We start from the raw sequence: 288,358 nt of genomic DNA, 5'->3' as shown, positions 1-288,358 counted from the left end.
TGGTGCACAGCATGTCTTCACTATCTAGTCAGAATCATAATTGATGTAATACATTGCACCATGTCTTTCAGTCTAATTAACATGAATCTGCATGTAAACATATCTTAAAATCAAAGCACTAAAAGTGCTGAATGCGGCGGGCTTCAATAGAAGACAAGCTAGTGGAGAACTGAAATATAGCGGAAGATTATATTTTAAAATTTGGCTTTCTCAAAACAGTGAGATTTTGAATTTTATTTATAATTTGCATCTAGAATATAGACATATCATTCAATACATATTTTTCTCAGCGAATCACATGTGTACCTCGTGCCTGTTCAATATATCCATTATATATTCCGTATTTGACTAGACAAATATTTTATTCTAATCTGCATGTTAGCAAAACGATAAAAGTCATTGACCGATGAAAGTATCCGCATGAATATCAACTTGATGCAATGTTACATACATCTAAAAGATGAGTTCATGTCCGTTTGATTGTCTTTCTTTCCTTTTGTACCGAGAATAAAAGGCATAGAATAACAAGAAAATAATGGCCAATGAATGCTCACCAAGATTATTGCATATTAAAGAAACAAGAGGACCATGATGGCCCTATATCACGCACCAGAGTTGATCTGACCTACTGACCTAGTTTTTGACCTCACATGACCACACATGACCCAGTTTCAAACTTGACCTAGAGAGTATCAAGACAAACATTTTAACTAAGTTTCAAGAGGATCGGGTTACAACTGTGGCCTCTAGAGTTGTAACAAGCTTTTCTTTTGATTTTACCTGGTGACCTAGTTTTTGACCCCACATGACCCGGATTTAAACTTGACCTAGAAGTCATTAAGATAAACATGCTGACCAATTCTTATGAGTTTCAAACTGAACCTGTGGGGGTTCACATGATGTTCCTTTGATTTGGTCTAATGACCTGGTTTTTTTATTTTAACTGATCCAGTTTCAAACTTGACCTAGAGATCATCTATACAAACATTCTGACCAAGATTCATAAAGATTGGGTTACAACTGTGGCCTCTAAAGTGTTAACAAGCTTTTCCTTTGATCTGACCGTGTGACCTAGTTTTTAATCCCACATGACCCAGATTCAAAACTGACCTAGAGGACATCAAGACAGACAAACACTGTAACCAATTCTCATGAATTTCCGACTTAAACTGTGGACTCTAGAGTGTTTAAAAGATTTTCCTTTGATCTAGCCTACTGACCTAGTCTTTGACCATACATGATCCAGTTTCGAACCTGACCAAGAAATCTTCAAGAGAAACATTCTGACAAAGTTTCATAAAGATTGGGTAACAAATGTGGCCTCTAGAGTGTTAAAAAGGCAAATGTTGACGGATGACGCATGTCGCACGACGGACGCCGCCAGACAATGACTGGTCACAATAGTTTACCTTGAGCACTTCGTGCTCTGGTGAGTAAAAAAGTGGAATTCACTGACTGGGCACATATAGTTTTAAAAATACTCATGTTGAATAATAGAATATTAAAACCTCATTGGAAGATCATCCCACCATAACATGAAGATAAAATGCGCACCACCTCTTGTTGTCAAGAAATATCCTGACTAGAATGGCGCTATAGTTCATTAAAGTTGAACTATCAAAGGGCAGTAACTCAGTGATAATCATCAGACCGGAACAAGAAGATAATATGCAACTTCTGATGAAGTTTCTATGGTATCCAGCAACTCAGGACAAAAAAATGGTACTATAGTGTACTAAAGTTGAATAATCAAAGGGCAATAACTCAGTGAACTATCTGACTAGAACGCACGTTTCCTCTTGGCAGTGAAGCTTCCTATATGAAGTTACTATAAATTCCAGCCAGTGGTTGCTGAGGTATACCCTGGACAAGAAATGGTATTATAGTAAACTAAGTTGAATAACCAAAGGGCAATAAGTCAGTGCAAAATCGCCTGACTGGAACATGAAGAAATATGTACATTTCCTCTTGGTAGAAAATCTTCTGATAAAATATTGATGAATTCCAAATAATGGAATTTTTGTATACTATGTTATGTATTCAAAGGACAATAACTTTGAAAAATCATCCGACCAGAATATGAAGATAATATCATTTAACAATAGATTTAAAGAAACAAAACTTTTTAGTTGATGAAAAATGGCTGTATTTTACTGGCACATATACTTTACCAATGCGCATGACCATCGGGAGGCGATGGTACGATGGTGATAACGCGATGGCATCATCTTAGCACCCACTTATCAATAAGCATCAGTAGCTTTGCGGAATAACGCTATATATTAGCTTATCGTGTTTTCTAATATTTGTAGCGATTCCTAGTGAATGCTTTAAAAACTTAATTTCTGCCAAACTTTATGTTATGGACACACATTAGAATTTGGTGTTTTTACTGCTTTTTGGTACGGAAACTAGCCTGGGAATCCAGCTTGACAATTTCTAACATTTTTCTACCTGCAAATAGACAGCCTGGGGAAACCTGTTTTCCGACTGCAGCGCCACCTGTATTACACCCGAAATATGCGGATGTTTGATAAAGAACGATAACTTCTGAAAGTAATAATCCATGGCTAAAAATAGAAACGGAATTCTCACGCACAGATCGGAATCGTGTACTTCCGAAGGTTTCCGGACATTTCCTGGCCATAGACAAATTTCAGTTTGTACCTCCCATAGCTTTTCCAGGAATCCCATAGCTTTTCCAGGAATTCTCACGGAAAAGACAGATCGGAATCGTGTACTTCCGAAGGTTTCCAGACATTTCCGGGCCATAGACAAATTTCAGTTTGTACCTCCCATAGCTTTTCCAGCAAGTTGTTCTTTAAAATATGTCAGTTTAAACTTAAATTTGAGTCGTAGCTGTCATGATGTTATATTAATTCAGACCTAGTAATCTACGAAATTTGGAAACTCCTTCAGATTTCCCGTTGAGTAGATAATATCAGAAACTCAGTGGATGCCAATTAACACTAATTAGCGCAGAGTAAGTGGCATCTTTAGGTATGATTTCCTCTGATAAAGCACAAATATTATCAATGGCTTCCCTGGCTTATTGGATCGTTCAGTCACCTAACATAACAAGTTAAACCTACGACTATGAAGGTTTAGACAATATACAACTGATAAGCGCTTCCAGTCAACTATATTGTCCATGTTGTAGAATAGATATAGAAATATAGATCTACTGGTAACTTACTATAAACCATTCTCTTTCTAAAAGGTATCTAGTATTGATAATAGAATTGAAATTAGGTATAACTAATTGAAATCTTCTGCAAAGCATCATAAATTAATGACTTTCCATATCCAGTGGGTCAAGTTACTAATGTATTTCCATCATTTATTTTTTCTAACACATTCAACTCTTTGGGTTTAAGGATACTGAATTGTGTATACTTTGATTTTTTTACAGAAATATCTAATGTTTTTGTAAATTCCATCTAGCAGCCGACAAAAAAGGATCCAAAACAAAAGGTAGCTCTGTGTGACGTTTACATCGATATATACACCCAGCCAGCGATTGCTATCTTTTACTAATTTCATACCTGGCGCGTCATAGTTCTTGGGTTGTAACAGTCGTAGCCCTGACCAGCCTATAAACCCGGCAAGTCTATTTTATAAGTAAGTACATCAACACGGCTGACCCATTTAAACGAGCTGTAATATGTAGTATTTAACGCGTGGAAGAGTCTATCACTACCTATTAAAACAAAAAATATCATTCGCCTAGATTTTGCTCTTTATTCTTAGTAAAATGCAAGAAGGTAGGATAATATACAAACTTCATCAAATGCATTTTACGGTGTAATAACAATGAAAATATGGACTATTTTGTCACAGTGTGTTGTTTGGTTTTGTCCAATGTCATTCCGCGAAGTTAAATAGTTCTGTTCTTGAACTGGTTTGACGGGTTTATTACTGAATAAAACAGGTTTACCATACAAGATATAAATACTTTAAAAATCATCACGCAGTTAAACACTAACCCTTATTCTCATTAAACTATTTGTTTTACACGTATTATTACGCTTCAATTTGATGTGTTATTCGGATTGTCTCCAATTTTCGATCTTCCGCGCGAGTACACACCTTGAAACTGTGAGTGTTAACTAAGCGGCAGAGGCCGCAAGCGGCCCGCCGCAAAAATGTTGTTGTTTTTTTTTTCAATTTCCACTCTTCCTTCTTTTTTTTTCTTATCAAGGATTCAAACAATTCATAAATAGAATTAAATTAACAGTATTTTGATATATACATTTTCAAATTAAAATTGTAATTTATTTATATTTACTTGGATCTTTCACAATTAGTGAAAATTGATTTCACTCTCTATCTTACTCACCAAGTCATAAAAGTAAAGCACTGCTTATTGAACTCCCGGTGGCAGTTGGTCAAAGGTTACATTACATCAGGAACACATTTGCAATGGTGGGAATGGGATGGTGATTACTAGCGAATATGAAATCTGTCCGGTTCATAACCGCATTTGTCCAGTCGTTAGAGACAGAGGCAAGAGATATTGTAAATTTTTTGGAAAGTGGTATCAGAGAGGATTGATTTTATGGCTAGGTGTTTTACATTTAATGACTCTAACGACTGATGCCAGTCTAGATATACACTTTCAAAGGCGCTTTACATATAGCAAACGCAGCCATACAGGGCGCCAAATTCATCCTCACAGAGCGATCTGACCAGAGGGACAGAGTGAGATAAAGCCCCCAAAACAGAAAAATCCTTTCTAGATAATGCCTGTTCAGCTCTTTGCGAATAGACAATCTGGTTCTTTAACGTGTCCGGTGTATAGCACAGATACACGCGATACAATTATAACTTTCTTCTATACTGAACCAAAATGCGCAAAAATGACACACTTTTCATTGAGATCTTTCTTTTGTTCGCTTTCCTTCATTGTGTTTAAACATCATTATTCATAGAACGTGTCAAGATTTAATTTAGTGAAGAAGCAGAAACAAAATAAAATGTAATCTTTTTGATAATTGAAATGCACCTTTAGACTAAAACCTAATAAGGACTGGCTCGCACAAATGGTCTCGCTTTTTGTGTATTTAAGCAGAAACCAGTACTGTCATTATGTGATGATTCTTCTGTTAAATCCTGAGGCGACATAGTTTAGTTGACAGTTTAATTATAGAACGTAGTGACATTTGACAATGACATTTTGTTGATTCTTGCATATATTTCGAGTATAATTGTAGCTTTATACTTCAGTTTCTGTGAAGGAATTTCATTATTTGTGTCATATATACTTCCGTACTTAGTGAATTCTCAGGAAAAACTGGGGTGTCATATGTGGGAGGCGGACTGTTGCATTCTATATGGACAGCTGAGAGGCAACTACTATTAGCACCAGAATGACAATAACACCACTTGCATGTGATAACATTTACTAAATATTGAGAAGTGCCTGTACTGACTATATCGACCATCTTAAATAAAATCAAACACGAGGCAAGTTATTACCTTCTTTCTGTATTCATGCCCAGATTTTATTTACGGAACTTAATACAATACAAAGTTTTCAGATATTTGAAAAATCCTATATGCACAGTCAACATATTTTTCTAACTGCATGCTTACATAATGCTTTATGTAATATTATAAGTCAAACATCCCTTGAAGGATGGCAAAGTTACAGACACAATACAGACCTTATATATCCTGGAACTAAAAATGTGTGACCTTGACCTAACAACAACAAACAATTTGTTACAAGATATATCAAAGTCCCTTGACTGACGTGGTGGGGGGAGTGGAGATAAAAAAGCAGCTTTTTTGTCTTCTCCTAAAACCACTTATATAAACGTCCGAAAATGATTCAGTATCTTCTTGTTTATATACAAATGTGGGAAATAATTTTGCAAAGTTTCCTATAAATTACTCTATCTAGTATGATGTGATGGCCAATATTATAGCCAATGTCCCGTTCTATAACGTGAGGCTTGTGATCATCTTGAAACATGATTTTTGACTGTTGCACACATTTTTTGCTTATTTTTTAAACATTTTTGTTTTAAATTTTAAATGTTGTTATCATTTTACATAAAAAAATACTTTTGATTTAAAGATATAAAATGTGATGCAAAAGAATATGTTGACAATGTGTAATTTGATTACATGCTTAGTTTATAACAATAAACCCAAATGTGCCGAAGTCACTCATCTGAGGCAAACCTTCCCCATCTGTCTTTGCTGCTGATAAGATTTGGTGAAAATCCTTTAAGCTGTTCATAAAAACAAAGGTTATTTTAGAAATCTCTATATTTTGCTGTCAAGCACCCAAAACGTACAACTATCAGAACAAATCATTTACAGGTATTTCTTTGTTAACTCTAGTGGTTCCTTAAAGGACCAAGTGTCCCCATTTTAACACATTAATTTTGATTTAAGACCTTATAATGATATTACAGACCAAATTTGATGAAGATCCATCAATCGTTTCATGAGGAGTACTTTAAAAACACTCCCATTTGAAGCTGTAATGGCCCCTAAAAGAGGCCAAATGCCCAGCTCCCCACTCCCAATAGAACAAACAATAATAATCCATTGATGAAGACCAATCCAGGAGTTAATGAGAAGAAGTTAGTTAAAAGTATTTCTTTTTAACTCCAAAAGAGGCAAAGTGTCACTGAACAAATTTGTTAAAGGATCTTATAATAATGTTACAAATCAAGATAAAGATCCATCAAGTGGTTCATGAGAAGAAGACATTTAAAAGCATTTCTAGTTTTAACTCTAGTGGCCCTTAAAAGGAGAAAAGCGCCCCCACCCCTCCTCCACATCGAACATATTTTTGAGAAGACCTTATAATGATGCTACATGATGAAAGTCCATTGAGCGATTCAAGAGAAGTAGTCGTTAAAAGGTATTTTTGTTTTTAGCCCTAGCAGCCCCTAAAAAGGGCCAACTGTCCCCATTTGAATAAAATTAGTAGAGGAAATTCTAATAATGTTACAGGCCAAGTTTTTTTTAGTCCATCAAGCGGTTCATGAGAAGTCTTTTAAAGGTATACCTAGTTTTAGCTTAAGTGGCTCCTGAAAGGGGCCAATCGTACAAATTTGAGAAACGACCTTATAATGATCCTCTAGACCAGGTCTGATGAAGATCCATCAAGCGGTTCATGAGAAGAAGTCGTTTAGATGTATTTTGATTTTTAATTTAATCAGCCCCTTTAAGGGGCCAAGTGCACCCAACTGAACAATTGTGGTGAAGGACCTTAAAATGATGCTTCAAACCAAATTTGATTACAATTCATCAAGTGGTTCATGAGAAGGAGTCCTTTGAAGTCATTTCTTATCTTAGCTCTGGTACATGTAGCCCTTAAAAGGGGTCAATCGTCCCCATTTGAACAAAATTGGGAGAGAACCATATAATGATGCTATAAATCCATCCAGCATTTCATGAGACGAAGTCGTTTAAACGTATTTCTGACTTTAGTTCTAGCTGCCCCTAAAAGAGACCAAGTGCCCCACTATGTATAAAATTGAGAGTTGACCTTATAGCGATGCTACAGACCAAGTTTGATGAAGATCCATCAAACGGTTTATGAGAAGAAGTCGTTTAAAGGTTTTCTATCCTTAGCTCTAGCAGCCCTAAAAAGGGGCTAAGTACTACCATTAAAGAGGGAGGGTATTATAAGGATGCTACGTACCAAGTTTGATGAAGATCCATCAAGTGATTCATGAGAAGAAGTCGTTACAGTTATTCCTAATTTTAGCTCTAGCGGCCATTAAAAGGGGCGAATTGCTCACACTTGAATATAAACTTAGGAGAATACCTTATAATAATGCTACTGACCAAGTTGGATGAAGATCCATTTAGTGGTTCATGAGAAGAAGTCGTTTAAAGGTTTTACTATCCTTAGCTCTAGCAGCTCTAAAAAGGGGCTAAGTACTCCCATTGAACAAACTTGAGAGAGGGCATTATAAGGATGCTACGTACCAAGTTTGATGAAGATCTATCAAGCGATTCATGAGAAGAAGTCGTTACAGTTATTTCTAATTTTAGCTCTAGCGGCCATTAAAAGTGGCGAATTGCTCACATTTGAATATAAACTTGGGAGAATACCTTATAATAATGCTACTGACCAAGTTTGATGAAGATCCATTTAGTGGTTCATGAGAAGAAGGCGTTAAAGGTATTTCTAATTTTAGCTTAGCGGCCCTTAAAGAGGCCAAGTGCCCCCATTTGAACATACATGAGATGTGACCTTATAATGATGCTACATACTAAGTTTGATGAAGATCCATCAAGCAATTCATGAGGAGAAGTCGTTTAAAGTTATTTCTAATTTTACCTCTAGCGGCCTTTAAAACAGGCCAAGTGCCCCTATTTGAACAAACATGGGAGAGGACCTTATAATGATGCTACAGTATTGTATTTCTGGGAAATTTTGATATGTCTGAACAAGTCCCTATTTGCTCATCTATTAATGTCCCTAGTGGAGAATTTGAACTTACTTTATTATCATGATTCCTTCGTATGGCATTTTTAGACAAGTGGTTTTTAATCACTCCAAAGCGGTAGTCATTGTCAGGTTTACATGTATATGTGGCTATTTATACATAGCGGAACGCAACGGAACAAACTAAATAAAGATATCACATTCATCCGCGACCTCATTACAATGAATTGCTGTAACTTTCCAACTTTATCGACAAACTTTTGCCCCTAGAAACGCCCGGTAGATCGATACATATTTCTGTACTGCAGATTTGGTAGCAATATCGCCACTATAGAGAATGAGGGCGTGCAAGTGAAGCGCGAACAAAATGTATTATGCTATTGAATTTCGCCTTATTCCTTATTAGGAGCAAATGCTAGGTAAACGAGCAGAAAATGTACAATATAATAGGGTTATTATAACAGTAGTTTGATCTGGGATGCAGTATTCGGCTCGAGTGTATTTTGCCAGATCGGATCTCACGAGGCGCGCAAGCGCCGAGTGTGATCAGACCTTGCAAAATCCACGAAAGCCGAATACAAAGTCCCAGCTCTAGCTACTGTTATAACGACTCTTTTATTATATACCTTTTCCATTTTGATTCTTGTTTTGTTCGTGAACGAAATCTTCAATGTTTATCGATATTAGATGGAACTTAGTGAACTTTTATGTGCGCTATTTATAGAAATGTGCCGGGTCATGCATATTAATGAAAATAGTCCGGCAGCATACAATACGCAAGGTACAATATGGAATTTAAAAGGTACAATACGGAATTTATGTCTTTCTGTTCATATTTAATTGTGAAATACAAGCCAGTTTTTTACAGAATCTTTATAGGTATATAATAAATAGGAATACCGCACTTCTTGTTTTCAACTATACATTATTAATGATTTGTGAGAAAAGAGAGTAGAGAATGTTTCATGCCTTTAGGTTTTATAAGCACGGAAAAAATGTAAAAAAAAGTATGCTTGACATATTTTAAAGGGGTCGGGGTGGGGGAACCCCTGTTGAACCTCCAGGCGCGTAGCTGGGACATTTTACATAGTACGCAGAGGTAATGAGGGAGTCGTGGTATCCTCCCCTTGATTATTTTTTTAATTTGAGAACGGCAAATGGGGCAAATTTTAGCGTATATTTGAAGCACAAATACTGCAAGAATAAATTATTCTTTCTCATTTCTTTTATATAAAATGTATTGTTTTACTAGGTATTTGTGTAATATTACACATGTAAACTGTGGTTCATGTAGGCCTACATGTGTGCAAATATTTATTCAAAAGAGATGATTCGTGGTAACACACTTTCAAAATGTTATTATGACTGGATATATAATTCAAGGGTAGCTGTTAAAAGGAATTTTGCCATAACTCAAGCTTTGCCATCGTGATTCCGCCTTCACGTGCCGCCTGTCCATGATGGAGAAATGTGACACGCGAAATGACGACGGCGAAGCGCGTGATCATGATTGCAAAGTGCGAAATTAAACAGTGTTCGTGATTTCACGCTCTGCTTTCTCTATGAACATGAGAAGCGCGAGGTAACGACGGCAAAATGGGAGATCGCAAAATTTGAGCAGTGTCGTGCTTCGCCATTTGCGTATCATCTGCGCATGTTAGTGAAGCGTGAAGAGCGAAACAACGGTGGCGAAGCGTGAGATCAAGACGGCGAAGTGCGAAATTAAGAAAATTTCGAGATTTTGCGCTTGTGATCTCGTGCTTTGCCGTCATGATTTCTTGTTTCGCCGTCGTGATCCAACGTTTCGCTTATCACCTGTGCGTGATGGAGAAGCACAAAACGCAAAATTATGTTTGTGATCTCGTACCTCGCCATTGTGATTTCACGCTAGCAAAATTAATGTATACAGTTAACTTCAAATATAACGAGCACAGTTATAATGAATTTTCGGTAAATGTTTGGTTATAAGGAACAATTTAAAATGTCCCTTCAATGTGAAACAAAGTGGTTAAAGCAAACATGATTATAGAAACTATCGGGTGTAAGGAACATATTTCCACGTCCCAGTGTTGAAATATACATTGAAATAACATATGTTAGGCTATAGCATAATAGTTCTTTTAAGAAGTTTTATACAAGGGTTGAACATTAGCTCTGGGCAGACATTGTACTAACATAGTGATTCATAAAACAAATATGAAAAACATAGCGTGATGGCTGATATATCTCAACGACATCTATAACCAAATACATTGTATTACATTGAAATCTTGATCTGATAAGTTTTAAGAATCTTGTTTAAGGTCTTCTGAAATATAATACATATAATTTAGTTACCTATTATGCCAATGAAAATTATGTAATCACCAATTATAAAGAAAGAAGATATTTATCTCACTGTGAACTGGATGTCACGAACTATCTGAATTAGTCTCTAACCTCGGATGACTTGTACCGGTGTCATACCCGGGCAATAATTGGGTATAATTATTTGATTTCTATTTGATTTGATTTTCTTCAATAATGTGACCATGGAATAATTGATAATTGTATACACTTAAATACAATTATAAGATATATCAGATATTCTATGGCGTCTGAAAATAACTTAATAACCATTATGCGTGAAAATTACGTCTGCAGGATTATATAATATATCCTATTCAAAATTTCTTTTAGGCTTGAAAGCCACCAATTTCTTTTCAATTTTTGATATTGTGTTATAGTTCTATTATAGAAGTTTGCCTTTTTAACCGTTAGCATAGACGGCGTCCGATTGTAATATTTCACATGTTCAGGATTATTACAAAATAAGTAATCAAATAGTAGGACAGAGCGCTCTAGATAACGAAATAAATTGCAAAACTGTACCTAAATTTTTGAACAGAATATGAAGTAAGCAATGACTGCGTATGAAGCAACTTCCGTTGCATGATATGGACTTCTTATTGCAACGAAAGAGATTAGCCAACTTAATTGTGTATGCTTGCCAGATTTTCACTACGCAGCTGCGTATCTGCGTAAAGGCAGCTATGCGCCTGACCTCTAACTCAATCCGCTAGTGCAGCCGGTTGCAGATAAATGAGTTATCTTTTCTATGTGATTCCGTTCAGTTAACCCATATAGGTGATGACTTTAACGGAACGTAACGGAACAAGATGAATGACTATTGAAATAATTTAATTAAGTAAATTAAAAATGCTATCATGTAACTTAATTTTAAAAGTTTTATTCATATTTGATGATTTCGTAATTTTCAAATGGTATTTTGTAACATTGTAGTTATAGCCCCTTAGGGTGCCTCAAACCATGTTCCGTTTCGTTCCGTTTCGTTCCGTTCCGTTCTGCAAAATACCAATAGCCGAAGTCAGCTGTGGCTGTTGTGCGTGTGACAGAGGACAACATATTCCACTGACATACTGTTTTAAGATAAAATGAATATCTGCAAGAATCTTTTAATACGCCAATGTGTCAAAAGCTCTATATGTGTCCAAGTCAATGTCTTTTCTTGAATCAACGGATATCAAATTGTTTATAAATTGTATATTTAGCTACTACATGATGGACAACCTTAAAGAACATTATTAAGGGAATTCTGGTTCTTCTTTTCCGTATGATGGCCAATTTGAGTTCATGCCCGATGTTGTTGGTCGTTAAAAGGAGTGTCTATGGATGATTTTAAGCTTCGTTGTATGATTTTAAGTTTGTGTCGAAGCTGTTGGGTCAAATAACAGTGGAAGTAGGTATTTCCTGAAGTCTACCTACGCAATATTAACGTTTTCATCATGTGTATCAGTCATGTGACCATGATTTCATTGCATTATGTTCAACGCCATACTTCCTTAGTAGTTTTGATTGTCTAAAGACATACCTTCAAGACAAGGGAAGTCTCGCAAGAATTGAAAGGCTGAAAATGCAGATAAAACATGCTATACATTGTCTAGCGGACGAAGCCAATATTTAATACAACGTTTAGATGAATATATATACATAGGTAATCTTCGTAAATCTCAAGTACTGCGTCGTTACATACTCTTATGAATACTTTCAACAGGCGTTTACATGCATATGTTTGTACCATTTCTATAAAGTGTGGATTCTTAAGCCCCCATAACTCTGATACACACAAAAGCACAGATGAAACTTTGGAATCAATTATTTTAAAAAATGACTTCACTTGTTAACAACGTTTGTTTATTTTGCTATGATACAAACTCGTGACACAGTCTTTAATCCCAGATAATCCATTTTTAAACTGATCTAGATTTTATGAGGTCAAACATTATAACCAGGTTTCATGCAGATCGAATATAAATCATGGCTTCTAGTGTGTTTCTCTATAACTTCACCTAGTGACATTATTTTTGACCCTTGATAATCCAGTTTGATGTTTATTCTATAAAGACACACATTCTGGCCAAGTCTAATATAGATCCAGTAAGAAAAAAAAAGGAATGTAGAACGTATTTGACCTAGTCGCCAAAATGACCCAGTTTCAAAATCTACCGAGAGTTTCTGAACACAACATTCTGATTGGCCTAAAATTGTAACCTCTAGAGTGTTAACAGTGAAACTGTGAATAACGGAAGACGATGGACGACGGGCACAGTGCTACCACAACAGCTCGCGTGGAGCATTTTGTGCACAGATCTGCTTCCGCACTTGATATGATTAAATTATCTCGAGATGGCCCACTTTAAAAATCGATCGTCCTAGGTGTTCACACTCCACTTCGTCTTAATTCGCTATTGTCTAATAATAGCGACACAATCCATATTGATCCATGATGGTTTGAAATCGCCTGCTAATATTCTCACTGATACAGTTTGATTATATTGTACAACTCAGCTGAAAGGGGTGATAACAGGATATGTTGTTTTACATGTTATCTTATACGAAGGCTGTGATAACGTAGACTTTGTATATACTGTAATGAAGCAAAACAGATTATTGTTCTTATATGTAACATAACATCTCAATATTTTTTTATATTTGGTAGAAGACATGTTACACTAATAGGTGGGGGCCTAAAGCGTCTATCATGCATTCCTCCGTAGACTTTTTTACGAAACTGTTCGGCAGGACCAACTCTTTCAAAATAAAAAAAAATGTTCCTATATAAAAACACTTTAACTTAAACTATATATGATTTCACTGTTTCCATGGCAACCGTTCTTTTTCGGAAAAGATAACCATATACATGATAATCAGTCATATAGGTAGATGGTTTATTTTTCTTATTCGCACGATTTGTATCCTTATCCGCACGACGCGTGTTTCAGTAGCGTTTCTATTTTTGGCGTAAAGTATATAGTGGTCAAAATCTGTTAGCTTCATGTTCTTTGTGTAAGATATTTCATATCAATATACATTTATTAGGTATTAAAACAACACCGCAACGAATGATAATATTACACACCGTTTTAGCAATTAAATTAATTAATTCATTCATTCTTTCATTCATTCTTCAACTGCAGAACTAATAAATCAAAAGAATGCACAGAAAACTAATACCTGCATACCTTAACTAGTTCATTATTAAACCTTCTTGTTGTTTTCTTAATTTTTATTTTATGTTTTTAATTCAATGAATCATCCATAAGCTAACTTATTCAACATGATGATTACTGGCATCGTTATCGCACATTGTCGCAGGTTGTTAACTTACCAACTAAGTAAACATTGACAAATAATCGGTACAATGAAGATCTGATAAGCTGGGAAAATCTTCAGAAAACCTTAACTAAATTTTACATATGTATAGAGCATGTTTATTCTTATGAATAACAAATATAGTCAGAATGTTTCTCCAGGTGTGATCATCATGCGAATAGTGAAAATAATCAACATGACCGTTGAAAATTATCGGTATGACGGTCGTGCGGATAGCCTCGGCCTAAATTATTATGTAGACCTGCACAAGTCTTGAGGTGCTTTTTTTTCACAACAAATATCTCTTTGACCAGGCTGCTATCAGGTTGACAATTTGTCTTGAAACCTGTCGGTTGTGTAACGTTATTTGAAACAGACTGTTTCGGTCGTATGGAAGCCACATGACTTGAGACAGATTGGTCCGTTACTTTCGATGGTTGTAATACGATTGGTCCGTTTTTTCGATGGTATTAATAACTTGCGGAGAGTCAATGGTACCCCCTGTTAAACTTCTGCATCAGTCTTTCTGTAGCTATGGAAGTGAATTCGATAGATAAATAAATTATTAACATATCTTATAAACAAGTATAATTAGGAGGGTGTTGGTGCTAAATATAAGAGGTTGTGAGTTAGATCTACACTGCTGACGTCATGGCCTTTCATCTGAACTCCACTCCACTTTTGTCTAGAACAGTGTGTCCAATCACGTGATCGCGCTACGTCATTCTGAGCTCGAAAGTGAAAGTGGAAAGGCAAACAAAAATTATAAAATAGGGCGTAAGTTTTTTATTCAATATAGTGTGTTAATATCGTGCACATGATTCGAAACCTATTTGAAAGTGCTACCCCCGGTACTACGATTTTCCCACCAAAACCTTCTCGTTTTAACGCTATTCCTGTTCAATTGACTTGCAGTGAGAACACATCAGAGCGCACTATGTCTAAAGTGGTTAAACGGGAACAGCTTTAAAACGAGGTTTTTAAAAATAGGTTTCGAAACATGTGCATGATATTAACACAATATATTGAATAAAAAAATCTTACGCCCTGATTTATAATTTTTGTTTATCTTTCTACTTTCACTTTCGAGCTCAAAATGACTTAGGCGATCGCGTAATTGGCCACACTGTAGAAAGTCATCAAAAAAAACCCCATAAAACTTTTTTTCACATTCAAGTTTGAAACATAAGTGACTTCTTAAATTGCAGTTACTCAAGACAAAGATAACGTAATTTCAGCGATTGGTACTGCGACCACGTAAAACTTATAAAATGGCTGCCATAACTATGTAAGTTTATTTAAGATACTATTATTGTGGACAGGCCCGACCATCTCATTTGAAAGGTTAGTGTCATACACGCTAAGTGTATCACTGGTTACAAACACATGCCGAGTTTGTCCATTACTTCTTCTTGTCGTTCTGCTGCCTGTGTGATTCTAGATTGCGAGGGTCCTTAAAATTTATTGTCACAGTGTGTCATAGATAGGTACAATGTTTGGGGGAAAAAACGAAGCCAGTATGTATAGCACTATATCTGGATTACATTACTTTTACTTCAAATATTCTTTCAAAAATGAGAAGCGTAAGTAAGTTAACACACTTCTTTACTGTGATAATATGACGTGCAAAACCCATATTAAATAACTTTATTTTTGTTGTGCAAAATATTTAGAATCAAACTTTATCTTCCAATATAACCAGTTTATTATATACACTAGATGTCATAATTGAAACCAATAGCTAAAGCAGTAACCAGGGCATCTACAAAGCCGAAGCTGACAACAACATAGCGTCTAAAGGAAGACAATACTGAATTAGTTAGTTGTCAGATCTGTCCTTTTTATTTCGTGTCCGGAACATTTCAGAGAACAAATCCTTACCTCATTTTAAAAAGTTATGACAAAACTGATATAACATGAAAAGAAAAATAGGGGTATAAATATATCTTCTTAGAGAGATTTCTCTTGTCACATTTGTTTACTGTAATATCACATCAAAATCACACTGCTACTACTCATACTAAATATACTTTCAGGTCTCCAAATACAGCACTCTCTCCCAGTTGTTCTACCAACATATCAAAAATACACCCACAATAAAATTTAAACAAAAACAGCTTTAATTTAGACTTCTACGACCATGCGAAGTGAAAAATTAGTGTTTAATAACCTGTCCGCCATTATGCGACCAGAATAATTTGATGACTCCCACGCTGGTTTCTGTAGTATAGTCAGGCCTATAGACAATGAGTGCATCAATCTACATTACTCACCAGTAAAAAGGAACTTTAATACCATGATGGCGGCCGTTGTGGGCTCGTTTTTTTAATTCTTAGAGAAATATAAATACTCTGATAAGTTCAGCAGAAAGCTATTTTGTCTTTTGGTATAAATTAACTGCTGATTGGTCGAAATGACTGCATGGATATAATAATTTTCTATTAACATTTGTGAACAACTGTTGACTAATGATTTTGTGGAAACATGGACGTCTAAAAATAAATTATTTGACATTCAGTATTTGGCAAATAGCATTTGCATTAAGTATTTGTCATTCAGCATTTTTCAATAAGCATGGCGCACCGGCCTTCCATACATAGGTAATGATATAATACATGTTTTCTTGATTAACACGTATATGGAAGACAGGTGCGCGATGCTAATTGCCAAAGACCAGAAGACAATTTGCCGACAAATGGTGACAAATAATAAATTCTAACTGTTAATTGCAAAATGCGAAACAATAATCGCAAATGCTAACTGCCAAGTGTTTATTCAAATAAAGATCTGAATATATCAGCGAACGAATACATGCTTTAGATAGTCATTGGCATTCGTTACATACCGTATAGCGGGTTAATTCTGCGGGCAATAAATTCTGCGCATTTGTCCTAAAACGGGCCTAGTTTATTTCTCTGTTTTTTATTTCTGCGACCTTCGAAGAAAGCAGGAATTAATTTTTGCGGTTTGAATAAACCAAAAGTAAATTCTATGCGTGGGAAGTAGCTACCGCATTTACTATGTCATAATTAACGACTCAAATGCATATCGTTCTCGTCAGTTATGTTTTTGTGGCATTATCCAGGTCGGAATCTAGGACAGTGAAGTTGGCGCAGCTGATTTATGTTTAAATCTGATTTCTTTTCATTACAGTGCTTGAGCAAATATCAGAGTAAAAAGTAATGCTGTAGCTCTGGTACCGGTAATTCAGTTTGAAAGACATTTTCATAAAATGTAACACTGCTGGTAGAAAAAGTTTACGATTTATTTACAAATATATACAAATGTTAAATCTAGTACATAGTCCGTTCACAGTCCATTCAGTTACAGCAGTTACAACACATTAATTCGTTTGTTTAAATTTTCATAAACCTAGAGTGTTTTGTGGTATATGCCTGTAAAGATTACACGCCCAAAACGGTAACCATTCATTCGTGGGCAATAGTTTAATGTAATAACAAAAGCAATCAACCACCATCGATACGGTGTGAATAACTTGACAGCAGATGAAAAACTCGTGAGATAAGGGTAACGGGTCATTATGTTATATAAGCGAAATATCAAAGTTTATTTCTGCGTCAGAAAATTCTGCTGGTAGTTTAAATGTGCGGAATTTATTTCTGCGTGACAGCCTCGACCCGCAGATTTAGCTGAAATAAAAACCCGCAGAATTAACCCGCTATACGGTAACTCTGTTAACAACATTTTTCAAAACATTTTAGAACAGTCGCGATCCCATTTTCTAGTAGAACATACTAATTATTGTTAAAACAGCATGTTTTCAAATAGCTAAAAGTTACATCCATTGCTTTAAGAGGTACATATCACTAAGCTCATACAGTTAAAGAATTTGATAATTAGCATTTATCATTTAGCAATTAGCACTAGCTATTTGACACTGTAACGTTTCAGTGCCACACAAATCGTCGGTGAAAAGCTAGTCATCACCAAGTGATTTAATGTGCATATATACTGTCATCTTACTCCAATGACATTTGACAGTTTACAATTTGCATATTAATGGAATTACTTCCCTTTATGCATTCAGTAATTACATTACTTTCCTCGAGAATCTCGTCCGAGATTGGCCTAGGAATACATGGTAAGGCAACTCCAGTCGGCAGTGACTTCATCCCACCGCTGCCACCATTTGTAACGTTTCAGTGCCACACAAATCCCGTCGGTGAAAAGCTAGCTCATCACCAAAGGTGATTTAATGTGCATATATACTGTCATCTTACTCCAATGACAATTGACAGGTTTACAAATTTGCATATTAATGGAATTACTTCCCTTTATGCATTCAGTAATCGTTACAACACTTAGCATTTGGCACTTAGCATTAAGTATATGGCGTATTAGGAGGCCGAGTGGTTATGGTCACGGACTTCAAATCACTTGCCCCTCATCGATGTTGGTTCGAGCCACACCCGAGGCGTGAATTCTTCTTGTGAGGAAGCCATCCAGCTGGCTTACGGAAGGTCGGTGGTTCTACCTAGGCGCCCGCTCGTGATGAAATAATGTACGGAGGGGCACCTGGGAATTTCATCATCAAAGCTGGAAAGTCGCCATATGACCCATAATTGTGTCAATGCGACGTTAAACCCAACAAGATAAATAAATAAAACATATTAGCTAGAACACCAGCGGTGGGCTTCGGGTTTGATTATTCGTCAATATCCACCATACATGACCAGAACGTTTATAGGCATAATATCTCGGCTAAGTTTGATAATCTGCTAGATCTGCCAAGATACTCTGCAGTTATGCTCTTTTAATTGCCAAATTTAACCAGATTGCCTACATCAATTTGAAGTTATGGTCCTTTATTTACCCCATAAGGTGTTTTCAGTACCATTGTTTTGACGAGCGTATTGTGCGACAGTTTGACACTCTTGTTTATCATTATAATTCCATTTTTTCCGTATTTGCAAACTGAAGCTTTACGCGAACTGAGTATGCACCTCCATATAAAAAGCTCCACGCGGAACGAGAAGCGTTATTCGGATTTTTAAGAACGCAGCTGTATACCCAGGGTGTGTTTTACGAAGGACGGTATTATGTTGTCTACTCTACTAGAATAGCCACTTGACTAATTACATATATATTTCGACATTCCCCCTCCGCTCCCCCGCCCCCCCCCCCTCCTCCACACACACACATACACCTTTTTTGTCTAATTCCATTTCATAGAGACAAAAGCCAGACTATTTTAGAGATTTTCACAGATGATATTGGACATAGGATATAGACTGGCTTAGTTCGCTACATTCTATCATAAAAAATGTAAAAAGATATATCATAGTCTAGGAGACAGTCTACTACTCTGCCGGTAATGTACTACTAGTATATGACAGACTCACAAAAGAAACGTCCAAAACAGTTCCTGTCAGGCTTATGAGAACCAAATCCTATTTATATCATCCTTCATTATCTTGTTTTAAACAGCCGGTTTACTGTTTCTTGGTTAAAAACCTACTGTTTAAAAGTAATAACTTTTACAAGATTAACTGTAATATATGATGACATTTTTCCATAAACCCAATGTTGTATCTTCAAATACCTGTATGAATAGAGTCATGTTGTTGTTGCTGTTGTTGTTGTCTACATAAATTAACAGTGACATGTGTTCTCCTTGCTGGTCTTTATTCACAGGGTGTTTTTTATTCAGGGGTGGACTTTAACACATGTTTGACTGTAGTACCTGCAAGTCGACATTTTGGCGAATTAGTTCAATCATATGTCCTTTCCATATAACTGAAGCAGAACCGGGTCTATTACTATAATCGGTTTTCCCGATTCTGTAGCATATTCATAATACCAGGTGGCCGGCCCACCCCGCACCCCTCCACCCTTTCCACGCACCCAATCATACCAATTCATAGCAGCTCGTGATAAATGTCAAAATATTGTTGTTAAGCTTTTGTTACACGCAACACAGTGTGTTTTGTGACAGGACTAAAGGGAAAGAAACTTAATGATTTATTGGCTGGGGGTTAATGGGGTGTGTAATGTAGATTGTTGCAGTTTGTACATCGTCTCATCACAACCTGCCTATATTCCAAGTTTCAAGTAAATACCCTGTTTTAAAATTATGCCCTGGACCCGACATTTGATGGGCAGATTTGACCTTGCGGGGACATTGACATTTGACCTACCACCCTGGTTTATGCACTCTACACATCGCCTCATCACCACCTAAGCACATCCAAAGTTTGAAGCCAGTTATGCTCCGGACAATAAATATGACAAACTTGTCGTTTGAGCTCAGTTTATCACCTTGTTTCAACCTACAGACCAGGTTCATGTTCTCTGCACTCATCACTACTATCCACAAGCCAAATTTGCAATCAATACCGTGCATTGCCGAGTTTAAAGTCAATAACTTTAGTGGTTATAACGTTTTACTCCGGACTCAAATGATGACGGACGGACGGACGGGAAGACATACGCGTCAATCGGCGTTTAAAAATCGTATGGCATACTGCAGCAGACATTTTCCAAAACTAGGCAGTAAGCCTATCGCAAATGGCTCGGCACATTGTTGTTTGTACAAGGACCTATATGAGCAGTATATTGTATCAACAAATCAAGGTTTTTATTTAAGTGAAGACCCCCAAATTGTAAATCACAGTCTTAATACAAGGATATAATTTTAATGATAGAGAGGGACAAACACATAAGTCATAGTAGCACGATATAATTATCGTGTGCGGCTACTACTTGCGTTGAGTCATATACGGATGGGTTTTGTGAAAGCTGAAAAAAGCCAGTGCCATATATCTGTCATATGCAACGTAGAGTAACATTTGTTCTTTAAACATTGTTTTTTACTCCAAATTGATACATCATCCTCCCCTAAACACTTTACCGATTTGGCAGTGAAGCCCCTCAAATTATAGATCATATTAAGAATTAATTTGTAAAACTTGCAAATTTACTGTCTTTCCAAAGATTAAACATGATGTCAAAAATTAAATTAAATTAAATCGAAGAATATCAAATGCTATCATAAAACCATCTTCAAATCTAGTGGCCAAATATCTAAAAAAAAATGACTCGGACTACGAAAACTTGCTTGAAGTCCTCTTTTTAAACTCAGTCCAGCAAAAAGATCAAGGTCATGATCTTTTTGTTTGTAATAGTTGAATATTTTTAATCGTATCTCTTTGAAAATCATGGTTTAATCATATATTACACTATATTAAAATCAGTCCTGCAGGCGGCAAGTGATTTTGTCTTTGCGACCAGTGCAGACCAAGATCAGCCTGCACATCCATGCAGTCTGATCATGGTCTGCACTGTTCGCCATTCAGTCAATATCCTTTTGGTAAGCACCCCTTTTAACAGTTTATGGTACTGTCCAAATTAAAAGATGGACAAGTTCCTTATAGAAATTTAGCAGGGTAAGGGTTAAAATTAATTCTAATCTGCAGAACTACCTTCGGAGTAGTTTAGGCATTTGTTTTTGGAAATACGTACACTTGTATTGAAAAATTATATACTAGATTCTAGCAAATATTTACGCACCTACGATCCATTCTCTTTTATTCAATCGAGAGCATTTTATTCGTCACATGCATCGAAAGAGTCATGATTACTAACAGGTTACTTTAGGTAGACCTTTTGTTTAAATTCAAAAATTATAGCAGGAAATATCAGCTGGTGTTCTTGGATCTCATTCTTGACTCTATTGTCAATTCATGTACATACAATTTACAAAATTTGTAAAAATGTTTTACAGTATGGAATCTTCATTTTCGTCTATATCGTTTGAGAAGACTTGCTTTTCTCGCTTATTATCAGTGGGCTTTCACCATGCGGTCGAGAGACAGTAAGATGTGTGACCTCGTATGGGCGCTTGTCTTGACTGACAAAGAACAAGTTTGTTCGTAAACAATAAATATTTCCTCTTGAGCATTTGTACTTTGACAAAAGATCTATACCTTACATACATATATTTTCGTTTAAAACTCTGCGAATCTGCCCATGGGTCTTCCGATAGACAGTTAAAGAACTGAAAGTGTAGGTTACCAGTAATAACCCCTGTTCGTTTTTATCTGAAAATATTATTACTAACGTGACAATGTATTAAAGAAAAGTTCCAGTTAATTTCATACTCATCAGAAAGGAAATGTATAATGTTCATATCTTGCATCTAAATTGAATAGTTAATATTTCTGTAGGTCTTATGTGGTATCAGTAATGATTTGTTTCATAAGGATTAAAATTTATGAGTTATTCTTCTAACCCAAAAATTATTTTGCTCGCCCGAGTTACTCAAAGCACTAATAGGGTATTCCACTACAATAAAAGGTTTGTATTAGCAGTGCGGCGAAGAGTCTGATATTTGCTTGGAATCTAGAACTATGTAAAAGCCCGAGAATGGACCATTATGGAACACTAGCAGAGAAGAACGACTCCTTGTTTTTTGTCCGGAAATACCGATAGAGAACTCAGTTTGTAAATAAAAGCAAGGTCGAAGACTTTACCATTGTCTTTTAAAACTGTCACGATAGTCTTTTTATTTTACGGAAACCCTGTACTGACGCAAATGACTGCACCGTTACAATTTTCTTCAAACTGAAAGTAGGTTATACTAAAGCACCTTACCATCTCATGCTGGATGGATTTTGTGTCTGAGCGAGACAAATGTCTTACTGAAGAAATGATTACATTTATTCATCGTTCTATTAATCTTAGTTGTCAGATTTATTCAACAATAATAAGGAAGTTCCCTGTATCTCGTCACATTTAAAAGTTCTTTAACGACGTAATTGTCTGTGTTATTCAGAACAAAATTCATACCATTTATATGATAATTATAAGTGTAGTATGTGTATGTAATAAAAGATGATCGTCTAATGCTGGCCGTTTTTAGGCTTTGGGAGGCAATTTGAGTGGCCGCCGCTGGCGGCGGACAGCAGGTGACCGCTGAATCAAAGTATAAAATAGAGGGAATTTCGTCGGGGGTGTATCAAACTGACCGTTAACGTCAGGTGACCGTTAAGACAGATTGGACTGTATTATCACATCGTTTGCAAAGCACAAATACCTAATTCAAAATAGTATGATATTTTTCTATAAATCTAGATAATGAAAAGGACTCCTTCTTTTTACAATATTTTCACTCGATGCGGAAAATAGATGGGTCTTACCCGTCCATATATCTGAATAACCGTATCATCTTATGTCAAAAAATGAAGTTTTTTGTATATATATTCCTCTTACGTCCAATAACTCAAGCAAAATCATTAAACATAAGATCGCTTCTCGTTTTTGACAACAATATGAATGTAAATTGTTATCAGCTGTATTTATCTTAAGCAAAAATGGCTTTAATTCGAAAATATACAATTGAAGTTATTTAATTTTATTTCTTTGATGGTATCTTGGTTTATGCAGTACTTTATTAACTTTCAGCCAGCCATCAACAATGTACATTTGAAAGATTGATAATTACAAACCATTAAAGATCGATCAGAGGGGGATAATAAGACACCATTTTGTCTCATAATACACGAGCTGCCTATTCGTTAGAAGCAAAAACCTTGCATGACTGCAATATTTACATTTATATTTAGTTTATAAGTCAGTTTATGTTAAATGTACTTAAAGAATAAGTTTATGTAACTATTAAAATCCATTTATATACACAAATGTAGGGAATTTCTGTATGGCAAGTTTAAGAAATTAAGAAATTCATTACAGATGTATTTATCAAGACAGTATCATTATTACAAGAAATAATATGAATTGGAACTTTTTATTACCGAATTTATTTGTCATTGAATGCGTTCCTTTGCCTTATTATGTTTTGATATAAACATGTTTCATTAAAAATACTTGTAATAAACCGCGATTTATAAAAGCTATTGTGTGTTTAATTGTTGGTTGGATATATAATTTATGGAGAATAGGAAAGAAATAAAACGTTTTTTGAGGCTTCTGACATACAACTAAATTTAAGGACATTGGGACGCTAAGTGCGACTTAATTGTGCAGTTTTTGTCTTATCCTACATGCGTAACTAAATTGTATGCATGCATGTCATGCAGATATCGGGTTTCTAAATGCATGCTTTGTATTTGAAAGGTTATATTGCAAATATATTTGTTCAATACACATGAGAAGAAACCGCAATACATTCAATGGAACGTTGTCCTTTACGCGCAACTGCCTTCAAATTGCACCGAAGTCACATTGCGACTCAAGGTATGTGGAAATGGTGGACTCTGTAAAGTTCCGCCTTCAGGATCAATAAATTTGGCAAAGTTAGAATGCAATAATTGCAATAGACTTTTCGTCTAAGGAGACACACCTGTACTGCAAACATTTATTATTAAAAGTATTTGAAAAAAAGTTTACTAACAATATTGTGAATGGTCTTGACTAATGTCAAATGTTTGACAGAAATTGTTTTGTGGCTTGGATAGAAAAATTAACAGTAAGTAAACATTCACTTTTTTGTTTCAAACTGTAACCTAAACTCTCTGAGTGTGACTTTCGGAATATCAAAATTAAATTAGAAATTACACACAAAAACAATGCCATCTTTCTAGAGTAACTGCTGTAATGATAAGTCAGTTGTCTGTTGCACGGCAGAAAAGTTAATGTGTAATGAATTAGAAATAAGAAAGAAATGGTTGTGTTGGCTGTCATTTAAAGAGACTCTACTGTATTTTGTTCATATCTCCTATCAGATTATATTAGCCCGTCACATGTTGTGATCAGTCATGTTATATTATTTTAGTATAACTTTTGTTCATATGCGTAAGTGTTGCACAGTTAAGGTGATACAATGTACATTGTTGTATACGACATCATAATTCATTACACTTGCTAGCATTTTCGCTGTTATGCTAGGCAATGTCATAATTTCCTTATCTGAAATAAATTATGGCTTTTAAATGTTGAAAAACTGAATAAAACTAAGTCCATATAACACGGGGGAGGAAGTGTCACACGAAGGATATGGGTTCTTCTGATAACCTGTCATGTTTTCTTCTGATAACTGTTACGGAGTTCCTGGAAAACGTTACGGAGTTCGTCTGATTTCTGAATGACGTGCCAAGGAATCGTAGAAAAAAATGGTAATTATTTATCTTTAAATAGAGAGAATGGGGTGTAAAACTAAAGTTTGATGATCAAGATTGCCTGATGTCTTGTGCTTTGCGTCAGAAAAAACTGTTTAGTCTAATAATCAGCCCCACTACTTTGAAAAGAAGACATTTTGAGTAAAATATCGAAATCGTTTGCTCATTCATACATATTATTCTTCTTATTCACGTTCTTCATCCGCAGCACATGCAATAGAATAATTTTAGTGCAAAGTTGCAAACATATACCACTTTCTAACAATTTTAGGCCCGATTTTTCAAATGTTACGGAATTCCGGTGATAACTCTGAAGATGTCGCAGAGATCTTATGATAACTTTTATTACTGCCAGGGTGTTTCTTGAGCTATGTTAAGATACTTTTTAGCTTATTTTATTATTTAAAAAGGGTGTTAATGATGTTCTAACGTAATATATTTATCCAAGGCACAGTATTGTGGTTATATAATGTACGGTATGTGTGTTTTTGAGTTCCAATGATAAGTTTTTAGTGTTATATTTGTTATTCTGACTAGATGTTACTTTTAAAGGGACTGTGTACGCTAATAATGATGATCTGGCTAACTATGGTTAATTTCTTAAATACAAATTGCACATAAATGATGTACATTGTTAAACAGTTACAGAAATATACTCTTATTTTCATTTCTAACACGATCCGCAGCAGTTGCTATATAAACATATAGCGAAATCGCCTGACATGAATCTACGATAAAATATAGCTGTTCCATTCCACCCTACGATTGTAACATGATTATGAGATTCTATTCTGCTTCCGTTATATGCCGACTAAATACTCGCCTTTTTCAGTGCTAAGCAGTAGTAATAAAATGTACATCAAATTTTCTGAAACAAACAATTTCTAACTGATGAATTTATTTGTTTATATTTTTACCGTAAGAAAATGTTTCAGCCCGGTAAGTTTCAACCTCAACATCAGTGCATCTATCTGGTCGTGTACGTAGTTTACAATTTCTGCGCTGTAAGCACCACGAATGTAAACTAGATTCTACTTTGACATTACTAAAATAAAATTATAATTCATGTTCCAATCTTCCAGACTCAAGTGTTTACGTGTTTATATGCCGCAATGTTCTAGCGTGTATGTTTCAGTGCCATCATGTAGTGACGTGTACTATTTTAAGAAACTGCATATATATAAGGTTTGAATAAAGTATTTACATCTGATTTCTATATCTGACCTTAGATATTATTGAAAATGGCATTTACACAACTTAATACTTTAATTAAAATTTAATGAATATCGGAAAATTCCGTTTTATGCAACGCTTTCCATTCGTGTGAGGTTTTTGTAATAGCATATGGCCAGCCGAATGACATATTGAGCTAAAATGTAGTGCTGTAAAATGCGCAGAATTTGCGTGGTTAGAATCGAAATAATAAATATGTTCCAATAATTTTATCAGTTAATAAAATATGGGCAGTCGTTTGGATGCGAATATTAAATCACTCGTGCTACGCACTCGTGATTTAATTATTACGCATCCGAACTCCTGCCCATATTTTATTAACTGATAAAATATAGGGACATATTTATTATTTCTTAATAAATTGGCTTGGAAATTACATTGTGGATTCTATTGTAAGAAAGTGCAGAATCCTCTTAATTTATAACTCTAAAATGCCATTCTATTCATCTTATAGCATTTAGATAGCACTTTAAAATTCACATTATTCACTTATTATGATATTCTATATGACAAATAGTATATGCACGTATGAGGATGACAACCCCCTATTTGGTACGCAGTATTCAGCACATCGAAAATTATATGCATTCTGTAAGATGTAATGACAATACTGCAGTATTAACGCCAGTCACATTACGAACATGTCGGTTATCTGCCTCAAATCTGTGGTAAATATGCTATAGCATCCATCATATGACTCATGTCAACTGATTACACATGAAGCGGTAGCTCGCTCTCTGTGTTGTGTAGTGTCGCATTGTGTCTGTACTTTTTCAGTGTCCACTATATGAAGGATTTAAAAAATTATGATGGTAAATTTATAATTATCATGGTAAATCATACTATATAGCATTATTTTTTATCATGAATCCGATCAACCACTTCAGAAACAGACAGCCTCTGCAAATGCAGCAAATAGATGTACCCTAAATTAAAGATAACGGATTTGATTTCAATTCAGTGATCAATCAAAACGGAAACCAATAAATCGTTGTTCACGAACATTAGCACATCCATTGATAGAACGAAAAAATACAATTTACTGCATTTATTATCTATTCGTATTTTACTATATATGTCATTATACTGCATATAGTTTTAAACTTTACAAAAGACTCATACCGTACATTATATAACCACAATACTGTGCCTTGGATAAATATATTACGTTAGAACATCGTTAACACCCTTTTTAAATAATAAAATTAGCTAAAAAGTATCTTAACATAGCTCAAGAAACACCCTGGCAGTAATAAAAGTTATCATAAGAACTCTGTGACATCTTCAGAGTTATCACCGGAATTCCGTAACATTTGAAAAATCGGGCCTAAAATTGTTAGAAAGTGGTATATGTTTGCAACTTTGCACTAAAATTATTCTATTGCATGTGCTGCGGATGAAGAACGTGAATAAGAAGAATAACATGTATGAATGAGCAAACGATTTCGATATTTTACTCAAAATGTCTTCTTTTCAAAGTAGTGGGGCTGATTATTAGACTAAACAGTTTTTTCTGACGCATAGCACATGACATCAGACAACCTTGATCATCAAACTTTAGTTTTACACCCCATTCTCTCTATTTAAAGATAAATAATTACCATTTTTTTCTACGATTCCTTGGCACGTCATTCAGAAATCAGACGAACTCCGTAACGTTTTCCAGGAACTCCGTAACAGTTATCAGAAGAAAACATGACAGGTTATCAGAAGAACTCCATCCTTCGTGTGACACTTCCTTCCCCGTGTATAAGTAGTCCCAGTTTTTGTCGAGCTCGCTTGCGGAAGCGAAGACATAGTTGTCCAAATGGCCGTTCGGTGTATGTGCGTGCGTTGTGTATGCGTGCGTGCGTCCGTCCTTCCGGATTTTTTGTCCGGACCATAACTTTGACATGCATGGAGCAATCTTGATTATTTATTTGGCATGAATGTTAACCCCAGTGAGACGGAGTCATACGCAAACCCAAGGTTCATATCTTAAAGGTCAAGGTCACAGTTGGAGGTCAAAAGTCATGTCAGATCTTGTCAGGCGTATAACTTTGACATGCATGGAACAATCCTGTATATATTTGGCATGAATGTTAACCTCAGCGAGACAGAGTGTCGTGCGCAAACCCCGGGTTCCTATCTCAAAGTTGGAGGTCAAATGTTATGACAGAAAATATCCGGCCCATGCCTTTGACATGTATTGAGAAATCTTGTTTTTATTTGGCATGAATGTTTAACTCAATGAGACGGAGTGTAATGTGCAAACCTCAGGTTCCTATCTCAAAGGTCACGGTCACAGTTAGGGGTGAAAAAGCGGGCTCGACATGTTGCCCGTGGGCATCTAGTATTGTGCCAGTCACTCGCTGAAAACATTTGATGAGTTATTACACTTTCTCGATAGCTTTGCAAACAGGTCACATTGCAATCAATATTGAATGAACTGTTTACTATATGTAGTTTTGGTTTGTTCACCCTCGCATTGCTATGCATGTTTTAGTATATATTGGTCTTATAACTATGAACTGTACATGTTTAATTTATATCAAGAAATTACTGTTTTGTTCTGTACAAACATCAAACTGCCCCTTTAAAATTGAAGACCGCAAATCAGTTCGAGTAATTAGAATTATCACATCCTTTAACAGACTGTAATCCGTTAATAAATTAACCATGTCCGGTATCAGACTGTAGACCGTAAGTTAATACTCTTCTCCTATCTTAGAACTAACGTTATTGTCAGTAACGATTGGAGACTATGTTTACTGTTGTAGCACAGTAGAAATGCTCAAAAATATAGACGGATTTACAACGTTATTAGTTGCCATGATGTTTTACCGGATGTTTTGATTTTAATGTGTATGCGCTCTTTACGTGTGGCAAAAAGTCTGCTTAACAATAAGTAAAATAGAGAAAAGTAGAAACTTCACAGGTCGCTCAACACGACAAAAACGAAAATGTTGCATGCTCGGTTTGATTGAGCCTGTTCATGGACGGTAGTGGACATTTACACAAGCTAAAAGTACAAAAAGCAATTTAGAGACATCCGCAGATGTATTCAAACGCCGGTGAACATGGAACCTTCGATGATACACGTGCTGAGGCGTGTAATTCCATGAAAAGCGGCGTTTGGTCCCCAGATAAAGTAAAGGGTTTGTCCCAAACGAGAAACAATGGGCAGAATTAAACAAACTGGAATTTAGGAAGGGGATCTGAGGTTATGGAGCCCGCGTATCACAGGAACTGTCAAAAGACAAAATTAAAAAGCAGGCACCATATCCAAGGGGTGATTATACAATACCCAGGGCTATGAAAGCGGGAGTATTGGAACCACCCCGGCCGAAATGGTCATGTTGAGAAACTAAACAGTACCAATAACACGACATAAAAGTCGTGCTGAACGATCTGAGAAGATCGAAATATAACAGCTCTCATTGAATGTACGGAGAGACTTTTTACGGGCGCCACACGGCACAAACAACGCTGCTGTGATAATAAAATAGAGAAAAGTGGAAACTTCACAGGTAGAAACGAAAATGTTGCATGCTCGGTTTGATTGAGCCTTTTCATGGACGGTAGTGGAAATGCATGCTACCTTCCATGCCCTCTAGCCCCGGGTTTAGCAGAACTCAACATTTACACATGCTAAAAGTACAAAAAGCAATAAACCTACATAAAATCATCATTATATTACAAATTGTTGGCCACAATAAAGAAGATTTTGATCACAAAGTTTCCTGTTCAGAATATGCCTTGATTAAAAATAGAGATGTTATGTCTTATTTTCCTCAGTAAAGAACAAGCATTCCCAGGTCTAGATCCACTCACAAAACAAATATAAAACTTGTTTTTGTACATTTGACAAGTGTCATATTTTCTTTCATTAAGGTTTATTTCTTTAAAAACTCCAAGCTGTTGTATGTTTTTTTCCGACTTGACTGACGTCTATTATATATTCTAGGGGACGCGGCTCTTTGTCACAGCAGTTGCTGTTTTAAGAAATACACGGGAAATTATTATGTAACTATTATGCAACTGACATGATAAAACATAGGTCACCTTGGTGATCAAGACCATAACATGGGACTTGTTATTCCGAGGATGTCACCTAATTAGACCGAATCAGCATATAAGATGTCTTTGATGTGACTTATTTTAATGCCCTTCGGTCATCAATGCCATAATTAGTACGCACTTGGTTTAATATATCACGAATCGGAGCTGTTTTGTGAATAAAAAATAAACATATCACACGATATCTAAACTTTTTAATAAAATCTGTTAGAATATCCGTTGGAACTTTGACGGACATTTCCTTTTAAAATATAGATATAAAATTCTAATTTCGTAAATTCTTGATCAAATGAAGGACTTAAATTACAATTGGAATTTATTCACGTAAGAAAAATACCTAATATACCTCTAATATTTATATTTTGGATCATTATCATATTCTTAATATAATGAAAAATATACTGTGCACAGAAATCATCAACCTTCCATTCATAGAATAATTATAATAAACTTGAATTCCGAAAAAAAAATCATGGTCTGACAACAGATAAAGAATGCGAGTGTAGAACACCCGTCCCCGCTACCCGCTTCCTCTCTTTTAAAGACCGCATTAGTTGAAGTATCTCATTTTGAGCAAGGCACTTGTGGATGTGCAAAATTTAACATGTATTTTCCTTTGTCCTGCAGTGGAAATTTATTATAATACAGACTCATATTGATCGGATAGATTGAAATATGATATAAAATTTAACGTAGCTTATATTGTGCGGTTATGTTTTTGCCCTACGTAGAGTGCGCATGCGCGAAACTTAACTTCCGTTGCTAAGGATCGCGCCAAGTATAACTCCCCCTATAGCGATTCCATTCACACCCACAGATACTTGGGGTTTAGACCAGCTACGACCCTTCCCTGGGTCTAAAATTTGGCCAAAATAACAAATTAATCAAAGTCAATTCTTTTTTTAAATCATAGAAATACCCACTTATCTCTTATCTTTAAAGAGCAGGAAACAGTGATTTAATTATAACCCGCAAAACGAAGTTTGGGTTGTGGGGGAGTATATAGGAGTGAGCTTGGCGGTCGGTCGGTCGGTCCGTTGGTTTTTGTGGTTTCCGGATGATAACTCGTGAAAGGCTTCTACCGATTTAAATAATTTTTCGTACTCAGGTGTAACATTAGAAAATACAGGTCAAATTCGAATTTGGGGTCAATAGGTCAAAGGTCAAGGTCACAATGACCCTGAACAGTTGAACGGTTTCCGGATGATAACTTGAGAACGCTTGGGCCCATGATCATACATTTTGGTACACAGGTGTAACATCATGAAATACATGTCAAGTTCGACTTTGATGTCCTTAGGTCAAAGGTCCAGGTCACAGTGACTCAGAAAAGTTAAATGGTTTCTAAACGACAACTTGAAAATGCTTGGGCCTAGGATCATATGTTTTAGTACACAGATGTAACATCATGAAATACAGGTAAAGTTTTACTTTGAGGTCAGTAGGTCAAAGGTCGAGGTCACAGTGACTCGTAACAGTTAAACGGTTTCCAGAGGATAACTTGAGAGCGCTTGGGTCTAGGATCATCAATTTGTGTACACTGGTGTAACATGCTAAAATACAGGTCAAGTTTGACATTGAGGCTAGTAGGTCAAAGGTCAAGGTCAAAATAACACGAAACAGTTAAACGGTTTCCGGATGATAACTTAAGAACGCTTGGGTCTAGGATTATGAAAATTGATCGTTAGGTTGGTTATGATCAGCAGATGACCTCTAATGATTTTGAGGTCAGTAGATCACAGTTCAAGGTCACAGCGACCCGGAACATTTAAACGGTTTTCGGATAATAACTTCAGAACGCTTGGGACTAGAATCACGAAACCTAATAGGGAGGTTGGTCATGACCAGCAGACCTGTAGTGATTTAGAGTTCCAAAGGTCAATGGTCAGAGTGACCCTGAACATTTAAACATTTGCAGAACAGTAACTTGAGAACGCTTGGCCCGATGATCACGAAACTTCATAGAGAGGTTGATCATGACCAGCAGATGACCGCTATTGATTTTGAGGTCAGTAGGTCAAAGGTCAAGCAAGTTCTGCTTTGACACTGGCCTAGTTCTGTGACAAGGCCATATTGTGGGGGTATAAGTCGTTACTCCTGTGACAACTCTAGTTATAAAAGTTATCGATTTCAGCTGTCAGGACCGGCATTTGAAAAATAAACTGCAGACCCTTCAACTAGTACAAAAGATTTTGGGTGCATATTTTAATAACTAAACGGACCGTTTGTTTAGTCTGTTTACATTTGCACAATTCCTATGGAAAATTGAAATTTGCATTTACAACTTAACTGATAAAATGCAAACAAAGTTTATAAATTTATCTTAAACTGAAAATGAATGGAAAAATCCAGATGGGCAAACATCCTAATTAATTAATGTCATTCCAAAGGAAAGTCCATCTTGGAAAGACAATGTCTCAAAAGATAATTAGGATAGGATGTTAAAAATGCTAGGCTGATATACTGTACCTATGGCCAGTTATTTAAAAGCTTATTTATTTTTTAAGGCTTTTCGTGGCAAATTAAAATTGATGGCTATAACAATGTCATTTTGAATTGGATAATGCATACATATTCAGAAAGAATATTTGACAGAATCTCAAAAAGTGTGCGTTTTAAAGTGTTTCAGTTTATTTAAGCTGTAAAACAATTATTTAGTCTGTAAAATATGTAAAATGAATCTTAAGGTATTGGACCCCTAATAGTAATGTTTAAAAATGATATTTGCTAGGTATATTCTTTAAGTTGACAGTGTTTTGCATTGTGTTGGACATTTTAAACAACTTTTAACGTGCCGTTTTTTTTTTAATTTTGTATAATTTATTGTGTTTCCTCCAGCTCAAGTAGAGCCAAATTGCAAAGTGATGGCCACTGTCAAAAACGTTTGCAGAGAATTCATTATACCATTAACTTTAATGAAAGAAACACCAAACTGTTGGTAAATAATAATAAAACACAAAATAAAACTGTCAATATCTTTTTTTTTCTAGGGTGCCTCAAGTAAACGGATTTAATGAGACAGAATTCTAACTCCAACATTGAAAAAATATGGTAGAGTCCTGTGGGACTGTTTTGAATTTTGCTCACTTTATTCAACAATAATCTTGGGGTAGAAGTAAAACCTACCTACATTTCTTCCACAATAAGTAATCTAAAGAGTAAAGGCAAAATAGAGAACTTTTACCGCCTATAACTCAGCACTTTTAAAGACGTCTAACTCTGCCCCTTCTTTCTCAGGGGTAAATTCACTTTGAACAGCAAGAAACACTACTGGATGTATATGCCATTAAAAGGGCCATGAAATTGGCCTTAATGTTTTCAAACGTTTTTAACAGAGTTTTAACAGGTCACCATTAAAATTCACCCATTACTTCTTACTATGTAATGGGATTTTCATGACCATAGTTTTAATACCATACATTAAAAAGCCATGAAATAAGTATATTAAAACCCTGGTAAAATATACCTTGTTAAAATGACTTTGATGGTCATGGAAAGCTGCTTAAAATAAACTATTAAAATAAGTTAACAGGTCCCTTAAAACTCCATGAAAAATTTTAATTGGCATGAAATTAATGTGCCAATAAAAAAGTACCCCTTAATACCACATTAATTAGTAAGAACTAATGGGGCCATTAATTGTTTTAATACTCTGTTAATGGCCGTGAATTATTAAAAAAATGATTAATGGTCTCATTAAATATGTCAGATTCAATTTTAATGGGTTCGTAATATTTCAATGGTATATCAAATTAAGGGCCATGAAAATTTGCCATCAGAATTAGACATCTTAAGATAATCAACTTCATATTTATATTTGCCGTATTGATTTAAACTACGTTTTACTACACAAGTAATAGTATCTATACATATGTACTGTTTTGTAAAATGCTAGAAGAATATTTGTTTCTTATTTTTTCTCTCATTATTTTGTAATGTAATCACATGTAAAAGACTCGTACAAACATTTGTCTTATTGTATCCTTATTCTGTCATATGTTCATATGAAATGAGAAAATAAATGGATATTGTATTGTATTGTGTTGTACTGAGAAGGGTTTACAGGTACCGGTTTAACAGATCAGATAGATTTAACTATTCAACATTATAATAATGACAAACATTCTTACCAAGTTTTTACTGGTACAGACATTAGGCATCAGGTGTATTCAAAACGCAACTGTTGATGACAATGTCAGCGCACAATGGGCAATCACAATTTAGCTCTACTTCAGTACTTTGTGCTCAGGTGCATGCACTTAAACAGCTAAGAGCAAATGTTTGATGGAGTACATCACAAGTAGCTTCCCCTCTCCCTCCCCAATGAAGCGTACCACACTCTTTAATTCATTGGAAGGAAGAAGCGATTGATCTGCCCATGCCAAAATGAATTTAAATCAGACTGTACATCTTCACAATAATGTGTACTGTTCACTTCTCTATAAACCTTAGTTTCTACTCAAGGATTGAAAAAATTGAAAATCTAAACTGGTCTGAGCACATTTTATAATGTAATTTCCTTACCCCACCCATTTTCTTATACAAATGCTGATTATTTGGACAGGAAAAATAAAACAGAAAAGTGGCATGCATCAATATGTATTTACCCTTACCAAAATAATGTAAATTGGTGTTATCAAATAAATCAATACGTTTTCATCCGACTTTCATTGAAATAAATCCGATTTTTTGTAGGAACACAGTTTGGCAAGCATTTGAAAAAACAAATGGCGTAACTGCATCAAAGGGAAATAACTTTAATGCAACTAAATATAACATCATGATATATAATAGACGATGTGTGCGTAGTATGCATTTATTGTGATTAAAGTCCATTTCAGAACAATATGGGACTGGAATTATAAGCATTCAATGGGAGTGCAAGTAAAAAAAAAAGATATACGAATCACTTTTTACAGAATGTAGGATTTAATGGGCATCACACTGCTGTTAAGGGCCATTAAGTTTACTTTTTAATGAAATCGTACAGAACCTGAACATTTAAAGGGCATATAATCAAATTTAAGGGCCATGAATAATCCTGTTCAATTCAAAATATACAGAATTTCACTACTTTTTCAAAGCCATTAACTTTTTTAGCTACCAAACTAAAGTTTTAATGGCATGATTCAAGGTCGAAAATGGGTGTTTGATTGGTGTTTTAACATGTAACCCAATAATATTGTGAAACCTGTTAAATAAAGTGATGCAAGAATTAATGGGGTTAATTAAAGGTATTTTCCTATTTTAATGGGTATTTTACAGGGTTTTAAACCATGTTTAATGGTATGTGCATCCAGTAGTGAAATTGCTTATGAAATGAAAAAGTTCCACTTTTGTACAATAAATCAATAATAAGTCTTGAAAAAAAGTAAAACCTTACTAGGAAAAAAGAAAAATAAGGGGAAATATTTTGGTCCCAGTGGGGCTTGAACCTATGCCCCCTGAAAAACTTTAGTCAAAGTTGGTTTATTGTAGGGATTGAATACTCTTCAAAAAGGAGCTACTCTATTACGGGTCTAATACCTTAAAAGCTAGGTATCTATTAAAGAATCTTTGGGAAGAACAATCATGAATTGAGCAATGCACAAAACATCATATTTAGATAATAGGGAATGACGGTAAACATTCTATCTCTCCAATAGCTTTGTCATAGTAGTGACTGTGAGATAGCAGACATTGGTTGGAACTGGTAGAGGACTTGGATATTTTAAATGTTATTAAGGACAGCTGTGAAAATGGACAAAATCATTCAATAGTAATTAAATCAACATTTGAATTTACAATGTATCGCTAAGATGTATACATATTAAAGTACATACCGTAGCAAGAACTTACATGATAGCAAACTCTTGGATTAGGCTCGGAGCAAGTTTTGTCAGCAAATATTTACACCTATTAGACGGTTTTATATTTCAATGTTTTATCAGATAAGGTAGTAGTTACTGCGCCTATGTACGTCCACAATGATGGTGTTGTTCTAGTGTTTACTTTGAACTTCAATTTTTCGACGTAGTTGTCTAAGCCAACTTTTTACTTACTTAAAGAACCAATAAAAGTTGTTCAATGACCTAAAAGTATGTATATTTTTAAAGCATAACCGTTTACTTTTTACCGCGAATTTGCGCTTAATCTGGATAGATGCATGACCGTTCCCATTTCGTCTAATTTCCGATACCTGAGGTAGGATTTTAAACCCAGCCGTCTACACGGAATCAGAAAAATCGATTCATAATTTGATCAATTCTTATGTAAACAACGCGGGTGAGAAACTGTTCTTTATCCATACAGCAATCAAACATTTTTATGACGAAAGTTATTGAAGGATATTTATTTACGTAGGTACCTATGGATATTTCTCTTTTGTCATATTATTTTGTAGCAGAGCTAGTGACGTAGTTTTTGCGCATGCGTATATGTGTCAAGAAGGATGGCGTGTAATTGCAACATAGTGGTGCCAAAGTATAATTTTATTGAGAGAATCAATATATGTTATCATAAAGTGTTGGTATGTAATATGTTCGTTTATTTGATTTATGTATTTTCCATTTATAAAAGTAATTAAATATCTGAAACATTTTGATTGGTTGTTGAACGGTCACGTGGAATTGGATTCTGCGCATGCTCCAGTAGGGTGTCTACTGGAAAAGTCGCCATTTTATTTATCCCTTGTTTTTTTGTGAAAGTGAAAGGAGATGGAAAACGTTGTTTGAAATGGAGTAGGTACGTATATATATATATGGAACTGTTATGTTTTATGATGTTGTTGATATCTTGAAGGTAGGGTTTTTGTAAGGCTTGATGTTTATATAACGATAGGACATAGCCGTGGACATGTGCATTAGTCGAACTAATCCGACGTATATCAGTTTGTTTTATATTGTGACGGTCAAACTGTGGCTGCAGAAGTCAGAAATTAAAAAGCAGCCGCTCAGCGACAGTAAGCTTGTCTACATGTGCATGTGTTTATGGCAGGGAATTTTTACATCTTTATGAATGTTAATAAAAGAAATGTTGTGGCAGTTATGTGTTATTAAATAGGCAGTGGCTAGGTAGCCGCTACCTAGACCTTTAGTCTACGTAGCCGGTTCCGGCTACCTAGACTAAAGGTCTAGGTAGCCGGCTCTATATATACATATCGTATATGAACATGTAAGTAAAGTTTATGGCAGGGAATTTTTACATCTTTATGAATGTTAATAAAAGAAATGTTGTGGCAGTTATGTGTTTTTAAATAGGCAGTGGCTAGGTAGCCGCTACCTAGACCTTTAGTCTACGTAGCCGGTTCCGGCTACCTAGACTAAAGGTCTAGGTAGCCGGCTCTATATATACATATCGTATATGAACATGTAAGTAAAGTTAGCTGGCTTTAATAAACTGTATCTATAAAAGATTATTTATAAGGATCATTATATTAGTTAAATAAATTACATTTCTTGTGATTTATTATTTGTGTTTTACCTGTTTATTTTGCCGCATTTACGCGCTCATATCACATCGGCGGACATTTTGTTATGTTAAAACGTACTCGATACATATTCAAGATACAGTGATTCATTCTTAAAAGAAAACAGAACAAACAGTTAAAAAAAGGCAAAACAAAGAGCAGTGCGTAAATACGGCGAAATAAACAGGTAAATCACAAATAGTAAATAATAAGTCACAAAAATGTAATTTATTTAACTAATAAAGTGATCCTTTATAACAAAGTTTATCAAAGCCGGCTACCTTGACTTACGTGTTCATTTATGATATGTATATATATAGAGCCGGCTACCTAGACCTTTAGTCTAGGTAGCCGGAACCGGCTACGTAGACCTTTGGTCTAGGTAGCCGGAACCGGCTACCTAGCCACTGCCTTAATTTATATGCACTGCAGGCAAAGTAATTTTTGAGTTGGGTAAAGTTGAGCGTATTTAGCTGAAATTAACCATCTCCACTTATTTGAGAAATCTGTATTGTTTCACCCAACGTGATCTTAGATTCTAATATGCAATCGGTAGAGTTTGTACTAGCTCGGTTCTAATCATTCACTTACTGCTGCCGCCATTTAGAATTCAGCCAAGCGCATATTTGATTGACTACACTCCCCATTACAGGAGGAGCATGTTCTTGGCTTGTGGCCTCAACACTAGTGTTGCACGACTCGCGTTTAATTAGTGGTAGTGTTAAAATTCCTCTCGCCTCTACCCGAATCGAACGCACCCCTGGTTTGTTGCCAACACAGAAGTTGAGGGAATTGATAGGTTATGATGGGAAATATATGGTAGAGACGTTTGCAATATCAAAATAATTATATTTTTCACTGGGCTCATGATGGAATTAAAATTTTAGCATCTTATTATGTCTCCCCCAGGAGACATATTGTTTTTGCCCTGTCCGTCCGTCCGTACGTCACACTTCATTTCCGAGCAATAACTGGAGAACCATTTGACCTAGAACCTTCAAACTTCATAGGGTTATAGGGCTGCTGGAGTAGACGACCCCTATTGTTTTTGGGGTCACTCCGTCAAAGGTCAAGGTCACAGGGGCCCGAACATTGAAAACCATTTTCGATCAGTAACTAGAGAACCACTTGACCCAGAATGTTGAAACTTCTAGGATGATTGGTCATCAACAGTAGATGACCCCTATTGATTTTGGGGTCACTCCATCAAAGGTCAAGGTCACAGGGGCCTGAACATGGAAAACCATTTCCGATCAATAACTAGAGAACCACTTGACCCAAAATGTTGAAACTTCATAGGATGATTGTACATGCAGAGTAGATGACCCCTATCGATTTTGGGGTCACTCCATTAAAGGTCAAGGTCACAGGGGCCCGAACATTGAAAACAATTTCCAGTCATTAACTTGAGAACCACTTGACCCAGAATGTTGTAACTTCATAGGATGATTGATCATGAAGAGTAGATAACCCCTATTGATTTTGGGGTCACTCCATCAAAGGTCAAGGTCACAGGGGCCTGAACAGGGAAAACCATTTCCGATCAATAGCTAGAGAACCACTTGACCCAGAATGTTGAAACTTCATAGGATGATTGTACAAGCAAAGTAGATGACCCCTATCGATTTTGGGGTCACTCCACTAAAGGTCAAGGTCACAGGGGCCGGAATATTGAAAACCATTTCCGGTCAGTAACTTGAGAACCACTTGACCCAGAATGTTGAAACTTAATAGGATGATTGGTCATGCAGAGTAGATGACTCCTAACGATTTTGGGGTCACTCTGTGAAAGGTCAAGGTCACAGGGGCCTGAACATTGAAAACCATTTCCGGTCAGTAACTTGAGAACCACTTGACCCAGAATGATGAAATTTCATTGGATGATTGGTCATACAGAGTAGATGACCCCTAATGATTTTAGGGTCACTCTGTTAAAGGTCAAGGCCACAGGGGCCTGAACATGGAAAACCATTTCTAATCAATAACTTGAGAACCTCTCGACCCAGAATGTTGAAACTTCATATGATGATTGTTCATGCAGAGTAAATGACCCCTATTGTTTTTGGGGTCACTCCGTTAAAGGTCAAGGTCACAGGGGCCTGAACATTGATTACCAGTTCCGATCAATAACTTGAGAACCACTTGACCCAGAATGTTGAAACTTCATAGGATGATTGAACATGCAGAGTAGATGACCCCTATTGATTTTGGGGTCAGTCTATTAAAGGTCAAGGCCACAGTGGCCTGTTCATGTAAAATCATTTTTTGGAAATAACTTGAGAACCACTTGACCTACAATGTTGAAACTTAATAGGATGATTGGACTTGCAGAGTAGATGACCCCTATTTATTTTGAGATCACTTGATCAAAGGTCAAGGTCACAGAAGCCTGAACAGTGACTTGAGAACCACTAGGCCAATAGTGTTGAAATTTAGTGGGATGATTGGACATGCCAAGTTAATGATCCCTATTGCAACCAACCATCAGTGTCTCTTTGACTTTTGCTCCTGACCCCTATTGACTTCTTGCCTATAGGACTTTGCATTGGGGGAGACATGCGCTTTTTTACAAAAGCATTTTCTAGTTACCTTTGTTGATGACCAAAGGTGGTATTTTTTACCTCCCTTTGCAACTATGGCATTGTTGTAAAGTTTCCATTTTGAGAAAAAATTGAGCTCAGGCCTGGATAAAACATGTCATTTAGCAGAATTTAAATACAACATAACATTCTCAAGTTTCCACCTACATTAGATTATAAGGGAAAACATGTAAACGATTGCATTTTGATACATTTTTTTGTTATATTTATAGCTTGTACGTGTGCTTTTAGTTCCTTCGGCTAAGCAATGTGGCGGGGTTTTGGGGGAGGGGGGTAAAATCACAATGGGCATTTATATAAGTGTTGGTTGAACAGAATTTTATCAGCTCTAAATCCAATTTTAGTTATTTATGTAATTTGTTTATTAACAATTGAATGCTGTAATAACCTTATTGTCGAGCCCGCTTGCGGAAGCGAAGACATAATTGTCCAAATGGCTGTTCGGTGTATGTGCGTGCGTCAGTGCGTGCATCCGTGCATGCGTCCGTTCGGGTTTGTTTGTCCGGACCATCACTTTGACATGCACAGAGCAGTCTTGTTTATATTTGGCATCAATGTAACCCTTAGTGAGACGGAGTGTCATGCGCAAAACCCAGGTTCCTATCTCAAAGTTCAAGGTCACACTTAGAGGTCAAAGGTCAAATTCAATAATGACTTTGTCCGGAGCATTTCTTCTTCATGCATGGAGGGATTTTGATGACACTTGGCACAATTGTTCACCATCAAGAGACGGAGTGTCCTGCGCAAGAATCAGGTCCCTAGGTCTAAGATCAAGGACATGCTTAGAGGTCAAAGGCTACAAGAATGACAACTTTGTGCGGAGCATTTCTTCTTCATGCAAGGAGGGATTTTTAGGTAACTTGGCACAAATGTTCACTACCATGAGACGGAGTGTCATGCGTAAGAACCAGATCCTTAGGTCTAAGGTCAAGGTCACACTTAGAGGTCAAAGGTCAGATACAAAAATGACATCGTCCGGAGCATTTCTTCTTCATGCATAGAGGGATTTTGGTGTAACTTGGCACAATTGTTCACCATCATGAGACCGAGTGTCATTCGCAAAATTCTAGAATTACTTCCCTTTGTTGTTACTGTAAATAGCTTATTTTGTAACTGTTTCATTACTGGTCATAGGGAAAAATCGAGACCACTTTTCTGTAGTACAACATGCATGTTACATCCAATTTTGAGATGTATTTTGACCTATCTCTACTGGTAAGTATTTTTGTGGGGACTTAGATTTTTTTTTCTAACGTTTACTTCCCTTTGTTGTTACTACAAATAACCTATATTGTAACTTTTTGCAATCTTTTTTTTATTTGGCATAAATGTTTGCCTCAGTGAGACAGAGTGTCGTGTGCAACTCCCAGTCCTTTTGACAGCTGACGGGCTCGACATGTTGCCCGTGGTCATCTAGTATTTATGTGCTGTCCTGGTTTTCTTTGCTGTTTGTTTTATGCGGAGGCTATATTGTATTACTGAAATGAAAAATACGGTACTGCAGATTGCCCAACAGAACATATACTAAAATTTTGTGAGTGTAGGAAGTTATAGCCTGGAATGTGCCAGATATCCAGTAGTTATTTAGGGGCTTTTATGTCTAGAAATATATGAACTTTGTTAAAAAATAACCAAAAGTCCACTCTAAGGAATATTTTTCTCAAATTAAATTTTGCTGAGGGAGCTTGCATCACATTTTGTGGTTTAGCATAATGTTGCCTATTGCTTGTCTAGAATTAGGTTGGTAATTATTGATTAAATGATGGTTTGAAGTTCAGCAACCTGTTATGAATTTTATTAAGTTAGCAATTTGTGCTGCCTGTATTATGGCGTTATGTAAATTAAAGTTAAGGGCTGTTCATTTGTTGAGAATGTATTTCACTGGAAAATTGTTAAAGCGTTCTTTTTCATGTGTCTTCATACAGTGCGCATTAGGTGTTTCAACAGCATTATTACCAGTTTCATTTTCCTTACTTCAGCACATGTATGGCTGCATGCATGCGGTTGTTTGGGTTTGAACGCTGATTTTTTTTTTTGTTTTACCTATATGTAGTGGTGTAAATGGTTTCTCTGTTACTGGTGGCATTGCTTACTTTTACAGTTGTAAGGTGTTGATGTGAAGTGAGATGGCTGCATGTAGTTCCACATACTGGAACAGAGTGCAGCATTGTAAATTGATTATTCGAGATGTCTGAATGTTTGTTTACATGTATTATTTTTTTTAGTGGCTATGGTCAATAATTTGACCTTGTATCTGTGATTGTGTTCCTGGTCATTGTATGGAAATTTTGATGTTTTTTTTTTTTTTTTTTTTGGCGAGTTGATTTTTATAATTTCCTATGAGCTTGGCCTTCACTAGTGCAGTGGTTTCTATAATTTGGCAGCCTTCATAGATTTAGCAATAAACAATCATGTTCATTAATGGCAGTGCTGTTGTGCTGAGTATACCGTAAAATAAAACATATCTTCGCTTTTTGGTATCCCTAAATTCAGGACTAAAGATCTGCTCTTGTCCAAGTGTATATTTATAACGCAATCGTCAATATATAACATATGGGTTATAACTTTCTTGTTATTCAATAAATTCCCATCAACGCCGAATATCTTTTTTTTTATTTAAAGACATTTCTTATTTAATCTTCAATCTTAAGAAACCCATTTGTTAAAAGAAATTTAAAGAACCTCAAACGGATTGTGCAATCATATTTACAGCTTATTAACTTTATATCGAGAAATACAAAGCGTCTGCACGAATTCTGCGGCGGAAATACCTTAGAATTTGCAATATACTTTATATTCCTTTATTACCCTGCCTCCAATAGAACTTACAATTGAACAAATAACACATTTGTTATTTTCGGTACGAGCCGTGGAAACCGCAGGCCGTCTGTTATTTATCATTTTATACTTCAAATCATATTCATATTTCACAATTCATTGTATCAGTTAAAAGCTATAATTTATAATATAATTATTTCCTGTATACACATGTATGAATATATCAAAACGTGTTAAAACTTGTTTAAATACATTTTCAACAGTAACTGTACCGCATAATTATTGAATGTTTACAGTACTAATGATGCCATTTTCATTAACGCCCTTCACTGAAAAATCTAAATACTCATTCAACAGGATTTATCTTGAAAAGAAAATCACAACTTGCCGTCGTTCGTTTCCAAAGTTGAATGACTATTTAGCGCCAAAACTACTGAAAAATTCGTGTATATTCTGAAAAAAGTCATTTCTCAACAGTTCTAATTACGGTTACATCTGGATCTGACGATACATGATATCAAAGCCACCACCTGTCCAGTTGTTCAGTTATTTACGCTAAGCACAAAGGTTTATTGGTCTACAGCATAAGAATTCTATATATGGAAAACATAAGAAATTATGCATTGTCTAGTTCACCAAACGCGAAGGCAAAGGAGTATGAACCATCTGCTGGAATATTATAATGACGATGTAGACATACACAATGATTTTGATAATGTTGACCCTCCGCCAATGCTGATAGAAGAATCATTCATCCACTATCAAAGACTTAAATTAGGGAATGCGACGAAAGTAAAAAATATGATAAGCCAATATCGCAATCCCTTGATAAATATATTATGGAGAAAATTGTTTGATTCGGTACCATTAAGGATGTACGAGTTTTCTTCAGGATATCCGCCATTTTGAAAAAAATGTTTCTTCGAATATTGCTTTCTAAGAAAAAATTTGCCAAAAATTAATGATAAATAATTAAAATATGTCTAATAATGTACCATATAACCAAATATATTATGTTTTTTGAGAAAAAAATTTTCACCCTTATCTTTGGCTGGCATTTGCCTAAAATTGACATAAGATTTACAATGGGGTAGGGGTAGGTAATTTCAAATATCGATTAAAGTAGATCAGGTTTGGTTTTGATATTTTTCTGACTGATACATATAATGTTAAGCTATTAACAAAATAATAGTTTTCAAGATAGCACTTTATATTATCTAGAAAATATAAATTAAAACAGAAAGAACAAGCAATATCAAAATTCACCACGTTTTAACAGTTTTTTCTTAATAAATCTCTTAGATGTACGGTGATCCCAACTTTTTTTCTTTCTATTTTGAAGCATTTTTGTGTGTCATTAATGCTGCGAAATATTTTGAAAATCTTAACGTCAGAGTTTGTTTTAGATCTAAATACTTTTTTTTCCATTGAAAATGAAGTGGGTGGGGTAATTATGTCAACAAGTAAAAATTAAAGAGATTTCTTAGTGACATTTGTGCTTATATATAACTGACATCGCCATATACTCATATTAACCTGAAAGACCTGAATCCCTATAAAATTAAATAGGATGTTATATGTTTTACAAAATTACCAACATTTTTTTCAATTTTACAAAATTTCAGAAATGCGTAAACAGTGGGTGAAGAAATTATCCTTTAAAATTTAAACTAGTTCGGTGACCTATGTTTTTTCTGCTCTTGTTTGTCTTAGAAACTAATGTTCTTCAACCTCACAGGGTATGAACAAATTCATAACGTTAGAAAAAATTCGCTCGTACATGCTTAAGTAGCATTCTATTTTAAGGCTATTTTAGAAACAGCCACGCATCTAAAAGATCTTGGTCACTCAACCTCTGAAGTATACAGTTTATAAAAGCTTATTTCTATTTGGCAAAATACTAACGGAATACCATGCTCCAGAATGTACGAAAAGTTCAAATGATGATGATGAAACTGATAACGAAAATGACATATAACTACATTGTTGGAGATGTCTCAACAACGAATTATCTGTTAATGTTTAAAGATACAGTTACAGTTTGTGAATGTTAGATAAATTATTCTCAATTATAAAACAAAGGACCATGTATGATAATGCACAGTTTTAGCCCCAAAATTTCGAAGAAAATGAAAGTAAAAATACATCTCAACGATATGGATTATTTGAAAGATAAAGGCTTAATCTTACATTTTTTGAAGAAAAAATGTATCAGTTTTGTGTTAAAAGCCATGATCCATGGTCTAGTTTCCTGTCATCAACACAGATTTTGTACATTTTTAGATGTTTTCATGCACTACCTTATCAGCAAAATACGATACGAGCGCAGGGGAGAACAATTTTAGTTTTTGGATATGTGTTGAGGATTACAAAAACACGGAGAATGATACATGAAAGAAAATTGTTCTAAGGTGCGCTCGTAGTAAATTTTGAACAAATACGGTATTTTTTCCGAACATTTTTACTCTAAAAATAGCCATATAAAGGGACGAAACTCTTGCTTTACTTGAAGAGCTTGGGGTAAAGGTAAGTACAACATCTTGTGACGTCATGCGGAAGTGATTTCGTTTGAAACTGGGTCGCGTGCGATCAAAAACTAGGTCAGTAGGGCTAAAAATAGAAAAACCTTGTGACCTCTCTTAGAGTCCATACTTTTAAATGGATCTTCATGAAAATTTGTCAGAATGTTCACTTTAATGATATCTAGTTCAAGTTCAAAACGAGGTCACGTGCCATAAAAATCTAGGTCAGTGGATCAAATAATAGAAAAACCTTGTGACCTCTCTAGAGGCGATATTTTTCATGGGATCTGTATGTAAGTTGGTCTGAATATTCATCTTGATGATATCAAGGTCAAATTTGAAACTGGGTCAACTGTGGTCAAAAACTAGGTCAGTAGGTCTACGTCGTCAGTGTGTCCATGCGTAAACCTTTGCTTGTGACCACTCCAGTTTAAGATCCAGCCTTGAAATTTGGGTGGCATGTACAGTTTCGCATACCAATCTTTATTTTAAACTGTCTTTCAGTGACCATAAATGTGACCTCCTGATCTACTTTCTAATATTTTAGCATCAGTTCGAAACATGTGGTCCAATATACTCAGGTGAGCGATACAGGGTCACCATGACCCTCTTGTTTTCTTTCTTTGTTGCTTCATAATTAATTAACAAACAAAAGAAAATCCTTATTTATATTTTGTATTCAATAAATCTGGAAAACTGTACTAAATTAGAAAGGCAGCGCTTTTGATTAGCCATACCCTACCGCCTCTTAACACAGTACTTTGGCAGATGTCCTTGAAAGCTTGGTTGATTGGTAGAAAGTCGGTTTCAGCTTCGATAGTATGAAGTATACTAATGGTCGAAAATAAGGATAATGTGTGATTTATTATTGATGCAATATGCTATCACAGAACCTTGGGATGGGAATAAACTTTTCGTTTTATCTTTTACACTTCATATTAATTATTGAAATCCTAAATAATAAATTAAAGAATTAATACAATCCTGGTGGGTATCAATGTATGTCAGTAACAACAAGGCCAGGTATTCAGTTAGAAAAGCCTTTTAGCATAAAACAAAGTTTCAAAAAGCATGTATATATGAAACTTAATCTGATCTTAATTGATGATCATCAAATGAGTGAAACTGCTATAGAAAAAAGATAACTATATGAATTTTTGCCTAATTTTCATGAGTCAGTTCCTGAGTACAATTACAGAGTGACTTCTTGCGCACTTGAATAAAATGAAGACAATGCAGTATGTATTTACAGCAAGTCTTCTAGTTTCAACCACTTATTTTAAACGTGAATTGCAACAGGAAGTAAATGGTAACGTATATGATTTTGCTCTTTTACACCACAAGCTGGGTCAAGTGTTTAAGTGATGTGTTTCAATCTCATATTGTTTATGTATATTGTTAGATAGTTCATAGTAAATTATTGAGTTACAATGTATAATAGACAGAAAACAAAATATATTTCGTACTTTGTTACTAATATTGTAAACCTTTCCTGTCTTATTTTTCATTTTATAAAACTACACAGCGCAAAGGGCTTGGATTGTTTAATTATGTCTCTTTTGAAAAGTTAAAATTGTTATGTAAGATCTTGTTGTACTCTTGGATTTGTGTTTTGAGGGAATTTGGGCTAAAGTCACATGAACTCCTTTCATATTTTTTGTCAGGTCCTGTTCTAACCGCTCATACAAACTATTTTCCGACACTATCTATCTCCCGATACTGACCAACTCTTTACAGGGACGTAGACACTTCCGTGCGCGTCAAGCCCCCCAAAAAACTGTATAGTGATTTTTACAAGAGTAAAAATGTCCTCCCGTGGTTTTATATTACAGTTGGACTTTGCTAAAATCAAGGAAGTATAAATATATTTTATAGCTCTTTGTTAAAATGTACAGACTGAGAAGATCAAACCTTTTATTGATCAAACCGCAGTTACCGGAGTTACCGCAATTGTTTATCATAGAAATATCTAGATCAAAACGTTACTTTGTTTAAAGAATACTCTTAACCTTATAAAAACGGATCCTGAATATATTTGTTATCACTGCATTGGAAATATTTTGATGCACGGTATGTATGAAGGAAACTGTGAATTTCATTGCGAATCAGTTAAACTACCTTGATTAAACTCGGTTTAGTTGTTCTAATAGAGCCAGGTTCTAAAAACATCTCAAGCCATTTCAATATCGAACTTTCTCATTATTACTAGTGTCTGTCCTAAAGTTATCTATATATTGTCATTTCAGATCATCACTATATTACTAAAGCTGATCATTGATTCATTACTTTAGCCGATCCTCAGTTTATTACTCTCATTTTTTTAATTTCTTAACTCATTTAATTACTCTGAATTTATTACTATTGCTGATCCTCAGTTTATGACAAGTGCTGAGCCTCAGTATGTTACTAGTGTTAGTCCTCAGTTTATTTCAAGTGCTGAACCTCAGTTAGTTTATAGTTCTGATCCTCAGTTTATTACTCTCAGTTTATTACAAGCACTGGTCCTCACTTTATTATTAGTTCAGGTTATAACAAGTGTTGATCCTCAGTATATAAATAGTGCTGATCTTCAGTGTATTACTTGTGGTGATCCTTAGCATGTACATTTTTTGTATCTAGTGCTGATATCCAGTTTACATCGATAACAAATTGCAAACATTTTAAATGCTAGAAATATTAGTGTTATATTTTTAACTAGCGGATGAGAGGTCCTGCACCAAAGTGACTTTGATATGATCAAAGGTATTTTATCATTTCAGATAAAGATAATAATTGAAATAAGGAGTAAGTGACACTGTGTGAAACCCTGCTTAATCATGTCAGACGTGTAAGTATAAATTTCATATCTATTTACTAGCTTTTTACGCCTGTTTTAGATTATCATTAAAACATTTGTATTGAGGCAAACACAGAATTTGAAAACATACACATTTTCAAATATATAAAATTCTCTGACCATAAGAGTAAGATCATAATCAAAATAATTCATCTATACTTTTTCCATACTCCATTCTCATCATTCAATACATTTGTTAAGACCTTCACGTTGTTTATTGTCTGATGCGAAATGCAAAGAAGGGAGGGGAAGGGGGGGGGGGGGGATGGCGTTAGCTTGTGTCAGTACAAATTCCAAGTATCTGAACGACGCCGTTTTGTAAATGTCAGCAACAAATGGATGTTTTCAATTCATTTTAAGAAATAATATATAGCAGAATCATGTTTTAACACATTGAAATAATACGAAGAGGTTAATCGCCTGCTACACGCGACGTATAACCGAATCGTATTGTTCAGATATCCTAAAACATAGTTCTGTTATATATTATTTCGTTTCTTATAATTATGTCTTTTATGTAAGCAAGTAGATGAAATAGGGAAGCACATTTTTGGCGCCAAATAATACGTCGACGTGACATCAATTTTCGTGTTTTAACAGAAATGTGAATGGATTTTTCATATTGGAATTTAATAGATTAAAAGCTTAGATATAATACAATATTATTTGCTTGCGCCGCTTGCTAATTATAGTTGTATTACAACCACCTAATAACCTAGGCGAGAATTAAACAGTTATTATTCACGAAATGGGGGCTGTGGGGTTTATTCCTTTACAAATGAAAATTAAAAGCAAGAAATTTTGACCTCGCTTCGCGTATACATCTTTATTTAGTATCATTTATACCATAGGGAGTGAACAAAGCAAAACAGGTATGTTTAGCATCTCCTTATATATAAAGTAAAAAGAAACTTAAATAGTACCAAAAGTTCATGCACCCAACTCTCACTCCCCAAACCAAAATCCTGGATCCGACACTGCTGTGGTATCTAACCATTTTAAAAAAATATTTTACGTATATAATTATTATTCAGGTAAAGTGAATTTTTAGCAGCCTTAAATACTCTATTGATATTTCGTATATTTAATAATTTATTAAATTTAAATTAACAGTGTCAGTAGCGGTTATTTACGCGCCAGCACACCTAAGTTTACCTTTTTAGCAGTTGTCATCTCGTGGGCTCGGCACGGAACTCTTGTATCTTGTTCTTTATTCAGAAATGGTATCAGGTTTTGTGTCAGTGCTAACATAATCTAAAAGCGAGCTTCAAAAATCAGTTAATACCTAAAAAGATAGTTCTACCTCATTAATCTTACAATCTATTTGCCTTATCACATAGTCATACTACCAAACAGATGTATTTAAAGGTGGTTAATCAGAGTTTGGTTAACCATTGGACATGTTCAAAACTTAATCAACTGATCATTTACACTTATTTATGGAAATATTTGTAAAATTTGATTTTCCTTGCCGTACCAAGTGTTATTTTAGCATAAGTATGAATTAGATAAACTTATTTTGCTTTAGGAGCAATATGAATATAAGCACTATTGTATTAAATTGCCAAAGATTTGGCTCGCTATTAGATTATGTCAGCCCTGATACAAAACATGATACGATTATTGATGATTAAATGTATCTATAACTTTTGCAACAATGTTTCGATACTGTTGTCACTTGGAAATGGTTTTTGAACTATTACAAATACTGTGTAAGATAGCCGTTTCATTATTTCTAAAGTATGAAATATATAGATTTATTTCTGACAAAATCTCGAATTCAGGAAATAAATTTTAAGCATTTAAAGGACAATTTGTTTTATCTTTTAAGCACGGTACAGAACTAATATCGCATTCCCTTCTAAAGCTAGAAATAGGCATTCGAATGGTATCAGTGATATAATCTTAAATATATTTATGTTGCATTCGTAAAAATCCAGAAACTAAAAGTAGACAAGGCCTAAGTGGTTAAGGTTGCTGACTTCAAATCACTTACCCCTCATCGATGTGAGTTCGAGCCTCACTCGGGGCGTTGAATTCTTCATGTGAGGAAGCCATCCAGCTGGTCGGTGGTTCTACCAAGGTACCCGCTTGTGATGAAATAATGCACGGAGGGGCACCTGGGGTCTTCCTCCACCATTAAAGCTCGAAATTCGCCATATGACCTATCATGTGTCGGTGCGACCTTAAATCCAACAAATAAATAAACGTGCTTGGTGGGAATCTCAAGAGGTCTCCCTGTTGACATGAAAAGACCCCACCGTGGTTATCGTGCACCTGGTATCTTTATCAATCAGACGTCTTACAGCAGCAATGTTCTTTGAAGTAAATGTTGTTTTTGGTCTGCCAGGACGAGCCCTGCCTTTAAGGATATCATAATTTTAAACTGATTTAGAGAATGGGTCAGATGACAAAACCAATTTATGTAGTTTAGTAATACGTCTTACTTGTTCTACTAACAATGTTTTATTACTATTAAGATAAAAAAAAATACAAAATATCAAATAAAGTAATACTGAAACAACAATTTACTATTGTAACTGGATATGAATAAAGAACAAGCCCACAAGATGACAACTGCTAAAAAGGTAAACATAGGTGTGCTGGAGCGTGACTGACCGCTATTGACACTGTAAATTTAAATTTAATAATATGTTAGATTTATAAAACATCAATAGAGTATTTAAGGTTGCCAAAATCCAATTTACCTGAATAATAATTATATATGTGTAAAATATTTCCCCAAAAATGGTTAGATACCACAGCAGTGTTGGATCCAGGATTTTGGTTTGGGGAATGGAACTTGATCAGTACATGTATTTTCGATCTGTCCCAGTAATTCATTTATACTAGTATCAAATATATTACATACAAAATTATCTGCTAGCCTACTGTCCCATTTTGGTACACTAGTTTTATTTTTCACATTTTTAATCTTAACTTCATGCTTAATATTTAATACACAGTGCAATAATGAATGGCCGTCAGAATGTAAAGTATCTAGGTCAACAATACAAAATTCGTTTAATAACTTGTATCCCTTTAAAGTAGTCAGAACATAATCTATAACCGATCTATCCCTGAATGTCATTTTGCCAACATTGCTGTCAGCGCCACATCTACCATTACATATAACAAGGTTATTGTTCTTGCAGATATCTATCAATTTAAACCCGTGATTATTTGTTTTCTTATCCCTTGACTTTCTGTAAACTGGGATTTTATGGAAAAGCAATTGCGCTCTTTGGTCAATAAACTGGGCTGCATCATTATCAGTTCCAAAAAGGTCAATCAAATAGTTATCAATTACTTTAAAATCGTGCATTTCTGCAGTATGTGCATTATAATCCCCGAGTACATAAACATATTCAAATCGGTTACTCATATCAGAGATTTCATTTTCAAATAGCTAAAATTCATCGTTATTATAGAAACGAGACTGTATTGGTGGCACATAGACTGTACCAAATATTAAATCGTCCTTAAGACCTGTATATTTAGTGTTTAATCTTAACCAAAATAAGTAGTCGGACTGAGAGTTTATGACCTCTATATATGGAAATATATCATTTCTAATAAATGCTCCGAGTCCACCAGATTTTCGTATTGCCTTTTGTTTCCTTGGGATATTTAAAAAAGAATAGCCATCTAAGTAAATATGGTCAAAAATATCAAGTTTTGTTTCTGTTACTAAAAGTAAGTCATATAGTTTAACAGTTTCAGAGAATTCTGGGTATTCAGTTCGCCTTTTCAGGCCACAAACATTCAAACAACCGATTTTAATGTTTTTCACTACATGGTTAACACAAAAACTGTTCAGGGCATCTCCCCTGGAGCTCTAAGTATTGTTTTTTGACGTAAGGTCAACTGCTGCACTATTACTTTAATCCGCACTTACAGCATTATGGGTTGGCGTTACTTGCACTGTCTAAACAAAGTTATGTCTTCCTTGCTGTGAGGCATACTCACGCATAGAATGGCTGTACGGGTCATCTGTTTCCGACAATGAATCATAAGACGCTCTCATCTCCGAGTCACTTCCGGTTCCGGAATTGTCGTCTGATTGCGATTCCGCTAATACGCTATAACGATTGCGTGTTGCCGCTGGTTCAGCGTTCATTCGCTGATGCGATGTACTCTGTAGTTTATTCTGACGTTTTCTCGGCCTATAGTCAGATTCTTGCGTGCCGACGTCCCTAGACTATTTCATAATATCACGCCATTGAGGAAACTCATCCTGGACAACTTTTTTCCTGACTATTAGTTTAGCTGGATAGCCAGTATGTACAGTTTTAGGTGAATTTTTGGCTCTCTCCGTTTTATATCTAGGCCATATACGGGACCTGGCTTCAAGAATCTCGTTCGGATAATCTCGGTTAATGCCAAAGTTTGTTTTGCCTTTTAATTTAAATGAACACGAGATTATGTTTTCGACATCACGATGATCTCTAAAACAGACTATAATCGGTCTTGTTTTTCCACGCACCGGTGCGCCGAGACGGTGAGCTCTTTGTATACAAATATCAATTGGGTCAATTTCTAGTTCATTTTTGACAAATGTTTTGACAATCGATTCACAATCTTCAGTTAGATAAATTTCTTGTATGCCGCGGAAAACTAAATTGTTTCTTCGACTGCGCGCCTCGGCATCAATACTTTTGTATTCCAGGGTTTTCATGCGTGCAGTTAACTGATCATTATTTGAGGCGAGGGTTTTGACCTGCTCTTCCACGTTATACACTCGAGCACTCAGGTTGTTTGTGCGTGATATCATCTCAAATAAGGTCACAAGTTTATTGTCAGTTGACAGATTTTTGAACTCTTCAGTGGATAACAAATTAAACTTACTTGATTCAGAATGTTCTAAGTTACTATAAGTGCCTCCGGTTGATCGCCTGTGCCTTTTTGAGCATTTTTTGTTTGTTTTCCATTCATTTTGTAAATTACAATTGTCCACGCCACCTCCGCCATGATGAGCGCCTCGTGATTGAGAAAACCCATGTACAAATTCCCTATTAAACTCCACTTTCTCTGATTGTTTTCCCATTTCTGTAGCTCATTACCACGTAAAATAGTTTATCAAAGGATTTATGTTAACAAATTCCTCGAAAACAAGTCCACAATTGGAAAAAAAAACCAAATTTTGCTGAGCTGGTTTTACCGTGCGGTTTTACTCCAGGTCACGTGATAAATGTGTTCATGATGTAACATAACCCTTGAATGACTCCAGTGCCCTGGATTATAGTTCTCTTTAATGACCTTCACAGTCTGTATAGAAGTGCTTGCCAACGTTTTATTTCAGTGTTAACAAACTTTATACTTTCATAAATGTATCATCTTTAAATTGCAAATTAAGTAGAAATGAGTGTTTAGTACCAAAAAAAAAAGGGTATCAATAGTTTATTGTCATGTTAAATCATGCTTTCGATGCAGTATAAAAATAATACATGAACAAGTTCATGAATATTGAAATTCATGAAACATAAATTTTGATTCTCATGAATATTTATTCATGAATTTTAATTCATGAACAAATTCATGAATATTGAAATTAATGAAACATAAATTTTGATTTTCATGAATTTTTATTCATTTGATATTCATACTCATGTTCCTTTTATTTACTTATTTGAAAAATCTTACATGAATTTTAATTCATGAATATTGAAATTCATGAAACATAAATTGATTTTCATGAGTATTTATTCATGAACTATTTTTGTAAAAAAAAAAGTTCATGAACAAATTCATGAACAAGTCAAGGAAACCTGGTAGGAGTGTAACTCTATGAAACCTGAGAGATCTGCATGTAATGGAATTCTTTTAACAATTCCGGTAGAGCTTGATACAAAAGAAATCCTGTAGGTCAAAGTGTTGTTCAGTTAGCCTGGCCAGAGACTGTTTTAAGTCTCTGCCGAGTCACTGTGACAATGACATTTTCCACCCTCGACAAAAACCATGTTGAGTAAAACAGTAAACTAGAGTGGGATTGGCAGCATAATAAGAAGTAAAAAATTGCTGTATAAAATACAAAACATTAAGTTAAACAATGTATAATTTACTTTAATCTCAAGATTGAAATTTAGATACTAGCTTTATTTCAGGGTCGTGAAAACTTGTGACATTTTAAAAGGATTTTATATTTTTTAAACAGAATTATTTATGACAACACCATAATTACTTATTTGATTTTCAGTATACTCATTTTCCTTTTAAACCAATCCTAACTGTAGTATGATAATTATTTCCTTCTTATTTGCTGCACAAACTTTTCAAAAATCGCTGAAAAATTTACCATCATGCAACAAAATAACTGATCATGTGACATTATGAATTTAATGTTCATGAACATTCATGAAAAGTTCATTTATTCATTTATTGTAAAAGGTAATAAACCTAAGTTTTGTGTTTAATGAATGAACAGTTCAGAAACTCACAGTTGGGTTCAAGAACTGGTTACACTGAACTAGGAAAAGGTTTTGAATTTCATGAACAATTTTGGTTCTTAGTCTTAGTCTAGACCAACAGTAACTGTTCAGGAACTGGTAAAGTGCTATAAGTTCTTGAACATTTTTGCAGTTTTTGAACTATAGTTCAAGAGCTATCATTGTTTTAGAATCACAGTCTAAGAAATGTTATGCTGGTTCAAGAACAGTTCTTTAAGTTCTTCAGAAGTTCTTGAATGTTCAAGCACCTAATACTAGTTCCAGGACATTTTTACAGGGTCATATCCCTGTAGTTCCTGAATCACAATTTCAATCATTATCTGAATTTCATTTTCAAGTTCATGAATTTCTTAAATTATTTAATGGATTTTCCGAAATGTTCATGAACTACATTTACAAGTTCATAAAATGAAAGTAATATTCTTGAACTTGAGACTACATGAATTTAAGTTAGTGAACTTTTCCTTGTAGTTCATGGCCTATTTTAATAATTCATGAATTAATTCATGAATTCTTACAAATTCATGAATAAACTAGAACATGCTTTTGTAAAAAGGCGCATGTCTCCCCCAATGCAAAGTCCTATAGGCAAGAAGTCAATAGAGGTCAGGAGCGAAAGTCAAAGAGACACTGATGGTTGGCTGCAATAGGGATCATCTACTTGGCATGTCCAGCATCCCGCTGAATTTCAACACTCTTGGCCTAGTGGTTCTCAAGGCACTGTTCAGGCTCCTGTGACCTTGACCTTTGATCAAGTGACCTCAAAATAAATAGGGGTCATCTACTCTGCATGTCCAATCATCCTATTAAGTTTCAACATTGTAGGTCAAGTGGTTCTCAAGTTATTTCCAAAAAATGATTTTACATGAACAGGCCACTGTGACCTTGACCTTTAATAGACTGACCCCAAAATCAATAGGGGTCATCTACTCTGCATGTTCAATCATCCTATGAAGTTTTAACATTCTGGGTCAAGAGGTTCTCAAGTTATTGAGCGGAACTGGTTATCAATGTTCAGGCCCCTGTGACCTTGACCTTTAACGGAGTGACCCAAAAAACAATAGGGATCATTTACTCTGCATGAACAATCATCCTATGAAGTTTCAACATTCTGGGTCGAGAGGTTCTCAAGTTATTGATTGGAAATGGTTTTCCATTTTCAGGCCCCTGTGGCCTTGACCTTTAACAGAGTGACCCTAAAATCGTTAGGGGTCATCTACTCTGCATGACCAATCATCCTATGAAGTTTCATCATTCTGGGTCAAGTGGTTCTCAAGTTACTGACCGGAAATGGTTTTCAATGTTCAGGCCCCTGTAACCTTGACCTTCCACAGAGTGACCCCAAAATCGTTAGAGGTCATCTACTCTGCATGACCAATCATCCTATTAAGTTTTAACATTCTGGGTCAAGTGGTTCTCAAGTTACTGACCGGAAATGGTTTTCAATGTTCAGGCCCCTGTGACCTTGACCTTTAATGGAGTGCCCCCAAAATCAATAGGGATCATCTACTTTGCATGTACAATCATCCTATGAAGTTTCAACATTCTGGGTCAAGTGGTTCTCTAGTTATTGATCAGAAATTGTTTTCCATGTTCAGGCCCCTGTGACCTTGACCTTTGATAGAGTGACCCCAAAATCAATAGAGGTCATCTATTCTTCATGATCAATCATCCTATTAAGTTTCAACATTCTGGGTCAAGTGGTTCTCTAGTTATTGATCAGAAATGGTTTTCAATGTTCAGGCCCCTGTGACCTTGACCTTTGACTGAGTGACCCCAAAATCAATAGAAGTCATTTACTCTTCATGATTAATCATCTTATGAATTTTCCACATTCTGGGTCAAGTGGTTCTCTAGTTATTGATCGGAAATGGTTTTCAATATTCAGGCCCCTGTGACCTTGACCTTTTACGGAATGACCCCAAAAACAACAGGGATCGTCTACTCCAGCAGCCCTACAACCCTATGAAGTTTGAAGGTTCTAGGTCAAATGGTTCTCCAGTTATTGCTCGGAAATGAAGTGTGACGTACGGAGGGACGGAAGGACGGACGGACGGACGGACAGGGCAAAAACAATATGTCTCCTTGGGGAGACATAATTCATGAAGTTCATGAACATTTTCACAGGGGTGGACAACAGAAAAAAGAGAAAGTTTTAGGTAACAAGAAATTAATGCTTTTAATCTTAAGAAAGCTTTGAATTAATTACTGACAGATTTTATGTTATTGAAACACATGAGAATTGGTTGTTTTTATTAATTTTTACACTGGAAATTCAAAAGCGTTTATAACATTTTACTCGAGGTAAACTGCCTAATTATAAATATTGTTGTATACATATTCAGGTCCTTAGCAGCAGAAAAATTTTCATTGCCGTGGCTGCCCGGGTTCAATTCCCGACTCTGGCATCTTGATTTTCTTGATTGAGCAAATTCAATATAGTTTAGAAACAAAAACTCGTATTTTAATGTTCATAATATGACCGAACTTCAATTTAAAAGAAAAATCATTCGTAGCCAAAATTTGTAGGTCAGTGCCTTAGATGAGAGAAAGTTTATTAATCAAATCACACAATCGGTCGAAACAATAACTGGCAGTCATAATATTAGTAACTTTCATGATATACTTTAATTATACTTTTGCACTGTTCACATAATTTCAAGAGAGGCCTCCATAGCTGAATGGTAAAGGTTCCAGACTTCACATGAGATGTTTCAATTCTTCATGCGCAAAACCGTCCGGGTGGCTTATATATAGAAGGTCGGTGATTTTAATCTGATGTCTGCCCATGCATGGAACAATCCCTTTGGTCTCTTCCTCTGCTATTAAGTGCCATCGCATGATCAAACTGTGACAATGTGACTATACCCCAACTACATACCCCGAAAAATACCAAAAACAAAAAATAAAAAGTTCAAAAATATCTAATAAAACAAAGTTCAAAAATATCTAATGAAACAATACTGAATTATTGCCTTCTTCATCTGTCGAATTCAGAACTTGGTCAAATGTGTCTTTAATTTATACTAAGGAAGTTTGTGCGAGACATTGAGAGAAGTGAGATGTTTATATAATTATTTTTAAGTATATAATCTATTAGATAATCAGGAATTCTTTATGAAATTATACATGTACTATCTATTATTGGTTCTGTAAACAAGAGCTGTCCGTAAGACAGCGCGCTCCACTATTCGGCGATTTGACAGTAAAATGAATATATGTCTCTATAAGAGACCTCTATTTCAAGAAGAAGATACACTAAAAGGGCATAATTCTGTCAAGAAAACAAATTAGAGTCATTCGGATTGTTACCACACATGCAGATGATGATGGTAAAGATATATTTTGAGTTTCAAGTCATTATCTTATAGAGTATCAAAGTTATGCGAAGAAACCAAGTTTGTCAACAGATTAAAGTATGAAAGGGGCATAATTCCGTCAAAAATACAATTAGAGTTACAGGGAATGTAACCACACATGCAGATGATTATTATAAAGAAATATTTTTAATTTCAAGTTACCAAAGATATGTCTATAAACGAAAGTTTCGATAAAATTTAACATGAAAATAATTCCAAGTATAACAACTTTATGACCTTGGCCTTAGGTATAATGAGCCCAGGTCCTGTACATACTTTGTTTGTATGCTAGACAATGTTTATGTGAACTTACAGTAAGATATAAGCAAGAGTAACAAAGATATGACAGAAAAAACAAAGGTTGCCGAAAAGCTTTAACCATAAAAATAACCTAAGTATAACACCTTGGTGACCTTGACCTTATGTATAATTGGCCCAGCCCCTGCACATAATTTGCTTATATGCTGGACAATATTTATGTGAAGTTACAGTAAGATATAAGCAATAGTAACAAAGATATGACAGAAAAACAAAGGTTGCTGGAAAACTTTAACCAAGAAAGGTCACGCCAGCGCCGATGCCGAGGTGAGTTGAATAGCCCCTCTATTCTCCGAATAGTGGAGCTAAAAATTCATATTACTTAATATATCTATACTAATGGACCTAAGAAGTATATCTAACGTTTTCAAAAACAGTTCTTATGATATTATGATAAAAACATAAACTCTTGTCATATTGTCCATAACAATGAAAATAATAAAAAATATTTTGAAGGGTGTAAGTGTTAAAAATATTTAACGTTAGCGATTCAGCAACTATAAATGCGTGAGCATACTTCTGCAGGGAATTTACAATGTGGTAAAGGCTTTGCTTTCTTGCATTTCTAGAGAAAAATCAAACATCTGGTACAGGTGATTTGCAATAGTTCAATTAATCTTATTGCCGGTCAGTTTAGGGTGGCTATTGACAGGTGGAACTAATCCCTCTTCATGACATATAACCCCAGAATCGCATTTTATAATTCTGTTGAGATGAGTCTAGAGAGAAAATGTTTTTCTTGGAAAATATTAGTGTCAGTATGAAGAAAGAATAAACTTTATTACAGATAACTTGATCTCAACAGATTTTGTAAGTCTAAGTTAAACGTAGACTTTTAAAAACACTTGACCTTCTGCAGTGACCAGATCTTGATTGGTTAGAAATAAGTCGCATGCATATATATATGCAAAGTCATAAAAGACACGATGATTTATTTCCATTGGCCCATATTTAAACATAGGAGTAATTTAGAGGAAGTACGGAACACTAGACTGAACATACACGGGTTAAATAAAACAAAGCTACTGATCCATTAACATTTATATATACCGTTATTTTACCTTAAGATATACTCCCTCTGATTCGAAAATGGCGTCCGACATATAACATCCAAAATGAAGCAACACATTAAGTATAAGTACATACTCAAGGTCGCAAACAATAAAGGGATTTACTTATAGCGTTATTATACCATACGACATGTACAGATATAGGGAAAAGTGACCACCACTTCTACCGGCCTTATGTTTTCACGAATTAAGTGATTGTTAACACAAGAACATTTCTATGACATTATTTTAGAACTGGAAAGGATGTGCAATTTAAAGGTATTTCTTTTCCAAAATCAGGCGACAATTTATTTTGACAAATCGGCTTAATTTAGATACTAAAAGTTTTCAAGAAACGGTAATTTAATGAATCTTTTAAAATTATTTAAAACCTAGGCAATCATTTTCTTGCAAGATCACTTTTAGTTTCCACTATATACGTTTAAGATGACCACATTTTCTAGTGACCGTTTTGAATAACTCGACGAACAGTGAGTGGTCACAATGGATCACATTGAGTACGATTTTCTCTAGTGAGCTATAACGTATAATTATAAATAAACGGGAAATTTTGATAAAAAATGTACTTCTGAAAGACCATGATGTACATATATACAAAACATGAAGAAAATAAACGCTAACATTATTAAAATGAATAAAAACATATATAAATCTCATTATTTTTTTTATTTTTTTATTCAACATAAACATAACGACGTGTGTGCCTAAAAAGGACATAATTTGGTCCAAACTATAAGAAAAACATGGATTGAAAGAAAATGATTTTGTTTTTCGTAAAATATTAAAAATATCTTTCACTGATTGTACTGGTGAAAATATGACATTATGTGTTCACTAAATGCAAGATACTTTGACAAAACATTAATAAACAAGTATCGATTATGAGCACCATCCAGTAAAATTTCATTTTATTTCTTTTTCTTTCTCTATTACACTGTATTTGCAAGCTTTGTATGAGAAAAAAAAATTGCAGATTCACATTTCAAATGTATGCTTCATTATTTTTTACGTGGAAGAGATCAGATTTATTTAAATTTGCAGGTTTCAGACGATTGAAGCAAATATCTACATCTAAGATTTTAAATTGTTTTCTTCTATATTGCAGATGGGATGGGCGTGATCCTTTAAGAGTGTTCGAGGTAAGATTAAGACCACACCCTGTTGTAACACCAGAGTTAATTGTATGAGAGTAATACTGTTTTTCAATTTATTATTCATTCTGAAAACAAGTTTGAAAATAGGAAGCAAACAATTGTTATTATATGTTTATCGTGTTTGGTGTGCTTTAAATAGAAACTGTACAATACAGCTGTATGGTGACGTTCAATGTTTAAGTTTGGATGAAAACTCCAGACACCACATGCCGTTCCGAACGGGTTTTGGCGGTTTTACCACAAATCGTCTCTATGCACGCTGGAATGCTTTCGTAAACCCCTGACAATGGATGCAAATATCATTTAGAAGAACTCTAATGGTACTAATTTGGACAATAGTTGTAACAAATACTCATTGTGATGTGGATATGCTGCTGCCAATTTATTTTCTGTTTCAAACACACTATTAAACAATAACGATTTTGCAGTAAAAACTTTGACCGACAGTGCTTGCCTGAAAAAAATAGGATGGGTTAAAAACGTTTAAAATATATCCCACGTCTTGTATAACTGATAATGAAGAACTCTGTTGTTTTTTTTTTTTTGTTTTTTTTTTTTTGTTTTTTTTTTTTTGACTGTTTGTTTTTACAAAATTGATTCAGGTCGTAAAATACATGAAATGATATTCAAGCATCACTCGGTTTTGTTGAAATTTGTGTATATTATCGTTATTGCGATATTGCTCTAAATGTGGGAGAAATCTCATAAATTTTAACTTTTTAAGACATTGCTAAAACGTCGAAGGGCCTTAGAAGTTTCAATGAGTCTATTTCACCGAAAAGGGATTATTAGTATGTGTGTACATGTCTGAAACAACTGTATAATTTGAAATATATATATTGTAAGCAAACATATTAATTTGATTTTACTTTTATTTCAACTTTCCAGCAGTAAAATGCCGAGGCAAAGTTTCCAGGTCAGATCTATTTAAAGAGGAATATGAAACATTTGGCAACAGAACTAGGTGAAACTTTAACACTGGCGGAAGAAGTATCATAATCGGACTACATACAAAATAGTTATAACCATTTGAATACCACCAATGTAATGAAACAGCAGCCATTTTAGGCACACTGACTTTGTCATTATATTCTTATATAGGCATTACCATATAATTAGTGGATAACAACTAAGAGAAGCATATTTTGTGGGCCATAAATAATAGAAAGAGCATTGAAACTCGAGGGTAAACGATTTGTACGAGGGGGGGGGGGGGGGGGGGGGTAGCCCCTGAGTATAAATTGTTTACTCGAGAGTTTTAATGCTCTTTCTGTTTTGTATCATAGCCATCCATATATGGTAGTTGTAGGCGTTCCACATTGCCATATACAGCAGTTCAGTGAGTACTTAAAATCCTTGCTTTACAAATGTGTAAAGCCCAGGTAAAATAAACCAATGCTAGAGCAGAAAATCAATAAAATACACTTCGCTCTCTATTGTTTCAGACAAGCTCACATACTTTCTTATCCTACAGTTCGGTAACTAGCGTGCGGGTATTAAATACCTGCACACTTTTAGTTACCGCACCCTGTACTCAGTGTATACGAGTTACCTGCACCAAATTTGTTAAGAAAAATCACCTAGCTATGATACAATATAATATGATCCTCAGTGTGCGTGTGTGCGTGCGTGCGTGTGTGTGAAAGTGTATACCTTAAATTTAAGTTCAATGTTTAATTGTATTTTGGGTAGTTTCCATTTCAGCGGTCCCCACTGACTTTGACTATTTATTTTAGGAGGATTGTGTTTAAATTCTTGTTAAAATAACATAACGTTGGTATGGGGCCGGTAGAACGAATGGAAAAAGCAAGTGTGTTGGGGCGGCAGCCCCCAAAGTAACATGACGTTATGACGTATTTCCTCCCGGGGACCGCTAAACTGGAAGTGTCCCTGTATTTTACATAATTCTAAATGCCATATTTGGTAATGCCTATATAAGGAAAGAACGTTGGTCACTGTGTCCAAAATTGCTGTCGTTACATTAAATTGATGATATATGAAAATTGCCATATCTTTTCTTTTTATTTCCGATCTTCATAATATTTCGCCAGTTAATATTTTTCATTGAACTCTTTTTGAATACATACATGGTCAAATGTTGAATATTTCCCGTTAAAGGTAAATTACATCCAAATTTCATATTAAAACATGAACAATTACTTCATATAGTTTATGTAAACATAAAATTAACATGTTTTGTGTATTAAAAATACTATGCATTATGTTTAAAATAGTACACACTATATACATGTATAGATAAGCACAGTATAAATGTGTGCTACCACCAAAAAAACTGGCTGCTTTTTTAACAATCACATGTTACTGCATGACATTTAATCATGAATGTAGCTCCATATGGAAACTTTATATATCTAGTAAATCTAAATACATGTACATTTGATGAGGATTATTATACATTTGAAGTAAATATCTAAAGATAAAATATTTGAAAGATGGCCATTGGATATCTTTAGCATTTGGAGACGTTTTTAACGAAACATGAATTTCTGATATTGCAACCACGGTAGCTCAAGGTCATTGCCACAGTTCAAGGTCAATTGTCTAGTGACCTAATTTCTCGAACATTTAAGAGACGAGCTTTTCACATGTACATTTAAATGCCCCATATACCTTCCATGTAACTTAACATGTCTGCACTGACCGTACGAAGAAGGTCTCATATTTCAACGTATTTGCTGATGCGGATTGCTTACTTACTCCGTATTTATTTAAGTATTTCAAGAAGGGAACAACAAATTTCTATAAACGATAAGTAATAATCAATATATTTTAAAAATATTATACTCTATCTACACTTTAAGACATACTATAGACTGGGATGATTATTAAAAAGTAAAATTTGATGTCAAATTGATATGTATATGATCTGCACTTTGCCGTAGAATAGCGAGACGAGATACTGATGGGAATATTAAGGGATTGGCGAAAGGGCTAAATTGATCATATATGGTTCATATTATCACTAATAAGATAATCTATGTAAGGTTTTCAATCTGGATCGTCATATTCTCAAAACCTGATGGCAGAGTAAAAGTTTGCTCTTTTTCAGCTTTGACGGAAATAAACATATTAAACCAAGAGAAATATATCTTACTAAAACTTGCGAAATGTTATATATCTGCAAAATGTTTACAAATGTCTTGTATATACCTTTATGCCTGTGATTCAATTTCATTCATTTGAGTATTTTGTAAATGTTGAACAAAGAAAAGCACTTCGATAATTTATATTTTGAGGAGAAAAGGGCATAACTGTATGACATTTGAATTGATTTACTAATATGAGTTCTATGAACATGCATAAAATATGAATATAGAATATCCTTCCGGGCGCAATCCATTACTAGACATTCCTTAACGTTAACCCAACAGTTTAACACTAGTTCAGTATAGTCTAATATTTAAATGTCTGTTTTTATGTCAAAGTGAACATAATCTAGAGTCTAATTTCGCTTCTACTACCGGGTTTTAGTGGGAACTTAAAGAGATGCATTGAATTCAACTGCGCATTTACTGAGGTTATATTGATTTTATAGCGCATGTGAAGCATATTGCTTTATACTTGAGTAGAATGTGAGCGCCATGCCATATATCACGATTGGTGAAGATATGTAGACATTCCGCAATAACTTTCTTGAATTGTTCAATCTAAACTTTATGAAGATAGAACTTAGGCGAGATTTTGTCCAAATGACGTGTTCCATTCTTTGTTTTACTTCGAACCATTCCGATGTAAACTGTTGTTTTTACATTAGTGGGCATATCTTAATTAATAAAACAAGAGTTACAGAGTCTAATCTACCTATTTTAATTAATAAGAGAAGATTAACAGAGTCTAATCTACTTTAATTACCTTGAAGGAAAGTGAAGGGTGTCCAACACGATCTAATAATAATAAAATTATGTCAAGAAAGCAGATACAAAGTTTATTTTCTTTGCATAACAAAAAAGATTATCTTAGTACAAAAGTTGTCATTAAGCAGCCAAACTTTTCCTAGAAGCCACCTTGTTGCTTACTTAAGATGGCTAAAATCAGTGTTTTCTTCTTTCTACAAGACTTATTTTAAATAATTTAGAAACATAAATGGTTATAAAGAAAGTGTATTCATTCAAAATGCAGTGGCCTTTCTAAAGGACAGTTCGGCGTCTTCTTATTTATTTTGACAGTTGAAAAGTCTTGTTTTAATTCCTCGTCAGATCAAGTGGAAATCTTAACCAATGAATTTCAATCTGCAGGGTTTATTCTGACTGATGGTCAGACAGCTTTTTTAACAATAATTACCTCTGTAAGATTTTACGTCATACTTATTCGTATTCAGTATCATTTATTATAGACATATACAGATAAATATATTAATTATTCGATATAGAACATTTCATTACCTCTCTCAATGTGAATCTGCTATGACTTTACTTAGTTATGTTTTATGATTACCCAGAAATTATGTTCTATGATTAGTTTAAACAATATTTATTTTTCAAATGAATTACAAGTAATTCATACAATATACACACTACAAAGTTATAGCTGTACAATATAACAGAACAAATTACAAACGGTGTTAATTATTGCTCTCAGAATTGAGGAGAAAGCTTGGAGCTTATACTAATGCCTCGCTTCCAAAGGTAGTATAGTGCTGTACTTACGGTGTTTCAAACATAAATGTTCTATGATTACCAAGTAGTTATGTTCTATGAATAGTAGTTCTATGATTACCAAATTATTATAGAACCCTGATTACCAAGTAGTTGTGTTCTATGATAACTTTGAACTAATTTTATTAAATGATTCTTCTGCTTGGAGGGGCATGTATAGAAGTGCAGTCAACTTTAACAACATTATATCGTATGGAAGGTGTTTACCTGACAAGGCTCAGAACGTTCCTTTGAAAACAAACAGGTATTATTTATTTATCCGGTACCCTGCATTTCTTCTTCAGGTTGAACAAAGGCCATATTTGATTTTCTACGTCACGATTGTAAAGGGCCACAACATTACAAAAGGATACTGGAAAGACACACGTAAGCATCTTTATAAACGTAAATGTAAAAATAAAACAAAATTTAATGATTAAACTTTTTGCTTTAGTAGTGACGTCACATATGTGTAATGATGCTAAATTGTCTATCATCATCGTTTATTGCTGCTTTAAACACTAGAAATCGGTATCTAATAAAAGGCCAATTTAAACACATTACCTTTCCTAACAAAGATGCATTCGGCTGTCATGAATTTGCAAGGCCGGATCACAAGGTACTGTTACAATAATCATCAAATTTTGAACCACTACTACTAAAAACAAAAACAGAACTTGAAACTGATTGAATCATTGTTAATTTCTGTTAAATTGACAGACAGGAAGTTAAAAAAACAAAGACTAATATCAAACAGGGAATGATGCCACGTACCAAAAATGCAGCCTCCCCAAAAACAAACCCACAGCACACAGAAGTGCACACCACACACACACACACACACACATATATACACGCACACACACAAAGCCAACACTAGAGAACAAAACGAACAAACAAAGGAACACAGTGGGGCACCGCCTTGGGGCGGTCAGTGGCAAAAACACCACTGGGGAGCTTAAACCGGTTTATGGTACGCACCCAATCTCACTCTTACCCCGACCATCTTCCAAAGACACGGGACAGTGTAAATAAAAGTAATCCCCTCCAAGTCTTGTATACAAGATTATTGATAATTAGTCAGATGGTCTTAGCGACAAAAGTGCGCAAGAAGTCATCTAATTAGGGCCGACATGAGACAATACCTATGTTGAAGCTTGAACCTTGCCGGTTACTTTAATAGCTGTCTCCAAAGAAAATGTAACAATGTTTAATGTAAATTAGAGGGGCCAAAAGGTTACTCTATGAAAATTCTGATTTTGTGAATTTTCTGTGTAGCTTATATTTCAATGACTATATACTCACATCTTGTCTTTAAGAAAACTGTATCCAGCTGTATTATATAAATATTTTGTAGTCATTTAGAATTTATGCCAAGCTAAACAGAACATAAGAAATAGAAAAACAATGTCAAAAATTAGGGTCAAATGTCATGCACTTTATTTATTTACGTTGAGACAATGTCAGTCTATAGATACTATATATTCGTATTCTAAAGGTGATGAATAATTTTTATTCAAATTTCATACAAAGATTAAGGACATTAAAGAAAAGTGCTTTGTTCAAAGGCAATATATCTACCTAGCTTACGTTTTGAATTAAACTGACATTTAACATTTCTTTTCAAAATAATAACTACAAAACTATCCAACTGATTTTGTTGAAATTTCTCACAAGGACAAAGGCCATTGAAAGAAAGTGCAATGTATAAAGAATCATGGGTCTATCTCGTTTACTTTTTCAATTATCCCCCTCTATAAAATTTAGTTTTCTGAGCCGTAACGTTAAACACTGAACTATTGAGACAAATTGTTTACCCGTTTTGAATATCAGCAAAATATCCATTCCCTTTAAATAAGAGTAGAGAGAGATTATACTGGCGACTGACATACTACTAAAAGCATTTTATTTTGGCATTTACTTTTTTCAGTCGTTTCATTAGTACTCACGTTACTGGCATCATTTAAGAATCCCTTTGTCAAAATGTTTCTTGTAATCTAATTGCCTAAGGGACTGTTAAATGATAGTAATTATTCCAGCAGATGGTCGCAACAGCCAATAGACACAGGGATTAATAATCACTCATCTGCATCATGTACATATTTAAGCACATATGAAATGTTCGTCCTTAGCTTCTTGACACATACATTATCTTCTATATATAGCATGTACAGTTGCAACAAACGGTCTTTGATAGTTGTATATTCCCTCTGTCTGCATATTTTGTAAAAAATAAAACAATAACACAATATTTTTATAAACCAAATCAATACATTTGATCTCATTTTGAAGGATGTTTTAAGTTCTGGTGTCATTGTAACATTTTCTGCACTTTTGCTCTTAAAAAACATTTTAAAGTTCTAAACACCTCACATTCTTAAAATATATCATTCTGCTGAGTAATGAATGTCTGTCACTGAGAATATCATCCTTTATCAGGTTTATCATTTACTTCAACAAAACCTACGCTACATCATAGCACTTATATTGACAAAAACTTTTATATTTACACAATAATCATAAAGTTTTTGAGTACTTAGTTAACAAGTATACTTCTTAATAATTATTTATGGAAATTGTTTTAAGGTACACCCTTTTGCTAGATACAGCGTATTGATACATACGTTACTTAATTAGAATATGTTTAAATTTCAAGTAATTATTGTGTTATATTACCTAGATGAGTCTTTATATAGGAACGCAGCGAAAGCTTTATATAAATCGATTGACAATACTGAATATTGTTTTGTAATCATGAGTTATACTAGCATATGCTTTTAACAATAGCACTACATACAGCCAGCTTAACTCTCATTGAAAACATATTTGCTTATTAGTGTAGATATTTTCCCAGGTGTCCGCTTAAAAACATACGTTACCATGCAAATATATTTCTAATGTTTATGTTACGTGGTCGTTACTATGAAAACACACATGTCAAATACTGTGTTATTGTATGGTAAACATTTAATAGAAACAACGTGTTATTTGTATTTCTGGACCTAGACGACTTGTTTACTATTTTTCTCTTTCAGTTGATACTCCGGATCCTTTTGTAAAAGTGACTATCAAGACGGCACCTAATGGTACACGGCTAACCAAACCTGTTAACAATGACGCCAATCCAGATTGGAATGAGACGTTCAAATTTTTCCTCGACCCAACTGTCGATAACGAAATGGGTAAGTATAAGTCAATGCATTAGTTCGTGATATTCGACCATTTCAAAGCTTAATAAATTGCTGCCGAAAATTTATCTTAATAGAATTTCTTCTATTAGAAACATTATAAAAACATGTATGCGAAAAGTTACAAATGTTATGTTACCAGACATGCGGAAACGTTCTAGAAATGTGGGACCTTGTTGTTTTAAAAGTATAAGTACAATTGGTCACAAATTACATGAGCTACATGGTTAAATATGCCACAGGGAAACGTCACATATGTCAGAACAATTTTTGTTGGCCATGTATGGAAATAAAAGTTTCTTCAGATGATAAACTTCACATTGATTAATAGATCAGTTGTATCAGGCAAAAAATGTTTTCTCAAATTATGTTAGTGTTTCTATCATCATCATTTTATGCTGAAAACTTTGCATTTGGATGTTATTTCAAATTTTAATCACTTTGAATATAATGATTAAAATAGTCTGTACAGCGGAGACCGTTGAAATAAGACAGGTGAAATTACTGTAATGCACATTTTACTCTTTTAGATTTTGATGTAACCTAGTACAGCGTCTTACTGAAAATATGTTTAAAGTATACTAAAATGTTTATTAAATATATACGTTTAAAATATCGAGTCATTGTTCTATGAGCCCGCCCGCTTAGCTCAGTAGGTACAGCGTTGGTCTACGGATCGCGGGGTCGTGAGTTCGATCCTCGGGCGGGGCGTATGTTCTCCGTGACTATTTGATAAACGACATTGTGTCTGAAATCATTAGTCCTCCACCTTTCATGTGGGGAAGTTGGCAGTTACTTGCGGAGAACAGGTTTGTACTGGTACAGAATCCAGGAACACTGGTTAGGTTAACTGCCCGCCGTTACATGACTGAAATACTGTTGAAAAACGGCGTTAACACCCCCCTCCCCACCCCCCCCCCACCCCCCAAAAAACAACAAAAAAAAACATTGTTCTATGATATTATTTTATTCCTTTTACAACTTCGCGTCACACAAGTATATCTGAATGTTTTGCTAACTAAACGTGAAAAAATCATTTATAGGGATACAGATTGGAGATATTGAAATATGCTTGATATATGATCAACCATTTAACCAAATTTAAATTTAATTTTTGTTTCTAAGATATGGCGGGAAAAGGAGACAAATTTCTTTTGTCTAATACTCCAGCCCGAAAACGAAAATCGTTCTTAACATTTATGTATTTGTTTTTTAATTAGGAAAAATAGTGCAAATATATTGAGGGGGTGGGGGGTGGGGGCGTTAGAAATTTTATTAAATGAATAGTTTACTTAATTGATACATACTTTGCTCCAGCTTATACTTATTCGATATTAGTGTAGCCGGCAGAGCATAAGGAATGTCATGCTTAACTGTGAAAAACAAATTTTCCATAGGTTTGATTCTCATATGTGGCAAAACGTATTTTTATTAATTTTTGAAAAGAAGTAACTTTTTTACTGCACCCATCAACATTTGCCGCATTTATTGCATCTCTGAAAGTTCTAAATTCAAATTGTAAAGATCCATTATCAATTAAATCATTAAAACAACCTACATGCAGAGGTCAGAAATAAAACATTACAATAAATTCCGTATCAATAGTAGTTCACATTGTTTTGTTCAGCTCATCGATGTCACGTAAGAGTTTCTATTGTTTTTATTTATTGTTTGTAATCAGGCTAGTAACAAAAACTCTATGGTTCCTATCTAGTGGGAAAGAAAAATGTTTGTTTGAATCATAACGTTATTATTTTTTCGAAAAGAGTGAATATATTTTTGTCATTCACCGGAAATTTAAAATATGGTAACACCTCAATAAAAAGACTATTATTATTTTAACCTCAATACAAGACTTTTGAAATATATTTTACAGAAATAACGCTGGTAGATGCTAACTACTTATTACACGAAACTATCTCAACAAAGAAGATAAAGATATCCAATATGGCAATGGAAAAGTTTCAACAAAAAATACAGTTCAGTGAGGTACATCTACCAATGAGAAAATACTAACCAATCACCCCTTAAGAAAAGTAGGTATATTGTTTTGCTCGTTGCCTGTCAGTCGGTTGGTAGACCATTTGGTTTCCGATCAATATCTAGAGAATGCTTGGTCTCTACGTAGTCAAACTCCGTACGATGACTACATATTGTTAGTAGATGGCCCTATAGTTTTGGGATGCCAGTACATTAAAGGTCGATGCCACAGTGACCTTGAGACTAAAACCAGTTTCCGCTCATTAAATATGGACTTCCTTGGTGAAGAACACTTACACCTACAATTTTTAGAGTGATTACCTGTGGTCAGTAGATGTCTTCTTTGTTTATGGTTCAGTAGGAACGGTCACAGTCATCTTATGATAGAAAAGGGTTTTCTCTCAGTAACTTAATAACCCTTGAGACTGCTGCCTTCAAACTTCATATGATGATGCCTCTATAGTTTTGGGGGTAAGTAGGTCAAGGTTATAGTAATCTCGAGACTGAAAATGGGACAAGCCGTCATGGGGGAATGCGTATTTTACAACTATCTCTTGTTATGACAAATGTAAATCAGATTCTTTAGTTATACTGAATTAAAAAATGGATGATTATACGGCACGTTTATTTTGAGAAAAAAATGAAGAAACGTTTTGCAGTGTGTATGTTTATAATTTACATTGCCAAAAGCAGGTAATTCTATTAATGTGTTAACAAAACGGTCCAAAGTAAACCTGGTCCAGATTACAAAACAAAAATACAGTTAGGCATTAAGCAGAAACAGACATCGAAGTTCTTCGATATTCATCAAAATGTTGTTTTACCTTTAGCCTGCTGGCGGCAAGTGGCTCTGCATTTGCGACCAATGCAGACCAAGATCAAACTGCATGCCCATGCTGATCATTGTCTGCACTGTCCCCTATTCACTCAGTAAATTTTCATTGAACACCCCTTCGAATTATAAAAGGTTCTGTCCAGATTGAATAACGGCCCAGTCCAAATTAGCAATCTAAATAAAAGTCAGACAATAAACGCCTGCAATATTCATCAGTACAGTAGTGCACTGAATATTCCATTTTTCTTGGTCTTATGGTAGTCCGAGCTGATTGATTTCAATGTCTTTGTTGTTGTTATTTTATTTTAGAAGTCCGCAGTTGACATAGAAATGTGGGCAGAGATTGAGTAAGTTATTTTTAAATCATATTTTGCATTGCAATACTTTAGTTTGAACGATTCAGAACTTTAAAGTTTGTAATTAGTATCTTTATTGTGCAATCTGTGACATATTTTCCTGCATAAACCAGATACAGCGATCAGTTTGTTACTACTTAACTACAACGAATTTCAATCGTCAGATAATATATTCTATAATATATGTGTGTGTGTAACGAATACCGAGCTTTCCAGGTCACGTGAGCTCAGTACTAGTGTGAACTGTTCTTACCAAATAACTTCTTTACGTCGTCTGTCCCTTACAATTTTGCATCCTTCTGTTCATGGATCTTGGCATTTTGTTTTCTTGGAAAGCCTTTTTCAATATAATTATGTTCCACTGCACATTATCAGATCCACAAGAGCTACAAGTAGAATCATCTGCAAGCAACATCTTCTCGAAAACGATTAGGAGATGTGATTAGTTTTCTTTCCATTATTTGTTACAAAAATCTTTGAAAACCATCTTCACTAAATCTTTATAGCCCGCTTTTAAAATTTTATTGTAGAATTATTTCTTTTGACATTATACTTTAAAAAAAACAACATGACATCCAGTTGATTGCTCTTTTCTACTCTAAACCAGTTGATTAGAACTTCGAAAGTTTTTTTCCCTACATTTCTACCCAAGTTTTTTTGTAGAGCTTTACTAGAATGACACTTGTTATGAATCTCAATCAACGATTTTCAAGACGTCAGCAAGGGCAAAAACAATTTCCGTCATTGACGATGCTATTTCTATATATGCAAATAGTTTTAATAATAACCTGGCTTTCGCCCTGAGTTTCGGTAAAATATAAATAAATGTATATAGTTTTGATATCTAAATGAAAATCATATCTCAGAGTAAAATACACTTTGTGAAACTTTCAGCAACACGACAGAGCTGAGATACAGTCTTGCTCTTTGTAAAGGAGAACTACATTTTATCGAGAAAAGACGAAACTGTGTGTTTCAGGCAATGAAAGAAATTCTCGGAGATGATGCTCCTCGCACTATCAATGAGGTAAAGGGATATATCGTGTGTATCAGGCAGAGGATGCTAATCGGAGCATCAGTGGGATATTTATCTCGGGATTTAGTATGAGTATATAGCAATGATAGATACCCTGTAAGAATAACGCCTTGCAGTATCAATGAGGTATTGCTATAGGGATATAGTATGTGCATTAAGCAATGAATGATTCCTCAAAGAAGAATCTCCTCGCAATATCAATGAGATATTTATAAAGAGATATAGCATGTGTATTAGGCAATAAAGATATCCTCAAAGACGTTGCTCTCCGCAGTATCAATAAGGTATGATGCCTATTTTACGATACGTATTTGTTACAGATCCATCCGAGGGATATTACGTCATATCCTACAAACCAGAGGTAAGTTACCTCATATCGTACTGGTCCGAGGAACATAACGACATATCGTACAGACCTTGGGGACATTGATATATTACTAGACTATTGAAGATTCTAAAACATGATCTCCTTTTTATTGTTAAAATGAAAAGTTTATCAAAGTAATAATTTCAGTTTTGTGTATGTTACAACGTGTGCTGGTTTTAATCTCAGTTGTTTTCCTTATAATCTAAACCTTATATTGCAATACAATAAACTATATCTTGTGTAAATTAGAATTACACTGGAAAAATAAAATAAACTTTGCATCGGGAAATATGCACTCGTTCTTCAGCAGAAGAATATTGCGCTCCTAAAGTCACGCAATATTTCCGCTGAAGAACTCGTGCATATTTCCCGATACAAAGCTAATAACCTATAAATATTGGCTCTACAATTTCTTGAAATTCTGAGAGTTACTTATTCTATATGTATCAAAGCGTTTTGTGAAAGTCTCGGTTTTAGTGTTCTCAGACCTCAATAGAAAGTGATGCTGCAATAATAAAAACAATAAAATAAGTTTTAGTACAGTTAATATTTTAAGACTACGTGAGTATATCCACACACTTAACTGAATGTTACGTTGATGGCAAAAATGATATTCAGCATGTCTGGTTAAAATTGTTCATTTTGAGTGTAACTCCTTTCGGGGCCTCTTCAATTATATATGATATTTCAAAGAAAATGTAATATGTCTTAGTTTTTTTTATATGCACTGGATACTATAGAGGATAAACATTCATTTCTAAATTACATGTTAATACCAATGTACCACAAATTTAAACATATCTGATACGTCACATCATCATGTAAGTGCCGTCTGACGGAGAACCCCCAATTTAGGGCCTCTTAGTCTTTAATTTCACTTGAAAATTACATATATACGTCAAATTATATTATATAATTGAATCTTTCCACTCTATTATATATTTAAGTCAGATTTACCTTAACCTGTAATTTAAACAACATTTTATTTTCATTATTATTTCTTATCACGTGCACCCCTTTTGGGGCCTCACGAGAACTTGAATAGGGATATTTGAGCCTGGTAGCCACCCTGGCTGAATTCCATATACCCTAACGAACATTTTGATGTATGATACCATATTGTACTAAAAAATGCCTACGGATTTTTTTCTCAGGGCTTTTGCCAACTGTCTATCAGGTTTTCTTCCAGGCCATTCGACGGTCTACTAGTTAATTGATATATATAATCACATTTATTCGGCTTTTGTTGCACGTAAATCTACTTGTATTATATTCTGCGACATAAGTAAAGCTTTTGCTGGGGTATGGCATTCAGTGCTCATTTTCAAACTTAGACAATGTGGTATAAACGGAAACATATTAATCCACCAAAAATCACTAAGAAAAGTAGGGGCCATGTATCTTCTAAGAGAGATTTTTTGTATGACAGGTAAATGGTATAAAAAGTACTCTTTTCATGAGGATTATGTCTCAGTGGAAAAATATCCTGTTGGATTCAAACCATGGACCCACATATCATGTATGTTTTATGATTTTTACTTGCATAATAACTGTCTGAGCTTAATTTTAACGATTGTATATACGAGGGCTGTTAAAAAGTAACACAGACTTTTGCTGTCAAAAGCCACCTTTTGTATATTGTCCAATGTCAGACATATGATTGTTATCCGTGATCTCTGTGTAATTCGGTCTTATTTTCTTTGTAACATTTTTGTTGATATGCGAAGCGCGTCGAAGATTTTAATTTCCATAGCTACGAATAACCGGTGCAGTCGCTTTTTCATCTGTCATGATTTTATTTCAACCACTATTGTTTGCACTGAAGTGCAGCATCACGTTAAAGCGACAGAAATAAACAACATTTGAACCAAGTGAGAATTGCTGTTGGTAACGCACGTTAAGTTGTCATCGGCTCTCATAAATAATCAAATGCTAAGTTATGTAGAGATTATAGCAAACAGCGTGTGAAATTTATAAAATATTGAAGCAGACATCAAAACAATATTCGGTCATCTGTGTCTTGATCTTCAAGTGGTACGAGCGATTGGCAAATGATTCAGAATTACTAAAAGACAGCGAAGGTCGATAGAGACTTAAAAATCCGTGATTCGACGTTATAGATTGATTTACAAATTGCGAGATACTTAGCAACGGAAGTGAATTATCGTGCATGCGCACTCTACGTAGGGCAAAAACACATAACCGCACAATATAAACTACGTTAAAGTTATATCACATTTCAGTCTATTCGATCAATAAGTGTCTGTATTATAATAAATTACCACTGCAGGACAAAGGAAAATATATGTTAATCGTTGCAAACCCACAACTGCCTAGCTCAAAATGAGATACTTCAGCTAATGCGCATTACATTGTATAACTAGTCAATTCAAAACTGATGATAAGGGATTCATAATGAACATGCAATAAACTATTTTCAGCAATTTTGATCTTTCATCTCGACAAAGTTAGGTTAAAGAAAAATGAGAAATTGATATTTTCCAGTAATTTAAAAAAAAATTACCACCTCTCGCAATTAGCTTACATGATAATAGTAATATCGTTAAAAATCGAAACTAAAACGTTGAAGTATGGATTTTAAAAATTTAAAAACTGAAAATTCCGGACTGGATTACAGATTTATTCCAACTGATATACCCTTCCCCCCACACGCATATCTACAAAGTCCACCACAGTCGCCAATTGTAATTTAAGTCCTTGATTTTATCGAGATCTTACGAATTTAGATTTTATATCGGTTTAAAAGGAAATGTCCATCAAAGTTCCTAAGTATATTCTTATAGATTTTAAAATTTAAGGTATCGTGTGATATGTTTATTTTTGATTTACCAAGCAGCTCCGCCACGTGATATATTAATCCGAGTGCGTACTAATTATGACATTGATGACCGAAGGACATTAAAGTATGTCACATCAAAGACATCTTATATTCTTCCGTAGCTTTTATGATACGGTCTAATTGATGACATCCTCGAAATAATGTTATGGTCTTGATCACGAAGGTGACCTATGTTTTATCGTGTCAGCTGCATAATAGTTACGTAATAATTTCTGTTTTATTACTTAAAATAGCAACTTCAGTGACAAAGAGCCGCGTCCCATGGAATTCATAATAGATGTCATTCAAGTAGGAGAAAAATATATACAAAAGCTATTTGAAGTTTGAAGAAAAAAACTCCTTTTACAGATAAAATGAAAGAAAATATGACATTTTTAAATGTTAGGAACAAGTTTTATATTTGTATTGTGTGTGGAAATAGACTGGGGAATGCTTGTTCTTTTTTGACGAAAATAAGAATAAATCTGGCTTCTCAGGTGTGATATGATTAATAACATACATATCTTTAATCAAAGGTTTCTGTATAATAAATTGCTTGATTAAAATCATGTTTATTGTGGCAAAACAATTCATAATATAATAATGGTTTTATGTAGATTTACTTATTGTTAAGCGTTCTTTTGCCACACGTAAAGAGCGCATGTGCATTAAAATCAAACATCCGGTCAAACATCAGGGCAACCAATATCATCGTAAAAAGGTCTATAGTCCATCTATGACGTCTTGGATAAAGACCAGATGTTCATAGTGCGAATCCTGTTTGAGATTCCTGTTATAAGTATTCGAACTGAGCAACTTCTTATGATTTAGAGGAAGCGTAACTCATGGTTGTATGATCATAACCACGTCAAATTTGCAGTGAAGTTTGCGAATTCTTGTTTCGTTTCATTAAAGTGTATAAAAGCTAGAGACAAAGTCTACATTATTTTTGAACAACCCTCGTATATTATACATGTTTATGGCACTTTAATGTAACAAAATAAGCTCATAAACAGGAATATTAGTGTGTATATTTTGAAGTGCAGTCACAGCTCAATACACAGTAACGCATTGTAGAACATCCTAGAAAATTGTTCATCCAAACATTCAGGAAGGTCAATGTCACAACTTTAGGAATAGGGAGAGGAGGACGGGAACAGGTGTTTAAAGGCTGATATATGTATGCCATGGTTTGGAATTTCCTATGTGTCATAACAGTTACTACAGATATATAAAAACATAATTATTTTTGTCTACAGGTTCCAACAATAGGGGTGTTAGGTTCTGGTGGAGGATTCCGTGCTTTGACGGCATTTAGTGGAGTGATGGGTGCCCTTGTGGACTCTAGAATCTCAGACATGGTCATGTATAATGCAGGACTTTCGGGCTCGACTTGGTAAGAAAATCAACAATCGATTGTTTTTTGTTTGTTTTGTTTTTGTTTTTACGGTTAAGGACATTGCGTGTCTGTTTTCCTGAAGAAGTCGCCATGAACTCTTCAAATACAGCATTAATCATTCTGTCTTTATATAAAAGGTACTTATCATCTTTATACTCCCACCCTGATTGGCCTCAGAAATCTCCACGTGAACTTCGTAATGAGTTACGGGACAGTATCGAATCCAGCCCATCCAACACTCCTGCTAGCCTCCGGCGGTTCTGGGACAGAGTAAAGGCAAAGTGTGATCAGGGACAGCCAGTCAGTCTCACAGATTTATTCGGTCATCTTGTCGGTGAAACTCTCCTACAAGGGGTAATATACTCGTCCGTTTACATAAAATATTTTTACAGAATTGCTGAAGTTCTACAATTATCACTCAGGCAATATTTTGACACAACTTATCCCAGTCATTAGTTTGTTAATATTCTGTTTAATCAACCCTTGCCACACAGTATAAAGACTCCTGTCTTCGTGGTCAAGGTAATCTTGGAATAAGTTGGTCTTAATATTGCACTTTCTTATTCAGGCCGTAGTTTTACACCAAAATTCAGACAGTGTCTACACTCAATTCTGGAAAAGGTATTAATCACAATGAATGTGACATAAAATCTATCGTCCTCTGAATATAGCTCTACACATACAGTTTTTATTTATATCAAAAATACATTTGTTGAGTTTCTTCCTTTAAAGGTAATGCTTAATAATAAAACATTTTGGTGAAAGATGACCCAAGTTGTTCCTTAACATGGCAGATATTGATCATTTTATCCCCGATTGACATTACAATGATATCATCAAGGAAGGCTGAAAGAAGTCAAAATACTACATGTAATAAATATCAAACCGAAACTGCGTTTGACTGCGCCATTATTCTTTAATGTATTTTATTCTTTCAGAGGCTGGAGGCGAAGCTAACAGACCAGCAAGAAAAGCTAAAAGAAGGGAACATTCCGTTGCCAATGTACGCAGGCGTGCACGTGAAGAAGGAAGTCTCAGCCAAAGTTTTTCACGGTAAATAAAACTAAAATTGATACAATTCCATTTCAAACTTTGGAATGGTTTTCTTAAAGGCACTCGCTACAGTTTTTCCGGACGGGTCGATATTTTCGCCAACACCGTGCTAATTTGGTTGTGTTTCTAATCGATGTAGCTCACTGCAGAGTTGGTGCGGTCTTCTGCGCATCCCCGGAAGTGATTATCTAATGTCACGTACGGCAAAAATTTGCAAATTATTGTATGTTCGCATGCATTTAATGTACAAAATGTATAATATACTGACTAAAGGTTAGGGTAAGTATCACCATGGTTACAAAATAAATACATTTAAAGTACTTTTAGTTCAAATTGCTTCAATCCGACATATACTGGGGTCTGTTTTTTATACCAGCGCTCCAACTCTGCATTGAGTCACAGCTGTTTCTAATCCCGTACCCTACCCGTACCGTACATTCATAAACTATAGGTTTTGTTAAAAAAAGGGTGGAAACTTTCATCGTTCTATGCCATCAAAATGCTTCAGAAACACCTTAAAATCCGCTTATTAAGAAATCTGCCGTTTGATAATTTTATATATATTTCTAAGTCATTTGCTCAAACACCTCGTTGTAATTTGATTTAAGCGAAATCTAATATGGTGACCTATCAATTTTCTTTTGGTTTTAGATTAGGTACACATAACCAAAGGTATGTGCAGGGTTTGATTAAATTCTATTATGTGAAACTCGATAAAATAGCAGAAGTGCCAACTTAAAACTGACAAAAATATGCAAAAATAGCCCTTGGGTCTGCTGAACCAGTATTCCTTTCTTTACAAAATCATGTTCTTTTGATTTCTCTGAGCATGTTTCAAATAGATATATTGTTTTCCGTTATAAAAATGCTTAGATAATCAAATTTATGCTGATTATTGTACCTACTGAAATATATTTTAGGATTACAGAAATTTTGAAAAATGTTTAAAATAGCACCATATCTAGGGGCAAATTAAATTGAAACAAAGCTGGTGACCTAGTATTTTTATTTCATTTTTCAATACATCATAACATGATCTTTTAATACAAAACATTTCATCAAAATCTATTATTGAGAAAACAAGAGCTGTCTCCATAGGATGACACATGCCCCGATGGCACTTTGAATGAATAGTTATGGCCGATGTTAGAGTTTTGGACCTTTGACCTACGGAGCTGGGTCTTGCGCGCGACACGTCGTCTTACTGTGTCACACATTCATGCATAGTTATTTTAAAATCCATGCATGAATGACAAAGATATGGACCGGACATGCCCATCAATGCACTATCATGTAAAATGACCTTTAACGTCTAAGTGTGACCTTGACTTTTGAGCTACGGACCTGGGTCTTGCGTGTGACACGTCGTCTTACTGTGGTACACATTCATGGCAAGTTATTTGAAAATCCATCCATCGATGACAAAGATATGGACCGGACACGCCCATCAATGCACTATCCTTTAACGTCTAAGTGTGACCTTGACCTTTGAACTACGAACCTGGGTCTTGCGCACGACACGTCGTCTTACTGTGGTACACATTCATGCCAAGTTATTTTAAAATCCATCCATCGATGACAAAGATATGGACCGGACACGCCCATCAATGCACTATCCTTCAATGTCTAACTGTGACCTTGACCTTTGAGCTACGGACCTTGGTCTTGTGCGCGACACATCGTCTTACTGTGGTACACATTCATGCCAAGTAATTTGAAAATCCATCCATCGATGACAAAGATATGGACCGGACACGCCCATCAATGCACTATCCTTTAATGTCTAAGTGTGACCTTGACCTTTGAGCTACGGACCTGCGTCTTGCACGCGACACGTCGTCTTACTGTGGTTCACATTTATGCCAAATTATTTGAAAATCCATCCATCGATGACAAAGATATGGACCGGGCACGCCCATCAATGCACTATCCTTTAATGTCTAAGTGTGACCTTGACCTTTGAGCTACGGACCTGGGTCTTGCGCGAGACACGTCGACTTACTGTGGTACACGTTCATGCCAAGTTATTTGAAAATCCATCCATCGATGACAAAGATATGGACCGGACACGAAAATTGCGGACAGACCGACAGACCGACAGACAGACAGACGGTTCTCAAACTATATGCCTCCCTTCGGAGGCATAAAAATTACGAAACTGTAGCGAGCGTCCTTAAATTTATTGAAAACATTACAGGTTTTATTAAACTCAAATGTGTATGTTACTGTGTGTAGAAGTCATTACACTGTGACTAAAAACCTCTTTGTCATTAGGAAAATAATGCTGTAAGTCAGTTCTTTTGTCAACCCAAAAAATAACGTGATAAAGAAGAAACATAAATCAAGAACATGTAAATTTGTCCGAAAAAATGAAAGAAATAAGGAAATCCAAGTGAAGGGATACTTATTCCGAGACAATGTTATATTTTTCAGAATGGATAGAGTTTACTCCATATGAAATTGGAATAATGAAATACGGAACATATATGCCAGCTGAGATGTTTGGAAGCAAGTTTTTCCTAGGTCATGTTGTCAAAAAATATGAGGAGTCGCCGCTGCATTTCTTGCAAGGTAAAAAGTCATTAAGAACATACATGATGTTTTTCTGTCTCCTCTCCCACGGTGGTCATACTGTCGAAAAGTATGATATGAGGAGTCGTCGCTGCATTTCTCATGTAAAAGAGCATACATGCTGTTTTCTGTCCTGCTCATGCACGTCCCCCACTCCACCAACTTAGCCATCTTATCAAAACGTGTAAAGATTCACTGCTACATTTCTTAAGGTAAACATGTGAGGAAGTCATCCAGCTAGCTTACGGAATGTCTGTGATTTTATCCAGGTACCCGCTCGTGATGAAAAAAAAAAAGTCGCCATATATGATCTATATTTGTGTTGGTGCGACGTTAAACCCAACTAGAACAAAATAAATTGTAGGGTAAAAGAACATAATGGTCTTGCTTGCTTTCCTCCCCCCCCCCCCCCCCCCCCCCCCCCTTAGTTACAGTAATCTATGTTATAAATGAACAAAGAGTTAGGAACAGGAATTTCTACAGTATTATTCAAATTAAATTCTAATCCATGAAAACGGTACACATTTTTAAGGTTTACTAATAGTTGAAAACTTTGTCTAAATTAAAGGTATATTAGATCCAGATTTCATATCTAAAACATGAACAATTACTTCATACAATTTATTTGAACATAGAATTAACAAGTTTATGTGTATTAACAGTACTGTAAATTAGGTTTAAAATAGTACACACAGTATACATATATAGATAAGCATAGTATAAATGTGCACTACCACTAAAAATTGGCTTTTTTTCAACTGTTATTGCACGATATTTAATTATAAATGTAACTCTGTATGGAAACTTAATTTATATAGTTAGTACAGTTAAATACATTTGATCAGGATTTTATACATTTGAAGTAAATGTCTAAAGTTAAAATATTTTAGTGAAAGATGGTCATTGGAGATTTTTAATCAATACAGACATTTTCAAAGGAAGGAATGATCCAAATATAGTGTCTCCTTTTCGGGTTGGTAGGTTGTCAATAAAAATCATACAATATTACACTGGTCTCTAGTAAATTTTAAATATAAAATCGAAATGATGTAAAATTAAAAATTTAAAAAGTTTGATATATCTAGCGTATTTGTCACCCTTTTCAGGTATTTGGGGAAGTGCGTACTGTGTAAGGCTGAAAAGATATTTTGGTTTTGGTAAAAAGGACGACGAAAAAGAGAATTCACAGGAGGAAAGAGACGAATTAGGTAACCATAACAAAAAATGTTTCTTACTTCTTCGCCACATTGACCACATTGCGAATGCCCAGTATGTGCCTCATTAAAAACAATGTTTAAATAAATTTCAAGTAAACTATATTAATTTATTTTAAAGCCGATTGTTAAGCAAATTCTACAACTTATATTAATCACTGTTTAGTATATTGATAAAAATGTGTTTATTTTACTTATCCAAAACAGATAATGAGTTAAACGAAGAATTGCCAGTACAGGATAGTGGCTCTTCTGATACCAGTGAAAGTGAAGACGATGAAAGTACTGCAGATGCTAATGATGAACACGAGAAAAGGAAAAAGCAAACTGACGAAAACAGGCTTGTTTCAATATTTAGACCACTTGTTGGATCTGTGTTAGATTGCATACCGTTCTGGAGAAGTATTGACGGAAGGGCGGCAGTTGTTTTTAATTTCTTGCGTGGTTTATCATTTCAAAGATACAACAAACATGAAGCCAAAGGTACAAGTACACAAGGGTTTTGACATTATTTTCCAGTCTGTGATTTTTTCTTCTTGACAATGAGTTTCCCGGTAAGTAAGAAAGATAGGTCTTTACGTTTCTGTATATATTATCGTAAGTTGAATAGTCATTCACTGAAAGATTCTTATTCTCTTTATGAGTTTGCAGTTACTTGCGGGGAACAGAGTATGTACTGGTTCAGAATCCAGGAACACTGGTTAGGTTAACTACCCGTACATAACTGAAATACTGTTGTAAAACGCCGTTAAACTCAAAACAAACAAACAAATCTACGTTCCAGTCTCTACGGCAATTATGCTTTCAATGAATAAATAGTAGTTATTAGATTTTTATTTTGTCTGTTTTGTTGGATTGAACGTTGCATCGGCACAGTTATATATCATATGGCAACATTTTAGTTTTAATGGTGGAGGAAACTTCCAGGTGCTCTTTCGTGCATTATTTTATCACGAGCGGACACCTGGGTAGAACCACCGACTTTTTGTACGCCTGCTTTGTAACAACAACAAGGTACGTTAGCGATGACGAGCGAAATGATTTATCGCTTCATTTTTTACAACGTATTCTTACTATAAAGTTACGGATGCCAAATTTTAAGAAAAAGAACAGTACTGAATGCAAAGAGACGGAATCAGGCATTTGGGTCTACTAAGTAATACCCAGGATTTGAAATAACGATGATACTCGATTTGAAATAATGATCGAGTTATTTTACCTTAATCATTCATCGTTAGTATATTTCTAGTCATTTGGGATCATCGAGTCCAGCCGATGCTTGCGAGTGTGTTGGGTGTTTCACATTTTATTACCTTCAATAAACAAACCGAATCTGCTAATCGTTTTGGTTGGTTGCATTCTATGCTTCCAAAGGATATTCTTAAATATTTTTTTAAGAACAGGGATAAATATCAAATAAAACAACAAGCTAAACAAATCTTCTTTTTTATTATTGTTTCATTTGATACAATTGATGGTAAATCTTCGAACCTACGATATATGTACCATACCTATATAGATATTTATATTCCCAAATAATACCTGAATTTCCTTTGTTCATGTCCTGTTTTGATTTTAGGTCAGAAATCTATAGTACATGTAGTAGTTATGATTACGCAATAATTGAAATAGATTAAGATATAATTATATAACTCTTTCTTGTATTAAAGGGTTTTTATTATTATAACATGGTTTTTTCATTCTTTAGAAAAAAGAACACACCAAATCATCGGTAAACTCCGTTCATTATTTGTTGATCTTATCGCAATGGGTTTTTTTCACGTACCTGTCTTGGCATATATTATTACAATAATAGGTTAATTGGATTTTATCGAGAACATTTCACGAGCTCTGCAGTGGAGATATCGCTACTTTGTTGTTTATATCAATGATAATTGGAAGGTTAACGACTGCAGAAATTAAAACTACATCGCAAACCACGTCAAGAAGTTGGTATGATATTAGACAGTCCGCTTTAACATAACGTAGTGTAAAATGATTAAGTATGAATATGCCATATATACGATTACCTTCATTGCGTATTTGTTTTTATCTATTCAGCTCAAATCCATTTCGATGAAATATTTGAGATGTATCCTACGTCAAAGAAGAAGTTGTATGTTGTGGATGCTGGCCTGGCCTTCAGTTCTCCCTACCCGCTACTGCTACGACCTCAGCGAGCAGTGGATCTCGTTCTATCATTCGACTATAGTTCACGCGATCACGACAAAACATCTCTTTTTTCGGTATTATATTACTAATTTTCTTTTTCTTACCAGCGGTTATTTAAATATTGTACAGCGTTATATGTCATGCTTTATACAAGTTTGATCACCTCCACCCGAAGAATCATACTACTGGAATTTCCGTGTCATGGGGTCGGTTAGCTTAAGGTAAGGCATGGCAACTATAATAGCATTTTAGGTATTCGAATATACGGCGAACCTTCCGAACGAATATTCGAATATTCGGTCATCAACATATAATACAACAATAAAACAACTCAAAATCTGATGTGGTTATCATATCCAATTGGTCAGCGACTCGCATGAATTCTACTTTCGTTTACATCGGAAATAATTTAGACATTGACGAATATACATCGATTTATCTTTATGAACACTCGTTCATCTTTTGTTATATTACATATTCGTAATCTGCCTATCGATGAATTTTGTTTCTTACAGGAATGTATATCCCCTAAGTAAGTAAGGTTCTTTCCACGTAAAATTATATGTCGCCGACTTCTTGTCGGATGATTGCGTGAAGAACTTCAAAATGGTAGAAGGCATCAATAGATTTACATAATAACATGAGCAATATTTTCAGTTAAATAATGTGTTTCAGACTGTGAGGGAGTCTGATAAGTACACTGCTTGTTTGAAGTCTGATTTTTAGTACTTAATTAAAGTGTTAACCTTACAAAATTCATTCATTCTTACACCTTGCGTTAATGATATTTACTGTCATATCGATTAGATAATACAATTAACGTTAAAAATATTAATTTGCTCTAAATTTGGCTCCTTTTATTCTGCATTTACTTTACTCAAATACATCTCTAATAGACTCTGATTGAAATCAAAGTCTTTAGATTAAGTGCTGTCTAATATTTTTTAGTTATCAGCGGTTCGCACCTACTGAAAACAAGGCCAATTGTAACCAATTTGCATTAGTTTGAGACAAATGAAGATTTCAAAAGCAATTAGCGGTATAAAGTACATGGTACACTGCCATCACCATGACGACGTTCAATCTCAAAACGCTAAAATACAACATGACACGTTCTACAGCTTCATTATCGCGCGTATTTATAATGAAAGCGGGTTTTGGCAAAATAAAAAAGGAATATCTTGGTTCTTTCAGTTAGATTTAACTTATTTGTCTTGATTTGATTTATTTATTTATTTTTTTTTTTTTTGAATATTCGAATAGTGGAATATTATTCGAATATTCGTGTAATGAACGGATATTCGAATATTCATTGCCATCCCGACTAAAGATCATATTTTAAAGAAATTGAATTGTTTCTCTAATTTCAATTATACCTTTTATTATAGGAGCTGTTGTTAGCCGAGGAGTGGGCAAGGCTTAATAAAGTCCCATTCCCTGTTATCGACCCTACCATTGCTGATCGTGAGAGGCTCAAAGAATGCTATGTGTTCGAAAATCCCAACGATCCGAAATGCCCGATCGTCATGCATTTTGTTATCCTAAATATTACTTTTCGAGAGTTTAAAGCACCAGGTATGTATTTCACTTTCAGTGCAGTGTGTAGTTTTATCTGTTAAACGAAAGTGCTTGCAAAATAGTAGTGATAAGGTAATAAGGGATGTCAAAAAATAACACATTTCAGTGTTGCTTTACTTACAATTGACAAACTTTATCTCATAAAATTCTAGATTAAGTACATTAGATATAGTGCTACGTTTTCGTCGTATGACTTTGACAGATTCAGTATATACATGTTCCATTTTTCACTAGTTGCTTATCCGTCTAAGTTTATCATTTGAGCGTTCAACGCAAATATTTTTAGCTCACCTGTTACGAAGTGACAAGGCGAGCTATTGTGACCGCTTGATGTCCGTCGTGCGTCGTCCGTCGTCTGTCAACAATTTCTAAAAAAGTCTTCTTCTTGAAAACCACTGGGCAGAATTACACCAAACTTGACAGGAATGATCCTTGGATGCCCCCTTTCAAAATTGTTCAAAGAATTGAATTCCATGCAGAACTCTGGTTGCCATGGCAACCAAAAGGAAAAACTTTAAAAGTCTTCTTGTCCAAAACCCCAGAGTCTAGGGCTTTGATATCTGGTGTGTAGCATCAACTAGTGGCCCTCTACCAAAATTGTTCAAATTATCCCCCTAGGATCAAATATGGCCCCGCCCCGGGGATCACATGGTTTATATAGACTTATATAGGGAACACTTTGAAAATCTTCTTGTAAAAAAAAACATGGCATAGGTCTTTGATATTTGGTATGTAGCATCATCTAGTGGAGTTTTCAAATTATCCCCCTAGGGTCAAATATGGCCCCGCCCCGGGGGTCACATGGTTTATATAGACTAATATAGGGAAAACTTTGAAAATCGTCTTGTACAAAACCACATGCCCTAAGGCTTTGATATTTGGTATGTAGCATCACCTAGTGGCCCTCTACCAAGGTTGTTTAAATTATCCCCCTAAGGTCAAATATGGCCCCACCCCGGGGGTTCCAAGTTTTACAAAAACTTATATAGGAAAAAACGTTTAAAAATCTTCTTGTCTGAAACCACAACACTTAGACCTTTGATATTTGGTTTGTAGCATTGTCTTACTGTCCTCAACCAAATATGTTCATATTATACCCCTTGGGTGAAAAGAGGCCCTGCCCTGGGGGTCCCAAGTTTTATATAGATTTATATAGGAAAAAAGCTTTAAAAATCTTCTTGTCTGAAACCATACGATCTAGGCTTTTGATATTTGGTATGATGCATTGTCTAGTAGTCCTCTACCAAAATTATTCAAATTATGCCCCTGGGGTTAAAAGAAGCCCCGCCATGCGGTCACTTAGTTATTATGTTAGTTATATAGGAAAAAACAATCTGATCCTATTTCCAAGACTGTTTAGTTATAATTACATGATTACCCCAAGTAATATGATGTCACCTGACTGTGACCTTGACCTACTGACCTACTGTCTTGTTTTAAAGATACAGCCTTAAAATTTTGATGACATACACAGTTTTGCAAACAAATCGTAAAACTGAATTTCATGGACCATGAATGTGACCTACCGACTTAATATTAACATTTTATCATCAGTTTGACATTTGAAGCATGTAGCTCATATTACTCAGGTGAGCGATCCAGGGACATCATGACCCTCTTGTAATACTACCCCCGTGGTCAATTCTCGGAAATTTATGCTTCATAGACCATTTCTGAATTGTTCAGAAGAAACAAGCAACAGTTTTTACAGAGGTGATCTTTTTCTTGTTTGGAAATACATGCATTACTCCCTTCGAAACCTGTATTTCAGCTGTCTGTTTAGTAGATTATATCAACCTCATCAAACATATTGTGTATCATTCACACTTACTGGGAGTCTTGCATATTTTTCAGATAGTCCGAGTGCTGAAAATGTTACAAAACGTACACTGTGCATCAAACTGCAAAATTAATGTGAAAGTAGAACTGTCAAAAATTACCCTATACTGACATGATATATGTATTCTTAGAACAGTTAAACTTGTATAAAATACAATGATCAAATAGGCGGCAAAAACCGCTCAAACAAAAATGTCCCCTGAGTATCATAATACTTTACTAGAACCGTAATCGAATTTGTCTGGTAAGACAAACAATATTTACTGCATTATCATTACTTTCTAGGCGTGCCAAGGAGCACTGAGGAAGAAAAGGATTACGCTAACTTTGATATCTTCGATGATCCAAATGACACATATTCTACATTCAACTTCCAGTACACAAACCAAGCGTTTGACCGCCTGGCTGACCTCATGGAATTCAACACATTACTATGTAAAGAATTGATCGTCGAAAATATAAAAAAGTGTGTTAAGAAACGAGCAATTTAGTGCAGAGGCAAAGACGTGAAAATGGCACATATCATTGAGAAATCATACACTGGGCAAAGCATCTACCCCACCATTTTTGTTTTGTTTCCTTAAAAGTTTCAAATGGAGTATTTTTTTTTTCCAAATTAAGTGCACGCGCAGAAAAACATATTATCATATAAACAAAATCAAACTATACCATCAAACAAATTTACTCATTTTTCTTCTTCAAATGTCTAGAATTCACCAAAAGGCGAAAATCGTTATGAAGCAAGAAAATTTCAACAAAAATAAAATAGCATCCTTGCTGTGTTCTATCGGAAAGGAGCATTTAATATTCATGTAATGTTTAACAATTGTCTGCTAAAAATTAAAAATTGTCACCATATTATTCCTATTGGTCTCAAGGCAAAATTGCTTAAAATACATTGAAACGCTTAATTAACAGACTTTCCTGCAAATATAAGACGACGTTATATTGAGGGAACTTACACTTAATTCCGTTAGAAGTATACTCTGGACGTCAGTAACACACAGTATTGGACAGATAGGAAATACGCATTAGCATTATTATATTATATATATTATATACATATAAGTGCTACTGAAATAATTGGAAATTTGTCGCTCAAAAGGGCATGTTGTCTATATGAAATTATATATCTTCAGATATTTGAAGAGGTTCTGAATAGTCATAACAGAACGGTTAAGAATAAAGGGATAACGTGTTATAAAATACTATTTTAGCTGTAAGGAATAGATGGAACAGCTTTTATCATACTACATCGACAGATCGCAAAAAAATAAATAAATAACGGCAAATCATCGTAGGAAGCATAAAAGTTATACGAATGCAGTTCGAAGAATATTATACACACGTACTGGTTCTATTTTTATACTAAGTTTTTGTTTGAGTTTTAAGTTTATAAACGTTAATTTTCATTTTCTATAGACTTGCTGCTTTAATTTCATAGATGTGTTTTTATCTTGTGGTGGTGTCCGTCCGGGTAGTGTTCCTTATGTTTGTCTGTCTGTTTGTCACTTCTGTCTTTTTGTTATTGCATTCAATGAAGTTTATGTATATAGTCGGTGTGCAGATATACACGCTCACGTGTAACTGTTTCCACGTACTCAGTCGGTGTGCACATAAGCACGCTAACGTGTAACCGTTTCCATGTGCTCAGGCGGTGTGCACATACACACGCCCAAGTGTACCCGTTTCCATGTGCTCAGTCGGTTTGCACGTAACACGCTCACGTGTACCCATTTCCATGTGCTCAGTCGGTGTACATGGAAACGTGTACCTGTATTCACGTGCTCAGTCGGTGTGCACATACACACGCTCGCGTGAACCCGTTTCCACGAACTCGTACACGCTGATGTGTACCCGTTTCCATGTGCACAGTCGGTATGCACGTACACACTTTTACGTGTACCCGTTTGTGCATACATATATAGACTCAAGTGCACCCGTTTTCATGGGCTCAGTCGGTGTGCACGTATATACGCTCACGTGTACCCGTTTCCATGTGCCCAGTCGGTTTGAACAATGTGGAGTGCTGTGAGGGTGACTGCATACTTTGATTGTAGCTTTCCCTGTTGGACGTTTGTCCTGGTGTTTGTTGTGTTTTATTTTCATTTGATAGACGTGTTACTCATAGGAAGAGATACTTTACATTATATACATATACTTGATCTAAATTATTATGTTGTTTGTTTCGTGTGGTTCTGGGACGTTAATTTTTGTATAAAAATAATTGGCACCACTGACTTATCCCTGCTTGTCAGACATAACTGTCATTTTGATTTACTTGTTTTTAAGTATTCTATATCTACTAATAAAGGTTTGTAAACGTGTTCTTGTCACTCATTTAAAAACGCCGCCTCGGTAGCCAGTGGTAGAACCGCGTCATACCAAAGACATGAAAAATGGTACTGGTTTTCCTCGCTTGAGCCCAACTTTAAGAGGATGGTTTTAGACCTGGTCTCCCCAGTGTCAGTATAATGAGTCTGGGTAAGGTATCATGCCACGTGTCGACGACCTTATATTCCATTGAGGCAGCATTATAAAGTTGAGAACTGTGCTAACTGCTACAAGCAGACACCGTCATTTATATGACTGTACTGTAAAATTGTTGAAAAAAACACGCACACAAAAAGCTTAACCCTAAAACACACCAACAGTTCAAAAGGGTAAGAATACTTGGCGAAAAATGTATGGACATCTTAATAGAAGAAACGAAAGAAAAATGACTAAATAAAAGATCGGTTGTATGTTACAGAATTACTTCGAAATTCGGAGTTGGGCATCTTTTAAGTTCAAAGGACAGTTCAAGTAATTTGCCATTAAGTATTATTTCGCTTGACCATTAGAAGAATAGGTGGAGCTACTGCACTCGCCCATTCGTCCGCGTCCGATTTGGCTTTCAATTTTGTTAAGTTTTTGTATGTAAGCTGGAATCTCAGAAACTACTTAAATTAGTAGATTAAATCTTAACACACTTTTCACAATGATGGACTGGCTTGCAGTGCACAGGTTCCATAACTCTGGTGTTTTTGTTGTTGTTTTTTTTTGTTTTTTTAGGGGGTGGGGGGTGTGGCGGGGTTTGTTGTTGTTTCACAAATTATGTCCCTTCTTCAACTTCGCAATTTTTGGTTATATTTTTGTATGTAAAAGTACCCACTCTTGGAAATGAATTGAAACTTCACACATTTGTCCACTGTGATGATATAACATGCATTGCAAAGGTTCTGCATTTTTACAAGGTATTGTCCTATTTTCGTCTTTAGTGTTGTGTGGTGGCTCTGCTCTTAAATCTGTAATGCATTTTTTATTAACTTTTTTAAGGATATAGATCTATATTAGTAGAAAGATGCGAAACTTGTCAAGATTCATTTAATATCTTAGGTACACTCAAATGGTAGGTTAGAAATTCTCAGTGTATACGATGCAGTTAATGGGTTATATTCGAAATATCAGACAATCCTTTGTAGGAAATAATTTTACTACTTAAGAGTTATTTAAATTACAATCATATTATTTTTATTATTATTATTATACTAGATTATATAGCGCCCTTTTCATGATAAACACGTTCAAAGGCACTTTACATATAGCAAACGCAGCAAGGGCGCGAAATTCATCCTCGCATAGCGATCTGACCAAAGGGACAGAGTGAGATAAAGCCCCCCGAACAGATAGAGCGAAATCCTTTTAAGACACAGACCTGTCCGGCTTTTAAACTTAGCCTAGCTTTTTGCGAACAGACAGTCTGGTTCTTTGACGTACCCGGTGTATAGCACCGATACACGAGATAAAATTATAACTTGGTACATTTCTTCTTTACTGAACCAAAATACACAAGAATGAAACTTGGTGCATTTTATTGAGGTCTTTCTTTGTTCGCCGCCTTCATTGTGTTTAAACGTCACTATTCGTGGTACGTCTCAAGATTTAATTTAGTGAAGAAGCAGATACAAATTTATAAAATATAATCTCTTTAATAATTGAAATGCACCTTTAGACTAAAATGGATAATAAGGACTGGTCCCACACAAATGGTCTCTCTGTTTGTGTATTTAATTTCATTATTTTATTCTTTTGGCAAACCTTGGGGCGATAAAGTTTAATTGACACTTTAGTCGTAGAACGTAGTGGCATTTGTTGATTCTTGCATATCTCGAGTATAATTACTCCAATGGCAAGTCAGCACTATAACTTTATACGTCAGTTTCTGTGGAGGACTTTCGTTAATTGTTTCATATTACCTCCGTCCGTTTGTGAATTCTCAGGTAAAGCTGGGGTGTCACATGAGGGAGGCGGACTGTTGCGTGGACATCTGCAGGTGTTTGGTAGCTACTATTAGACATTTACGGATTAAGTCTACGTGGACTGTGGACACCTAAGGCGATAGATTTTTCAAGGGGACCGTCTCAACATAGTTTAATTATATTATGCGCGATATGAAAAAGAGTTTATAACGGCAATAGGGTTTGAGTTATTATATCATCACTATGCGGTAGGTGATATAAATTTGGATGTGCCTGTTTTTAGCTCGACTTTTCGAAGAAAAAGTAGAGCTATTGCACTCGCTCCGGCGTCGGCGTCTCCGTTGGGTTAAAAATTTTGATAAAGTCAAATATCTCTGTTACTGTCAAAGCTATTGACTTGAAACTTAAAAATATTTATTTACTATCGAAGTCTACACAAGGAAGAACAATCCCCATAACTCTGATTGAATTTTTACAGAATTATGCCCCTTTTTAATTTAGCATTTTTGGTTATAGTTTTTGATAAAGTCAAATATCTCTGTTACTATCAAAGCTATTGACTTGAAACTTATAACAGTTATTTACTATCGAAGTCTACACCAGGAGAAATAATCCCCATAACTCTGATTGAATTTTGATAGAATTATGCCCCTTTTAACTTAGAATTTTTGGTAAAAGTTTGTGATAAAGTCAAATATCTCTGTTACTATCAAAGCTATTGACTTGAAACTTAGAATAGTTATTTACTATCGAAGTCTACACAAGGAAGAACAATCCCCATAACTCTGATTTGAATTTTTACAAAATTATGCCCCTTTTTAGTTAAAAATTTTCTGTTAAATTTTATTATAAAGTCAAATATCTCTGTTACTATCAAAGCTACTGACTTGAAACTTAAAATAATTATTTACTATCGAAGTCTACACCAGGAAAAACATTCTGCGTTACTCTGATTTGAATTTTGATAGAATTATGCCCCTTTTTAACTTAGAATTTTTGGTTAAAATTTTTGATAAAGTCAAATACATCTGTTACTATCAAAGCTATTGACTTGAAACTTAAAATAGTTATTTACTATCGAAGTCTACACAAGGAAAATCAATCCCCATAACTCTGATTTGAATTTTTACAGAATTATGCCCCTTTTTAATTAAGAATTTTCTGTTAATTTTTTTGATCAAGTCAAATATCTTTGTTACTATCAAAGCTATTGACTTGAATCTTAAAATACTAATTTACTATTTAAGTCTACACGAGTAGAAACAATCCCCGTAACTCTGATTTGAATTTTGTTAGAATTATGTCCCTTTTTAACTTAGAATTTTTGGTTAAAGTTTTTGATAAAGGCAAATATCTCTGTTACTATCGAAGCTATTGACTTGAAACTTAAAATAGATTTTTACCATCAAAGGCTTCACCAGGAGAAACTATCCGCATAACTCTGATTGAATTGTGATAGAATTATGCCCCTTTTTAACTTAGAATTTTTGGTTAAAGTTTTTGATAAAGTCAAATATCTCTGATACTATCAAAGCTATTGACTTGAAACTTAAAATAGTTATTTACTATCGAAATCTACACCAAGAAAAGCAATCCCCATAACTCTGATTGAATTTTGACAGAATTATGTCCCTGTTTAATTAAGAATTTTCTGTTAATTTTTTGATCAAGTCAAATATCTTTGTTACTATCAAAGCTATTGACTTGAATCTTAAAACACTAATTTACTATTTAAGTCTCATTGAGTAGAAACAATCCCCATAACTCTGATTTGAATTTTGTTAGAATTATGTCCGTTTTTAACTTAGAATTTTTGGTTAAAGTATTTTGATTAAGGCAACTATCTCTGTTACTATCATTAATCTAGTAAAAAAGCTGTCCATCTCTTCGTCCATCCACTACTGACAAATTAAAACAATAAAGTTATACGAATACAAAGTCTTTAACGCTGCTAATACAGAAATAACAAGTGCTCCGCCAAGCGGGGCAATATACGCCCGAAGGATTATATCAGGGGATAGGAGCAAAATTTAAAGAACTTTACTGTTGAAGCTCAAACGAAAAGGACAACAAAGGGAAGAAATTCCCCGAAAATCTCTAAGTCCACTAAAATCATTACCAGGTACAGATATGTCAAAATACACCTTAACTTTGCAGGTACCATCCATGTTGTACCACAGAAAAGTGGTATCGGTTTTTTCCCTACGGCCAGTAATAAAAATGTTACAAAATAACCTATTTATAGTAACATAAAAGGGAAATAATTCAATAAAAAAATATTTTAAGGGAACAAAAAATGGATATGCCAAATAAAACCAAGAGCACCGCAATGCAAAGCAACATAAACACAAAACAAAGTCATGTGACCTTTGACCCCTAAGTGTGACCTTGACCTTGAAGCGAGCCATGCGCTCTGCATGTCGTCCCAATGTGGTGAACATTTGTGCCAAGTTTCTTTAAAATCCTTCAGCAGTTCAACAGTTACACATCGCACTCGAATAGTTATATGAATTTTGACCCCTTAGTGAGACATTGACCTTGTATCTAGCCATCCAAAACATGCGCTCTGCACGTCTACTCGATGTGGTAGACATTTGTGCAATGTTTCTTTAAAATCCCTCATACAGATCAAGAGTTACAGAGCGGACACGAAACAAAGTCATATGACCTTGACCCCTAAGTGTGGCCTTGACCTTAAAGCAAGCCACCTGATACAGGCGCTCTGCACGTCCTCTTGATGTGGATAACATTTGTTTCAAGTTTGTTTAAAATCCTTCAAGGATCGGAGTCGACACGAAATTGTTAACGGACAGACGGACAGACAGACAAACAGACAGACAGACAGCCAGATGAACACCTGTGGTATCCCAAAATACGTCCCTTCGGGCGTATAATAACAACAAAGGAATGGAGACGCAAGATATTACGTTTTCTACAGTTTTCACAATGTTTTACCTGCTGACCTACATTTTGATCCCAACTGACCCAGTTTAGATTTTTTCATGTTAGACGACGACGACGATGGAATACGGATACATTGCGATCAGACTAGCTCATCTTTTCAACTTTGTCGCAGATGCGCAACTTATAATATTGAAGAACATTTCAGGAAAGTGTTATGACGCTAGATCAAATACTTTTTGCGATATGTATAACAAAACATTTCTCTGGCGAACAGACGGACGGACAGACAAATCCAAATATTATACTGTGCAGTGACATATTAAGCCAGACCTTACCATCATTATAGGAATGTTTTCCTACCAAACATAAATTAAAATTATCATGTTGAGACGGTCCCCTTGAAAAATCGATCGTCTTAGGTGTTCACAGTCCACGTAGACTTAATCCGTAAATGTCTATTAGCACAAGAGAAACAGTAACACAACTTACACGTGATAATATGTGCTAAATATTGAGAAGTGTCTGTACTGACTATATCATATTCCAGGAAAAATTCAGCCATTGTTTCGACAGATTTGTAATAACACAAACCTTAATGCAAACAAATACATTGTATATACATTTAATTTAGCAATGCACACGAGAAAAAGAAAACATTTAATGATATTCTTAATATTCAGTACCAAGATCCGTAGTAAATGCTATACGATCATATAGCAAACAGCCAATACACGAATCTTCGATAAAATAATAATACCCCCTACGTTTGTTACAAAAGAGATTCTACTTCTGTTCCATTCACGGCAGTGCCAAATGGTGATAACCAACATTTCAAAAACTGGCTTTCTATGCGGGGCTGTAAGCTGTTAGATTAGAATAGAAAAAGTGGAAACTCAACAGGTCGCTCAACACGACAAAAACGAAAATCTTGCAGGCTCGGTTTGATTGAGCCTGTTCATGGACGGTAGTGGAAATGCATGCTACCGTCCACGCCCTCTAGCCCCGGGTTGAGCAGAACTAGGCCTTTTATCTTAATTCTTTGGTTTACATGACACATGACCGTGGAAGAAAAAGATGTAGAAACAGAACTTTTTCCGTAAAGACCTTAGAAAGAAAAATGGGTAAATTCTACCAAAAATTCAAACACGGTGCAAGTTATAACCTTTCTGTATTCAAGCAGATTTTATTTACGGAACTTAATACAATTCAAAGTTTTCTGATACTACTGAGTAGTATATGAAAACTCCTAAACAGTCAACACATTTTGGGGGCAATGCCCCCAGATTTAACAAACCGTCTTTCAATTTCCTTGTCGAGCTTATGACCAACCTGACAACACACAGAAAGCAAGTTCCAAAGTATTTACCAAACATAACTTTCATATTGCATTTTGCAATAATTATTATGTTTTTGATCCAGATATGATTAAATAGATCTACACATTTTATATTAACAACAGTATGTGAAGAAAACTAAACTGCATTATAAATATAAATTATAATAGATCTTCTTACGCGTAAGAATAATAAAGACGCTTGATTTGATCACGTGATCGATTCTGAAACCGACACTTGTTTTGATCATGTGACCTATTCTGAAATCCAATGACTAGATTCAATACGCTCAAAAAAATGTGTTCATGATTCTGCGTGAAAATAGCAACTACTAAGGAATTGCAACGCCACTGATAAGCCGATGGATTATTGATTTTTTCATCGCCGTGCCTCGACACTGTTGTGGATGTGTATTATGGAGAAAATTTATCAGTTTGCGGCGATCAGTACCGCTTATCAGCAGGCGAATCTATAAATATGCGGCAACATCCTATAGATCCCGATTCGCAATCTTTTCTGTGCAGGTGTTATTTCTAAAATATTATTTCAGAAAATACAGTGCTGAAATGAAATACTTTTCGCATGTCTAAGAAAATATTTTCAAGAGGTATGTCATTTATAAAAATTAATACTATATAAAAGATAATACTAATAAAAAATCAAATAAAAAACAGTGTTTTACTTGAAATAGAATAGGTAGAAACATTCATATACATTCGTCAGTTTGAATTTATGACTTATTTGGTTGTGGGTGGGTGGGGGGTGAGTGGGGGGAATTAATTTGACAGTTTGATTTTTTGTAATTATTATCTAATTTAATAATCGTCAGTAGATTTTATCTTTCATTGTTCGAATTCGTAAAATCAATTATGAACAGATTACTCAGAGTCTGTTTTACACCAACTATTATGAACATTTTAAAGCTTAAAGGCATATTTATATACTTGCTCGGACCGTCCTTATTCGTGATTGTATATTATGTATAATTATATATTTGAATCCCGAAATCAGCTATAAATCGTTAATCAAAATGTCTTGTCCACAGAAGTTGCATAAAAAATGAATTGAATTTCAAATAGTTGCTAAAATTTAATACACAATTGCACGGTGCATATCCATATCGGCGGACTCTTTGCGAAATATGCTTTATCGGCGGTTTCTTGCGTCGACACCGGCGATTATTTGCTATAAACAGGTTGGCAGTTATAAAAAGTCAGATAAACACACCAAATTAATTAAGCTATAATGTTTCCAGATAGTCATTAGCCTAGAGCCTCTCTGTGCGTAATGCAGAGAGCCTGCCTGTGCATCAAAAAAAAACAACAACAAAAAACTGGTATGCAGAGAGACCACAGGTGCCACGACAAAACCGAAAGTAAGTGGTTTTGAAAAAATCCATTTACATTTCGGCCTATTTATCTGTATTATTTGGAAGAATATTGATAAATGAATACAAATAGTGCTCTTGATATGTATGATATCAGAGCAAAAACTGGTTAAAGACTGTGGAAAAAGTCGGGCTAGTGTTCCATGTCAGTACACCATCAACAAATTTCATCGAGTTGCGAGCAAAATCGCGGATAATTAAAAAGTAAACACTATAAAACATAGAATAGACAATCTTATGTTCCGTGCTCTACTTATTTTTGAACAGCATACCTATGATCATGGATGGCAGCTCGATTTTTCGCCTCCCATACCAACCTGGGCACTGTTTATAGCAAAAAATAGCCGGTGCCGACGCAAAGAAACCGCCGATATAGCAGAATTCGCAAAGAGTGCGTCGATATGGATATGTACTGTGAATTGGAGAGAGCATCCTGAATATACATATCATCTAGGGAAGGTTTGAATCCATGGAGATGTTGTCAAAAGTTATGGCATCAGAATCTTGCGGGCATGCAGTAATTTCAATAGCAACCACCAGCCACCGCAAATCAGGAGAGATATTGTTTTTACTTTTTCCTGAAATCCGACCTCACTATAGGGCCAATAGAAACGCGCTTATTCTGGAAAAGTACATCATTTCCCAAACTGAACATGTGCCCGATTCTTTAGTCTAAAGATCAGAACATTATGTATATGACGTGTTTAATATATAATGTTCGGGAAATCATTGAAAAAGGACCGAAGAAAAAATTCATTCCCAGATTTTTATTTAAAAAACAAAACAAAAAAAAAACGCCATATACGCTGATCAAACTGGTATTTATCTGCAGGAAAATTATCGTTTAACGTAAAAAGTGCTGCAGGAAAATTATCGTTTAACGTAAAAAGTGCGCTAAATACTGTTATAATTGCGCGTACATATACATATTTCATCATTTTTCAGACCAAGTAATTTTTGCTATGGGAGGTAATCCACCATTCCGCGATGATAACTTGCCACAGATGCCCGTTATATTTTGGCCTCATTTTCTTGGTAATTATCTCTGCAGATGTACATTTATGTTACCAGTTTAATGTATTTCATCTGTTTGAGGGTGCAAATGGTTTCTGATAGAGATATTCGAAGGCAGAACCACCAGATCTAGAAATGTTGTTCTTTTTCCACGGGCGTTCCGTATCCTAATTTACTCGAACCTAACTGTATTCGCCAGTTCGGTAGGTTAATTGATATGACGAATCACGGTTTTCATAGTCGTTAATGTATTTCTTATATTATGATATTGATAGTTTGAAATACAGGTGTATATCAAATAACCTAAAATTGAAATAGACAATGTTATTTTGATCAACAAACATAACAAACAATATGAATAATAATAATATCAAGTATGTTTTTAAGAAAACAATTATTGAATTTTAGGAATAGTTGGAATGGAAAAAAGGTAGATCTGTAGAAATATTTTACAGGTGTTTGTGTGTTAACTAATGACGACTCCTTATTAAAATGTTGCTTATTTGTAACAAAAAAACATTCCTGACTTTTTTAATTGATAAGTATTGTACACATTAGAAAATATAGCCTAGATTTTTCAAAGTCAGTTCAAGGAAATCCTGTTCCTTTAAACTTTCACATACAGTGAAACACCGCAGAAAAAAAGTAATAATTAATTAATAATAAAAAAAAAATAACAATTTTGATCAGTAAAATTTTTCTTCCACCTTTCATCAATAATTAATCTCATTATCAGGTCAAATATACCGACAAACATACATTTAAGATAGTCGGGGAATAGACCATGCAATTCTCACGGCGTGCGAAAATTTTAAATTAACCGATACATTCTGACCGCCGAAGGTGTGAAAAATTTTGACACCTCTGCTCGAGTTTGCCATAAGCAACAAAGAGTAAATTAATACACAGGGACCAGGTGTCATGCTCGAGCGATCGAGTTATCGATGCTCGACTCAGCCATGGTAATTTCACATAGAAAAAAGAAGGAAATCGGCCGGGACTACATGAATTGCTCGAGCGAGCGCGGGTGCTCGAGTCATCGATGCTCGAGCGAGTGGTGTTTCACTGTATTGGAATATTTTGACTTTCTGTACAAACTTTCATAAAGTGTTACAAAGTTTGCCAGTTTCTGTGAGACTGTCAAGAACACATGATGTCAGGACATAACAAAAGTATTGAAGAAATTGAAAAACATTGTATAGCTTTATCTTTTTCATTTTATCAAACCTGGAAATGAAAGGTTCTTGTTTGTCTATGAACAACTGCTGTTGAACACGACTAGATTTTTTTATCTTTACCTTTTGAACAAAATATAGAAGTGTATTGAACACAAAGGTAATACATTTTATTGTTGTGCACTTTTAAAAGTTGTGACCACTCAATTTCTTGCCACACACAAGTGCATTACATAATGCCTGCATGTACTTTCCTGACATGAATGGGTTACATCAAGTCTTGAAACTGCAAAGCATTGCCCCCATCAGTCCTCTCAGTACTTTGATTCTAACTGCATGCGTACAGAATGCTTTATGTAATATTATACTCTGTGTAGTAATCAGTTAACTCCCTATGTACATGTTAGCCTATAGGTCAGAGACATATGGCTCGGGAAGATGGTGCTTAAGTTTCTGTTTTCGTATCATTTAGCAGAAGTTAGCTTACGCTATTAAAACATCATTGGCTGAAGAAGACTCGGTATTTAAAGATCTGTGTTACAGTGACAAAGTCCAAGTTTTCTAACATTACTATCAAATCTGTATTGTAATGATACATTTAAAGTAAAGTTAGATTGAAAAATGATATTTTTAATAAAAAGGCAAATGAAAATATTTCATAAGTCACGGACCTTTCGACTTCGGCCAAAACTGATTTGCTTGCGTTGGACCCGCAACAGCATATCCAAAACGTTCATCAACGGCGCGTGCTCTTGAGAATCTCCTTGTTTGTACACGTGTTTTCCTGTTTGTGTATGCCTAAAATCGGCAAATGAAAAAAGGTTTTATGCAAAAATAGCCTTCGATCCTTATTCCTCAAATTGTCGAGCAATAAAACAGTAAGAATTTTGTCCATCGTGGTCAAATTGAGCAGGGGAAATTTTGTCTATTGCGCCTGCAAGGATTTTATCTTTATTCCACTGATGAAGGGTATTATCTCCATATACTTTGTATAGTCAAGTTAAACATCCCTCGAAGGATGGCAAAGTTGACCTTATATATCCTTTAACTCAAAACGTGTGACCTTGACCTAACAGAAATGAGTCATAAACAGCAACCAATCTGTTCCAAGAGATATTAAAATCCCTTTGCGGACGTGGTGGGGGGGGGGGAATAAAAAAATGCAGATTTCTTTGTCTTCTGGTTATAATGCAGTAATTCGGTCCAAAATGTGCTTCCGTGGTGTAGTCGAAAGAAGTCCCTAATAAATAGATCCTAATTTTTCCATTTTTCGCTCATTTGCGCGTAAATCGGGGGCCAAATGGGCATTATTTCACTCGTGGAATGAATTTTACATAAAACAGGACACGTTTCATGCTAATACTCGCATGTTTTCGAGTTGTTTACTTGAAAACGAAAGTAGGTGTTTATTCTGCGGACCGCTTTCTGAAATGCGGCAATATGAGGGTACCTGACTTCAGTTGACTTGCATTTCACTGCATACTATTCAACACCCCTTTTTCTTTTCGTTTTCTCGAAGCAAATGTATGGATATCTTGTGGAAAATAGGTCTACGACGTAGTGAAAATCTAGAAACTGTAACAAAATTGGTCTGAAGTAGCTGAATTTTATATGAAACAAAGAACAAATTCTTTTATTGGTATATAGCCTTCTCCTAAAACCACTTCTAACTTTTCAATCACCATAATTCGTTCAGTATGGATTCTATACTTTTTCTATACGTACTTTTCTGTAAATCTATACAATTTCAATCTTATCTTTCATTGTACAAGTTTCTACTAAATCATTCGGACCAGTTCAAATGGAATGCACTTGGCATAAAGTATTTTTATGCGCGTGTACATCATGCCTGTGGCTTAACCGTTTTTGTTGCCATTGTCAGCTATAACATAATGGGTAACTCGTTCCTCCCCATCGTCATGCAAACTTATACCTACTCATGGAAATTCCCATTAGCATCCGTGATTAAATTTCCTCTTTGTTCTATGTTTAACCAATCACTTCAGTGCAACATTGTTTATCCATTCACTTCAGTGCAACGTTACAAATGACTTTGAATATCTTTTTTCTATTATTATTATTATTATAACAGATTTATATAGCGCCCTTTTCATGATAAACACGTTCAAAGGCGCTTTACAGCAACTGCAGCCACACAGGGCGCGAAATCATCCTCTACTAGTACAGACACAGAGCGATCTGACCAGAGGGACAGTGTGAGACAGTGTCTCCCCACAGAGAGATTAGAAATCAGATACAGGCTTGTCCGGCTAACTTAGCCTAGCTCGTTGCGAATAGACAGCCTGGTTCTTTCACGTGCCGAGTGTCTCATAAACTACTTGATGAATCTTTATAAAACATTATCTGTAGCATCATTATAAGTTCCTTTAACGAATTTGTTCAGTCGGTGTCATTAAGTCCCTTTTAGGAGCTTTTAGAGTTTTTAAAAAAGGAAATGATTTTAACTAACGTCTTCTCATTATCCACTGGATGGGCCTTACGACTGAACTCAGTGGTAGTTTACTAGATGTTTATTTACTTATGTCCATATACAAGTCATCACAAAATACAAAGTCATTCTCATGGATATGGAATATACTGGAATAGAGTGTTGGGTCTGAAAAACACATGTAAGCATCATAAATGAATGAATGATATCAAAGGAAATCATGTTGATATCATACAGACAAAAGATATCAATATTTATAACATCTAACACTGTTAAAACATACTTTTGATAGACCCATTAATTAATTACTTAATCACATATAACATCATGTATATTACAAATTGATACATTACAACATATCCTTTAAAACATATAAAATACATAGTCCTCAACGATAAAACATTACACAGCCTAGTGGTCAATATATCAGGCAGAACCTAAACATATCATATCTTAATAGAAACATAGTTTATCACATATTAGATAATCTTATTCTATATTTACGTGCATGCATAACATGTATATAAACAACACAAAACATAACATGACATGTATACCTTATGTGTAACACAAGTATCCCTCTGTTTCCTACAATCTACTGACATAGATGTATCTGATCTCACACTTGTAAACACACTGTTCTCTGTGCAGCAACTGCATTAACTGTGCTGTAAAGTTAAGATCCAAATATTCATGCAAGGTGTTAAAAGAATGGAGCGGCAGTTCGTAGATCAGCAAATACAAAAACAAGCGCCAATTCAAGAATGACAGAAGAACTCGCATAGGATGAATAAAACCGTTATTCAAGAAACAGCACGTACAAACTCAACGTTCAGTTCCATTGGTAGCCCGGCTGTTGCCTCTTCGCCAAAACCAACACATACTGCCAGGAAAAGCAGGAATAGCAAATCGCTACGATTTCTCTGCATTAACTTCCAGAGTGCGAAGAAGAAAGCGAAACACATTCCTACTCTGGTGGAATCAGCCCGGCCTGATGTCATCCTTGGAACAGAAACATGGCTCAGCAAGGATGTGAACTCATCTGAGATATTTGATGAAAGCCTTGGGTTTGATGTCTACCGGAATGACCGAGCTGATAACACCCATGGAAGAGTATTGATAGCCGTCAAGAAGGAACTCAATGTTACTGATGTGAAGTGCAGCAAGACGGTAGAACTAATCTCGGGGTCTATTCAAACAAAGTCTAAGAAGATTGTATTTTCCTCCTACTACCGCCCGCCAGGAAGAACGGACGAAGCCTATCTTGAAAGTAGCAGAACTGGTTTTTTGAAATTGAAAGCTGACAATAAAAGAGCAATTATAGTAATAGGCGGTGATTTCAATGTACCTGACATCTCATGGAAAGACAACACCATCACCAGTTCAAAGCACTACGCAAAGAAAGTTAGCCAACACTATCTAGACATAGCATCAGACCTTGGAGCCGAACAAATGGTATCGTTTCCCACCCGCAAAGACAACACCTTGGGTCTGGTCCTGACTTCTCACCCAGGTTTTTCCGAGCGTTGCAAACCTCTCCCACCTATAACTGAAAAGAGCGATCATGACATTGTATTGTTCGACCTTGCTATGCAGCCAATTCGCGCACGCCCAAAGAGAAGGACTATCTACCTATGGAAGAAGGCCAACACAGATGGCATCAAGAAAGCGTTAGCCGATTACGGTCAGTCATTTCTTAGCCGTACATTCTCCACCACTGCTGATATGTGGGCAGATTTTAAATCTACTATCGAGAATGTCACACAGGAGTTTGTTCCAACCAGGAGAACACTCGCTAAGCACACACACCCATGGATAGACAGTCACCTCAGAAAATTGACAAGGCGCAGGTACCGCGCGTTCAAGAAGGCACGGCGCACCAATAGCCCAGTAGACTGGTCTCGTTACACCAAGCTAAGGGCCCAAACAGAGGAAGATACGTCAATCTCATCGGAAGTACATGTCTGACGCTATTTCTGATAGCTACAAGAATCGTCCAAAACAGTTTTGGTCCTACATCAAATCAAGAAAACAGGAGTCTTTCGGTGTCGCTCCACTTAAGAACAAGGATGGTTTCATTCACACAAAACAAAAGTCCAAAACAAAGGCGGAGATCCTCAATGACCAGTTCAGATCCGTTTTCACTCAAGAGGACACAGCCCACATACCGAACAAGGGACCAAGCTCCTGACTGTATTCCCACATTCATACTCAAACTAGCTGCAGATGAACTCGCCCCTGTTCTGGCCAGAATATACCAGCAGTCCTTGGATACGGGCATGATACCGAATGATTGGCGTGATGCTCTAATTGTTCAAGTCTTCAAGAAGGGCGAAAAACACCTGCCATCCAACAACCGACCTGTCTCCATGACGTCCGTAGTGTGCAAGGTCCTAGAGCATATCGTATACAGCTCGGTGATGCGATTCTTTGACCAACACCACATACTCACAGAGTCACAGCATGGTTTTCGGGCCAGACGATCCTGTGAATCCCAGCTGCTTTGGACAATCCAAACCATTGCCAGTAGACTCAAGGGGAGGGGTCAAGTTGACGTAATACTTCTCGACTTTGCAAAGGCGTTCGACAAGGTCCCCTATCAGCGCCTTCTGCACAAGGTACAGTACTACGGAGTGAGAGGGAAGACACTGCACTGGATAGAGGCTTTCCTCAGCAACCGCAAACAACAGGTCCTCCTAGAAGGCGAAAAATCAACTCAGGCGGATGTCGTCTCCGGTGTGCCGCAGGGAACTGTTTTGGGTCCCCTACTCTTTCTCGCATACATCAATGACCTACCAGAATGTGCTGCCCACTCCGAAACCCGTCTCTTTGCAGATGACAGTATCCTCTTCCGCTTCATCGGGAATCAACACGATGCTGACCTCCTTCAACAGGACCTTAAGGCCCTAGAGAAGTGGGAGAGCGACTGGCAAATGATGTTTCATCCAGCCAAATATACAGTACTGCGTATCTGCCAGAACCCCCGCCATCGGATTGAGACCAAGTACGCTCTCCATGGACAGACCCTTCAGTCTGCAGATAGCAGCAAGTATCTAGGTGTAACACTGAGCGATGATCTCCAGTGGAAGAAACACATCAACAACACTGCTGCCAAGGGCGACCGTACACTCGACTTTGTAAGAAGGAACCTAACAGATTGTTCCCACGTGGTCAAGGCTGCTGCATACACCACCATCATCAGACCAGGGCTGGAATACGCCAGTAGTGTCTGGGATCCAGCAACAGCTACAGAAGCTCATAAACTGGAACAGGTGCAGAGGAAAGCTGCCAGATTCGTCTACAATAGTTACACTGACCGTTCTCCTGGATGTGTAACTAAGATGATACAAGATCTCGGATGGGAATCCCTACTATACCGTCGCTACATGGCCAGAGTAACCATGCTGATTAAGATCAGCAACAGTATAGTTGAGGTGCCAGAGAACCCCCTTGTCCGCAGTGATGCCAGAACCACAGGTGCCAACAGATTCTACCAAATCCCAGCCTCAGTTAACATCTACAAGAACTCGTTCTTCCCAAGAACCATCAGAGACTGGAACTTACTGCCGGCCGCCATCACCAACTGCCAGACGCTCGAGAGCTTCAGGGCAGAGGTCAGGGCCCTCCATCACCAGCAGCAGTGGTTCCCGAGCGAGATTTACATAATTTTATTTGTAAATAGCCAGCTGTTTTATCGGGCAGTACAGTTTTAACACAGGGTACTAGACGTTCCGTCAGGATCTCTACCCTTAAATTGGAAGAAGAAGAAGAAGAAGAAGAAGAAACAAATCAATCTAGGCAAAGCAATAATAAACTGCAACCAAAGAAATAAATACCTGAATCCAAAAAATCCTATCAATCCTTAAAAACCAAGTAAAACTTATGACAGCCACTAGCTGTCATTAATGTGTTCTGCCCAGAACTACCAAGTCATGTGACCACACATTTCAACAATGCGACAATTAATATGATTGGCTGATTAACCAAGTAAACAAGTCTAAAAATAACTATGCATGAAAAAAGCATGGAAATGCTGAACACATTTCAATTACATTAAAGACCCATGTCTAATTTGTTAGCTGTGAATATTTAAAGACACTATACAGATTAAAAACAACATATTAAATATATATCAAAGATAAAATCAAAAAAAAGGTACACCCCCCCCCCCCCCCCCCCCCCCCCCTCCCCACCCCGCACACACACGGGCCTAACTATAGTAAAAGAACCAGCGTAGGAGCCATCGCGAAATGGCGGACAGGTTTTTGAACACTAATTTTTCACTTAACATGGAAACAGACGTTTAAATTAAAGCTGGTTTCTGTTTAAATTTCATTATGGACGTATTTTTGACATTTTAGAAGGAAAATGAGAGAGGAAGTTGTATTTGGTGAAGTGAAATGCAATATTAGTATGAGTATAGCACTTCCAGGTCACAGCAGTGTGATTTTGATGTGATTTTACAGAAAGCAAATGTGACAAGAGAAATCCTTGTTAGAAGATACATGACCCCTACTTTTCTCTTCATTTCATATCAGTTTTATCATTACCCTTTAAATGAGGTAAGGATTTGTTCTATAGATATGGGTCAACTCTTTACAAAAATATCAGTTTTATATAGGTATGATGGTATTAAATGCATCCGCTACAATTTTCTATATAAAATTAACAACTTATAACATATTTTTATCAAGATTTCTAGCCTTTCACTTCCTGTGAGACTACCCTTGTCTCGAAGGTCTGTCTTTAGGCAATCAAAATATACCCAACAAGAAATATCTTTAAAAATGATGGTCGGCGAATTGTAATAAGGAAAGAAGTTTATGAATTTTTCATCTAACATTCATCTTTCATCTAACATTTTTCAAATTTGAAAACTAAACACCGCACTTTAACAATTTAAATGGTTCTCTTTTAATTTTTCGCAAAGGTTTCTTAGGGTTGCAATTTTGTTTCGTTTATCCTTAGACGAATAATTACAGCAGTAGTTTGATGAAGATTCATGAAGCGGTTCATGAGAAGAGGTCATTAAACGTGTTTATATTTTTAGCTAAATTGGTCCCTATCCCCATTTGTAACAAAATAGCAGGAGACCTTACGATATTGTTACACATCGAGTTTGATAAAAATCCATTACATTTTAGTGGTTAATGCGAAGAAAGGCATATCTACTTTTAGCTATAGTGGTCCCTAATAGGGCCCAAGTTCCTATATAAATAAATTTGGAAGAGGACCTTATAATGATGCTCCAGACCAAGTATGACAAAGATCCACCAAGCTGTTCATGAGACGCTGTATAAAGGCATTTCTAGTTTTAGCTCTAGCAGCCCCTAAAAGGGGTCAAATGTCCCAGCTGAACAAAGTTGGCTGCGGGCCTAATAAAGATGCTACAAATCAAGTTTGATTAGAATACATGAGAAAAAATCAATTAAAGGAATTCAATATTTCTGTTTCATAAGCAAAGTTTGACCGTAGTTATATCACATAGATAAACTGTATGCAGCGTACCTTCATTTCAGTGTAATGAGATTCAGTCATTATATAGCATATTTATAATAAAACAGATTTCATTTGAGTTCAATATTTGCATACCATACTAAAGAAAAATATTCATATATAATAAATCAGTTAAATAATTTATAACAAATATATCAAAGTAAACAAGTACTCATTTTAATATGCAATCTGAATAAGTCACAAAAGCAAGAAACCTTTTCATATACAGACGACAATTGTAACAAGGAAAATATTTTAAAAAGCACTTCTCTACATAAAAGACTCTTATCACACCCTTATTCATGCGATACGCAGACCGCATTCAGCTCTTTCTTTAATTTGATATATGTTGGTATTTGAACAGGTTTTTATCATATTTATTAAACTTACTTATCATTTTGAGATATATCAATATTCTTGCTAAATATACTGAGCCAAAGTTAGCTTTAAAACTGTGAACAGCGTCGTTTAGGATAAACGCTTTGTCTACATTTCACTCAGCGTAGCACAATCAACAGAGTGAAAGAAATTGACACTCTCGTCCAGTCAGGCAGAGTGTTGCATAAATCTTCCATTTTGATAAATTATCTATAATGCGTTATCAATTAGTTTGATTTGCAAACTGAAGTCACGTGGCATAGGTAACGAAAACGAATTTAGACGGCGTTCGCCGAAAAAATATGGGGTTGACCATAATGCAGTGAAACCATGGTCACGTGACTGAGACAGGTGATGAAAACGCTAATATTGCGTAGGTAGACATCAGGAAATACCTACTTTCACTTTCATTTTCATTTTACAAGGCAGCTTCAGATCAACTTTTGAAGCATATAACGTAGCTTAAAATCATCTGCGGACATTCATTTTTACAATCAAGCATCAATAAAGCTTATATCTGGCATGAAAATGGCCTTTACTAGGTGGGAAAATTGCACTATATATTGATATGGACTACATTCGAGTGGTCCGGCTAATTGTCCCCTTCATGCCTATAGAATATATAGGGAAAACTATTTATTGGGAATGTTTCTCATTGCAGAGTTGGTGCAGCCGTTCTGCGCTTGCGCGGAATTATTATCAAATGGAACGCACGGCAAAAATACTCATATTTTTGCATGTCCGCACGCATTTAGGGTATAATGTGCACAATATACTGACTAAAGGTTAGGGTTAGAATCACCATGGTTACAAAATATATACATTTAAGGTATTTTTGTTCAAATTTAGTTAATCCGGTATATACCGGAGTCTGTAATATATCTCGGGCGCACCAACTCTGTAGGCTGATCACTACCAAATAGAATGTAAGCCTCCGCAGGTCTAGTCACAAGTAGTCCAAATATAAATAGTACTAATCAAATTCCTTTCCTAGTGCATTTTCTCGGCAGCAACGTGCTTACTTTTACCCTACCGCGTTTCAGTATGTATCACATTGCATTCTATTGAAATCGGCATGTTCCTATCGCATGCTAGATAAAAATGGCGGCGTAAGAATTTAATGTCACGAAAAGAGAAACTGAAAGAAGCGAAAAGTAGTAAATTCAGCGGGTTGTATTTAACGAACTGTAGTTTTCTTATATAAAAGTTAACACCCCCTTTTCTTTTTGTTTTTCTAAAGTAGCGATCTAGTTCTTTATGGGAATATAAGTCTCTGAAAATCTGATATGCTAGAAAATGTCGAAAAACCGTTATGAAGTGAGTGGATTTTATATGAAATAAAGAACAGCTGGATTTAGTGGTGTTCAGCCTGTATTTAGTCACAGCCATTTATTGGTGTGTGACCTACAAGTGATTTTTAGTGGTGTTCAGCCTAAAAGCTAGGACATATTGTGCATTTTACGTACAAAGTTGTTGATATAACTTAGGTTGTTACACATTATCAGTTAAATTACAAACTTTTGACATTTCACATTCCCATTGTTTGAAATTATGCAACTTTACAAATGACATACGAATAAAATAAATGCCAGCTTCACTTGAGATCATGTGACCAATCCAAGATGTCGACAAAAACCTCATTCCAGAACAAAGTGAATGAGTTGGAAAGACGATTAAAAGCTGAAAACAAGTCTAGAGAGAGAGATAGAGTACGCCCAAATTGTGACCAAGTACCGAGGCGTCCATCACCATGTATGTCATCTCTTGATTTGTTTTTAAAAAGCATATTTACAAGGGATATTTATATTGATCTTGATCTTGATATTTTTACGGTGATACATCTCATCGACATTTTCTCACCGCGCCTGCGCCAAGTGTTGGGAACTTAAAATTAGTCCAACTTTTTGATACAACTAATAAATAAATCCACTGGTTTTTCTGAGGTTCTGTAGCTCTGAATGAGTTGGCGTGGTAGAGAATTCCAATCGCGTAGTGTATTAGGTATGAAACTATACTTATAAACGTCTGTCCTGGCATATATAAGGTTAAAATGTTCCTCGTGTTTGTTTTTAGTGACACGTATAGGTTTAACTAGATGGTCCACTGGTACTGACGCGGTGTTATTTAAACCTTTACAGAATAAGATTAGACGACTCTGTTTTCTTCTTTCCTTAAGAGGTTTTAGCTTTAAGTCATTTAAAATTCCGGTCATGCTTCCTGGATCGAAGTTGTAGTTTGATGTGATGAATCTAGCTGATCGTTTTTGTACCGCTTCGATTTTTTCTTGTAAATATTGTTGATGTGGGTCCCAAATTGTACTTGAATATTCTAAAACTGGTCTTATTAAACCTTTATACGCTTGAAGTTTGACATCCTGAGGACAAGCCTGTAGATTCCGTCTTAATAATCCCAATGTTCTGTATGCTTTATTACACGTTTCTTCAATATGTTTATTCCAAGTAAGATCACATGTTATATTAACCCCCAAATATTTGATTGACTTCAGAAATTCCAGGGGAGTATTTTTAAGGGTGTATTGATATTTTATGATTGATTTTTTTCTAGATAAGGTCATCATATTACATTTCACTGGTTGAAATCTCATCCCCCATGTTGTTGCCCACTCTCCTAATTTATCAATGTCTTTTTGTAATTCAAAGCAGTCGTTGTCAGTTAGTATTTCCCGATAACACACACAATCATCTGCGAATAACCTGATATTTGATGCAATATTATCAGAAATGTCATTAATATGTATTAAGAATAAGATAGGTCCTAACACTGTTCCCTGTGGTACTCCAGATAGAACTGATGATACGTTGGATGATTCACCATTAACAATTACACACTGACTGCGATTTACCAGAAATGAGTCAATCCAATTTAAAATGTTGGGTCTTACACAGTATTTATACAGTTTAGATTTTAGAAGTTCGTGAGGCACGGTATCGAACGCTTTTTCAAAATCCAGAATAAAAATATCCACTTGTTTGTTTCTGTCTACTGAATATGCCCAGTCGTTAATCACTGTTGCTAGTTGTGTTTCGCAACTGTGATGTTTCCTAAATGCATGTTGCCTACTATTAAGTATATTATGGGCTTCAAAATGCTTCATCAAATTTGAACAAATAATGTGCTCTAGCACTTTACAACAAATACAAGTCAATGATACAGGGCGATAGTTACTGGGTAAGGATTTATCCTTCTTTTTATATAATGGGCATATATTTGCCATTTTCCAGTCATCCGGTATTTTACCTACATTAATTGATTGTTGAAATAGATGTGCCAGAATATCTGCAATGCTTGGGCCGAGCTCTTTTAACACTCTTGGATGTAACGAATCAGGTCCCATCGCCTTATTTACATTCATCTATTCACCATGAAAATCATGACAAAAGTCATGAAAATATTTGTTTCTTTATAATAATATTTAGGATGATTTGACTCGTCACATTTATTTTCCTTTGCATTTAATAAGAGTTCAAGGAATTATTGGTGTCTTTGTAAGTTACCTTACATGTGTGGGTATAGATGACATCATGACAAATATGAAATATCAGCTCATTCTCGATATATCGACATTATAGGATAAATCACGTTTTCCCGTATTAACCACCAATAAACACCCGTTCCCGTTTTCACGGTGAGGCGAGTATCGGCCATTATGCTATATAGCGGTAGTATTTAGATTATCCTTTTTTTCAAGTTTTAAAAAAGAAAATGAATGAAAAAGTATTGCAGATTACCATTAAACATTGTTGTAATTAAGATGCAGCAAAAATATCCTCAAAGTTTACTTTAATTTTGAAATTTTATCTTTTATTCTACACTGCCGCTTCCTTGGCTCAATACCGAAGGTGTGAAATTATTCGCATTTTTCAAGGTAAACAGATTGCTTTTGCAAAAAAAATGTTGCCGAGGTCATAGAATAGTATTTCCATTGTGAGAAAGTAAGAACTTTCCTAAATCCTTATCTTCTGGCAAAAAAATCGCTAATATTGTACACGATCTTTATATCGGTTAATCTCGCCAGTCCCCTTGACCCTATTTACGGAAATACCGGAAAATGGGATTTATCCTTAATGTCGATATGGTCAATAAAATAAGTCATCAATCAGCCAAATGTGAAAGGCTAGTGTGGGTCAACAGCTATACATAGTCCAACTAATTATGACCCAATCCTAGGAAATATTAAGTTATTTTTCTTATGGGCGATATCTCTCTTCGCGTAAAACACTCGAAAGACCAGAATAGTGGAAGAAATTTGATGAAATAATGAAATTGTCGTCACTGCCGATTTGGGTTTAAATACTGATTTTGTTGCGAATATTCTAAAATTCTAAATTACTGCATTCCTGTGAGGGATTTGACATTAACGAATGATAGATAGAATTCAATGCATCAAGAGGGGATTCAATTCCTCATTGATTTATGTAAAATTTCTCAAATAATTTACAAAATTACAAATTTTCTAGTGATTTAAACATATGTATGTACTCTACACGATTAACATTTACTGCATCCACACGGCAATATATGCAAACGATAATTCCAATATCTTTATACGACTATGTCCTCCATTATATTGGTCCTTCGAAAATTTTGACTGTTAGATTTCCTGTCACAAATATACACAATCTGACAGTCAAATTGTTTTGAATATAACTGCACATAGCTAGTATTGTCTATAAAATAAGAGAATCTGTGCGTATTCCAATTCATAGGAAACCAGTGATGTAATGCTTTTAGAGAAGTTAGCCGAAGCAGTATCATTATACCCACAAACGAAGTTTGTCAGTCGGTCTGTCAGTCCGTTGTTTTCGTGGTAGGGGACTTCTTTATTGCCACTGCAATACTCGGTCACTTGTTTTCAACTGCCATTTTGTAAACAATACATGTGACATATACATGTCCTGTAAATACATTGAGAATTATTTTTTACCTGCTTTTTTTTTTTACATCACATCAAAAGTTTTTGTAAGATGGCTAAGCATTTATGCAAATACTTTAGAATAGCCTTTGTGAAAGTTGATGATATTTTGAAATTAAAAGAACTTTTTTTCCTCATTTTGATAAATGAATTTTGCATCGCTGTTATACTGGGTTTGTGTTTCGGTTTTAACAGCCCAACATTGGGTTTGAATACTTGATACTGTGATGTATCTCTTACAGCCAAAACATAATATACTTGTACATTGGTATATTGGTAATAAGGCGAAACTCTACTGCTTATCTCCCTTAAAAATTGAGCATGTAAAGTCATTTTGGTCCTTCCCTTGGTAGTACACCATTTAGTTCTTTCTGGTCCTGTCATTGTCAATATTGTCAGTAATGCTGAAACAAAACTTACTGAAGAAAATTGCAGGCTTACAGGTATGTTGATAAATATTTGGAGGAAAAGACAAAACATTTTCTTATTTACCTTCAATAATTTACTTTTGGTTGAAATGTAAAGGTTTGATACTTGTTTCAGTTACTGACTTTGCTGCACCTTCAAGGTCAAGTTCAGCCCCTTCCTCTGGTAGAAGAAGGCCAGGTGGTTTGGATTGTCAGCCCCGTACCTCACATGCACAAAGACAGCCAGACAGGTAAGATCTGTAACAGTTACCAAGGTCATAAAGCTGAGTTTGGATACCAGTCAAAAAAAATTCAACCTTGCCATCAGTTGACCCAGTCTGTTTCAGGAGTGTGCTCAGAATTAGCCAATCAGACGCTTAGAAATTTGAGATTAGACTCCAAACCCTTATTTATAACTTTAGACCAAACATAAAACACTAGAGGTTGAGAAGCAATAGTAACACAATTTTCTGACAAATGGAACTACTTAGAAATAAACAGAACAACATCTGATAGCATGCTTAAATTGAAGTGTCACATAAAAGCTTGTTGATTACAAGAATAGTACTGGTTCAGATATGTACTGGTCAGAATTAGGGTATGTTATCAACAAGCTATGCAAGATGTATGTTGGAAAACAATTAGATTTTATTTACAGTACACACAATAGATTTGGATTTACCCGTATTAGTTGAATATTAGTTCATGTATTAATCTTATTATATTAAATTTTACAGTAGTGATTAGTACTTTAAACATGTGAAGTGATTGCAGTCTTGTCTGTTTCAGAGTAAGAACTGGCAGTACTTAGCTTCTTATAAATACATGTACGGTAAATTATGTAGTCACAGATCTTGTTTCTCTTTAAGTCATGAGATAGAACAGAAGTACACTGAGATTATGAAGCAGACGGGTATTCTGACGTTAAATGGACAGGTAAGTTATTAACCCTTATCCTGCTAAATTTCTAAAATGGCCTGGTCAATCATTAAATTTGGACAGTACCATTTATTATCAAAGTGGGTTTCACTGAAAATATACTGATTGAATAGAAAACAGTGCAGACCATGATCATCCTGCACGGACGATCTTGGTCTGCACTGGTTGCAAAGGCAAAATCACTTGCCGCCAGCAGGCAAAAGGTTAAAATATGAACTACTGTTTGATCAACCTTTCCTGTTACATTTTTTTTTTCTGTGTTTTTTTTCTGTGAGTTTTCTTTTCATAAAAAAACAGTTATTAATGTTATTTATCATTCTTAAGAACTCCATTGTAGAAAGTAGAAGCTTGCATTAACTTGACTATAGGAAGAATATCATGAGTTATCCTACAAACCATTCAGTGTGTGTTGGTATCAAGGGTGTGGTGATAGTTTTGATACACTTTTACTTGATGTCTCCATTATTACTAGATGTATTTGCTGGTTGTTCCAAGTCTTGGCTCTCATCAAGATTCATAACACTTGTACCAATATTTTATGAATTACACACTCTTTTTACTTAGATTTTCAGGTTAAAGTTCTGATGCACTTTCTGTCTGTCTCTGTTTTTTTGTTGTTGTTTTTTATTATTTAGACTTATAACAGTTTGGTTGTCAACTTTTGAATGGTTTCCTGTAGATAACCTCTAATATTTTTAGCTCGACTATACGAAGTATAAGGAGAGCTATCCTACTCGCCCCGGCGTCGGCGTCTTTCCGCGTCCCCACCTTGGTTAAAGTTTTGGTGCACTTTCTCTTTTTTCAACTTATCTCTGTAATTACTTGATGGATTTGATTCAAACTTGAAATACTTATTCCTCATCATCATCCACATCATCTGACATAAGGGCCATAACTCTGGCACCAATATTTCATGAATTATCCCCCCTTTTCACTTAGATTTTCAGGTTAAAGTTTTGATGCACTTTCACTCTATCTCTGTTATTAATGAATGGATTTGATTCAAACTTAAAATAGTTGTTCAACATCATCACCCACATCATATGACACAAGGTGCATAACTCTGGCACCATTTTTTCATGAATTATTCCCCCTTTTTACTTAGAATTTCAGGTTAAAGTTTTGGTGCACTTTCACTCTACCTCTGTTATTACTGAATGGATTTGATTCAAACTTAAAACAGTTGTTCAGCATCATCACCCACATCATATGACACAAGGTGCATAACTCTGGCACCATTTTTTCATGAATTATTCCCCCTTTTTACTTAGAATTTCAGGTTAAAGTTTTGGTGCACTTTCACTCTACCTCTGTTATTACTAAATGGATTTGATTCAAACTTAAAATAGTTGTTCAGCATCATCACCCACAATCATATGACACAAGGTGCATAACTCTGGCACCATTTTTTCATGAATTATTCCCCCTTTTTACTTAGAATTTCAGGTTAAAGTTTGGTGCACTTTCACTCTACCTCTGTTATTACTGAATGGATTTGATTCAAACTTAAAATAGTTGTTCAACATCATCACCCACATCATATGACACAAGATGCATAACTCTGGCACAATTTTTCATGAATTATTCCCCTTTTTTACTTAGAATTTCAGGTTAAAGTTTTGGTGCACTTTCACTCTATCTCTGTTATTACTGAATGGATCTGATTCAAACTTAAACAATTGTTCAACATCATTACCCTTATCATATGATGCAGGTGCATAACTCTGGCACCAATCTTTTATTATTATTCCCCCTTTTTACTTAGAATTTTAGGTTAAAGTTTTGATGCACTTTCACTCTGTCTTTGTTATAACTGAATGGATTTGATTCAAACTTAAAACATTTGTTCAACATCATCACCCACACTATATGACACAAGCTGCATAACTCTGGCACCAATAATTAATGAATTATGCCCCTTTTTGCTTAGGATATACTTATATAGTGTTTTGATACATTTTATCTTTACCTCTCTTATTACTTTAAGTTGATATTTTTGACATAGACTCAGGCTATTGTGTAATATCTTCATCCACAATTGGAGTCATTAAACACTCCAGTGATAGCTCTAGTTTCCTCAGATATGCCCAGTTTCATTATCCAGCATCGAAATAGTCGAGCACGCTGTCTCCTGTGACAGCTCTTGTTTAAGTTACAGCCTACAAAATTATATACCCAATTGCCTCTTAATTGTACAGGTCATCAAGGGGGTGGGGGATAAATGTGTTTTATAAACACTGCATGTTTTATGTTTACAGCAAAATGGATTTATAACTTGATACATTCTAACAAATTATCACCCTGATAGACATTGGTTCTAGCCAGGTATATATATATGTTAGAAATAAATATATGTATTAAAAGAAAAAATGAGTAGAAATACTTTGCAAGGAATACATTTCAAATTCTCATCATCAATTTTGCAATTTTTTAGGCCTAAGAAAAGTTCTGTGTTTCAAGCAGCTGGAATCTACAAACCCTAGAGTATTGTAATAATTTCAGTTGATTTAAGATTCAGGCTGAATGGCTCCTTTTAGAAATATTTAGTGACTAAAAACACACACACACACACACACACACACAAAAATTCAATCCATCCAAACTAGATTTTTTTCAAGAGTGTTGCTCTAGAAGTTAACAGATTTTATTTTTTTTTTGCCTCGTTGCAAATACTGCGAAAATGGCATGCAGAGAATACTTAATTTGCCGATTATCATGAGTCCACTGCCTGAAGTGGGAAGTGCAAACAGTTGTCTTTATAGGCAGGTGTTTTGTTGTAGAAGCATATATTTGGTGTTAGCTCAGGTTTGCCAGCTCTCTGCTTTCGCTAAAACTTGTTTTTGCTTGTGAATTACAGAAAGTTCCCACAGATATATCGGATCTAGAACCGCTAGGTGAACTAGGACATGGTACCTGTGGACAGGTTATCAGAATGAGACATAAACAGTCCGGGGTAATGATGGCAGTCAAGGTGAGTCAAAGGCTGCAAGCTTGTTTACATTGTAGCTTACATGTGCAGACAGTTTTTATCTGGTAGAAAATATTTGTTTGTCAATACTTTATGGTCCCAATCCTTAGGTTAGCAACATAGATCTGTTTAGACCTCTAGTTCATTGATTGAAAATATATAATTTTATATGCTGCTGAATAGCTTTAACATAATATTTAAATGCTATTATTTTGCACGTTTAGATGGGTACTTTTTTCAAATCCTCAAGTCAGTCTGTTTATATGTAGCCGTGCCCCTCTAATTAAAATAAGTAAAAGAATATAGTTTCTTAAAGAAATTCCATAACTGTGGAATGAAATGAGCCGCGCCATGAGAAAACCAACATTGTGGGTTTGCGACCAGCATGGATCCAGACCAGCCTGCGCATCTGCGCAGTCTGGTCAGGATCCATGCTGTTCCCTTTCAAAGTCTATTACAATTAGAGAAACTGTTAGTGAACAGCATGGATCCTGACCAGACTGCGCGGATGCGCAGGCTGGTCTGGATCCATGCTGGTCGCAAACCCACTATGTTGGTTTTCTCATGGCATGGCTCAAATAACAATTCACTCCCCAGTCGCACTACCTCTAAAACTGTTTATAGTGAGTATTTATTGTCTATGTTCAAGGATGATAGTCACAGGGGTTTTAGATGTGTTTACAGGAATTTTGCCTGGTCAGTTGATAATGCCGCATAAATTCCATTTTGTTTTCTTTCAGCAAATGAGAAGATCTGGAAATAAAGAGGAGAACAAAAGAATTATCATGGATCTGGACGTAGTATTAAAATCTCACGATTGTCCTTATATAGTACAGTGTATAGGAACTTTTATTACCCCTGTAAGTACATTGTCCATGTATATATTACAGTGTATAAGAATATTTTTACCATATAAATTCATGAACACTTTTTGTATGTATTGTCTATATATCATTCAGTTATAAAATGCTTATAACCTTTACAAATTTATTTCGGCATATGTACTGTTGTGCCTAACTAGTACTGTGTATAGAGCCACTTATTTTAACAGTACACATATTTCAGTTATGTAAAAGGTTGTTAGATCACCAGACTAGTGTTCCTGGACTGTATCAATACTGACTTGTTCTTTGCAAGTCCTTGCAGTGTTTCAAATTTTCACTTTCTTGTCTGTTGTCTGTTTTTGTCCGTAGGTATTATCTACTTGTCTGTGTAATAGTTACATAGTAAAATGTGGACTGGTGAAACTCTTAATTGTCCATATGGGCCCTTGCACAATCTGGGCAAGACAGACAATTGATTTCACCACCAGCACTGACAACTTCTTCACATGAATCAGAAGTGCAGAATGATTGACTTCAGGTGCACAGCCTATTTTAAATTGTCATGGAAAACATATGCTGTGCCTGGGGTACAAACTCGCAGCCTTGGAGTCTCCATTCATAGTCTTGAGCTCTGTCTTCTGAGCTGACTGGGCTGGGAATTAAGTCTATTGCATTGTGTTTTTCTCTGAAAAAAGGATTTAAGACTGTTACAATATGCCTGTTGTATAACGTTTCAGAGTGAAGTGTGGATATGTATGGAATTAATGTCTACATGTTTAGATAAATTATTGAAAAAAACTAGAAGACCCATTCCGGAAAAAATCCTTGGCAAGATGGCAGTTGCTGTAAGTTCTTTTCTTTCTCTTCAGCACTACATTGTTATATGTTTAAAAGGTTTACAAACACTAAATGGCAAAATGAAATATAAATGGTGAAGTGAAGCAAGAAGATGGAAGTTGCTGATGGCACAGCTATAGAGCATTTTTGCCAATCTTGTTGGAACCACAAGGTTTATGATTGACATTTTGGAAGAATTTTCATAATGTAATTGCACTCCAGCATTTGCCTTGGGAACTTGGGTCATACACCACCATTAAAATTGAAGGTCACATTTGTTAGCTGAATTTAATGTATGTGTTGAACATGGTGACCGCTTTTCTTATTATCCCCCGACGAAAGTCGGAGGGATATAGTTTTGGCGTTATCCGTCCGTCCTTCTTTCCGTCCGTCCGTCCGGAGCCATATCTAGGAAATGGTTAGGAGTATTTATTTAAAACTTCATATACATGTTCATCACTATGAGTTCTTGCAGCCCGTCAAGTTTCAGTCAGATTGCCCAAGTAACACCAGAGTTATGCCCCTTAGAAATTTCTAGTGTTAACTATATAGGGTACTATAAATATGGCAATTTCTGCATCATAATTTTTGATATATTTGACCTAGAACTATGAAACTTAAACAGAATTTAGATCACCATAATGTGGTTGTGTACACACAATTTCATTCGAATTTATATGTAAATTAAGAGTTATTGCCCTTTAATTGTATAAAAATCCACATATTTGTATATAACAAACTTACCATTTGGTAGAATTTCATTAAATTTCTTTCATTCTTTTCCATGAAAATTTATTGTAAACATGTGAAGATTTTTTTAAACAAACTTCATATACATGTTCACCACTATGAGGTTATGGGTCCCATCAAGTTTCAGACAGATTGCCAAAGTAACGCCAGAGTTATGGCCCTTAGAAGTTTCCAGTGTTAACTATATAGGGTACTATAGATATGGCAATTTCTGCATCATAACTTTTGATATATTTGACCTTGAACTATGAAACTTTAACAGAATTTAGAGCGCTATAATGTGGTTATGCACACACAATTTCGAATGGGTTTCTTTTGTAACTTTAGGGTTATTGCCCTTTAATTTTCTAAAAATCCACATATTTGTACATAACAAATTTACCATTTGGCAGAATTTCATTAAATTTCTTTCATTCTTTTCTGTGAACATTTATTATAAACATGTGAAGTTGCGCACCCACACCTGGTCACCCACTTGCCTTGGTCACACCCCCTCCCCCCCCCCCCCCCCACACCCACCTCCAAAAAATTTTTTTATTTTTTTTTTTCATTTCTTATTTTAGATTTTTTTCAAACCTTCCATGATTATTTATCAACATGCAAATTGTACCATTCCCCAACCTCACTCCTCCACCCAGTCATGCCCACCACTGATCATGCATCCTCAGCCCCCACCCCACTCCCCCAACTTCACCCTTTTACCCTTTTTTTTCATTTTTAGCTCATCTGATTTTTTTGAAAAAAAAATGATGAGTTATTGTCATCACTTGAGCGGTTGTCGGCGTTTGCATCGGCGTTGCCTGGTTAAGTTTTATGTTTAGGTCAGCTTTTCTCCTAAACTATCAAAGCTATTGCTTTGAAACTTGGAATACCTGTTCACCATCATAAGCTGACCCTGTATAGCAAGAAACATAACTCCATCTTGCTTTTTGCAAGATTTATGGCCCCTTTTGTACTTAGAAAATATCAGATTTCTTGGTTAAGTTTTATGTTTAGGTCAACTTTTCTCCTAAACTATCAAAGCTATTGCTTTGAAACTTGGAATACTTGTTCACCATCATAAGCAGACCCTGTACATCAAGAAACATAACTCCATCTTGCTTTTTGCAAGATTTATTGCCCCTTTTTGACTTAGAAAATCGTTTTTCTTGGTTAAGTTTTATGTTTAGGTCAGCTTTTATCCTAAACTATCAAAGCTATTGCTTTAAAACTTGCAACACTTGTTCACCATCATAAGTTGACCCTGTACAGCAAGAAACATAACTCTGTCCTGCTTTTTGCAAGATTTATGGCCCCTTTTGGACTTAGAAAATATCAGATTTCTTGGTTAAGTTTTATGTTTATGTCAACTTTTTCTCTTAAACTATCAAAGCTATTGCTTTGAAACTTGCAACACTTGTTCACCATCATAAGCTGACCCTGTACAGCAAGCAACATAACTCCATCCTGCTTTTTGCAATAATTATTGCCCCTTTTGGACTTAGAAAATCATTTTCTTGGTTGAGTATTATGTTTAACTGCTTTTTGCAAGAATGATGGCCCTTTTTAGACTTAGAAAATCATGGGTAGGACAATATTTCTATTACACAAAAAAAATCAGATGAGTGTCAGCACCTGCAAGGCGGTGCTCTTGTTAATTTTCCATCAATATTTATAATCAACATGTGAAATTTTGTTTCCTCTCCCGTTCCCCTGCACCCCCATCCCCTAAAAAAATAAATATATTAAGTTGTGGCTGCACAAACCTTGTCCTCAGCCATGTTCAAGATATCTTACTTGTGTTCTCTTAAGAACATCTGTTCTTTTAAGTTCAAATATACATGAACTTGTTAAACAGCAACACCTGGTGCCAAACCACTCAAAGACTATATTTCGTTCCAGTTTAACTTCAAGCTCACATTTCAATTAACTGCATTTAATTTTAAAAGCTAAGCTTACTACAGTAAGCATATCCCATTCAAAATAAATTCTTTAGTCAGGATCAAAGTATCATATTTTATTATGTACTATTTTATTAAACATTTGTTTTCTGTTAAATTGATTTTGACTAATGAAATTATTTGCTTCTTATTAACATCCTTAATTTTTTGCCGGATATATTTTTTTGCCATTGCTCACCACAAACCCTTTCGGCGGGGGATACCAATTCATCGAATTTACTTGTTAAAGATAGAAGTGTCAATGTTCTTCAAGAAAATAGAAGTTGCAGGCATTTAAAAAGGGTCCTGGTTTGTACTGCTTCCCTTGGGAGTTAAGCCTGTTTTAAATAAAATAATTAAGACCAGCTATTTGGTGTGTTGATGTCACAGTGTTGATGTCACAGTACTTAAAAAGCAAGAGCAGTTTCGTACGTAGGCAATTTTTAAAATTTAATTTATTTTACTGCTTAAAATATTTCCAGTTAATTGACAAACTTGAGACTCTTAAGTTTTAAAATGTAACATTTGTAATTTCCATAAATTCAAAGATATGTTTATTGGTAATATATACGCTATAGATTAAAGGCACTGACTTCCGGATTTTGGCACAAAAATTATCTCTCTTGAAAATTGAAGTTTGGTCATATTATGAAGATTAGAACATTTATAAGTTTTTGTTTCTGAACTATCCTAAAAATGCCAAATTCAGAAAAAATATATGCCCGAGTCAAGAATTGAACCCAGGCCACCACAGCAATAAAAACTTACCCACGGTCTTGACCAGTACACCATAGAGGAATAAATATTTAAAGATTGTTAAATATAGAAATTTATAATTAACTTAAAGGCAGTTTATCTTGAGTTAAGCATTACAAATGCTTTTCAGTTTTGAATGTAAAAAATAGAAAAAACAACTTATTCTCATGTGTTTCCTTCACATATTGTCTGTCAGTAATTAAGTTTCAAAGCTTTCAAAAGAAATATAGCATTAATTTTTTGTTACCTAAACATTTTCTCTTTGTTTTTTATTTTTTTTATTTTATTGTTGTACGATCTGGAGGCCAGTACCTTTAAAAGTTAGATACTCTTTATTTTATGGAAATTTTCAAACATTCCTGTGGCAAAATGTTTGCTTTGTTGATTTTGAAAATATTTCAAGTCCTTTTTTTTCACAGATGGTCAAGGCACTACATTACCTCAAAGAAAATCATGGTGTTATACACAGAGGTAGGCATTTCATCTAAACATAGATTTATTTCAACGAAGGCTTCTTATGATTTGTTTCTTGTCTGTCCATCAGTCAGAAAAGGTGACCCTACTGATATATTTGCTCTGTTGCTTTTTGTGTCTGGTATCCCTACTCTTACCATTGCGTTCAATTAACAAATCAGTGTCTGGATTCTGCCTGTACATCGCCCATCTATAAACTCTGCCTACACAGCAGATTACTATTATGGGTTGCCAGAAGATCATGAATAAATAGTTAATGAGGTGTTCATCTGTGACAACCTTCTGAGGATTTTATACATAATAATTCCTGAAAATTTTTATGTAACTTGGATAGTAAGAATTCTTATAGTTGAATTTCTAATGAGATAGAGTTTTGAAAACTACATCTGCCCAAATGTTCAAAATCCGTGAAATGTTGCATCTATTACATTGTCCAGAATCTAAATACATGTAGTTCATAATAAATATTTCTGACTTTAATCATGATAAATCAACAATCCTGCTATTCGTCTCACTGATTATTTGAGAAATTAAGACTGATATCTAATTGGAAATACCACACATACTGCTTGATGGTGGTGTTTTATAGTGTCCTGTATTAATAGAAATGTACAAAAGTTAAAAAGAAAGTACAAATGTAGTAGAAAAAATAGTATTTCAGTAGAAATTTATAAGTATAAAGTATTATTGAATCTAATTAACCCTTAGCCTGCTAGCGGCAAGTGATTCTGCCTCTGCGACCAGTGCAGACCAAGCGCAGTCTGATCATAGTCTGCACTGTTTGCCATTTGGTCAGTATCTTTTTTGGTATGCACCCCTTTTAACAGTTAATGGTACTGTCCAAATTGGAAGATGGACAAGTTCATTATAGAAATTTAGTAGAGTAAGGGTTGATAATTTGTTATATTTCAGATGTGAAGCCTTCTAACATTCTCTTAGATGAGAAAGGAATTGTAAAGTTATGTGATTTTGGTATATCAGGAAGATTGGTTGATTCTAAAGCAAAGACAAGAAGTGCAGGCTGTGCTGCATATATGGCTGTAAGTGAAACTTTGAAATAATTGAAATATTGGAATGCACAAGCTGGCACAGCACAGCAGTAAGAGCTCAAAATGGCAGGCATCCATGGTTGAGTGGTTCAGATTATTGATTTTTAATCACATTCACCTCACCATTGTTGGTTTAAAACATTTAGTTTGGATGAAGAATTTTGAAGATTTTTATGTAAAGAAAATATCCAGCTGGTTTATAGAAGGTTGGTGATTTTGCCTGGTTGCCTGTCTGTGCCCTTAGTATCACCTGGGGTCTTCTTTCACAATCAAAACATAGGAAAGTTGTCTTATTACTCCAAACGTTATAAAAGGGGCCTCCTGTGACCAGTTGTTAAGACTGTTAAGGTTGCTAACTTAAGATCACTTGCCCCACACCAATGTGGGTTCGAACCTTGCTCAGGGGCATTGAATTCTACATCTGAGGAAGCCATCTAACTGGCTTGCAGAAGGTCGGTGGTTTAACCTAGATGCATGCCCATGCCTGAAATAATACCTGTAGCATTGCCTGGGGTCTTCCACCACTATCATAACCTAGGAAAGTTGTCATATAGCCTATATTGTGTCAGTGTGACTTCAAACCTTATCAAAACAAAACAAATACCAGAGCACAAAACTGTCAGTAGACATGGAGTTTGATCAGCAAGTAACAATTTTACAGAGACACTGGTTGAAGTCATTTGTCTTCTACCTCCTGTGTAGAGGTTAGGAGTTACTTTCAGAGAACTGGATCAGAATCCAGGAAGTGTTGATAGATTAACTGTTTACAGCCTCTGTTGAAAACACGGGGGAAAAAGAGTGCTTTGAAAGCTTTTAGGATGCATACTTAAAGAGGTGTTATTTCGCATAAATTCCCTGCCATTGTAAAGTTGAAAGAAAAACCTGATTGAAGAAGCAGGAAATTTTATGCCCCCGCATCTACTGATGCGGGAGGCATATAGTGATCGTCCTGTCCGTCCGTACGTACGAGGTTAACCAAATGGGACCGTTTTGTCTAGCATCAATACCCCTTACTAGAATGACTTGATACTAATGCAGATGTAACCTGTGACCATTCCTCATCTTCAGACATCACCTGACCTCAGTTTGACCTTAACCTTGACCTCATTTTGGACTTAGGTTGCTTTATATGGGCCATCTCTTGGTTAACCAAATGGGACCGTTTCGTCTAGCATCAATACCGCTTACAAGAATGAATTGATACTAATACAGATGTAACCTGTGACTATTCCTCATCTTCAAACATCACCTGACCTCAGTTTGACCTTGACCCCATTTTGGACTTAGGTTGCTTTATATGGGCCATCTCTTGGTTAACCAAATGGGACCGTTTCGTCTAGCATTAATACCACTTACAAGAATGAATTGATACTAATACAGATGTAACCTGTGACCATTCCTCGTCTTCAAACATCACCTGACCTCAGTTTGACCTTGACCTTGTTTTGGACTTAGGTTGCTTTGTATCGACAAGGATGCCACCGGGGGCATCAAGCATTTATTGAACGTAGCTCCTTGTTTCTTCTTCAAACTTAAGTAGGAAATTAAAAGACTGAAATGGATGCAAAGTATTTGAAAAATATTTTTGTACTTTAAGATGACTTGTTATAATATTTACAGCCAGAAAGAATAGATCCACCAGATCCCACAAGACCAGATTATGATATCAGGGCAGATGTTTGGAGCTTAGGGATATCTCTAGTAAGTACATGTTTTGTCCATGTCATATATTGTAGTTGATTGTAAGGAGTGTACACATGTATAGTCGAAGAGCCTGCAAGGTTTAACTTAAAATGGGAAATTTTATAGTATGGAAACAGTAAAATATGTTATTATCATATCATTGCTTTTGCAGAACTACGTAATGGGCCTCAAAAAGCCGTTGAAGGGTTTGGCAGGGTCTTTGTGGCCGAATGGTTAAGGTCAGTGGTTAAGGTCACTGGCTTCAAGCATTTACCTCACACCAGTGTGGTTCAAAACCACAGGGATGTACAATTCTTGTGTGCGCAAGTCATTCAGCAGGATTATGAAAGGGTGGTTCTACTTGGATGCCAGGGATCTTTCTCCACCATTGAAAGCTGGGAAAGTTGCCTTATAACCTTTATTGTAAACTCAACAGAAATTGAACCAGGTCAGAAAGTTTTCTGGCAGTCATAATATTAAGTTCTCATCCAAGTACCGCATTATACATGTACATATACACATGAGGAAGACATGCTTAATTACAGAAATATTTTGACACATCTGCCACAGAAATATCGTGTATATATTAGTTTTATATTGTTTCATTCCAGGTTGAATTAGCCACCGGAGAGTTCCCATACAAAAATTGTAAGACAGATTTTGAAGTGTTAACTAAAGTTTTACAAGAAGAGCCCCCACTGTTACCACCGGGTAAAAATTTCACCATGGACTTTTGCTCATTTGTAAAGGACTGGTAAGTTCTTCAGGAGTTTGATTCGTCATGCTAATTTGCAATTTCCATGCAGTTAGGTAGTTTAATCCTTAATTTTCACAAGGGACTAATTTTCATGGATTTCGTAGTTGAGTTAGTTTGTTAAATGAAATATTTTATATTCAAAATTTGAAATCCACAAATTTGTGTCCCAAGGTAATAGCCATTTTGGACAAAGCCACAAAATTTTTAGACCAGGAAATAAAATCATTTCACAGTATTGTATACTAACTGGCTTCGTTTGTCCATTAATGCAACTCACATACGTGATAAAAGCACATATTTTTCCATATCTGCTGTCAAATATTGAACACAAGTATAGATTATGATGAAAAATACTGAAACCTGAATCTTCTCCATTTGAGGCTGAACACCACTAAATCCAGCTGTTCTTTATTTCATATAAAATCCACTCACTTCATAACGGTGTTTCGACATTTTCTAGCATATCAGATTTTCAGAGACTTATATTCCCATAAAGAACTAGATCGCTACTTTAGAAAAACAAAAAGAAAAAGGGGTGTTAACTTTTATATAAGAAAACTACAGTTCGTTAAATACAACCCGCTGAATTTACTACTTTTCGCTTCTTTCAATTTCTCTTTTCGTGACATTAAATTCTTACGCCGCCATTTTTATCTAGCATGCGATAGGAACATGCTGATTTCATTAGAATGCAAAGTGATACATACTGAAACGCGGTAGGGTAAAAGTAAGCACATTGCTGCCGAGAAAATGCACTAGGAAAGGAAAAAAGATTAGTACTATTTATATTTGGACTACTTGTGACTAGACCTGCGGAGGCTTACATTCTATTTGGTAGTGATCAGCCTATAAGAGAAAATTTTTGTTTGATTTTTCCATGAATTTGCATTCATTCTCAAGGTACACCTATTTCACAATGATTCTGCTTTGTTTTGGTGCAAAATATTGAGAGAATATAGAGAAATGACAATTCATTACAGGTCACCCCCATCCCTAAAAATATGCAAAATTTAGCCCAGTGCAAGCAATATTTCAATTAATTTTACCTTATTCGTGGAATCAACATTTAACATCCATTTAATCGTTAAGATGTTTGTCATTTTCATTCAGAAACATGCTAATTTCAATATTATTTAGACAACTGAAGTGCTAAAATGCGAGAAAAGACATTTACTAGGTCCTAAAACGAACCAAAATAGTGCCACCTGGTTGAAAATTCGATCTAAATTCCAAAAACACAAGAAATTTAAGCGTTTTCAGCCATTTGTTACCGTTTTACATCATAAAGAATAGATTAATGGCATTTCCATTCATTTTCAAGGGGTTTCAGAAAATAACATGTATTGCCCCCTTATAGGCTGAACACCACTAAATCCAGCTGTTCTTTATTTCATATAAAATCCACTCACTTCATAACGGTGTTTCGACATTTTCTAGCATATCAGATTTTCAGAGACTTATATTCCCATAAAGAACTAGATCGCTACTTTAGAAAAACAAAAAGAAAAAGGGGTGTTAACTTTTATATAAGAAAACTACAGTTCGTTAAATACAACCCGCTGAATTTACTACTTTTCGCTTCTTTCAATTTCTCTTTTCGTGACATTAAATTCTTACGCCGCCATTTTTATCTAGCATGCGATAGGAACATGCTGATTTCATTAGAATGCAAAGTGATACATACTGAAACGCGGTAGGGTAAAAGTAAGCACATTGCTGCCGAGAAAATGCACTAGGAAAGGAAAAAAGATTAGTACTATTTATATTTGGACTACTTGTGACTAGACCTGCGGAGGCTTACATTCTATTTGGTAGTGATCAGCCTTGATATGTTTATTCTAATTGATATGAAGAAGTAGAGGTGATTGATAGTTATGTGATAGCTGACTTTCTCAATTTCAGCCTCACTAAAGATTACAGAAGAAGACCAAAGTATAGAAAATTATTAGTAAGTTTGTAGTTTCAAAGTTCTTCAATATCAAATAAATTTGTAGGGTCTTTTTGCCAACACTGCTGTTTTGCAGGGACACAGTTTATGGATATATGTTTTTACTAGTAACTGTTAGAATAGTAACTGTTATTAAGGAATCAAAGTATATAATGTTTTCAATGCAAGATTTTAGTATTTTCATTGGTTGAAAGGTAATCACATGGTGACCTCCTATGTTTCTGTTGAGGAAATGTAGATTTTCATGTTGGTGGTTAAATATAATTGATTGATAAAAGAAATCAAGTATTTGGTTTGTTACTGATAGTCCAAAGAAATACATGGGGTCAGTATACATGTATTGTTACTCTGCTAATGCCTTAGTCCCCATTTATTATTATACTGACCCCACATATTTCCACGGAAGGTCACTAACAATCCAGGTAGTTAATATTGTATTGATGCGACCTTAAAATCTGAAAGAAATTAATTACCAATGAACAATACTGATTTCACAGTATCAGGCCCTTTGTTCTAGTTAGAAAAAATATCCTCCCTCTGAAACATTACACAAAAGTATTTTGACTTTTAAGTGAGATGTTTTAATGAAAAATTGAATAAACTTTTTGTTGGAAGTACTCAACTTATGATACTGGCTTTGTAGGAACACCCATTTATAAAGCGGTATGAAACGTTAGATGTTGATGTAGCCACCTGGTTTTCAGATGTGTCAGTACATATAGAGCCTCATACAGGTGTTTGAAGGTAACTTTTTAGTTTGACTATTTTAAGAATACGTAGAGCTATTGGACGCTATTATCCATGTCAGTGTTGGCGATCCAGTTTGGTTAAGCTTTTGTTTGGTATCGCAGTATTCATGTGTAGGAATGGATTGAAACTCCTCACACTTAAACTGTGAGGAACTGATTTACATTTTGAAGGTTCCATAACTCTGCTTTGCTTTTTAGCTTACCTGTCACGAAGTGACAAGGTGAGCTATTGTGACCGCTTGATGTCCGTCCGGCGTAGTGTGTCATGCGTAGTCCGTCATCCGTCAACAATTTCTAAAAAAGTCTTCTTCTTGAAAACCACTGGGCAGAATTACACCAAACTTTACAGGAATGATCCTTGGGTGGCCCCCTTTCAAATTTGTTCAAAGAATTGAATTCCATGCAGAACTCTGGTTACCATGGCAACCGAAAGGAAAAACTTTAAAAATCTTCTTGTCCAAAATCACAGGGCATAGGGCTTTGATATATAGTGTGTAGCATCATCTAGTGGTCCTCTTCCAAAATTGTTCAAATTATCCCCCTAGGGCCAAATATGGCCCCGCCCCAGGGTCGCATGGTTTATATAGACTTATATAGGGAAAACTTTGAAAATCTTCTTGTACAAAACCACATGGCCTAGGGCTTTGATATTTGGTATGTAGCATCATCTAGTGTACCTCTACCAAGATTTTTCAAATTATCCCCCTAGGTTCAAATATGACCCTGCCCCGGGGTCACATGGTTTATATAGACTTATATATGGAAAATTTTGAAAATCTTCTTGTCACATGGCCTAGGGCTTTGATATTTGGTTTGTAGCATCATCTAGTGGTCCTCTACCAAGATTTTTCAAATTATCCCCCTAGGGTCAAATATGGCCCGCTCCGGGGGTCCCAGATTTTAAATAGACTTATATAGGAAAAAAAGTTTAAAAATCTTCTTGTCTAAAACCACAACACTTAGACCTTTGATATTTGATTTGTAGCATTGTCTCATGGTCCTAAACCAAAATTTTTCAAATTGTTCCCCTTGGGTGAAAAGAGGGTCCAAAGTTTTATATAGACTTATATATGAAAAAGCTTTAAAAATCTTCTTGTCTGAAACCATAAAACTTGGCTTTTGATATTTGGTATGATGCATTGTCTAATAGTCCTCTACCAAAATTGTTCAAATTATGCCTCTGGGGTTAAAAAGAGGCCCCGCCCTGGGGTCACCTAGTTAGTATGTGAGTTATATAGGAAAAATACTTAAAAAATCATCTGATCCAATTTCCAAAACTGTTTAATTATAATTACCTGATGACCCCAAGTAATATGATGTTACTTGACTGTGACCTTGACCCATTGACCTGACCTACTTTCTTGTTTTTTAAGATACAGCCTTGAAATTTTGATGACATACACAGTTTTGCACACAAATTGTAAAACTGAATTTCATTGACCATGAATGTGACCTACTGACTTTCTTAATATTTTATCATCAGTTTGATATTTTAAACATGTGGCTCATATTACTCCAGTGAGCGATCCAGGGTCATCATGACCCTCTTGTTTACAAAATCCTGCCACTTTTTTGGCTAAGCAATTTTTGGTTAAGTTTTTAGCTCGACTATTCGAAGAATAGTCTAGCTATTCTACTCACCCTGGCGTCGGCGTCACACCTTGGTTAAGTTTTTGCATGCAAGAACATACAGCCATCAATTAAAGGCATATAGCTTTGAAACTTATTTTTTCTTTTTCTAGGTCAATTACCAACCTCTCTGGGTCAAGTCCCATAACTCTGACATGTATTTTGAGCAAATTATGCCCCCTTTTGGACTTAGAAAATTTTGGTTAAAGTTTTACATGCAAGTTACTATCTCCAAAACTAATGCAGATATTGATTTGAAACTTCACATGTGTCTTCGGGGTTATAAAACTAGTTGATAGCAGCAAGTCCCATAACTCTGACTTTCATTTTGGCCAAATTATGCCCCTTTTTGGACTTAGAAAATTCTGGTTAAAGTTTTGCGTGCAAGTACATACAGCTATTTCTAAAAGGCATATAGATTTGAAACTTATTTTTAGCTCACCTGAGCAATGCTCAGGTGAGTTTTTCTGATCGCTCGATGTCCGGCGTCCGTCGTCCGTCGTCTGTCGTCTGGTGTCTGTCGTCTGTCGTCTGTCGTCCGTCGTCTGTCAACATTTAGCTTGTGTATGCGATAGAGGCTGTATTTTTCAATTAATCTTCATGAATATTGGTCAGAATGATAACCTTGATGAAATCTAGGCCGAGTTCGAAAATGGGTCATCTCGGGTCAAAAACTAGGTCACTAGGTCAAATCAAAGAAAAACCTTGTGTATGCGATAGAGGCTGTATTTTTCATTTAATCTTCATGAATATTGGTCAGAATGATAACTTTGATGAAATCTAGGCCGAGTTCGAAAATGGGTCATCTCGGGTCAAAAACTAGGTCACTAGGTCAAATCAAAGAAAAACCTTGTGTATGCGATAGAGGCGGTATTTTTCAATTAATCTTCATGAATATTGGTCAGAATGATAACCTTGATGAAATCTAGGCCGAGTTCGAAAATGGGTCATCTCGGGTCAAAAACTAGGTCACTAGGTCAAATCAAAGAAAAACCTTTTGTATGCGATATAGGCTGTATTTTTCAATTCTTCTTCATGAATATTGGTCAGAATGATAGCCTTGATGAAATCTAGGCCGAGTTCGAAAATGGGTCATCTCGGGTCAAAAACTAGGTCACTAGGTCAAATCAAAGAAAAACCTTGTGTATGCAATAGAGGCTGTATTTTTCAATTGATCTTCATGAATTTTGGTCAGAATGATTGCCTTGATGAAATCTAGGCCGAGTTCGAAAATGGGTCATCTCGGGTCAAAAACTAGGTCACTAGGTCAAATCAAAGAAAAACCTTGTGTATGCGATAGAGGCGGTATTTTTCAATTGATCTTCATGAATTTTGGTCAGAATGATTACCTTGATGAAATCTAGGCCGAGTTCGAAAATGGGTCATCTGGGTTTAAAAACTAGGTCACTAGGTCATATCACGTAAAAACCTTGTGTATGCGATAGAGGCTGTATTTTTCAATTGATCATCATGAATTTTGGTCAGAATGATACCCTTGATGAAATTTAGACCAAGTTCGAAAATGGGTCATCTGGGGTCAAAAACTAGGTCACTAGGTCAAATCAAAGAAAAACCTTGTGTATGCAATAGAGGCGGTATTTTTCAACTGATCTTCATGAAATTTAGCCAGAATGATTACCTTGATAAAATCTAGGCCGAGTTGGAAAATGGGTCATCTGGTGTCAAAAACTAGGTCACTAGGTCAAATCGAAGAAAAACATTGTGTATGCAATAGAGGATGTATTTTTCAATTGATCTTCATGAAATTTGGTCAGAGTGATTGCGTTGATGAAATCTAGGTCGATTTTGAATATGGGTTATCTGAGGTCAAAAACTAGGTCACTAGGTCAAATTAAAGAAAAATCTTGTGTATGCGATAGAGACTGTTTTTTTCAATTGATTTTTTATGAAATTCGGTCAGGTTGATTGCCTTAATGAAATCTAGGTCGAATTTGAATATGGGTCATCTGAGGTCAAAAACTAGGTCACTTGGTCAAATCAAAGAAAAAACTTCTGTATGTGATAGAGGCTGTATTTTTCAGTTGATCTTCATGAATTTTGGTCAGAAAGATTGCCTTGATAAAATCTAGGTCGAGTTTGAACATGGGTCATCTAGGGTCAAAAACTAGGTCATATCTAAGAAAATGCTTGTTTTATCGCAAGAGACCAATTTTTTGGTCCAATCTTAATGAAAATTGGTCAGAATATTTGTTTCCATGAAATCACTAGGTCAAACATGTTTTACACTGTTACGGAGTGTTTCTTAGGTGAGCGACCTAGGGCCATCTTGGCCCTCTTGTTTCTTTTTCTAGATCAATTACCAACCTCATTGGGTCAAGTCCCATAACTCTGACATGTTTTTTGAGCAAATTATGCCCCCTTTTGGACTTAGAAAATTTTAAGTTAAAGTTTTACATGCAAGTTACTATCTCCAAAACTAATGCAGATATTGATTTGAAACTGCACATGTGTCTTCGGGGTTATAAAACTAGTTGATAGCAGCAAGTCCCATAACTCTGACCTTCATTTTGGCCAAATTATGTCCCCTTTTGGACTTAGCAAATTCTGGTTAAAGTTTTGCGTGCAAGTACATACAGCTATTTCTAAAAGGCATATAGATTTGAAACTTATTTTTTCTTTTTCTAGATCAATTACTAACCTCACTGGATCAAGTTCCATAACTCTGGCATGTATTTTGGGCAAATTATGCCCCCTTTTAGACTTTGAAAATTCTGGTTAAAGTTTTACATGCAAGTTTCTATCTCCAAAACTAATGCAGATATTGAATTGAAACTTCACATGTGCCTTCGGGGTTATAAAACTAGTTGATAGCAGCAAGTCCCATAACTGATATGCATTTTGGTCAAATTATTCCCCCTTTTGAACTTAAAACTCTTTTGATATTTAACCTTTTTGGGTAATATTTTCCTTCTTCTGGGACAATATTTCGAATAGTCGAGCTTGGCTGTCTTACAGACAGCTCTTGTTATATATGTAAGCTTGTATCTTGGTACCCACTAATGGGACTGGATTGAAACTTCATACACTTGTCCACTGTAATGATCTGACATGCACTGTACAGGATCCATAATATAAGTCTAAAAACGGGCGTAATTCATGCAAATGTTGAAAGCCAGACCATTTTTATAAGCCCATCTCTGAAAGAGCAGGTTGTATAATGTGAACACCTGTGGCGGGTGGGCGGTCAGCGTCCAAAGCATGGACAGTTTTCATCAGATCTTCATCAAACTTGCTGACAATGGGCATAATATCTTGGCCAAGTTCGATAACCAGCCAAATCGCCCTAGGCACTCTTGGATTATTGCCCTTGAATAACTTGAAAAACTGCAAATTAAACCTTATCCGCTCTAAGTGGAACAGTTTTCTGACAGGCGTATTTTGTGAGTCGGCCCTCTTGTTAAATATTCTGCTTCTGCAAGCATGGATATAAAATTTAACAAATGGTTTAAATGAAAGGAACACCTTTAGATATATGTCCGTCTCAATTAAAATTTAGATAATAGTTATATTTGTTTGTAAACAAAAGTGATTTGGTAACTTCTGAATTTGGAGTTTTGAAACAAGACATATTAAACTTTAGTGTTTAGGTTTGAGATCAAAAAAGAAAACATGACTGAAACTTCATTATCGGTGCTCCAAGTATTTGCTTAGAAATTAGGAAGGTTGAGATTTCATAATGGTATGTGCATGCATACTTGTAGGATTTTACTGCACTTTTAAATAAATACCTTAATAGATGTATATGTAAAACACATGTAGAAGGCAGATCTGTTGATCAAGATGTTGTGAGGTTGATCCCTGGGTTAAGCATGTGTTCTCCATAATGATTAACAAAAAAGACTGTGTCTGAAGTCATTTCATTCTCCACCTCTGATTCATGTGGAGAAGTTGGCAGTTACTTGCTTAGAACAGTTTAGCCCTGGCCAAGAATCAAGGAACACTGGTTACAGTAACTGCCTGCCAATACCTAACTGAAATACTGTTAAAAATGGAAGTAAAATCCAAATGATAAGTCACTGTGATAGTTTGATTCACCAATTCAGTAACAAGGTTTTTCAATAATTTATCTTTAGGTTTAAGACAAAACTATTGTTGTAATGCAGCTTTAAAGAACTCCAAGTATGATAATGGGATTTTGTGGAAGTTTAAAATATTTTGAGAAGACTTTACTTATATTGAAATTGCATATGATACATATTTACATTCTATTCAAACATGTATATAGTATGAGGGGCTTGACTATTTTGTTTCTTTAACTCATAACTTGTTTTCTTTTGCAGAACTTTTTTACATAGAGGTTGAATCTCAGTAATTTGGTGCAGCAGGTCTCAGCACTCGAGCATTGAAATCATCTAAAAAGACAAACTTCTTACCTGCATATTCATTTTTTTGAATCGTAGGAGTTTGTCTCTGGTTTAATCAAATTGACAGACTGGACTTACACAGCATGTGCATGTGAATTAAGACAAAAACTTTTTAAAGATTTGCAAATGAGATCATGCGAATTTCAGTAATTGAGATCAGGTGTGATCATTTGCGGTTGAATTCACGTCATGCACTGAGATCATGTGGATCAAGATATTATTTTAAGAACTGAGGTGTATAAAATTAGAGACTTGCCTGAGATGATTATGATCTATAAGGAAAAGATTGTGTGACTTACAGGAAAGATCATTTGACTTTCAGGGTAAGATAATGTGACTTGAAAGGAAAAATCAGACAAATTTTGTTTTGAAGGATTTTACAGACAGTGGATATGGGTTTTAATGTCTTTGTATCATGAGGTGGTCAAAGTGTAGGTGTTTTCTTTATGTGGAAAAATGCCTGGAAAGGTCAGTGAGATGATATTAACAGCAGCAGTGAAGTCATTTGATTTGTGAGAAAGATCAGGTGTTTTTATACATTGAGATCTTGTATTTAATTAAAAGTGAGATCATGTGAATTTAAGAATGCAGTTATTCATTATATGTATTGAGATTGTGTGATTTGCATGTAAGGCAGCCTGATGATATCCAAACAAAGTCATGTGACTTTGAGGTCGTGATATAGTTTTCAGGTGAGATCATGTGATTTCAAACATGAAGATGAATGAAAACAGAGAATTGAAGAATTTTCAAATCAGATATATTTTCAGCAGCAGTGGGTCAGTAGCTTGTGTTTACAGGTGCAGTGTACTCATTTGACTGTGTTTATTGTAGTTTTTAGATTGCATTTATGTCATAATGGAAGTTTTTGTGATAGCGTTCCTTTACAGATAAAATAATTTTTTATGACCCCCATTAGATGAAGAAAGGATATATTGTTTTGCCTCATCTGTTGGTTGGTCATTTTGGATGACCATTCTTTTTCCTTTCAATAACTAGAGAATGCTTGTTCTCATGATAGTCAGACTTCATAGGACAATTGTCTGTGGTCAATAGATAATCCCAATAGTTATGTTTTAGGGCACAGAGGTCAAGGTTTAAGTGACTTGAGACTGAAAACTGCTTAGCTCAGTAACTAAGTGGTCAGTAGATGATCCTATTATTTTGGGGATCAGTAGGTCATATGTAAGGCTCATAGTTAATCTTGGGACTGAGAATGGGACAGGCCATCGTGGGGGCATAAATGAGCCGTGCCATAGGAAAACCAACATAGTGGGTTTGCGACCAGCATGGATCCAGACCAGCCTGCGCATCCACGCAGTCTGGTCAGGATCCATGCTGTTCGGTTTTAAAACCTACTGCAATTAGAGAAACCGTTAGCGAACAGCATGGATCCTGACCAGACTGCGCGGATGCGCAGGCTGGTCTGTCCATGCTGGTTGCAAAGCCACTATGTTGGTTTTGTCATGGCACGGCTCAAATTACGTGTTTTACAAAGCTCTTGTTTTTAGAAAATGGCTATACACGTGTTATGTCGAGTTGTATTTTTGAACTAATGAAATAAAAGTACTGGCAGTTAAGATTCATTTCTAAGTATTTAGATACTTCCATGATTTATAGATAGGTACCATGATAAGATTATGTTGTTTAAATTACATTTTGACTTGATTCAAAATATAGTAATAAAATTTAAACATAACAAGTGTATTTTTATTGGTACTTTAAAAAGGGAGAAAAATCATACAAGATTGTTTTTTATGCAATAGATCCTTGATGGATTTGTACAGTTTTACTAATTTAATTAAGGGAAATTTACATTCCTAAATTAATTGAGTAGTAAGGCTTTTATTTTTGTCCTTTCACCTTCTCTGTTGTCACAAGTTAAAAGCTGAACTCTCAGCAATTAGTTGAATTAATAGCCAAATTCTGGACAGCATATATGAAATTCCATATAAATCTTTGATATGAATTGGTCGCACAAAACCAGAAGGCTGTAATTTATGGATAGACACCTGAACATGATTTAATATAACGATTGAAATGTATTGAATTGTGTTTTCCATCTAATGAAATTTGTTATTAAAATAAAAAGAGACAGATAAAAAATTATTTATCTGCACATTACATGTTTGGTTATGTCTTAAAGAATTAATTGAATCTACATTTTAGAGCTGCAGTACCAGAAATATTTGTTTGTTCTCATGAATAGTAAAGATGTTTGCTCACACCCTCACATGTCTTTGTCAAAAAAAAAGGAAACAGAATATTTTATGTGTAAAATTGTTAAAAATTTAAGACATATGGTTGGGTATGTTAACTAATTCTTACACTTTTATGTTTTTGGCTGTTTATTTAGATTTCCTACTTTCCAAGGCACCCCATACATTTTCCTATAATATTTTTAAATAGTAACTTTTGAGATCCTGTTAATAATATCTTTCTCGAAAAGTTTAGGTGGTAAGTTTTAATTTGCTCACATAGCAAAGAAAGGTCTCCATGTGTAGAGGTTGAAGTTGCTAACTTTAAATCTCGGTAGGTTTAAAGCCATACTTAGGTTGTCACATGAGGAAACACATGGAGGGGCTCCTAGGGTCTTCCTCCATCTGAAAGTAAACTGTGTCCGCATCTGAAAATCCAACAAAAATAAAATCTTGGGAAATCAAATACAGTAATATACACAATAAGTTACCTTTTCAGATGACATTAAGTAATATCATATTACCTTAATAGAATTATTTACTGAAAAATGGACAATTTTTTTCTTCTTTAAATTTCCTCCTGTTTTAACAAATAACAAAAAAAAATTGCTATAATAGTAGATGTTTTGAAAATCTGATTGTCAGCCAGCATTTGTTGTGTGTTTTATTCTTGTTTAATGGAGTCTGCTTTCTCAAAAGCCTTGTTCGCTGTATTGGAGAGCCAGTTATTATATACATGTAAACACAATTGCCTGCCATTCTATGTTGTACTTTTATGTGTTCACGTTTATTCATGCAGGTATTTTGTTTAAGGCTGGTCATAACAAAAAAGTTTGTAGATAAATATCAGACTGTATTGTTTAAAAATTAAAGCATGTGAGGACAAGAAAGTTTTTGCCAGAAAAAATCACCATATTTTGGTGGGAAAATGCTTGAATGGTTCTTAGTAAAGACATTCTAGTATATGATTTTTAATATATGTAACAGGCATAATAACAAAGCAGTAAGGGACATTTCACATACATGCACAGAACTGACACTGAAATCAGACCAAGAAATAATAGAACACATAAATTGTGCATTTCTCATACAGGCTGTATCCAAACAGAAAAGTAGAACCAAACCAAAACAAAGAACATGCACAAATTTAAATCATACTTTAATACCAAATTTGGTTTGAAAAAGGTAAAAAAATGCTGGACACTACTGATTCTGCCTTTGCGAACAGTGTAGACCATTATCAGCCTGCACATCCGTGCTGTCTGATTAAGATCTGCACTGTTCGCCATTCAGTCAGTATTTTTTGTAAGCACTCCTTTTAACAGTTAATGGTACTGTCCAAATTGAAAGATGGGCAAGTTCATTATTGAAATTTAGTATGGTAAGGGTAAAGAAACATCATCAGACTGCACCTGTAGATATTACTGGTAATTCCAGAATAAATAGTTCATGAAGTGAGGATCAGCAAACTTTTCATTGTTGACGATTTCAGATGTAGGAACAATGGCTCTGAAATAAGCTAAAATTACTGGTACATTTCTGTATATAGTGAAACGCTCTTAATTTAGGGGTTTTCCTAATGCAAGGTTCTATAATTGTTAAATATCTGCCTTTGTGTTAAATCTTTAAATAAAATCATGTGCTTTTTGTTATACATGTGCTCAGAAAAATCTGGAATAATGAGATAATTTGTAAATGTTAAATATATTTCAATGTTTGTTAAGATTATTGCAGTTTGAGTTTTTTCCTTTCATTTGGAAAATGAAACAGCACAGAAAATTACATGTAATGCAATATTATTGAAGACACTTCTACCCATGAAATGTTGAACATTCAATTTTGCTGCATTCTGTATAATAATAAGTCTGTACTGCCGTTTATAGATTTCTGTCTTGTTTACAGGTTCCTTTTAGGTTTCAAAAATCATATATTTTTTGTATATAAACGATGCGTTAGAAATCGTCTGAAGCTTTCACCTCCTCTATGAATTCTTTATCTCGACCAGAAATAGAACTGGCAGATAAAAGTACCTGAATGTTGTCAGATCATAGAAAGGTATCAAGATATAAAAGGCATGTTGTCAGTGGTTCACAGCTCATCTGATTTTTCTTCGAACTGTTATTTGGGCAAGATAATGTATTTGCTAGATTTTTGTCATCCTTGGCTTTAGTTACAACCTAGTTACTAATATCATTTAACTTTTAGCCTGCTGTCGGCAAGTGACAGCCAGTGCAGACAAAGACTAGCCTGCATATCTATGGAGGCTGATCATGGTCTGCATTGTTCTATATTCAGTCAGTAAATTTTCATTGAACACGTCTTTTATAAACAAAAGTAGTACTGCCCAGATTGAATGATGGACCATTCAGTGTTAGAATTTTAGCAAGGTAAAGAAAAACAGAACAGAAAGATTGTTTTCTAGTTGATTTTGTGCTTGTTAATTGTTTCTGTTTATTGATTGATATACAACTATCAGTTGTACTCTTCATGAAAACTAACAGGTTGGTTGAGATGTGGGGGTGAAGGTGACCAAAAAAAAAGCAACATGAATTACCAAAGTGAATTTGAGAAAAAATATGTTTTTAATATAGAGTTGTTCTTTAAACTTGTGTAATGTATAAGTAAGATGTAAATCTAGCAAATGTAAAACTTGCCTTATTAAAATGTTTCATGTCCCATATTTTGTTCATTTCAAAACATTACCATATTGTCATGTATTCATTTATTGTTTTTGCTTCATTATGACTGTTATTGATTGAAATAAAATTCAAAGGATATTCTTCTGTTTCTTGTTTATTGGAAGAGAGCATCAAGAGATGACCTATGACATTTTACCATCATATTGTTGGTTGACTGCCTGTGTTATGTATGTCAAAGATTGAGGAATAATGGTTTTTAAATTTCTGATTTAACTAAAGTCACACTGATCTTTAGCTTAGATAGTTTTCAATGAATAACTTAAGAAGACCATGGACTCGAGACATCTGATCTTTGTTAACAGGTGTAAGTTTATGTAATGGTTTTAGATTAAAGGTCAAAGTTGCACTGAAGTCTTATTTAAAAATTTGCTACAGCTCTGGAAGTGTCTTTGATCAATAACTTGGCCTCAGTGCATGAAACATCATACTGCTGGTTGTCCATGGCTAGTCTGTATTTATTTTGGTATCAGTTGGTCATCTACTTTATAAGCCCATTAATGCTATTAAACTTGAAGGTTCTGGTTGAAGTGACTCCCAAGTTAATGAAGTAAACCGTTTTAATGTTCAGGTCCCTTGACCTTTTGACACCAAAAACAATTAGGGGTCATCTCCATTACCCTAATCATGCTGTCATGTGGAGTTGTTCTCAAGATACTGAGCAGAAACCATTTTCAAGGTTCAGGCCCCAGTAACCTTTACCTTCGACTTACTGACCCCAAAACATTTGGGATCATCTACTTTGTAAGTCCAGTCATACTATCCTTTCTGAATGTTATTGAGTAGAAACTGTTTTCAAGTTTCAGGCCCCTGTGACTTGACCTTTCACCTACTGACCCTAAAACCAGTAAGGGGTCACCTACTTTGTATCACCATAAGATCTCGGTTCCTTTCTTGAACTGGCCAGATCCCATTATGGGTTCTAGAGTTATGGCCCCTGAAAGGGCCAGAATTAGCTATTTTGACCTTGTCTGCACAATAGCAGCTTCATTTATGATTTGAATTTAATCAAACTTGCACAAAACTTGTGTCACCATAAGATCTGTTTGTTTCTTGAACCGTCCAGTTCCCATTATGCGATCCAGAGTTATAGCCCCTGAAAGGGCCAAAATTAGCTATTTTGACATTGTCTGCACAATAGCAGCTTCATTTATGATTTGATTTTAATCAAACTTGCACACAACTTGTATCACCAAAAGATCTTGCTTCTTTTCTTGAACTGGCCAGATTCCATTAAGGGTTCCAAAGCTTTAGCCCCTGATAGGGCCAGAATTAGCTATTTTGACCTTGTCTGCACAATAGCAGCTTCATTTATGAATTGAATTTAATCAAACTTGCACAAAACTTGTGTCACCATAAGAGCTTGATTCCTTTCTTGAACCAGCCTGGTCCCATCATGGGTTCCAGAGTTATGGCCCCTTAAAGGTCCAAAATTTGCTATTTTGGCTTTTGCAGCTATATAGAGACTTCATTTATGGTTTGATTTGATACAAACTTCCAGAATGTCTTCAACAACAATAAATCTTGGATTTCATGACGAATCTGTCAGATCCAATTGTAGGTTCCAGAGTTATTTTATATCTGATTACCTCCCCTAATTGTAATCAATATGGATTTATATCAGTAAGTACTTATAGGACTTATTTGAAATTCCATTAGTTTGACTGAGACAATCAGGAAAGATAACTATGGACTGATTTTATGTCAAATTACCTCACTTTATTTCAAATTAAAATGGATATATCTGCGTAACTAATGAAGATACTGATCTGAAATTTCATTGATGTCAACAGATGGAATTGAACAATCAGTAAAGATACATACTGACTGAATTTATGACAAATTACCTCCCTTTATTTTATGTAAACTTGGTATGGAAATTGGCCCTGACTAGGTCCAAAGGGACTGTTACAAGAAAATGTTTATCCTTATGATATTTAACGTGTATGCCTATGTGCTCTATGTCAAAACTTGATCATATCATTTTGAGCAATGGTACTCAGGTGAGCGATACAGGGCCATCATGGCCCTCTTGTTAATCAGTGTAGTACAATAATGGACAATGAAAATTGTCCAGACCCACTGCATCTATGGCTAAAAGTGTAAATAACTCGGTATAAAAAAAGAACATTGAAAACAACGCAAATGTTGAAAAGGGGTTAAAGGATAACAAAATATTGCCACCTGTCCAGTTTGTATAGCATTGCTGCTTATTACACTGAAGTCCCAAACATTCTCACCTTAATTATATGCATGGTTATACCTCCTAACTAGTGTTCAGTGGTAGTTCATTGTTGTATTATGCATCTGACGTCAGGCTTGTGATTTCAGTGGTGTAGATTTTCAAAGTTTTCTGAATAGCCCCTGGCAGCCATGTTTTTTTAAAGAAACAGAATCATCTGAAGAAATTCAGTAGAAACCCAAGGCACACTGCTGTGAAATTATCTTGCAATTGGGCCAGCAGTTTCTGAGAAGCTTTTCAAAATGTTTTCATGAAGCCATATAGAGAAAACTAGTCCAGCCCCTCAGGGCAGCCATGATCTCTTTTTAATGAAACAGAAAGATTTGAAGGAATTTGGTATAGGGTCACCCAAAGAACATTGCCCTAAACTTATTTTGAAATCTTGCAATCAGTCCAGGCACAGAATGGTTTTCAAAGCTTTCCATAAAGCCATACTGGACAAATTAGTTTCACCCCTTCAAATGGCAGCTACGGTTTTTAACAAAACAGAATGATCTGAAGGAATTTGGAAGAGGATCACCCATGCAACATCCCTGTCAAAGTATTTCAAAATCTGACCAGCAGTTTCTGAGATTTTTTATATTTTTTGCCTTGGAATGTCATGACAACCAGAATTCTGCAAAGATGACACAGATCTGAAGGAATATGAAAGTGGACCATTTATGGAACCTTCCAGTGGTTGAGTTAAAACTAGCATAGTAGTTTAGGAGATGTTTTTTAATGAAATTGTGGATCATGGCAACTGAACGGACATCCAATGGTCCGAAAAGATCCTACTATCACCCTCTGACACTTTTAAAATGCATACTTTATAACTGTATATTGTACAAGAGGGCCATGAAGGCCCTGTATCGCTCACCTGACCTATTGACCTAAAGATAATCAAGATAAACATTCTAACAAAGTTTCATTAAGATATGGTCATAAATATAATCTATAAAGTGTTAACTAGCTTTTCCTCTGATTTGACTCGGTGACCTAGTTTTTGCCCCCACATGACCCAGATTCGAACTTGACCTAAAGATCATCAAGATTAACATTCTGATTAAGTTTCATGAAGATACAGTCATAAATGTGGCCTCTAGAGTGTTAACAAGCTTTTCCTTTGATTTGACCATGCGACCTAGTTTTTAAACCCACCTGACCCAGATTTAAACTTGACCTATAGATCATCAAGATTAACATTCTGACCAAGTTTCATTAAGATATGGTCATAAATGTGGCCACTAAAGTGTTAACAAGCTTTCCCTTTCATTTGACCTAGTGACCTTGTTTTTGACCCCAGGTGACCCAATATCAAACTTGTACAAGATTTTATTGAGTGTAACATTCTGACCAAGTTTCATTAAGATTGGGCCAAAATTGTGACCTCTAAGTGTGTTAACAAGCTCTTCCTTGGATTTAACCTGGTGAACTAGTTTTTGACTCCACCTGACCCAGATTCGAACTTGACCTACTGATCATCAAGATTAACATTCTGACCAAGTTTCATTAAGATATGGTCATAAATGTGGCCTCTAAAGTGTTAACTAGCTTTTCCTTTGATTTGACCTGGTGACCTAGTTTTTGACCCTACATGACCAAGATTCAAACTGGACCTTGAGATCATCAAGATTAATATTCTGACCAAGTTTCAAGAAGATATAGTCATAAATGTGTCCTCTACAATGTTAACAAGCTTTCCCTTTGATTTGACCTGGTGACCTAGTTTTTGAACCTAGATGACCCAATATCAAACTCGTCTAAGATTTTATTCAGGTAAACATTCTGACCAAGTTTCAATAAGATTGGGCCAAAATTGTGACCTCTAGTGGGTTAACAAGCGTTTCCTTTGATTTGTTCTAGTGACCTAGATTTTGACCCCATATGGCCCAATATCAAACTCGTCCAAGATTTTATTGAGAATAACATTCTGACCAAGTTTCATTAAGATTGGGCCAAAATTGTGACCTCTAGAGTGTTAACAAGCTTTTCCTTTTATTTGACCTGGTGACCTAGTTTTTGACCCCAGATGACCCAATATCTAATTCATCCAAGATTTTAATGAGGGTAACATTCTGACCAAGTTTCATTAAGATTGGGCAAAAATTGTGACCTCTAGAGTATAAACAGTCAAACTGTTGATGACGGACGGACGACAACGGATGACGGACACAGGGCGATCACAAAAGCTCACCTTTGAGCACTTCGTGCTCAGGTGAGCTAAAAATTAAATCCACAGTCCACAAAAAAACCCTACTGCAGATAAGGTGGGATCAAACAGTTCCTTTAAACCAAAACAGATGATTATCACCTTATTTTTTTTTCAATTTATAGTGATAATTTTGTGAATTCAAGAGTCATTGAATGAAGTTAAAGGAAGGAGTTTTTTTTCTGCCTGCCGGTGATTTTGTCTTATATCTATGAAAACACTTTATATTCAATAACATTTCAAATACACAAGTTTCATATTTCAAATAAATTTACTCTAGCATAATTTACAAAACAAAGTCATAGGTACAAAGTTATGATGATGTGCAATATTTTAAAAAGTTTCATTTTTCATTTTAATGACTAACAGGTATATCTGAATGATTGGATTACTCTTTAAGGTGCAAACACAAAATGCTAAAACCTGGGTATTACTCAATAACTATTTTTCTCTTCCAATCAGCAATTTGCATTAATTTTTGTGTCACTTGACCGTCTACTATATTTATGTGCTGGATACAATATATTCCATATAATATTGCAACAATTTTGATTTGAAGCTATACATTATCTCGACAAATAAAACTGTTGACTGATAAAATTAATGTATCTGCAGGAGTATCAACGTCACTGAGAAAAAAAGCATAGGATGAAAGATTACATAACATTACCCTTTCAATACGAAATATATTTAAACTAGTGCCAACCCTGAAAAAGCATGCTGGACCAGCCAGTTCAGCATGTTTTTCAAATTGATACTTATCCAAATATATTGTTATTTTGTATAGAACAATGTTAAATAACAACAGTATTCATTACAATTTTGTTTTCACTAGAATGGGCAAATACTTATCCAAATATATTGTTATTTTGTATAGAACAATGTTAAATAACAACAGTATTCATTACAATTTTGTTTTCACTAGAATGGGCAAATACTTATCCAAATATATTGTTATTTTGTATAGAACAATGTTAAATAACAACAGTATTCATTACAATTTTGTTTTCACTAGAATGGGCAAATACTTATCCAAATATATTGTTATTTTGTATAGAACAATGTTAAATAACAACAGTATTCATTACAATTTTGTTTTCACTAGAATGGGCAAATACTTATCCAAATATATTGTTATTTTGTATAGAACAATGTTAAATAACAACAGTATTCATTACAATTTTGTTTTCACTAGAATGGGCAAATACTTATCCAAATATATTGTTATTTTGTATAGAACAATGTTAAATAACAACAGTATTCATTACAATTTTATTTTCACTAGAATGGGCAAACACTTATCCAAATATATTGTTATTTTGTATAGAACAATGTTAAATAACAACAGTATTCATTACAATTTTATTTTCCCTAGAATGGGCAAATACAGCAACATGCAAATTTCAAACACTTTCAACATTTTGGTTCATTATCTACAACAGTAGAATAAAAATTCTTGACAATGACAACGGGAATATGACCATGGTCCATCAAATCTTGCAGTAAAAGAAATGCAACTTGACCATGGGAAAAACCATGAAATACAAGTAACTCAACTTGACAATGGAATATGACCGTGGTCTATCAAATTGTGAAATACAAGAAATGAGACCGGAATAATGCCATGCTCTAATAAATCCTGAAAAACTAGTAAATGTGACTTGACAACTGGAATATATATGGCCATGGGCAATTAAATCTTGAAACATAAGTTACATGACTTGTCAATCAGAATATGGCCATGATCAATAAAATTGTGAAATACAAGAAAAGTGTCTTGACAACTGGAATATGTGGTGTGGCCTATTAGATCATGAAAAAGAAAGAACCATACTTGAAAATGGGAATAAAGTCACAGTCTATTAAATTGTGAAATACAAGTAACCTAAAAGTTACCAAATCTTCAGAATGCAGGCGATAAAATGGAAACACTTTATCAGTAAAATGCCCAAGCCTTGCTTCAGCTATTCCTTCAACATTTCAAACATGTAAAATATTGTTTTCAAACAAAATATATGTATTACAACAAATAATATATAATTCTAGTCAAACATAGTACTCAAATTCATAAGTATTCGCATTTTGTAAATTACAAACAATATTTAACACCCAGTCCCTTGTCTTGATAAAGAAGTACATGTTTAAAATAACAATATAACTGAGACAATAAAAAGTTCTATACAACAGAAAATATTTCACCCGGTGTAGGTATGGTGGTATCCTGCCAGAGTGTTACAGTTTGCAGATTCTTGTTACCTTCAAAACAATTATACCTGAGCCAGACATTCACATTCAAACCAGCACAGTCACATATTATTTTGTTTGAATTTTTTTTTTCTGTAAATGTTATCTATGAGAAATAAAATGACATTTCTAAAGCACTTTTTTGCTGTAACTAATCTTATAATGAACTTACAAGAACCATCATGTAACCCATGGTGTTAGTCAAACTTTGCCTGCGCCAGCGAATATACATGAAACTCCCTTCCAGTATACAAAAAACACTACTATATAATGCTGAATGATGATTTTAGATGTAAAATTACAAGAGCTGTCAATAAGACAGCAAGCACTACTATTTGACAGCTTCTATGGCAAACATGGGCCATACCTTGGCAAGATTTATGTAACTGAATTTTGTTTTTTTAGTATTCATAACAATTTTATATTGTATTATGGCAATGATAAAAACTTGCAAGCAAATCTTATCCGAATTAGGGCCATCATTTTAATTAAATTCAACAAGGGTTATCTAACTCATTTCTTTAGATAGGTCTTATGACGGGGAAGCATTATGTGAAGTTTCAATCCAATACATAATTGAGCCGTGTCATGGGAAAACCAACATAGTGGGTATGCGACCAGCATGGATCCAGACCAGCCTGCGCATCCGCGCAGTCTGGTCAGGCTCCATGCTGTTCGCTAACAGTTTCTCCAATTGCAATAGGCTTTAAAAGCGAACAGCATGGAGCCTGACCAGACTGCGCGGATGCGCAGGCTGGTCTGGATCCATGCTGGTCGCATACCCACTATGTTGGTTTTCTCATGGCACGGCTCAATTATAGTTAATACTATGATACAGCTTGATAGTTGGTTGCATGCAAAAATTTAAACAAATTTTTTTCATGTGGGACAAGGGTCTTAATTTGAATTAAATTCAGCCAAGAGTGATCTAACTTGGTTACTTCAAGTGGTTTGATGACTGTGAAGCCATGTGTAAAGTTTCAATCCAATAAATTCACTGGTTACTTAGATACAAAACTTTAACCAAGGTGCGATGCCAACGCAGAATGATGATGACACCAAAGCCGACACCAAGGTGGGTAGAATAGCAGAACAGAACAGAACAGAACATATACTTTATTCGATTTGTACAGAGTACATCATCAGTATAATAACAAATAATATTTCAGCTAATATAGTAATCACGTAGAATAGCTCTCACTATTCTTCAAACAAACAAGCTGAAAAGATTCCATTTTCCTCTTGTCTATGCAATTAAATACCAATGAAACAATGTACAGGTTCTATTTTCCTCTTTTGTATATAACTTAGTATCAGTAAAACCTAACTGATCACATTTTCTTTGAAAATATATATTTTTATACCTATCTGAATATAAACTTCCTTCCAACAAACTGTTTTGCAACCTTTCTGAGCAAAACCACTGGGGTAACTGCAGATTTATTGTGGGAGAAGTGAGGTTTCTTACACAAAAGCTGTTGTTCAACAGAAACTGAATTGTTTAAATATAGGGTCTGTTGGCAGAGGAAATACGACCAACCTTTATAGAGGGTAACATTAACAAAGGTTTAACTGTAAATATCCTCAATTCCTAAATATATCACAACACAACTTTCACCATTCATTGTAAACAGCCTGATTTAACATGGATTTCTATGCCATCGAATTTTCAAAGGGGCATGCGTCCACATTTATGTAAAAAAGATCTTAACTGATAGAATACTTTTGTTTGTTCAAAAAAAAAAACACACAAAATGATTCAGCGAGTTCATGATGGCGATTACTTATCAAATCGTTCATGAATTCTGTACAATTTGTAAAACAGCCATCTACTGTCATAGGTATACAGTAGACACGATATGAAACAATAGGTTATAAGCTGTACTTTACAATTACTCGAAATATATCTCAAAATAGAATTCAAATAACGTTGCCACTTGGTTTCCTACATCTGAAGAACACTGTCATCAATTTTGAAAAAAATCTGATGTTGCAACGTACATCTGGCATGCCACTATAAACGCAAGAATGTAAAATATTGTCAGCAAAATTTAATGTAATTCATATAGTGGAAAAAAGTATCAAACACCATCCACATTTTTAGAAGATTCTGGAAAACTCTTCCTTTTCTGTTTGATAAATGGCCAGCTTAATTTCAACAGTACTAAATATTAAATGTTCACTAATCTATTTCTGATTAGTTCATTTGCCTTTTCTTCCTTTCTTTTTCTGAGGCTTGCCTCCCGGCTGTTGTTGTGCGCCCTGCTGAGATCCCCCACCACCATGCTGCCGCGATTTCAACTTTGGTATTGTTTCTCCTAGATATAGTAATATGGACTGTCCTGGAAAGGAAAAAAGATTATAAACCTAGTTTCACCTTGTGCAATTTCACATTTTCATATGGACATGTCTGTTTATGTTGAAGGGGTACATCCTTTACATAAAACTTCTTCTCTAAGTATTTTCAGCTGGTGTATACCTTTCAATCAACAGATGGAAATTTATAATGTATTCTGACAAAAACAGGGCTTAATGCAAAACTAATCTATCTGCTTATAAATGCACTTGTATGCATATGGACTAGTTTCAAATCAAATCTGTAACATACATTCTTTCTCATGTTTAAATCTTATTTCTCTTTCAGCAAGTCAATAAACTGTCAGAAACACAATCAAGCCTACCTGATACTGAGTGAGGTGAACTGGATATACACCTTGTGATGTTCATGTTTTATCATACTGAATGACAGCATTGTTTACACTGTTCTCAATACTATTTACCGGTGATATAAAACAACAATGCTTTCATAAAATAACTGATCTCTCATCAATGCTTTATACTAGTCTAATAACGTACAATATGTGTAAAATCTGCCTGGAAATTTTGGACATCTGCACATGTATTTTTAATGTATGCAAATTTCATGCGGTGACGACTTTCCTAAAACCATTTTTTGTACATATCAGTGGTACTGTGAAGTTGATCATATTCCCTGAGGACTATTTTTTTTTTAGAATAACACAGTGTGTTCAATCCAAGAAAGAAGAAAATGTTCCCATTTACTTCATTCTCATGAATTTTTATCAAAATGAAACAGTTGTTTTGGTCATAACCACAACATTTCATGCTAATGAGATTAAAAAAATTCACAATACATAAAAATATTTCTTACTTGTAGGGAATTTTTCATATTTTAGGCTTCCATCAGCATTTTTCAACTGTATTCGTATTCTGCCCCTGTATTTCAAGTCTTTGTGTTCAAGCTCCCTACAATATGTCTTGTTCTAAAACACAAACATAAAATTGCATGACATTTCAACCAGCAAGCTTATAAGTTCCAGACAGAATCTAACACTGAAGTGGTACATTTAACAAGATCTTTTTAAACTGGAAAGTGGCTATTCCCAAGAGTTAAAACAAATATATATTTGTGTTTTTAACATCAAAGTGAACCTGTGGTATGCAGCTAATAATTTACATACTGCACCTGCTTCTAACTTTAAATTGGAATATTCAATGTTGTTGAACCAGACATTTTTAATGAATTATTTGTACCACAGGAAGTATGTACTAACATTTCAGTGTAAATGTTCAGGTAAATTTATTCAACGTTCTAACAGTATCGAGTGAGTTAACAGCCAAGTTTGCAAGACAATCATTTTGGTTTCAGTCATACAGACAAAATTTCAGCCATACAGCAACTTCCCAGCTTTTAATGGTGGAGAAAAGTCCAAGGTCACATTCTTTGAATTATTCTAAGCACAGGCAGGCACCTGGGTAGAACCATCAATCTTCTATAATCCAGCTAAATGACTTCCTCAAATGAAAGAGTTCTACACCACTTTTGGTGTTAAAAAACCACAGCTGTTAGTGGCAAGTGATTCCATGTCAGCAACCTTAAAAACTTCACCACAGAAACCCAACATCAGGTTTTTCTTGAAGTTGAAATACAAGAATATATTCACTAACCTCAACACCAATAATCAGCTGGGCGTTTAAACACACATCTCTGATCTCTATGTATGATGGGTTTTCTACAGCCTGAAATTAACATAAAAATCTCAGATTTGTCGATCTAATTATAAATTTACCTCATACACACTGTTCTGGAGTACTTAGCATAACAGTTAAGCGATAAATTATATACAGCTACACAAGTAAGTCATGTAACGATACCTGTCAACTATACAACTTGAAACATACTAAGAAGTGTCTATGAACAACAACCTCAACAGTGTGCTTGACTATTCAAAAATATCAGCAAAGATATAAATATTACATGATACTGGTACTGATGATAAACCCAGACAGATGACAAAGTCGAACACCTTGGAAATATTCGATTGCAATCGGTTATTTATAAAATTGAACACACCATCTAATAGTTTCCACTTACTACACCAACTGGTGTAAACAAAAACAAAATTGGTAAATATTCTGTATAAATAAATGACTTACATAACTTTGTATAAAAAATATTTATCCAAAATTACTGGGGAAGAGGGTGTTTTTTTGCACATGCTCACTGTCGAAACATGAAGGCCTGACATTTGTTAACTTTTCATTACTTGATCAGAAATGACTGTTGCAGCTTTTTGGGGAAAGTTTCAATATAATAATACCAAGAAAATTTTGTAAATGACAAAGGGTTCAAATTTATCATCAGTCAACGTTCATAAAGTCCCCTTTTTACATACCCCTTTCAGGCCCTCACTTTGTGTTAGTTTGCTTACTAAATATAAATTTGAATTATGTAAAGTTTTCAGCAAAGGTTAAGCTTTATTTCGATACCAACCACTGATTTCAATTTGCAGAAATAAAAAAGTTACAGGTAAAAAACCTCATTTTCTGTTCGGGTTTATCATCAGTACCAGTATAAGTAAGTGTGAGAAATGTAAAGGGAGGGGATAAACTGGTGTGTGGTGGGTGTGGAGTGGGAGGCAGTGGGTACATGAGGGAATCAAAGAAACACTTATAGATATATGTTAATTTGTTGGGGTTTTTTTTCGGGGGGGGGGGGGGGGGGGGGGGGGGGGGGGAGAGGTTAACAGTATTTCAGTTATGTTACAGCAAGTAGTTAAACTAAACAGTTTTCATGGATTTTCTACCAGTACAAACCTGTTCTCCACAAGTAACTGCAAACTTCCCAACATCAGATGTGGATGATAGATGATTTTATGTCTTTAATCAAATTGTAATGGAGAAAATACGCCCTGCTCGAGTTTTATATCACAAACCAACCATCTGCAGATCTGCACTCACCCTACTGAGCTAAGCGGACAGGCTCGAGAGGCAAGTAAGAGCACCTAAGGGATGTAGAAGTGTTGGTAGGGGTTGCAGTGGGAGGAAAAGAGATACCAGTACTTGGAAGTATCATATCTAAGTGAAACTGGGAAGCATGCCATGAAACTTTGACCAACACTACAACAAAATCTGACCCAAATGACCTTGATCTCTGACATACTTAGCCCTAACAAAATTATGTCTGCCCCTAACTAAAATCAATTTTTATGTGTGGTTTGAATACTATTGGGTGGCAGTAGTTAATACAGTCGAACTGAAAAGAATACCATAAAAGTTTAACCAGCACTTTTATCACATTTCACCCAAGTGACCGTAACCTTTAAGGTATTGGACCCGTAATAGAGTACCTCCTTTTTGAAGAGTATTCAACTCCTACAATAAACCTACTTTGACTGCAATTTTCAGGGGGGCATAGGTTCAAGCCCCACTGGGACCAAAATTTTTTTTTCCTTATTTTCATTTTATTTGTAGTAAGTTTTTACTTCTTTCAAGACTTATTATGGATGTATTGTACAAAAGTTGAAAATTTTCATTTTATAAGCAATTTGTTGCTGTTCAAAGCGAATTTACCTCAGAAACAGAAGGGGTAGAGTTAGACATCTTTAAAAATACTGAGTTACATGCGGTAAAAGTTCTCTATTTTGCATTCACTCTTTACATTTACATATTGTGGAAGAAATGTAGGCAGGTTTTACTTCTGCCCCAAGGTTATTTTTTGATGAAATGAGCAATATTCAAAGCAGGCCCGCAGGATTCAACCTTAATTTTTCAATGTTGAAGTTAGAATTCTGTAACATTAAATCCGTTTACTTAAGGCACCCTATAAAGAATTATATTGCCAGTTTTATTTTGTGTTATATAATTGTTTACCAATAGTTTGATGTTTCTTTTATCAAAATTAATGGCAAAATGAATTATCTGCGAATGTTTTGGGTAGTAGCCATCACTATGAAATTTGTCTCTACTTGAGCTTGAAGAAATATTTACAATTTACAAAAAACGGCACGGTAAAAGTTGTTCACAAATTGCAACACAGTGCAAAACATGGTCAACTTTAAGAATATACCAAGCAAATGCAATTCTTTAAACATTACTATTATTAGGGGTCCAATACCTTAAAATACCTAACCCTAAACCACCTGGTACCTACACTAAGGGGCAGTCCCTTAGTCCTAACCAAGATCAACCCTTTAAGTGAAGCTTGATAATTATAGGGGCAGTGGTTAAGAAGACACCGTGAAATTGAGAAACTTGCCATAAAAGTTAACACACACTTGAATGCAGCAACTGTGACAGCAGCGCTGATGCCAGGGCAAGTACAATAGCGCTTGTAACTCTTTAGATAGTCACTGAAGCTAAAAGCTACAGTATTAAACACTGTAACACTGTTCAATAAATTGAACCTTTAAAGGTAAGTGTGATTCATAGTAAATTTTATAGAGTTGTAAATACTTTAATAAAAACATACCTTGTCTTTTGGAATTCTTCTTCCTTCCTTCACAGTTTTCTTGCTATTTATGTAGGCTGGATAGACACAAATCCATCTGAAAAATTTGATTCATTTCTGCAATATACCCAGGAAATTCAATCCATCAAAATTAGGCTACAAAATTGAAAACTTGCTTTGACTGAAAAATGTTTGATAATTTGTGTGCAAGACAAAGTTTCAAGATTTTGTGGTACTTAAATTGAATTTGCTCCAGACACAGTTATCTGTGTAAAATGTTTGTCGATGTTTAAAAAAAATTCTATAAGACTTTAGGGATAATCATTTGGGCAAAACTCAAACAAAAAAGCAAATATACAAGTTTTTAAATTTTCAGTTTAAGTAAAAATGAACAGCAGACAAAATATAGACAGGGGAGACTGAATGACTTATAAATGGGACAAGCTGTACAAATATACAATAGGGATGAAATAACCCAATCTAGGGCACCAAATGACACAAGCTGAGTGTCGAAAGAGTTGACTAGAGGATGAAATGACTGTATGACTACTATGATACCAACAAGGCAGTGGCTAGGGATCTGGTAACCGGGCCTCTAGACTAAAAGTCTAGAGGTCCAGTTACCGGACCCCTAGAAAACCTGTGTAGGCTGTCTAGAGAAACAGTAATCAATATGAATACTTGGATGTATTTGCAGTGAGGAAACTTTAATTTATCTAGCAAAAAATTGTAAAGGATTAAGATATGATGCTTTTCTTTGGTATTTTAGATTTAGATTGTGCTTATAAATTGCTGAATTCCTTTTACTGCTAAAGTAAAAAAACAGTGACTAACGAAATTGTCAATAAAAATTCATATTCAGTATGTCTCCAACCCGAATAAGAGCTATTTCTAAAAAGACAGCGGCTAGAGAACCTGAACCGGTTCCCTAGACAGCAAACTTATTCATCCAGAATCAGTGTTCTAGCCAAAGTACGTGCATAGGCTAGGGCACCGGAAGTTTATATCTATGCATAAAGCTGCTGAAATTCACATTGCTTCTTTTTGTAAGTATCATGCATGTTACTATCATAATTAATTTTACCATTTCAGCAAGCCATGCCTAGGTTGCATTTATCTGCGTTTACTTCGTCTCCAAAAGTGTACTCGCTGCATACTGTCCACCATATTGGAATGATACAAACTAGTACGAATAAATGCAGAAATCGTCATTTTGTTATATTGTACAGGTATAATACCCTATTCTTTCTTCCAGCATGAAACGAACATTTATCTTTCCTCATAATAATGTAACTGAAACTTCCAATGTCAACACCGAAATTCACCTTGCTGGTAAGACAATGTTGACAACGATTTCTGCCTTACTGACATACTAGTTTATATCATACCAATATGGCAGACAGTATGCGGCAACGACACTTTGTCGACATGTTAAACGCAGATAAATGCGAGGGCATGACTTGCTGAAATGGTAAAATTATTAATTAATCAAGTCAGTAATATGTACGATACTTACCAAAAGAAACAATGTGAATTTCGCCAGTTTTTATAATGCATAGAAATAAACTTCAGGTTCCCTTGCCTATGCAGTAGTTTGGCTAGAGAACTGATTCCAGACAAGTAAATTCGCTTTCTAGGGAACCGGTTCTGGTTCTCTAGCCACTGCCTTCTAAAAAATATTAATATTAACAAAGATTTACAACAAAACTTCATAATAAAAAAATTAATATCTGCAACTTTTATGACAACTAATAACAGCATTTCCTCAGCAAATACTATATACAATGGTAACACAGTACATACCAGTACAGGTACAGTGCTTTAGTGTATAGCGGATTTTAGGGTATAGAGGATGGATTGATAAATTTTATATTTAGACTTGAATTATTGTATAAATTTTCATATATATCATTCTTTTACTGGCATGCAAACAGACATTCTGACATACATTTTAAATATTTGCTTGTTGTGTTATTTTTCATATGTCATCAAATGTAAAATAAAGCTATCCCCTATAGACTAAATCAGTGTATATGTAAAAAATGTCAGTAAATGAAAAGTATTTGATAGAAATTTAAAAAGCTGAATGTTTTTGAAAAGAGAATACATTATTATTCTGATTTATAGTAAAGAAATCTTGGAAAGTTTGTTAAGATGTGGATTTTAAACAAATAATTGAAAAAACGACCAAAGCTATCCTTTACACCCTAAATCAGCGCATATGTAAACAATGGCTTGGAGAGAAAAAACACATGAATTTCTATTAAAAGCTGAATGTTTTAAGAAGAATAGATGTTTTCTGTCTGATATACTGAAAAAAAACTACTATTTTCATCTCTTTGAATTGGAATGCAGGAAAAATTAGTTAGCTATCCGCTATATCCTAAAGCACTGTATATGATTACCAGACCTCTTTCTACCAACAAACTAACCATATGGAGTAAAAATCATGATAATGGACCAGCTGGATAATCTGTATTTATATCTTCTCATCTCGAAATAATTTTTAAAATAAAGAAATTAGAAATTATCCAACATGTGAGTGAAAACAAACATCTCAACAAAACAATTAAAATGTAAGAACAAAAAAAAATGTCATGAATATTGAGAATTTTTTCAAAAGCGGGGACTGGCCCTAGGATGTGGCCTTCCAAAAAAGAAGAAATGTTGAAGAAAAATAAAGCTTATTGATATTCATGGAATTTATAAACATTTACCTCTCCCTATCTTCGTGCGTGAATTTAGGGTCCCAGGATCTTGCCTGTTGGTTTGTCTGCTGGTTTGCCATGTTGTCAATTTTTTTGGCTTCCTTGTACATAAACGCTTTTCAAATTATATTGCCGCAAGCACTCTACTGATCATGATTGATGTAGCAGTTGTCTGCCCCTGAAAGCGGTACTCTTCTCCAACGAGGTAGGCAACTAAGGAATTTCTGACCCAAACAGTGAGAATTTAGCTATATCCTGCAAGAAGATTGTCATTTTATCACATTTATTAAAGAACATAATTTTCTTTTTATCATATGGTTGATGAGTTTTTTATTTTGTCTCATGCAGTTCGAAAGTGTCAATCTTTGAATAGCGTTACAGTATTCGGACAGGTCTTGAAATCTATCCAATCTTGCATTAGGTGGCCTGTCTAGGGGTTTTCTAGGAATCCCCTAATCACTTTGCTTATGAATTAGGTTGTTTTCAATGAAAGTATTGTATTATACGTGACAAAATAAGTTGCTACACTATTCGATCGATATTTAATTTATGTTAAAAAAGCTGCTGATTGATTAATACGATTATATATGAAACAAAATGGGAAATTTGGAAATATAGAAATAATTGTAAATTCAATAACAACTATCAGTCAATAAGAAGCTTTTATAAACATCTAGTTAGAAAAATTAAAGAACAAATAAAATGGCACAATACTGATACGAAAAACTTCAGTTATTGAAATCTATTGAGTTCATGTCAGATACATATATAGACGTATAAATTTTCACAATGTTGTGTATGAAAAAATATTAAAATTTTGTAAGCTTGACGATAGAAACTTCGTCAAATTTTACTTGTCTTTTCGTTTTTCGAACAAGTTCTGTTTTACTGGCGATGTAACTATTGTGTTCAATATAATATTATCATTAAATTTATTATTCATATATGTTTGTATGAACTGGTTGTTTAATGACTTCTTTTCTGGTTATTGTTTTGTAAATGTTTATATTTTACAAAAATAAATGGGGTTATCCCAATTGTGAGCCCGAAAAAAAAAAAAAAAAAGCTGCTGATTACAATTTATAATTTTAGAAACAGTTACTGTCACTGCTTAATAGGAGAGATCATGTTTGTATACAAATCCATTGTATTTTCTATTTTTAGAACTGATAAGACAAAGGTCGGTTGGGCAGACGCCGAGCGTTCATGTTTTTAGCTCACCTGTCACAAAGTGACAAGGTGAGCTTTTGTGATCGCGCGGTGTCCGTCGTCCGTGCGTGCGTCCGTCCGTCCGTAAACTTTTGCTTGTGACCACTCTAGAGGTCACATTTTTCATGGGATCTTTATGAAAGTTGGTCAGAATGTTCATCTTGATGATATCTAGGTCAAGTTCGAAACTGGGTCACGTGCCATCAAAAACTAGGTCAATAGGTCTAAAAATAGAAAAACCTTGTGACCTCTCTAGAGGCCATATATTTCACAAGATCTTCATGAAAATTGGTCGGAATGTTCACCTTGATGATATCTAGGTCAAGTTCGAAACTGGGTCACATGCCATCAAAAACTAGGTCAGTAGGTCTAAAAATAGAAAAACCTTGTGACCTCTGTAGAGGCCATATATTTCATAAGATCTTCATGAAAGTTGGTCAGAACGTTCACCTTGATGATATCTAGATCAAGTTCGAAAGTGGGTCACGTGCCATCAAAAACTAGGTCAGTAGGTCAAATAATAGAAAAACCTTGTGACCTCTCTAAAGGCCATATTTTTCATGGGATCTGTATGAAAGTTGGTCTGAATGTTCATCTTGATGATATCTAGGTCAAGTTTGAAACTGGGTCACGTGCGGTCAAAAACTAGGTCAGTAGGTCTAAAAATAGAAAAATCTTGTGACCTCTCTAGAGGCCATATATTTCATGAGATTTTCATGAAAATTGGTCAGAATGTTCACCTTGATGATATCTAGGTCAAGTTCGAAAGTGGGTCACGTGCCATCAAAAACTAGGTCAGTAGGTCAAATAATAGAAACACCTTGTGACCTCTCTAGAGGCCATATTTTTCATGGGATCTGTATGAAAGTTGGTCTGAATGTTCATCTTGATGATATCTAGGTCAAGTTTGAAAGTGGGTCACATGCCTTCAAAAAGTAGGTCAGTAGGTCAAATAATGAAAAAACGTTGTGACCTCTCTAGAGGCCATATTTTTCATGGGATCTTTATGAAAGTTGGTCTGAATGTTTTTCTTGATGATGTATGGGTCAAGTTTGAAACTGGGTCAACTGCGATCAAAAACTAGGTCAGTAGGTCTTAAAATAGAAAAACCTTGTGACCTCTCTAGAGGGCATACCCTTGAATGGATCTTCATGAAAATTGGTCAGAATGTTCACCTTGATGATATCTAGGTCAAGTTTGAAACTGGGTCATGTGCCTTAAAAAACTAGGTCAGTAGGTCAGATAATAAAAAAACCTTGTGACCTCTCTAGAGGCCATACTTTTCATGGGATCTGTATGAAAGTTGGTCTGAATGTTCATCTTGATGATGTCTAGGTCAAGTTTGAAACTGGGTCAACTGCGGTCAAAAACTAGGTCAGTAGGTCTAAAATAATTAAAATCTTTTGACCTCTCTAGAGGCCATATTTTTCAATAGATCTTCATGAAAATTGATCTGAATGTTCACCTTGATGATATCTAGGTCAGTTTCGAAACTGGGTCACGTGCGGTCAAAAACTAGGTCAGTAGGTATAAAAGTAGAAAAACCTTGTGACCTCTCTAGAGGCCGTATTTTTCATGAGATCTTCATGAAAATTAGTGAGAATGTTCACCTTGATGATATCTAGATAAAGTTCAAAACAGGGTCACGTACCTTTGAAAACTAGGTCCATAGGTCAAATAATAGAAAAACCTGGTGACCTCTCTAGAGACCATATTTTTCGATGGATCTTCATGAAAATTGGCCAGAATTTTTATCTTGATAATATCTAGGTCAGGTTCAAAACTGGGTCACATGAGCTAAAAACTAGGTCACTATGTCAAATAATAGAAAAAACGACGTCATACTCAAAACTGGGTCATGTGGGAAGAGGTGAGCGATTCAGGACCATCATGGTCCTCTTGTTTTTGTAAACAGTGATGTTTTTCTAACGGCTAAAACTTTCTTAAAACACAATGATATCAATAATTTTTTTATCAATGGAAGGTACATAAAACAAGCAATTGATTGATTACTTTTAATTCTTATTTCAAAATAAAATGGATTAATTATGAACGCTTAACTTACAGTGTTTTTTCTAAAACTTTGGAGCATCATTACGCCACTATTAAAATCATATGTCATTTAAAATGTTTTTTCAATTTAAAAAGATATTTATATAAGAAAATATGAAAATCGTAAGCATTTCAGAACTTATTGAATTTTTAAAATCCATAAATTAGCGAAAAAGTTATTGAAATTAAAAATTTCGATCCCATACACAAACAAAGTAAAAACATATGTTTAGCCCACCACCAGATAAACAGGTGTTAGTGTATGATGTCACGGCGATCTCTCTTATAGCATTCCAGTACTGGTTGGTGACTCAGATTCGGACAATTTTACAACCTTTTCAGCTGTCATATTTTCATATTTAATGCAAAATCCATGAAATGTTACCTCAATCAAGTTCAGTTCTTCGGTGTCACAAAACACCAATTTGTTTTTATCTAAAAATGAACTGAACACGTTACGGAGGCCCGAAAGAGGGTACATAAATTTAAAGTTTTTAGCATGTTGTAGGACCCAGAATCAGACAGTTGGAAAATGCTAAATATTGTCATTTTGTTTCGCAGAATCACTTACAGATCTGTGTTAATAATCGATAAAAAGACAATGTCATGTTAACCTTGTTTACATTCAACTATTAATGTTTGATATAAGGCTGTCGAGAGTTAAAAGAATTCAGCTGGCCTATAAACGACACATCTTTTAATTAATGGTCATTATCTTCTGGAAAATTTTATTAAAACCTGGCACTATCTACCCGTTTTGATCATTTTAAAACACGCAGTTTGCTTGTCTGCATTTAGCAGGTTGTAGATGAGTATCCCTTGAATAATGTTGGGCCTCAAAACAAGTCTGCGCAAGCGCACTGAAAGCACATTCAATTTCCCTCAGCGAGAGCTGTCAAAACATTCCATGAACAAATGTAGATATTCCAATATTGCAAGTTTTACTAACCGATTTGCAGTTGTTGCAGTGGATGTTGCACATAATGCAAGTGTCTGTATAATGGCGAAATAAGCGTTTACTTGACTGTCCGGGTTTCTAGGTCGTTCGCAATTCTGGGTCGCCAACCAGTATTGTTCTCTTGTGCTGTATATGTACTGAGACAAATTTTATAGATGATACTAAAGATGAAATGTTGCATGGTAGAATACAATAGTCCAAATAATAGGATTGTAGGCATTGGATTAAATTGACTTATTATGTTGGACAGCGTGGTAATTTTTGACGCTGTCCTGGCATGTCCAAATTTATTCTGCGTGTTTCTGTTGGGAATCCCCAGTGCTCTCTCCTTGCACCTATTATGTCATATTTCCGAAGGTCTCTTATTTAAAATCATGCGTTATAATCCACTCATTTTGAGTTTCTACATGAATTTATACAGTATATAATGATATTTGCAGAAAGGATACCAGGGCTTGTGCTGTCAGTCGCCATTTGCGAATATTTTGTTTAAATGGCAAATAATTTTAATTTTGGTGACAGAAACTGGCGATTATTTTATTTAATAGCTGCATAAAAATAATTATGCCAAGTGAGACAGTTATTAAACCCGCGGTCAGCTAGTGTAGAAAAATAAACAAGGCAGTCTGAAAGACAGCTAAATCCCCCGCCACTGCTATGGATAGTGAAAGGGTAAAAGCTTTGATTTTAGTTGTGACCTTGACCTTGAATTGACATGGCTGACTCATGAATTCTGCACAACGTCTTGATGAGGTGATCATTAGACCAAAGTTTCATGAAAATCCTTCAAGGGGTTTAGGAGATACAGAGCTGAAACATTTGACACCTCATTAGACCAAAGTTTCATGAAAATCCTTCAAGGGGTTTAGGAGATACAGAGCTGAAACATTTGACCTTCAGTTGTGACCTTGACCTTGAGTTGACATGGCTGACTCATGAGTTCTTGATGAGGCGATCATATGACCCAAGTTTGATGAAAATCCTTCAAGGGGTTTAGGAGATACAAAGCTGAAACCTTTGACCTTCAGTTGTGACCTTGACCATGAACTGACATGGCTGACTCATGAATTCTGCACAACGTCTTGATGAGGTGATCATTTGACCAAAGTTTCATGAAAATCCTTCAAGGGGTTTAGGAGATACAGAGCTGAAACCTTTGACCTTCAGTTGTGACCTTGACCTTGAGTTGACATGGCTGACTCATGAGTTCTTGATGAGGTGATCATTTGACCCAAGTTTGATGAAAATCCTTCAAGGGGTTAAGGAGATACAGAGTGGACACCAAATGGAAGGCTCAAACCTTCGACCCTTAGTTGTGACCTTGACCTTGAGCTGGCATGGTTGACTCATAATTTTTGCACATCGTTCTGATGAGGTAATCATTTGACCCAAGTTTTATAAAATTCCTTCAAGGGGTTTAGGAGATATAGAGCGGACTCGAAATGGAAGGCTCAAACCTTTGACCTTCAGTTGTGACCTTGACCTTGAGCCAACAAGGCTGACTTATAAGTTCTGCACATCGCCTTGATGAGGTGATCGTTTGACCCAAGTTTGATGAAAATCCTTCAAGGGGTTTAGGAGATATAGAGCGGACACGAAATGGAAGGCTCAAACCTTTGACCTTCAGTTGTGACCTTGACCTTGAGCCAACAAGGCTGACTTATAAGTTCTGCACATCGCCTTGATGAGGTGATTGTTTGACCCAAGTTTGATGAAAATCCTTCAAGGGGTTTAGGAGATATAGAGCAGACACAAAATGGAAGGTTCAAACCTTTGACCCTAAGTTGTGACCTTGACCTTGAGCCGGCATGACTGACTCATGTGTTCTGCACATCATCTTGATGAGGTGATCATTTGCCCTAAGTTTTATAAAATACCTTCAAGGGATTTAAGAGATATAGAGCGGACACAAAATGGAAGGCTCAAACCTTTGACCTTGAGTTGTGACCTTGACCTTGAGCCGGCATGGCTGACTCATGGGTTCTGCACATCCTCTTGATGAGGTGATCATTTGACCCAAGTTTTATAAAATTCCTTCAAGGGGTTTAGGAGATATAGAGCGGACACAAAATGGCAGGCTCAAACCTTTGACCTTGAGTTGTGACCTTGACCTTGAACCGACAAGGCTGACTCATGGGTTCTGCACATAGTCTTGATGAGGTGATCATTTGACCCAAGTTTCATGAAAATCCTTCAAGGGGTTTAGGAGATATGGACCGGACACGATTTTGTTATGGACGGAAGGACGGACGGAAGGACGGACGCAGACCATTCCTATAATCCCTCCGCCATGGCGGGGGATAAAAAAAGTGGACTGTTTATTACCTGGTGTATTGCAAACAAGTGTCAACTTTGCCGTTTACATTGCTAAAGGCGATAGGATGCAGACGACAATTAAACCAATTATAACAGGAATGCAACCTTACTAACCTAGCATTTAAAGAGATGCTGTCAATCAGATTGAACTGGCAGGCTACATTTTGAGAACATTTTTAAACGCCAACGCAAATTCTTTTCAAGTCTATATTCGGCAGGCGACAATTAGATCAATTTGTACTGGCAGTTTCCTGGCGAAAACCTAAATTGCCATCTTTAATTACCGATAATTTAATTTATCTGTAAAAACATATTTTAAACTGACCTAATTGTCGACAATTTCAAAATATATCTTTAATCAGAAACTGAATCTAGGTTATATCTGTTTTTATTCTGAAATGCAATTGTTCAAAGTGAAAAATTCAAAATTTTTCGAATTTCCAGAAATTGAAAAGAACACGAATTTGTTGAAATATTACAGGCCAGATATTTTTAATAGTGTTTTTTTGTTTGTTTTTTTTTTACCAAGACAATTCTGGCATATCAAATGTCTGTTTCACACATTAAACCCAGAAATGATCAGGAAAACCAGTCTTGTTTCTATCTTTAGTAACCTGGCTGATACGGGCAAGCTCAAAAACTCAACAAATAAATTTGCCTGCATACTGTCATTAGCATAAGTGAAAACGTTCTAAAACACATAAAATGTTAGTTTTTATTGAATAAAGCATCAAAACCTTGTTAACAAAAAGCTGTAATACAATAGTGTGCATAGATGCCAAATATCACATATTTTTGCAACCCGATTGTTTTGTACTTTTCGGGCAGTTGAAGTACAGCTGTGGTCAAAATAATCATGAAAACACTTTAAGAAAAATTATAAACATGAATGATGCTCAAAGACTTGGTAAACTTTCCCTTGTGTTCAACTGTGCCCCAATATTGTATGTGCATGGATGGGGCTTGAGTCATTGCCCAGTCCACAATGCCGGTCAGTATCAACCATTTCAGCTGCCTTACACAAACTAAATGAGTAAATGCCTTCAGAAGTTCAGAATCCATCAGAATGTAGCATTTTAAGGCCTTATCTTCGAAAAATTTATAGTGGGATGCCACCCCAATATAAGGAGGTAATTTTCCTGAATTCACAGTGCCCCACACCCCCACCCCCTGGCTATTTTTTTTTTTTTTATAGGTTCAAAAGTTGGCTATTATTCTTTGGAGGCCAGTGTGAGCCCCACTTTCCTAAGTTATAAATCATAATTCCCAAATTTATCTGAAATTCCCTCCTTTGTCTTTCTGAAATTGTTGTCCCTTTATACAGAAAATATTAATATTTTTCAAAAAGTGCCCTTTTCCATGGAAGAAAAGGAAATGAAATTTTCAAAGGAAAAGAACTGAAATGAGTGTGAATTGGGACTTCCATAGGAAGTGACAGTGCTAAATGTCCTATTAGTATTAATATAAGGTCTTACATTGCATTTTAAGGTCACTTTTCCATTTGTACTACATCATGTAAGACTGAAATTTAAAAGGCTTATTCAAAGTTTGTGTAATTTTGTTTCCAGTTTGACCCTTACGATGGATGGGGGTTTCATCATGGAACCAGATTTAACCCAGGCTGTAAGGATAGTTCTCAAGTATGAGATACAGTCTCTGGTAAGATTTTGGTTTGAGGTTTCTGTTGTCTTTGATAAAATTTACATAAAATTTAGATCTATGTCTTTGACTACCAGTTGGCTGATGAAGACCATGGGGAGATATGGTCAGAATAATTAGTCAATGTCAATTTTGCTGTGAGACTGGAATTATTATCTAAACTATGAATTCAAAGCAAGGGGCAAGGAATCAACCTATTTAGTTATCGATGTTGCTCATTGCAAACCTGGAGTGGTCTTCTGTGCATGTCCAATGGAGTGCATGGCAGAAGTACACAAATTATTGCATATCCGCAACGCAATTAGTGTATACTGTACTGACTAAAGGTTAGGGTTAGTATTGCCATGGCTACAACATAATATGCATTGAAGATACTTTTTATGCCCCCGAAGGGAGGCATATTATTTTTGAACCATCTGTCTGTCTGTCAGTCTGTCAGTCTGTCCGCATTTTTTGTGTTCGGTCCATATCTTTGTCATCGATGGATGGATTTTCAAATAACTTGGCATGAATGTGTACCACAGTAAGACGATGTGTCGTGCGCAAGTCCCAGGTCCGTAGCTCAAAGGTCAAGGTCACACTTAGACATTAAAGGATAGTGCATTGATGGGCGTGTCCGGTCCATATCTTTGTCATCGATGGATGGATTTTCAAAAAATTTGGCATGAATGTGTACCACAGTAAGACGACATGTCATGCGCAAGACTCAGATCCGTAGCTCAAAGGTCAAGGTCACACTTAGACGTTAAAGGTCATTTTTCATGATAGTGCATTGATGGGTGTGTCCGGTCCATATTTTAAAATAACTACGCATGAATGTGTGACACAGTAAGACGACTTGTTGTGCACAAGATCCAGCTCCAGAGGTCGAAGGTCCTAAATTCTAACATCGGCCATAACTATTTATTAAAGTGCCATCGGGGGCATGTGTCATCCTATGGAGACAGCTCTTGTTATTCAATTCACTTGAATCTGGTACATACTGGAGTCTGTAATTTATCACAGGCGCTCCAGGTCTGCAGTGAGTCAGTCTTTAGTTACTAGGTTTATGTTTTTCCCTTTGTCCACATTTCATTGCTTCCAGTTCTGATGTACTTATGTGACAGACTATGAAATGCTTATCATTCATGTAGGCATTATTTCAGGACAAATCTCAATATGCAAGTAAAATTTGAAATGTCTAAATGAAAACTTCATTTTGACCAAGACCACAAAAAGTTATGCTAACAAAATTTAATGATTTCATAGCTTTAAGATACTTGAACAATTGAGCTTAAAATGAATTATGTATTATAAAATAGATTCATATTTACAGTTAAGTCGCCTGTCAGAGACTGGTGAAGAGTATATTGTACTGACGGCCAGTACTGGGGAAGGTACATGTGGGCACATCGGGTCTGTGAAAGGAGAAGGATTTGCGAAATCTTCTGGTCTTCATACTGTTAAACAAGAATTTCTCAGCTTCTGTACAGGTATATTGATACATTTTACAACTGTAACAGTCTTTTAACTGGAAGACACTGATTTAAAATAGATTACAAGACATTGGACTTTTACTGTGTAAAAAAAAAATTATGTGAACACTTTGATATATTTGAATGGTGAGGGATTTGTTAAGTCTGTGCACATCAATCAAAGTTGGCAGAAAAATGATCACTGACCTATTCTTTTCAATTATCTGTGATGAACTACCTGTATAGAATACCAGTTTACAGTCTCCCTGTTTGAAGACTTGTACCCCGTCTATGTCACTTTTTTGTCAAAGCAAAGCCATTATGCCTGTATCTTACCCCTGTTTCTTGAGGACATTTTTTTTACTTATTCAAGAGTAAAATATTACTGATAATGCCAGTAAATCTAAGAGCATTGTTGTGTTGACCACCTTTTGTTACATTATATTGCTGAAATACAGTTGAAAATTGCATTTTATGATTTCATAAAATCTTTTAAAGGTAAGGAAAAGTCACCACCACCACCCCCACCTGTTTTGAATGCCAACTCAACACCGAAGCCAAATAGACGCAAATCCACACCGAGATGTAAGTTCCAGAAAAGTGTAGTTGTTATGCCAGTGGATGATCCTCCAGCTCCAGAAATCTCTAAGTCTGTCAAAGAAACCGATCTCTCATCATCGAGTCTGGTAGATTCAGCATGTGCCTTAGATCTAAGCGAGAAATCTGGTGGATATTCATACACCCTGGAAAGCAAAGATAACGTAATGAAGTATAATGGTAATGCGTCTCAGAGTACCTTTCCTGGTTTTCAGTATGAAGAGTTAGACAATAATAACGAGTCTTACAACATAAAGTTACCACGATTCACGTGGCAAGATGAAAAACTGAAGTGTGTCAGTGAAGAGGTACCAGAGAGCAGTGTGCAAAGTTTTCCTGTTAAATTTGAAAAAGATTTACCTGATCAGAATACTAATGCCGTCCTCGATCATATGCCTTTTGTGGATGTTAAGGCATATGGGGAGCTTAGTATATTTGAGAGAGGTAGGCAGCAACTGAGTTTGCAGAAAAGAAGAAAAAATAGAAAAGCACCGGCGAAAACACAGAAGAAGGATGTAAATCTAGAATCAAATTTAGATCCAGCCAGCAGTTCAGTTGTGAAAATGGAAAATGAAAATGCAGTAGGCTTCGACAATCAAATGTCTAGTTTGTTAAATGTTACGAAAATGAGTGAAGAAGAAAATCCAGAAACAGTGAACAATCATTCAGATCTTAAATCAGGAGCTAATGTTAATATTAGAAAAACATCCAAAAAGCACAGTATTAATGATATAGCTGATATGAAAAGCGCATTTGAAGAAATTGGAAATATGGCCAAATGTTTGATCTGTAATAAGATTCTCGCCAATAAGAACAATCGTACATTTCATTGGAGGTCTCATGTTGGTGACAAAAGATACACTTGCGACATCTGCAACAAAGCTTTCACTCATCCATCCAACATGAGATCACATCGAAAAATCCACACTGATGAGAAGCCATTTCCCTGTGATCTCTGTGAGCGGCGATTTCGACGTCGCGACTATCTACTCCAACATTTGGAACGCTTTCACTACAATCCTAAACAGTCAGCTGAGAAATCTCTTGTTGAAGGTGAAAGTAACAGCAGCTAAACAAAAAGCATTTTATCACAATGTACAGCTCTGAATGCCTTAATATAAGGTATTTTTGAATGGTGATTTAATATTAGCTGAAGTATTCATTTTTCCTTAGTTTTATCTACAATCACTTTGTTTTAGTTTGACTTTAGAAACATTTTGTACAGAGAGTTTGTCATTTTTCTGTGAAAAACAAGAACTTGTGTATTGCGGGTAGGTACTGTAGAGACCCAAATGATTGATAACCTGGAAGAGAAATTTTCATAGCATCCTACATTATGATGATTAATATCTGAATACTTAAAATTTTAACAGATTTGAATTTTATGAAGAAAGTTAAAATGCCTACTCTTATAGTGAAACTGTATAGAATATCAATTTTATTAACTCAATGGATCTTTTAAGCGAGGATTAGTGGTAAAGGCCATGTTCTTCAAAGCATTTGCCCCTCAGTGTTACACTTTCAAAACCCTGTTAAGGTTAGGATGTAGGATTCTTCAATATGAGAGAGGTTACCAGCAGACTTGTGATTGGTAATATAGTATGTGGAGGACGTCTTTCTTTGCTAATAACTGGTATTAGTGGTTATAACTTGAAACCCACCTAAACAAAACAGCACTAGTACATCTTTGTCTGTCCTAGCAGGGCCTCCATCAATGCTGTTTGGTTAATGTTACTGTCTTCAAATTACTTGCCCTTCATCTCGGTGAATTTGAAACCCCACTTTGGATTTAGATTCCTTTATGTAAGGAAGCTGTCCAGCTGTCTTACTAGTGGTCAATTGCTCTGCCCCTATGTCCAGATCAGCATCTGTGGTCTTCCTCCACCTTTATAATTAGGAACATTGCCATATGATTTAAATTCTGCTGGTGAAACTGAACATCCAAACAACAAACTAATTGTCTATTTGTGTGCTATGGATTTACAAAGTGACATATTCAGTGGGCATCTGGTTGATATTCATGTAATCCAGTAAGATGAAACAAGACATATATTTCAGATGTAGGGGAATTGTTTTGGCATAATATTGTTTAGTTTTCATCTTTAGCTGTATAGCTCATTGGTATTCTCCATTTGCTGGAAATTTTTGCCTGTGGTAATTTGGCAGATGTACTAATCTTGTGTTGGTGTTACTAAATCCATACTATATGTTTGTGTAAAGTTGAAACAAAGTTTAAATGTATAATGTACATTCTTATTTTACTGTACCATGCATATCCAGATTAATTGGTTAATTAATATTTTTTTCATGATTAATGTAATGTAATTACAATTATTGTATATTTTGTAAGGTTAGTGTGTATTTGTAATCAAAACATATCAAAACTTTAACACATTCCTAGTGTTATTGCTCAAATATTTTGTATTTAGTTACTGTTAAATTTTATATGATTTTATAAATCAATTTTTCTTTCTCTCACCTGAAACAGTATTGTTCCTGTATAGACAATCATTATCACTGTAACAATTGTGTTCTTCTGTAATAGATAGATTTTATTAACATTTCCAGCCATTTCACTCATACACCAAACTGGATTATAGGATCTGAACTGATGTTGTTTATTTTACATTTTGTAATCAGTAAGTGCTACATTTGCGCCAAATTTTTATCCAAATTTCTGTTCAGAAATGTGTGAACGTAACCTTTTCCACATTTTTAACCAAATCTGTTTACCCAACTAGGATTTCAGCTTGTGCATCTTTTTGTTTCGATTTGGTTTAACCTATGGGTTTGTTCTGGCATGAATAAAATAGCCTATTGATCAAAATACAATCAGATTTATTTCAGTTCAGTGTATATGTGAAATGGTCTTTATACATATATTTGTGTAGTTTGTTTCTGTGAAATTATAAAAAAAATTTGGACCTATTTTATTTAGAGATAGTACCTAAGTTTTTCAAATCATAGGTTTGAAGTTAAAAAGCTTTGAAATGAAGACAAGTGTCCATATATTTTTCAAAAACAGAAATATAGACAATATTTTAACCAGAAGTGTGGAGTTATGAGCATTTAATATTTTCATGTTAAAGAAAATTTTGTGATCAAGGAAATGTAACTCTTCTCGAACATGGAGAGCATAAACATCAAAGGGACATAATATAGTGAATATTTACTAATTGGGTGCATTTGATTTAACATTCAACTTTGATCTGGATTGCTAAATAATGATCCATGATACTGTGTGCTAAAAAAATAGAACATCTGGAACAGTCTATTAACAGCAAAACTATGCTGTAGCAGAATGCAAATAGTGAAGCTCTAACTGGGACTCGAACCCAGGACCTCTCACACCTAAGGCAGACACTCTACCACTTCCCTATCCAGTAACAGCTAATAGCTATGCAGTTTAATTGCCTGGATTACATTGCGTGAACTGGAACAATAATCGGTGACTCCGGATTATCGGCGTATTCGCTTTGTTACCTAACGGCAATTTCCGTGTAAAGAAAAAATATAATCTAATGCTGCCAACGTCATAATCGGTCAAATCTGCCCAGATTTCTCTGACGTGTTGTTCAGAGTATGAACTTACTAACTGGTAGTACCAGTGAAATATAACTTACACTGAATCTTTTATATTTGCCCTTTTAGCAGCTGTCGAACGGAAAAGACCGTGAGCTTTGTCCAAATATAAGTAATTATTTTACCAGTTTTGAGAGGATTTCAATTGATGGGAAATTACAGTTACAAACTAGATACCTTTCTGCAACACATGGAGTCATTAGCATTCACTGTCAATAAGTATTATGACTAAGATCGAGTGTCATTCATACATTTCAAAGATTATAGACAGAGTCTTTTGTTTACATTTTTAATCGTAACCGGTGCATTTGTAAAAATCACTTTAGTTTGAAAAATCAAAGTATGCGAAGAGCTATGGTACGGTCTCTATTTTATTGTAGCTTCAGTCCACAAAATAAAATCCCTGTGATCAAACAAAATGGCCATGCATTATATCATAAAAAGTTGAAATTCCTGATTTTATATTTCTACAAAGTAGGCCTTTTTAACTCCAAAAACCACAAAATTACATGTAAATGATTTCACAGTGTAGTTATTTCATATACATGTATCAGTTTAATCTCATATGAACAAATGTGACAGTTTGTGATGCTGTGATACTTCAGAAAATAGAGAGGTTTTAGATTTTAACACACATACAGTATATGTACACATACAAGAAATGATATTTTAAAAAAAAGGACAATGATGCCCCTTTTCCAACTTAGAAAATTTTATTAAAGCTTTTTTATATAAGCTAGTACAAGGTAAAACTGCTTCAGATAGTTAAGCATTCTGTCTTTAGCTTTTGTTTTGTTTGTTGAATTGTTTTCAATAACAGCGCAGGTTTATAATTTGAGAGCGTTTACTTGTTTTACCATAAGATAGAAGTCAAACTTAAATTCTGCCATTTGATTCAAAAGCACAGCTGTGTTTGAAAACAAATTGTGAATTGTTATTGTTGTGTTTGTGGTGATTATAAATTTCTAAATGTAGGTTATCTCTGCTCCAAAATGGGGTTGTCTTTTTAATTCTACAGATATTAGAGTATAAGTTGTGTAATTTCTTTTGGAGTAGTAATATGCTAGGTTATTTCTGCTTACAGTATGTTTTTAAACCTTGTATGAAATCCTGTTAGTTTCATTGTAGATATTTGTTAGTCTTTGTTGCAAGTTATGTTCAATCGAGATCTCTCTCGTTCACTCATTTCTTTGAATTTATCAGATAGAAGTTTATTTTTATTTTTAATAGGTAAAAATCTGTAATTAAAGAAAATATTAATTTCTATACTATGCTTTCTTTTAACTATTGTTTTACACAATGGGTATCATTTTATAACAAACACTCCATATAACCAGAAGTCCATGTTGTTTGAGTTTTTGTCTTTTTGTGCTCGTTATACATTTTATTTTTGAATGTAAGTGTATATGATTTTTGTTCATTTTGATACAGAATTGTTAGAAGTAGGTCATTTATCTAATATTTAAATGTGCTAGAATTAGATCTTAAATTTGTTTTAATCTTATTCTTTGTTTTTGTTAGATTTTATACAAGTTATTTATATGTTTTATAAGAATCAAACATTCCATCAACTATTTTGTGATAAGAAGTGTTAGGTTGTATATATTGCTAAAACAGTATCCGTTATAGTTAAACTGTATACAATATATTCTACAGAAATCCCTGTATGTGATACAACAAAAAGAAGTAATTAGAGCAGCATTGTAACTGACCGCTTTCTTGTGATTTCATACTCATTCACACGGTTTCAAACTTACTAAAGCTTATAGTGTAATCACGTGACTGGTTCCTTTCTTCTGTCTGATGAATACTATTTTTAAGAGGAGGAAAATACATGAATTATTTCTGCCTCTCCATATGTCAGACATTTTTGTGGCTCATAAATAATGAAGTATTTGACCTAGATTTGACAGATATTGGGCACCTGGGGTTTTATATGAGACTCAACAAGACCAGAGTTATGCCTTTGCATCAGAAAAGAATATGTGTAAATAGCCAGATTATGTGACATGTATCTCAGAAAGTATAAAAGGTCTAAACGTTTATGTCGCATGTATCTCAAAACGTGTTTGACATAAGCATGAATGTTCCAGGAATATTGTCCAACATGTAAAGTTTTGCACCTGGAATAAAATTTGAGATTTTCCTCCACACCTACCCCACCCTCTAACAAACACTTTTTCTACTCTTGTTGTATTGTAGTATCATACACCCCACTCACTAGCACCCAACACGAAATGTTTTTATGCCTCCGGCATCTACTGATGCGGGAGGCATATAGTGATCGTCCTGTCCGTCCGTCCTTCCGTCCATTCATCCGTCCGTCCGTACGAGGTTAACCAAATGGGACCGTTTCGTCTAGCATCAATACCCCTTACTAGAATGACTTGATACTAATGCAGATGTAACCTGTGACCATTCCTCATCTTCAGACATCACCTGACCGCAGTTTGACCTTGACCTTGACCTCATTTCGGACTTAGGTTGCTTTATATAGGCCATCTCCTGGTTAACCAAATGGGACCGTTTCGTCTAGCATCAATACCGCTTACAAGAATGAATTGATACTAATACAGATGTAACCTGTGACCATTCTTCATCTTCAAACATCACCTGACCTCATTTTGACCTTGACCTTGACCTCATTTTCGACTTAGGTTGCTTTATATGGGCCATCTCTTGGTTAACCAAATGGGACCGTTTCGTCTAGCATTAATACCACTTACAAGAATGAATTGATACTAATACAGATGTAACCTGTGACCATTCCTCATCTTCAAACATCACCTGACCTCAGTTTAACCTTGACGACTCATTTTGGACTTATGTTGCTTTGTATCGACAAGGATGCCACCGGGGGCATCAAGCGTTTACTGAATGGAGCTCCTTGTTTTCTCACTGTTTCAGTTTCTTACACTTATTTGACTGTTAACACCATCTAAGCATAAAGTTTCAAGTTTTGATTTCTTTCTTAACAATGAACATGTTATTAAAGTTTACTTTGTCTTGCATTGTCAACAACAAACACATAACCATACAGTAACAGTAAGTGGGGACACCAGTGTGATATGGACACACATCTTCCTTGTCACAGTCTCTGCTTTCAAAAATTGAAACAAATTGAAACATGATGATGATAGCTTTATCTCCAGCAAGCAAGATCTTGTTCCATGATCATTAAAAGTAGCAAAATTTCTTTTTATGCCCCCGGCATCTACTGATGCGGGAGGCATATAGTGATCGTCCTGTCCGTCCGTCCGTACGAGGTTAACCAAATGGGACCGTTTCGTCTAGCATCAATACCCCTTAATAGAATGACTTGATACTAATGCAGATGTAACCTGTGACCATTCCTCATCTTCAGACATCGCCTGACCTCAGTTTGACCTTGACCTCATTTTGGACTTAGGTTGCTTTATATGGGCCATCTCTTGGTTAACCAAATGGGCCCGTTTCGTCTAGCATCAATACCGCTTACAAGAATGGATTGATACTAAAACAGATGTAACCTGTGACCATTCCTCATCTTCAAACATCACCTGACCTCAGTTTGACCTTGACGACTCATTTTGGACTTAGGTTGCTTTATATGGGCCATCTCTTGGTTAACCAAATGGGACCGTTTCGCCTAGCAGCAATACGGCTTACAAGAATGAATTGATACTAATACAGATGTAACCTGTGACCATTCCTCATCTTCAAACATTACCTGACCTCAGTTTGACCTTGACCTCGTTTTGGACTTAGGTTGCTTTGTATCGACAAGGATGCCACCGGGGGCATCAAGCGTTTATTGAACGCAGCTCAATGTTCTAGTCTCAGGCAGGTCAATTATTGTATAAACAAATGGTTGTGAATGACACTCGTATACCAATGAAGTATATGATACCAATGACTGTCGACAGGGAATGTTGACATAAAATGTTTAATTTATATATGACTAAGTTTCTTTCTGAATTTTTTGCTCAAGGTTGATTTATTTTTTAACAATTTGTTTAATTGCTCCAAATATGAACACATTATCTTTTTGCATCGACATATCAAGGATTTTCTGATAAACTTTCACATGGATAGATTCTTTTTCTTTAATTCTTGCTTTTTGTTTTGAAAGAAAGAGTCTTATGGGTCAGACAGTATTTCATAGATTATATTTAACCTGTCTGTCCAGCTCAGTAGGGAGAGCACAGGTATATTGATTGTCAGGTTGTGTGTTCGATCCCTGGCAAAGTGTGTATTTTTTCTATGATAAACTGATAGAAAACTTTCGTGTCTGAAATAATTTGACCTCCACCTGACTGATGTGGAGAAGTTGGCAGTTACCAGCATTGATATTGAGTCCAGGAATTCTGTTTAGGTTAAATGCCAATCATTTCTTAACTGAAATTTTGTTGATACATGGAAGTAAACCCAAAACAAACATGCGATAGATATTTAAATTCAGTTTTATGAAAAACATTGTTTTCTTTCACTTTTTTTGTTGAGACTATTTATATTCAATATAAAAATTGGTTGTGTGACTTAACATATTCCTTCCCCAGTAGCAAAAATAGGGGATATACAAGTTTTCAACTTGACTATTGAAAGAATAGCTAGAGCTATTAGACTCACCCATGCATTGGCGTTGGTGTCTGTGTCGGCGTCCCGATTTGGTTGTTTTTGTATGTAAATGTATCTCAGTAACCACTTATGGGAATGGATTGAAACTTCACACACTTATTTACTGTGATAAACTGACTTATATTGCATAGGTTCCATGGCTATATTTTGCTTTTTTACAAAATTATGCCCCTTTTCGACTTAGAAATTTTTGGTTAAGGTTTTATATGTAAGCTGGTATCTCAGTAACCACTGATGGGAATGAATTGAAACTTTCCACACTTTTTCACTGTGATGATCTGACATGCAGTGCACAAGTTCCATAAATCTATTTTGCATATTTACAAAATTATGCCCCTTTTTTTGTCTTAGCAGTGAAAGGAATGAAACTTTACACACTTGTCTATTGTCATGAGCTGATATGCATTGTACAGGTTCCATAACCCTGTTTTGCAATTTTACAAAATTATGCCGCTTTTTTCGACTTTAATATTCATTCAATTGACAAGGCTGTTGAATAGTTGAGCATTGCTGTCCTCAAACAGCTCCTGTTATTAAAGGTTGTAATATATGGTATGTAGACTTTGTGAATGTTGCATTTTGTTAGAGTCTAATCATAGATTGTTATTTTCTTTTCTTTTTTACATATTTTTGTAAATTGGTAAATTGTTAGTGTGTTTATTGAATGTTTCATTTTAATTAGAAAATTTGCTTTGCTGTACATTTTTGTAGCTTACAATATTGAAATTGTTTTACATGAAATAGAGACTAGCATATAAGTTTATTTATAGTAATCAAGAACTTACAAAGAAATCCATTAAAGTAATAGAACTGTAATGACAATCAACTATTTCCATGCGATTACATATCCATCATCCTCCGTATGCGAAACATATCCTCCGTATGCGATACATATCCTTTGTACGCGATACATTATCCTCCGTATGTGATACATATCCTCCATATGTGATACATATCCTCAGTATGCTATACATGTCCTCCGTATGCGATTTCAGCATTCTTCGGCCATAACAGAAATTACTTTTCATGATAATTGGAGAGTGCTGAAATTGCATACTTAAATATATGGAAATGATGATTTTCATTACAGGTTCACTACCTTAGATTATTCAACAGCTATTTTGTACCCACCTGTTTACAATCATTATTCATGGTGCCTTATTCTCCTTTCTTTATGTGATTATATTATTGCTGTAACAAATGAATAGAAGTTGAGATTTCTACATGTTTGTCAGTAATTCCAGGTATTTCCAGTATTTAATTAAAATGTCCAGTAATTTAATCACGTGTAAACAGTCTAGAATTTTAACTTTAGAAATAGGTTTTACAGGTGCTTTATCGATGTGCATACTTAAATATTGTTGAAAAATAACAAAATATTTCTGACTTTTCATCCCAAGATCCTATTTCGAATTACTGAAGATTGGATATTTCACCATTTGATGATAATCCGGTACTTATTTGCTTCTGCTTTGTTAGGAATTTGCTGCTCTTAACTACTTAAAATGCTGGACATGAACATCTGAAGTATCCATGCATGTTTTAAATTTGCTAGCAGCAACATTAACAAATACACTGGACCAGGGCTGACTCAAGCAATGATGGATTGCGCACGTAGGTTCGATCAAGCATTCCATGTTGACCCAGGCTGTTTTTCTATGTTAGGAGCACTTTAAACCCTGGATAACTAGAGTATTTTGCTCATCCCCTTGTTTTACTTTATTCCTAGGGGTAAAATTTGCATGTATTACCAAATCTACAATGGACAATGAAGTCCTATATATCCCTGAATACATACAAATTTGAAATCTCAATCTTTACAGTGTCCGATATATTATTACATATTACATATAATTATGTAAATAAGAATCATGATGTCCCGAGTTTATAGTTATGTGATACAAAGATAGTTTGGTTATTTATACATGTTTAGGGATGTGATTATTTTTGATACTAATATAGATTATAGTTTTTTTTGGAAGAATTAAACTTTTGTAAATGGCTGTAGTTGTGTCATTAGTTGTTTTATGGTCCTTTCATACAAGTGCCCAAGTAATCTGTGTTTTTACATATCTAGAAACATGTAATCTATGCTTTTGCCTGTCTGGAAACTTCCCCATTCAAGTCATAACACCCTTGCCCTTATTCAGTTATGTCTCCCACACCACTGTGTGGTGGGAGACATATTGATTTACTCCTGTCTGTCTGTGTGTTTATCTGTTACAAATCTTGTCCTTACTCTCAGTCGAACATTTCTCATCTGATCTTCACCAAACTGGAACAAAATGTGTTTACCGATAAGTCCTCTGCCAAGTTTGATAACTTATCAAATTGGCCTAGGCATTTCGGAATTATGACCCTTGAATTACCGAAAATCGCTCTGGTTGTGGTGACATAAATGACTGGTACGCTAATAATCATGTGAATAGTAGTATATGACTCATTTTAATCTATCCCAAAGAGTTAATCATGTCAGATGATTAGTCAGTTGAGGTCTTGGTGCATGGTTGACTCATGTTCTACTATTCAGATGATTAGGTAGTTGTGGGAGACATGCGCTTTTCTCAACAGCAGCTCTAGTTTTTGTTTCATCCATTTGGATGGCAACTGATCTGTCGTTTTAGGAAAGTGCTAACCCATGACGAAATAGAGAGAATTTTAGGATCTTATCTCACCATAGACTTTTTTCATGCTACTAGGTCAAAACAATAGGCTGTGTGTATTTTCTACACAAGATGGAACATAGTGGAACCCTAAGTACCAGTTATCACACCAAATAAATGCAAAGAATGTGGCTAGGATATATAAAAAACATTTTTATGTCCCCACGGATTTATATGGTGGCATATAGCGTTGCTGCTGTCCCTACTTTTATAATGCCTCTCACACTATTAGCCAGGTTTGCTTCAAACGTTTGCAGATGAACAACCTTGATGGCAGATGACCATATAGGAAGGATTTCTGTGACTTTTTAGCTCGTCTGATTTTTTGGAAAAAAAATGAGTTATTGTCATCACTTGATCGGCGTCGGCGTTGCCTGGTTAAGTTTTATGTTTAGGTCAGCTTTTCTCCTAAACTATCAAAGGTATTGCTTTGAAACTTGTTCACCATTAATAGCTGACCCTGTACAGCAAGAAACTTAACTCCATCCTGCTTTTTGCAAGAATTATGGCCCCTTTTGGACTTAGAAAATATCAGATTTCTTGGTTAAGTTTTATGTTTAGGTTAACTTTTCTCCTAAACTATCAAAGCTATTGCTTTGAAACTTGTTCACCATTAATAGCTGACCCTGTACAGCAAGAAACTTAACTCCATCCTGCTTTTTGCAAGAATTATGGCCCTTTTTGGACTTAGAAAATATCAGATTTCTTGGTTAAGTTTTATGTTTAGGTTAACTTTTCTCCTAAACTATCAAAGCTATTGCTTTGAAACTTGCAACACTTGTTCACCATCATAAACTGACCCTGTACAGCAAGAAACATAACTCTGTCATGCTTTTTGCAAGAATTATGGCCCCTTTTGGACTTAGAAAATCAGATTTCTTGGTTAAGTTTTATGTTTAGGTTAACTTTTCTCCTAAACTATCAAAGCTATTGCTTTAAAACTTGCAACACTTGTTCACCATCATAAGCTGACCCTGTACAGCAAGGAACATAACTCTGTCATGCTTTTTGCAAGAATTATGGCCCCTTTTGGACTTAGAAAATCAGATTTCTTGGTTAAGTTTTATGTTTAGGTCAATTTTTCTCATAAACTATCAATGCTATTGCTTTAAAACTTGCAACACTTGTTCACCATCATAAGCTGACCCTGTACAGTAAGAAACACAACTTCATCCTGCTTTTTGCAAGAATTATGGCCCCATCTGGACTTAGAAAATCAGATTTCTTGGTTAAGTTTTATGTTTAGGTCAGCTTTTCTCATAAACTATCAAAGCTATTACTTTAAAACTTGCAACACTTGTTCACCATCACAAGCTGACCCTGTACAGCAAGAAACACAACTCTATCCTACTTTATGCAAGAATTATGGCCCCATCTGGACTTAGAAAATCAGATTTCTTGGTTAAGTTTTATGTTTAGGTCAGCTTTTCTCATAAACTATCCAAGCTATTACTTTAAAACTTGCAACACTTGTTCACCATCATAAGCTGACCCTGTATAGCAAGAAACATAACTCTGTCATGCTTTTTGCAAGAATTATGGCCCCTTTTGGACTAAGAAAATATCAAATTTATTGGTTAAGTTTTATGTTTAGGTAAACTTTTCTCCTTAACTATCAAAGCTATTGCTTTGAAATTTGCAACGTTTGTTCACCATCACAAGCTGACTCTGTACATCAAGAGACACAACTCCATCCTGCTTTTTGCAAGAATTATGGTCCTTTTTGGACTTAGAAAATCATGGATAGGACAATTTTTCTATTATACAAAAAAGTCAGATGAGCGTCAGCACCCGCAAGGTGGTGCTCTTGTTTACCACAGTTATGGCCCTTTGATTGTTTTGCGATACAGAATATAGAGAAAAATCTTTTGTGTCTTAACTCCACCTACACTATAAGTCTGACTTGCTTCAAACTTTCACAAATGAACAAGCTTAATATGCGGATTACCACAAAGGATTTTTTCTGTCATTATTTTTACCACAGTTATGGCCCTCTGATAGTTTTGCTATATAGACTATATAGAAAAATCTTGTGTGTCCAACTCCGAAAACACTATTGAAAGGATATGCTTGAAAGTTTCACAGTTGAAGGACCTTCAAATGAAGATGACCATTAATAATAATAAAAAAATTCTGTATGTATTTTGTTCTAGAATTATAGTCCTTTCTTAATAAAAAAAATGCTATTTAGAAGATGGCACAGTATGTGGGGGCATCTGTGTGCTATGGACACAATTCTAGTTTTCACCGCAAGTGTTGAAAATTCTCAGCTGCAAGAGAGTCGGGCCTCATCCAAGAGAATGTGACTGATTATATTTTTGGCCCAGTGAGTTTAAAAATTGACTAATGAAAATATTACATACCTTAGTTTCAGCCTTAAAGCCAAAAATACAAAAATAATTCAGTTAACATTCTGTACCTGAACCTTTAACCACAGCAATAGAAAACAAACTGTGTAGTATAAAGATTTATTTTATCTAAGAATATAAATAAAACATGGATTTCTAGAGATAACAACGTTTATATATAAATGAAATGTAAGTATACAACAGATCTTTTGATTTCAGAAATATCGAGAGGTGATTAGTATTTGTTTCATGAAAAAAAAAATCATGACATTTATTAAAGCTCTAAATTTTGTACAAAACAAAGAAGTTTTTGCTGGCAACCACCTGCATAAAGCAGCCAGTCCCCAACCTTATAAATTGACATTTTTTGTTATAATTTTCCCCACAGTTAAGCAGCCATCTTCCTTAAGGCAGCCAGAGAGGACTTCAATAAGCCTACTGGCTTCCGGTCCAATCCAGAATTTATGTATGTAAATACTCATTTGAAATGTGCATATTGGGAAATAAAATATGTTTAAATTAAAGCAGCCACATGGTATCACTTGACTGGCTACTTAATACAGATTTTACAATAAAGGTGAAGTATATGACAGATGAGCTGCTGAATTACATAATGTAAGTAATGGGACATGTTGTTAGATTTATCTCAGGTTTTTTTTACATGCAAAATAGGAGGAAAATGTTTGTTTAAAAATGGTATTTAGATTTAAATAATTCTAAAGACGTGTCCTTTAAATAACAAAATATTATTTTGTCTTGATAATTCAACAACATTAACAATAACAAAACAAAGCAATTTTACAGGTTTAACCGGGACATACTGTTATATATACAGAGAATGTATGATGAACAGCCTAAAACAAAAATGTACATGTCGTAACAAAGGTAAAAAACTAACAGACAACTTAATGACGAACATACCCGCACAGTTTTAATCTTACGTAGATAAGGGAAGGTGTAGAACTATAATAAAATAAAATCTACACGCGTTTAAACATCTCCTAAAAATGTGAAAATTAAGGTTTGGTGCTAAGACATTTTCTACAATTACTATTTTAAGTATAGGTGATGTGGAACAGTGATGTTTCGTGAATAATGTTAAGTCATAGTAAAAGTGATTTTTGTTTTCAACCTAACTGTGGCGAGCTAAAAAAAAATAAAATCCTACCAAATATACGTTTTGTGCTTATCGCTCACTAGGTTATTATCTAAATGCTTTAAAATAAAAGTGTATATTGCTGACCAGATTGACTGAGAACGTAATTTCAATTTTGTACGAGATAGTTTGGGATGAACGTGCAATTTAAACATACACGTGCATGTTGTGCTATGTGTCTTTTTGCGTTACGGAAGGATTTCACCATACGCACCTTAATAAAGCTTGTGTCAATGATATCTGCATTATAGTCTCGTTTTCATTACGAATCAAAACACAGCACAACTCTTATCCTTCCTCGAAACTGTGTTACCGTCCATCTTCAACTTTATACCCAATAATAACTTTCTAAAATATCCAAAAAACGTTTCTTTCCACATCGAACGAGAGTGCGAGTTCTGACCGAGTGACACACGTGCCTGTTGTTATCACGTCACTGGAGAAATCTAGGATAGAACTTAGCTCTAAAGTTCAGAAGAAATATTTAGAAAATATTACACGTTTTTAATGTATTAGTACTCTAAATTGCAATGCTTGGCACATTCTATATTTTCGTATGTCTTCCAAGATTATATAACTCGCAGTTTTCTTTTTAAGTTCAACAGTTAGCTGTCTTTCCAGGTTAGGGACGGCATACCATGTGTTTTGAAGTTCCAGCCCATCGTCCTGTAAAGTAAATATGATACATTATGTTTTACATTTTCCCAAATAGATACGACTTTAAAGAATCAGTTTTGGAGTTAATACTGTTATATTTTCTGGTCGAGTTTTGTCTTTGCATATGTATAGGAGAATATGTAGCCTCGTTAAATAAAGTCTTTATTATTATTATTATTATTATTATTATTATAATTCCGATTAAGCCTGCCCCATGGGTCTTTAGGGGGAGGGGGTGTACATTTCTTAACCCCTAACGAACAGACTCAAACCGTGTCTGCTATCGTTATGCTTGGTTGCATTCTATGCTATCAAATGGCTTTCAAATAGCTTTTTTCTGTATCACACATTTTCGATATAGATATAGTACACAAACACACCTAAGATTGTCGGCCAAGTGGATTTGTTTGTCCATCATTTCACGTTCATGCTGTCTGGCCAGTTCTTTATCTCGAAGCTGTTGTTCTTCCCTGAAAAAAAAAAGATGGTCATGAGAAATGTGTCTTTTCACTGCTACAGTTTAAGTTTGCGGCGGGTCAGCTTGTGTGCTTTATGGCTCTTGCTCTGTTTACATACGGTTTAATCATGAATATAATTACATACCGTTTAATCGCATCACATCTTTCAGCGCCACAATTTTCTGTGTGCATGTGGTTACTCGAACAGACGTACACCTTGTGGGCTTCTATGCACTGAATAACCTCCTTCTCTGTGGCGTGGCCGTGTCCGTCCGCACACACATGGGGTAGTCCGTCAACAACACGTTTAAACGTCTTTGTGTTTTGCCCTCCGTACATGTAGTCTGGAGTGATGGGGTTGCTGCGGCCAAAACGACTCATGACTGTTAAAAGCAATATGTAAAAAAAATCACGTCAGCGTGGATTTCACAAAGTACAGTCAAATCCGTAATAAAGACAATCCTTAAACAAGGGTCAACATTATCCCTTACCCTGCTAAATTTCTAGAATGAACTTGTCGGCAGTACCATTAACTGTTAAAGTGGGTGCTTACCAAAGAAGATAAAGGTAGAATCACTTGCCACCGGCAGGCTAATCAGTTATATACCTACCAGTGATGAGAGATCACGTTGGCAGAACAACACACATGTTTGACTGTACATTAATTTTGTGTCTTCGACATAATGTAACAAAATACAGCATTGTGAGAAAGGGTGATTTTTTATACGGAGAAGATCGACAGCAAAATACGAGGCTTATACATTATATTATATTACAATTATATCGCTTCTTGATCTTTGTCATTTGAGTCATCTATTAAGATCTTAAGCAGTCAATGCATGTAAATTATACACTGACAAATATGTAAACAAAACATGTCATGGCTTGACTAGGCGTAATAAATCGACCATATAGCGACCTTTAAACATTTACATCATTAATATGAATTATAATTATTATTCCAAGTGTTAAGTGTTAACTTTTTAAAGTTTTTTTCCATAAAAAACACATACCTGCATATATCCTCAAAGGTTAATGATCACAATATGAATATGAAATGACAACTGATTGGGAAATAAATTCTTCCCGATACACCTTCGCTATTGATTTTCACTCCTGTGTCGCTGTTGCCATAATAAATAATGACCTTAAAGGGAATTAATCCAATATTCAAACAAACTCGTTTGAATGAAAATTGTATTCGTGACTCTTAAAATCCAATTATGACTGAAAAAGAATTTACGTTTCTTTACTGGAGTCATTTTTTTTTCTCTTAAAAGTACGCAAATCAAAATAAATACGAATCAATACAAATATGTTTATTCTTTATTTTTCATTAAGCCGTTACGCACGACCAACGCATTTTCGATGTTAACCATTTTTTGTTCATGTTTCTTTGTGTGTTAATCATGTCAACGTTTTACATTTTGTTTAGTTATGCGTGTATGGAACCACTCTAGACATACTAGAAATCGTGTCCTAATTCCACTTATTTTCAAAGCACTGATGTTTTCCTGTACAAGATACATATACAGTGACACAGAAGGGACATAAATATATTTCTATTTCGTCTTTGCGTGCACATGTGGTAGCCTTTCCGTGCACACGCGGTACTTTTCTCATGCGCCCGCAAAAACAATCAAGTGCTTATGCGGTATATTTCCACTATATTTCGTATATTTAAACTATCGCGTCAATGCCTCTGTATGGGCTGTCATGTGCGAGATCTAATTGCAAAGGATTCAGTTCAATACCAAGTAAACTTTATTGTCTGTTCTTGGAGTGAATTGTTCGAATTCCGTTGGCAAAACTCGGCTAAAGTCACACGTACTTTGTTATCTTTAATAGATGTTACTGTCCAATCTTTTTATTTTGAAACTGCTTATCAATGATAATCAAAAGAGTTATCGTTTTATTATAGTTGGCCTGTGTGGCAGTTACGGCGGCGGGCCACAAACACGTTCAGAGGTGAAGGACGTATTGCTACGATATCAGAAGACTGGTGGTTGAAAACGGCTTTTAACCCCAAAACTATTTATACAGAGAAATACGGAGATATAAATTATATACTCGTATATTCCAGTAACAGCGCATGCATGCCAATTTTTGATAAAATCGATTTTTTACCATTTTGTTGTTACGGTACTGCATATAAATATAAAGGTAAGATTACTTTCACTGGTATGACCGTTTTCTATTTTATGATATTTGCAGTAATTGTTTGTCACAAAAAAAAAAATAACAACAAATAATACATTATCGAGGGTTCAGTATAGCCTGCAATTCAGACGTATCTACAGACTTCAGATAATCCTTTCATTTCATACTTATATAACTTAATTGTGCCCGTGTGCCGATAAACCCAACACACTGAAGGTATATGACAACTTATTCACATGAAGAAAGGCCAGTTACCTCTCCGCTTGTTCAGCAAACGGAAGAGCCAATAATTCCTGTATTTTGTATTTGATATATTGTGCGTTGTAATCGACCTGGCGAGGCGGGGTTCGCAACTGTCGGCACTGTATTATTGTGCAACTCGATTTCTTATTCATTGACCATCTACCTTACATTGTCGCTAATGTATCGTTGATTACTGAAAGTATTGTAACAGTCTCAGGAAAATGTGCAGTCTCGATCGGGACTCGAACCTCGGACCTTCGGACCTTCGGCTTACCGTTCCAATGCTATGCCAGTTGAGCTACCGAGGCCATCCGATACGAGATCCGCTACAGTATAATGCTCTACCAATTTCGCTCGTTTTTTTTAAAGATAAGATATTAACTCCGACCCACCAGGTTGAATAAAACGCACAATACCACCATGGTTTGAATCTAATTTGCATTTTACATGTTTTCACGTTAACGCAATCATACGCCCGTCTTTACGGAACTATATTTCCTTAATTATAATTCATCGGTGAAATTAATTTGTTAAAACCATAAGAACATTACAGCTTGATTGAAAAACAACCGCGTGAAGATTGATACATATTTATGTCAATGTGAATGATACATTCTTGCCTGTGGGGAGTTTTAGTACCAAACACTTGTCAATCACAGGGCCGAGCTGATTGACAAGCCGTTAACAGTTATTCTTTTATTCTCTGTCTTATTAGTGTTTCATAACTGTCGCCGGTATATTTAGCCCTGTAAATATGCATGCTTTCCATGATTTATATAGGTATTTTCTTATAATTTATACACATCTTCAGCTCGCCAATCATGCGGTTGAAGTTTTCATGCGGAGAATCATTTGAATGTTACAACTTCCTATGAATATAACGCTATGGACTTTCGGAGTATATCGAGTTTTGTGAATTCGCCGGGATCCGACGGTTTACGAGTGACGCCTTCCCCGCCGGTGGAACAAACTCTCCGATGCACTGGATCAGTGATTGCGCCTGCAAAGGTAATGTGTTCTTATATAACCTGATAACTGTACAATAGAAATGTATGTGTCTTTATCACTTGAGAGGGGCCTCCTGGGTAGAGTGGTTAAAACCACCATCTGCGATCACGTGCCCTTCTCACGCATGGGTTAGAAATCTCAAAGAAGGTAGTTTGATTTTCCAATGTGCCGTCCGTGCCCGAAACTCGAACGGGTTTACTTAGCTACGGTACCTAAAAAGTCCTCACATGACCTAGTTCTTGTTAGATAGGGCACACTTTGATTTTCATTCATATTTTATTATTTTCAACAGACTAGCTGTAGATATGAACATACTTTCATTTTATGAATTATATTACTTTATATAAGCCCGGTTCAAAACAACGGACGTAATTTGGAATGGCGATGTCCGTCAGTCCGTTCGTGGACTTGTAGGTCAAGAAGGTTAAGAAGAGAAAGCCCCGGGTTCGATTCCTAGCTGGGGCCTCCGTGGCCGAGTGGTTAAGGTCGCTGACTTCAAATCACTTGCCCCTCATCGATGTGGGTTCGAGCCTCACTCGGGGCGTTGAATTCTTCATGTGAGGAAGCCATCCAGCTGGCTTACGGAAGGTCGGTGGTTCTACCCAGGTACCCGCTCGTGATGAAATAATGCACGGAGGGGCACCTGGGGTCTTCCTCCACCATTAAAGCTGGAAAGTCGCCATATGACCTATCATGTGTCGGTGCGACGTTAAATCCCCCCCCCCCCCAAAAAAAAACAAAAAAAAAAAACGATTCCTAGCTACTACTCCCATTGTAGTGTGTCCTTTGACAAGGCACTTTATCGCGATTGCCTCAGTCGGTCCAACTGTAAATGGGTACCAGCAAATTGCTGGGGATAAGGTATTACTGTTTTTAACTGTTCGTAAAAAGGGTCGCTCAAAAGCCCTACAGAGCGTATGTTCATTGTTTCACAATGTGATAGTAAATAGAATTTACCCTTTTAACATTTATGCTCGCGTCCGTCAACATCTTCGTTTCCGGACTCTCAGTCAGAAAGTGTAATAGCTTTTTTTGCAGGATGACTAAGCACTGGCAGCTTAAAGGTAGTTCCATCCCTATGGATTTTTTTGTGTATGTCGGTAGAGTAAAGTTCAAGGTCACTGTGACCTAGGGACTGAAAATGATATATGGTTTCTGAACTGATAACGTATTACATCTACGCCTTTACAATACCTGAATACCGTCTGTTGATTTGGGGTTCATTAACTCAGAGGTTAATGAGGTTAATGTCACAGGAAATTGACTTAGGTTTTGGTATATATTTTGTTTTGTTTCCGGTCTATACCCAGCAAACACACGACGTCGCAAAGACGTCTTTTTATAGTTGTTTTGGGGTCGCGACGTCGGTGACCAGAATCCGACGTTGTTCCAACGACTTTACACCGACCAAAGTCCGACGTCGCTATCCCGACGTTGTTCCAACGGCTTTACAGCGACCAAAATCCGACGTCGCTAATTCCGATGTTGTTCCAACGGCTTTAGTTTAAACTGTATTTATTTCCACAAATTGTATATACAAACATGAGTACTATATTGAAATTAACAAAGTTTGATAAAAAGACATACATCAATCAAAATAGTACAAACAAACAAACAAAGAAATTTTCAATCGAATGGATTGGAAAACAAGCTACTTAAAACTTATATGAATTCCGCTCCATAAGAAAAACAGAGGTTAGATGAAGAATAGTAACTAGGCTGTGTAAGTATGTGTGTCATGTTGTGTTAATCGGAATATGAATGTGAAAAATAAATGCATAATGCAAAGTTTTTGTGTGTGTGTGTTTTTTTGGGAAAACGGCTTTACAGCGACCAAAATCCGACATCGCTATTCCGACGTTGTAAAAACGTTGGAACAACGTCATTAGATGTACTGAAACTTTAAAATATTTCAAGCTGCAAAAATAATTTCATTGCGTGAATACTTTATTGCATTTTTGTCGTTTAGCGCTATTCGTCATGTCGTGAGGTTAGTAACATTAACCATCTAACATTAACTCGAAAGAGTTCCGTCCCATGATTTCCGACATGTGTTCGAAATTGACCAATCAAAACAGGTCTAGCTCACGTGCCTTTTTGCGGTCGTTCATGTTGTTGATCGGAGTTTTGAAAATTCGTGGAAGTATTTAAAAAGCGTCCTGTACAGATTATATGTCAAATCATGGCTTCTCCACCTGTAAGTATGTTGTTAGTTTTTACAGCAGTTATTTTGTGTCATGACGTTTTTAAAACTGTTGAAGTTAAAGCTATGACTTATATTGTCATATATTTTCGCGGTATTACCGGTAATTTGTATGTTGACATTGTTGTGCTGCATGAGGATAAATTAATAATTATGCATTTTAGGCTAGAAATGGACTTACTTAAAATATCTTGCATGCGATGAAGATCAGACTGTCAACATTTTGCAGTCTTTTACTGTTTACAGTGCAAAAAATAGTTAGAACTTTCCATAAATTATAAAGGTTTTGACAAAGGGTTTTTAGTTTATAAATTCACGTATGCTTAGTGTCTAACAGTTACATGCCATTTGTATGTTGATATCTGTCACCAAACAGCATTACTTGTTGGAAGCGGCTAGGGGTGTGGTAGTCAAACTAATTTTATGCGGGTCATGATATAGGACTAGATTAGATGGTGTTTGTAAACAAATCCGTTGTAGTTTCTATTTTTAGAACTGATAAGACAGTGAGCGGCTAGACGTCTGTGCTTTTTTTTGTAAACAGTGATGTTTTTCTAACTGCATCAATATTCTTAAAACACAGATTCTATCAATATTTTTTTTTTATCAATTCTGATCAAAATTCTATCAAGCCACCAAAAGTCTGTATATGAAAAACGTCCCAGCCCATCCCCCCTTCTGCATAATAACGTGCAATGCATTCACACCCCATCCACCATACAACAAGAAAATTTAACAGAAGTGCCAGTGTGAACAGGTTGTTCCATTATCTAAAGGCAACAGAAATATAGCCGGAACTATGCTTACTTGTCGCTGTCACCATATTGACTAACATAAAATCAACAGTTTTAACATTTTGTTTGTAGTCAAAGCCATTGCGTGACGTCACATGTTTTAGAGATTTCCTGAAAGAAATCGTGCAAAATAAGTTTAGACATGTTGAGACAGCGACAGTCAAGTTATCACACTCTCGAAACATCCTCTTACGTTGTATTTGGACATCTCCATATAATATAATTTATTATACTGCTTCACATTCGTTTGACGCCTGATGATTCTCTTCAGAAGTAACATAATAGTCCAACTAATTTGATGCGATCCTAGGAAATGTTGGGATAATTCTTTTCATATGGGCAGTATCCCCACTTGCGTCAAACACTCGAAAGACCAAAATAGTTGAAGCAATTTCCTATGAAATTTTCATCGCTGCCAACGCTTTACATGCTATAGGTTTAAATGCCGATTATTTTCAAACATTAGTCATAAATTCAAATAAACTTACATGTATTGAACGTGGATTCAATTTCTCAATGATTTATGCCAAAATTATCAAATAATATCCAAAATTACTTATTTTCTGGTGATTTAAATGTATGTACATGTATGTACTGTACACGATTAAAGTTTACAGTGTCTCAAGACATGCAAATATGCGAAAACGCAAAACCAATAACTTTACATGACTGTGTACTGTGATTTTTATTCCATTATTTTGGTCCTTCAAAGTTTTGATGTTTAGATTGCCCGTCACAAATATAAAACAATCTGAACGGCGAATTATTTTGACTAGTAACATATATGCCTCGTGCAGGAAACCTAGGATCTGTTTTACAAAGACTTTGGTATGTCTGAGTTTAGTCAGGCATAAGTTTTCATTAACCTTTACCCTGCTAAGTTTCTAAAATGAACTGATCCATCATTCCGTTTGGACAGTACCATCTATTTTTTGAAGGGGTGTTCACTGAAAATTTACTGACTGAATAGCGAACAGTGCAGACCATGATCTGCCTGCACAGATGTGCAGGCTGATCTTGGTCTGCACTGGTCGCAAAGGCAGAATCACTTGTTGCTAGTAGGCTAAAGGTTAACCGTAAACTAGTTGTGAAACTGATTCAAGGTTGTTTACATCTAAAATGCAAGACAGTAAATTCTCAAAATTTATTTTATGCATGGGTGTACTACTGTTGTGTGTGCTTAAAATGTAGATTATTACAAAGTAGCTCTAATTTGAAATTTTTTGCTGTTGACAGGTTTCCATGTTGTCTGCTGTTGGAAGAACATCTATGAGGGACTGTGAATAGAATCTTTATCTTCTGCTTATATACAACACTTACTCATGGGCCAGTGGCACAATTTCTAGCTGTACAAGGATATCATGGTGTTTGATAAGTAAGTAATATTGGAATAAAGTTTCCATAAATTTATTACCTGTTTTTTTACTTCCTCTTGAATAAAATATGCGTGAACTTAACTGAAACTCATCTGAATCGTGTTTCACAAGCATTTTTGTGCATGTTTTAAATTTAGAAGAATACTTTAAGAGAATGAAAAATAATGATTATGCAAGAGTTGTATTTGTCTTTTGTCAAGTTTTTGTTGAACCCACTTACGGTGAGCTCGATATAGTCGCCACTTTCAATGTATGTGCTTGTGTCTGTCTGATTTTGTCCGGACCATAACTTATACATGCATGAACCAATCTTGTTTATATTTGGCATGAATGTTTACCTAAGTGAGAAGGTGTGCCATGCGTAAACCCCATGTTCCTGTCTCAAAGGTCAAGGTCACAGTTAAGAGGCCTACGGTCATACTGAAGTTTGTCCAGAGCAGTTCTTCTTCATGCATGGTGGGATTTTGATGTAACTTGGCATGAATGTTTACCATTATGAGACGGAGTGTCATGCGCAAGAACCAGGTCCCTAGGTCCAAGGTCCACTTGACAGCTGGCGGGCTCAACACTCTGCTCCTTGGCATACTTGTCTTATTGAGCCCACCCGCTTAGCTCAGTAGGTAAGAGCGTTGGTCTATGGATCGCAGGGTCGTGAGTTCGATCCTCGGGCGGGGCGTATGTTCTCCGTGACTATTTGATAAACGACATTGTGTCTGAAATCATTAGTCCTCCACCTCTGATTCATGTGGGAAAGTTGACAGTTACTTGCGGAGAACAGGTTTGTACTGGTACAGAATCCAGGAACACTGGTTAGGTTAACTGCCCGCCGTTACATGACTGAAATACTGTTGAAAAACGGCGTTAAACCCAAAACAAACAAACAAACATTAATTTTTAGTGATATAGATTCAAATTGTACCTTTTTTATTAACTTTTTATCACCAAATTCATTCTGTTTCACAGGTTGATGACAATGGAACTAATGACCATGTTAACATCAGAGGAAAAGCAAACTGGGAGAAGAAAGGACAACATTGTTTTCGATCTTGAAGGGTAAATATTTAAGAAATGATATTTGATCATACTTACGTGAGAATGGTGTTAGTAAGAATAGAAATTCTAGCATTTGAATGAACCCGTCCAATGTATTCAGGGCTCCAGAAATTTTGAAAACTCAGTATGTCCGAAATGAATTCACGACATCGGCGCTATCCCACCCACTGTATTACCGTATAAACTTTGTGATAAAGTAAAGAAATTAGTATGTCATGCATTAAAAATGATACATCGTCACCTTACCATACATTTAACTTTATACATAATTCTAATATGTGTGATCATTAGTTTTTAACAAAACGTTTAAGTTTACATGTGTGTTAAAATGTATATTTTCAGCCTGCGTAGACATAGGACCAGGAAGGGGAGCTAGGAGTGGGAGAAGTGCCTGTGACTGATATATGCACTATCAGATAGAAATCCAGTTCAAAAGGAAATCTGAAATAGTGAAATAGCAGAAATCATGACTTACATACTGTATAATCTGCTCTAAAACACAAACATTTGAATTTAAAATGTGTTAAATGCAAAACAGTTCTACTTACAAAATGAATCTTTCAGTAAATTCTAAATGCAGCTGAAAAGTGATATACATGAAATGTGTGAAAACAGTGCAGGTTAAGTTTGATTTTTTGTTGTATACAAAACTGAAGAACTTGTATCCAATTCATTTTCTGGATGCACAGTGTTATTGGAATTTTTTTCAGATAATTTAAAATTCTACAAGGTGAAGAAATTTCAAATAGTAACTCAAGAAAAAAAGTTTGCACAATGAATTGTTTTTCAAAAATTTGCAGTTGTTTGTTCATTGTTTTGCCAGTCCATTACACTTAAACTTTACTTTATTTATTCTTAATATTTTTGTGAATGGATTAGATTACTCATTCACAAGGCAAAATCAAGAATTTGTTGGTTAAGGTTAATGTTGTCTCAAGTTAAGTGATGGGCAGGCTTTATCCATTTGTAGTGATTTTGAGAATAATTAAAATAATTTGTCACATAAATCAATATTAAATGACCTGGCTGAAAGTTATATATGAAAAAAAAATGTATTTTGTTCAGATTGTTCTACATAGAACTTTTTTGCAAGATTTTTTATTAAAATCATTTTCGGAAACTGCATAAAAGATGCCGCAATTGGACCTTTATAACTTTACTATTTGAACTATAAGAATATCTATCCTACTCTATACGGCATCAGCTTTGCGTCACACCTTGGTTAAGTTTTTGGTACCAGTTTACATTTTGGCAAAACCTTTGTGGATAAAGGTTTGAAACTTTCAACACTTGTTATCATCACCATATCCAATTTTAGGCAAGGGCACATAACTCTATCAAGGACTTTTGCTGAATTAGGGTACTTTTTATTTCCTACTAGTTCATATTTTGTGTAAACTGTTTGACATATGACATTGAAACTTTTATCACTTGATTATTATTATACCATAGTCTGTATCTGTAGGTAAGAGTACATAACTCTTACAAGTATTTTGGCTAAATTATGACTCTTTTTGGACTTGGAAATTGGTACAATTTCTTACCAGTCCATGTTTTGTGAAAACTGTTTGATGTGTGGCTTTGAAACTTTGAACACTTGTTTATTATATGATCGCCATCTGTAAGTAAGTGTTCATAACTCTGTCAACTATTTTGGCTGAATTATGGCCTTTTTGTACTTAGAAATTGGTTCAGTTTGCGTACAAGTACGTGTTTGTCAAAACTATTTGACATATGGCTTTGAAACTTTGAACACTTACTTACTATCATGATTTCCATCTATAGGCAAGAGTAGATAACTCTGTCAACAAGTTTGGATAAATTATGGTCTTTTTTGGAGTTGGAAGTTGGTTCAGTCAAACTTATTGGAATGATTAAGCAAGATATTCCATTAAATAACAATAAATCTTGTGCAGAATGTAGTTTACTAAATTTGAAATATTGCAGAAAATCTTCATTCCTGTTGCATTTTTACCAATATCTAAATTTTATTCTCAACCGTTTTAGATCACATTTCTGTGTCAAATACACATTCTCTGCTAAACTTTTTGAAAGGAAGATGTTGAAAAATTTCACCCAAACTGTGGGTGAGTAACTTTAAGATTTTAGCTAGACTGTACAAACTATATGCAGAGCTATCCTACTTGTTTTCTGTCAGCATCTAAGATCAGATTTCACAGACCGAAGTGTGGTATCGAACCAGTATTTCTTGAATTATTTAAAGGAATTTTAGGCAGTTTCACTCATTTATGGCTATTATTCAATGCATTTTGTTCAAACATAAAGTAATTGTGTAGGGATAACGCATGTTTTTCGTGCTACAACATCTCCAGAATCCCGAGGGATTGGTTGGTACCCAAGCCAGGTACCAATGATTCCCGAGGGATTCTGTAGATGTTATAACACGAAAATAACATGCGCTAACGCTATTCTGGCATAAAACGCAAAACCAAGTAAATGAATATATTGTCCCTCAATGTCATTAAATTCCCATGAAATGCGCGGTAAAGTTTGTTTTATCACGTTCACGTCATTTCCTTTTGAATTATTCGTTTTGGGGCCGTAATACGTTTACGCTTTGCCACGGAACGCGCATAAATAAAAAGGTGTTACAAAAGCATGTGAGCGTGAGAATCTCTCTGTTAACACACGTTTTCTCTCCTGTTAAGACACCCCCGAAAAGTGACAATAACAGCAGTTTTATGCTAGAATTCAAGATAATGTTTCTTCACTTAGTATCAAGTTTTAAAATAGTTAAACATGCTGCTTCTATGACAGCTCTTGTTTTTATATGCTATGACACTTTATTACATTCAAGCAAAATGGTTGCCCATTTCCACAAGTGTTTATCGTTGTATTCATTGATGAAATATTTTGTTAAAAAGCTATTGAATAGTCGATTGACTGTTGCTGTCCCTGAACAGCTCTTTTTACAGATTACATGCATCAACAAAATTTATTTTTGATTGAATGGTATATGTACTTTTTAATAAAAACATTTCAGTTGAATCATATTTAGTATGTTTTCTTACTAGACCCAGTATGTTAAGATAAGTCTTGTGACTATTCTGTTATTCAGTACACTTTTGTTTAAAACCATAGACTGTTGGGTTTTTTTTGTGCTTTTAGACGAAACAACATTGAGAAAAGATGTCATTCAAATGTAAAAAATACATCTTTCCAAAGTTGTGAAAAATATGTCGTTCCAACACTGCAAAAGACGTCAAAACACCTTACACAATCAAAGAAAAAACTACGTCTTTCAAACGTTGTGAAAAAGACGTCTTTCCAAGGTGACAAAAAAGACGTCAACGCACCTTTCATTATCAACCAAAAAACAACGTTTGTCCAACGTTGAGAAAAAGACGTCTTTCCAACGTTGTGAAAAAGACGTCAACACACCTTTCATTATCAACCAAAAAACAACGTCTTTCCAACGTTGTGGACAAGACGTCTTTCCAACGTTGCAAAAAAGACGTCTTTCCAACGTTGTGACAAGACGTCAACGCACCTTTCATTATCAACCAAAAAACAACGTTGTTACAACGTCAGGAAAAGACGTCATAACAACGTTGTAACAACGTGGTGTGTTTGCTGGGTAGGTATATTAGCTACAGCTTCCAAAGTAAGGGCCACTTGAAGAGAATCCCTATTGTTTTGGGGTCTAAAAGTTTAAGTTCTAGGTCACAGTATCCAGGACACTGAAAATGGTAAGCTTTCTTGATGAGCTCCCCAAATCTCTACATCAAGCACTCCCTACGTACTTTCCTCCACCAAACTCCAAACTGATTAGTAGTTGATTTCATCTTTTCTTTTACCCAAAGTTAGTAATGTTTAGTTTGAAGAGTCGGGACTCGAACTCACGACCCCTGGTTTCGTAGCCAGACTGTGTTACCTATTGACCACTGCGTCCACTCTCGTCCTTCACTGCTGTACTATCTGTTCGTTTGTTGTAACATGCTTAATATTACTTCATTTTAATGATATTGACTTAAACTTATTTTAAAGAAATATATTCAAATACATCTTCAGAAAACTTAATAATCATAGATTAACTAGAATATCTGTATTCTTTGTATTTCCATGATGGTAATTATACATGATTTGCATGAAAAAAAGAGAATTACAAGTATCAAGATACAAACTGACAGTGATGAATTTTAAGGTTCAAGTAAAGTCTTTTTAAACCATCCCTCGGGTGATTGTTTGTTTTAGTTTTTACGCCGCATAGGCCTTGGTCTATCATAAAGAATACACCAAATTATTTATAATAAATAGAAGAAACTATTAAGACAGGTTATTCACTTTTGGACAACACATTTTGTCTTATACCACATGGGCTTTGACTGTTCATGTTCTATTTTGTAGAAGATATCAAACTTCTTTTTCAAAAGTATTTTGTCATTACCTTTCTTATCATTGTGCGTCTAGCGTGTTTGTCCAGGTACTCCGAGTGGGGGGGGGGGGGGGGGGTTGAAAGTGTTACAAACCGTGTACACATTGCAAAATGAAAGTGAAAGTAGAGCTGTCAAATTGACAAAAAACTGCAGTATTTCAACAAATATAAAAGTAAACTATTTTTCATTTCCCGGAGTACCTAGATAAGTATGTAAGACACACATCGAAAACAAATTTAGAGAAAAAATATGTTTGAAAAAGAAGTTTGATATTTTGTACAAAATATACTGTTGACAGTTGAAGAACATGTTTTGTAAGACAAAATACATATTACCAAACAAGGTGACCTCTATATAAAGTATTTTCTACTTCTTCTGAACAACTCCCTATATCCCTATATATATGTTATGAATATTATGGGTCTGTCGGGTATAATTGCCAAAATAAAAATTTACACACGGGGTGGTCTCAAACACTTTACATGAACCTTAAGCCAAGACATTGTGTTTCGTGTCTAAATATTTTATTGAATGTATGTAGCTGTTTGCACAGTATTCGATATATTAAGTCGTGTTTAGTCAACACCTATCTACGTTTTTTAGCTCATCTGATTTTTTGAAAAAAAATGATGAGTTATTGTCATCACTTGAGCGGTTGTCGGCGTCGGCGTCTGCGTCGGCGTCGGCGTCTGCGTCGGCGTTGCCTGGTTAAGTTTTATGTTTAGGTCAGCTTTTCTCCTAAACTATCAAAGCTATTGCTTTGAAACTTGGAATACTTGTTCACCATCATAAGCTGACCCTGTAAAGCAAGAAACATAACTCCATCTTGCTTTTTGCAAGATTTATGGCCCCTTTTGTACTTAGAAAATATCAGATTTCTTGGTTAAGTTTTATGTTTAGGTCAACTTTTCTCCTAAACTATCAAAGCTTTTACTTTGAAACTTGGAATACTTGTTCACCATCATAAGCAGACCCTGTACATCAAGAAACATAACTCCATCTTGCTTTTTGCAAGAATTATTGCCCCTTTTGGACTTAGAAAATCAGTTTTCTTGGTTAAGTTTTATGTTTAGGTCAGCTTTTATCCTAAACTATCAAAGCTATTCCTTTAAAACTTGCAACACTTGTTCACCATCATAAGCTGACCCTGTACAGCAAGAAACATAACTCCATCCTGCTTTTTGCAGGATTTATGGCCCCTTTTGGACTTAGAAAATATCAGATTTCTTGGTTGAATATTATGTTTAAGTCAACTTTTCTCATAAACTATCAAAGCTATTGCTTTAAAACTTGCAACAGTTTTTCACCATCAAAAGTGGACACTGTACATCAAGAAACATAACTCTATCCTGCTTTTTGCAAGAGTGATGGCCCTTTTTAGACTTAGAAAATCATGGGTAGGACAATATTTCTATTATACAAAAAAAATCAGACGAGCGTCAGCACCCGAAAGGCGGTGCTCTCGTTTGAAACTATACTGAAAAGAGATTGAACACATTAATTCAGGGTAGGCCTAATTTGTCCACCTGCCAGTTTTCAATATAGCTGTATCATACAAGTATTATCAGATTGATTTTGACGAAGCGTCTATGGGAGGAAAAAATAGGTCACTAGGTTATGGTGGGTCTTTAACATGTCCAGCATCCGCACCGACCATACTGCGACATTATGGGATGATCAGTTGCGTTGTGGTTTAAACATGGTTTTTAGTTTGGGTTAAGCATCGTTCTTCATCAGTATTTCTGTTATGTAAAGCTAACCTGAATAAAATATGTTTAAACTAAACTAACCTGTCCTCCGAATGTAGCTGCCAACTTCTACACATATGGCGGACGAAATGACGTATGACACAATGTTTTCATGGAGAACTTACCGGGGAGTCAAACTTACAATCAATAGATCTGAGCTCTCCCTATTGAGCTAAGCAGGCACGCTTACAAATGAGGCTAACTTTTACTTCCCTGAGAACTACCAAATTATGCTACGTTAGGCGGAGCTCGTATTCCAAACGCTTCAGAAGGCATTAATTTACAATTAAAAATAAAGTCAAAACAAACATATTTTTCTGGAAGTTGTTATGTTATGTATACGTTTGTCGGTGTCATTTTTTACAAGAAAGGCTTCAAAAATTGCTTTTTCATTGAAAAACTTTCCAATACCGTTTCAGAAGGATATAACAGAATATGATTTTGTAATTTTAAGATACTGTAACTGAATTTTTGCCCTAACTATTTGTGTCAGTGTGACGTTAAAGCTACTCGCCCACAGTTTGGGTGAAATTCCCGAGCCCATCCACTTAGCTCAATGGTGAGAGCACAGTAGTGAGTTCAAGCCCTGGGCGTGACGATTTGATAAAAGACATTGTGTCTGAAATCATTCGTCCTCCACCTCTGATTCATGTGGGGAATTTAGCAGTTACTTGTGGAGAACAGATTTTTACTGGTACAGAATCTAGGAACACTGGTTAGGTTAACTGCCCGCCGTTACATAACTGAAATACTGTTGAAAAACGGCGTTAAACAAACAAACATGTTCATTCCCACCCAATTTGACATTGAATGTATATATGACACTGAAAAATGATAAAGTGTGTGAAAATAAAAGTTAGGTGTTGGTAAAAATGCGAGAAGAATGTAAATTTTCTGCATTTTTTGCAACGATGGTCGAGCTATTTTTTAAAATTGGTATACACTATCCAGATTGTCTTTCGTGCCTAAAATAAAAACTGGAGGTTGAAGCTGAATCATGTTTAAAACATATGTTAAGTCTTAAAGTTAGGATCTTATTTTCTGTTCAGTTTGAGTAAACATTTTATGGTTTCATATACAATGCAAATCATGCCTTGTTATCAAACATTTAGCCTTGATATGTTCACCGTATTATGTAGGTTCTGGTACAATATAAATTACATTTCTCCCATCTATTTTAACAGTTGAAGGCCAAACCTAATTGTGAGGGATGCCGTAAAATCATACACGACCGTTGGTTGTTGAGTGTCGGAGAGGAGATGTTTCACATGTCGTGCCTGCGTTGTTGTATGTGCCTCCGCACGCTTGATAATCAAACGTCCTGCTTTGTCAGAGATAAACAAGTCTATTGCAGATATCATTACCAAAGGTATTTCTATTTTAATTTCGTTCCATTTGAATAAACAAATCTAGTCAACAGAGTGATAAACCGCATGTAAATATAAATTGGTTTTCTGTCGATATGTCAGATTTGTTGTGTAGTTCTATGGCTTGTTATTGCTCAGTAACTAAAACATTTTTTTTATTTAACGTCGCACCGACACATATGATAGGTCATATGGCGACTTTCCAGCTTTAATGGTGGAGGAAGACCCCAGGTGCCCCTCCGTGCATTATTTCATCACGAGCGGGGACCTGGGTAGAACACCGACCTTCCGTAAGCCAGCTGTATGGCTTCCTCACATGAAGAATTCAACGCCCCGAGTGAGGCTCGAACCCACATCGATGAGGGGCAAGTGATTTGAAGTCAGCGACCTTAACAACTCGGCTACGAAGGTCCGTATGTATTTCTGACTCCAATAATGTCAGTGACTTGTGACAAACATTGTAACAATTCTTTCTGTACATGTCGATGTGGAGACTCTAAGCAATAAATTTTATTATTTTCAAACAACAATGTACAACACTGTACTTAGAGATAGGATTTCTTTGTTGCTTTCTTTTAAAAATATACACGTGTTTATGACCCTATTGACATTATCACTGGATCAACCATCGTATATATTCTACGGCTTAAGAATAATTCACATACCCTGCTAACTGACCACGGCTAGCGCCATAGTGACTGTCAAAGCTGACAACTCTAGGGATTCGAACATTTATTTTCCAAATAAAAACTCCTCCACTGCATCTCTGAAGCAGTATTTGGATTTATGTGAATGCAATATATTCAGTATTCATTCACTTCAAATTTCAGATACTATTTCTGTTTTTTTCAGCCGCTTTGCTCCAAAATGTGCGGGATGCAGTGAACCGTTGCAGCCATCGGACTGGGTTCGAACAGCACGTGAATCAGTCTACCATTTGGATTGCTTTTGTTGTCAAGTTTGCAAGCGGAAGTTATCTACGGGTGACACATGCGCAATGAGACCGGACGGTGTTATGTGTGTCGATCACTGTGATGGGCCGTCTACTCCCGATGACGACAGCGTTTCAGGTATTTCCTAATTTCCTGGTCCGGTAAATAAATACTTAATGCCGTTATATGTATTTTGTTTTCCGTCGCCTTTATTTACCATATGCTTTCCTCTGCCGTAATTCTGTTCTGGCAGAATCGCTATAATAATATATTTATTTCTATCACCTTAATGCGTCTGTTGGGGTGTATCGTTAAGCAAACGTGAAACAAGAAACACCAAAACTAACAAAAATACAAAAACAAAACTCGAACATGAAAAGTCACATTCAAAGAACGCAGCCATCAAACAACATTCCTTATATCTGTGGGCGAACGTTGAAATGTTACACACGTGCACATAGACTGAGCATACACCACACTGGCCATAGCTTTATCAGATCAAGTGGTTCCAACGTTGTTTGAGCGGTGAATTTTACGCCGATCAGATGGAGAAATATGGCCGATACTACAAATTTCCGGTATTGTAAGTATGATTGAAAGGAATTTCTACCCGTTAAATAACGAATCAAATGAAAACGATGGGTGCACCTGGAGCGCAAATGTGTCTATGTTTTAGCACATGTGTCTTTTTAGCTGAGATTTGTGCAGTTTATTCAAACACTTCTGTACAGTCCGGCGGGGGAAGGAGATTTTTGACAGTTTTTGACAATATCGCCTCAAATATAGTGTTTATCGGGAGAAAGTAACTGTTAAAACACTTTTTATGTAAAGGGCTACCTCTTAAAACAAAGCGTGTGTATTTTCATAGAATTATTCAGGGTTGGTTCTGAACAATCGGCCGAAAACCTAATACAACGCCGTTTCGAGTGGGTCGCTATGCAACGCAATCAAGTGGATACCGTTCTATGTCTTTCTTGCGAAGTCTTATCCGTCTTAAAAACAGTCATTACTTTCAAAGCCTAACAATGAATAAATTACTTTGGAGAGTTTTATATCATCATAATGATCCCGCCATTTCTAATATATTGTACTTTTACATTTTTATGCTCGCTTAACATTTAACATATTTTTTGCGGACATTGTCAAAAAACATCAACACAAAAACATAAAGCAAGGATGAACATCGAACAATATCATTAAGTAAATAATAGTATTAGTTCGTTAAAACAAGAACCAGTTCACGGATATTTATCTCCTCCGCGAATGGTACTGAACAGCATACCAAAAGTGGGTTGGCTCTCAATCCTCGTAAATCAGTATAGTTACAGTTGGTTACTTTTAGTCCCTTAAAACCAATACATCGAGATTTCATTACTGGTTTTTTTGTGCATTTAAGCTGTTCATACAAAATAAATAAAGTTTGACCCATGATAAAAGTATTGATCAGTTGTTTGTATATATTTTCATTCATATTCCTGGTGAAACGTTCATTTATTTTCAGAGAGATAAATCACAGAGACCGTTAAAATTGGCCAGGGAAAAGGCAAGATTTTATTTGTCCTCCATAAAACAGAAACGATGTAATAAAATTTTATGGTCGCCGTTTAAAAATGAAAATACAAATGAAATACAGACACCAATGAAAAAATGAAAAAAGTTTTGTCGGAGACAGTTAAATAGTACAACTGTAACACGTCTCTCTTAGTATTGCTAGTCCGTTTATTTTCTTTCATTGGTGTCTGTATTTCATTTGTATTTTTGTTTTTTAAAAGGCGACCATAGAGGTTTATTACGTTGTTTCTGTTTTATTGAGGACAAATAAAATCTTGTCTTTTCCCTGGCCAATTTTAACGTTCTCTGTGATTTATCTCTCTGAAAATAAATGAACGCTACACCAGGAATATGAATGAAAATATGTACAAAAAACTGATCAATACTATTTCATGGACCAAACTTTATTTATTTTGTAAGAACAGCTTAAATGCACAACAAATCAGTAATGAAATCGCCATGTATTGGTTTTAAGGGACTAAAAAGTAACCAACTGTAACTATACTGATTTACGAGGATTGTTCAAATATGAATGCATCTAGAACGTTATCTCGCTCAATAATGCGAAAATCACGAGGAAATTAAGATTATTGGGTAGATAAATATGTTAGCTTTACATTGATACCACACCCATTAAAATCCGTTCACTTTAGCTGTGTCTATTGCTCGCTAAACATTGCCTACTCGTGTATACTAATACAAAAATGATTGCAAGAAGGTCAGCGTACGCCGTTGAAATACGGTCCTATATTAAGAATCGTTGTATTCTTGGCATAGGGTGTAAAGACATTTTTGATGAAATATGTTCTGTTTATGGGCATAATGAAATATCTTTTTCGACAGTTTTTCGTTGGTTTAAGAAATTCAAATGTGGGTTAGTTTCAACAGAAGATGCACCACATGGCCCTCGGCCGAAAACAACAACGTCTGCCAAGATGGTTGCTAGAGTGAAAGAAATAGTTGCTACTGATGCAAGATACACCGCTAGGCAAATAGCTAGTATGGTTGGCATCTCATTAGGAGCAGCTCATACAATTCTGAAACGTAATTTGAAAATGATCTGTGCTAGATGGATTCCCCATCTGTTGACAGATGAGCAGAAAAAGGCACGCGTGCAATGCGCAAACTTGTTGCTTAAACAGTTTCCAAATTACAATGCACGGTCTTTCGCAAATGTCGTCACAGGTGACGAGACATGGGTTCACTTTTTTGAGCCCAAACGAAAGATTCAGAACAAAATATGGGCAACAAAGTCTGGCAAAAGACCATGCATTGCAAAGCGGACCATGAGTGTCAAGAAGGTAATGTATGCCATATTCTTCACAACTCAGGGTCTTGCCATTCAGGTTGCTGTACCTAAAGGCAAATCCGTAAATGCGAAGTTTAACAAGACTAAAGTTCTTCGAAAACTAAAGAAATATTTCAAAACTCGAAGACCCGGAACTGGTTTGGCCAATGTCAGATTGCTACATGAAAATGCGTCATCGCACAGGACGTCTATTGTACAAGACTTTCTGAAGCAGGAAAAGGTTGTTGTGCTCCCTCCATCACCCTCCTTATTCGCCTGACCTTGCCCCGTGTGACTTCTTTTTGTTCCAAAGGCTCAAAAATACCTTTCTGGTCGAAACTTTGTGCAGCGCAAACACCTCGGTTCTGCAATATTCCAGTGTCGTCATAGTATACCTAGAAAAGACTATGAAAATGCCTTCAAGGATTGGATTAGAAGACTGAAACTTTGCAAGTCTGTTGGAGGTGAATACTTCAAGGGGACCAAATAAAATTTTCATTGAAATCTATCAAGGATACATTTTTATGTGCTTAGATGCATTCATATTTGAAAAATCCTCGTAAAGAGTCAACCCGCTTTTGGCATGCTGTTCAGTACCATTCGTGGAGGAGATAAATATCCTTGAACTGGTTCTTGTTTTTACGAACTATTACTATTATTTACTTAGCAATATTGTTCGATGTTCATCCTTGCTTTATGTTTTTGTGTTGATGTTTTTGACAATGTCCGCAAAAATATGTTAAATGTTAAGCGAGCATAAAAATGTATTATATATATTTAGTACAAGACATTAGAAATGGCGGGATCATTATAATGATATAAAACTCTCTAAATTTATTCATTGTTAGGCTTTAATGACTGTTTTTAAGACGGATAAGACTTTGCAAGTAAGACACAGAACGGTATCCACTTGATTGCGTTGCATAGCGACCCACTCGAAACGGCGTTGCATTAGGTTTTCGGCCGATTGTTCAGAAACAACCCTGAATAATTCTATGAAAATACACACGCTTTGTTTTAAGAGGTAGCCCTTTACATCAAAAGTGTTTTAACAGTTACTTGCTCCCGATAAACACTATATTTGAGGCGATATTGTCAAAAACTGTCAAAAATCTCCTTCCCCCGCCGGACTGTACAGAAGTGTTTGAATAAACGGCACAAATCTCAGCTAAATAGACACATGTGCAGAAACATAGACACATTTGCGCACCAGGTGCACCCATCGTTTTCATTTGATTCGTTATTTAACGGGTAGAAATCCCTTTAAATCATACTTACAATACCGGAAATTTGTAGTATCGGCCATATTTCTCCATCTGATCGGCGTAAAATTCACCGCTCAAACAACGTTGGAACCACTTGATCTGATAAAGCTATGGCCAGTGTGTACACGTACAGCAATAAAGCACAGCTGAAACAAACTGGCAGACAGGACATACAGACGTATTTCAAAAAATATCTTATTGTAGTTCTGCGAGGTGGTCACTTTTCCAGCTTGACGACACGCCAATATTACAGTCACTTAAATGAGTAAAGATATAAAATTCGGGTCGAACATAAGACATGTAACTACATAAAGCAAATGCTTCCCACGATCAATGATGGCACCGCTTTAACCTAGCTAATACAGAACGTATCTTTTGTATAATATAAAAGAGTTTTTGACAGCGCAAAAGTACCTGTAATATGTAGAAAAATTACCAGTCCGAAGTAACTGACCAGCATAGGACTTAACATAAAGTAACAGTTATCATTCATTTTTAGCTCGACTATTCGAAGAATAAGTAGAGCTATCCTACTCACCACGGCGTCGGTGTCGGCGTCGGCGTCACACCTTGGTTAAGTTTTTCGCATCAGTCCACATTTTGACAAAATCTTTTGAGATAAAGCTTTGAAACTTTCTACAGATGTTTACCATCACAATGTCCAGTTTTAGGCAAGAGTACATAACTCCATCAAGGATTTTGGCTGAATTATGGCCCCTTTTAACTTGAAATCTTGGCTTTAAAATATGGCCTTAAAAACTTTATTCACTTGTTTGTTAAATCAGTCTCTATCTGTAGGCAAGAGTACATAACCCTGTCTCCTAATTTGGCTGAATTATGGTCCTTTTTGGACTTGGAAATTTGTTCAGTTTTCGTACAAGTTGGTGTTCTGTCAAAACTATTCGACATGGGGCATTGAAACTTTGAACACTTGTTTATCATCACGATTTACATCTGTAGGCAGCCACTTGTTTACCATCATAGTCTACATATGTAGGCAAGACAACATAACTAGGACAAGAACTTTAGCTCAGTCATGGCCATTTTTGACATAGAACTTGTTTAGTTAAGTTTCCCATACCATTCCATATTTTGTCTAAACTGTTTGATATATGGCTTTGAAACTTTGAACACTTGCTTACCATCATGGTCACACAATGTCATATTGTGCAAGTCTTATCCAAATCCACAAATACAGGTACATTGTTCGTCTTATCTGTTATTTTTCTTTTGTCTGAAAATCTCTGATAATATTTTGACCACATACTTCCATAAATTCTTCAAATAGTCGAGCGTACTGTCAAAAGACAGCTCTTGTTCTATTACTTCTGTAGTCATTCATACTACTATACGACCTGAACTACGTCCGAGGCAGGGCTGTTCTGTTATATGATCCTTTTACAACTTATATCATTTTCAGTATCCTCGGTGGACTCGGACTGCCGGGGATCAGAGTCGGACGAGAGGACTATAAGCGGCAAGAGGCCGAGAACCAGTTTCACACAAGCTCAAACCAAAATACTACAAGAAAATTTCAGAAGAAATACAAACCCATCACCAGAAGAGATGGAAAGAATCGCAGACATGACAGGTCATCCGAGAAAAACAGTGATGGTAAGCTGACTGAGATCATTTACAGTTGGTTGTGCTTGTACGTTCTGCAATTTAATAAAGTTGGTAAAGAAGCACATATAGGAAATTATGAAGATTACATTACTCGTCCTCCGTTGCAGAGTACTTATGGTCGCTGACTTCAAATCACTTGCCCCGCATTGATGTGGATTCGAGCCTCACTCGGGGCGTTGAATTCTTCATGTTATGAAATGCTCGAAATACTGACAATAAGTTCATAATGTTCATCTGTAAAAAAATAGAAATTCGGAAAAATTCTTTACAGTTTTCCTACCAGCTGAAACTTTACTTCGGAAAATATATAATGTTTGCACGAGAACCTTTGACATAGATGTTGAGATTGCTAACTCCCCTTCCTCAAAACTTGTGTCATTGGCAGGTATTTCTATCAAAGTGCCCGCTGATGCCAGAAACAATATTCGGAATGAGTTCCTAGATGTTAGGTTATTTCTTGGGTTAAATTTGGAAGTCTTAACAAATTAGGTCTTACATTTTAAGATTCAAGTTTCTATTTCTAATAGTCTAAAAGTCAATAAACAACCCATGAGGACACCATATTTTAATATGCAGCTACGTTACCAATCTAGCAACGATCAACTGGTCTGTAATTTTCTAAGCTGTATCAGTCTAGCAGATATTCAATTTCTACGTTAGATACTCATGTCTTTAACATCCGCCAGCTAATAAGGCATGTTACAAAATGTCAAACACGTTTCATATAAAGAATATGCCGATTTTTAAAGGCAGTGACATTGTTTTTCAGATATGGTTCCAAAATGCACGTGCAAGAAACAAAAAGTTACTTCTGAGTGGCGGTGTTTCGACTGCAAACCAGACAAAGAAGACAGGTATATACATGTAAAAGTATTTGTCAGTGACTTCGATAATGTTTATATTACTTTTTACTGTTTGATACTGCATATCTGTAACAGAAATTTTCGCGAATTCCTTAATTTTCAATATCCAGATATAAGTTACAGATTTGTGTTGATCACTCTTCAGGGCGGTAACAGGATCGTTTTTTATTTTATGCACTTTGGTTGAAAAATATTGATAGTCATCTCTATCATACCAGCAAGGAGACGACTAGACTAGTCTAGGAGACGACTGAAACTATTATACTAGGAGCCGAAAGTTCGATCCGCGTGAAATATGCGAGAGAACGTTTTCAAGGGAGTGTATATTTACTTTATAATTTACTACTAGACAAAATTGAACATTCCTGTCAATTAGTGAATTTGCTAGTCCTTCCAGGTCGTGTCGGTCAAAGAGGGAAGAGAACATCAAAGGTCTAGCACATATATTGGAAAACTCTTTTTGCCACGACAGTATCAGTATTGTTAATTACTTGCAAGTGGAATAAAAACTAATTTTACTTCCTTTTATTTTCAGGTACCTGTCATTGGATCGCAAATCCCTGTAGTCCGGGCACTATTCCATTTTCGGAATAGCTACTGATACCGAAATGTTTTCAGCTGTTCACTATTATTGTTTTCTCACAGTTCATTTTTTCATCTGTTAAATAAAAATGTTATAAAAAGAAACGATTTCTGTTTTTGTTAAATCCATCCGCTGTAGAATTTCTGTTCGAACACATTACATGCTTTATACAACGAGGTCCTCTTTGACCTGCACAAATGTGATAAAAATTCATTTCATTTGACGTCAACTGTTTGATTTTCATATTCCGTATTTATAAATACTTGCTGTAAATACATGGACACTTATACAATGTAAAATTCTGTAAAAATGAAGAAAGAAGCCATTTTAAGCTTTGAGACCGTTTTAGATATATTACACCGAAATCGGAACGAGACCGGAATTTTGAGGATTAGGTTACCATATTGTATCATGCATTTGATTTCGGTTTCGGTTTCAGTTTCGGCGTAAATATCTGAAAACATCACCTTATTTTCTTCTAATATGTCAAACGGTCATTCTCATATTCTCGTCAACGAAGTTTTTAACGTGTGCTGTGTGGTAGATAGGGGAGAGGATATAGGGTTGGGGTGTGTCATTTTTCGCCCGCCCGTCTGTACAGCTTTCTATTTTTTGTCTCTGTCCGTCCGTCTTACCGTCCGTCCGCCCAAGATGCTACAAAACTGTATAATCAAATTTGTGAAACTTGGCAGGGATATTGCATGCTTATAGCATGAAGTTGCATACCTATGATTTTTTTTGCTAGGAATTTTAGCATGAGCAGAATTAAGTCTATTTCTAAAACAAAAATTGGCAAGTTTGAAATGGCGTCGCGCATAACTCGCTATTAAAGAGCTAGATCTAGACTTTCAAAACTTAGCAGGTATTTGTTCACATGATGAATGTTCCTCGGGTGTCATTTGCCGCCTTTTTTTAGCTCCACTACTCTGAGTATAGGGGGGTTATTCTACTCGCTCCGGCGTCGGCGTGAGCTTTCTTGGTTAAATTTTGTCGGCAACCTTTGTTTTTCTTTGTTACTATTGCTTATATCTTATTGTGACTTAACTTAAACATTGTCCAGCATACAAACAAAATATGTGCAGGGGCTAGGCCCATTATTCCCAAGGCCAAGGTCACCTGTGACCACCTGCTTTATGACATTAGTATCTGTCTAGGTCAGTTCTTCTTCATAGCTGATTTGAAGATTTTGCCTGTGAAGAATGTGACAGGAAGTTTCACAAATCAATAAGAAGGTGATTTGGGATAAAAGAGCGTTTAACATTCAAGTAAAAATATAAAAACCACATGTGATATAAGGTTACTGAATTCGAACACAAACTAGACTACGATGGACTACGGAATCGTGTTTAGCTAATGTCTTGTGGCAGAACGCACGACATTCCGACACGACGCTCGACACACGATACGACGGGCGACAATATGAAACGACATTAAGGCGATCTTGTGACGCGCTATAACATCTTTTCTTTCCATATGTAAGATAACTTCATAAGGTAACACTCTTTTAAGACAGAGTATCGATATTTACAAATAAAATAATACAAAATTTTAAAGACTCGGGCCATAGGGCCTATAAGTCACCTTACATAAATGATTAAAAATGATCCACGGATAAATACTCACTACAATAATACAAGAATATATATAACTGAAAATATCAGCGTCAGTAATGCGAAGGAAAATTAAACAAATGAAATATTTGGCACTAAACTATTATATCGACAAAACTGTTGTCTCCTTTCCACCATAACCTAAAAACAGAGATGCTTTATTCTAGCCCTTCTCGACCGGTAGGTTTTTATCTTTAAAAAGAACGAAAACGACCGAAGCCTTCGATTCCATAGAGGCATATTTTACTTCGATTTCTGTGCCAGAAAATGCAAATGCATTGGCAAGCTGAGAACCAGCAGTTGCAACAGTCTTATAGTGAAGTCCAGCTCTTCTGTGATGAAAGGGTACGTCGTTTACTTGTTTGCGTAAAATTGGTCTATGGCATACCAGTATAATTATGAACTTCAAAGATATTTCAGTCTCAGTTATGATGAATATTAACATAAAAAACGGGCCGCTGCCCGGCTAACCTTGTTATACTTGTTTGTTTACCGGTTTTATAGTGGACGCAACTTGACCCCGATGGTTGACCTTTGTATTATAATACATAATGAGGCACAACCTATTAGTGAAAAGGAGTGTACGTAAAACACTATAATAATAATCTCTTTGCATTTAAAAACACGAGCTGCACGAGAAAATGGAAATATAAATTTGTGTAAATATGAATTAGTGTATTGGAAAGTTTTAAAGAAAACCTGATCAAATTTAAGTATACATACTGTATACAAACTAATACGGCTACACTAAGCACCCCCTTATTTCTACAATGAAATAATCGATATGAATAATCAGCCTAAGGCCAACCATCGCGGTCAAGTTGCGACTACTATACCAGTGTTGGTTGACAGTGTTACGCTATCTTGTGTACCAGTTAACAAAGGTTAATAGCATTTGAAGTCGATGGTCCGTATATCATGTTACTGTTTATCATAATTGTGTAGTACATTATACATATATATATCACCAACGAATGCGGGAAGTTTATTTCTACTTTTTAAACGAAACACTCATTGGATTTCCGTGATTTCAAGTATAAGTGGATTGACAATTATTCATAAAATTTATTTCATCACAAGAATGCTTAAAACCTGACTTTATTATAATTCATAAAAGGAAATAAGCAGCTTAGGTGCCGGGGAAGAATTTTAACATTGATCAAAAAAGAAAGGTAATATTTAACACATGTATTCGTATAAAAATATTTAAAATCTAACATATAATTTTTCATTCGAACTTGTGCTAAGGGTCATGCTTATAACTTCGTAATGATACTCGAGGGACAAAATCCGAAGTATAAAGTACTATTAACAACAAACATTGAATACTTTGATCCCTCGACTGTAAATCAATGACTCATGCTAACATAGCAATGATAGAACGGGGTCGGGCATTTTTGACTGGCGTGTCTGGACCGAACATTGTGACATGACGTTATAAATAGACGTTCGGAAACTCCATATTCGGAAATAGACGCAAGCGGTTACCTTCTATAAATACATGTTTTCAAAACAATACATACTAGAGTATATTTCCGTACGGTAGATAAAGGTGAGCCATAAGTAACTTTCTAGTTCGGCAATACCCTCTCACGCTTAAGTGTTCGGAAGTGCCCGACTCCGCTCTTCTGGATACCTTCTTTTCTTTTAATTAAAAACTTCCGTGTCAGCAAATTTCTTTTAATTATGATGATTTTTAGAAGCGTATATGTAAAATGCGGAAGTTGTGAAACTAAAACTATTGGACTGTATTATCCAGGGTATTTTCTGTTAAAAACATGACTGTATTCTTGTTCTAAAAGTGGAATGATATTTCAAATGTGGTGAATTATGGCGGATGGATCTTTGTATAAAACGTCCACTTAAAGTAACTGCATTTAAATAGTAAGTTATGTCTGTTAAATAAATAAAACAAATAGAAATCAATGCTACGTAAAGAAAGATTTAAAAAAATGATATGACGAGATAAGAGTTGCCTTATGAATAATTAAAAACAAAATTTCAACACGAATAGGCTTATGCATAAATTCAAAATAAATTTGAAGGTTGCTTCAAAACTAAGACGCTTATTAATGTAATACTGAGAGAAACACAAGACCCTCAAAAGAAGGTGGCGAGTTTTACTTATCAAGCAATTTCAGGAAGATAAGTGTGGGTTTATATTTTCTAGATGATGCATCCACCAGGACATATAAAGAGGAATAACAGAAACAAAAACGAATATTTACGATACTGCGGTGAGTAGATCTTGTAAACAATATGTACTTTTGCAAAACTTTGCGTTGTTCATTTCAAGAGGACTTAAATTAGCTAGAGTAAAACGAAAGTTGTATTACAAACATAAATGTAATCGAAACTGGATACACGTTAAATTATTTTCTGTTGACGTTTAATACTTTTGGGTATTTTTTCCAGGGTCTAAAGAACTTAAAGCTGTTTCTCCGAGACCGGAACATTCTACAACTGTTGCTGCAGACGTTATATATTGTGTCTGTCCTGTTGATAAACCAACTTATTCAAACCCGCTTTTCCCATCTAGCGAAAATAATACTGTAAAAGAGAGTAAGCCAGTTCAAGCAAGTGATCATGAAACAGATACGCTTGACAGTGCTGTTATTGCAATTAACATTTCAACACATTATAAACCCGCTTATGGAACAAACCTTCAAAATTTGAACCAGCCATATCGTAGTGCACTTTCATCAGACATATCTACCTCAAGTCCACCATTAAACGTATGCACCTCAAGCCAAAGTCAAAACGTATCCGAAAGACGGCATTCAACTTTCAATGGTTCCTCACAAGTAGCACTAAATTCCAGTACATACGTTCCGAAACCTCCAAGATATCCCGACAACGCCTCCTTGGTCAACAGAATGTCAACTTTTCAATATCGGTTATGGGATGTGAACAATAAACCGGATATAAGAACTCTAACAGAATATGGTTTCTTTTATACAGGTACTGTTTTATAATATATAGAATTTCTTTTTAACTACAGTATTGAATGTCTTTTGTTTGTTATCCTTAACACAAAGAGTTGTAATATAAAAATGACCCGATACTCACGACTAAAATTGACAACCGAAAAGAGCGGACGCAATGGTCCAGTGGTAACACTGCCTGACTACGAAGCAAGGGGTCGTGAGTTCAGGGCATCGCTGCACCAAATAAAGTTACTAACTTTTGGATAAGAAACCCATGTATGGATGCTTTAAACCTGGCATGCTTAAGACTTTTGGAAGCTTGCACTATCTTCCCCCTAAAATTATGAAAGTCTTCTGGGTGAGTCAGCCATATGGGTTACCATTGTCGACTATAGATAAACTTACAAACAATCAAACAAACAAAGCAACCAAAAATATTTCATTTATAGATGAAGACGTTTGTTTCGCTCTTAACTATGACAGTTGATCAATTGATCTCGAGAAAACGGCCAGCTACGATTCTGTTCATTATCAATTTAGTTAATATAATCACAGAAATTGCGGTTTATATATCACAACAATACTAACTTCACTTTTATGGCGCACCAACACAGTATAGGTTATATGGCGCCAAACCAGGACTACAAATTTTGGTTCCACATTTCATTTACATCGAAATAAAAACATGAGGTATGGAATCAAAATTTGCATACCTGTTGGAATCACAGAGTTACTCCAAAACCAAGTGTTAAGACCCTATTAGTCGCCTTTTACGATCATGCAAGAGTAAGGCAGTGGTTCCAATTCTTTACATACACAGATTGTCCCAGAACCATATTCACGATCTTAATTTGACAGCAGTACTAACTTTCTCCCGGATGCGGTCACAGCTTTTTATATTAAACAATCTTAAAGTGTTTACTTTGAAATTACTGATGAAATAAATTTTGTAAACTAACTACAATTTCAATGCTGTCTCTCGACAGGAAATGGCGACCTTGTACGATGTTTCCAGTGTGGAATCGGACTTAAAGATTGGGTCAAGGACGATGATGTTTTGGCTGAACATATCAAATATTCTTCTGACTGTGACTTTCTTCGTCAGAAAATTGGTAGAACTGAAACGGAACGGTTAAAGGTTTGTAGAATAGCTTAATTGTATAGTGACAATAGTACAGGAGGCATATGGTTATCATTGTAGCTGAATATTAGGAATCAAATAAAACCCTATTTCTATATAATATTGTATTTTATAATTCAATGTGGGTTTGTCTTTATAAAAATCAACTTCTCAGCGCGAACCTGTTGTATCCGGTACTTTCTTATATGTAGTTACATTAACTTTGCACTGAGGGTGCAATCTCTGTGGAAATAATGAAAACAGGAAATAGGAAGAGAACAGTTGATAATAGGACTTGTGCTATCTATACTAAAATTGACAATAGAGTGTATTTATTTTTAATGTCATATGGAGATAACTACAGCATGTTTATTATGTGATAGCGCGACACAATCGAACGTATCACGTATTTATAAGTGGTTTTAAGTACAATGTATTGAACAACTTATCTTTAAGATTATAAGTATAAAGTCCTCAGTTGTAATTATAGTACTTCCAGTTAATTATTTGGAAGTGCTCAGATTATATTTAAAATTGAAATTCCACCAAGTGGCCAGTACTTATAGCAAAACAAGGGATGAGATAATAATAATAAGATACATATAATGTAACAACTGTTATTGTAAAATATACAAGTAGACATGTTTATATTTGTATACAGCCATTAACTTTTGTTATTTTCAGAACTCATTGTTTGTGCATGGTAAGTGTATATAACACAGCAATCTTTCAATTTTTACCACAACTGTAACATTGCTATGTAGGGCCGTTCTTCAGATCACATTTTTCACACACGTGTGAGGAATAAGAGCCCATTCTTCACATTTTTAAATATGATATATTTGTTTGTCCAAAAAAAAAAAAAAAAAATCGTTGGACAAGAGAAACACATTTTCATAGATTTTAGTGATGTGACATATTTATGGCATCGTGTTTTCGTCCTCGTCATTATGGTATTGATGGGCATTATTGTTGTGTTGTCTTCAACGTCTGTTCTGTTTGTTTGTTCGTCAGTGGGTCTGTTTCCACAACTACTACGAATGACTGGTACCAGACTTTGTAGTGCATATCGGTTTTGCAATCGGTACGGCCGCTTAATTTTTGTAAGGGTTCGGGACTTTTTACTAAGTAGTTCTGAGTAGAATATATAGAGAAGACATTATCCGAAACCTGTTCACAAAAACTAAGTATGCATTGTGGGACTACATGTACATGAAGCTCGTTCCGCATAACGCTTCTCAGGGATTTCTGCTACCAATACGATCTATTTCTGCTGCTGCTACTGCTGCTACAATCATGCTATATTGTCATTATTGTTATTATAATTATTATAACACAACAAATGTTTTTGTTTACAAGTTGGATAGCTTTATGTTAAATGAGTACACACTCTTTTTACATCCAAATGTTCAGTTTTGATCAGCTGTTACCTAGAATGATATCGCGACAAGGTGGTTACAATATTTCTTGGCTTTGATATGAAAAATATAGGTGCACGGATTTATCGAAATATAAAGTTAATTCTCACCCTTGTTATCCGGATAATACGAAATGCTGTGATAATTCCAAAATGCTACACAATGACAGATGAACACTTCAGAAAATTTCAGGTTTTTCGGTAAGGTGCTTAGGCTTGATAAGATATTTTACCCACCAGATGTTGCAAAAAGAACGAATGGTGATTTGTTTCCATGCAACCCAAACTATTTTACTTTATTTTTGTGAATACAATACACAATATGTTAAATAGTTTACAAAATCCATGTAAGTTCAGTTTGAAAATTCATAGAAAATATTTAGAATTGTTTTTTTATGCTTGTAATTCACTGTATACACCATTTTACTATCTGACACAGTTTAGAGTAAGTTGTTTACGTTTGCCGTTTTTATGTCAAAGCCATCTTTGTTTGAAAAATGGATAATAGCCGAAAATGACCATGGATAACGCCCTATATGTGTTGTCTTTGAAAGTGGATAATAGCCGTCATTGACTTCTTTCATTTACATTCCATTATACATTGACTAGTTTTGTGTTTGTAGACATGTTTTAGTGAATGAGTTTGTAACAACATGATGATATGAACCTGTTAACGATTTTTATACTGGTAACAGACACAGCAACCTAAGAAGTAGAGCATATGAAACCCATCGCAGATTAAGAGTTTTTGCCTCACATGTTCTCGGAAAGAAATTTTAACACTCTATCCATGAATGTAATTCTTACAATTACAGAGATAGTCCGAATGATGACTTTGGATAAAGACCCAATAAAGATAAAAAAAGAGATGGCCATATATTGGCGCTTGTTTCAGTGCTAGTGGGGTTATCCGATAGTCGACCTATACAGATCTCTGGCACCTTTAGAAATGACTTTTGAAGTTTGGCTGGAGGTTAGCTTCAACCTACCAAGATCTACGAGACGTATAATACGGTTCAAAATTGCCCGGATTTTTCAACACCACAAAACTTACCACAGATTTTGAACAGCAGTCAAAATACCATAGTTATTAAAAAAAAAGATCTCAAGTACAATTCATAACACCAACTTTATGTATTGAACTTACAGAAGAAGAGGGAAGGGGATATTGAACAAATATTAAGTTAGTGAACGTAGATCTTCCTATACACTGGGACCAACTCTATATTTCAGTATAGAAATGTTTGAGTCTTGTATTGCAGATGAAATTTTAGTAGGGTAAACATTCTAAGGGGGACGACTTTGTATGGAAAAGTTAACAAGTGTACTGAATTATTAAGTACAGTATCAATCTATCATCAGTTAATGGAATGTACTTCTTCTATGAATTTACAGCAGTATTCAACATAGTCCAGCAAAACTGACCTGTTAAAGTGCCATAATTATCACACACTTAAAATGCTAACAGACCCTAACGTACTTAATTTCTAAATATGGGTGTACCCCCTCCCCCTGTGAAATCTCAGCATATTTAGATTCAGGTGTTAAATTTACCTGTTCTGGCTTATTTAATATTTTACCAAAATCTAGCAGAAACTATACAGGCATGTAAGCTTTAAAACCTTCTGACAGCGGAACTGAGTTTTAAAACAGAATTTTACAAAGATATAGACATTTACCCTTTTGATAAAATGTTTCAGGAACATCTGGTACTGACCATGTGTATAAAACATTACCTTGGTCATACTACAATAAGTTACCACAATTTATGAGTATACTTCTTTATCCACAATCGGTACCTTTTGAACAGCATATGCAAAATTTATAACTAAAATATTGGCTATTATCCTCATAGCATTTCGGGCTTTATCTTCGAAATTTCTATGAACACTTGGGTCAGTATCCATCGACTACTACATATGCTTATAAATTTGTCAATGTGGGTTACTTGATCTAAAATAAAAACTTTTGAACATGTCCATATCATTGTTATATTATAGCTAAATAATACAAAGTAATATTCATTACCGAAAATCCATTAAATGAGGTTGACAACGCTTTGAATAGCCAAACTCAATCTCAAAAGCAAATGTACACATTGTTTGGGGCTCTCCATACTGAACAATATGTCCCATATGCAAATTGTTTAGTGCAAATGGTACAGCTTCTAAACCATGTTGAATAAGTTATAATACTTTAAACAATCAGAATGAGTAATTAGAAAATATTGACAAAAACAATGTCTATACCAAGATTGACATTTCCTCCAGTTTGTAGCATTTTGGAATTATCACAGCATTTCGTATTATCTGGATAAAAACTTTGTCAAGGGTGATTATGTTTACCCTTTTTATTGGATAGTTTCCATAGAAAACGAGCATAATAGCATATGATTGCGGTAAATATATTTCAGAGTTCATAACCCAGCAATATGTGAAAATGATATACAGATATAAAATTGGACATTAATAGTTAGATGTGAAGAATGCGATTCTGTCATCAAAAACCTCCAACCACTAAAAATTTCACAGGAAACGTGAAATACGTGACTGTTTTGTGTGACAAATGGGATTCCATTCTTCACACGTGAAATATGTGATCTGAGTTGAATAATGACCTACACCGCATCAGAGTCACGACCTACTTGAATCTCCCTACAGACTTGTCAGCGCTGTTTTTAAGTTTTTATTATATGACATGCAAGGAGACATTTTTAGCTTTGTGTACAAAATCATTAACAAAGTCTCAAAATATTTAAGATTTCTGGCACATTTTTATTGTATTTGACGTGTGAACACCCGTGAAAATTCTTTTCATATAGTAGTACACGTCATTATCAAATTTTAAACCAGATTTTACTCCCTGGTTTGTATATTGATTAATATATACACCATCCTCTTTGTCTAATAAACATGCTTTTAAAACATTTTTTTATTTCTGTAGAACAAGCTAGCAGTAGTAAGCAGACTTCATCAAATTCATACAAGATCCGCTCACCCAGATATCAAACCATGGGGGCTAGATTGACGTCATTTGACTCATTTCCCCGGCATATCCTCATACAACCCCGGACTCTTGCTGTAGCTGGATTATACTACACGGGCAAAGGAGATCTATGTCGATGCTTCGCGTGTGACGGAGGTCTTAAGGACTGGAGTACTGGGGATGATCCTATTCAAGAACATGCAACGTATTTCCCAAACTGTCCATATATAAACCAACTGAAAGGACAAGAGTATGTCAACCAAATGCAATCGAGAAAAACAAACAGTAGTTTCACAGTAAGTATATCATATAAGAATCTTTCAGTGAACCCAGGTGCTTATTGTAATTTCCAAGTCAAGAGTAATAGTTTATGCGGTATAAATTTCCACAAAATCAGTTCTCCGAGAACTTGGTATTCCCATCTACACCTACACAAGTGTTTATAAAATAATTTTAAAGATACTGAGAAAACTATTAGTGTTGCATAAGAAGAGTTGTTATTAAAAGTGCAATAAAAGAACGTTCGTAATGACCTTACGAGGATTGTCCTTTTAATGAATATTTATAAACCAATGCCACTGTCTTCCCTTCCTGATTACTGTGAATTACAAATATGGAATTGTTCCAATAGTTCTTTTATAATAAAATGTAACTTGTAGTCCATTGGTTTAAACCAATCAGGTAGTAAAGATAATCTTGTTATGACGTTAGTACTAGTGCGTGAGTTGTTTAACTGTGTACCTATGTTTACCCGGAAGTTTGTAATAGGCATGACTTAGACTAGCTCCTAGACTATAATATATCTTTTTACATTTTCATGACTGAATGTAGTGAACTGAGCCAGTCTATATCCTATGTCCAATATCATCTAGAGTGGTAATTTTAGCATCATTCCTCTGAGAAAATCCTTCAAAATAGACTGGCTTTTGTCTCTATGAAAAAAGGGGAAAATGTAGAAATATTGTATCATCAGTCTAGTGGCTAGTCTAGGCATGACTTAATGCATTAGAAGTTAAACTTAAAATAAACCATTCGATTAAATACATACAAACATTAATGAAATGTTAAAATGAGGAAGTTGCTTTGTTGATTAATACCCCGATTCAACGATTCAAAATTAAAAATCATATATTACAGTATAGTATAGGTTTATGTTTAAAGTCGACAAGTAGAGAACCTGACAAATAAGATATATGATTATTTATTATAACGCACAGCGCAGAAAGATAAACCATATATCAGAACATGCAGTTCTTGCTGTACCTTAACAGGCTTATACTTTAAAATAATTCCAGGGAACATCCGGGAACGAAACAACGTCGCAAGAAAAGGTCCAAGGAGGTGCATCGTCACAAGCAAGTAACCATGCAGGGATCGAGCAAGGTGCGATGTCGCAGGTATCGCAGTCTTTCGCGACACTTTCTATGGATAAACTTAGCGTCGAAAATAACGGTATGTTTTTCACTAGACTGCTACATGTCAAACTTTGTATCATGGAATTTACTGAAACTGCAGGCCTGGATCCAGGACCCACCCCAAGTTGGCTGAGGAATGACCTATACTCATCAAAGTTGCACCAAACTATTTTGGCTAAAGGAATAATATTTTCTCAAACTTCCGACCCAAAAATAACAGAGGCCACCATTTCATACCTTTTTTTTTAAATTTTCCCGGGGGTGTCCACCCTGAAGTACCCCCACCCCACCCCCTAAACCGATGATGGTGTCCCTCCTGTACCTCAAAACTTAGACAAAAATGCACTAGTTACCACCATTTCATAACTATATTTCAAAATTTTCCCAGGGGAAAACCACCCTGAATCCCCTAAAATGATGAGAGTACTCTCTCCCTACCTCGAAATTTAGACAAAAAATGCACCAGAGGCCACCATTTCATGCCTATATTTAAACATTTCCAAGGGAAACCTAACCCCGCTACAATGATGACTACACCCTCTCGGAGATCTACCTCGAAATTTAGACAGAGACAACCATTTCATACCCATATTTAAAAAAAATCAGACCCCTTGACCCCACTAACACGAGCGGAGAGCCTTCTAACATACCTACCCCCACTCGGCGCTGAGAGCCTAGCCAGTGACGCCTTCGTTCTAAACTGGTGCCCCGAAATAAAATATTTCTGGATCTGAGCCTGAGCTGTACTTGCTGATAGATACGAATACTCTTCTGACCGCAATAATAAGTGTAGATTCTTTCAGTTTGACCACTTAAAGGTGCAGGAGCCGTTATTACAGTTGGTATTTTCCGTCCAATATCTTCCTCCACGTGTGAGTTCGGCATTTTCCGCCGATTGTCACCGAAATCATTACTCTTATAAGCTACATTTACGGCCGAAAAATGCCGAAATTACAGAAGAGAATACGAAATAAACACGGAAATCGCCGAATGTCAGTACGGGTCCACTACCTTAAGATGAAACCAAATCATGTACATTTTCTTACCGGAAAAACGATTTGCTTTAAGATACCTATTTTAAAATTAGTTCATTATTTGAAAAGACTTGATTTTTGTCCTGCCATCTTGTCAGTGGTCTAAATGCTGAAATAAAATTTAAAATGTATAATCATTAAATAAAATGCATCTAACTTCGTATCAGCAGAGGTCTTACAGTCGTTTGGCAAAAAAACAAAATTTTACTAGTGAAGAGTTTGCTCATTATACAGTTGTTTGTTTATTTTCTCTCATGTCTGAATGGGGTTTATACAAATACCATTTAGATCCTTTTAAAATTACTTTATCTCCACACCCACCAAATTATGTCTTTGATATCCTTTTCCTAATTTTGTTCCCTTCCATAGATCGTCAACTTCTACCCTAGCATAAGTGATCGACACAAAAATAGGGAGAGAGTTTCTATAAAAGCTAAATGCGTCCTACTCTATCCTCTATGTTAATATATGTATTATTATAACAACCGGAATTATGATAAATAAAATATTGTTTAAACCAAGAGAAATTTGTTTTAATTTTCAGCATCTAGTGTTTTATCCTCTCAAGTGTTTCAACAGCTTGGTTATACAGAACTGGATGTTAACACTGCTAGAGCGGAACTACATAGAAAAGGTTGGTACTATCCCTATCCATCTGTTCATGAAACCAGAATTTCATAATTTTGTTTTGTAATTAAAAGATCAATTTTGAGAAACACGTATAAATTGCCGTCTAAACTGCTAATCAGCGAATGTGAATTTGAATATTGTTGCAAAACAGTTATACAATGAAAGTAATATACTTAGACTTTGTTGTGGTATTTTCGGGTCCTTTTAATTGGATCATGAAGTTATTCAACATTTACGTATAACAGAGTTCCGCTAAAGTCGGTGTGTGAAAGATGTTGCATATTTAATTACCTCTTATTAACTTATAGGATTACGAATTGGGTTGTGTTGTTTTCTATATTTACTGGTATATTGCTGATTAATTAAAACTGAAATTCAAAAAAAAAAGCTATGGATCCAATTTAAAATTGATCTTATTGTTTTGTCCATATAATTGATTTCCCTATCTGTTTACATATTTTAAATACAGTTTTCGTCAGTACGGCGTTCTTTTCATAGGTATATTCACTTATTCGTTTGATGGGAAAGTCTGGTGTACTTCACATATTGTCAGAAAACTCGAAAATAACATTCAATCGATACAATCGAATTAAGAAAATCAAATGTATATCGTTTGAAAACACAGAATGCATCCAAGTAAAATAATAATAGCAGACTCGCTTTGATCCTGTTATGTATGGGTATGTGTACTAGGACAAAGTTAAATAACGATGAAACGAACAAATAAATGAACAAAGTGTAAAACACTTCTGCGTATATTGTAGGTAACATTGACCCTACCTCTGAAGACATTGTTAATACTATACTAGATCTTCAGGAAAGAACAAGCCGTCAAACTGAAGGTGCCACTGGAAATGGTAATAAAAGTGGTATGTATGAACCAGAAAGAAATTCCGAATCATTTAATCATTTTATAACAGTGGTAATCAAATCGAAATGAAGATCTCCTTATTACTGTATAAAATTTAGAAACAAAGTGCAAACTAAAGTAGTAATTTGTTAATTCAGCTTGAACGGAATGAAATGAAATGAGTTTTATATCAGTCTTAGACTATTTAATGTCAGATTTACATACTGATATTAATGTTTCATCTTTTATTTTATTCTCTGATTCAGAATTACAGGAAATGCTGGAAGAAAACGAGAGGTTGTCGGAGATTGTACACTGTAAGCTCTGTGTAACTGGTGAACCGGATATCCTGTTTCTACCCTGCGCGCATCACAAAATTTGTCGCATATGTGCAGAAAATTTAACACATTGTCCAGTCTGTCATACACAAATAAAAGAAAAGGTCAAAACATATAGGGCATGAAACGATTGATATTGAAATAAAAATCAAGTCTATCTGATAAATAGTTGACTTACCATTTTATATATATAGTCTTCAGTTTAGATTGTTTTCAAACGAATACTATTTCTTCATTACTAGTACAAACTAGATTTATGTCCACAGGACACAGGTGCACCTTCCCTCCCCCATCTCGTCACTGTACATGGTTTCATGAATCTATGCGAAACGTTTGCAACACAAATTATTAAGAACTTTATATGTATTTTTCACTATTCGAAGGACCATTACTCTTGCCTAGCTGTGTGAAATCCCAAAGAGAACACCAGGTGCAAAACGTCACATGCTATAAACCAACCCTTTAATGTTTTATGACTCTAGGTCAAATACATTTAGGGATACAAGCCAAGGGTCAAAACGTCTCAGTTGCACAAATTCACACGTGGATCAAATGAATATTTCTACATGGTTTCATGACTCTAGGTGAAATATTCTTTAAGATATATGCAACACAAACTTTTAAACACTTTGTGTATTTTTCACTGAGTCAAGGATCATTACTTCAGACTGGTTTAGTGAAATCCAAAACAGGACACCAGGTGTGCAACTAGACATGCTATATAACAGTCCCCAAATGTTTTATGACTCTAAGTCAAATACCTGAAGGGGTCCTTCTACGTATACAAACTTGTTAAGATACTTGCGAAACTAACTTGTATCCAATTTATCAATATCTTTTCGAAATTCAAGGGCTATAACTCTGGTCTATAACACAGTCTGAAACTCGCCAACTAACAAAAGAAAAGAGTTAAATTCAGATTAATTATTAATACCAACCCAGTAATAATAGAATAGGGCTGTTATCTGCATCTCATAAAACAACGAAGCAGTGTTTAATGCGTGGCACCACTTTCATCCTACACACTGTTTAGTTGCAAATAGCTCATACAGTAATTAAGATAATAGAACATTATATCCAGTATATTGTGTTGTTGTCAGGTCATATAGAGAATAATGTACAGTTGTCCATCTTGGGCGTAAAACCAGGAATAGAAACCTTTGAAGAACAACAGATCTTCCGCAAGCTATCACATGAAATATTTCAACATTCCGAATGAGGTTTGATTCCACAACTAATTGTTTTATAAGGCAAAAAGAAATTACACATAAAAACAAAACAAGTAAAGATGTGTGCAAAAACACCACATGGTATTAATATGTCAGTGACATTATAGTGCTAGAAAAAGTGAAGACTAACAACTTTGTTGCTGCAATTTTCATTGTACGTTATTAGTCTGGTCCACAATTAGCATTTAATCACAAATACCCTAGTATTAATATAAGTATTATTAATATATATACGGTTTTTATCATAAACAATGCCACGACATTTGATTTCCACTAAAGCCTTATCAAACAGCTAACTAGTAGTCACAATTACCAAAACAACGGTCCTTTCCTAAGTCTTAATGTGGCATCATACAAGTTTGATGCATTTTGTATGGGTCGAAAGGGAATCTGGTAGTTGCAGGTAATAGAAAGGGTGAATGCTGCTGTATCAAAATATGAACAAATTGCCCAAAGACCTTTTCGTTTAATTTGGTAAAAACATTTAACATGTTATTTTACTCGTTATATGTATAATGTAGTTAACCCTGGTACATTTGTGTATGGGTTTTTACGAAATATATTTCGTTTTTTACGAAATAAGATTCCGTTTTTTACGGAATACATTTCGTTTTTACGAAATAACATTTCGAAAAATCGAATTTTTATTTCGTAAAAACGAAATAAAAAAGTTTCACATGTCACTTTACGGGCACCGTAACATATAAACATTTGAAAAACATTTTTTTATCGTTGCATATCTTTGTTTATTCAGTATCACTCAGAGATCTATCCCTGCTTATCAGACACCAAAAAAGATTAAGATAACAAAACTATCATGTTCTTGAACTTAATTCTAAAACTCTTATGAAAATTAGTTTCGGGTTATAAACTTAATATTTTCGTTTCACATATGACATGCATTTTGTCATTAATTCTTATAAAATAAATGAACTTTAAAATATTCGTTTACACAGACGGGTTTTTGAGCCACAAGTACATAAAAGTCTGTTATACATTTCTTTTTCTTTCTTTTTTTTAAAAGAAACTATCATAACAAATATCCATGTTCTCGAGACATTTTGAAGGATTCTTTTGAATGAAAATAACGTCAAAGAAAGAAAATAGGCCATGCAAAATTGATTACTAGTTCGTCGGGAATTCTTTGACAATTTTATTTTACTTTTTCTTAATTTTGACAATTTGAGAGGTGGGTACAATTTTAAAAAGTCTTGTTTTAACAAATAATAAAATAGGGTTGAGTTAAATAAGAGTATGATATTTTTATCGTAACTAATTTTGGTACTGTGTGATAATATTGTTCAACGATTTGTAGCTGTTTTTGTAATCTCCACAGTTACTACTGTAATAGCTCTGTTAAAATTACGATGAATATCACTAAGAATAAAAAGCTCTCACAGACCAAACATAATGATGACATTGTGACAAGTAATGGTATTTTTGCAACACGTAATAGGGATTCCAACACTTGATGCATCTACTCACTTCAAATTAAACCACTTTACCTCAATTGTTATGCCAATTATTATGTCGTTTAATTGAGATTAAATTTATGTTTCCAGATTGTCAGGAAAATAAATCAAACAATTGTAGATATGCGGAAATTACAATTGATTACAATGTTATGTACGATATGTAAGTGAAAAAGTAAACAGGACTTTGATGACTTGAAAGGATGGACAGGGTAATTTGGAGATTTTTGTAAGTACAGCCAGAACTGGTACCATGTGTCATTTATGATTGCTCACTCAATGTTAATGGTTGGTATTCCTCGGCTCGAAATAAAACCGATACAAAATATCATCGTTAAATAAACTACTTAGATGATGGTACTATAACTTTGATGCTTGTTCAATGAAATCAACAATGGTTTGGACACTCATTATTTAAATTGCTGGAAAATCCTTTTACGTACTTCAATTGTATAAGTTCGTTTACTTCATTTGTTCTTCAATACAAATCAGTGAAAATATTTTATAAGAATAGGTTTCAAATTCCTGTCTATACAATGTATGTGTCATCTGACGAAGTAATAACATTGTCATACAATATAATTAGAGATCTTTGTTGTTAACTGTTATACGCTGTTATTTACTTAGTTTAAAAATGTTGTTTTATTTTTATATATTTTTAATCTTTTATCATTAAACCTAATAAATCGATTTACGTTGTCCATTTCATGTTGTTTTTTTTTATGGTTACATAACAGTACACAACTATGCATTCAGGCCCCGTGTTCATAAAACGTTTTCAGTCTCAGCTGAGTTTGATAATGAAACTTTATTTGTCATTTATATCTAAATGGCATGACTTAAACTTAATTTCATGTCAATAAGAGTTTTCGAGTGACTATTCAGTAATGAACAGTCTCAGTTGGAATTTAACCTTGAAGATTAAAGAAAAATTGATATTAAAATTTCAAATGAAACAGCTAAGACCGAAAAATGTTTTGTGAACACTTGGCTAGGTCACGAACTTGGGCCTGCATAGCAGAGTAGTTAAAACTTTGAAACACTTGTACCTGTCCGAAGTTTAAATGAAAGCTATCCAGCTTGCATGGTGTTCGCATGCGCCTGAAATAATGACGTGCTCGGAAGTCTTTCTCGTAGCCATATGACTTGAATTGTTTTGATATAACTAGATAATCCAACTACGCATAAAATATTTTTGAAAATCATTGTACATCTTAATCATTGTCGTACATGCATAATAAGCGGCAAAATGGGTTTTAAAAACTAAAGTATTTCCTATTTAATATAAAGACAATTGTTATAAACTGACTTGTTTCAAGTCGTACATGAAATGTATCTTTACCTAATAAGTTTGAAAATATTTAGTTTACTTTATATAGTCAAGTCAATACTTTTATTCAGAGTCACAGTTTACATAGTGTAAATACATGTGAACAAATACATACACATAATTTATAAAGTTCATACGGGAGTGGTAATTTCTGAAGGGGAAGTGATCAAATCAAGAAGACACTTTAAATAGAAAAAATGATACTATACGATGAAGAATATCAATAACATAATGTCAGATTTAAATAGCGGGTAGAAATAAAAAGCAAAAGCAAAAATAGAAGTTGAAAAATAAAACTACAGTAAACAAACATTGCTTTCAAATGATATGGCACGTTATTTTTGTTTATAAAACGGTCTCTTAACGCGACTTTCGAACCATCGATAAGTAAACAAACTGTACATTTCTAATCAGTACTGACAATACGTGTCCAATGTAAAAAGTAAGTGATTTTGAGGGTGGCCTACTGGATTATCAAACTAAATTTTTGCCATGCCATCGATTTCATTTTAACATGTTTCATATTCAGTACCAAACAGTTACACCCGTCCCTATAAAAACCGTAACAACCATAATTATTATATGAGCCGTGCCATGGGAAAACCAACATAGTGGGCTTTGCGACCAGCATGGATCCAGACCAGCCTGCGCATCCGCGCAGTCTGGTCAGGCTCCATGCTGTTCACTTTTAAAGCCTATTGGGATTGGAGAAACTGTTAGCGAACAGCATTGATCCTGACCAGACTGCGCGGATGCGCAGGCTGGTCTGGATCCATGCTGGTCGCAAAGCCCACTATGTTGGTTTTCCCATGGCACGGCTCATTATTATAATCACATCACAATTAGAACACGTCCTTTTAACAACAAGATGTTTTGCAATGAGGGTTACAAACGGCATGGTATTTCCATTTTAATTATTTGCATATAGATACAGTTGGAATTTCAATGGATCGACCGTTTTACTTCGATATAACCGAAATTTGATTTGAAATGATATTTTATGCACGCTGTTTTCGGAACAGAACTTAAAAATATCTTCGAGATAGCCAAGATTTTGATATAAACGATTTCGAGATACCGAGTTGCAACTGTACTTTTTATCCGCATATTACATCCATTTCAAATGCTTTATCATTGTGAATTACCACAGCAGGTATTTTTAAATTATGATGAATGTGAATGGGATCGGTACTTGCAGTACTTGATGAAAACTCCATGTCAAGTATTTTTACACGTAATGGGGTTTCCAATATGCGGTGCACTTTTAAGATTTACCGGATATGGAAGCTAAAAAATCAAATAACTTTATCATTAAAACAAGGAAATTCAATTTATCATCTTTAAGAGTGAATGTATTTATGAAACTTCTTCTCAGAATACTAAGCGATTGAATTGTGCTACTTAAATTTCTCCACAAAGTAGAAACTGCAATAAGAAGATCATGTTTTGTTTTGGTTACGGTATTATCAAGAGACTATTGTTTGATACAAGTTTATTCATGTAAATTCCAGAAGGTCATAGTCCTAAAAGGACATGGTGATACATAATATGGCGGAATATGACAATAACAATGGCTGACAATGGCTGTAGACAATGATTTATGTCAGTGGTATAAGATACTAAATACACTTGTAACCCTATTTGTTATCGGATAGATAAGTGCTTATTGTTATAGCAGTTCAGTACAATTCCACTTTATGATAAATGCCGCATACATCGGTCAGCAGCTACAGCTGATCTTGTTTTGAGCCGTACGTAGCAAGATAAGACTCAGTAAAATAACACATATGGTCAAACAGTTAAATAATGTAAGCAATGAGTACAATCTTATATTTGCGAATCATACAGCTAATTTGTAATATCCATACGTTTTGGTCTTGTCGAAATCGAAATACAAGAAACTATGGATATTCAGATGCAATATCTTACACGTGAAACTGGTTTATTCTTTTATTTCCTCCTTTCTTGAATAACAGTACTCAAAACACTTAGTAATTACAGATAATAACTTCCCCGCATGTATGAATCAGGAGTGGAGGACGAATGATTTCAGACACAATGTCTTTTATAAAATCATCACGGAGAACATACGCAGCCGTAGAGCTGAGCATTCTTAATGAATCCAAATAATGATAATAAAAATGTAACCAAAAATGAAACTTTACAAACTCACAGTTATATAAAATACAGTATTATTTTTCTCCACAATCTAAATTTGAGACAATTCATCACTTACTGACAGCTATTTGCCAGTCTATTTCAGGTCGATTAACAAGCAAGTCCTGCAACATTAATCACTCTAAACACCTCGTTCCTAAAGTATTCCATCGCCTCAAAGGTATGAGAGAAGGCAAGCTAGTTTCCTTTTGAATGCTGAGCGCTAACATTAAAGAAAATATTTTGAAGAAACAATCGAGGAACAGAAAAGCTCTGGTAAAAACTCAAAACCAATACATGCGAAATAAAGCAAGGTATTGGTTCCATTTTAGCTGACAAGTGTAAATTCTAAAAGGAATTAAGTTCGGAAGATATTTACGAAACGTCTGCTGAAACTCTGTTTAAATATAGATACAATAAATTTATACGAAGATCCTTCGGAAGCATAGAATGCAAACAAGCAAAATAATGGCAGACTCGGTTTGAATGAGTCTGTTCATGAGAGGTAATGGAAGGAGCAACAACCCCCGCGCTCCGTAGCTCTGGCTTAAGTGGAACTCTTATTACCCCGTGATCCCAAAGAACCAGGAAATATAACAACACTGAAACTTGATAATGAAATTTTAGAAAGAAACATAACTGTAGACGAACTTGCTATTGAAAAATTATTAAAGACATTCAAACTGTCAAAATCTCCAGGAGAAGATGGTATTATTGCTGCATGGTATTTGAAAGATTTTTATATTATAAAATCAGATTTCTCAGAGATTGTGAAGGAAATGGTAGGAGGAAATGGTAGAAAATAATTCCTTATTAAGTTCTATGAATAAAGGCATTTAAACACTCTTACATAAAAACGGAGTAAAATGGTGACCAATTACACTTCTTAATATAGAATGCAAACATATCGAAATGCCTGGCTGAGCGATTAAAACCAGTTTTACCATCACATAATCCGATCAAAATGGTTATGAGAGAGGGAGATTTACAAGTGAAGCAAATCATTACACTCAAATATAAAAATTATATAGATGGGATAAATGAAGTGGTGATCAATTTTCTCGACCAGAAAAAAGCATTTGACCGCGAGGAGTTGGAATGGTTTGACAAATGCTTAGACAAATACACGATGGCTGAAGTTTTCCAGATTTACATATATTCCATAACAGGATAAAATCTCAAAACAACATATTGAATAATCCGTTAAGATCTCCAAAACTGGAAAACTTTTGGCAAATATAAGATGAGAGTTTCTTTCTCACAAACATATTTTATATGTATATGGTCACACTCTTTGAATGGTTACGGTCTCAAGGTAAAAACGTCAAATTCATATTCAAAAGCGTATCCATTCAAGACAGAAAGTCTCTAAAAAATGAGCCTTATTTTAGAATTTTGAAATAAAAGTTAAAGTAAGGCCACTGTTGTTTGAGTCATTTAAGTTATGTTATAGTGGATATATGGGACCCTGTAGAAAAAACTTTCATCAAGGTATATATTTTTTTTGTTCAAAATCTACACTACAAAAAGGACTGGATTTCCGAATGGTAAATTTTAACAAAATGCATACCACGACCGGAAGTGATGAAATTATGAGAAAATATCTAATCTTCCAGTTAATCTTGCCGCTTTGAGAGCTTCAAATTTTCAAGAAAGATAAGAAATCCATAAATAACAGACTTGATATAGAAAGATGTCTTACAAATATCATAAATTTATAAGAAAAATAATTTCAGTAAAATGAAAATGGGAAGCTTTTGCGTGGAAAAATATTGGCGACTATTTACAAATCCTATGATTCTTCTAAAGCGAAACAATGTTATTGGTCGTTTCTCCATACAACTACTTTTACTGTAGACAAGTTATATTAAACGGGAATGTCCAACGATCGTTGTATCACTTGTAGTGAGAAAAGATAGAGCCTAATGCATGTAAACATTTTCAATTAATATGGGCAAAAATATTTCTAATGATAAGCAATACCACCGAACAATCATTTAAAAGGAAAATCAAAACATTTGGGCTATATAATTGTCAGATTATATGCATAAACACTTGAATATTATTAAATGTTACGATTATATGCATAAACACTTGAATACTATTAAACTAGAAGCTACGTAGCATATCTGAACAAGAAATATCTTTAAAAATGATGGTCGGCGAATTGTAATAAGGAAAGAAGTTTATGAATTTTTCATCTAACATTCATCTTTCATCTAACATTTTTCAAATTGCAAAACTAAACACCGCACTTTAACAATTTAAATGGTTCTATTTTAATTTTTCGCAAAGGTTTCGTAGGGTTGCAATTTTGTTTCGTTTATCCTTAGACGAATAATGACAGCAGTAGTTTGATGAAGATTCATGAAGCGAGGTCATTAAACGTGTTTATATTTTTAGCTAAATTGGTCCCTATCCCCATTTGTAACAAAATAGCAGGAGACCTTACGATATTGTTACACATCGAGTTTGATAAAAATCCATTACATTTTAGTGGTTAATGCGAAGAAAGGCATATCTACTTTTAGCTATAGTGGTCCCAAGTTCCTATATAAATAAATTTGGAAGAGGACCTTATAATGATGCTCCAGACCAAGTATGACAAAGATCCACCAAGCTGTTCATGAGACGCTGTATAAAGGCATTTCTAGTTTTAGCTCTAGCAGCCCCTAAAAGGGGTCAAATGTCCCAGCTGAACAAAGTTGGCTGCGGGCCTAATAAAGATGCTACAAATCAAGTTTGATTAGAATACATGAGAAAAAAATCATTTAAAGGATTTATTTATTTATTATTTTTATTTATTTCTAAAATAGGCCAACTGATCCCGCTTTAACAAATGCATATTCGCTATTCATGAATCTTTGGACAATGACGTCACACCTATAAAAAGGTGAAGGTCAAGCAAAACATACAATTGTAATTATTTCAATATTTTTGTTTCATAAGGAAAGTTTGACCGTAGTCATATCACATAGATAAACTGTACGCAGCGTACCTTCGTTTCAGTGTAATGAGATTCAGTCATTATATAGCATATATATAATAAAACAGATTTCAACTGAGTTCAATATTTGCATACCATACTAAAGAAAAATATTCATATATAATAAATCAGTTAAATAATTTATAACAAATATACAAAGCAAACAAGTACTCATTTTAATATGCAATCTGAATAAGTCACAAAAGCAAGAAACCTTTTCATATACAGACGACAATTTAAAATCTTTTAAAAAGCACTTCTCTACATAAAAGACTCTTATCACACCCTTATTCATGTGATACGCAGACAGTATTCAGCTCTTTCTTTAATTTGACATATGTTGGTATTTGAACAGGTTTTTATTATCATATTTATTAAACTTACTTATCATTTTGAGATATATCAATATTCTTGCTAAATATACTGAGCCAAGGTTAGCTTTAAAACTGTGAACAGCGTCGTTTAGGATAAACGCTTTGTCTACATTTCACTCAGCGTAGCACAATCAACAGAGTGAAAGAAATTGACACTCTCGTCCAATCAGGCAGAGTGTTGCATAAATCTTCCATTTTGATAAATTATCTATAATGCGTTATCAAGTAGTTTGATTTGCAAACTGAAGTCACGTGGCATAGGAAACGAAAACGAATTTAGACGGCGTCCGAAAAAGAAATGCCATAAAGCATGAAAAGATACCTGAACATACATATGCATGTCTGTTTATTAGCCAATTTTTATGGAACACTGACAGTTCTGTTCTTTCTGTGTTAAAGAAATACCTTGATGTGTGCTTATCATGACAGCTTAACTACCATATCTTCGTCTATTTTTTGCTAGAAACTATCATTATATGCCCCATTTCAGTCATGATACTTATATTTCTAACTTTATACCAAGATATATCTTTTTTTAATTTTCTGTAATAATATTATAAGTATAAAGTCACGGCCTTATCCAATATAATCAGCATTTGTTATTTATTGCCAATAGTCAAGAGCGACTCTTAATTACATATGGTTTAAGTCTAGGTAACTTCTCATCATGGTTAAAACAAGATGCCTTAAAGGGTGAGGGGGTCTATCTCTTACTATATTCGTGTCCTACTGATAAAATAAATAACAGTGTTAGTAAATATTCACTCTTTTTCTTGCTCTTGACAATAGATAGTATTGTTATTGTTTGATAGTATCGTTGCTTTAACACTAGAATTCGATTGGGTCACATGACTCTAGTTTTCCGGAGGAAGTTTCGAATCTCCAACGTCTTAACAGTGACGCCACGTACAGGAAGAAACGCGAGAAGACGAACTGTCTGCCAACACATTTCCGTCTCCCGTAACTGAACGGAGGCCAGCTGAAATGTAATACGGCGTGTTATTTCATATTTGTAAAGAATGATAGGGCCAGTGTTTTCAAACCCGACACAGAATGTTCTTGGTTCAATAAAAAAAAAAAACAATATGATAGCTTTTTCAGTTTTACAAAATGTTTTAAGAAACTGAAAAATTGAGGACCATACACATTTTTGACAGATTTCTAAAAGGGAACACACAGCTACAATTATAACATAAAGCGCCTGCCTAAATATCTCATTAGTTTAAGCATATTTCTGGAAAGTTAGATTCCGGCCGAGGCAAATGACCTCTTTCATGATTTGACAGATAACATCATTAGTATACTGTTCATCTGTATTGTCGCGGTACTTGATATTCGGCATAACGACATTAAACAAGAAACAACACAATAGTGCATTTCTTGTCTTTACCACAATATTTCATGTTATATACATCAACAACTGTGTGAAAGTGAATAAGATATCATTCAAGAAACATCCATGTGTACTTCGAACAACAATAGTCAGCCATAGTCATCATGCGACGTCACATCACTAATGTCGCGGTAAACACCACGTAGGTGGCGCAACTCAAATACCGCGAAAATAGTGATGACGCGAGATTAGTGATGTCGAGTACATTTCCAGAATCATTGACCAAAACCATTGTTACAGGATTGTTGTCTTTAGCTGGTAGTGGTACAGCTAGATGCTTGTTAAATTTGGTCACGTGACCACTACACTGCTGAATATCAGCCTTGAACACATAAGAAAAATAAAACATGTTCTAGAGCAAAATACGCATAGAAAGCATAGAAAGCTAGGAGTATCAAATCTATAAGAAGACCTATCGGAAGGTCACAGTGCAAAGCATGATGAGAGGAAAAGGGATGTGTTACACCCTAATATTTCCAAGCAAGGGCTTATGCTTTTTCAATGCTATACATCATTCAAAGCACTGGTATTACTATGCGTCTATATGATACTGATTTATAGGTTTCGGTGGTACTTTTTTCTGTAGACATGATCTCTTGGCACAAGGTTCCATTGATCGTCAAGCCATCTTTCTGGTCTGAAGTTCCAGGGATCGCCCCCTATCTTTTCAGAATGGTATTATATACAACACATTTCCATATATCTAAAAATATTTTTGGTCGGATTTAACGTCGCACCGACACATGATAGATTATATGGAGACTTTCCAGCTTTAATGGTGGAGGAAGACCCCAGGTGCCCTTCCGTGCTTTATTTTATTACGAGCGGGCACCTGGGTAGAACCACCGACCTCCCGTAAGCCAGCTGAATGGATGGCTTCTCACATGAAGAATTCAACGCCCCGAGTGAGGCTCGAACACACATCGATGAGGGACGAGTGATTCGAAGTCAGCGACCTTAACCACTCGGCCACGCAGGCCTCACCCCCCCCCCCTCCACACACACACAAAAGAAATATGATGCTATACTTCTATACTTGATGATGCTATACTTGACACTATTACACTATTAAAGATGCCGTATGTTCATTACATATATTTAATAGTTGTTTTTCTATAGGATTTACGCAGAACATACTAAATAAAGAATGCTTTTGTTAATGAGGTATTACCAACTGCAAATTAAGATATCAATTTCGTCCCTTAGACTCTGGAGCTGAAAATTTATAATAGAATGTGAATCACCAACGATTACCCCTGTTTTCAGACGTGACTGACTATGACGTAATATCATATGAAATGAAAGTGGTAATTAGAATCTACGTAATAAGTTAAGCTAGCCTATAATTTACTGGATATTTTGTGTTAATGCTTAGTATTCTATATTTATATTTGCCATAGATCTAGATATGAAAACAGTTGTCTTTGAAGACCAAGAAAGATTTTTTGAAGGATTCTATATATTTTGCAAACAAATAATAAGTGCGTGAAGTTAGCAGCCTAGCAGCCTAACGACCTAGCAACGGGAAGTTAGAAGCCTAAACTAGCGGCTTAGCAGAGTGCAGCTAGCAGCCTAGCAACCTTGCAGTTAACAGTATAGCAGATGTCTGCATATTTTCTTTGTGAAATTATTGTAGCCTTGTATGTTTACATTATCACAAATGGATAAACACGGCTCAAACCTTAGTAGAAAACAATATTTTTTATAAATTTCATAGACAATAGAAATCTAAATTTGAAAAACACACGTATAAGTCACTGAATAATTTTATGAAATGTATACTTGAAGTTACTAGTTTAGTTGATCTGGCATGCACGAAGATGGGGTAAAAATTTGGATATTTCCCATATACGACAGCGTGTTTGACAAAGAGCGTTGTAGCTCGGAAACCATCTCAAAATCTCCGACATTACAGTGCAACCTCTGTAGAGCACCCTTTGGGAGATTTTTTAGTACATTTCAGCTTAGGGAAATTTTGATGATATTGTTATAGAGAGGTTTTTGCTTAGAGGGCCGCTCTGGAGAGGTTGTACTGTATATCCTTCCATTCTCTTAATCAACACATTTTTTATTTCATCCAAAATCTTCTCGAGAATAGAAAAGCATTCGGCACCATAAAACTTCATTGCATTTGCGAAGCCCTCTCTGTAGTTATTATGCTCTGTCCTTACAGAACACAGTACTTTGAGAGCCATGCAGAAGCATTTCGCCGTAGAAAGTTTCCACTCTGTCGTTAAGATACTTTTTTATCAATCTTTCGCTGCGGCCACTTTGATAGAATATTACGAGTTCAGTCCAATGATAGTATAATGCATTAACTCAACCCGAAATATTTCGCCATATTTATGTGCATACTCGGAGAACTTTCCGTGAATATTTTCCATGGTCACTTCTACGCCACAACCAAGCAGAGGAAGCCCTTTTAGATCAGGAATGGACGTTTCCTTTCGTCCATCCTTTTTCAGAAACCAGTAAACAGCCAACTCTATAAAAGTTCCGAGAAGAATAAAACCAATCATTTTGCAATACGTAAAACCGTCGTGAAATAGCATATGTCAATCCACGTAGGTTATCAAACAAATGTCATATTCAAGATAAAAATGTTAAAGCTTACTTAATCATGTATGAAAGAAATTGCAGTTTCTTCGTATATATATTATAGCCCTTAATGCACACTGTCTCGATAGAATTCAATGTATCTACGAAATCCAGTTAACTTTAAAACATCTTGAAAAGTCTGTTATCAGAAAAAACATGCTGTAGCAGAATGCAAATATACAAGCTCTAACTGGGACTCACACCTAAGGCTGACACTCTACCACTTCCCTATAACAGCAGTAGCTACAGTTAGGCAGTTTAAGTGCACCGATTATATTACGTGCATGTACTGTAACAATTTTGTGAAAATTATATCATTATCAGGGAACTCCGGATTATCGGCGTAATCGCTTTGTTACCTAACGGCAGTTTTCGTGTAAAGAAAAAATATAATCTAATGCTGCCAACGTTTTAATCGGGCAGTACCAGTGAAGTGAAATTTACACTGAATCTTATATATTTGCCCTTTTAGCAGCCGGCGAACGTCAAAGACTGTGAGTTTTGTCAAAATATAACCAAATTAACAGTTTTGAGAGGATTTTAATTGAAAGGAAATTATAGTTACAAACTAAATACCTTTCTGCAACACATTAAGTCATTAGCATTCACTGCCAGTCAGTATTGTGATTAAGATCACCTATCATTCATTCATTCCAATGATCCATAGACAGAGTCCGTTGTTTACATTTTTAATCGTAAGCGGTTCACTTGTAAAAACCACTTTGAAAAATCGAAGTACGCGAAGAGCTATGGTACGGTCTCTATAATGTTAAATGTTGTTTTGATTAATTAAGTTGATTGTGTTTCAAAGTATACCGCACACACACACACACACACACACACACACACACACACACAAAACAACTCTGAAGAGTCGTCTGTACCTGGAAATTAGAAATTGGTATCGCTGAACTTCTATTACTTCTCACAAAATTTCATGTGGCGAATGAGGTCCCGTTTTCCGCATAATTCAAGTCTTTATCAGATAAAGTACTGAACTGAACTTAATGTTTAAATGCTTATTTATGATATTATCCGGTCATAAATATTTACATGTAAAAATGTCAGCCGGAATAGCTCAGTTGGGAGATCTAAAAGTCCCTGGTTCGATCCCGGGTTCCGGCGCGAACGGAACGTTCGGCGGCTGGCCTTTTTTGGTGCAATATTTTTAACCTGTTTAAATAAAAGTGATAAACTTATTATTAAACTTTGTGCTTAACATACCGTATAAATTGCCATTCATTTTGCTGGAATTCTATCTTCAAGTATACATAATATTGGATGTAGTTGAAAAAGCTTGTTTTAAAATAGTTACAGATACTAATCGCTGATTTCACTTGTAGTATACAGGAAATTTGAAATAGGTAATAACACACCTTTGAAATATTTACACTTATTTTCTTTCACAGAAATGCTGGCGATGACTACAAAGAAAAACGAAGAAGGGAACATGTAAAAAAGGTACTGACCTTGTTAGCCGCTGTAGGACACATTTACCTTAGCCGTCATATAATCTAATGTTAAATGTTGCTTTAATAAATAAAGTTGATTGTGTTTCAACACAAAAACAAAAATACAACTCTGAAGAGTCGTCTGTACCCTGGAAATAAGAAACTGATATCGCTGAACTTCTAGTACTTCTCACAAATTTTCATGTGACGAATGAGGTCCCGTTTTCCGCATAATTCAAGTTTTTATCAGATAAAGTACTGGACTGAACTTAAGTTGTTAAACGCTTATTTATGATATTATCCGGTCATAAATATTTACATGTCAAAAATGTCAGCCGGAATAGCTCAGTTGGGAGAGCGTTAGACTGAAGATCTAAAGGTCCCTGGTTCGATCCCGGGTTCCGGCGCGAACGGAACGTTCGGCGGCTGGCCTTTTTTGTGCAATATTTTTAACCTGTTTAAATAAAAGTGATAAACTTATTATTAAACTTTGTGCTAAACATACCGTATAAATTGCCATTCATTTTGCTGGAATTCTATCTTCAAGTATACATAATATTGGATGTAGTTGAAAAAGCTTGTTTTAAAATAGTTACAGATACTAATCGCCGATTTCACTTGTAGTATACAGGAAATTTGAAATAGGTAATAACACACCTTTGAAATATTTACACTTATTTTCTTTCATAGAAATGCTGGCGATGACTACAAAGTTAAACGAAGAAGGAAGCACGCAAAATGTTGTGACCCTGTTAACCGCTGTGACGCACATTTACCCTAGGCGTTATATAATTTAATGTGAAATGTTGCTTTGTTTAATTAAATTGATTGTGTATCAAAGTATACTGGATAGAAAGTAAGTAAGTTTATTTCAATTCCAATAGGCTAGAAGCCCATGAGGACATAAACATGCACAGTATATGACGAATAGTGAAATCAGCATGTACATATATAAAACATTTGTGTATATGTGTCTACATTTTTACATTTGGAGAAGGTTACATACTAATAATAGATTAGCATAACATATATATTCATACATAGTATCTACTTATAATGAACTGAAAAATATTCCAGTCTTATAGATTAAGATATATTCCGGTCTTGAGTTGATCCTAAACGAAACGAAACAAAAGGAACAACAGACTGGATAATCATAAATCCGTTTCAAGAAATAACTACTGTGAAATATACATACATATTTAAATTACAACAGTATTTGTTTAGGCTGGAATATTTTTACGGGAAAATGAAATATTGTTACTGATACATATTTGCATTTCTTAAAGTAAAAGCATGGTATACATATGCTCCCAATTTTTTCACGACTGACTGATTTTCATTATTTAACAAATCTATAAATTTATACATAAAATAAACTGTCAGCCGGAATAGCTCAGTTTGGAGAGCTCAGTTTAGAGAGCGTTAGCCTGAAGATCTAAATGTTCCTGGTTCGATCCCGGGTTCCGGCGCGAACGGAACGTTCGGCGGCTGGCCTTTTTCTGCAACATTTTTACCTGTTGAAGTAAAGTAACAAACTTACTATTACATATTTTGCTAAACACCGTATATACTGCTGAAGTAATCTGACAAACTTATTATTCAATTTTGTGCTAAACATACGATGTATATTGCCATTTGTTTTTCAATTATACATGGAATTTGAAGTAGCTGAATAAAAAAAACTTGTTAAACATACTGACAACTGTTACCTTTTCTGTTACAGCTTGCGATATAATATGAGAAAATGCATCAATTTCGATAGCCGATCACTGATACCTCTTTTTAAAATAATTAAGAATAGCTAATTGCCAATTTCACGTATAGTATACAGGGAATTTGAAACCTTTGAAATGTTTATTCTTATTTTCTCTGACAGAAATTCTGGCGATAACTACAATGTAAAAGGAGGAAGGAAGCACGTAAAAAAGTTGTGACCCTGTTAGAATTACCTTAGACGCCATATAATTTAAAGTTAAAGTTGCTGTGATTACTTTAGCGGATTATATTTTAAAGTATACTGATCAACATGCCAACTCTGGAGTCATCTGTAGTATGAACTTTAGAAACTGAAATCACTTAACTTCTATACCTTCTCAAACAATTTAAATCGAAAGGTCCCCTTTGCAATGAGGTCCTGCTTTTCCCATAATTCTAGTCTTTATTCACATTCGAACATATAAGGAATACACGATTTCAGGAGGACTAAACTCTGTACAAAAGTTGTTTTTCTTTTTTTATTTGAAATCAGGCAGTGAAATTTAAATCCGACTTTTTTGAGAGCTGACAAATATTTTTTTCATATTCTTTTCATAGCAGCAATACAATATATTACAAAGCTTCAAATATTAAAATTGCTAAAACATAAAACACTTTCCCAGTTTACGATGGCATGTTATTTAATCCAGTTTTTATTACGCGTCAAATACACAATTACCGTATAACTGTGCCTAAGGTTTCTTTTCTGTAAGACGGTTTAAAAAAAAAAACAATTTAAAATTATAAGAATATGAATTGAGATATGCGGTATCAATTAGACCCGTCGTTATCCTTTTAAAGTTAAAAGTAATCTTTTAAGTTCAAAACTAATTGAAGCGATGTTTAAATGTAAAGCTATACTTAAACTTCATTTAAGGTAAATTTATAGTCAAGATAGTATCAGATGTTCTTAAGTGGTTAAACGCGTGTTTATATGATATTATCGGGTCACAAATATTTACATGTCGAACTTGTCAGCCGGAATAGCTCAGTTGGGAGAGCGTTAGACTGAAGATCTAAAGGTCCCTGGTTCGATCCCGGGTTCCGGCGCGAACGGAACGTTCGGCGGCTGGCCTATTTTGTGCAATATTTTAACCTGTTGAAGTAAAGTGATAAAGTTATTATTAAACATACCGTATATATTCCATTCATTTCGCTAGGTTTTATCTTCAAGTATGCATGAAATTGGAAGAAACTGAATAACAATACTTGTTTTATATAATAACATATTGACAACTGCTTTCTGTTCTGTTATAGCTTGTGTTAATATGAACTGACATTATATAGAAAACGAATCAAATGTAATAGCCGATCAATAATACCTTTTTTTAAATAGTTAAAGATTGCTAACCGGCAATATCACTTGTAGTATATACGAAATTTGAAATAGGTAATAATCCACCTTTGAAATGTTTACACTTATTTTCTTGCATAGAAATGCTGGCGATAAGTAGGGACTAGGGACCCCATTGGAAATAAGTGATTAAGTTTACTTTAATGGGCCATCCCAGGTTATAAGATCAAATTTGCATATATGATTAGTTATAAATATCATATTCTTAGAATAACTGTCTTTTATAATAAATACGTATATGTTTATGTGATATATGATTTTTTAAATATGATATTATATTCTTATGATCTTTTGACCTGAATAAAATTAAATTGAAAAGTACAAAGTAAACGAGGGAGGAAGAGTGTTAAGGACTATGCTATTTCGAAATTATGAATTAGGTGGGTGGGGTACATGATATTATTTCTGAGGAATTTCGAAGTTACTGTAAAACAAACGTTATTCCAATGTGACAATACATTAAAACCATGAAGTGCTGGTCTCTTACTTTAATTAAAAGACTAAAGTGGGAAAAGTTATCAGTATGGTTATGTCACAATTTTCGGTGCAAGTATTCTATGTAATCATGCATAACTGCGAAAAACTATAACATACATAATAAAGCTGAACTATCCGTGTAAATGAGCTGAGAGCTATTTTTCTATTTCCGTTTATTACTTTTCTAAAAAACACATTACAATTTACCAGGTGATGGCAAAATTTGTCATTTTTGTGCACATGCCTTTACACATTAAAGAAGTCCGAACTATAGGTATGGTGTGCGAGAAGGGCCTGAGCGCTTACGTAGTGCTCATTTACACGGATTGTACTGCTCAGATAAATATAGGCTATATATAACTTTATCATAAGTCCGCAAAGTGCAACAAAAGAAATAGCAGTATTAATTTTGTAATAATATTATTTTTACAAGGTATGTCTGACAAATGACATCGAGAATTCAAACTGACCTTTTAGAAAGCTGCATTTTCAAGTACCTGATATATTCCACTTTGGTTAAAAAAGCATTTTTACAATAGATAATTACTAACTACAGAAGGTAATAAAAATACTCTTGACCTAGAGAATGCTACAACCTACTAAACTTCAAAGCTTAAGTTTAAAATTATATTGAACACGTTTGCTTTAATTTAAGATGAAAATTAAACTAGAACTCTTATGATAAAAATCGCATAGACCATTTCGGACAGGTCAGACAGTGAGAAAGCAAACATATCGTACGTATTATTTAGCATGGATGATTTGCACTGTGAATACATATTTTTTACACTTAACATTTAATTCCGCGAGTACATACACATACACATATACATATATATTTACCTTTACCTTTTATACACTAGGAATATGTTCGTTTTACATGTAAGATCAAGGCATTAACCCCTCGTGAAAATATAATGCATGTGGCGTTCACTGTTGATATATAATTGTAATATCATGTTTTGACGTTACACTGAAACAAACAAATACCCTTTTTGCATATTCATTTATATAAAAATATAAACAAACAAACAAACCAAAGCGGGAACAATGTTTATTTTGTTTGATTGAGAGTAACACCAAAACGACACAATGAACTTTTCCAGGTTTTGTTGGTGAAGAAAGGCTCCAGGTGCCCCTCCAGACATTTTTTTGGAGCTCAGACTAGTACCTAGCTGGATGGCTTCCTTACGTGAAAAGTTTTACACCTCAAGTGAGGTTTCGATCCCACGTCGGTGATGGGCGAGGAATTCAAAGCCAGCGACCATGTATATCACGCTTTTCTTTTGCTAGTATAAAACTTAAATATTCAATTAAATTTCGTGAACATAAATGATACCCTTAATGATATTTACCGTCAGAAATTACAAATGGTTGGCCGAATACACCATACTTTTAATTACAAAAGTTTACACACCATGAGGGTCGGAAAGCACGGAATTTACGTTCTTAAACGTATATGTGAATCGTCTTGTTTGAAATGTAAACAAAGGAATAAAAGTAACTGTTTTCATGTTCGTGGTAAAGATCGAACTGTGTGATTGTCAATGTTCCCGATACGGAATATATATGAATGTATAAACACGAGCCGTTTCATCTAACAGGACTTGCAAGAACATAGTAAGCGATTGTTTATTTATTGTATTTATGTTCTAGTAACCTTTGACACTGATTTCGAGGACAAGCCGGGTTTGTGACATATACATGTCTGTTGTTGGGCTGGAAAAAGATAGGTCCAAAATTTAAACTAAAAGCTATATTCCATAAATTCTTCGTTATTTCTGTGCATACAATTCGGTTGTTTAAAGGTTAGAATATCAGAAAATTACAGGAAATAAAACATATCTTTGAAAAAGTCCCGATCTTTCATCATTTGTTTGGTTGGCGCATGATTACAAATTTAATGTTAGTAGGGCGTGATGTCCATGAAGCCGTGTAATGTGATAATTTTGATGACACGTTGATTTTATTTTGTAATTGTGAGTGATCGTTAAGTGATCAGAAAGATCGGACAGTGGAATGTTATAAAAAAAGTGATGCTTTATTTAGATTAGAAAGTGAATCGTACTATACAATAAGGAAACCTAAGGTAAAATACTCCTTTTATTTCGTTCACTGAAGAAAACATGGCTGACATATTTTTGTAAAAAAGCGGTGCACGTGTGATTTGTGTAACACAGTTTAACGACGATTTCTTAGAAAACTAACGCTCAGCTCATTTACACTGACATATCCCTGATTGATGAATATATATATTATATAAATATGAGAGACTTGTAGTACCAAATACTTGCACCGAAAATTTCTATGCATTTTCTTCTAGTACACTGTTGAGACATGCTTTTGAGTGTCACTGATACTTTATAATTTACTCGGAGATACATTTTTTCATTATCATTAGTTTCTCTTTGATCCCCGTGCATTTCTCGTGTTGTTACGACATTCTCAGTTTTACATAGGAATTTTGCATTGTCAAAATAGCATAGTCCTTAACAAAAGTTGTGACCCTGTTCGCCGCTGTAGGACACATATACCTTAGTCGTTGTATAATTTACAGTTAGATGTTGCTTTGATTAATTTAATTGATTTTGTTTCAAAGTATACTGCACAAAATACCAACTCTGAAAAGTCTTTACCCTGGACTTTGGTAACTGAAAACGCTGAACTTCTATTACTTCTCACACAATTTTATGTTATGAGGTCCCTTTGCAATGAGGTCCCGTGTTTTGCGTAATTCAAGTCTTTATCAGATAAAGTACTAATACTGTACTTATGTGGTTTAAACACTTGTTTATGATATTATCGGGTCATGAATATTTACACGTCAAAACTGTCAGCCGGAATAGCTCAGTTGGGAGAGCGTTAGACTGAAGATCTAAAGGTCCCTGGTTCGATCCCGGGTTCCGGCGCGAACGGAACGTTCGGCGGCTGGCCTTTTTGTGCAATATTCTACCTGGTTGAAGAAAGGTGAGTATAGTTTGAATTTTCATGCTTAACCAGTGAAAGAGAATGGATGGATGTACGTCACTGGTGGTCTTTCTTAAAGAATATATGAAATTAAAAGAAGGAATAAATACACTTAGATAGCCGATACGTGGCACATTGATTTAAAATAGTTTAAAGATGCAATGTCTTTAAGTGTGTTAAAATGGATGGGTGTACGTCACTGGATTCGGGGGCCTCCGCTCCGTGGCCGAGTGGTTAAGGTCGCTGACTTCAAATCACTTGCCCCTCATCGATGTGGGTTCGAGCCTCACTCGGGGCGTTGAATTCTTCATGTGAGGAAGCCATCCAGCTGGCTTACGGAAGGTCGGTGGTTCTACCCAGTTGCCCGCTCGTGATGGGGCACCTGGGGTCTTCCTCCACCATCAAAGCTGGAAAGTCGCCATATGACCTAAAATATGTCGGTGCGACATTAAAAGAAAAGTCACTGGATTCCATATAAATCGGGCAATGTCGTAAATAAAAAAAAATCAATAAAAAATATCCGCACTGCCTCATTAACCTTCATCTACATTTACCTTCCGTAAGCCAGCTTGATGGCTGGATAGAAAACGACAGTTATAGTCCAGTTGATTCTCAGAAGAAACGAATGTTGGAATCAAATCCTTATCTCTTTAGTGTGAATCAGCACTGTGTATATGCATACCGGATCCCTCTCTGTGGAAAATGAGAAAACGGATCCCTCTCTGTTCCCGCACACCGTGATCAGGGTTGCTTTACTAATACAGAGGTTTCTTGCCTACCTAGCGGGGAAAGTATTCATTTATCCGAGCACGCGCCGGGGATAGATATTCATGTCTTTCCCTAGGGAAAAACCTTGCCTAAAATAGCGTGCACTTAGGTGAAGTCACATAGTACTGGCACTATTGTGACGTCATAATCTATATACTGTAGTAGATAATGTCAGAAAATACCCAAATCTATTTGACTCCACGATCTACTTTGAACGTGATAGGCAAGGAAAATAATCTAACATGCCTGCCTGCGTAAGACAGCTGTTTTCCCAACCCTCGGGACAGCTTGGATAAAAAACCTCGCTAACGCTCGATTTTCCATTCCACGCTGTCCCTCGGGTAGGGAAAACCCCGTCTTACACAGGCAGGCATGTAAGATCCTTATAGATTAAAGTCAGTCAAAATAATAGCTGTTATCCCTCCGTATAGTTTCAGCTCAACTTTGCAAAAAGTACACTCAAGAAAAGTAAAAATGCAACTTGATGAAATTCGATGTGTGACTCTATGACCAACTAGAATCAGATAAATATAACAACATTCAGTCCATATAGATGAAATAATCATATGGGTGTCCGTATTCATTTTGGTAAGTCATTTCCTATCCATCTAAACAAGTTTACTACGCTTCCCTCTTTAATTGTGTCTGACGAAGGGGGTGGGGGACTCTATGATAAGCAGTTTTTAAATCCCACCAGCACTGAACTGTTTTGATATCTGTTTTCTGGCCTGTTTCGTCGGGCCCTTAAGGGTTTTTCTCTTGTTGCTCTGTCTTCTGCAAAGGCATTGAGTACACGCGTTTTAGGTTCTTAAGGTTTTTATACAGGAGCATTTTTGTTTTACATGCCATGCCTTTTTGTTTCCATTACGTGTGTTAGAGATTCACCTGGTGGGGTTTACTTTTATTTACACTGTCCCGTGTCTTTGGAACATGGTGGGGGTAAGAGTGAGTTTGGGTGCACACAATAAACCGGTTTAAGCTCCCCAGTAGTGTTTTTGCCACTGACCGTTCCAAGGCGGTGCCCCACTGTGTTCCTTTATTTGTTCGTTTTGTCTTTGTTTGTTTGCTTTGTATGCGTGTGTGTGTTTGTAGTGTGCACGTCTACTTGCTGTGGGTTTCGTTTTGGGGAGGCTGCATTTTTGGAACATGGCATTCCCTGTTTGATATTAGTCCTTGTTTTTTGAAGCAGTTTTCTACCAACCTTCTCTATCAAACAACATGTAGCTAAATTCAACACAGGTTTGTTACAAAGTGAAAACAGGAAAAATTCTGGTCAAATATTTCTGTTGTCAAGTAATAAAAAAGATCCACACATCAATCAACATACGAGTTAATAAGTACTAATAATATCTGTCATGTGTTTACGAATCGGATAGAAATATCTGTCCCGAGGGCACCTGCGCAGGTGGCCGAGGGACGGATGTTTCTATCCGATTCGTAAACACATGACTGATATTTTTTCTTGCATATCGTATACATGCTAGCATTTCATTCTGGCAGATTATTTTTCTTGCATACCGTATTTTACAAATAACAGGTAGAAATATTTACGTAGCACTCTTTCTTATAGTAGAGAATGAACACAAAGCGCGGGAAATTAACGTCCGTAAGCAGGAGTGACGTCATGATGTTTTGCGTTACGCACAATAACAAAGTTCTTCTTTAGTTTTATCGTTTGTAGCGTAACGTTATGTTCTTACGGTAAACTAACGTATTTTGAATCGAGAAATATACAATAAGGAACGGAGAGAAACTATCAAGGTACCTGCTTTTTTAGTATTTTTACATAAACAATATATTATCAGTGCATGAACCACCAGTTGCCACTAACAGCACGAGAGTCATCTGGCATTGGGGGTGCCAGATGAGTTTTGCCGGCATGGGTAAAATCACCGGAAACGCCAGTCCGGTGTGCAAGAATACACTGTCCGTCTTACCATATTGATATGCATATTTTGACGAAAGTAACGTTTCTGTGCATGTTGCAAACTGGCGGTCAATTATTTGTCAATGGCGTGTATTCTTCTGGCATAAGATGATCAAACTGGTCACCTAACTAGCACAAGCATAATGACTGGTTTAGAAAGGGCACAAGAGATGCCTAACATTCGCATTTGCATAAACAACATTAACATTAATTCTGAATTATTGCTAATAATTATTACTTCGCATTACACGAGTAATGCAAAGCATTATAAATTCATTAACACTAGCCGCACGCAAAGTTATTTATTGCATGCTTTCTGTAATGTGTGTTAAGCATTAGAGGTGTATAAATTTATATTTTTCTGTTAGGTTGTGAATTCCTTTAAGTGTATATTTTTGTTTTGAGCTTTGAGATTGTTTGATTTTTGAATGGATCTTAGTTAAAAAAAAAGCTTGTGCTGGCAGAGCATATAAGTATTGAAATACTTGCGGTATTTTTGTTCAAACATGTGTATATGTGATAAAGCTAGCCTAAAAGCGGTGCAAGTTTAGTTTTATATGTTTATGGAAAGAATGTGTGTGGTGTACGTTTGACTTGAGTGTAAATAGTACGTCACTATATTTAAATACATAACGTAGATCTAAATACAGTGAAAAATATTCGCAAGGTAAACATTAGCCGTTATTAGACGGCACAACCTACCTCTGTAAACGTTGGTAACGTCTCGCACCGACCTCACCTGACAGCGCATGGCACTTTGAACATTTGATTTAAGTAATTTGAAAATAAAACCTGGAAATCCTTTAATGCATGACAAAGTTATGGACCGGATAGGAAAATAAACTATTGACCATTGACCACTAAGTGTGAACTTGACCTTTGAGCTAGGGGTCCTGGAGATTCCTATGGCACATTGGGGAACTTTGCAATCACTCAATGTATGACAGAGTTCTGGACCGGACACAAACCATACCATTAATGACATGGTAACCTTTGACCTCCGTGCGTTACCTTCACTTCTAAGCTAGAGAATTTAAAGTTGTGCATAACACAAGAACATCTGTGCAAAGTATTATTAAATTATGTGATGAATTGTCGAGTTACATACTGGACAGGACAGTGCCCTCCAAGTGTGGCCTTGCTCTCTATGATAGCGGTCCGGGTATTATTATCCGCGACACTTCATTTCATTATTGCGAACATTTAGTATAAGTAATATTAAAATCCCTAGATGAATGACAGTTACGGACCGGACACAGACAGATGGACAGAGGAACGGACGTTCCTACATATGGGTATTTATGTGGCTACTCTTTTGTTCTCTCTATTGTTCTTTTAGCCACGTAAAAGAAAAATAGCCACATAAAAGCCTTACGGAATGAATGACATCAAAGAAAAAGTACAGTTACCTATTGTTCCTATTTATTTATTTATTTTGTTGGGTTTAACGTCGCACCGACACAATTTTAGGTCATATGGCGACTTTCCAGCTTTAATGATGGAGGAAGACCCCAGGTGCCCCTCCGTGCATAATTAGCCACTTAAGTATGTAAATGTGGGCTCGGATTGACGGAATGATGAACGGACGGAACAGCGTTATCCTACAGTCCCCAAACCTAGGTTTCAACAAATAGGAGACTAATTAAAACATCGTAAACAATAAAAATGTTTAACCACAACCGCATTTTTTTCTTGCAGGAATTACTTTTCACAAGTCGGTTACAGTACGTCCTTAAATCCATGGTACCTTGCTCATAAATCTGTTTCCGAGGGTTGTCATGTCAGATATCATCACTTCGTGTAAGAGACACTGTTAGGTGTGTTTAATATTTCTTCGTAATACAGCTCTGTTAGTAGGGATAACAACGTTTTGGTTTGTAGTGGGTGGTGTTGTTTGCGGCGATGGGATGGGAATGGGGGAGATCGCGGGGTTGTATCTATTGGCAATATTATGCTGAGTTCACTATATAGGCCTAAAATAGAAAAAGTGGATACTCCGCAGGTCGCTCAACAAGACAAAAACGAAAATTTTATTCGGTTTAATTGAGCCTGTTTATAGACGGTGGTGGAAATGAAATGCTTGCTACCGTCCACGCCCTCTAGCCCTGGATTGTGCATGCTACAAAAAAAAAACAAACAAAAAAACAAAACAATTTAGACATCCGCAGATGTGTTCATATGGCGATGCACATAGAACCTTCAATGATATACTAGCGTGTAATTCCATGAAAAGCAGTGTATGGTCCCAAGTTAAAATAATGGGTTGAGAAAACAATGGGCAGAATTAAACAAACTGGAATTTAAAAAGGGGAAACCTTTCGTTTGTAAGTTTATACTAAGCTATTTTAGGTTGATTGTGAGGAAAGCTCTACATTATACTATAAATCACAGCCGACCACCTCATTCCTGATAAAATCCATTACAACGAGGGTATGAGAGAAGAGAAGCCAGTTTTCCTTTAAATGCTGAGCGCCATGCAAGGTAGAAATGGTACCATTTTGCACGTCTTTGGTATGCTGTGGCCTGGGATCGAAACCACGACCGTCCGCACTCGAGGCGGACGGTCTACCACTAGGCTATCGGTGCGGTTCCTTTCGTTTTTTTTTCCATTCTACTACGTTGTCACTTCAAAAGGTGGATCGAGTTTTACAATATGTGGTTCCGGTTAATTCTACTTTTAGGGTTTATTTTTGTTTTGTTGGAGAGGCCTCCGAATCCTAGTTTTTGAAGTCACTTGCCCCACGGGTAAACCAGTCCTTCGGGATTCTTCAGATGGTGTTACACGCAAAAATCTGCGTTAACCCTCCATTGTTCTTGTAGAAAACGTTTGTTAGTTTTCATTTAATTAAAGATGCCATTAAAAGCGATTGTAAAAATAGGTGTCTTCCAGAAGTTTCAGACTTTTTTTTTATTCTTGTAGTACACACAGTTCCTGTAAACTGTAAAGTTCTAATTATTATAAACAAACTTAATTGGTTAGTCAACATTTTATTAAGTATCATGTAAAATGGAGAAGAAAAAAAAAAACACTGCCCCTAAATTTTACCTTTTTAATACTTGCTCTCTGCTCTTCACTCAAAAATGGTAACAAATTTTGCCAATTCCAAAAAAGAACCCAAAAAAATGGTACGATACATAGATGAAGCAAATCATGGCCAGATGTGTGAGAGTTCACTCTTATTATTAGATTAAACATCTTATCTATTTCGTTTATAGTTTGACGTTTTGCCTAACTGGTTGCAACACTGTGGTTAACGTCTATAAAAAAGGAAAGTTTGAACATCGCAGAATAGCTTGCTAAAAACACAATAAAAACAAATGTTTGAATTTTACATATACAAGTATTTCAACCATAAAACGGAGACCTGTTCTTCCGACAGTCACGCCGCCAACAAATCTTACAACTTAGTTCAACCTTTTAATTCTTTAATAACAACAAGAAATCGATATCGCAGCTTCTTTCAAGTAATAACATTATAAATCTCTTTATAAGAAGTTGTCTTTCCCGTGTCTAGTCATTAGCAAAGGGCTAAAGGCAAAGGAAACCTTATTGCGTTTCACGGAGTTATCTTGTTTTAACAATTGGATTTGTGCTTAATAAGTATGCTTATTTCACGGAACTTCTTGTGCACCTTTATCTCAGATAAAATACCATGATTTTTAGGAAGTAAAATAAAATAATTAATTAAAGTGATTTTTATTTTTTTTGTGGGTGGGGGTGGGGGTAAGGGGATTGGGGTAATGTGTGTGTGTGTGTGTGTGTGTGTGTGTGTGTGGGGGGGGGGGGGATAAGAGGGCAAGTAATGCAGATTGTTGCATTCCTGAAATCGTCTCTCACCACCATTCACCTATATTTCCAGTTTAAGGTTAGTACTTTGAATAGTTTGTGCTCAGCAAACAAAAAAGGATAGGTTTAACATTTGAACTTGGAGTCTTTCCTTTTGACCTACCCACCAAGGTCAGGACATTCCAAGTTTAAGGTCAATACCTTGGTCAATACCTTGGATAGTTTTGAAGTTGTATTTCGAACAGAAATTTTAAAGGACAGATTTGAGATTTTAATTCAAGCTGTAACATTGATCTTTCACCTACCGACCAAGTTATTACATTCTGCACATCGTCTCATCGCAACCTACTTACATACAAAGTTTAAAGTTAATATTTTGAACAGGTATTAAGGTAAGCTACGGGCACGAAATATTATTGACAGGCGGACGGACGCGCAATTACATAATGCGTCCATTTTTCAATAACGGGAATAAAAAATGCAGGATAAATATCCGGTGTATTAAACAGAATTCTGGTACTTCGACGTTTTCAGTACTAGTATACAACAAAAAAGTCTAAGTACATGTTAATACAGACTCTTTTCAAGCTAGTTGTTAATCAGTACATAAAAAGAAGACTTTGACTCGCAAATGTTACTCATAGTAACTTGTTGCTTTTGCAGCATATGATTTTTACACGATTACAATATTTTGAGGATTTATTCAAACCTTGTTGTGATGACATTAAAAATTTGAAGATTTGCTTAAAATGCCGATTTTCTAGCCACTTTTACAGATTTATTGTCCCTTGATGTTTTTTTCATACTGTATACTAATAAGCTTTGATAATGTGGCAGTTGAGTCCAATAAGTCCAGGGGTGTTCAAAGATAATCCGTCACAGATCTATTGTAAAGCAATTATTGGATTTACCTGTATTGGAAAATAAACAGTGTCGATTGTATTGAGGTCAACTGCCACATTATCAAAGTTTATTAGTACAATGCATACCCTTTTTCATACTGTATACAATACATACCCTACATATCGTACTAAATTACCGTATTCCTGATAGCTAGACTCCAACTTATAAGCATTCAAAATATCTAGGTAAAAGAACTCTACAATCTATTTTTTTATTTATTGTTGATTTTAACGTCGCACCGAAACATTTTAGGTCATATGGCGACTTTCCAGCTTTGATGGTGGAGGAAGACCCCAGGTGCCCCTCCGTGCATTATTTCACCACGAGCGGGCACCTGGGTAGAACCACCGACCTTCCGTAAGCCAGCTGGATGGCTTCCTCACATGAAAAATTCAATGCCCTCTACAATCCATATCCTATGATTCACCTCCAATAGTGGAGGCATTTCAACAAAATTTATTTCAACATAACTATATAATAATTTCCTTAAGATTAGTTTGACATTTTCACAGATTACTATTTATGTCTCTCCCCCGCCCCCCCTCCCCCTCAACTCTGGGGGAGACATATTGTTTTTGCCCTGTCCGTCCGTCCGTCCTTCCGTCCGTCCGTGCCCGCGAAATGATGGTTAAGTGACTGCATAACGGTACTTTCTCTTTGATGTCATTCATTCCGTTCTGTTTATGTGACCTTTTTCTTTTTATGTGACTGTTAGAACAATAAAATGTTTACGACATATAACGTGAACAACATTTATTTTGCACGCGACCGCATGGTTCCCAAGATCCAATCAAATAATCCGTTTCAAAAATTTAGAACCGCCCACTACATTTTTCCCCATATATAAACAGCCCACGCTTCAGGAGCGGTCTTTTTTCCTGCAAATTCCAAGAACGAGAGGTAGACAGTTAAATTTTTAAAAGTATACATTTAGAAAATAAAATGTACATGTTTAAAACTTGTATCAAGATCGACTGTTATTTTATTGTTACTTTCGGAAGATGTTCATTGTAGTATCTATCCAAAAAATAAATTTATTGAACGCTCTAGATCTAGCTCATTTAAACTAAGTCTTGCTTTACAGTATATATTTGAATACGCGTCATCAAGGTGACGTCATATTTATAAATGAGCCGCGCCGTGAGAAGGCCGGCGGGGTTCTTTTGCGACCGGATCGGGTCCGGGCCGGCCTTCGCGTCCGGGCGGTCTTGTCTGGCTCTATGGTGTTCAATTTTTAAAGCCTGTAACAATTAGAGAAACCGTCAGCGAAAGAATGGGTCCTGGGCGGGCTGGTCTGGGTCGTTGCGGGTCGCGGGGCCACTGTGTTGGTTTTTTCTTGGCGCGGCGCAAATAATAACTATAATAAAAACAAAAACATCAACAGAAAACATGGTAGCTTTACGATCTGAATTCCTCTAAACTGAATATTAATTTTTTGTTTTGCTTTTTTCCATAACCTAAACAAACTGAGCATGCCTCCACGAAAACGGGCCCGGACATCACAAAGAGCTCCACATGCATCATCATCGGATGGAAACAAGGGTCCACCGGATCAAGCGACACCGAAATCTGGCCAGCCAAAAAGTCAAGAAACACCACCGTCACCGCCGAATAGGAAACGTCAGCAGACACAGCCGGCACCGCCGAATAGGAGCGAAGGTCACGTGGACAGCCCGGGACAATCAGGTGAACATATCCCATTATATACTTGTTCTAACGGCATATTAGATGCTCACGTCAGTAATACTGTCAAGGAAAAAATCTGGTTAGGCCAGTATGTGACTTACAAACTCTCCTTCATAGCCAGAACAATCAGACCTCTCAAAAACAAACATTTCAATTATTAGACGGAGAATTAGTATTAGCTAAGAAAGAACAATCTGCTAAAATTTTGGAAAAAATCGAAATCTGGTCAGATGCCTTTCTAGTATATATGTATATTTACGGCTTAAAGCACCCCGGGGAAACCCTACAAATGCTCCAATATTTTTATAACATCCGTTTAGCTGCAAGTAAATACACAGGTTGGTGGGTGTACGACAAACAGTTCCGGCTCAAAAAGTCGCTAGCTCTGTCAACCAAGTGGGAGACGATTGACCCTGAACTTTGGATGCTTTTCATGCAACCATTACATGCAAATCAGTTAAATAGCATGTCCGTTAGCTCAGAGAAGAAATGTTTTGCCTACAACAGATTAGGTTTTTGCAACGAAAGGTATTGTCCTTATCTGCATTCCTGTATAAGGTGTCATGGTAACCATCCTTCCATGAACTGTCACACTAACCAGACCTTTGGGAATGGTCAGCACCAAATCAGATTCAGGCATAACATAATGAGACCGTCGTTTAACACTCGTTTCAGGGCACCAGCCCCAAGGCCGTTTATGGGACAAGGACCTCATGGTGCAAACAAACGGGCTATGGGACCTCGGTATCACTCCAATTAATCTTACAACTTTAGAAAAGCGATTATCGACATATCCAAATAATAAAGAAGCAGATTTTCTATTGGCTGGTTTCAAACATGGTTTTAGCTTAAAGTACTATATATATTTGAATGTCGTTACGGTGGGATTTTATTTTCACGGGTACAATAACTACAGTGCAACCTCTCTACAACGGCCCCTCCCTTGAGCAACATCGTTTTTACCTCAACTCCTTTCAAATGGTCCCAGAAAACCACGACAGGCATAGCATGCTATTTTGTTAAATATTTCAAGGTTTTAGACAAGTTACTTATAAATAGAAACATCTACTTCAGTATGCTTTGCCTGTTGTGGGTTTTGTGTCCGAGTCCCGTTGCAAAATAATAGAGAGAACAATGGGGGTGTCACATAAATACCGTTTCGTTAGAAAGTCCGTCCGCCCGTCCGTACGTCACACTTCATTTCCGAGCAATAACTGGAGAACCATTTGACCTGGAACCTTCAAACTTGATAGGGTTGAGGGCTACTGGAGTAAACGACCCCTATTGTTTTTGGGGTCACTCTGTCAAAGGTCAAGGTCACAGGGGCCTGAACATTGAAAAACATTTCCGATCAATAACTAGAGAACTACTTGACCAAGAATGTTGAATCTTCATAGGATGATTGGTCATAAAGAGTAGATGACCCCTATTGATTTTGGGGGTCACTCCGCAAAGGTCAAGGTCACAGGGGCCTGAACATTGAAAACCATTTCCGATCAATAACTAGAGAACCAGTTGATCCAGAATGTTGAAACTTCATAGGATGATTGGCCATGAAGATTAGATGGCCCTTATTGATTTTGGAGGTCACTCCACAAAGGTCAATGTCACAGGGGCCTGAACATTGAAAACCATTTCCGATCAATAACTAGAGAACCAGTTGATCCAGAATGTTGAAACTTCATAGGATGATTGGTCATGAAAAGTAGATGGCCCCAATTGATTTTGAGGTTACTCCGTTAAAGGTCAAGGTCACAGGGGCCTGAAAATTGAAAACCATTTCCAATCAATAACTTGAGTACCACTTGACCCAGAATGTTGAATCTCCACAGAATGATTGTACATGCACAGTAGATGACTCCTATCGATTTTGGGGTCACTCCGTTAAAAGTCAAGGTCACAGGGGCCTGAACATTGAAAACCATTTCCGGTCAGTAACTTGAAAACCACTTGACCCAGAAAGTTGAAACTTAATACGATGATTGGTCATGCAGAGTAGATGACCCCTAACGATTTTGGGGTCACTCTGTTAAAGGTCAAGGTCACAGGGGCGTGAAAATTGAAAACCATTTCTAGTCAGTAACTTGAGAACCACTTGACCCAGAATGATGATACTTCATAGGATGATTGGTCATGCAGAGTAGATGACCCATAACGATGTTGGGATCACTCTGTTAAAGGTCAAGGTCACAGGGGCCTGAACATGGAAAACCATTTCCAATCAATAACTTGAGAACCTCTCGACCCAGAATGTTGAAACTTCATAGGATGATTATTCATGCAGAGTAAATGACCCCTATTGTTTTGGGGTCACTCCGTTAAAGGTCAAGGTCACATGGGCCTGAACATTGATAACCAGTTCCGATCAATAACTTGAGAACCACTTGGCCGACTCAGAATGTTGAAACTTCATAGGATGATTCAACATGCTGAGTAGATGTCCCCTATTGATTTTGGGGCCAGTCTGTTAAAGGTCAAGGTCAAAAGGGCCTGGTCATGTAAAATAATTTTTTGGAAATAACTTGAGAACCAATTGACCTAGAATGTTGAAACTTAAAAGGATGATTGGACATGCAGAGTAGATGACCCCTATTTATTTTGAGGTCACTTGATCAAAGGTCAAGGTCACAGGAGCCTGAACAGTGACTTTAGAACCACTAGGCTAAGAGTGTTGAAATTTAGCGGGATGACTGGACATGCCAAGTAGATGATCCCTATTGCAGCCAAGTTGCCAACCATCAGTGTCTCTTTGACTTTCGCTCCTGACCCCTATTGACTTCTTGCCTATAGGACTTTGCATTGGGGGAGACATGCGCTTTTTTTACAAAAGCAATTTCTAGTTTACTCTGAATTTAATTTCAGAAGTAATGTATTGTATACTAAGATAACCGTTTTGACATTTCAATGCGCTGATTTGTTTTAATGATAAATAAATAATGCTTACAACGCAAGATTCTCACAAGAAATATGTGTTTCAGATAGAAAATATTATGTTACTTCGTATCAAGAAGTGAGACGATTTATTCAAAAGAAGGTTTCAAGTTAAATGTCAGAAGGTGCTGCAATGATTGTACGTTAATTGTTTCAAGCATCTAGATATTTTGCACAAATCATGATGTACAGTAACTGTTTTAATTAGGTAACTCTGGTAAAAACAAATTTGCATTAAAGTGGGTGAATAAGATCGACTCGACAGTGTAGTTTGATTATCCTATTCATGTTCACCAAGTTTTTACGCAAATAAAATCTTTTATATGGATGGACGTTTTTTCAAGCTTATGTTGATAATATGATACTGAAATGTAGACAATATTTACATTTGTTAAAGAACTTTAATTAAAAGTAAAAACAATGAAATTCAGTGATTTTTAGCTTGAACATTTCGGCTCGGCTGGTTCCAGTACTCCTACTTAAATAGCTTTGGGTATTGTTTAAATATGATGCCTGTTTTTCAATTTTAGCTATGTTTCTGTGACATGCAGGCTCCATAACACCAGGTCCTCTCTCTAAATTCTAGTTTGTTTAGTTCTGCCCATAGTTTTGTCCATTATTTTAATTTGAGACCATACGTCGCTTTTCATGAAATTGCACTCTTTGAACCATTCAAGGTTGAATACATTTCCGGGTGTCTTTAAATTTTTACTTATGAAATGTGTAAATGTTGTGTTCTGCTCAACCCCGGGCAGCCCGCTAGAGGGCATCGACGGTAGGTTGCATTACCACTACTGTCAAACCGAGCCTGCAACATCTTTATTTGTGTCGTGTTGGGCGACATGTGGTTTTTCACTTTTTCTATTTTTTTTTTCTATTTTATTTTTGAAACTGCTGATTTCTGATATCCGTGTAAACTTAGTCCAGATGTATTTTAAGGTGTTATTCTGATATACTGTTTCTGGTATTTATAATGCAAGTTAACATGCTGCTTAGCAGTAGATGCAGACTGGTTTAAAAGGAGGAGAAATTATCAAAGATAAATATAAAATGGTTTATTTGGTTTGAAACTTTTACTTTTACCACTGGTTAAATCCAAATGATTTGGACAAAATGATTATGTACTCGAGCAAATCATGTTGTTTCCCGCCATTTTCAGTGTAGTTTCTATGTTTGGATAACTCGACATTTAGCTGCTTATTCGAGGGGTAGATATTTTACTGTATGCATAACAAAAATCTTTGGAGTTCAACAAGTAGTTTTGAAAGTTTTCATTTCACTATTTATTTTTAAACAGGACTAGAACTACAATAAACAGAAGTAAACTGTGTGTATTAATTGCATTAAATGATGATGTGCGAAAAGACTTAAAAGAACATGACTGTTTTCCTGTTTAATTTTGCCTAGAGCATTTGCTAGCCATTCAAATAGAAAATTCCAGTATGCCTTGGAATATCACATTTTGTGGTATAAATTATAGCCATTAATGATGTGCAGCGACACGAGCTTTTTTATTGCATAGAAAAAATGTAACATTGATATGCATGACAGATGCTAGCGACTGCAGGGTGGGGAACGTCTGATTTGCCCCTCCCCCGAATCCTAACGTCTGGTTTGCCCCTCCCCCGAATCCGCTATTGAGAATGTTACTAATGTTCTGTCACCAATTAATGCCAGTTAAAATGATGTTCGCGGACATTTTAAGTTGTTCTCTTTATGCCCCCGAAGGGAGGCATATTAGTTTTTAACTGTCAGTCCGTTAGTTCGTCACACCAGTGTTAACTTTTTGCATGAAGGCTCTTTACTCGCGAATCACTGTACCCAGGACCTTCAAACTTCACATGCTTATAGTATTTATTGAGTACACGACCTCTACTGGCTTTGGGATCACCAGGTCAAAGGTCAAGGTCATAGGGGCCAATGTTAACCTTTGCATGAAGGCTCTTCACTCGCGAACCACTGCATCCAGGATCTTCAAACTACCCGTGCTGATAGTACTTATTGAATACACGACCCCTACTGACGTTGGAGTCACCATATCAAAGGTCAAGGTCAGAGGGGTTAATGTTAACTTTTTGCATGAAGGCACTTTACTCGCGAACCACTGCACCCAAGACCTCCAAACTTCACATGCTGATAGTACTTATTGAGTACACGACCGCTGTTGACTTTGGGGTCACCAGATCAAAGGCCAAGGTCACAGGGGTAAATCTTAACTTTTTGCATGAAGGTTCTTTACGCGCGAACCACTGCACCTAGGACTTTAAATTTCACATGCTGATAGTACTTATTGAGTACACGACCCCTACTGACTTTGGGGTCACCAGGTCAAAGGTCAAGATGCTGCGGGGGCATTTGTCACCATTAGTGACAGCTCTTGTTCTTCAGTTGTATGATATAAATGTACTACGTCAGCTATAAAACATAAGAAATATATGTTGATTTAACATGTTTTTTTTTACTAAAACTGTTCAATGGTGATAACTTTGGTTGTCATAATATTTTCATTTAGTCAACAAAATTATATGACCGTCTAAGTAATACAAAACTGCTAACCGTCAACAGAAATAAGAGTCAATATTTGAGTAGTAATTGGATCTGACGAATTATTCTCTTTCTAAGTTATACAGAGTCGTTGCCACGATTCAAAATCATCAAAGCAAAGACGTTGAGAAACTATAAAACATGCCTTAGGTTTTCTTTGCTTAAATCTAATTGTCTAAGATGTGATAAGGTGTCCCAACTAATGAACATAGGCGTAAATTAAACACGCTTTAAAAAACATTTCGTTCCAAGATGATTTTCATGATGTTTACCTAACAAACATATGTACATAATATATAAGCGGTGTTTACTTTTGAAAAACGACTTTTCGGATATGCTGTTATTTGAATGTCAGTAATGGATATCGACTATTCTTAAAAATTGCAACACAAGTTAAAATTGAACAACATTTCCAGTTACGAAAGGTTAAGTTGACTCACGTTGCGAAACTATTCCATGGGTGATAATGGCGAAAGTCTGGCCGGGCAACGTGTTTTGACTCACATGTTTTAATAGCTGGACAGTGTTGCGCGACAACAGAACATTTTAAGGTATTCTTTTTGTCAGAATGAAAGTCGATAATGAGTTTGATTAATTCACGCTCAATTTCAGATAATTCTCGAAATTTTGAGCACATTAGGCTGTAGAGATGATATCGACTTTAGCATGTGATAGCATTTCTTTTTTTCTTTCGTTTTTGTTTTAAAGTGGCATTATGCGCATCTTACTGCACAAAGTGTGTTTTTGGTGAACGTTTTATAAAAGCAATTTTCGGTTTCTGTGCATTTAAACGATAATGCCGCATAAATATATTAAGTTGATGCTTTAGAAACAAAGAAACCGGACTAATAAAACAATAGTTCTTTTCTTCAATCTTCTACGCAGTAATCAACGATACCTATAGGTAGAGATTTCAGAAGTAGAAGGGAAGCAACTCTTGCGTGCAGTTTGACTTTTCTTAAAAAGACTGACTCAGTCAAAATAAGAAAAGTCATATTTGGAAAGTTGGTAACAGGAAGTGTTTGGTATATTGGGTTACCCTGTTTACAAAAACATGTATTTCAGCTGGATTTTTTTACTTGAAAATGCGCATAATTCCACTTTAAGGACTTCATTGATTTTGCAAAATATTGTCATAAACATGTTTTTCGGCGACGCCGTCTAAATTCGTTTTCGTTACCTATGCCACGTGACTTCAAACTGCAAATCAAACTGCTTGATAACGCATTATAGATAATTTATCAAAATGGAAGATTTATGCAACACTCTGCCTGATTGGACGAGAGTGTCAATTTCTTTCACTCTGTTGATTGTGCTACGTTGAGTGAAATGTAGACAAAGCGTTTATCCTAAACGACGCTGTTCACAGTTTTAAAGTTAACTTTAGCTCAGTATATTTAGCAAGAATATTGATATATCTCAAAATGATAAGTAAGTTAATAAATATGATAAAAACCTGTTCAAATACCAACATATATCAAATTAAAGAAAGAGCTGAATACGGTCTGCGTATCACATGAATAAGGGTGTGATAAGAGTCTTTTATGTAGAGAAGTGCTTTTTAAAAGATTTTCCTTGTTACAATTGTCGTCTGTATATGAAAAGGTTTCTTGCTTTTGTGACTTATTCAGATTGCATATTAAAATGAGTACTTGTTTGCTTTGACATATTTGTTATAAATTTTTTAACTGATTTATTATATATGGATATTTTTCTTTAGTATGGTATGCAAATATTGAACTCAGTTGAAATCTGTTTCTTTATATATATGCTATATAATGACTGAATCTCATTACACTGTAATGAAGGTACGCTGCATACAGTTTATCTATGTGATATGACTACGGTCAATTACAATTGTACGTTCTGCTTGACCTTCACTTTTTTTTATAGGTGTGGCGTCATTGTCCAAAGATTCATGAATAGCGAATATGCATTTGTGAAAGCAGGGATCAGCTGGCCTATTTTAGAAATAAATAAAAATGATAAATAAAAAAATCCTTTAATTGATTTTTTCTCATGTATTCTAATCAAACTTGATTTGTAGCATCTTTATTAGGCCCGCAGCCAACTTTGTTCAGCTGTGACATTTGACCCCTTTTAGGGGCTGCTAGAGCTAAAACTAGAAATGCCTTTATACAGCGTCTAATGGACAGCTTGGTGGATCTTTGTCATACTTGGTATGGAGCATCATTATAAGGTCCTCTTCCAAATTTATTTATATAGGAACTTGGGCCCTATTAAGGACCACTATAGCTAAAAGTAGATATGCCTTTCTTCGCATTAACCACTAAAATTTCAATGGATTTTTATCAAACTCGATGTGTAACAATATCGTAAGGTCTTCTGCTATTTTGTTACAAATGGGGATAGGGACCAATTTAGCTAAAAATATAAACACGTTTAATGACCTCTTCTCATGAACCGTTTCATGAATCTTCATCAAACTACTGCTGTAATTATTCGTCTAAGGATAAACGAAACAAAATTGCAACCCTACGAAACATTTGCGAAAAATTAAAAGAGAACCATTTAAATTGTTAAAGTGCGGTGTTTAGTTTTGCAATTTGAAAAATGTTAGATGAAAGATGAATGTTAGATGAAAAATTCATAAACTTCTTTCCTTATTACAATTCGCCGACCATCATTTTTAAGGATATTTCTTGTTTAATTTGATATCGACCGCGCTTCAAGAAGCAAAAAGAAATCTTCGAATAGATCGAATTTCATATAGTTTACTTTTGACGTTTCAGGTTTGATTCTGATATTTTTTTTTGAGTGATATATATAATAATAAGCTACAACTGAAATAAAAATTCAACCTTCTAGGAAATATAACATAGAACAAAAAGAACTAAAAATATCAAAATACATTAGTTTTAAAACATTGTTTTCTAAATAAATCTCTTCCCCAACCTTTTTCTACTCAATTTGAAGCATTTTGTGTGTCATTAAAGCTGCAAAATATTTCTAAAATCTTAACGGCAGATTTTTTTTTGTAGATTTCAATACGTCTTTTCCAGTGAAAAAAAAGTGGGTGGGGTAATTATGTCAATCCTTGCGTGTATCAGTGCTATACACTGGACACGTTAAAGAACCAGGCTGTCTATTCGCAACGAGCTAGGCTAAGTTAGCCGGACAAGCTTGTATCGGATTTCTGATCTCTCTGTCGTGGGGGCTTTGTCTCACTCTGTCCCTCTGGTCAGATCGCTCTGTGTCTGTACTAGTAGAGGATGAATTATGCGCCCTGTGTGGCTGCATTTGAACTATGTAAAGCGTCTTTGAACGTGAAATTGATCATGAAAAGGGCGCTTTATAAATCTGGTATAATAATAATAATAATAATAATAATAATAACATGTAAAAATGAAAAAGATTTGTTAGTGACATTTATGCTTATATAATACTGATATCACCTAGTATTCATTGTAACCTGTAAGACCTAAAATTATACCTATAACATTAAGCGGGATATTAAATGTTTCATAAAGTACCACTATTTTTTTTCAGTTTTACAAAATTTCAGAAATGCTTAAACAGTGGGTGAAGAAAATGCACTATATAATTAAAACGAGTTCGGTGATATGTGCTTTTTCTTCTCTTGTTTGTCTTAGAAACTAATGTGCTTCAAAAGCTCACAAAGTATGAAAAAAAAAACAACATTTTAACGGTAGAAAAAAACGACCCTATATTCTAAATGGAACTACTGATTTTAGAAAATGGGAAATCGGAAGCTTACTTTTAAGATGCGTTTTTACCTTAAAAGGAAATTAGCACCCCTATAGTGACCACATCGATCCCATAGTTAATAAAATAAAACTTTGGAATCATTCAGTAAAAATCTATTTCATCTGCACATACTACAGACATTCTATAAGATTTTAGAAATTTCCTTCACTTTGCAATAATTATACATAATGTATTATTGAAATGCTTTTGTATTCTACACGGTATCTTTTTACCACAGACATTCGTGTTTTCAGCATAATTCTTAGAAAAGCTTTACGTGTTTAAGTTAGGGCAAAAGTGCAAAGTACTGATTTGTGGTTCTTGATAATATTTGAATGATGTTTGTTGAATCGTAACTTCTGCTGAAACAAATTATTTACACGTGTGAAAAATGTATTTGTTACCTATACGGACGAAAATGTCACATCTGAAAATTACGTACACACGATTACATGATGTACTTTTTAGCTCACCTGAGCAATGCTCAGGTGAGTTTTTCTGATCGCTCGATGTCCGGCGTCCGTCGTCTGTCTGTCTGTCTGTCGTCTGTCGTCCGTCAACATTTAGCTTGTGTATGCGATAGAGGCTGTATTTTTCAACTGATCTTCATGAAACATGGTCAGAATGATAACCTTTATAAAATCTAGGCCGAGTTCGAAAATGGGTCATCTGGGGTCAAAAACTAGGTCACTAGGTCAAATCAAAGAAAAACCTTTTGTATGCGATAGAGGCTGTATTTTTCAATTAATCTTCATGAATATTTGTCAGAATGATAATCTTGATAAAATCTAGGCCGAGTTCGAAAATTGGTCATCTCGGGTCAAAAACTAGGTCACTAGGTCAAATCAAAGAAAAACCTTGTGTATGCGATAGAGGCTGTATTTTTCAATTGATCTTCATGAATATTGGTCAAAATGATTGCCTTGATAAAATCTAGGACGAGTTCGAAAATGGGTTATCTTGGGTCAAAAACTAGGTCACTAGGTCAAATCAAAGAAAAACATTGTGTATGCGATAGAGGCTGTATTTTTCAATTATTCTTCATGAATATTGGTCAGAATAATAACCTTGATAAAATCTAGGACGAGTTCAAAAATGGGTCATCTAAGGTCAAAAACTAGGTCACTAGGTCAAATCAAAGAAAAACCTTGTGTATGCGATAGAGGCTGTATTTTTCAATTGATCTTCATGAATATTGGTCAGAATGATTGCATTGATGAAATCTAGGCCGTGTTCGAAAATGGGTTATCTCAAATTAAAAACTAGGTCACTAGATTAGATCAAAGATAAACCTTGTGTATGCGATAGAGGCGGTATTTTTCAATTGATCTTTATGAATTTTGGTCAGAATAATAACCTTGATGAAATCTAGGTCGAGTTCAAAAATAGGTCATCTGGGTTTAAAAACTATGTCACTAGATCAAATCAAAGAAAAACCTTGTGTATGCGATAGAGGCTGTATTTTTCAACTGATCTTCATGAAATTTAGCCAGAATGATTACCTTGATAAAATCTAGGCCGAGTTCGAAAATGGGTCATCTGGGTTCAAAAACTAGGTCACTAGGTCAAATCGAAGAAAAAACATTGTGTATGCAATAGAGGATGTAGTTTTCAATTGATCTTCATGAAATTTGGTCAGAGTGATTGCCTTGATGAAATCTAGGTCGAGTTTGAATATGGGTTATCTGAGATCAAAAACTAGGTCACTAGGTCAAATTAAAGAAAAATCTTGTGTATGCGATAGAGGCTGTTTTTTTTTCAATTGATTTTATGAAATTCTGGCTAAATTACCTTAATGAAATCTAGGTCGAATTTGAATATGAGTCATCTGAGGTCAAAAACTAGGTCACTTGGTCAAATCAAAGAAAAAACTTGTGTATGTGATAGAGGCTGTATTTTTCATTTGATCTTCATGAATTTTGGTCATAATGATTGCCTTGATAAAATCTAGGTCGAGTTTGAACATGGGTCATCTAGGGTCAAAAACTAGGTCATATCTAAGAAAATGCTTGTTTTATCGCAAGAGACCAATTTTTTGGTCCAATCTTAATGAAAATTGGTCAGAATATTTGTTTCCATGAAATCACTAGGTCAAACATGTTTTACACTGTTATGGTGTGTTTCTTAGGTGAGCGACCTAGGGCCATCTTGGCCCTCTTGTTTAAATTATCGCTTTATATATGTTATATATATATGTTAACGTTATAGCAGCTAAATTATCAAGTTGTTTTATCTACCAAAAGAAAATGCATGTATGAGTAACGTTCTTTTTTCGGCCGGATTTTATCATTGTCAGGATCGTGCCAGTTTATTCCGTGTTATATCCTTTGAAATAGCAACTCCTTATATTTCACCTTGTTAACACACTACAGTAGATACAGTTATTGATCAGTCTGTTGAACCATACTCGTATTTTCATAGGATGTGACTATTAAATTTACCATGTAAGAATGACGTGAATTATCTGCTTATTTACTGTACAAGTGTACTTTTACAAACGTCAGAGAGTTATAAATAGTGTTATTGTGTGCGTAAGTTTGGTATTTGTGTAAGTACTTCAGTTAAACAGTACTTTATTCCATTAAATCTCTTAACTTTCACAACTCTATGGTAACAACTAAGGTTTTCTTGGAACAAGTACATGCCGGCTATTTACAGTGCAATCTATGATGGCTACAAATATTCGCTGTACAGTGCCAAGCAAATTTTAATGTTTATTTCAGTGTACTAATAAAATTAACTTTGCCTAAGCCCGGCACAGCCAAGCATCAAATGCGTCGAATTGAAGTCTTTGACTACAAAACTTACTCTGTTTTATATATAATGTTAAAGCATGATATTTAAGATTATGTTTTCTGAATGATGGTTGTTTAATTTAACGTATATTTATGTATTGTTATAGAAGGCCATGTTTGAGCTAAGATGTTTTGTCCCAGAACCACAATGTCATGCCATAGAAATAACAGCCATAGGTTCAGAAATAGGATAAGGAAAACAACTGTTTCCAACATTTCTTTTCCAACTAATAACTGTATTCCCAGTAGTAATATTATTTAAAGGATCCACAAAGAACAGGATACATTGCATTTCAAATTGAAAGATTCAGCTGTAGCCGTGTGTACTCAAATCTTTAAGCTTTTAGAACTACCATTTTGATAATTTTAGTCTATTTCTGGATTCGCCGGATTACATTAAACACGGCATGTACTGCAGACAGCATTGGATTTATTCTGATGCTGAAAGTGATTTTAAAGAGGTCTGCCGCAATTTGGAGGCGTTTACATTTTGTAGACTTTATCATTGCTGATAAGATAGATCCGGATGGAATGTATTGATATTAAATTGACCTGTAACATTTTGAAAGTAATTATTGCGCACGAAATGACATAAAGAAGTAGTATTGTTGACCGTATCAAGTTAAATGTCAAACCTATTCCTGGTATTACATGTAATTGTACTCAAGATTTTCATATACTGCGAAATCATTAATATTCGTTGGGGACCAATTTTCGTTGGATTTCGTGGTTGAGTCAATCCACGAAATTTAATCCCTACGAACAAGTAAAATTCCCATTCATTTTGTGTTTAAAAGTTGAAATCCACGAATTCATATCCCGACGAAATTGCCGTTTTGACCAAAACCACGAAATTTCATGCCCACGAAATTAAATGATTTTACAGTAGTTAATATATTATAACAGTAAAGAAACCGATACTAGCAAAGGCATCAGCAAGAGTAAATATGTTAGACCCTATATTCGCTTAGCAATGTGATATTACATAAAGAATGTGCATGTATCGTAGTGTTTTGAACAAATGTATATCTAACGATAGAAAACGCAAACACAATATATTGGATGGGTAATGAATGCTATAGCATTTTCGTACAGAACGTGCGGTCGTTCTTTAGAATTTTGGAAAATCAAGTCACATGGCAATGATCAGCTGACTGAAACGGCCTGTCAAGAACTGGACACGTTTTTGAATACAATAACGTCCTCTGCAGTTGCTCTGGGATCATCCGTAAACTATACCACGTTCAGATTCCATGACTCTATTTACCTGCCCTGACGGTCCGTCCACATGAAATAAAATGAAAGTGATAATTATGCACAGGGTTGGACTAACGCAATGGCAACAGAAGGTATGTTGTAAATCAGAATGAGCAATCATTTTATGCTTATACGTTGAAATGCATGCATTCATATCGCCGCTAAATACTCGTTATGACCACAACTAAATTTGGAATTTTGCAAAATACTTTTATTCAGCTCACATCTATTTTTTGTTATACATCCTATGTGCTATATGGGTTCAATTCCAGGCTCTTTTAACCTCATAATCGCCACAAGAAATGAAAAGGAAATTAAAGAGAAATATTTGCTTTGGAACCTCAATTGAGAAACTTTTATCAATGGACAATTTTAAGAAAACAAAATTTATTTCATAATTCCTTGAATGCAATCTAGTATTGCACAGAACCATTAACTATAATATTGTGTACGAATCGCATAAAAATAGGGGAGCATTTGTTATATTATGACGTATATACATTCACGCCTGAATATCTTTTTCTTTTAGTTAGAGATAATGTTTACAGTTCATATTTCTGTGGTAAGCCAGCCCAAGGTCGTGTTAGATTTAATAATATGTAGTGTATTACATAATCCTGTACTTTTGAAATGAAACATAAGCTTGGGTAAAATATATTTACATTCGGCAAAGCCAAGATAAATGGGCTTTGGCATGTAGAGTCCGTAGGCCCTAAGAGGTGTGGTTCCTTAAGCTTCCGTAACTTTTTTATTTCACATAACTGAAGAAAACCCTGATAGATTCTTGTGCTCAAAGGATGTAACTTGAAATCTCATGATAAAATATGAAAGTTTGATTGAGTTCAAAATTCACCATATGTGCAACATCAGGAGTATCCTTTATCTTGGCTATGCCGATTATTTTACTTATTAGTTTATATAGAGTGTGTGTGAGCTTGACACATTATAAACAGGCTTTCAAAATACCTGTTTTCAATTCCAACTTACTGATCATTCCATAGCCATGTGTCACTTTTCGCAAGTTATTTAAACATTATCAGTAATTAAGGAGTTATGCTTTGAAAATGAAAGTGTGACAGATGGACAGACGGGTAAAACAACCACTTTATAGATCTTAAAAACCACTGATACCCTCATTATAATGGTAACTGTTATACGGTATCACTTTCTGCGTGGCTGTTCCCGTTTATGAAGCTACTCGTCAACAAAGTCATACAGTCTTTACTGCAGACATATGATTGAGAAATCAGTTTCTCCATGTTTGCTCGTTAGCAGATAGCTTACGGTGGAAGAAACCTTACTGCGTTTCACTAAATCATTTACTTCTGCCTTATTGGTTTGCGCAAAAAAAAAGAAACTATTTCCTTGGATATGCCTTGTCTTTTTATTTTTCTACAGATTCACTTGGCGAAAAATTACAAAAATATTACAAAACATATTGAAGTTGTAATAGCAAAATTGCACTAGTAAGTTTTAAAGACATAGACTATGATTGAACTCTGCTTTGCATAAAAATTATATCATCATTATTTTTACCAAGCAGTGGAGATAGAACAATGCAGTTGTTGCCAAAGATACAGAGTGTATTATATTGCGTGTACTCTTCCCTACTAGTCACAATTTGTGCTTGCCTGTCATGGGTCCATAAAACTCAAGAAGAATTGAATATTGAGACAGAACATTACGAGAATCAGACCCATAAAATAGATATAAAATAAGGATAATATTTTTATTTTCAATTTAAGGTTTAAGGAGTATATCATCAATAAAAGGTAGGGTATATATGCCGGAAGCACAGAGCAACCCAATTAGGCCCACCAGTCGGCGACTCATGGATCACCAGCCGTGCATGCTCAATGAGTCCTAGGAATCAGTAAATACACCGAGACGTACTATAGGGTAACCTTTAACAGCCACCATTTTATTACACTAACTTTGGTTTGTGATTAAAAATTACTTCTGTATAAAACAATAGACACTTTCATGACTCACGACGAGCCATGCATTACAGGTATTTTTTGTTTGTTTCTATGCATCTAAAAATCGTTTCCGAATTTAAAAAGAACGTAATCATGTAACTGAAAAACCAGATGTGCACTAAAAGACACTGCCATCCAGATTTTAGCTAACAAATGATCTTTCTTTAGAGTTATAATTTGGTCATATTATTAACATAGGACATGAGTTTAGTGTCTAAACGATCTTAAAAATGCCACATCATAAAATATAAATAAAACACCCGTTAATGATGGTTTAATGTAGGTTTATAATTAAGGCATTTGGAGGTCAGTGGCTTCAATCATAGATGTTAAACTAAAAATTCTTAAGAATTGTTGCGGTGTCCCGTCTGTATTTTTCATCATAATCTGTATATATGAAGGCATTAATTTTTTTTTTCAGGTAGCTGTTCACGAGTTGCCTTTAATGTGTACAGCGTCGTAATGTGTGACATAATCTTTATCCCACCGTCTCATATAATTATGACAAATACAAAAGTGATAAAGACGGTCAATTACATTCCAGCAACATTTTAAAACACTTGTATTCATAGTATTTTCTGTACAGATTTATTTAAGGAAAAAAGACCCATTTCATAGACTGAGTTAGATACCTATTAGTAATGTATGTTGTATCATTTCTTTATTGAATTTTACAATTACTCCCATTTATTACGAAAGTATTGAAAAACTGAACTGTTGCTTTTGGTTAAAAAAAACACAACAATTTTCTAAATTTACATATGTACGAGTATTTGATAGATATTGAACTGTTTCAACAAATTGAACTACAAGGCACGGTTTTTAACAATTTGTAGCGTCATCGTTCATATATTAACAATCTGTCTTGACAATTTCCATCGAATTTCGACTAAATATATAATATTTGTCAATGCAACTACTTTACAAATACAATACAACAATCTATATATTCATCTGATGTCTAAGGCAAAGTATTTTTATTGAAGCATATACATATACTAATAGAACTCAATCTTGGTTGGGCAACCAGGACAGGAAAACCAAATTTTCAAAAATACCCCCAGTGAAATTAGCATTCAACTAGAGCTGCTTTTGAGAAGAGAAAATTGCATGTCTCCCACAACTGCCTAATGATCTAAATATCAAGTCAGTCTTTTTATTTACTTCAAAACAGCGGGTGTTAAGTGCTGTGTGGCGGCCGTAAAAGGTCGCCCCGCCTTTGTCAGTTTTGTTATATTTTCTGGTCCTTCGGGATCATTGATTTCAACTCATATAGATTTGAAGATTGAATTCTGCTTAAGCTGTTGCTAGGATGCGTGGGCAGTGTTGCATTTTCCATTATTACTCATGTACAGACTCGATCAAACCGAGTCTGAATTTTTCACTATTTGCCTTGTTCTCGGTGCTTTCGAGTGATTTACTTTCCAGATTTTATTTATGTACTGTTTACTCACAACAAATATACCTTTGAAGAGTAAAAAGGCTAATTTTGGGTAGTTCAAGGGCCATAATTCTGATTTGCCTCGGGCGATTTGGCTAGTTAATGAACATGGCCGAGGAGTTATGGTCAAACACATTTGGATCAGGTTTAAGTTTGGTGAAGATCGGATGAGAAATGTTCGACTTAGAGCGCGGACAAGAGATAAAAGGCCGATTTTCGGTAATTCAAGAGCCACAACTCCGAAGTGCCTGGACCGATTTGGCTAGTTATCGAGCTTGGCCGAGGTCTTATGGTCAAACACATTTTGTTGAAGGTGAAGATCCGATGAAAAAATGTTCGACTTAAGAGAGCGGACAAGATTTGTGACAGACAGACAGACAGACAGACAGACAGACAGACACACGCACGCACGCACGCACGCAGACTGGAGTAAATCAATATGTCTCTTACACCACAGATGCTCAGTTGTTAAACTTTCAACGAATTCCATTACTTGTTCAAAATGTGATTAACCATCTTATTTTAATGCCAACTGCCATGGTAATCTAAGATGATTAAGAGAAATTTCGGGTTGCAAAACATATGCTTCGTTGAGAAAACGTTCAAAGCTTTTCAGATCTGTCAAATTTATTCCAGTTGACAGTACAATAGCACGCACCAGTTATCTAATATTAAATCAATCCGTGTCTACAGAAAAGCTCCACGACCTTATTTCTTCCATGTGAATAAAACTTCAAGTCTCCCTATGAGCTTAATAAGCAGTTTAAACAAAATAAAATAAATCACAACCAGATCTTTTGTTGCAGGACATTGACGTTTTACCAGCAGAGTTAGAAATGCATTTTGAGCTTTAATTTTGCCTTATATACATCTGAACTACAGTTTCTGTTGTTGACAATAGTAGACTTCAGTGCATATTTCAGATTCAATTACGATATATATGATACCCGGTATTTATACTATGGTTAGGAAAAATCTAACGAGTTTGTCAGTAGCACTTTTCTTTTAAATATTTGATCAATTCTCATTCAGTTTCAGAACTATATTGTCAACTATTGTTTTAACAATGATCTACGCATAGGCGACGTGACCTTTTATATGAAGCATAACATACGGTGTTCCGTTAGGGGCAGCGCCTTCTCCCTGTGAACGCAAAGCGCGAAGGTAAATATTTTCCTACGCTTTTGACCAATACACCACGAAGAAATACGTACTTAACGGTTGTTTAATATAAAGCTTCATAATTAATGCAGTTTACATCCAGCATCACGTTATAAACTCTTTTTCATGTTGAATATAAAAATTAGTAAAACAACTAATTCCTTTGTGTTTCCATATAATCCTCCAGTAACTAAGTTCCAAAGCCTTCGTAAGATATAGTACGATTTGGAGGTGAAATCTGAATAGTAATACTATATCCTTTGACATTCTCCAAGGTTGCGAATTTACTCTGACGGTTAATTACTTTGAAAAGTAGTGTATTTACTGTATCGTGATATAACCGTTTCGACATTTACGTATGCTGATTTATATTACTGATAAATAAAAACAAATGCTCACAGTGCAAAATTCTCATAACGAAATATGTTTTTGAGAATAAATTACCTATTGCAAACAGGAATTGCTTATGATACTTCGTACCAAGATGTGAGACGATTTATTCAAAAGAAGGTTTCAAGTTAAATGTCAAAAGATGCCGCATTGACTCTATATTATTGACTAACTTTGAGATCGTTTGCATATATTTTTGTTATGTTTGTGCATACAAAAGACTTGATATATAGTTTTAATTAAGGTTACTCTGGTGAAAACTAATTTGCATAAATGTAGGTGAACAAGCTTGGCAGAACAGTGTAGTTTGATGTCCATGTTCATTTGCAGCAAGTTTTACGCAAATAAAAGTCTTTATATAAGACATTTGCGAATTAGGACGAAGTGGTCTGTAGTCACCCATGAAGACCGATAGTGTAAGGGGGCCGTCTCAACATAATTGTATTATATATTGTTCGGTAGGAAAACATGCACACAAATGTCAATAAGTTCTGGCTTATTCTGCAAACACTTTGCAATAAGGGATATAGAATTTGCTTTTTTTTTCCGTCCGACTGTCCGTCCGAGAAAGTTTCTGTAATACATATGTCAAAAAGTATTTATCTAACTGACATTACACGTTACTTAAATGCTTTTTGAACATTAGAAGTTATGCGTCTTAGACACAGTGGTCAATGTTATCTGGGATGATCACCCTGTGTCAGTCTTCCGTTGTTGTCGTCTGGCGTAGACACTTTCGATTTGGAAACTCCACAGATCACAATTCAGGCATAATCATATTGTGACTTGGTCAGAATGTTTGTTTTAACAAAATGTCGGGAGAGTTTGACTGGGTCTAACGTATGCCACTAGGACTCTGCATGGTTAACAATGTTTTTTTTCTGATATATTGTTATAATTTTTAATTCCAGACAACACAATTATTAATCTGATCTAAACTTATGATTGCAAATAGCCAGACTAAATTTCGTAGAGATCAAACAAAGTTTTATCTATCTTAGACGATTTTTCTATGATTTATTCTAGAGACCAAGTTAGTGACTCAAGATTGCCGAGCATTAAACTTGACCCAGAAAATGGTAGCTTAATACTTTTGGTGGTTTGTGTAATACATTTTTTCTGATGGACAGACAAACACACGAAACCAAATCTACATTCCCCACCGCATAGTAGAGGCCCTTATCACCGTTCATACTCCACTTTGTCTTAATTTGCAATGAAGAGGAACATGTCTCCGACTTATGTTAATACTGTGATATTAAAAGTAGACAATATTTACATTTGTTAAATACATGTACCTTAAATTAAAAGAAAAACAGTGAAATTCGGTACGTTCTAGTTAATGTGTATAATACAAACATTAACCTTGTCAATAAAATATGTAGGGAAGTGTCACAGATTATACAGAATATTTTATCCTTTTTATGAACTGGTAACCGAAAAAAAATTGTTTACATTTCTGAATATACACCATAGACTTCATTTTATTTGACACTACTGATTTTGAATGTACATGTAAACTTAATCTGAGGTGTTTAAATGTGTAATTATGATGTATTGTTTCTTACTTATTATTAATGCTAGCTAAAGCACTGCCGAACAGTAGATGCGGACTGGTTCAAAACGACGAGAAAATAATATGGATAAATATGTATATGGTATATGAGATAGCTTGGATAGCTCGAATAACAGATAACACGACATCTTTTCTTCCTGCCACTTGGAGCGGTAAATTAGTCATTCAGCTTACGGTAAATTCAAATGAACACACAAGAAGATCACTAGGAAGCATAAAAAATAATGGCTGGCATGTCTTACTGAGTCACTGAAATTTGCAATATGACCCTTACTCCTCCCAGCACAGTTTAAGCTGAAGTCTGCTACGAGATACATGTTGCTAACGAACTTTTTCTTCAGCTATTAAGGCACGCTAGAATCAGGGGCAGATCCAGGATTTAAGGTTTAGGAGGGGGCATGCAGTTTTGAATGATATATTATAAGGGGACGTTAAACATGATTGTTTTACTCTTTACCACTTGTAATATAAGAATAATAAATGACGATGTACGAGCAACAAAGCGATCTTTTTAGCTTTCTACTACGAGATACATGCTGCTAACGAAATTTTTCTAGCTATTAAAGCACTCTAGAATCAGGGGCGGATCCAGGATTTTAGGTTTAGGAGTGGGCATGCACTTTTGAATGATATATTATGAGACATTAAACATGATTGTTTTGCTCTTTACCACTTGTAGTATAAGAATAGTAAATGACGATGTACAAGCAGCAATGCGATCTTTTTAGCTTTCATTTTCATTTGCAATAAATATCCACCTTTCTGAATCATGGTTGTGTAACTTGAGCAGAAAGTACTTTTTTTGTTCCCTGGATTAATACCTATGGTGATTTTAATGTAATAATAAAAAAAAGAGTGTTTTTTACTTTTTAGTAGATATATCTTCAGCGGGGTATTAATTATATCGAATCATAATCACGAAATCACGAAAGAAGTTAAAAAAATTCTCATGACCATGATTTACTGTTAAATTTTGTCTTAATACTTATAAAGAGCATGTGCTAGGGATTAAAACAGAAAACGTCAAATATGCCTAAGAATATCACCTTCGTGGTATAAATTAAGGATATGAGAGCGACATAAGCAGAATATTTTTCATGATTTAAACTTTTTTATTGCATAACTTATTATTTATTTTGTTGGGTTTAACGTCGCACCAACAAAATTATAGGTCATATGGCTTTGATGGTAGAGGAGGACCCCAGGTGCCCCTCCGTGCATTATTTCATCACGAGCGAATACCTGAGTAGAACCACAGATCTTTCGTAATTTAGCTGGATGGATTCCTCACATAACCAATTCAACGAACCGAGTGAGGCTTGAACCCACATCGATGAGGGGCAAGTGATTTGAAGTCAGCAACCTTAACCACTCGGCCACGGAGGCCCCTTGTTATTGCATAAACAACGTAAAACGATCATATGCTTGGCAGATATTAGAGACTGGGTGGTGGTCTCGGGCTCGCCCTCTCCCCTGAATCCGTTATAGAGAATGATACTAATGTTCTGCTAACAATTAAGGCCAGTTCAAATGTACTGTTTCTTCAACTGTGTGATACAAAGGTATTTTTGTCATCTATTAATACATGGTAAATGTATGTCAATTTACGATTTATCAACATAAAAAAGCACATGCCTTCGTCTGTTCTTATTGACTTCATTGTTTTTTGTTGTTTTTTTTTTCATTTTGATTGATGCTTGGAGTTAAATGAAATGCTACATTAAAGATTTATTTAACCAAAGGTATATCGGTCATGCAAGTAAATAGTCAGTTGCGAGTCAAGGTTAAGAAACTGTAAAACCGGTAACTGGAATGTACTTAAACTGTTCACGGACAATTAAAATGATATAATTGTCTACATAAAACAGAACAGAAACGCTGGAAGTGCTAAAAATGCCAACAGAAATAAATGGGGATTGATGGGAAGTAGTTAGATCTGACGAATTCTTCTCTGTCTCATCTACCTAAGACTCTGTTACCAATACCACGATTCAAAAGCATGAGAGAAGAGTAGAATATCAGCAAAGATGTTAAGAAAACATAAAAATATACCTTAGGCTCAAAAAGACAATTTTCTTTGCTCAAATCTAATTGTGTAAAGAAGATAACTTCATAAGATGTGATCAGTTGTCTGGTGCCTTAAGCTCTCCGCTAATAAACATAGGCGTATATTAAAACGCTTTTAAAAACATGTTAACTTCCAGGGTGATTTTCATACCTAACATACATATATGCATAATGTGTAAGCGTTATTTTGTTTTGAAATATGCTCTCTGTCTGCAGCCTCGTGCTGAAACAACATTCTTCGTATATATAAAAGCACGAGTTTAATAACATTCAACAGTTTTCATGATATCTATATCTTCCCTTTTAGTATTCACTAGTTGAGTTTTGAAGTTAATACCTAATATAATCACGGCTTTGTCCATCTTATTCTTTGAGTAAGAGCCATTTAGTAATTCGGTTGCCTAAAAGTTCAACCCTTTTATTTGAAAGAGAATGCATTGCTTTCAAAAGCTTTTCGGATTACGTACTGAAGCACATGATTTTATGCTTTTGTTTAAAACTAAAAGAAAGCTTTTTCTAAAGTAGGATTTTCTGAAAATATAATATGAAGATAGTTATTCAATGAGACACTGTATTCGCTTTTTACAGCTTTGGCGTAGGGAAAACCCACTCGCTTTTATCTTTTAATGGAACTTTTTTTATGAAAATGGGAAATCTGAAGCTTACTTTTAAGATGCGTTAATAGATGCATTTAGATTAGAGGACAGTACTACCGCTAGAATGAACAAATCGATTCCAAAGTTAACAACATAAAACTTTGAGGACATTCAGTAAAAGGGCTATTTCATGAAATGTTTTATGTTACTTGCGGAATTCCATACTAGAGTCATTTTCATAAATTTAAGGAAACGTCCCTTAATTTACAATAATTATACTTAAAGATAAAGTAACATTAAAATGCTTCTGTAATTTTTTATCATAGACACTCTTGTTTTCAGCATAATTTGTCCTACTTCCCGAGAAATACTATATTAAATAAGTCTATAATTTTTTATCACAGACACTCTAGTTTTCAGCATATTTTGTCCTACTTCCCGAGGAATACTGAGTGCACTTGCTTACAAATAAGGTGTCATGCCGGTGTTACTGTACTTTCGGGTCTTATCCCATTGAGATTGTGAAGTCACCAATTTGAAGCCATCCCTATTTTGACTGCTAACAAATTTTGTATCATTTCTGATGTCTTTAACAACTGTTTCTGTTTATTTTCTGCAGGACTACATTTCTGTGCTAAAGTAAAACTTACTCCAAACGAGACGGCTTAAAGGTGTGAATGAAAATGTGGATGGTGGATGTAAACATGCGTAGCAAAAACAGTTCATTCTTCATACCTGTTTTCTAGTTTTGAATGAACTAGATAGTGGTAAACTTTAGAAATACAGCGATGCCATTGTGGTAGTTTTGTTGTGAAATTCACAATCCATGTCCAAAATGAATTTTCCACTATACAGCAAAGAAAGAAAAATGATACCAGGCAAACACTATAAAAATTGTATAACCGAACAGATATTGTGACCGCCAATGAGGGTTTAGTTAGTCTTAAGTGGAATAAGCTTTTTTGACTTTTAAAGTATAATTAATAGTGATATCTGTGTGAAATACAATGACAAAGACCCAATATATGAATAATTTTCATACAGGTTTTCTTCAATTGTTTTAAGTATTTTAAATGCAATAAAAGTTTGAAAATTAAATTGAGTTTACATATTGATGGACTGATTTCAAACTTAGCTTAAACAGAATTCGGGTTTTTGTGCAAGATCTCGAGTTAGAAACAAATAGTTATATTTTTGATGAAAAAAAAAAACCAAAACATTTTGACTGTAAAATTGAAATTCTAAAAGGTTTAAAAATTAACAAATGGATTAAACTACCACTACCTTAGTCTTTTAGAATGATGCTTTTTACTTGATTTTGCAAAATAAAGTCCCAATACACGAAATGCCATTGTACGGATTTTGGCGGATCAAACAGTAATAAAGAAAGACATAATTCATTTCTGTTTTATTTGTTTAGAAGCTTCCAAATTGTTGTTTCTATCAGCAAATGAACAACATAGTGTTTTGCAGTTTGCTGACAATAAAACTCCAAACGAATTTGTCTACAGAATCAATAGATTAAGTAGAAAAACAAAGGTTACTACGGGAGACATTTTGCGCAGCGATATAATAAGGAAATATAAAATTTCTGGGGAAGGTGTCTGTTTAAATGTTAAGGCATTCCGTGTTATTCAATATTTATAAGATTTTTATTCATTAGTCAGCATGTTTATGTCTACTGTTTACATAGATATTCAAGTTTATGAAAAGCAGTCGTGAGATGCATTTTCTTAATGAATTTCGGAGCGGAGCTGCTTTCTTTGAACATGGCTATTTCAGTTGGATGATAGTCTTTGTTTATTAATACGCGTTAAAGCGCGTAAAATTTTCTCCACGTTAATAGTAGAAAGTCACACTATTGCAACCAAACTTTAGATGTTCATAATTGTGTGAAGGTTTTGTTTGTCTGTAAGCTTTTTTACAATTTATGCCATAACATTATACTAAATTCTGACCTTTAAAATATTTGCTAAAATATTCCACAAATAGATGTTTACTTCAAATGTAGGAATGTATCTAACTTTACTAAATATATAAGTTTATTGTGTATGTTGATTAAATGTCATGAAGAAGTAGTCGTTACTTAAAACATTGTTCAAATGTTTAGCGGTAGAGCTATAACACATTTAAACTATGTTCAGATAAACATATTTTAGTGTGTACTGTTTTAAACCTAAGGCATAGGACTGTTGATATACATAAACTTGTTACTTTTACGTTACATAAACAATGTTAACTAATTGTTTATATTTCTTAATACAAAATGTTGCTCTAGTATACCTATAATGAAGGAGAATAACCTTAGATAGTCCCTCCCGGTACAAGCAAAATCCTTTGTAGAGCCTCCCATAAGCAGCTGGATTTAATTCGTACACTGAAAACGTTCCAGATCCCGGGGAGCGAAGAAACTACAGAGTTGAGGGGTAAGTGAGGAACCAAGCGTGATTGTACTTTTTATTCTCCTTCAGTACTAGACTGTAATAAAGATCTGAAATACTCAATGGTTGGTGATCAATCCAGTCTCATGATTAACAAATCTAAGGAGAATATGCTTTATTTTGATGGCGGTTTTACCAAAATCTGTGAAATAGAAAAGATACAGCTATTTCATTATTAATTATATCACAAACCAACACTCATTATGAGGAAAATGACATAATGTTATGTGAATATCTTTACATTTGAAATTACTTATTTTTATTTTATTCTTTCATATTCATACCACTGATTTAACATGAGGCTTACGGCGCACCAATGCAGTACATGTTATATGGTTAAATATTAGTGTCACATCTCCTTTACATTGAAATAGAAATATCCTGTACTGAATCAAATTTTTAATATCTGCAGCAAAGAGATACAACAAAGCAAAGCGTTAAGACAATTAGTTTCTTCTTATGACCATGCAAGGGTAAGACGGTGGTTCAGATCCTTTCCAAACACAGATATCCATTCCTAAAACAACGGGAAACCATAGCTTGATATATCAGCCACTGCTTCAACAGTAGGGTAATGAAAAATCTGTACTGTTTTCGAAATTTATTTCCAAACTTTTAACTCCATTATCAATAGTAATTTTTAATTTTAGGGGATCTACAAAGAACGGGATACATAGCATTTCAAATAGAACATACATACTGAAAATCAAGCTGTATCCACGTGAACTCAAATCTTTAGGCCTCTTAATTTACCTATTCGGCAAATATAGTTTAGGATTCGCAAGAGTACATTTAACACGATACGTTTTGCAGACAGCGACGGGTTTAACTCTGCTTACAAGAGATTCGCCGCATTCGGAGGCGTTCATGTTTTGTAGACTTATCATTGCTGCATAGATTGTATTGATACTCAATTGACTTGTGGCATTTTGAAAGTAATTATTGCGTAGGAAACGACATAAGGAAGTAGTCCTGTTGAACGTATCAAGTTAAATGTCAAACCATTTTCTGTTTTTAACTGATTTAGATTTTATATTGTTAAAATATTTTCTTATAGTTAATATATTTCAACAGTGAACAAGGCGTAAGCAAGGGGAAAAAAAATGGAAACTCTATAATACATTGAACTTGGTTATATTCCCTAGCTTAGCAATGTGATGTCACGGAAAGAAGTTATAACTAAGGCTACCGAAGTTATGTCCGTGTATCATATTGTTTTGAACAAACAGTAAACGCAAACCTGAAATAAGAACTAGGATGGACAATGAATACTATAGACCTTTCCTTACAGAACGTAGAGTCGTTCTTTAGATTTCCGGAAAATCAAGTTACTTGGCAAGTTATCAGCTGACTTCTACGGCCTATCAAAACAATGGGCATGTAATAGAATACAATGGCGTACCCTCGAATTCCTTCCGCAAACTATTACCAATTTTCCGAGATAGAGTATTTAAGATTCGTTGGCTAGACTCCGAAGGGTACACAAAAACTCAATATCAGCAAAACTTTCACTATTTCCTGTGTGCACATGCAGATTTTCGCTTAATTCGCGAAACTGAATCATTCTATTCGGTTAAGTATTGCCTTAGATATAAAACATTGAGGCAAGCATTTATGGCAAATTAAAATAAAATTTTTCAATGCATGCGACAGTTATGGCCCGGGCAAACTCTAAAATGACCTAAGACCCCTAAACTTCATGCTAAGTATAAACGAGATTCCTTGATGCATGTCAAAGTTATGGCTAAGACAAGATTTGACATGACATTTGACCTCTGCGACCTTGACCTTTGAGATAGGAATCTGGGGATTGTGCGTGAATTACGTCTTATTTGGGTAAACATTTTTGCTAAATATGAACAAGATTGCTCTATACATGTAAAAGTTATTGTCCGGCCAAACATTCCACTAATCCGCATAATCACACATACTCTAAACGATTACTAGTATTTCTTCGCTCTCGCAAGTTGTTATGCTTGTATCATAATAATTTTGATATCGCCTTATATTCATATTCATCTGAAATTTCTTTAACATTACGTGGGGTATTATATGTTTAATAAAGTACCCCCGATTACTCAATTTTATTCAATTTCAGAAATGCTTAAACAGTGTATAAAATAAAATAAAATTGAGAGCATTGGCCTGTGCTTTTCTGCTCTTGTTTGTCTTAGAAACTAATGTTCTTCATACAATATGGAACAATTCTTAATTCTAAAAAAAAAAAAAAAAAAGAACTCTGGCAAAGTGCCTCGTATCAAACTTGTACACCGTTTTCGTATATTCTTAATATTCATAACAATTACATAGACCGAGAAACAATTCTGCCTCCAAGGGCGGGTCCAAGATTTGGTGTAAAGGGGGCCGCAACAAGGGGTTTTCCTGGGGCATGCACCCCTCCCCATTGAAAATTTTGAAAACAATGGATCCATTTGGTGCATTCTGAGGTACTTTATTTGGTATTGAAAAAGGACAGGTTTTGTGACAAAATCAACCCAAATAACATGCTAATTATAGTCCATGTTTAATGACTTGTCAGACTTATTCTTTCGTAAGTATCTCAGAATGGACTTTTCATAGCCCGGATTTTATGGGGAGGGGTTACCAAAGGCTATTAACATAGAAATGGTGCTCATGCAAACTTTGTTGGACTTTTTGTGCGAAGGTAGCGAGCGAGAAAAAATTCATTTTTTTACCTAGAACAGAAGATAATTATCTATGCGAGCGAAGCGAGCGAGAAAGAAATGCATATTGTATATTTTTCGTCCAGAACAAAAGATGAATTACGTATTCGAGCGTATCGAGCGAGATAAATTGCATATTTTACACTTTTTTTTTCACCACCCCGGATCCGCCCTTGGCCCCGAGCTGATGACGGCTAATGTTAACTGTGCAATGAATACATCATGTTTTAACGAAGCATGAAAATGTCAACATCTTAATTAGACCTTTTCGGCGTAAATTTAAATATAAACCACTTCATATATGTATTTCGATCAATTTCGAGGGGTTTCTTAAAACACTTGACAGAACATATTTTGACTATATTTTAGACTTTGGTCTTACTCAGCTGAGGCATTACTATGAGACTTGGTATTAATATTAACTAACAGTATGTTATTCGTTGTTGTCCACAGAAAAGAGGCATGTCCGCTTGATGTTGATGACAGGCTATGCATGATAAGAACATACGTATGACGGTATAATCGATTAGGCGAAAAGATAAACTTTTAACATACCATTTTTAAATTTTGTTTTAATTGCCAACATAATTACTGCACAAGAAGCGATACACATGTAGATATCCTTGCTGGAGTAATAGCCAAATTATAACAACACTGTCTTTCAACCTGAATATGTAACATATACAGAACAGAATAAAATACATCTAGTTATTACAAGCGAAGCGAACATATTTTTGTTGAATATTCTTTGATATACTTTAATTGTAGCCAGGTTATAACATTTTTATTGCTTACTGACCTTTGCTGGGAAGCAGTAGGATATGTTAAACACTGTAATACCTATTGAGTGCGAAGCAAGCAAAATGTTTCATGATATTTTAGTACATATTTCTTGAAAATCATTTTCTTCATAATAGGGACAATACTACTAATATGCATTAAGTTTAATGTTGAAGTATTTATTTACTTTTCTGACAACCGCGCCCCTGATTTTCTAATGGTCATCGCTTTAATATAGATATGGATAGTTTAACGGCTGCAAGTTTCCTATGAAATATGGTTGTGATCCCAAGTTGTGTAAAATTTCATACTGGGCAACTGAACTACGGAGCGAAAATTAGAGGTCGAGAGTAAGACGAGACAAATATATTCTATAATTGTGGAATATTTTATTTGTTTAAAATTTTTCAGTTTTCAAAATGGCGATATGCAAGACCATTTCCTAAGTTGGACAATCTCCTTTGTGCGTCTTACTAGTATTAACCGAAGATACATTATTCGCTGTTGTCTTGTGACAACCCCCAACGTTTGTTCGAAGTACATAATACATGGACAAAGTCGTATGTAAATACATTTACGCCGAGAAGGTCTATTACGTCATTACGTTTAAAATATAAATTCGCCGCAGTTGTCTAAAGAATATTTCATTGACCTAAACGGTGCAGGTGTAACTTAGCCTTCAAAAATCCCCATTCTTTTGTATTTGTGTTACATGATTAAACATTTTAAACACTAAGACGTCATGAATATTCGTTCGGGCATAAACTTGGTATGACGTTGTTAGATCAATCCACAATATCAAATAAACAAATGAGTACAATTCACATTCATTCACTGTTAAAGAGCTGAAATGCAAGAATTCGTATCTCTCACTAAAAAAAAAAAAACGAAATCAAAGGTTAAACAGTATATTAAATATAAAATATTTTTGAAAATTACATATATTGTATATATTGCTAGAACATTTACCTAATTATAAATTGGCGTCACGTTTATGATACTGAAGAAGTTTTTCAGATAAACTCTGCCTTTACAAAAAAAACAAAAAAACAACAACATCAACAAAAAAAAAAAAACAACACAAAACGCTTATGCATAAGATAAGACCTAACCCGCTATTTGTATTTTTGATCTATTGTGTAATATCATTAATGCTTTGATTACAGTCGTTTCATTCGTGAATAATTGAATGCTAAATATTTGATTGATGTTATTGTAAATGTTCTGTCTCCATAAGTCGAAATTCCATGAAAAATGATCGGCTAGGTCTGAGAAAATAACAAAAAAGAAGTCTCTAATTTGTGATAAAAAAACCAGGCACATTTAGAAGTTTAATTATTCACCGTCAGGTTGTCATCATGCCACTTAGTAACCACATAATGTTCGTCACATCGGATCTATAAATGCATTTGAAATATTCAGTGAGTTAAGGTAGTTCTGCACGATATATATTTTTTCTACAACGTAGAATTTTATTAAATTCTGATTTTTCAAAACTTTTAACTATGTACAGTATACATAGAAACTTCGACAAAAAAAAAAAAAGCAAATGATCGTGCGCTTGATTTTACTGCTTCACAGATTTCAAAATCTTGGATCTCACACCAGTGTTAACAGTAAAATCACGATTTTGGTAACATTTTGGGAAGTCGAAATTTTTCCTCACTGTAGACTTAAAAGAAACTTTTTACAGTCGTAAATTTACATATTTTCTATGATATAGTGAAATAAAATTTATGAAGTGTATAGGTTCGGGTGCTTGTTCATGAGATATTCTGTTATGATGAAAGAGATTTGCACTTTCAGGCTAACATTAAGACGTTATTTAAATCATTTTACGTGTCAAACTTTTCAATGTTTTATTTTAACTTTAGAAAAGTAGCAATGTTGCCGTCTTAATAAATTCACTCCATGACTGCAATCAATTTATAAAATAATTTCGTGTCCGTAGGCCGGATCCAGGCTTTATTCTTTGTTTTACGGATAAATGACGCTACGTAATGACTTCCGGTACATCAAAGCAGAACTATCTTCAACTCGTCTTGTTCTTTGTTTGCGATGAAAGACAGAAATGGATAAAATGACAAGATTAAGTTTTGATTCAGCAAGACATTTACAAATAACATGAGCTCTGAATAGCTTTTTTTACCGACTAATGTCATCTTGGACGTTTCTGCCTCGCTGAACTTCTTTTTCTTCGTTTCTTTCCGCGCCACAAATTCATTAATGATGGCGGTAATCTGTATCTCTGTGCTATTATAGTTCCCATTCAGAATGGCGGATTATGGTGGACACCTGGTAGGAAGGAACCATTTCTATTGGTAACTTTCAATGAGTCAATTGCTTTTTGTTTAGCATTATGTTTCATCACTGGTTGCATATACGGAAAGGAGAAAATGGGGGCCCTTCACTTCATATTCTTGGCCATGTTCGAAAGTTTTAGCTAGTTTTCGTAGTAAAATCCCACCGTAATACCATCTTGCCGAGGCGAGCCGGCACAATCATTGGTTTGTTAAAACAAATATCTGGTTAAGTCAACAAACGTCGTCCTTGCGCATGTAGTAAATGAACTATCTGAACTCTGTTTATAATCTTTTAAAAGTATTATAAAGGACTGAAATGCGCATAAAAGATTTTGGTTACACGAATAGCTTTTAAGAGCAAATAGTTTCCTTTAATATCCACTACTTTCAATTGAAAAAGATAGACATTTTGATAAAATATAATTTGTGACTGTACACATTTTCATTTTTTTTTTGATTTTGTAATTCTAATCTGTTCCAACTGAATAATGCTTAATCATGTTTTCAATTAAAGAATTTATTTTTATTTTATATATGCTGTACACAAATGTAAATTTAAAACGTTGAATGCTATTTGTGCGTTTAGATCTAATTACATGGGAACAACTTGCAAATCTTCCAAGAATCACTAGCGCGATTCCTGGATTTGTAAGAATGGCAAAAATGTATGTGTTGCATGCATTTTTCTACCGTCCACGAACAGGCTCAATCAAACCGAGCCTGCAACATTTTCGTTTTTGTCGTGTTGAGCAACTTGTGGAGTTTCCACTTTCTATTTCATACCGTCTGAACTCACAAAATAGCATTTTTTCTTAATTAAGAAGAGCAATGTTCAAGTATTTTGAATTATCTGTTATGATACCAAGTTCGATGTGAGGATTTACAATACTACATTAAATAATTATGTAACGAAATGATTAAAGTATTATTTTTCTCAGTTGTCACCAAACAACAGAGTCGCAAACTGCTCCGCTTTGGGGGTGTTATCAAAGTGATGTCTTGTCGTATACAACTAATTAATAGAAAATCTTACGTTTCTCCAGACTAATAATTGCCGACTAAATAAACATGGTTGACATAAGATGATACCTTGATCAAATTCTGCACATAGTTAATTATTGCAACAACATATAAGGAAATCATAATTGTAATAGTTTCAAGTTAAATGTCAACCCGAATTTTGTTTCATATTATGTTTTGGAATCTGACTGAGTTAATTTATTTCATATTCAGGAAATATATAATATATATATATAATACATGCAAAGGCGTAAATATATTGTTTTCACTAATTTATCTTTGAAAAGGTGTTTATATTCAGATGGTAATTGCAAATACAGGTGTTTAATTATCAAGAGAACTATATTAAACTGAAAATGAACACAAGAAGGTTAGAAAAAACTATCGTAGAGCATTTGCGAAGATTTAATCAACATATTCAAAGTATGTAGATGGGGAATATGATTTACATATAAACAATCACGAAAAAACGGATGGTTCATAGGCATTATGGGGTACAGAGGCAGAAATATATGTGGCAGCTTTATGTTAGAAATTACAGTATATATGGTAAATGCAGACAAAATACTTACACTGAACTTCCTCCCGGTCGACAATACAAGGTGCGAAAGGAAAATAAAACAACTATTTTAATCTACCTCTGAGAAACCAAAATCAGACAAAACTGATCATACAAATCACACAGAAAGTAGTAGATATTTAAGATTTGGTTGGTTTTCTATGGAATGGATGAAAACAGGGATAAGTAGCACACAACCAGTTACAGTTAAAGAAAGCACCCAACTATCAAATTTTGAACATAGTATTACTAAGAAAGTGAAGGAGATTGTAGGGTAAGTAACCAGATGAGTATATCAACATTACAGAGATGAGATACCGATGCCAAAGTAATAGAAAGAGCATTGAAACTCGAGGGTAAACGATTTGTACGAAGGGGCGTAGCCCCCTAGTATAAATCGTTTACCCGAGAGTTTCAATGTTCTTTCTCTTTTGTATCATAGCCATCCATATATGGCAGTTGTAGGCGTTCCACATTGCCATATTCAGCAGTTCAGTGAGTACTTAAAATCCTTGCTTTACAAATGTGTAAAACCCAGGTAAAATATACCAATGCTAGAGCAGAAAATCAATAAAATACACTTCGCTGTCTACTGTTTCAGACACGCTGATATACTTTCTTTTCCAACAGTGCGGTTACTAGCGTGCGGGTATTAAATACCTGCACACTTTTAGTTACCGCACCCTGTACTCAGTGTATACGAATTACCTGCACCAAATTTGTTAAGAAAAATCACCTAGCTATGATACAACAATATAAAATGAGTAAGAACAATACACAGGTACAAATTCACCTTCAAGGAAGCTTACAACCACTGAAACTGATCCCTTGAGGAAAGGGTTTTCGTTTATCCCAACAATGTATAAATTGTCTCAGCACAAATACACAACGATGGAATTGGAAAGAAAAATGAGATTATATGAATTTTTCTTCGACAATGAGGACAAATAAATTGAGGAAGAAACTCCATCGCTTAAGCAAAGGGCTGTTGTACTTAAAACAAAACTGGCAGAAGTAATGGCTTGATACGTACATACATGTAGATGATATCATATATGGTATAAAGGAAAAAGTTAAATCAAATTTGAATAAATAAGAGGGAAATGCATTGACATCGTAATAGTGTGATAAGACAAGCAGATAAAGGATCAGGAGTTGCTATAATTATACGAAAAGAAGACTATAACAAAATGTAGAAAATGAAACTGAAAATAATGAGTCATAAAGTCGCTCACAAAATATCAGAATAATAGTTGCAGAGGAAAGAGCTAGAACTACTGCAAACAGAATGTTTATAAACGATTATATAATGCATGAATTGAAATAATATATAATACCAAGGTGACCTGTGTCAGGGAAACTAAGAGGAATCCGAACTTGCAGGTTGCTTTTTCATGGCCTTAAAAGTTAGGCGCTTGACTTCAGACAAGTTGTTGAGAACAGATTGACCCTATTTTTATATTTTACTTTATATGATCTGTTTTTATTACAAATGTTGTCACTAATGTTAAAGCCTTTTTAAGCGAGGAGTGGTTTTATTTACAATGTCTTGTATAGCTTGTTGAAAATAGATTAAGTGCGAGGCAAGCCTTGAACACGTTTAAACCCCTTCTTTCTTCATATAGTTTACTGACCGTTCCAAGGCGGTGCCCCTATATTCAAGTTTGATTGCACAAATCAGATTGTATGAAAGAAATCTTTGTAGAACCACCAATAGTTGCGTTCAGATGGGATAGAAACTTCAGGCATATACTGGTACATGGAAAACTTATGAAAGTTATGAACGAAGGACAGATCGCCAACAAACGGAGTTGTAAACCAGAATGTTTAGTATGTGACATGTTAGCAAAAGCTCTGAATAAGTACAAGAACAACAATAAATTCAGATGCTAGTCAGTTAACCTCGTTACGGGATATATTGCATATCTGTGAAAAATTCGTTTACGTAGGCGAGACGTCGAGTGCGGTGAAGGAAAGAATGAAGACACATGAAGTAGAAATAAGTCTGAATAGACAAAAGCAGGTAGCGTTACGTTTCAATTTAACAGGGCACAATAAAGACAACATGGGAGTGAACATTATAGTACTTGTAAAAGACAAGTCAAAATAATAAAAACAGATTAAAGAACTAGAATAGATTCACAGACTAGAGACTGAAGCACCAGTGGGCATTGATAAAAAATCCCGTTTAAGTGTTTTATTGTTTGATTATAAATAATAAAATCTGTAAAAAGATCCTTTGGAAGCAAAGAATGCAACCAAACAGAATAATAGCACACTCGGTTTTGAATTTGTCCATGAGAGGTAATGAAATGTGCAACACCTTTCACGCCCTCAGCAACGGTTTAAGTGGAACTATATTAAACATTTATTGAATGAACTCAATGATCCCAAAGTGCCAGAAAATATAACAACACTAAATCCAAGTACGGGGAGACTATTTACATCCGCCACACGGCACTTAAAGATTGCTGTTGTGATAGTTAATAAAATCTGTATACAAAGATCCTTTGGAAGCAAAGAATGCAACCAAACAGAATAAAAGCAGACTCGGTATTATTAAGTCTGTTCATGAGAGGTAATGAAATGCGCAATATCTCTCACGCCCTTTAGTACCGGCTTAAGCGGACCTCTATTACACATTTATTGAATGGACTCTATGATCCCAAAGGATCAGCAAATATAACAACCCTGAATCAAAGTATGGGGAGACTTTTTAAAGCCGTCACATCCCATAAACATTGTTCATAGACAATAATATATATTGCAGTAGATACTTACATTCAGCTGAACAGTATTTTTCAAACAAAGTAATATCCCTATAGTTAATATGTGTATTTTTCACTCAGATTTCCAGAAAAAATGTATTAGTTAAATAATGACGATGCTAGTAGTATCTATGGGGTTAAATATAATGTTTATTTACATTGTACAACAGTTGTAATACTAGCTTTTTGTTATTGCTAAATATTGAGGACATTATAAGCTCACCTCAGCGGTGAGCTATTGTGGTCAGTGATTGCTCGGCGTCCGTCGTACGTCGTCCGTCAACATTTTTCTTTAAACAACATCTCCTTCTAAACTACCACGCCAATTTGGATGAAACTTCATAAGCATGCTCCTTAGATGGTCTGCCTTAATAACTGTTCAAAGAATTGAATTCCGTACAGAACTCTGGTTGCCATGGCAACTGAAATGAAAAACTTAAAAAAATCTTCCTGTCCAAAACCACAGGGCCTAGGGCCTTGATATTTGGTATGCAGCATCATCTAATTGGCCTCAACCAAGATTGTTCAAATTATTTCACTAGGGTCAAATATGCCCAGGGTGTCACATGGTTTATATAGACTTTTATAGGGAAAAACTTTTAAAACCCTCTTGTCCAAAACAACAAGGCCTAGAGCTTTGACATTTTGTATGTAGCATTGTTACACCTTAAAACGTTAGCAACGCATTTTGGTAGTAACTACCAGAATTCTGCCGAGTTTTGGCAGCGACAAAATGCATTGCAAGGGTACATATGATGTGTTAAGTATCAAAGAATGGAACGTATTTGGGTAGTTTTATCTACATCAGGGGCTGTGCTTCTTTTTACATTACGCACAAAAGAGAGATATAAAAAGAGGGAATGTCTCTTATAAAATGAAAAACTTGAGCTAAAAACTCTTTAGAAGTTCCAATGTGATTTATGGTTCTCGTTCCAAGTCGTATAAAGTATTTTAGTCGAGTAATGGACAGACTCTATGAAATATGCCACTTAACCTCAACTTTTAAAGAGATGTAACAGTTTAGGTGCGTACATTTGTGCTTTCAGCCCAAAGGCAATTCTACACCCCATGATGTAAGAAAAGCTTTTCAAGGACCAGGTGAAAATACGAGAAAGTTATGTCCGATATACAAAAATACGAGTGCCTGATTTTTACTCGGCTCGTTACCGTCGGAATTAAATTCAATGCCGAGTTTGATTATTTAGTTGTATTTCACTATATTAAACATTGAAATATTCTAAAGATGCTTGGTGGATAAAGGTTGCATTTCTACCTGGCATATACTTTTAAAGGTATTATACAACCCGTCTTACGTGACCTTTCCTCGTGAATCTCATGAGTTTTAATCTCAAACAGTCTATACTTTCTTATGGGCGTTTGTAAAACATGTCCCAGGGTCATTTGAACGACGCCTCAAATAATTGTGGTGAACGGCTGTGCCAAGTTCCTTCAATATATCCCGATGTATGTCAAAGTTAAAGTTGCATTGACCTCTCTTACATGTGTTCCTGTGGTCCTGCTTGACTGAATCTAGGGCCGTTATATTTTCAAGGTCAAAGTCGAATGAGCGACTAAGTTCCATCATGATTCTTTGAAATAATATTGTCCATTCGTCACAAAATATTCTTTTTTTTTGTGAATCACGGGATTAATATTAATACCGTTTTGCGTTGAATGTTTACATATCCAACGCATTTTGGTGCTACATTTTCGTAGACTACCAAA

General features: G+C 35.2%; 8 protein-coding genes, 1 long non-coding RNA gene and 3 other non-coding genes across 20 annotated transcripts; 10 read left to right on the top strand and 2 right to left on the bottom strand.

Moving 5' to 3' along the window:
• The first annotated feature begins 24,242 nt into the window (after positions 1-24,242).
• LOC123547026 (cytosolic phospholipase A2-like) lies at positions 24,243-90,398 on the top strand. 6 transcript variants are annotated; one of them, XM_053524579.1, is made up of 19 exons: positions 24,247-24,518; positions 48,566-48,633; positions 60,941-60,974; positions 61,878-61,953; positions 65,950-66,031; positions 68,680-68,826; positions 70,709-70,821; positions 71,957-71,994; positions 72,898-73,030; positions 74,836-74,925; positions 77,505-77,641; positions 77,782-77,998; positions 78,583-78,697; positions 81,131-81,268; positions 82,375-82,476; positions 82,690-82,965; positions 84,544-84,728; positions 86,043-86,229; positions 88,357-90,398. In XM_053524579.1, exons 6-19 carry the CDS (start codon positions 68,823-68,825, stop codon positions 88,560-88,562), a joined length of 1,941 nt encoding a protein of 646 aa, XP_053380554.1. In that variant the 5' UTR covers positions 24,247-24,518; positions 48,566-48,633; positions 60,941-60,974; positions 61,878-61,953; positions 65,950-66,031; positions 68,680-68,822; the 3' UTR covers positions 88,563-90,398. The 6 variants fall into 6 exon arrangements, with proteins under 6 accessions (XP_053380555.1, XP_053380551.1, XP_053380553.1 ...); XM_053524576.1 differs by lacking the exon at positions 61,878-61,953 and having other exon boundaries at positions 24,245-24,518; XM_053524577.1 differs by lacking the exons at positions 24,247-24,518; positions 61,878-61,953 and adding an exon at positions 47,799-47,876.
• A 12,963-nt stretch (positions 90,399-103,361) lies between these two features.
• On the top strand, positions 103,362-104,543 carry LOC128548696 (uncharacterized). The gene has a single exon (XM_053524061.1). The coding sequence runs from the start codon at positions 103,362-103,364 to the stop codon at positions 104,541-104,543; it is 1,182 nt and encodes a 393-aa protein (XP_053380036.1).
• Positions 104,544-110,039: 5,496 nt separating this feature from the next.
• LOC123547019 (dual specificity mitogen-activated protein kinase kinase 7-like) lies at positions 110,040-140,431 on the top strand. Its single transcript, XM_045333759.2, has 13 exons — positions 110,040-110,201; positions 113,926-114,040; positions 114,659-114,725; positions 117,586-117,699; positions 118,437-118,556; positions 119,258-119,365; positions 123,202-123,253; positions 124,169-124,296; positions 125,926-126,006; positions 126,600-126,742; positions 128,648-128,693; positions 129,337-129,437; positions 135,373-140,431. Exons 1-12 carry the CDS (start codon positions 110,072-110,074, stop codon positions 129,433-129,435), a joined length of 1,203 nt encoding a protein of 400 aa, XP_045189694.2. The 5' UTR covers positions 110,040-110,071; the 3' UTR covers positions 129,436-129,437; positions 135,373-140,431.
• An 8,350-nt stretch (positions 140,432-148,781) lies between these two features.
• On the bottom strand, positions 148,782-156,650 carry LOC123533113 (signal recognition particle 19 kDa protein-like). The gene is made up of 5 exons (XM_053524575.1): positions 156,496-156,650; positions 153,800-153,875; positions 150,997-151,068; positions 150,200-150,311; positions 148,782-149,369 (listed from the first exon to the last, which is right to left on the bottom strand). Exons 1-5 carry the CDS (start codon positions 156,594-156,596, stop codon positions 149,230-149,232), a joined length of 501 nt encoding a protein of 166 aa, XP_053380550.1. The 5' UTR covers positions 156,597-156,650; the 3' UTR covers positions 148,782-149,229.
• A 6-nt stretch (positions 156,651-156,656) lies between these two features.
• Positions 156,657-176,933, top strand: LOC123547010 (zinc finger protein 761-like). Of its 2 annotated transcripts, none has more exons than XM_053524574.1 (4): positions 156,657-156,691; positions 164,590-164,680; positions 165,996-166,152; positions 166,633-176,933. In XM_053524574.1, exons 2-4 carry the CDS (start codon positions 164,603-164,605, stop codon positions 167,802-167,804), a joined length of 1,407 nt encoding a protein of 468 aa, XP_053380549.1. In that variant the 5' UTR covers positions 156,657-156,691; positions 164,590-164,602; the 3' UTR covers positions 167,805-176,933. The 2 variants fall into 2 exon arrangements, with proteins under 2 accessions (XP_053380549.1, XP_045189682.2); XM_045333747.2 differs by having other exon boundaries at positions 156,679-156,722.
• A 3,114-nt stretch (positions 176,934-180,047) lies between these two features.
• On the bottom strand, positions 180,048-183,385 carry LOC123547004 (uncharacterized). Its single transcript, XM_045333733.2, has 4 exons — positions 183,226-183,385; positions 182,358-182,595; positions 182,135-182,224; positions 180,048-181,763 (listed from the first exon to the last, which is right to left on the bottom strand). The coding sequence occupies exons 2-4, from the start codon at positions 182,591-182,593 to the stop codon at positions 181,703-181,705; spliced, it is 387 nt and encodes a 128-aa protein (XP_045189668.1). The 5' UTR covers positions 182,594-182,595; positions 183,226-183,385; the 3' UTR covers positions 180,048-181,702.
• A 1,970-nt stretch (positions 183,386-185,355) lies between these two features.
• On the top strand, positions 185,356-206,776 carry LOC123560009 (LIM/homeobox protein Awh-like). The gene is made up of 6 exons (XM_045352232.2): positions 185,356-185,623; positions 198,379-198,563; positions 199,414-199,631; positions 205,018-205,211; positions 205,993-206,077; positions 206,622-206,776. The coding sequence occupies exons 1-6, from the start codon at positions 185,501-185,503 to the stop codon at positions 206,678-206,680; spliced, it is 864 nt and encodes a 287-aa protein (XP_045208167.2). The 5' UTR covers positions 185,356-185,500; the 3' UTR covers positions 206,681-206,776.
• Positions 187,504-194,058, top strand: LOC123538545 (uncharacterized). Of its 2 annotated transcripts, none has more exons than XR_008367337.1 (4): positions 187,504-187,824; positions 189,857-189,995; positions 190,960-191,049; positions 191,392-194,058. It is a non-coding gene; the product is annotated as an uncharacterized LOC123538545 (long non-coding RNA). The 2 variants fall into 2 exon arrangements; XR_008367336.1 differs by having other exon boundaries at positions 187,529-187,820.
• Positions 206,777-209,137: 2,361 nt separating the features above from the next.
• On the top strand, positions 209,138-224,399 carry LOC123546992 (baculoviral IAP repeat-containing protein 7-like). Of its 2 annotated transcripts, none has more exons than XM_045333714.2 (10): positions 209,138-209,451; positions 210,450-210,516; positions 210,695-211,240; positions 212,193-212,344; positions 213,011-213,029; positions 216,687-217,024; positions 218,024-218,180; positions 219,722-219,811; positions 220,572-220,676; positions 220,924-224,399. In XM_045333714.2, the coding sequence occupies exons 2-10, from the start codon at positions 210,450-210,452 to the stop codon at positions 221,118-221,120; spliced, it is 1,671 nt and encodes a 556-aa protein (XP_045189649.1). In that variant the 5' UTR covers positions 209,138-209,451; the 3' UTR covers positions 221,121-224,399. The 2 variants fall into 2 exon arrangements, with proteins under 2 accessions (XP_045189649.1, XP_045189657.1); XM_045333722.2 differs by lacking the exon at positions 209,138-209,451 and adding an exon at positions 209,859-210,163.
• An 11,920-nt stretch (positions 224,400-236,319) lies between these two features.
• Trnaf-gaa (transfer RNA phenylalanine (anticodon GAA)) lies at positions 236,320-236,392 on the top strand. The gene has a single exon. It is a non-coding gene; the product is annotated as a tRNA-Phe (tRNA).
• A 2,328-nt stretch (positions 236,393-238,720) lies between these two features.
• Positions 238,721-238,793, top strand: Trnaf-gaa (transfer RNA phenylalanine (anticodon GAA)). Its single transcript has one exon. It is a non-coding gene; the product is annotated as a tRNA-Phe (tRNA).
• A 3,617-nt stretch (positions 238,794-242,410) lies between these two features.
• Trnaf-gaa (transfer RNA phenylalanine (anticodon GAA)) lies at positions 242,411-242,483 on the top strand. Its single transcript has one exon. It is a non-coding gene; the product is annotated as a tRNA-Phe (tRNA).
• Positions 242,484-288,358: the final 45,875 nt, after the last annotated feature.

This window comes from Mercenaria mercenaria, chromosome 15 (assembly GCF_021730395.1).
Source record: "Mercenaria mercenaria strain notata chromosome 15, MADL_Memer_1, whole genome shotgun sequence".
NCBI lineage: Eukaryota > Metazoa > Mollusca > Bivalvia > Venerida > Veneridae > Mercenaria > Mercenaria mercenaria.
This window is presented reverse-complemented; position numbering and strand designations above follow the sequence as displayed.

What these genes read in the sequence shown, in the direction of transcription:
- LOC123547026 (XM_053524576.1), top strand. An exon ending in AAAAAATACAGTTCAGTGAG is followed by an intron (nt 70,822 to 71,956) that starts GTACATCTACCA and finishes ATTTTATTTTAG; the next exon opens with AAGTCCGCAGTTGACATAGA. An exon ending in GAAATGTGGGCAGAGATTGA is followed by an intron (nt 71,995 to 72,897) that starts GTAAGTTATTTT and finishes TGAAACTTTCAG; the next exon opens with CAACACGACAGAGCTGAGAT.
- LOC123560009 (XM_045352232.2), top strand. Translation starts at nt 185,501, where the DNA reads ATGGACTTTCGGAGTATATCGAGTTTTGTGAATTCGCCGGGATCCGAC. An exon ending in CGATGACGACAGCGTTTCAG is followed by an intron (nt 199,632 to 205,017) that starts GTATTTCCTAAT and finishes TATCATTTTCAG; the next exon opens with TATCCTCGGTGGACTCGGAC. An exon ending in AAACCAGACAAAGAAGACAG is followed by an intron (nt 206,078 to 206,621) that starts GTATATACATGT and finishes TTTTATTTTCAG; the next exon opens with GTACCTGTCATTGGATCGCA.
- LOC128548696 (XM_053524061.1), top strand. Translation starts at nt 103,362, where the DNA reads ATGAATAAAACCGTTATTCAAGAAACAGCACGTACAAACTCAACGTTC.
- LOC123547019 (XM_045333759.2), top strand. Translation starts at nt 110,072, where the DNA reads ATGTCGACAAAAACCTCATTCCAGAACAAAGTGAATGAGTTGGAAAGA. An exon ending in TTCTGACGTTAAATGGACAG is followed by an intron (nt 114,726 to 117,585) that starts GTAAGTTATTAA and finishes TGTGAATTACAG; the next exon opens with AAAGTTCCCACAGATATATC. An exon ending in GGAGCTTAGGGATATCTCTA is followed by an intron (nt 126,007 to 126,599) that starts GTAAGTACATGT and finishes GTTTCATTCCAG; the next exon opens with GTTGAATTAGCCACCGGAGA.
- LOC123547010 (XM_053524574.1), top strand. Translation starts at nt 164,603, where the DNA reads ATGGATGGGGGTTTCATCATGGAACCAGATTTAACCCAGGCTGTAAGG. An exon ending in AGTATGAGATACAGTCTCTG is followed by an intron (nt 164,681 to 165,995) that starts GTAAGATTTTGG and finishes TCATATTTACAG; the next exon opens with TTAAGTCGCCTGTCAGAGAC. An exon ending in ATTTCTCAGCTTCTGTACAG is followed by an intron (nt 166,153 to 166,632) that starts GTATATTGATAC and finishes AATCTTTTAAAG; the next exon opens with GTAAGGAAAAGTCACCACCA.
- LOC123547004 (XM_045333733.2), bottom strand. Translation starts at nt 182,593, where the DNA reads ATGAGTCGTTTTGGCCGCAGCAACCCCATCACTCCAGACTACATGTAC. An exon ending in AGATGTGATGCGATTAAACG is followed by an intron (nt 182,225 to 182,357) that starts GTATGTAATTAT and finishes TTTTTTTTTCAG; the next exon opens with GGAAGAACAACAGCTTCGAG. An exon ending in CACTTGGCCGACAATCTTAG is followed by an intron (nt 181,764 to 182,134) that starts GTGTGTTTGTGT and finishes TTTACTTTACAG; the next exon opens with GACGATGGGCTGGAACTTCA.
- LOC123533113 (XM_053524575.1), bottom strand. Translation starts at nt 156,596, where the DNA reads ATGTACAAGGAAGCCAAAAAAATTGACAACATGGCAAACCAGCAGACA. An exon ending in ACGCACGAAGATAGGGAGAG is followed by an intron (nt 153,876 to 156,495) that starts GTAAATGTTTAT and finishes CAAATTTTTCAG; the next exon opens with ATGGATTTGTGTCTATCCAG. An exon ending in GAAGAATTCCAAAAGACAAG is followed by an intron (nt 151,069 to 153,799) that starts GTATGTTTTTAT and finishes TGTTAATTTCAG; the next exon opens with GCTGTAGAAAACCCATCATA.
- LOC123546992 (XM_045333714.2), top strand. Translation starts at nt 210,450, where the DNA reads ATGATGCATCCACCAGGACATATAAAGAGGAATAACAGAAACAAAAAC. An exon ending in CGAATATTTACGATACTGCG is followed by an intron (nt 210,517 to 210,694) that starts GTGAGTAGATCT and finishes TATTTTTTCCAG; the next exon opens with GGTCTAAAGAACTTAAAGCT. An exon ending in AGCGGAACTACATAGAAAAG is followed by an intron (nt 219,812 to 220,571) that starts GTTGGTACTATC and finishes CGTATATTGTAG; the next exon opens with GTAACATTGACCCTACCTCT.